General features: G+C 43.4%; 1 protein-coding gene across 2 annotated transcripts; it reads right to left on the bottom strand.

The window, feature by feature from the left end:
- Positions 1–37,112: 37,112 nt before the first annotated feature.
- On the bottom strand, positions 37,113–172,318 carry KCNN4 (potassium calcium-activated channel subfamily N member 4). 2 transcript variants are annotated; one of them, XM_089676058.1, is made up of 8 exons: positions 171,388–172,305; positions 79,405–79,500; positions 58,204–58,622; positions 56,552–56,687; positions 54,422–54,532; positions 46,906–47,024; positions 39,103–39,172; positions 37,113–37,604 (listed from the first exon to the last, which is right to left on the bottom strand). In XM_089676058.1, exons 1-8 carry the CDS (start codon positions 171,676–171,678, stop codon positions 37,458–37,460), a joined length of 1,389 nt encoding a protein of 462 aa, XP_089532184.1. In that variant the 5' UTR covers positions 171,679–172,305; the 3' UTR covers positions 37,113–37,457. The 2 variants fall into 2 exon arrangements, 1 of the variants encoding a protein (XP_089532184.1); XR_016312542.1 differs by having other exon boundaries at positions 37,566–37,604; positions 46,818–47,024; positions 171,388–172,318.
- Between the last annotated feature and the right edge of the window lie 88,750 nt (positions 172,319–261,068).

Here is a 261,068-nt window from a genome sequence, read left to right as displayed (position 1 = left end):
TGGACAGAGCAGCTATCCCAATTGGTGTATCCTCAGCAACAGCTTTGGATGTCATGCCTTAACCCCTCTGGAGTGGAGGATTGCAAGGCTAGGCTTGAATGTGCCCTGTGGACACTTGGCTCTGCTTGCATTATTTTCAAGACGTCAATGTATTGTGTTAGCCACATAGTGCTTTCTGAGGCCAGAGCCACACCACAGCCTCTAGTGTGAAGACGCAGTTTGTGAGTAGGCCTCTGGATGTGATTACTAAATAATATGTAAAACAGGATGTTCACGAAAAAGCAGTTCCATAAAAGGACAATGCGGTAAACCAACACATGAATAGTGTATAAATGCTTTATTGATATCAAAAAGTATATGCACACTATACCAAATGTTTCACATAGTAAAATTGACTACATTAGTAACCATCACCTCACCTCAGACAATATAATCTGCAACCTAAATCAAAATTAAAAATGATTTCATGGTATGGCCATAATGAATAATTGACATTATGACAATATGACAGTGACAACTGTCTTCTGTCAAACCTTAGCAAATACATCAGGGTGCATCACCGGGATGTGATTAAGGGAACCGGTATTGATGTACTACCAAAATTGCCTGATAGACATGAAGTGCAGAGTTCAAAATATGTCACTGAAAATATATGTAGGCAGTCCAATCACAAAGAAAGTGTTACATATAAATCCAGAGTAGAATTGGATATGTGGCTCAGTCCAGTGAATGGCAAGGCGGGCTTAATGGGGCATGCATAAGCAGCAATATTGCAATTCACTGTGTGAGGCTGGCAGCAATAAAATATAGGCAGTTAGGTTGAGTGATAGCATGAAATCACAAGTTGCTGGTAAACTCAAAATGAGCCAAGGTACTCCAGTATGTAGCGTCCAGTATAATGAACTGACAAAATAGTCCTTGCTGGTAGTCTATGGCTGTTGTAGAGAGCAGCAACCCTATGGTTTGTGGTTTACCATCCTGTAAAAAGTGCCGTGGCGCACATGGATAGACAGGGTATGTGAACTCACCACCGGCCGTTTACCAAGAGTATGGAAGCTCACTCTTGCTGCAGATAAAATAGGTCCTCAATGGAAAACCATAAAAGAGATTGTCGCTGAAATCCTGAAATCCTCACAGTTAAAGTGTGTATAGGACCAACACGTCCATTCACCTTTGCACATGAGCATGGGGGGACAGGGGTGCTTTAAATTTTACTATTTACATATTGGTGGGACACTGGTACACTGATGGATGTTTTTGTGCAATTGTACACTGACAGATGTTGCTTGTCCACTGGCAGAAACCGACAGATGTTGATGTTGCAATGGAACACTATCGCAGATGTTTTTATGCACATGGTACACTGTGACAGATGTTGATGTGACATTGGTATAATGTGACATATGTTGATTGGACACTAGTACACTGTGACATATGTCTTATGCACTGGTACAGATGTTGATTGATGTGACACTTGGACAGGGACAGATGGTTCTTGGTGTACTGTGTGGGGATGGCTGCAATCTATGTGTTCTCTGCATATCTGAACATAAAAATACTTAGCTATGCAGAGAGCTGTCACAGGCTACAGCATCGCCCCCCTCCACTGCACAGAGCTCTCACTGAGTGCAGCAAGGAAAACAGCAACAGAAACACATGAATATTTACTTTCAGAGATGGCTGTGATTGGACACAGCCATTATCTGGAGGGCCAATCACAGAGCCCATATCCCGATCTGTGATGTGCTGTGTAGCTGCGCGGCCCTGAGGCTGCACAAGGCGCATGTTCTGAGAGGACTTCAGGAACGTCCACTCAGAATGGGAAAGCTCCTACCCATCTGTTTATGTGCAGTGCCCAGATGGGAAGCGGTTAATCCATCCACTGCTATATGTGCTCCAACTTGGGAGACTCAAATTATAGTCAGAACTGCAGTACACAGAGGAGCCTTGACCTGGCCAATGAGGCTTACAGATATATTTGCAAATGTGTGCGACTAAGCCCCTTGTTTTTAATGTGAACTGTTAGACAGGGTCGGTTTGGTTTTGTTGCAGGCTAGCTGGTAAATGTGCTGGGAATTTTTATTTTTGATATTTTGGAATGTGGGGCACTGTGGGCACTGCTTGTGTCGTTTTTCAAGATTTATGTTTATTTTGTTAGCTGCAGAGTGCTTTCTAGGTCGAGAGCAATACCACAGCCTGTGGTGTGACCCGGTCCCACTTGTGTCTCACTTTGTGAGTAGGTCTCTGATGTGATTAGGTTAGCTAGACCTTCAGGCACTGGGCTCTGCATTGTGGTGCTTTACAGACCTTCATGTACTTTGTTAGCCTCCGAGCACTTTCAGGGTTCCAGAGCCCTGGAACAACCTCTGGTATAACCCCGTCTCTGAAGGCTCAATTTGTCAGGTTGAAGCACTAGGCTGGCTATTCACCTTGCAATTTGATAGATGATTATATTTCTTCATGTTTGGCCGGCTTTACTATTACAGTAAAATCCATCACTATCTAGAGCTTAACATGCATTTCCACTGTTGCAGCCAAATTGGGATAACACCTTCTTTTAATTAGTTACATGTTCTCAATCATATAGCATGACTTAAAATAAATATTTAAACGATTTTCACTACAATATATACCCAACTCCAGAGGAAAACGAGTTGGCCTTCCGTAATTAGCCGTTATCCTTCTGACTGTTGGCAGGTGTTTGTTTTCGGCCTCCGTGCCGATGTCTGATTCTCAAGCTTTCAGCTGCATATCAAATTTGGAACTCCTTCCTTTTCCACTTTTGCCCTCACCAGCTTAAAGTGAAGAGGCTCTGGCACTTCACCTAGCTGTGTATTTTAAAAATTTCTATACGTCTGGGTTGACACTGTATCTCAGATGTTGGGCAGAGTACGGTCACCCCCAGTGGAGACTGCTGGCTTACAACAACTACCCCTTTGTGGTCCTGGGGCTCATGGTGCTGAATCTTTTCTTTTTGGTTGTGTGCACATTTATATTTGTTTTATGATCTTCACTGTAATTAGCTGTGCTGGACGGTGTAATAAAATACTTGTACATGAAAAAAAATAGCAGCTTACTATCTTTAGATGCTCTGTTCTGGAAAATCAGCAATGTAAAATCCCACTAGTTCACTTTATGAGGGGGTTGGACAGCTTTGTTTGCTCTAATTAACCCTGTCTGTACTGTTCAGGCAGATCTTAATTATCAGTCATAAACTAAATTTGAACACTGCCTGTCCTCATAAAAGGTTAGATGTTTAGAAGCTGGGCTTCTTGCATTGTATGGTAATGAAAGGAGACAAAAGCTGGCAATACATGTATGAGTTTTTTTTTAACAGCCAACTGGACGATTGAAGTAAAAAATAAAAAAATAAAAAAGGAGGTGGATGGGGGCATCCTCCCTGTTGTGTCATATTCTGACAACGGGACTTCCCAGCCATCAGAAAACACTTGTCAGTGCAGCAGCCGACTGAAGCAACATTTTTCAACAAGCCCGTTCAAAAGAAGATCAACTGCTCTCAAATGGGAACAGCCATAGGCGGACTGAAATTTTCCTGCTGAACCTGGTGAATTTCAAACCATCTATAGCCACCTATAGTCTGTCGTTAACACAGAATCACTCTGACATTGTTCAGAAAATCCTTGAAGTCAGCCATGAAGCCTTTTGAGAAACATCTAATAGGTGATAAATATTTTTTTAAAATGGTAGGCTGTGTGAATGTGAACACATACAGTAAACACATAGTGGGGTTTTCACAAATTTGCCTGCAAAAGTGGAAATTCATCTTAAAGGATGTTAGGGGATTCTTCTCCCCGCACCTGTTGTCACAATTTAAAAGCAGCACTGCTCTGCCCACATGACTGCATCATTCATTAACAGTTTCCTGTGAATGCATGAACTACAACTACCGTCCGCCATTGTGGCTGATGGCTTGTAGTTCTGAATGAACTGCAAGGTCATTGATGAGTGGCCTCATAGTTCATTGTCATTTTCAAGTCCTGCAGCTTGTAAACAATCAGCCCGTATGAAGGTATGGGCTGAAAGCTGCAGGGCTTGTCTGCAGGAGATTGACATCCGCAGACCACAGGTGCAATGCTTTCCAGGCTCTTTAGGGGAAAAATAATAAAGGCACATTGTTTTCTGCACCTGGCAGTTTAGTCAACTACTTTCTAGTGGGAATCACAAAAATTATCACTAGTAGCAGAAACAAAGCAGTTTACCGCCTACAAGCATGATGGACAACCAGAGATCAGTGTTTGGGGAAGTCAATATACACTATATTGCCAAAAGTATTGGGACACCTCTCCAAATCACTGGATTTTGGTGTTCCAGCCACCTCCTTGGCCACAGGTGTTTAAAATTAAGCCCCTAGGCATGCAGGCTGCTCCTACAAACATTTGTGAAATAATGGGTTGCTCTCAGGAAATTAGCGAATTCAAATGTGGTACTGTGATAGGTTGCGATGTGTTGCCACGAAGTGGTAAACCACATAAAATGACAGAGCGGGGTCAGCGCATGATGAAGTGCACAGTGCGCAGAAGTCACCAACTGTCTACAAAGTCAATAGCTAAAGACCTCCAAACTTGGTGTGGCCTTCAGATTAGCACAACAGTGTGTAGAGAAGTTTGTGGAATGGGTTTCCATGGCCGAGCAGCTGAATACAAGCCTTACATCACCAAGTGCAATGCAAAGCATCGGATGCGGTGGTGTAAAGCACGCCGCCACTGTACTCTAGAGTAGTGGAGAAATGTTCTCTGGAGTGATGAATCATGCTTCTCTGTCTTGCAATCTGATGGATGTGTGTGAGTTTGGCAGTTGCCAGGAGAACGATACTTGCCTGACTGCATTGTGCCAAGTGTAAAGTTTGGTGAAGGGGGGATTATGGTGTGGGGTTGTTTTTCAGGGGTTGGGCTTGGCCCCCTAGTTCCAGTGATGAGAACTCTTAAGGTGTCAGTATACCAAGACATTTTGGACAATTTCATGCTCCCAACTTTGTGGGAACAGTTTGGGGATGGCCCCTTCCTGTTCCAACATGACTGCGCACCAGTGTACAAAGCAAAGTCCATAAAGACATAGATGAGCGAGGTTGGGGTGGAGGAACTTGACTGGTCTGCAGTCCTGAGCTCAACCTGATAGAACGCCTTTGGGATAAATTAGAGTGGAGACTGCGAGCCAGGCCTTCTCGTCCGACATCAGTGCCTGACCTCACAAATGTGCTTCTGGAAGAATGGTCAAACCTTCCCATAGACACCCTCCTAAACCTTGTGGATGGCCTTCCCAGAAGAGCTGAAGCTGTTATAGCTGCAAAGGGCGGGGCCAACTCAATATTGAACCCTACGGACTAAGACTGGGATGCCATTAAAGTTCATGTGCGTGTAAAGGCAGGCCGACCAATACTTTTGGTAATATAGTCTATATTGACAACTTCAATATAGATGAAATGATAGAAGAAAAAAAATTACGATAATGCCTTCAATAGTGATCAGAGATTTTTTAACAGGTTTGATTGAAGTAATATTGATCCCATCTTCCTGTGGGTAACTGCTTTACAATTCTGACAATAAAAAAGAATTGATAGTTCCGTCTCTCTTTCAAATTGCCATGTGTTTGGGTAGATTTAGGGGAGAGTGCTATGTACCTTAAGCATATGTAAACCCATGTATGGCTGCCAATGGAACTGGTTCTCTTGTATTTATTGATGATGTGACTGCTGACAAAAGCAGCAGGATGAATTCTGAAGTGTTTCGGGCAATATTATCTGCTGAATCCGATTTGAGCATGCATTTTACTTGCTGAAGACAAAACTGAAGGGTAAATGCCCCAAGAACAAGCAGGAACTGAAGACAGTTGCAGTAGAGGCCTGGCAGAGCATCACCAGGGATGAAACCCAGCGTCTGGTGATGTCTATGCGTTCCAGACTTCAGGCTGTAATTGACTGCAAAGGATTTGCAACCAAGTATTAAAAAGTGAAAGTTTGATTTATGATTATTATTCTGTCACATTACTTTTGGTCCCTTAACAAGTGGGAGGCACATATGCAAACTGTTGCAATTCCTACACTGTTCACCTGATTTGGATGTAAATACCATCAAATTAAAGCTGACAGTCTGCAGTTAAAGCACATCTTGTTTGTTTCATTTCAAATCTATTGTGGTGGTGTATAGAGCCAAAAATGTTAAGATTGTGTCGATGTCCCAATATTTATGGACCTGACTGTATATACGATTGTGGGGATTTGTCATATCCTTCTGGGGATCTGGAAGGATTTTTTTTTCCCCACTGGAGCAAATTGTACTATGCTTCATCTGTGTTTTGCCTTTCTCTGGATCAACTCTAACTATAAGATTCTGTATTTGGACATTTTGTTTGTTTTTTTTTTTCTATTTGTTGAACTAGATCATCTTTTTTCAGCCCAACTATGAGTAGGTTTACATCTGTGTGTTTCATGCGTGCGCATTTGTGCTAGTACAGCATCCCATTCATTTGAATGGGCTGCTGTACCCACGATAAACACAAGGAAAGACCCTTTATTAAAAACACGCCATAGAGAACCATATGGTACTGCGACAGCATGCAGTTTGCACTAGCAAAAATGTGCCATGCTTTCTAACGCCTGGGGGTATCACTAAAAATTAATGTAGAAAAATGAAAAATGATTGAAAGTGAAAAATACACTCATTATAAGAGAGTGTTTAATTCCAGATCTTCATTAATCACTTCCAGACTGCCCTATAGCAGAAGTACTGCTACAGGGTGGCAGGGATGCATAAAATCACGTGATTTTGCGCACACACTCGCTACCCACGCCACTATTGACTCCTCGGCATGTCAATCACCGGGTCCCGGACGGGACTCAGTGATCGGTGGCGGAGGTGATAGGGGAGAGGTCTGTATGTAAACAATACAGATCTCTTCCCTGTCAGCATCAACAGGCTGCTTTCTATTTCTCTGCACAACACAGCACAGCACATACAAAGCAGCTTGTCAACATAGTAACACACACACAGCACAGTTTACCCTTTGATCGCCTCAGATGCTAACCCCTTCCTGCCCAGCGTCATTAATACAGTGACAGTGCTTTTTATTAGTACTGATCACTGTATTAGTGTCACTAGGGATGTCAGTGACAGTTAGTTAATTCCCACCCAGTGTCAGGATGCCAGCCGCAGTCCTGCAATAAGTCGCTGATCACCGCCATTACTAGTAAAAATAAATATTCCAGTATATATACACTGCCATTTGTAGATGCTATAACTTTCACGTAAAGCAATTACTGACTCGGTGTAGAGTTACTCACCCTGAGGTCATCACAGAGGACGAGAGAGCACTCTTTAAATCTGGAGGAAAGGAAATTTAATCTCCAAACACGGAAAGGTTTCTTCACAGTGAGAGCTATGAAAATGTGGAATAGACTCCCTCAAGAGTTGGTTCTGGCCAGGTCAATGGATTGCTTTATAAAAGTCCTGGATTCTTTCTTGGATACACAGAATATAACTGGATACTAACATTTATAGGTAAAGTTGATCCAGGGAATATCTGGTTGCCTCTCGGGATCAGGAAGGAATTTTTTCCCCTGCAGGAGCAAATTGGCTCATGCTTTGCTGGGTTTTTTAGTCTTCCTCTGGATCAACTGTGGGCATAGGATTATAACTTTTTTAATGGTTGAACTGGATGGACTTTTTTCAGCCAGACTAACTATGTAACTATCTAATTAATTTACACGTATTGGGATGATTTTTTATCAAAGACCTGTACCAGAATACATTTTGGCCTAAATTTATGAAGAAATTTAATTTTTTAAATTTTTTTACAGGATATGTTTTATAGCAAAAAGTCAAAAATATTGTTTTTTTTTTTTTAAATTGTTGTTTTTTTTTGTTTATAACGCAAAAAAATAAAAAACGCACAGGTGATCAATTACCACCGAAAGAAAGCTCTATTTGTGGGAAAAGTAGGACATAAATTTAATTTATGTACAATGTTGCATGACCACGCAATTCTCAGTTAAAGTAATGCACTGCCATGTCGCAAAAAATGGCCTGGTTAGGAAGGGGGGTAAATCCTCTGGAGGGCAAGTGGTTAAATCTGGGCGAAAAGGCTGTAGGTGGATTTTTTTTAATGCCATACTTTTTAGCTTGTTTTTCTTTATATATATCCATTTATTCTATGATATATATATTCTATATATATATATATATATATATATATATATATCATATATATATATACACTGGATATAAAACGTGTACACAAACCTGTTAAAATGACAAGTTTCTGTGATGTAAAAAAATGAGACAAAGATCAATCATTTCAGAACTTTTTCCACCTTTAATGTGACCTATAAACTGTATAATTCAATTGAAAAACAAATTTAAATCTTTTGGGGGGGGGATACATAAAAAAGCTAAAATATGGTTGCATAAGTTTACACACCCTCTTATAACTGGGGATGTAGCTGTGTTCAGAATTAAGCAATCACATTCACAATCATGGTAAATAGGAGTCAGTACATGTTGGGTGCAAAAACAAGACTGCACATCACCAAAAGAAAACCATATCCACAGTGAAGCATGGTGGTGGCAGCATCATGCTTTGAGGCTGTTTTTCTTTAGCTGGAACTGGGGCCATAGTCAAGGTAGAGGGAATTATGAACAGTTCCAAATAGTCAATATTCGCACAAACCCTTCAGGCTTCTGCTAGAAAGTTGAACATGAAGAGGAACTTCATCTTTCAGCATGACAACGACCCAAAGCATACATCCAAATCAACAAAGGAATGGCTTCACCAGAAGAAGATTACAGTTTTGGAATGGCCCAGCCAGAGCCCAGACCTGAATCTGATTGAAATTCTGTGGGGTGATCTGAAGAGGGCTGTGCACAGGAGATGCCCTCGCAATCTGACAGATTTGGAGTGTTTTTGCAAGGAAGAATGGGCAAATATTGCCAAGTCAAGATGTGCCACGCTGACAGACTCAAACCCAAAAAGACTGAGTGCTGGAATATCAAAAGGCGCTTTAACAAAGTATTAGTTTAAGGGTGTGCAAGGTTAGGCAACCATATCATTTTAGATTTTTTATTTTTACTTCCCTCCACCTAAAAGAGTTGTACAGTTTATAGGTTACATTAAAGGTGGAAAAAGTTCTGAAATTATTTATCTTTGTGTCATTTTTTTACATCATAGAAACCTGACATTTTAACAGGGGTGTGTAGACTTTTTATATCCAACACACACACAGTATACATATATACAATCTATATTGCAGGTTGTTGCAAACATCTATTAAATGTTTTTATTGTGTATGTTCACACAGGTCCCTATATGTAACCCCATTTTTGGGTGATACCAAACTTTATCAATAAAGTTTCTTGTAAACACAGAAGATTATAGTGGATAGACTTCCTTGAATGTGTTCCTTCTACTAGTTGATGTTGTAGCCTAGGAATCCCTATAATACATGAATACTAGAAAATTTCATCTATAGTGGCTCGTTTTTTTTTTTTTTTTTTTTTATCATTTGCTGTTTAAAAATGTATTAGGCCCCTTTCACAAGGGGCGGACTTTGTTTTGATCAGCAGGAGATCTGTCTGCTGATCCTCTGCTGTTCAGAGCAAAGCGGGCGGATGTTTGCTCAGCTTGTGTAGAACGGACACAGACAGAGCCAGCTCAGCTCTAATGGCAGTACTCCATTGTCTGATTACACCCGACTGCCCTCCCATCCGATCCACCTATAGACTGAGGGGGACAGATTCCCTTCCCTTTTTTTTTAGCAGACCGGATCAAATGGCAGGTAGACAGAAGTAAATAGACACAAGTCCATTTACATCCACTAGTCCATAGGGATACATGCACCATCCAATCACGTCCGCCTAAAAAAACTGACAGGTGGATCTGATCAGATCACCCATGTTAAAGAGGCCTTAGCTCATTTTATAATCATTTTACACTTTTTATATATCTGTCTTTTAGTACACTATGTATTTAATGGTTTCTTAATAGTGGTTGATTGATTACTTTCATCAGTGCCGGATCTGATCTGGGTATGCAATATAAAAAGTCAGGGGGCAGAATAACAAAACTTGACACATGAACGGACACAAACAGAGCCAGCTCAGCTCTAATGGCAGTCAGGTGTAAAGAACTCCACTGTCTGATTACACCCTACTGCCCTCCCATCCGATCCACCTATAGACTGAGGGGTACAAATTCCCTTCCATTTCTTTTTAGCAGACCAGATAAAATTGCAAGTAGACAGGTGTAAATGGACACAAGTCCGCTTACATCCACTAGTCCATAGGGATACATGCACCATCCAATCAGGTCTGCCTAAAAAACTGACAGGTGGACCTGATCAGATCACCCATGTTAAAGAGGCCTTAGCTCTATGATTGCTCCAATGGGGCTGTGTGCACTCCACTCCTGCCAGATACCAATACTGGTGGCCACAAGTGGCCTTGTACTTGTTACAGTACATTACTACCTACATGCCAGCTGTGCAAGGACTGAACTCAGTGAGCGCATTACTATGGCTTTTTATACATTAAGATTTATTACACTCTGCCGGTGCATGATTCCCTATTTCCTCATATCCACCTGTCATAGGTTATAAAAGGGTATCCTGAGCCAAATGGCTTCATACTCACTTCTGCTATCTTAGGGCATTGCACCATAGTCAGCCTTCAACAGCCTCATCTGGGTAATGGTATTGGCATTATGGGCAGAGCAGATCCTGCAGTAAAAAGATTTGTAAATATTTGGTATATGGTAACAATAGATGAGTCATATAATTGTGAATGTTTCCGTTTCCTCCTCTGGATATAATAAGGTGTGCTGCAGACTTTTCTTTTACCATTATGAAGAGGCATTGTGAGGCCTCATTTATTTGTTCTGTGGTTGCCCATAGCAACCCAATTCTTTCTTCCATTATCTCAGCAGAGAATGAGGGGGGAGAGGATTTCTGACTTCCTGCAAAATCCTTTTGTTGGACATACATCACCAGGACCTGTCCATGTCTGCTGGGCTCTCAGGTGATCTGTGTACAGCTATAGTAACCAGCTGTTGCTAGGGCGCTGTGTGGGGAGAGGCGTAGGGATCCTGTGTGTGATGTGGGCCTCAGGCAGGGCATTGTGCACTCATACTGTGTACTACATCACAGTCATAATAAACATATATATATTAACCACTTTCACCCCCTTCCTGTCCAGGCCAATTTCCAGCTTTCAGCGCTCTCACACTTTGAATGACAACTGTGCAGTCATGCAACACCGTCCCCAAACTACATTTTTAGCATTTTCTTCACACAACTAGAGCTTTCTTTTGGTGGTATTTAATCACCTCTGGGGGTTTTATGCTTTGCTAAATTAACAAAAAGACTAAAAATCTTGAATTAAAAAAAAACACATTTTTCTTTGTCTCTGTTATAAAAAGTTTGCAAATAAATAATTGTTCTTCATAAATTTAGGCCAAGATGTATTCTTCTACATTTCTTTGGTTTGCCCATAGCAACCCAATTCTTTCTTCTATTATCTCAGCAGAGAATGAGGAGGGAGAAGATTTCTGACTTCCTGCAAAATCTTTTTGTTGGCCGTATATCACCAGGACCTGTCCATATCTGCCGGGATCTCACGTGACCTGTGTACAGCCATAGCAACCAGCTGTTGCTAGTGGCGCTGTGTGGGGAGAGGTGTAGAGATCCTGTGTGTGATGTGGGCCCGGGGGGCATTGTGTATGGGTCCTGACTCCTGGTGGGCAATACTAGACAACCCCAATACAGAAACGTAGTCTGGATGTGTTCCTGATGCATTTTTGATGTGATTCAGTGTAGTTTTTTTCAAGGGTTCCTGGGTTTTTTTTTTTTGCTGTAATACATGCCAGTGTATTTTTTATATGCATTCTGGTGCATTTTTGATGCATTTAGCCACATTCAACTACAGTTCAGTGCAGAAAAAATGCAGCGTGTTCTAATTTTTTTTTATAGCACTGAAACACGCTACACTGGTGTGAACTGTGTCATTGGAACCCATATAACCTATTGTCTATGCGTTTGTAATGCACAACAAAAACACACTGGACTGCATCTGATGTGAACTGGCTCTTTAAGTATATGTAAACAACCCATTCAATTTAAAATAGAAACGCTATAGTCCAAGCCTAGACTGGCAATCTGGCAGTTATGCCATTTTGTCAGGAGGGCAACACAGATAAATACAAATTTCTTCCTATAAAAGACTATGAAGATTTTTATTTATTTATGTGTCCCACTTGCAAATTTTCACTCACTTTCTGTCCAGTGAATTAGATCTCGGGATAGGAAGGGAGAGGAAATCTCTCCAACAGAGCCCGGGATAGAAGAACCTCACTTTAAACTGTCTTTGAAACACAGATTTTAATCCTGTTTTTTTTTTTCATATCTTCAGGTGCAAAAATAACCAGCCTCCAGACCTTCCACAGTTCTCTGGATGCCAAAGTGGGACATCCACTGTTGATCCCATGTGTGTTCAACAAGGATGAGCCTCTCCAGGGGCACAAACTCGAACTGGAATGGGGGATGACCCCAGAAAACGGCGGAGAATACCGACCTCTGATACGTGTAAGCGACACCATGACAATGCCAGTTCCACATCCTAATCAAAGAGCTCAGCTGAACCCGATGCGTGTGCCTGGTGGAAAATGTGCCCTGGTGATTGACCCGGCTAAACTAGAAGACAGCGGCATGTATAAGATCCGCCTGGCTATAGATGGTGAAGAATACAAAGAGGCCGAAATCAAGGTTCATGTCCAGGAATTCTACAGAGAAACTGGCCTTTCCAACAACCAGCCAAAAAAGGATATTTCATTCCAGGCCAATGATGGTGTAGTCCATACAGAATTTTCTCAAGATGGATTTGGCCTTTCCAACGACCAACAAAACAAGGATCATTCATCACAGGCCAATGGTGGTATGCTCCATGCAAAACCACCTCCACAACAACCAGGCCTTTCCCCTAGCCATCCAAGTGAACATCATTCATTACAGGCTAATGGTGCTGCTCTTAATGTAAAACCACCTCTAAAATGACCAGGCCTTTCCCCCAGCCATCCAAATGAGGATCATTCATTACAGGCCAATGCTGGTGTGTTCCATGCAAAATCAGCTCCAAAACAACCAGGCCTTTCCCCCAGCCATTCAAATGGGGATCATTCATTAGGGGCCAATGGTGGTAAGATCCATGCAAAATTACCTCCAAACAGACCAGGCCTTTCCCCCAATCATCCAAAGGAGGATCCTTCATTAGGGGCCAATGGTAATCTGCCATGTAATGAGGATATTGATCCTACCATATTGAAAATAATCTTGGCTCTCCAAGGTTTGAAGAATAGTGCTGTCCTCCAGTGCTTACTAATCGTGCTAGGATTCATCATTTTCCTGGTTCTAATGTTTGTTGGACCGGGAATCTACTTTACAGTTATGTACCTCCAGCTGAAGCGCAAGAATAAAAATCTAACTTCAGAGATGGAGAAGGGACTCGTACCTTCAATGGCAGAAGACAATGACGATGTTCCAACTGTGGTGGTGCAGTAAAACAGCATAGGAGCACTCCTATATCTCCTCCATCCACCTTCTCCACTCTTTTTTCTTTATCCCTCCCTCAACTGCTTCTCCTCATTCCCCTCCTCCTTTTTTTCTTATCCTTATTTTCCGTTCCCCTCCTTCCTCCTGCCCTCTCTACTCACTGTCCCCTTTCCTGCACACATTTCCCTTTTTTAACCATATACACTGCACCCCCTTTCCTGCACACACTGCCCCCCTTTAACCATGCACAGTGCCCCCCCCTTTCTGTACACACTGCCCCCCTCTGACCAGACACACTGCCCCCTTCTAATCGCATACAGTTCCCCCCATTCCTGTACATACTGGGGAAGTGGCTTGGGGGAGTGGTTGCTGAGAGTTCTGATATTGGCATCGGATGCTGGAACAAGCAGTCTAGTACCAAACACTGGGAAATGGAGTGAGTCTGCGAAGCACTGAAAATTATTTGAAATCCAGTCCTGTGGAAATCAGGAGGGTTTGGAGGTATACAGAATCCCCAGCAAGTGGCTGAGGATTCGGACTTAATTGCTCCTCCATCCTGGTAGCCTAAGGTGGCTGCCTAAGCTGCCTTATGCTGGCGCTGGCCCTGCTTCAACCTGCCACCATTTAGAAACAGCAAAGGGATGGGAAGTGGTTAAACTATCCACTGGTATATGTGCTCCAACTTGGACACTCTCAAAACCATAGAGTTACAACCGCAGTATACAGAGGCACCTTGGCATAGACACTGCACCTTATATGTATACTTGCAAATGTGGGATTGAGAAAGGAAATAAGGGGAGAAAAAGGAGAGAAAGGGGGGAGGGAAAGGCAAAAAGGAGAGGGGGAAGGAGTTTCATGTGTGTAATAAAACCCTCTTTGACATGAATTGTTAGACAGGGTCAATTTGGTTAGATTGCAGGCTCGCTGGAAATTTTTGTTTGTGATGTGTGTTACCCTTCCATGTGACTCTTACAGCAAAGGCTAGTTAAAGATTGGGGTGGTTGCCACTTGTCTGCACAGCTTGTTGGCTGAATTTGGCAAAGGGACACGCTGGGTGCTTTCAGCTGTGGGCTCCCTCCAGGCAAACCTGCCCTTAATCTCTCCACTGCTACTGTATATGTACTCCAATTTAGAGATCCTCTTCCCCTCTCCCTCCTCTCTTCTTCTCTTCCCCTCCTCCCCCTGCCTCTTGTTCTCCCCTTCTTCCACAAAAAAGTTAAGTTAAAAAAAAAAAATGCTTATTTTAAAAAAATTAAAGTTACACCCAAGCATATAACTTTTTTTTGAGGCTCCCCGACCCCCACATATATATGCACGTACCAACGTAAAAGCGCTGGGGTGCCTACGCATGAGAACGATGATTGTGATACACGTTACATATCGCCGTGCACGCCAGAATGAGAGCAACAATTCTAGCACCAGACCTCCTCCATAATGCTAAACTGATGACCTATAAGGGGCTTTAAAAGCATCACCCATAGAAAATATAGGATTACTAAAGTTTGTTGCCATTGCACGAGCGAGTGCAAATTTAAGGTTTTACATGTTGGATATCTATTTACTCGATGCAATCTCGTCTTTTATATTTTACCAAAAAATTGGATAATTTTTTGCTTTTTGTGCCCTAAAATTTAATTAAGTGTATTTTTTACTGAAATTTTGCGTTTCCTAGACCTTTGTGTCCCCGTCTCCCAATTGTGCTCCTGTGTTGTCACCCTGTCATATGAACCTCAGATGGAGACTACAAGTGATTCCGCCCACACACATTGCTCAGGCAAGTTCCTGTGTTGTCACCATCAGGGAGCCGGTCCAGAACCAACATGTGCAGCTGGGAGTTCATGGAGACAGGAAGTGTCTGAAAAAGGCTGGAGGAGATCAGCAACACTGAGATGGGGGGGGGGGAAGAAAAGTAGAGATAATTGGTTATTATCCACATGCCAACCGCTGCATGTACTAGGGTCTTCAAACCATTTCCGCACTTTTTACTGCGGCAAGATAGCCTCTCTGCTTTGGATGGAGTACAAGTAAGTGGTCCAAGTCTTCTGGTTATGGGGTGCACACATGACATGACAGTGCTGTCATTCGCTCCAGCACATGCCGATCAGCAGGTCCCGGCCAATGATTTATTCCCTGAATGGGCAGAGCCAATGACAGGAGAGAGATCTGTGTTGGTAAACAGCACAGGGCCCTCTACTGAAAGCAGCAATGTGACTTTTTTTTCTTCCTTCAAAGTACACTGCTTAATGTACAATTGTGGGCTTTTCTACTGCCCTGGTGCTCCAAGGCTTCCAAAAATGTGATAGGTAGTCAGGAAATTAGATCATCGTTTATTTGTGATTTATGCTCCTTGAAAGCCCAAAGGTGCTGCTTGGATTTTGTCAGGGGGAGGCATAGTGTCCTGTCATCGATGTCAGTGGGAGGAATAGTGCCCCACCATTGGTGTCTGTGGGAAGAATAGTGCCCCATCATTGGTGTCTGTGGGAGGAATAGTGTTCCATCATTGGTGTCAGTGGGAGGAATAGTGCCCCACCATTGGTGTCTGTGGGAAGAATAGTGCCCCATCATTGGTGTCTGTGGGAGGAATAGTGTTCCATCATTGGTGTCAGTGGGAGGAATAGTGCCCCATCATTGGTGTCTGTGGGAGGAATAGTGTTCCATCATTAGTGTCAGTGGGAGAAATAGTGTTCCATCATTGGTGTCAGTGGGAGGAACAGTGTCTCGTTGTTGGTGTCAGTGAAAAGGATAGTGCCTTATATCAGAGGCATGAATAGTGTCCCAAGAGCCGGATAAAGTCAAGCAAAGGGCTGAATCCAGTCTGTTGTCTGCAGTTTGAAGACCATTGGGCTGGGGTTAAGGTTCTACAATACACTCACTGTGGCAGACAGGCTAATCACCGGTGGAACGGGGTTGTGGTAAAAGGGAAGATCATGAATTCCGCTGTTCCACACAAGACAGCCAACATCAGTGGAATCTGAAGAAGATACAAAGAAACAAACTTGAGAAATACAGCAATCATCAAAGTGACTCAATAAAAGACATTTGAGGGTGTCACCCAGGATTCGGGGCTAGGAGGTCAGGCATCATGGAGGAATGTAACATGGAACTTTTGTTGAGAAAAGAAAACAGAGCTCTATGTAGGTGAAACGTGTTCTAACAAACTGGAGGGGATTCCTACCTTTTTCTGTTCTAAAGGAATTGCTGTTTGTTCCCCTGTGTCCTGTGCAGAAGGATTCTGCAATGGGAGGGTCTGCACACGTTACAACCACCCGGGGCACGCTTAGTGTTACAATGAGGAAAGTATCAGCCTTGGAATTCTTGCAGCAGACAAGGCTTAGGGGATGTCTCACCAAAAATGAAATTCCTATTACAGGGGATGCCTAAAATTTTACTTGTTTCTATGCAGACTTCTGGGAAAACTCAGTGAGCCAATCAGAGAAGTAGGAAATGTTGGGGCCATTATGTATACCAGCACTGTACGGAACACCTCCAGGCTGCCATATTGCTTTTCATTTTCTTAAACTTTAGACAATCACAGCGGCTGCAGATTACAATGGATTAATAATATTTAATTATAAAATGGCTTATGTAGCAATTTGAAATGTTACATTATTTTTTTAATGAAAGTGGAGTGTTAATACCTTACAAGGTGAAAATTATGTATGCACCAAAACTTCGGTGGTTCTCAGCCTTACCTGAGAATCCACCCAACAATCCCAGCGCTGGGCATAGAGATCAGTGAAGGAAGGATGGCCTCCACTCATCTCTATGCCCTTGGAGGACCAGAGCGACGTCACTATGTCACTCCTCCAGTTCCAGCTCCTTGTAAACAATGCCATTTTCTTTTTTTTTTTAAAAGCACTAGAGCAATGCTTTTCTTGATCTAATGCTTTACATTGTAGCGGAGAGATGTGGGAAGTTTTTGTTATAGAAATAAAAGTGATTAAAAAATAAATAAATTATTTAATGGTACAGTGTAAAAACAAAAAAAAAATGTTTAAAGTGCCCCTGTCTCTACGTGCTCGCGCGTAGTGGTGAACGCATACGTAAGCCATGCACACATATGCGAAAGGTGTTTAAACCACATGTGAGGTATCGCCACGAATGTCAGAGTAAGAGCAATAATTCTAGCACTAGATCTCCTCTGTAACTTTACACTGCTAACCTGTAGAAATGTTTAAAGCGTCACCCTTGGAGATTTTTGGGTACCGTAGTTTGGCACCATTCCATGAGCATGCGCAAGTTTGAAGTAAGACGTATTGGGTATTGGGTATTTACTCAGCATAACACCATCTTTCATATTTTTTTTTTAATGGGGTAGATACTATTTTTTTTTTTTTTTTAATCAATAAAGTGTTTTGTTTTTTTTTAAATTGAGTTTGAAAAGTATATTAATTTTTAAAAACTGTCCATTTCCATTTTGGTTTTTGGCCAAGTGCATTCTGAATTTTCGGCGCCAGGATTTTAATTTCGGTGCACCACTATTGAAAATGTATGAAGACCGATCACTATGACTGGAAGGAGCTGTTGAGCATCTTTGGGAGATGTGATCCTCCACCATTTCCTACCATTGTAAAGGGTGGATGGTCTGTTCTCTGTGTGGTGGAAAGTTTCTTCCAGTTATGGGGGGGGGGGGGGGGGGGCATGTTGCTAAGCTATGAAGGACCATTTTTCAGTGGCTGATCAGTGGAAGGAACAATGCCCATCACTGGTGTCAGTGGGAGAAATCGTGCCCCATCATTGGTATCAGTGGGAGGAATAGTGTTCCATTATTGGGAGAAATCGTGCCCCATCATTGGCATCACTGGGAGGAATAGTGCCCCATCATTGGTGTCAGTGGGAGGAATAGTGCCCCATCATTGGCATCACTGGGAGGAATAGTGCCCCATCATTGGTGTCAGTGGGAGGAATAGTGCCCCATCATTGGTGTCATTGGGAGGAATAGTGCCCCATCATTGGTGTCAGTGAGAGGAATAGTGCCCCATCATTGGTGTCAGTGGAAGGAATAGTGCCCCATCATTGGTGTCAGTGGAAGGAATAGTGCCCCATCATTGGTGTCTGTGGGAGGAATAATGTCCCATCATTGGCATCACTGGGAGGAATAGTGCCCCATCATTGGTGTCAATGGGAGGAATAGTGCCCCATCATTGGTGTCATTGGGAGGAATAGTGCCCCATCATTGGTGTCATTGGGAGGAATAGTGCCCCATCATTTGTGTCATTGGGAGGAATAGTGCTCCAAGGGCAAGGCAAGGAAAGGGCTGCCTCTGGCCCGTTGGCTTTAGTTTGGAGATCAATGCTCGAAGGCTTTGAAGATGTGTGTGATGAGTACCCCCATCTCCTAACACATGGCCCTCTAGGCTCATCACTGAAGGTCTTCTACTGTCCAACGTGTCTTACATACTGCATGGGAATCAATCTGTGCTGCCTCCTGGCCAGTGGTAGAAACGAAGCATCAGGAGCATGTCTTCTTCTGGAGAAATGTTCCTGAAAACTGCCTGAAAAAGATGACACGGCTTGTAGATGAATACAGAGCTTCCTAAAGGCGACAGAGTTTTGTTGGGGGCCATCAATCGTACGAAATAACCGAATGCTGAACAACTTTACTCCTAACCTTTAACCCTTAGGCCCCATGTACAGGGGACACTTCTGAACGATGGAAACTGACTGCTGGAAAACATCGTCTGTTTAGCCACGTTTGCATACACGTTTATGCACAATTGCATTTAGAAGCGTTTTTAAAGATAAGCACAGGACTAATTTCCTTACTGCAATTTTTTGCTATTTTTTTTTAATTAACAAATTTTGTTTTCAGTTAAAAAAATTTGCTCATGCGATTTACTGCATGCACATTTTATTATTAATTCAACAACTTTTTACTGCAGATTACAGGCAAACCAACAAACACCAGGTCACCTATACCCACTTTGTGTATACAGTATGGGCTCGTTCACACTTAACTAATTTCTAACTCTTGCCAAACGCCCCTATAGCATTTGACAGGCGTTAGGGAACCATTTTTAATGCTCTTCAAATGCTTCCCAAATGCCCTATATGTGTTTTTGCGGCGTTTGATAGGCGTTTTCCAAGCGTTAAAACCTCACCACAAACGCCTATAATTAAGTTTAATGGTATTAACGCTCGGAAAATGCCCCGTAAACGCCTACCACGATCAACTGTTAGTGGTATTATAACAAAGTGGAAGCAACTGAGAAGAAAAGCAACTCAGCCATGAAGTGGTAGGCCACATAAAATGACAGAGTGAGGTTAGCGCATGCTGAAGAGCACAGTGTGCAGAAGTTGCCAACTGTCTGCAGAGTCAACGGATAAAGACCTCCAAACTTGGTGTGGCCTTCAGATTAGCACAACAGTGTGTAGAGAGCTTCATGGAATGGGTTTCCGTTGCCGAGCAGCTGCATCCAAGCCTTACATCACCAAGTGCAATGCAAAGCTTCGGATGCAGAGGTGTAAAGCACGCCGCCACTGGACTCTAGAGCAGTGGAGACGTGTTCTCTGGAGTGACCAATCACGCTTCTCTGTCTGGTAATCCGATGGATGTGTCTGGGTTTGGAGGTTGCCAGGAGAACGGTACTTACCTGACAGCATTGTGCCAAGTGTAAAGTTTGGTGGAGGGGTGACTATGGTGTGGGGTTTTTTTTCAGGGGTTGAGCTTGGCCCCCTTAGTTCCAGTGAAGGGAACTCTTAAGGCGTCAGCATACCAAGATATTTTGGACAATTTCATGCATCCAACTTTGTGGGAACAGTTTGGGGATGGCCCCTTCCTTTTCCAACATGACTGCACACCAGTGCACAAAGCAAGGTCCATAAAGACATGGATGAGCGAGTTTGGGGTGGAGGAACTTGACTGGCCTGACCTCAACCCAATAGAACACCTTTGGGATGAATTAGAGTGGAGACTGTGATCCAGGCCTCCTCCCCCGACATCAGTGCCTGACCTCACAAATGTGCTTCTGGAAGAATGGTCAAACCTTCCCATAGACACCCTCCTAAACCTTGTGGACGGCTTTCCCAGAAGAGTTGAAGCTGTTTTAGCAGCAAAGGGCGGGCCAACTCAATATTGAACCCTACGGACTAAGACTGGGATGCCATTAAAGTTCATCTGCGTGGTCCAATACTTTCGGCAATATAGTGTATATAATATTTTTTTTTAGCGAATACTGTGGTGGGTGAGGAGGTGGGTGAGGAGCCATTGCCTATAAAGGCCAAGTTTATCTTATGTGGGAAGAATTGATGAAAGGTGGATTGCCGGCCCCTGGAGAAGAGGTCATCGGTGGAACCCCTTAAAGAAGAATGGACACACTATCCTGTAATAGACAGGGATCACCCCCAGCAGAGAGAGCATAGTACACTCAGGGGGAAGGAACACAAAGTGGGATTGGAAGGATTCACACTGATAGATCTATGAGAGTACCATATTGGATGAGGGGAGAGATGGAAAGAGAGAGGGATAGAGGGAGGTATTGATGGATGGAGGGAGAGGAGCCAGGGCAGGCTTCGGGGGTCGGGGAGGTGCCAGGGATTCTGTGGGGGTCAGGGAGGCTCCGGGGATGCTGTGGGGGTCAGGGAGACACCGGGGATGCTGCGGGGGTCAGGGAGGCGGTGGAGCTCTTCTCCCTCCCAGGCTCTAAGGCCTAGCTGCCCTCGCTGTGCACCTTCCCTGCACCCTCTGTCTGCACGGCATCCTGACGACACCGCTGTTTGCTAAGAGAGAGAGAGGTGTGCAGAATTCTCTCTCTCCAGGCAGGTGTGTTGGGCGCTCCTCTATAAACGTTGGCTATAGGCACATGCCTACAGTGTCTAATGAGAAATCCGGCAATGCTTCTATACACTGTATATATACACACTATATACATACACATATACAGTACATACACAGCACATATATGAACATACTATGAATATATATTAGGGATGCACCGAAATTCCGGTGGCCGAAACGTTTCGGCCAAAAACATGAAAAAGAGCACAGATACAGGTGTCGAAAAAACTCCAATGTCGGAGCAAGAGCAATAATTCTCACACTAGACCTCCTCTGTAACATTACACTGCTAACCTCTAGAAATTTTTAAAGTATCTCCCATGGAGATTTTTAAGTACCGCAGTTTCACACCATTACATGAGCGTGTGCAATTTTAAAGCGCGACATGTTGGGTATCTATTTACTTGCCGTACCATCCTCTTACATATTCTACAAAACAATTGGGGTATATATATATTTTTTAATCAAAGTATTTTTTTTTAAAAACGATATATTCATTTTTCTAAAAATTGAGTGTTTCGGTTTTCGGTCAAGTGCATTTTGAATTTTCGGTTTCGGTACCCGAATTTTCATTTCGGTGCACCACTAATATATATATTTACTCATACACATTACATATGCACACAGTACATACATTCTCTCACACAGTATATATGGTATACACACACAGTACATACATTCACACATATTATATATGGTATACACACACAGTACATACATTCACACACACTATATATGGTATACACACACAGTACATACATTCACACACACTATATATGGTATACACACACAGTACATACATTCGCACATATTATATATGGTATACACACACAGTACATACATTCGCACATATTATATATGGTATACACACACAGTACATACATTCGCACATATTATATATGGTATACACACACAGTACATACATTCACACATATTATATATGGTATACACACACAGTATATACATTCACACACAGTATATATTGTGTATGTAGGTGTATATACTGTATATGGAGTCTACAGACACCTCCAGCACTTTCCACGTAAAGTCCCCCGGATATCACACATCGCTGGCTCCTCTCACCTCTTGGCATGCTGGGCCTTATAGTCCCCCGAAGTTGATAGTACGGGTGGGAGGGGGCAAGGGGGCGGAGCCGACAGTACAGTTCCCTTACATACATTGGATGGCATATCCCAGCGAGAGGAAGCCCCTCCCCGTGTATAGAGGAATCCGCCCACTGGCTGCCCTGCATGTTTCTCACCTTCTCCTAGGAGACGGAAGCCCCTCCCACACTGCGGGCAGTGTCAGGATCCATACGCCCCGGCCCCAGTGGAGCACGCCCCCCCAGTCACGTGATGAGCTTCACTGTGACGTAAAGAGCTGGCTGGAGCTCAGTTGTCTAGAGAGAATGAGAGGAGTGAGGACGTGTTTTGGTGTGCTCTGTGATTGGTCAGAGAATACTCAGTCTATTTACCCCATGTATTCAGACAGACAGGTTATGTGCTGCATTTGGCTGCATTTGTACACTTTATTTAGTAAGATTTTTTCTTTTTTTGGCTTCATGTGTCCCATCAAGAAGCCGTGTGTCATGTTCCTGCGACGCCTGGGATACCTGCCCAGGAAGAGTCAGGAATGCCGGAACTCTCCTCTGGAGATCGTCAGCACAACGCCGGAGAAGAGTCAGGAATGCCGGAACTCTCCTCTGGAGATCGTCAGCACAACGCCGGAGAAGAGTCAGGAATGCCGGAACTCTCCTTCGAAGATCGTCAGCACAACGTCGGAGAAGAGTTGGGAATACCAGAATGTTCCACCACTGGCGCCGTGCTCGCCAGAATTAATCAGCGTGTCACCCGAGAAGAGTCGGAAGTGCCACAGCGTTCCACCGCTGGTGCCGTGCTCACCAGAAGTAATCAGCGTGTCGCCCGAGAAGAGTCGGGAATGGCAGAACGTTCCACCGCTGGCACGGTGCTCGGCAGAAATAATCAGCGCGTCACCCGAGAAGAGTCGGAAGTGCCGCAGCATTCCACCGCTGGTGCCGTGCTCACCAGAAGTAATCAGCGTGTCGCCCGAGAAGAGTCGGGAATGGCAGAACGTTCCACCGCTGCCACGGTGCTCGGCAGAAATAATCAGCGCGTCACTCGAGAAGAGTCGGAAGTGCCGCAGCGTTCCACCACTGGCGCCGTGCTCACCAGAAATAATCAGCGTGTCGCCCGAGAAGAGTCCGGAATGGAAGAACGTTCCACCGCTGGCGCCATGCTCGCCAGAAATAAAAAGCACAACTTCCCAGAAGAGTGAGCAATGCCAGAAAGTTCCACCGTTGGCATCGTGCTCACCAGAAATAATCAGCACAAAGCCCGAGAAGAGTGAGGGATGCCTCAACATTCCACCTCTGGTGCCGTGCTCTCCACAGCTCATCGGAAAAACAAAGTACAAGAAGAGTTTGGAATGCCTGAAGTCTCTATCGATGGAGATCAACACCATGGCACCCAAGAAGCTCGAGGAGAAGGTCAAAGATCTCCTAGAAGGGCTGAAGACAGGCCTGATTGACCAGGACCACAAAGAGGCCATCTATGAGTTTATTAAACAAGTGCTCCATTATCGAGAGGATGGGGCCGAACTCCTGATGAAGGAGATTGTGTCTTCAGCCGTGAAGAACATGTTGGAAGCAGAACAGGAAAAGTGCGAAGACATGGAAACCTACAACTCCAAGCTACTCTATGAGTTAGTTGGAGTCCTTACAAATCAATCAATCAAAGAGGTACAAGAGTCTAGTGTCAGCTCGCCAAACAAGGACTATATATGCATGAAGATCTTATTGAGCTCCTCTGACCCGCACAAGAAACGGGTGGCCACCACCTTTATGGCAGAGCTTCTGGCTAATGCTAAGGAAATGAGTGCTAAGGAGCACATGCTTCTAATGGCTAAAATGATTGACCTGCTCAGTGAAAATGACTCCACCATCTTGTCTTCTGCCCTGGACTGCATACAGCATTTGCTGCAAAAGTGCCCAAAAGTGGCAGCTAAGTTTAGGTATGAACTTACCCAGGCTCTTACAGAGAGGATTGATCCAAGGCAGTCCTTCATCAACACCAAGCTGTTGGACACGGCCCTCGCTGCAACCAATCTGTTCAAGAGGACGGGGAATAATAAAGTGCTTAAGGAGCTCCTCCAAGCAGTTGTCCAGCATGTAGACAGCCGTGACCCCAAAAGTCAGCTGAGTGCCATCAAACTGGTTGGTGCTATAGTTCAAAAATTCTGCAATTTTCTCTGCAGCTCAATAGCTGATGTGCTGAAAAAGTATCTACCACTACTTCTAATAAAGGTCTACAGCTGCGACCCCGAGGTATCATCATCCGCAGAAACCATGCTGTGTCAGTGCCTTCCCCATCTCCTTAGTTGGCACCCCGTGTCACTGCTACACTGGAGAAGACAAGATAGGGCAGCTAAGACGAAGGAAGAGTTCCTGGACTGCCTTTATAGCCTCCTTCAAAGGAATGACCTTCTAAAACCAGCGCTCTTTTCTTCTGTCAACTTGTTGTACCATATTAAGGACACCAGTGCTCTTCTTAACTATGTTCGCCAACTAAGAGACAAGATCCCTCACTCTGATGTGTTACCTACAGAACTGAGCGGACTCTACATGGATCTGCATATAGCGAAGTTATGTAGCCACACCAGGATGAGCGCACACTGCATAACCGATATTCTGAAAGAAAAGTGGCGTTGCCTGGAAACACCCTGCCAGATGGGTCATTGCTGGTAGTAGGCAGGCAGCATGCCTAGCTGAGGCCTTTAGTGCTAGGTGGGTGTCCTGCCCAGCAGGGACCCTTGAAAAAGGTGTGACCGCAGAAACTCTGCAAACACTCTTAGGTGGGTGTCATGCTTAACTAAGACGCCTGCGTAATCTATGTAAAGCTGGATATGTCTGCTGCTATTTAGCACCCTTCACATATGAGTGGGATTTTGTTTGTGGTAAAGAATAAAGTTGTTGAAGGATAAAGTGCTATAGCTAGTGTTCTGTTTCCATGATGTGGAGCGGAGGAGGAGGAGAGTTCCATGGCAGACGGTGCGACTCTGCGTGGAGAGGAGTTCATCGTCCAATAAGAGGGACACATAGTGGGAGGTCACATGGTTAAGGTGAGGACATCTACCTGGTGCTGGGGAGTCACTGAAAAGCTCTAGATGGCAGTTATGCACTTTGAAGAGCTGATGATCACCTGCGTTTTATGGTATAATATGGACACTCCTTCACCCACATTATATTATACACAGAATTTTTTGCTCATTTATGGTGTTTGCTTCTGTTTTCGGTATTTTTATGCTACCTATATGATTATCATAGAATCATATTATTATTAGGTTGTGTTGGTGGTTGGGGTATTAAAGGTATACCAGTGCAGCACTTATTGGGTTAATAATAACCCCTAGCATTGGTGCCAGTGACAGTAATGATTACCCCCAGCACTGGTGTCAGTAAATGCAATAATAACCCCAGCACCGGTTTCAGTGAATGCAATAATAACTCCAAGCTCTGGTGTCAGTGAGTGGCAGCCTATAAAGCATTGCACCCATGATCAGCACATCGCGGGTGCAATGCCAGGATCCTGCAAACTTTCAGTCAGATGTGTGCCTGTACCTCCCGTACGGACAGGCAGTTACTGAACTGCAGGAAGAATCAATCAACTAGAGTGCTCATCAGCACCTTCACATTTCATTGAGAACTACAAGCAGGTACTTGTAGTCTATTTACTCACAGGTAGCTGTGAATGAATGACGTGGCCATGTGGGCAGAGCCCACACCACCACACTGTTTATAAATTGTGACCACAGGTGCGGGGAGAAGTCCACTGTCACAGAGTGGGGAGCGCTGGCAGCGGGAGGTGGGTGCATAGAAGCATGGTACAGATTACTAAATCTGGGTGTAACGTGCAACATGCTCCTAAAGGTGAATTTAAAAATCCGAATAAAGAAGTCCCAACTATTCAACTTTAGAATGAGGGACACTTTGGGCACCTCCACTTGCTTGAGAACTGCAGAGCCAGCCTCCCCCTGCTCGAGAACTGGCGAGCCAGCCTTCCCTTGCTCGAAAACTGGCGAGCCAGCCTCCTCCTGCTCGAGAGCTGCCGAGCCAACCTCCCCCTGCTCGAGAGCTGCCAAGCCAGCCTCCCCGTTCTCAAGAACTGCCGCCTTCTCGAGAACTGCCGAGCCAGCCTCCCCCTGCTCGAGAACTGCCGAGCCCGCCTCCTCCTGCTCAACAGCTGCCGAGCCCGCCTCCTCCTGCTCGAGAGCTGCCGAGCCAGCCTCCCCCTGCTCGAGAACTGCCGAGCCCGCCTCCCTGCCTAAGAGACCATCTATGAGGGCAGCTAAGACAAAGGAAGAGTGCCTGGACTGCCTTTACAGCCTCTTTCAAAGGAATGACCTTTTAAAGCCAGCGCTCTTTTTTTTGTGTCAATTTGTTGTACCATATTGAGGACACCAATGCTCTTCCTAACTATGTCCACCAACTAAGAGACAAGGTCCCTCACTCTGATGTGATACCTACAGAACTGAGCAGACTCTACATGGGTCTGTATATAGCAGAATTATGTAGCTGCACCAGGAAGAGTGCACATTGCATAACCAATATTCTGAAAGAGAACTGCCTGGAAACACCCTGCCAGAGGGGAACCCAGTGTTGGTGGTAGACAGGCACCATAACTAGCTGAGACCTTTGGCGCTAGTTGGGTGTCATGTCTAGCAGGGACCCTTGGAAAAAGGTGTAACCGCAAAAACTCTGCGAATACTCTTTGGTGGGTGTCATGCTTGACTAAAACCCCTGCATAATGAGCCCCAAATAAGAAGACTTCGTATCCATGCAAAGGGTGCTAGACCAGGGTCACGCCCAGCTGTGGGTCTTGCCTAGGGTGCCCCTGCAAATGGTGCTAGGCAGGTGTTGTACCAAACCTTGCATAGAGAAGCCCCGGAAGATGACGCTGGTAAATAAAGAGATTAGGAATCCAGAGAGTATAACCATGTAAGGAGCAGGAATCCAGAGACGATAAGCGTGTAAGAACATAAGAAGGAATCCAGAAAAGATAAGCGTGTAAGAACATAAGGAGCAGGAATCCAGACAGGATAAGCCAAGGATGTTCAATTCATATCGCTTGACGCCTGGGACATATAGTTCTGGGCACCGGGCAGGTAGTTTTTTTTTACCTCTAGCCCTGCTGTGGGCAAGAAGCAGTGCTCACCTGTCAGGAGGAAGCATTCGGGCGGCACTGCTGCCACCCAATTCGTTCCACACAGCCTACTGTGTTGCCAGCCTCCCCCACTCCCTGCCCACTGTGTCTCCCGGGCTCCACTTGCCCATCTGCGGGCCCGGGATCAGTTCAGCGGGTGTCGGCGGGTATAGGAGAGGGAGGAGAGCGGACAAATCCGCTCCCCTCCCCTTCTTGTCCAGACCCGTAACTGATGTGACATCACTGCTGGGTCCCCGTTGATAGATTCCTGGCCAGGGTCTTTTAGACCCTGGATGTCTCAAAAAAGAGAACCTGTCACCAAAAATCTTCACATAGGGGACATTTTGTCCCCTATGTGATTAAAAAAAAAAAAGTTACGTAAAAAAGAAAAAAAACATTTTATTTAAAAAAAATTAAAGTTACACCCAAGCATATAACCCCTCCCCCAAAAATATTTTTGAGGCTTCCCCACCCACACATATGTACGCACGTACCAACGTAAAAGTGCTGGGGCACCTACGCATGAAAACAACGATTGAGATACACAGATTACATATCGCTGTGCACGCCAGAATGAGAGCAATAATTCTAGCACCAGACCTCCTCCGTAACGCTAAACTGATTACCTATAAGGGGCTTTAAAAGCATCACCTATAGAAAATATAGTAGCACCCATTTGGTGCTCATTACACTGCATGGTCTCTCTCCTCCCTGCTAGTCCCTGGGTCGGTGCTGGAGGCAGGCAGGGAGGGGAGGAGGAGATATACAGTCAAATGTTAAAAATACTAAGCGTTTAAGTCGCCATAAAGCCCCTTTTGTTTTTAAAAGACCCAGACATTGCTTAAAGCAGATTTAAATATAGTTTTGGTTAAAAGGTATTTTTTCTTTATCAGGACAAGTAGATTGTCAAGAGGGACAAGTAGATTGGGACACCGATATAGTCCCTGGACAAGTAGTTTTTTACAAAATTTCCACACCCCTGATAAGCGTGTAAGAACATTAGGAGGAGGAATCCAGAGAGGGTCAGTATAGAACCGTAGTGCCCAACACATAGGCCGCGGACGGCCCACAAGCTGTTGGGCACCAGTTTGGCAGCTGGATGCAGGAATGCTCTCAGTGTTCCAGTACCCGGCCTCTGTGATAAAAATAATGGATGCACAATGCTAAGGTGAACTTAGCCTTTAACTTTCACTGCCACTGACTACCAATAAGGGGGGGATGAGTCCAAAACCCCCAGCATTGGTTTCAGTGGCAGTAATAATAAATCCTAGCACTGGTGTCAGTGGCAGTAACAATAGCCCCTAGCATTGGTGTAATAACCCCTAGTATTGGTGTCAGTGGCAGTAATAATAATCACTAGCATTGGTGCCAATGGCAGTAATAATAACCCCTAGCATTGGTGTCAGTAACAGTAATAATAACCTCCAGCATTTATGGCAGTAAATATAACCCCCAGCACTGGTGTCAGTGGAAGTAATAATAAGTCTTAGCATTGGTGCCAATGGCAGTAATGATAACCGCCAACACTGGTGTCAGTGGCTGTAATAATTACCCCCACCACTGGTTTTGGTACAACTAACCTCCCATCTTACCCCATGTTGGCCCTCTTTCCAGTGAAGGATGCTACATGCAGGTAAGAATTGTGCAGAGTAGAGTAGAGTAGGGACTGGCCAGAGAGGGATTACTTTGATGCAGTTGGCCGGCTTAAACATGTATTGTAATAATATATGTGAACCAAAAATCCCTGTCTATGGAATGTTTGCTAGGAAGGTCTATCGCGGTGTGCAGAGGTTTCACTCTGAATTACTAGGTAAGTAGAATTCATGCTGTGTCTCCATCTCCAATTGTGCTCCTGTGTTGTCACTCTATCATATGAACCTCTGATGAAGACTACAAGTGATTCCGCCCACACACATAGCTCAGGCAAGTTCCTGTGTTGTCACCATCAGGGAGCCGGTCTAGAACCATCATGTGCAGCTGATTCCGAAGGGAGTTCATGGAGACAGGAAGTGTCTGAAAAAGGCTGGAGGAGAACAGTAGCACTGAGATGGGGGGGGGAGGAAAACAGAGATAATTGGTTATTATCCACATGCCAACCGCTGCATGTACTATGGGGTCTTCAAAACGTTTCCGCACTTTTATCTATCTATCTATCTATCTACAGTTGTGTTCAAAATAATAGCAGTGTGTTGAAAAAAGTGAATAAAGCTCAAAATCCTTCTAATAGCTTTTATTCCATATACACAAATGCATTGAGAACACTACACATTCTATTCCAAATCAAAACATGAAGAAAAATATATCAAATTTGTGTTGTTCCTCTAAAAAAATTGAAGAAAAGTGAATATTAGACTGTTCAAAAAAATAGCAGTGTTTGTATTCTTCTTTACAAACTCAAACATTCACTATATAAACTGAAAAATGTTTGTAGATTCTGCTTTCCTTTGAATCACTTAATGAATATTTAGTTGTATAAGCACTGTTTCTGAGAACTGCTGTACATTTGTGTTGCATGGAGTCACCCAACTTCTGGCACCTGTGAACAGGTATTCCAGCCCAGGATGATTGGACTACATTCCACAGTTCCTCTCTACTTCTTGCTTTTGCCTCAGAAACTGCATTTTTGATGTCACCCCACAAGTTTTCTATTGGATTAAGATCCGGGGATTGGGCTGGACACTCCATAACGTCAATCTTGTTGGTCTGGAACCAAGATGTTGCACGTTTACTGGTGTGTTTGGGATCATTGTCTTGTTGGAACACCCATTTCAAGGGCATTTCCTCTTCAGCATAAGGCAGCATGACCTCTTCAAGTATTCTGATGTATTCAAACTGATCCACGATCCCTAGTATGCGATAAATAGGCCCAACACCGTAGTATTAGAACCATCCCCATATCATGATGCTTGCGCAACCATGCTTCACTGTCTTCACAATGTACTGTGGCTTGAATTCAGTGTTTGGGGGTCGTCTGACAAACTGTCTCTGGCCACTAGACCTGAAAAGAACAATCTTACTTTCATCAGTCGACAAAACGTTGCGCCATTTCTCTTTAGGCCAGTCAATGTGCTCTTTGGCAAATTGTACCTCTTCAGCACGTCTTTTTTTCAACAGTGGGACTTTGCGGGGGCTTCTTGCAGATAGCTTGGCTTCACATAGGCGTCTTCTAATTGTAACAGTACTCACAGGTAACTGTAGACCTTCTTTGATCTTCCTGGAGCTGATTGTTGGCTGAGTCCTTGCCATTTTGGCTATTCTTCTATCCATTCGAATGGTAGTTTTTCGCTTTCTTCCACGTCTTTCAGGTTTTGCTTGCCATTTTAAAGCATTTGCGATCATTTTAGCTGAGCAGCTTATCATTTTCTGCACTTCTTTATATGTTTTCCCCTCTCCAACTTTTTAATCAAGGCACGCTGTTCTTCTGAACAATGTCTGGAACAACCCATTTTCCTCAGAATTTCAGAGAGAAATGCACTGTAACCAGCATGTACAACATTTGCTGCCTTCCTTCCTTAAATAAGGGCAATAATTGCCACCTGTTTTTCAAAGAATGAATGACCTCACTAATAGAACTCCACACTGCTATTATTTTGAACATGCCCCTATCAATTAGTGATTCAATTACACAGAATCAACAGCATGCATGTCATGACTGTTGGGTCTGTTGGATTTCTATTACTCTACTACACCTGCTAGTAAATTATTTGCCATGTAGAAATATCATTTCTACCAAAAACAGTGATTGATCAGGTTAGTGATGTCTGACTGCTTTTGAACACAACTGTATATGACAGGGTTACAGGACTTATGGAATATGCTATGAGAAAAAATAAAGGTGATTTTACTGGATGTGCGGCTATCAGATGTTTGTTTGTATATTAGAGTCTGCTGCAGACAGGGCCAGCACCTGGAATGTACTGCGTGTATGGTAGTGGAAGAGGCAACCGACCTGGAGTTGTGTTTTTTGTTTTTTTATCAGCTACACTATATTGCCAAAAGTATTGAGACGTCTGCCTTTACACGCACATGAACTTTAATGGCATCCCAGTCTTGGTCCATAGGGTTCAATATTAAGTTGGCCCACCCTTTGCAGCTATAACAGCTTCAACTCTTCTGGGAAGGCTGTCCACAAGGTTTAGGAGTGTGTCTATGGGAATGTTTGACCATTCTTCCAGAAACAAATTTGTGAGGTCAGGCACTGATGTTGGATGAGAAGGCCTAGCTTGCAGTGTCCGCACTAATTCATACCAAAGGTGTTCTATCAGGTTGAGGTCAGGACTCTGTGCAGGCCAGTAAAGTTGCTCCACCCCAAACTCTCATTAATGTCTTTATGGACCTTTCTTTGAGCACTGGTGCGCAGTCATTTTGGAACAGGAAGGGGCCATCTCCAAACTGTTCAAACAATGATGGGAGCATGAAATTGTCCAAAATGTCATGGTATGCTGACGCCTTAAGAGTTCTCTTCACTAGAGCTAAGGGGCCAAGCCCAACCCCTGAAAAACATTCCCACACCATAATCGCCCCCTCCACCAAACTTTACACTTGGCACAATGCAGTCAGGCAAGTATCGTTTTCCTGGTAACCACCAAAACCAGACACATCCATAAGATTGCCAGAGAAGCGTGATTCGTGACTTCATATAACCACTGCTCTAGTCCAATGGAGGCGTGCTTTACACCACTACATCTGACTCGACTTTGTTTCAAGAATGTCGCAGAAAGTCCTGGACTGCTGCCAAAACCCAGTGCCATATACTGTATGTAGCTGATGCTACATACAGCACTAACAGCGGGTGCTTCTATTAGTAAAGGGAATAGTTTGTTTGAGCCAGCTTGGCCCAAACAAATGTTTTAAAGTGCAAGGAAGGATGAAGTTCAGCTTTAAATCAAAGGTCTATACCCAGGATGTCTCCTTCTCTATCACCACCCAGCACACACATTGCCCATCTCCAGTCACTTTTATTCCATATGAAGACCCTCTGTAAGGAGGAAAAGCTAAGGCTTCTCTATAACACTGCAATTACTTCAACAACACTCCAGAAGCACAATACAAAGTAATTTATAAATATGATGCCCTGTGACATCATATCAAAGCAAACAACTGATCTAAAAGATAGGCAGCTAAAGTTATATGCAGATCTTGGCTTTTCCTGTAATAGCCTGGCTTTGTGTCACACTCATAGGCATGTACGTTTAGCCACTTTGCCACTAGGTAGATCTGTATCAGAATAGTGTCTGGTACAGCAGGTAGTGGCACTAGGTGTTAGGCCCTTTTAAGTAAAACCCTCCCTCAAGTGATGTCAGTATCCATATATAAGCTAGATGGGGAGGGACACAGTGTCTTTTGGGGCATGGGAGCCATACACCCCACATCTTTGAGAATGTAACCTACACACATGGGCCCTGGATAGGACAGGAGGCAAGGAAGAGTGGAACTGTATTCAGGAGTAGCTGTAGACTTTATGAAGATGGGTGCTAGGGTGGACTGCAAAAGGTCTTTTAGGCCAGGATGGAAATCCCTGTATGAGGCTGCTTTCCTGGAGGGGTGTATCCAGATAAGAGGTGTCTACAGAGAACATGATCCTGTAAGTACTGATGATCCTAGGAAGAGGAGAGACTAGTGGAAGATGGCTGTGAGGTGATGCATATGCTTTCACCTGGAACTACTGCAGATCGTCCACTTTATGTAAAGGACTGTGTATGTCAAGTGAGTCTGGACTATATTTCTGTGATTGCTAGGGACATGGGGCTAACCAAATGTCTACATAGGACTTCAACACCTACAGTTGTGACCAAAATTATTCAACCCCCACTGAAATTGAGTGTTTTGGCCAGTTTGACATTGCTTTTGATCATTCAGTCATCTTGCTTACATTTACATTAAAGAGGCACTTGTAGGTCAGACAAATATAACATAACAGTTATAATGAAATAACCACAAATGTCTTTTCTGTGCTCACAGCATTATCAGTTTTATTCAACCCCCAAGTGACATTCAATCTTAGTACTTAGTACAGCATCCTTTTACAGTTATAACAGCTTTTAAACGTGAAGCATAGCTTGACACAAGTGTCTTGCAGCGATCTACGGGTATCTTCGCCCATTCTTCATGGGCAAAGGCCTCCAGTTCAGTCACATTCTTAGGCTTGCGCACTGCAACTGCTTTCTTTAAGTCCCACCAGAGGTTCTCAATCGGATTTAAGTCTGGTGACTGCGATGGCCACTCCAAAATGTTCCAGCCTTTCCTCTGCAACCATGCTCTAGTGGACTTGGAGGTATGCTTGGGATCATTGTCCTGTTGAAAGGTCCAACGTCTCCCAAGCCTCAGGTGTGTGACGGACTGCATCACGTTTCCATCCAATATCTCCTGGTACTGAAGAGAATTCATGGTACCTTGCACACGCTGAAGCTTCCCTGTACCTGCAGAAGCAAAACAGCCCCAAAGCATGATTGACCCTCCACCATGCTTCACAGTAGGCAAGGTGTTCTTTTCATCATAGGCCTTGTTCTTCCTCCTCCAAACATAGCGTTGATCCATGGGCCCAAACAGTTCTAATTTTGTTTCATCAGTCCACAGAACACTATCCCACAACTTTTGTGGTTTGTCCACATGGCTTTTGGCATACTGCAGTCGACTCTTCTTATTCTTTGGAGACAGCAAGGGGGTACGCCTGGGAGTTCTGGCACGGAGGCCTTCATTACGCAGTGTGCGTCTTATTGTCTGGGCTGAAACTTCTGTACCCACATCTGACAAATCTTTTCTCAGTTCCTCAGCAGTCACACGGGGACTTCTCTCCACTCTACGCTTCAGGTAGCGCACAGCAGTCGAAGTCAGCATCTTCTTTCTGCCACGACCAGGTAGCGTTTCAACAGTGCCCTTTGCCTTGAATTTGCGAATGATGCTTCCTAAGGTGTCTCTTGGTATGTTTAACATCTTTGCAATCTTCTTATAGCCATTGCCCTTCCTGTGAAGAGAAATCACCTCTTCTCTTGTCTTCCTGGACCATTCTCTTGCCTTCACCATGTTTGTAACCACACCAGTAAATGTCTAGAAGGAGCTGAGTATCACAGTCATTTTAAAGCTGCCTAATTGGTGCTTATTATGCTTGATTGCTGCTCGGTGACATCCACAGGTGTTTTCAATACCTGATGGAAAGCACCTGTATGAACCTCTGTTCTTCAGAGTGGTAGTCTTTAAGGGGTTGAATAATTGTGGCAATGAAGAAACCACATAAGAACCATTTACTACTGTATTACATAAACAATTGATGTCATTTTAGTTGCATTTGGGTAGTTACAACGTCCTTGTAGGATTTGATTCTGAATACAATTCCAAATGTACACTATAGTCCCTAAACCCCTTTACAGCATTGGGGGTTGAATAATTTTGGTCACAACTGTACAACAAACCCCTTTTTTCCTTCCTGTATTCCATGGTTCACAGCTTTAATTGAATTAGCACAATAAAGATACAGAATCATTCTGCTGGCTTTTTCTGTTTACTTTTCCAGGTTCTGGGACCCCCCCACCTCACATCCTGGTCATTGAGGCACAGAAGACAGTTATTGCCAGAAGATATTCACTGCTTTGAACCTGGACAGTTAAAAAAAATGCTTAGAAACAAGACAGTCAATCAAGCAACCAATGGGGATGAAATGTTTTCCTTTATAGGTGCCAACATCTGTGAACTGGTACAACAGTCTGAATCTTCAGTCAAGCTGTCATCTCTCTTCCCTCCCTCCCTTTATCACAGCTCTAACTTTATTGCAATAATGTCACCCCACAGGTGTGGGTGGACAGTGTTTATGGTGGTACCTGGTGGTTGGTACAGTTACTTGGTGCTCGAGTCCTGAAAGATTGAGCAGGTGGTTTGGTTAAAGTTTTAATGGTGGTATTGGTCTGTGTGTTTAATGTTAAAAGGTATGGTACAGCAAAGGTTAAATATTATCATACTTGTTTTAAAACCCAAATAAAGGGGCAACAGACATAATTTTCCACACTTCACTTTTTTCTTTACTATCATTATTGATCAGACGGTTATGGTGGGGTGGAATCAGGGTGGTTGTTAGTGGGGTTGTACAGTCCCATGTCTTGTCATTCCCTGAACAACACCAGCAAAGTTCAATGAAGCTATGCTGTGAACATTACTTCTTTTGGATATAAAGGTTTATGGCTGGGAATGTCAAGAGAAGACCTATGGCGAGAAGCAGAGCACAAGAAGGGATCAGCCTTAGCAGGTGGGATTATGTTCTAATAGAGCTGGAATGGGGGTAGGGGGGCAGCCATAAAGCCCCTCTTACACCTCCGGAGTATCTATATTTGTCCATTCATGTAACAGGCATTCTTTCTAACCAATCTTGGATAGGGTACAAATAGTTAAGATTAGCATCTTTCTCAGAATCTTCTTATTTTGATGTATATTTTTAATGTACTTCTTTATTCATAAACTGACTAGTTTCACTTAAAGTGTACATAAAGCCCTTTTTTTGGATAGACAAGAAAATGGTTAAAACCATCTCTCATTCTGTTTTGTTTCCTCTACCCTCCTTCCTACCCCACCCCATTCCAAATCAAATCCATATAATAAAATGTAAAATAAGGATCCACTATTGAGCCCCATGCACACATTAAACTGTATAACCACATTCACAATAACCCCGCAGGGGGCCTATATGGTGGAAAGATGACCACTGTTGGACAGTTTGCCCTACAGACCATTGTACAAGGCTTCAGGCTGTTTATATTACATTCAGTCACTGCATTGAAAGAATGTTTTGACTAAAGCTATGTACAGCTATCTGTTCAGATGTGTATTTTAAATAAAGAATTACATAAAACCCTGGCAGTATTTTTTTCCACCTGAATCCATTGGTCTATTGGATGAATGACAAGTATCTACCAGATTCCTCTATCCACATAAAACAGTTTGGATAGATAAGTCCCCCAAGCTGGACTACTGTATTCAGAACCCCGCAATCTGATGTAGCCACTGTTGGGCCAAAAATTTTAAAGTAGGCTCCTTTGACAATAATCAGTTGAAACATCAACTTTTTCTGTACAAAGAAAGGCCAGCACAGCCACCCACTGAGTGGCTTTCAGCCGGTTCACCAAGAACTGGATGAAATTCGCTCAGCCTATGATCAACTTTAGAGACATTCTCTCCAAAATAATAGGTTTTTCTGCTATTAGAACATGTGTTTCCATTTGGAAGCTTTTACCTATATTCCCAAAATGTGTTTCTTCCCTTCAGTTTTTAGCCCCGGTGGCAGGATCATCAGAACACACAGAGTAAGACTCTTCCTGACCTGAGCATAGAAATGAGTACATCACAAAGGCCTTCTCCATTCTAAATCTAAAAGAAAAAAAAAAGTTTTGGTTTTAGATATCCATTAAAGTTCCTGGCCTGCTGCTGGCCTGTATCAGAGGATCGGTTACACCTAGTAGGCCAACTTAACCTCCCAGGACAGCTGTGGTCATTCCAGTACATACAACACACATGTACCTAAGGGTCCACTAGAAGGGACATAGGCTTCTCAGTTTCCCAAAAACACAATGTCAGAACCCAGAACATACTTGCTGTAACTGCATATCATTTTATGTGCATCATGTATATCTACATCATAAATCTCCCATTTTTAAATACATTTATTCCACCTCATGTTTGATATGTCAGTGTATCCTTAAAGTGTCCCATGAACATCAATAGTCCACAAAGTGCCTCTTTATTCTAAAGAGTAAGGCAGTTTGGAAGTGGTCCTCTAGTAAGTTCATCTAAGATCATCAGTCTATTGATGTTCTAAAAGCAGCTAGATTGTCCATGTTGCGTCCCACCACCCTTCCAACAACGAAGGGGATGGTAAAGTGGAAGACAATGCTCCAGTGGTAAACAGAGTCCAGGAAAAGTGACATCTTGTGTCAGTGAGATATTTGGGGGGATTCAAGAGCTGTCATGATTAGACGGCTGAGGTCATCCAGCTTCTTGTCCAGTTGGTTAATCCTTTTTTCCAAATCTTGGTGAGAAGAGGTGAAGTTGTAGTCCAGCTCAGTCATGATCATTTGCATCTGGAAAATGAGTGAACAATACATTCTAAGATGAAATCTTAAAGCAGAATTGAACAAAGTATTAACTGCCTGTCAATAAATAGCAACCAAAAATGTTCAAAACACCTGTGCTTGGATTTTTGAATACCAGTAGCAGTTTACACAATCTGTTGACAACAAATTGCAGATAAAGTGCAGCCCTCTAAATACATACATAAAAGTGAATATATAAATAAATGTTTTATATTTTAAAAGGCCCAATAAAGGGTCTAAAGAATTTAAACACCTCTAATGTGCTCAGACAACATTATTGTTGTCTGACGATGTCACCATTCATGAAACATGTAGGGTGGCGTTACGGGATGTTTGACATCATAATGCTAAGAACCTTGGCCATCTTATTGGTGTTTTGTCCTGGAGTTTATGATATGCATATCTATTCTACTACAATGTGAGTTTATATGTGGTTTTAGTAAATTTGGGGCTTTTAGTATATGGCAGTCAGATGCCATAGAATCACTGGTGAGGAATGAGTTCCAGACACATAAGACAGTGGCCCAGCTGAACCTGTTTGGACGGATCAGATCCGGTGGAGGCTGTGGAACCTTGGATGTGCACTCAAAGGCTATTTGACCACTCAATATGTAGTGGGTCAATATGTTTTGGTAAGAGGCTCTGTGTGCCCACTAGTGGTGGATGGTGTAGACAGATAACACTAATGTCTATCTTTCTGGGCACATTAGAGGTGTTTACTTCTTTGGACTCTTTATTGGGAATTTTAAAATATAAACCATTTATTTATATATTCACTTTTTGTATGTATTTAGAGCCCTCCACTTTGTCTGATATATGAATTGCCTGTGTTCAGGTGAGGACAGGGAACCTTTATCCTGGGGACAAAGCATGGGCAGAAAGCCCAGCACTGCAATGCAACCACCTAGCCTTTCCATGGTAGGACACATTTCTATGGGATAAAGTAAGTGTATCAGTCAAAGTATCCCATGGTGCCTCACTGATTGGTGGACAAGGTTGGTGCTCATAAAAAACAAAGTTAATTTTGACACAGCTCCCGCATTGCTTCCCTTCCGGTACTTTAAATTCAGTTACATGACTTCCAATAGTTGCAAAGGAAGTTGATGCTAGAAGTATTCCTTTTGCTATAATTGTGAGTTTGAATTTGGAGCAGGTTGCTATATAGATTATAATACCCATGAATCGTGGGTCCTCCTCTTACTGATATTTGAATGGTGAAGTATTTCCACTCATGGCAAAGAGCCCAACATACGGTGCCAATGCACTTCTGCCCCTCAACCTACTCCTCACATGTCTGTGTTACTCCATTACAACAAATCACATTCAAGCGTTCAGATTCCATCAGTCAATTTTTAATTACCTTTAATTTTTTGTATTTATTAACTCTTTTTATGGCACTATTAATGTATCAGTGCAATAATGTAGATATGTCAGATTAGTTATAAAACAATAAAAGTTCATACCAGTTCCAACTTCGTAATCTTACCTTGGAGATATCGACCATGGCATTCACTTGGTCTTTCAGATTTTTCTGTTTTATCCTCCTACGCCGAAATCTGTAATAAAAGGCAATACTCATTTACAATCTATTATGCCTACAAGGTAGCAGAAAGGTTGTGACTACAACAGGAATGAAGAATAGATGAAATCTAGTATCTGAAATATAAAGATTAAACCCTTTTTATGACCATACGTTATTGATGCTTAGATGCTCAGATCAAATTTCTAATCCCTAAATCACTTTTAAATTTTTTAAGGGAATATAATGATTTTATTTGGTAAGCTGTTTTAATAAAATCTTCACTCTCTTTTAATATGTTAACAAATGAACTCAAAAGTAAAAAATACACATTTTTAAAAGAACTTTTTTTGTGCATTAGTTTATTTTAATACTGATATTGTGTCAGATAATTACAGTCTTAACCAACTACAGGCTACAGTGGCTTCAGCAAACTGAAACCATTTTTGCTGAATGGAACCATCAGTTTGAATTTAATTATTAAGCAATGCTAACATTGACCTACTGGGCTCCATTCACATCTAAGAATTCTGTGAATGTGGGAAAAGCAAGCATTTTGTTTGTGGTGCCATTCATTGTTAATGGCACTCCAAACGCAGCCAGTAGATGTGCATTTTCACTTGCATCAAAACCTACGACAAATGCTCCAAAATGTGCAGTAAATAAACGTAGGAGCAGGAGGTTCTTTGGTGTATTTGTCATGCTTAGAGAAGCCTATTCAAATTAATGGACTGCTCTATGTGTGTATAGCAACAAAACACATGAAGATGCGAATGCAGCCTTAATAATTGGCAGCAGAGCTGCTGTGATAGCTGGGTTTGACAGCTATAACAACAGCTATTAAATATGTACTATATATATTGAAATAAATATATTTTTAATGTATATTTAAGTATTATCTATCTATTACATACAGTATATGTACAAATCTAGTAGACACTCAAACACTTCAAAGAAGAAAGAAGGAGGGTAATGTGGGTATTTTACTGCATCAATGTTTTGTTGAGATATAGCCTGCCTTTGTCAAGGAAGGTCCATGACTGGTCAAAATGTCCATATTATCCTCCTGCATATACCATCTCACTGCATTCTACTGTATATATTCATTATCTTACAGTAGAACTATAGGCACATTTTTGTTTCATTTTGGATAGAGCAAAGGAGGGTTATAACCACTGTCAGATTTTTTTTCAACATCTGTGTCCCATTTTGGAGATTTTCCTTCAGTTCCTGTCCCATAGCCACACAGGAAGTGAGAGGAGATCCCTGCAAATTAAGGGAATTCTTTGGGGACCACCAGGTTACCAGAACAAGTTTCCCAATTGGAAGATTTCTCATTTCTCATTTACATTTCTGGGGTCAACCAAAAATTAAGGATTTTCTTTTGCTTTCACGTTCAATAATAATGGTAAACAGGACAAATAGAAAGTGTGAATCCTGGGGGTGGCCCAGACAGCAATAAAAATGACAGGTGTTCTATTCCCTCTTTATTTTATTCAAAAGTAACACAAAAAAACACTTTTTTATACATGTCTCCTCCAGTCCTCGCCAGCTCATCTCCACTTTTAACTCCCTACTCTCCCGCCCCCCACCTCCACCCACTACCTCACTCACCGCCCATGAGATTGCTAACCACTTCCATAACAAGATTGATGCAATCTGTAGGGACATCGCCAATGCTCAGACCTCCACCCCACCTAGCCTCCCTCCCATGATAACCACCTCAACACTCCCCTCCTCTAACTTTGCAAAGACCCCCACCCCACCTAACATCCCGCACACTAAAACCCCCCCAACACTCCACTCCTTCGACCTTGCTACCACTGAAGAGGTCACTAAGGTCTTCTCCGAAGCCCGCCTCACCACCTGCCCCCTTGACCCTATCCCCACACAACTCCTACGGTCACCCTCCTCCTCCATCCTACGCTCCCCCACCCACATCTTCAATCTCTCCCTCTACTGGCGTATTCCCCACGCATTAAAGCACGCAAATATCACCCTCATACTCAAAAAACCCTCCCTGGACCCCACCAACCTGAACAACCTTAGACCCATCTCCCTGCTGCCATTTACATCCAAACTCCTTGAGCGCTTAGTCTATAATCGCCTAAGCTCCCACCTCAACGACAACAACCTCCTTGATCCCCTACAGTCTGGCTTCCGTCCCCTACACTTCACCGAAACCGCCCTACTAAAACTCACCAACGACCTGCTAATGGCCACTACTCAGTCCTCCTAAACCGCCCTCTCCTAACAGCTGATCTACTCCACTCCTCCTACCACACCATCCCCCACAGCCATTTCCTCCTGTATCAATATCCCCTCCCTCCTAGATTGTAAGCTCCAAGGAGCAGGGCCCTCGAACCCCTTGTGTATTGTATTGTTACCGTATTGTCTCATGTACTGTCCCCCACCATAATGTACAGCGCTGAGCGAACTTTTTGGCACTATATAAATACTGTATAATAATAATAATAATATTATATATATATATATATATATAATTACTTTATGTACCCTATTAGATGGTAAGCTCTTATGAGCAAGGCCATCTTAACCCTCTTGTATTTCAATGTATTGTCCCTCTACTGTCTCCCCCTTTTTTTTTAAACTCTGCACAAACTGTTGGTGCTATATAAATCCTGTATAATAATATAATTTGGCTGCACAGTGGCTAAGTGGTTAGCACTTCTGCCTGGCAGCACTAGAGCTGTCGGTTCAAATCCCAGCCAAAACACTACCTGTACTCCCTGTGCCTACATGGGTTTCCTCCAGGTACTCCAGCTTCCTCCCACACTCCAAAGACATACTGGTAGGTTAATTGGCTCCTGTCTAAATTGGCCCTAGTATATGTATGTATGAATGTGAGTTAGGGACCTTAGATTGAAAGCTCCTTGAGGGCAAGGACTCAAGTGAATGTATAATACATATGTATGTAAAATGCTGCATAAATTGATGGTGCTCTATCAGTACCTAAAATAAATACTTTTTTTTACTACTTGCAACCAGGAGAGGGAGCACTAAGCAAACTTACATACCAGCTGAAGTTTTGGATAGTGGCTTTCTCAGTTAAACAGATGCCAGAGAAAGTAAGAGGAGGGCAACTCTACCCTGAGTGCGCTAACAGAGACACTGGGGGTTATTTACTAAAACTAGAGAAAGCAAAATCTGGTGCAGCTCTGCATAGAAACCAATCAGCTTCCAGGTTTTATTGCCAAAGCTAAATTGAACAAGCTGAAGTTAGAAGCTGATTGGCTACCGTGCACACCTGCACCAGATTTTGCACTCTCCAGTTTAGTAAATCTCCCCCAGTGCTATCTTAATTAGATACAGCGGGTAATACAGTTTCAGAGAAAGTATAGGCAGTGCTGGGCTTTCTAATATGCCCATGCTTTGAAAGCACAGAGGCGTGTTTATATCCTATAATAAATGTTTATTTTGTAAAATAAAAATCTAAAACAAAAAAAGAAAAATATAAATATACAGTATTTAACCACTGCAAGTCCAGACACTTAACCCCCCTTCCTGTCCAGGCCATTTTTAAGCTTTCAGCGCTATCACACTTTGAATGACAATTGAGCGGTCATGCAACACCGTACCCATATAAATTGTTTAGCATTTTTTTGAGACAGATAAAACTTTATTTTGGTGGTATTTATTCACCTCCGGGATTTTTATTTTTTGCTATATAAATGAAAGTCCAAAAATTTTGAAAAAAAGTGTTTTTCTTATAAAATTTTGCAAATAAATAATCTTTCTTCATAAATCTTGGTCAAAATTTATTCAGTTATCTTTTTAGTAAAAAAAAAAAATAACCAAAATTAGTTTATAACCAACAATTATATTTTTTTTACATTTTTATATTATTATTTATGGGTTTTTTTTAACATTCTGTCACCCTAGCAGTACAGTGTCACCATAGTGACACTGTACTACTTGTGGGGGGTTATGAAGGTTTTTTTTTTTATTTTCACACTGATTGCTTTTACACCCATAAAGGCTGTAAAAGCAATAATTTCTTTCTCTCTGGCTGCATTCTTGCAGCCATTGAGAAATACTGTGTGAGTTGTGATTGGTCACAGCTTATCACATGGTACAAGGCTGTTGTGAATAGCCTTGTACCATGTGACCTCTGATTATTCACAGATTTCACACGTAGTGAGCAATGATGTCAGAAGTGACATCTTGCTTACTACTCTTCATGTAATCACTGATTGGCAAATCAGTGATCACATGATCGGGACCTCGCACAGAGGTCCCGTACAACGATCGATGTTCCACTGTGTCCGGAGGACACAGCGGGCACCGGATTGCGGTGCTGCGCGCTCCCAGGAAGCGCGCACAAGCAGGGGGCAGGGAGTCCCTGCACTGCCACCGTCCGGCCATTTATATACAACGGCCAAACGGGAAGTGGTTAAGGCCTCACTCAAGCTTTGGTGTGGCAGAAACATGGTCACAGTGATCACATGTGTAGCACCCTCCTGGATAGCTGTGGTGATAGTCAGAAGGAGGTCAAATACCAAATACGGTACAGAGCTGAGAGGCTTTGACGGTCAGTTCCCTGATACATCCCCCTGCTCTAGAATCCAGGAAAAGATTCTAGAAGCAACGGGCGGGGGTGAGAAGGGGCTGGTTTGCACATTTGGCTAATTCCAAAGCAGGAGGCTTGGCATGAAACTAGGGCAGCCTTCAAATATGACAAAGCTTGCTCAGTAGCAGGAGAGTTCAGGTGAAAGAAAGATGGAGAAGTGAGGCTGGAGAGCAGGAACCCAGGAAGGGACACAGATGGTGAGGGGCTCACATACAGGCGGAGGATCTTGGAAGGAGGAAAGCTTTACTGTCCCCCAGAGCGAGGACCACCTATGCAGCAGGAAAGAAGTGGCCCAGCAGAAGGCCGGAGAGCAGCCGCTGATCCAGCAGCAGCTAGGAGAAGAACTGAGTGAGTAGACCTTACCCCATTGACCAGTACGGGGAAGAAGCATTCTGGTAGGAAGCTGGATTTGCTACTACCCGTGACTGTCCACACTGGGGTGACTGGCACTTGATCCCCTGCCCAAGGATTCACCCAGTACAGCCAGATGAGGAGAGGATTCATCTAGGGTCTGGAGTGGTACAACAGGAGATGATGGCTAGCTCTCCAGAAGAGATATTTTTGATGTGAAGGCTTGTACATAGTTCCAGGGAGTTTGTCCTCATTTTATTATTTATTCATTTATTTCAGGTACTTCTATACCGCCGTCAATTTATGCAACGCTTTACATATACAGTTGTGTTCAAAATAATAGCAGTCAGACATCACTAACCTGATCAATCACTGTTTTTGGTAGAAATGATATTTCTACATGGCAAATAATTTACAAGCAGGTGTAGTTGAGTAATAGAAATCCAACAGACCCAACAGTCAAGACATGCATGCTGCTGATTCTGTGTAATTGAATCACTAATTGAAAGGGGCATGTTCAAAATAATAGCAGTGTGGAGTTCTATTAGTGAGGCCATTTATTCTTTGAAAAACAGGTGGCAATTATTGCCCTTATTTAAGGAAGGAAGGCAGCAAATGTTGTACATGCTGGTTGCAGTGCATTTCTCTCTGAAATTCTGTGGAAAATGAGTCGTTCCAGACATTGTTCAGAAGAACAGCGTACCTTGATTAAAAAGTTGATTGGAGAGGGGAAAACATATAAAGAAGTGCAGAAAATGATAGGCTGCTCAGCTAAAATGATCGCAAATGCTTTAAAATGGCAACCAAAACCTGAAAGACGTGGAAGAAAGTGAAAAACTACCATTCGAATGGATAGAAGAATAGCCAAAATGGCAAGGACAACAATCAGCTCCAGGAAGATCAAAGAAGGTCTAAAGTTCCCTGTGAGTACTGTTACAATTAGAAGACGCCTATGTGAAGCCAAGCTATCTGCAAGAAGCCCCCGCAAAGTCCCACTGTTGAATAAAAGACATGTGCTGAAGAGGTTACAATTTGCCAAAGAGCACATTGACTGGCCTAAAGAGAAATGGTGCAACATTTTGTGGACTGATGAAAGTAAGATTGTTCTTTTTGGGTCTAGTGGCCGGAGACAGTTTGTCAGACGATCCCCAAACACTGAATTCAAGCCACAGTACACTGTGAAGACAGTGAAGCATGGCGGTGCAAGCATCATGATATGGGGATGTTTCTCATACTACGATGTTGGGCCTATTTATAGCATACCAGGGATCATGGATCAGTTTGAATACATCAGAATACTTGAAGAGGTCATGCTGCCTTATGCTGAAGAGGAAATGCCCTTGAAATGGGTGTTCCAACAAGACAACGACCCTAAACACACCAGTAAACATGCAACATCTTGGTTCCAGACCAGCAAGATTGACGTTATGGAGTGGCCAGCCCAATCCCCGAATCTTAATCCAATAGAAAACTTGTGGGGTGACATCAAAAATGCAGTTTCTGAGGCAAAAGCAAGAAGTAGAGAGGAACTGTGGAATGTAGTCCAATCATCCTGGGCTGGAATACCTGTTCACAGGTGCCAGAAGTTGGTTGACTCCATGCAACACAGATGTACAGCAGTTCTCAGAAACAGTGCTTATACAACTAAATATTCATTAAGTGATTCAAAGGAAAGCAACATCTTCAAACATTTTTCAGTTTATATAGTGAATGTTTGAGTTTGTAAAGAAGAATACAAACACAGCTATTTTTTTGAACAGTCTAATATTCACTTTTCTTCAATTTTTTTAGAGGAGCAACACAAATTTGATCTATTTTTCTTCATGTTTTGATTTGGAATAGAATGTGTAGTGTTCCCAATGCATTTGTGTGTATGGAAATAAAAGCTGTTAGAAGGATTTTGAACTTTAATCACTTTTTTCATCACACTGCTATTATTTTGAACACAACTGTATATTGTACATTCATCAGTCCCTAACCCTCTTGGGGCATACAATCTAAGATCCCTAACTTACATTCATGCATACAAATACTAAGGCCAATTTAGACAGGATCTAATTAACCTACCAGCATGGCTTTGGAGAGTAGGAGGAAACCGGAGTGTGGGAGGAAACTGGAGTCCCCGGAGGAAACCCACGCAGGCACAGGGAGAACATGGAAACTCCAGGTAGGAGGTGCCGTGGCTGGGATTCAAACCAACTACCCTAGTTGCCATTCCCTTTGGGTATCCCATACATCCCTTACCCCATCCAGGGTCAATTCCATAATAAATTCCAAAAAAAACAGCTCAAGGACTGGTTACTGTCTCCTGGATGCAAGTCTGTGTAGAAAATTCGTGTTGCCTGGCCGTGCAGGATTATAGGGGGACCCAAATCTCTAGCGACCCCTAAGGGGATAGTTCTACACATGGTACCGACTACAGCCAGTACTGTGATCTGTCATCGACTGTGTCCAGTTGACTCAGCGGCTGACAGATTGCATCACAAAGCGACCAGTGCAGCCTACACAAGGCACGTCCTGAGGAGGATGGCGAATTTCCTGAATGGCCATTGTTTTGTCTATAGGCTGGGTGGGTGGAGATTTTGTGTTGGGCAGCATTCATAGTCGTCTAGGGTGGCGTGTGGCCCTCGGGACGCAGGTTGGACACCCCTTCTGTAGTCCTTTTAAAAATGCACTGGATGAAAATGTAAAGATGAGAAGAGTGCCGTAAAGATTATGGAGCCGATCTCATTGTGCTTACCATGGGTTGTTTCTTTGCAGTCTACACCATACAGGATGAACCAGCCCTTACTGAACAAAGAAACCGATTCCCGGGAGGACAGACTTACATGTGAATGGCCGCCAGCAGCTCCCTCTGGTGTTGCCGTATTTGGGTGCTGTCCCGTTGCTTAGTGTGTTTGTGGAGCAGCCAGGCCTCTCTGAGCACATTCGCCGCTGCGCATTTAATCTACAAAACATAAAGTGTTCACAGTTTAGTCAGTTTTAGATGACTTTTAAATAGACTGAGCATCAGATATATGTAGAGTATATATGCACAGTAATGGGTTACACTTCCAGCAATGTGCTTCTAACAGAGATCACAGTACCCCCCCGACAATGCCACCTTCTCTCCGGAAGGACAGAGCCATTTTTGTTCAGGCATCATCCAGAGTCACCATCCTGGACTGAGATACTGGCTCAGAGATGACACACTCATGTAAATCCTGGTGCCTGTGCACCTCTTGTCTGTGTTCACAAATGTCGAACACAGGTCAGCCCTTGCTGCAACCTCTCACTTGCTACAATACTGCAGTTCGATCACTAAGGGGAGAGGAGACTGAGGAAATGCTTCTTTCAGCCTGCAGCAGAATGATTGGGCAACCTTAGGCAAAGTGACTTGCTAGGGGTACCGCTACCACCCAAAGCAATATTTTTCTTTTTTTTTTTGCATACATTACAATTTGCATTTTTCAACCTTGTATCTCTATTTTTGTTGAGAAAAAAAAACATTCCCCCCATGTACAAGTTGCAGATTCCTATCTTTTGTTATTCTGAAGAAATAGCTGTTTGTTTGTCTGTATCCTTGCGCAAAGTGAATCTGTATAGGAGTGATTTTAAAATTATCAATCAGCTGCAGCACTTGCAGGGTTCTAATGAGGAAAGTGGTAGGGTCTGCATCCCTTTAGATGTGATTTAACTTTGGGAGTATCTCACCAAAAATGACGTTTGCATTGCAAGGGATGCTCAAACCCTGACTTGTATCTTAGTGCAGACTTCTGGGAAAATCAGTGAATCAATCACACAAGTAGAAAATGACATTTCTGGGGAGGGAGCTCTGTACACCATCTGTGTACAGAACACCTCCAGGTTGCCATATTGTAATGCATTTTACAGAAAAGTACAGCACTGCAGATTGCAAAGGAGATGTAATTTAATACATTTAATTACAATATTGCTTGTGTCGCAATTGCTATATAAATTTTTTTATTTGTTTTTTTTTGCCCATGATAGTGCAGTTACTTTAAAACCACGTGAAGATTGTATATTTTCTGAAAGCAGATGCCCTGTAGAATAAAAAGATGGTTGTTGCACTATATGCAACTCTTTATCAAACACAATATAATATCCAATGTTTTGGTAAAATATAACACAAGGGTAAGCAACCTTTGAGAGAAAATCACTGGGGAAATCACTGGGGTTCGGCGCCCTTTTTTTAAGAAATTAACTAGCAAGGCCTAACTGAATAGTGAAGAAAACATAGAAAAATATAATAAAACAAATGCCACTGTACAAATCAGGGCAGTGGACGGTATCAGGGCAGTGGATGGTGTCAGGGCAGTGGATGGTGTCAGGGCAGTGGACGGTGTCAGGGCAGTGGACGGTGTCAGGGCAGTGGACGGTATCAGGGCAGTGGACGGTATCAGGGCAGTGGACGGTGTCAGGGCAGTGGACGGTGTCAGGGTAGTGAACGGTATCAGGGCAGTGGACGATGTCAGGGCAGTGGACGATGTCAGGGCAGTGGACGATGTCAGGGCAGTGGATGTTATCGGGGCAGTGGACGGTGTCAGGGCAGTGGACGGTGTCAGGGCAGTGGACGGTGTCAGGGCAGTGGACGGTGTCAGGGCAGTGGACGGTATCAGGGCAGTGGATGATATCAGGGATATACTATTATTCCCCCCCCCCCCCCAACAGCAGTGTCCTCTGCTCCCCCTTTCCCACCTATAGCAGTGTCCTCTGCCCCCCCTCCCCCTTTTCCCCTCAAAATGTACACATATAATTATATAAAATATCATCACAGTTTTATTCGAACAGAATATAAAGACAAACTACATATAATAAAATGATTGAAAAATCATGATATACACAGTACACTTGTTGCTAGCAATAATAACATGGATTTAGGTCTGGACGTTGATTAGCCCATCCTTACACATGCTTTGATCTAAACCATTCCATTGTAGCTCTGGCTGTATGTTTAGGGTTGTTGTCCTGCTGGAAGGTGAACCTCCTCCCCAGTCTCAAGTCTTTTGCAGACTCTTAACAGGTTTCCTTCTAAGATTGCCCTGCATTTGGCCCCATCCATCTTCCTATCGACTTAACCAGCTTCCCTGTCCTTGCTGAAGAAAAGCATCCCCACAACATAATGCTGCCACCATCATGTTTCACAGTGGGGATGGTGTGTTCAGGGTGATGTGCAGTGTTAGTTTTCCGCCACACATAGCGATTTGCTTTTAAGCCAAAAAGTTAAATTTTGGTCTCATCTGACCAGAGCACCTTCTTCCATGTTTGCTGTGTCCCTTACATGGCTTCTCACAAACTGCAATCAGGACTTCCTATGGCTTTCTTTCAACAATGGCTTTCTTCTTGCCACTCTTCTATAAAGGCCAGATTTGTGGAGTGTATGACTAATAGTTGTCCTGTGGACAGATTCTCCCACCTGAGCTGTGGATCTCTGCAGCTCCTCCAGAGTTACCATGGGCCTCTTGGCTGCTTCTCTGATTAATGCTCTCCTACCCCGGCCTGTCAGTTTAGGTGGACAGCAATGAATTGGTAGGTTTGCAGTTGTGCCATACTCTTTCCATTATTGGATGATGGATTGAACAGTGCTCCATGAGATGTTCAAAGCTTGGGATATTTTTTTATAACCTAACCCTGTTTAAACTTCTCCACAACATTATCCCTGACTTTTCTGGTCTGTTCCTTGGCCATGATGCTGTTTGTTTACTAATGTCCTCTAACAAACCTCTGAGAGCTTCACAGGACAGCTGTATTTATACTGAGATTAAATTACACACAGGTGGACTCTATTTACTATTTAGATGACTTCTGAAGGCAATTGGTTCCACTAGATTTTAGTTAGGGTTATCAAAGTGAAGGGGACTGAATACAAATGCACGCCACACTTTTCAGATATTTATTTATAAAAAATGTTGAAAACCATTTATCATTTTCCTTCCACTTCACAATTATGTGCCGCTTTGTGTTGTTCACATAAAATCCCAATAAAATACATTTACGTTTTTTCGTTGTCACATGACAAAATACTTTTTGAAGGCACTGTATATCTCACCTTACTACAGCTGTATACACAGCCTCACCTTCTTGTATATTTGAAATTTATTGCTCATCAGTTTAGAGTTAAACATGACATATGGCCTTAGAATTTATTGCTCTCACTCCAGTGTTTGCGGCGATACCTCACATGCAATCGCTGTCTACATACACATGCATTGCTTTATTATTATCACACATGTTATGCCTCATGCATACTGGGGCTTTTTCAAATGCTTTTCTCCTGGCAAGAGAAAAGCAGCTTCAAAAATGCACCTAAGCCGTGTTTTTGCAAATGTGTTTAGGTATGTCAAGCGCTTGGTCATTTATTTAATTCATTGATCAGAAAATGTAATTTATTCTGTCCATTGAAATTAAAACAAATGCTCAAGCGCTAAACGCGCCTAGCGCTTAGGTTTGTTTACATGTGTTTACATGCATTTAGGCATTTTTTTTAGCCAAAACACTCCTCTCCTAAATGCACCAGTGATGGTTTGTTTTTCTGCCTCTAAACTCCCCTCCATAAAGCCCATGCACAAATAGGCATTTCCAGGAGTTTAGAGGCAGAAAAACAAACCATTTGTGCATGGTCTTTATGGAGGGGAGTTTAGAGGCAGAAAAGTAAAAAAAAACATCAAATGCCCAAAAAACGGGCGTTTCTGAGCTCATGTGTGCATGAGGCCTTATACAGTAGCATTGGGCAGGTGACAGCTATTCTTTATGGTGTTATCAGGGGTCTATTAGATCCCATATGTCTCTCCTGCCATCCACAGCAGCTCATCAAGCTGCATCATTGCATGTCTCTTCTGCAATAAAAAGCCTGTCTTCTCACAGTTTTTTATTACAGACTTAAGTTCCACTTTAATGAACTCACATGTGGGAGTTATGTAATCCCGGCCCAGTCAAACAAGCTGGCTTAAGACCCCAGACCTGGAAGAATCACGAGAGAAGATGTTGGCCCTGGCAAGGAAACTCATGGAAGTCACTGCACTTGAGAGGCGGTGCGTATTCATCCTGGCCCAGCCGCCTAAGATGGTTGAAGACCCCCAAACTTAAAAGAATCATGAGAGAAGATATTGGCTCTGGCAAGGGAGCTCATGGACATTACTTTCCTTGAAGGGAGGTGAGTATTCATCCTAGCCCAGCCAACCAAGATGGTTGAAGACCCCAAACCAGAAAGAATCATGGGAGAAGATGCTGGCGCTAGCAAGAGAACTCATGGACATCTCTTTGCTTGAGGGCAGGTGGGTATTCATCCCAGCCCAGCCAACCAAGATGGTTGAAGACCCAAAACCTGAAAGCTGGTTGAAGATGTTGGTGCTGTCAAGGCCACTCACAGATGTCACTTTGTTTCATTTAATTGAGGGTTTAGTTCTGCTTTAATGAAGAAAATATAAATCATTCCTGTTGTGAGTTCCATCTCAATTTGTAAGCAACCAATGGTGTTATGTAAGTGCTACATAACATTCAAATTTTTGCACTACAGTAAGTAACTAAAATCTGGAGATTGGGTTTAGACTGCTGAGCTCCAGGTTATAACCAGCTCATGCCATAAAGCACAGCCAGCCTAATGACCCAAGCCAGCTTGGTGACCCAACTTTTCAACAGCTAGAACAGCTCCCTGCAAACCAGCATGTAATTTGACAGTGAAGAAGCAGCAACAGCCTAATTACTTCCACCTGATTAGGCAAAATTACACTTTCTTCTTAATTCATGATAATAGGTGAGCGCCTATTCACTAATATGAGCACTTTGAGCTCATTCTTCTCTACATAGTATATCTGGAAGCCTTTGTTTTCCTAAAGAATTTGCTGCGGATCATTCTAAGGCCTCTGAAAAAGACTTTCCCTTGTGGATCTGACTTACCAGGATTTATAAAGGCCTTTTTTCCTGTATGGAAAGCTAAATTGCTTCCTATGAGGAAGCTGAGGTCTTGTGACCTGTCTATAATAAGAAACCAGAGGTCAAGCCCTGATTCTTGGCCTCCCAGTATTGTGTGAATATGAAACGCACCTTGGGGATCTGCAGGAGATCTGGAAATGGATAAACAGTCTCCACTGCCTATATTATTAGAATGCCAAGGCCGTTACCAGGAAGCCACTGCCATGTTGGCCCCCATTCAGATAGGACTTTCCATAACGGCTTTGTTTTCATACAATGTTACCATACCTGGGAACTGTCAGGTCATGACATCTAGGCACATCTTAGAGGTGTTTGCAGATCTTTCAATATGATCCATAAAGTGAAAGTAGTCAATTCTCAAATATCTCTCTCTACTTTTAATCACCAATGTTTAAACTATTCTGAAGAGCTTGCTTAAAGTCTGCCCCCCTCCCCCCACCAACTAAACAATACCCCATACCCTGTCATAGATTTAAAAAAAATGCTAATCTACATGGCCCGAATACCTATCTAAATCCACAGGCACGTGACACAACAGTTCCCAATTTTCTTTTCTAGACAGATGTGAGAGGGTCCTTCTTTGATGGCCTCCTGGTGAAGTGAACATCCTCCTAGGGGTACATCAGCGGGTTCATCACAAGGACTTTAAGACTCCAGCTGTGCCATGATGACTAGAAGTGGCAACAAGACTGGTCACCAAGATGGATTACCGGTTTTTACTTTTCGAAAAGGTGGTATGGAGGGTCATGTGATGGCGGAGTCAGATAAGTCATAAAAGGGCTTAGAAAGGGTTTTAAAAAAGGAATTACAATCCTAAAGCTCAAACCTCCCGGCCTCTCCAAGACCCAATTCGAGTGACTAATTCATGTTCTAACAGCAGCCAAACAATTGCCAAGGCCTGGAAATCACTCACTCTTTCCTTGACTGAAAACAAGTCAAGGATCAATTCAGTCATGCTTCATGAAAAGACAGCCGCTAGACTAAATGACACAATTGACAAGTACTTGCTAGCTGGTATCCCTAGAGTGAGTCTGCGTGATACACCTACCTTGCCTTAACCTCTGCTCCCTTACCCCCCCAATCTCCATGTACAATACTAATACATAGTCTCTGCTATACTCCTGCCCATTACTGGTCTTAACCTTCTAATGGTTCAAAGTCCCCATCGGGCCATCCCAACTCAATTTTCTACATTAGTGATTCCTGTTCCCTTTCTGCGTGTGGGCGGCGCCTCCTCGCCTTGCATGCGGGAGTAAGTCAACATTAAGGCAGTACCCCATCTTAAAGATAAGCCATACACTGTGTGCAGAGTTCCTCGCTGCTTGTATGTTTAACAATTAATAAACACATTAAACAAGAACAAAAAAAAGATTAAAGTATAACCAAGAACAAAACTTTTTTTTTTAGTTTTGGGTAGAGTGCAGATGGGTTAGAACACCTGTCAGGCTATATTGCTGACTGTGCCCCCGCTAGGGAGATTCATCTTCTCTATTTGTCCAGTTTACCATTACCATTGAAAGTGAAAGTAAAAGAAAAACACAAATTTTGGGTTGTCCTCAGAAATGTAATAGAGGGGAAATGGGGACACTGGTTCTGGTGACCTGGAAGGAATTCCCTTAATTTTCAGGGATTTCTTCCACTTCCTGTTTGGCTATGGGACAGGAAGTGAAGGTAAATCTCCCCAATGGGACACAGATGGTGAAAAACAAATATGAAAAGGGTTATAACCAGGGGAAGACTGACAACTCATGGGGCCCCCGGGCAATAGGGGATCATGGGGCCCCTGTGTCCTTGACCAAACTCAAAAAAGCCTATGAAAAAGGTACCAGGGGCATCTCATGGGGCCCCCTACTGACCCTGGGCCCTCAATAGGGGATCATGGAGCCCCTGTGTCCTTGCCCAAACTCAAAAAAGCCTATGAAAAAGGTACCAGGGGCATCTCATGGGGCCCCCTACTGGCCCTTAGGCAGAGCCCGAGTTTCCAAATGGTCAGTCCGCCCCTGGTTATAACCTTACCTCGCTCTATCTAAAATGATAAAAAAAATTTTGCCTGTAGTTCTTCTTTAAGTGGGAATGGTGTGGGTGGGAGAGATAGGTATTGCAGCAAATTTTACCAAAGGTGGTCTTTAAAGCTAAAGTCTACGAAAGCATATGACCAGACAGGTAAATACATGAAAGAGAGACAAAGAATTTATATTCCTGTCCAGCCAGTCCTGAGAATTACACAGTCCTTACAGAGAGCACAGACAGCCTGGTGACCTCACTTTTCTCTGCTGCAGTTATGCAATAGAGCCTGGTCACTTTCCTGCCCCAGCTTGTAATTGGACAGTAAAAGAGCAGCAGAACACTGCACGTCTCTGATTATTTAATTATGATTCAGTTGCAAATGTCTAATTTGTGTTGTGTGCCCACCTGCTTCATGTAGTGTATGTCCATCATAAAGTTGTGCACGTGCTTTTCAGCCTTGGTGAACTCCAGTTTCTGAGCAGCTACGGCGACTATCAGAGCTGTACACCCAACTCCCTGGAACAAACATAAAAGGCAAAGTGAGTCAACACATGGGCAAGGGCTTACCTGCTGGTAGAATACGGCAGGAAAGGTTTTGGTTTCCAAAGCAAACGCACTCAGAAGTGGAATTTCAGTTTTGTCTGGTTGCTGACAAGTTGATATATATGCTGTATATTATATATTCAGACTTTTTTTTATATAATAAAACAAAATGCCAGTGATTCATTTCACAGTTCAGCCAATGCCCAAAATACTCCCTAACATCAAAGTGTAAACTCTCGTGTATGACTAACTGGCATGATACATATTTGGCAGGTCAGTGACTCACTCCAGGAACCACAGACATAAAATTCAGACCATCCATGTATACACATACCACACACCATGCACTATGCTGAAGCATAAGAGTGCCCATAGTAACATCCCAGGGGTAATTTCTGCATATGTTCTGTATGGTAGTTTTGTGCCATATTCATCTAGTACATTGGTTGTAAATCTTTCTCAGTATGGCAGTGCACAACACTCTATGGGGTCTACGTATATGTATTAAAAAAAAAAATCACTGTGCGAATGCTTTGGCATAGCTGTATTTCACTGCCATATTCTGATTTTTAAAAATTTGCTGTGAAAATGTCTCAGGCATTCACATAGTCTTCACGAATAATCCTTGAAATTTGTCTAATGCTTTTACTCTCAATAATCAACAACTCCATCTAGAGGCCATAATGCCATATTTTCCTCAAATACTCCAATCCAATGACCACTAGATGGAGCTGATGATCACAGGAAATACATTTATTACACAAATTACAGAGATCATTTGTGATGGCTGTGCGAATGCTAGAGAAGCCTCTTTTTTTTTTAATGTCTAAACTCAAAATTATTTGGGTCGCCTATTCCCTGCCGGCAAATTTTAACCATTGCCTAATAGACCTGTGATTGTCACATGGCCTAGCTGTATGGTTTATGACAACTCAATAAGGCTTTGAGGCATTTACTGTCTCCATACACTTTCTCACTTGGTTTCCCCTCTCTACCCACTCTGAACTGCCCCCTTCATCCTCTTAGGAGGGGATTCTGAATACTGTATAGAGCAGTGCCAGAAAATGACACCTCTCTGAAGCAGTCTCCTCAAAGTCTATAGGGTCACATACACCCTGCTGGCGAATTTTGACCATCGCCCAATAGACCTGTGATTCTCACATATGGCCTAACTACATGGCTTATGACAACCCAGCAATGTTCCAATGCACTTTCTCTCTCATTACTCTTTAACACTGGGTTTGCCATCTCTTCCCTATGTATCTACTCTGAACTGCCCCCTTCTACCTCCTATGGCAGAGGGTGGATCCTAAATACTTTAGAGACCAGTGCCAAGCCATGACACCTCTCTAAGTAGCAATCTCCTGAAACTGCATTCACACTTGAGTGTTTTGTTGCTTGGAACTTGGAGCTCGAAGCTACAAAAAAGCTCAAACGTAAAAAATCCATTGTTCTCTATGGTGCCTGTTCACACCTGATCTTGTGAACATGCACCATAGAGAACAATTAATTTTTTAAGTTTGAGCATTTTTGGAGCTTCGAGTCCAGGAGGAAGCAGAACCTTGATGCCATGGGATTACAGGAAGTAGGCCGAATGACTCTGGGCATCATTCAAACCAGTGTGTGGTTCCATATTGTGGACCTGTGAGTTTGCTGGAACTGGCTGAATATAGAAGCTGAACCTGCTTTCTTATTTTTACAAGATGTTTTTTTCAATGTTATGCCCAACCTGAAGTTGGGCTTTAACATCAAAAACATAGCTGTCTATGGTGGAGGCCAACACAGACATGACATATCCTCTTTTTCCATAAGGCTCCAACTCTCCTTTAATAGGACTTGCGGAAGATGCTAATAGTATTACAACTCGCAATGTCTAATGTCATAGAATGAGATGTTTCTAATATCTAGTAAAAAAGGTTACAGAATAACTTTGTCCTCCTGGTGCCTACAGCTTTACTTTCTGTGCTCTTTCCACCCACTCCTTGGTCTCACCATGACTCCAGTGAACAGGCAGACCATCTTGCCGCACACACTATGTGGTACCATGTCTCCATAGCCAATGGTCAGGAAGGTGATTGGGATGAGCCACATGCTGTCTGTCATATTACCGCTGCCAGGAGAATCTCCCCTGCCAAGAGAAACAGAGGGTATTATACATAATATTGTTATAGTATTTTATTATTAAATATATACTATATATTTGTAAAAATACACATTATCTACTCTATATCATCAAATGTTTCTGGACACCTGGACTTCATACACACACTATATGCCTAATGGCCCTCCAAATAAATGAGTTTAGGTGTCCCAATGAAGAATACTGTAACTGCTACAGCAAATGAGAAGTATGGCCAATGCTTCTCTTTTTGGTCACAGGAATGCACTTACTGTACATTTGCACTCCTGTTACCTAGAATCAGCCGACAGTGGGTTAACGTCCACTGTCGGCCAATGTCACAGAGCCAGAGAAGGAGAGAAGCGCCTCTAAGTGCAATATGTCTATTTATTTAGGTATATAGGTAGGAACACATAGATAATTAGAAGCATAAAAACCGTGGTTAATTGGTGACCAACAGTAAGGTGGGGATCCATGGTCAAGAGCTGTCGTCTGTGTGGGGTATGGAGAGGTCAGTGTGCTGCTGGAGCAGCGTGGTGGCTGGAGGGGAACAGCCTATTTGGAAGCCTTGCCCTCAGTGCTACATGGACCCCCACACTCATCTTCCTTATACAGCCATAGCTACATCCATTACCCCATACCAGGATTACCCAGGACTTCTAACAGTGCTTGCGCTTATTACACCCCCCTCATTTCTTCTTAATGTCACAGCACCACTCCAGGCTCTAGAAGGATTTCTACAATAATGTTGGGATCTACTGAGCCTCTCCTGTCCCCTCCACAGCCCGGTGCTCCAGTGAGCCCTGGAGGGGCCGAGAAGAGAGCGGTAACTGACAGTCACCACTTTCTGCTCAGAGAGGACTGAGACCTGAGCGATCAGCAGGCATGCGATCACCCAGTTCTCAGGCTTAGAACTAACATACGACAGCTGAAGCATCACACTCATGCTTCAGAAGTTAGGTGAGTATAGATGTCTGTTTTTGTTTTCCCACACTTCTCCCTTAAAGACATATCAAAGACATAATGTGCTTTCAATCTTGCAGTAAGTGTGCGAATCAGAAGTGGCCCCCATAGAAGTCAATGAGCCTGTAATCCACACCTAATCCGGACCGCACTACTCTTTTTCAATCTGCACCGCCAGTGCACCGGACATACAGTATGTGAACAGGCACCATAAGAAGTAATGGTAATTCACATGCCATGTGGAATGGATGTGGTTCAAACCACATCCAATCTGCATATATGTGAACTGGCACAACCTCAACCCCACTGTACACCTTTGAAATTAATTAGAATTCCAATCAGTCTTCACATTCAACTTCAGTACCTAACCTCCAATAGCCCTTTAGTTGAATGGGCACAAATTCCCACATACACTCACCAAATTCTTTTGAAAAGCCTTCCCACAAGAATTAAGGTTGGTTTAGATTCACATTGCTCTCTGTTAGAAGGCACTTTTAGTTTATTGGCCAATTTTTTTTTCATAACAGTTTTGATTTATAAAAGCAAATTCAGCACATCTCACCTCTCACATACAGACAAGATCCAAGAGGACACAACCCATAGACTGATGGTCAATGTGAGCAGGACTCGGCCTGGACAGGTGTTCATGAGGATCTTCATGACGAACGGATACTGAAATTTGATTTTATTGAGGGACCCTATACTTCGATAAGAGGCGTCTACTAGCACCTTGCTGTGGAGTAGTACAGTCCTAGGTATTAGGTAGACCCTTAAGAACATCATGATGGACAAAAAAATGTCCAGGTCACTGAGGAAAAACATAGGTTCCTTGGCAGAGTTTGACCCTCCCTGTCCTCGACAATGCTGTTCATAGGGGAATGGATGGATGGCACAAACAATGATTTCCAGCAAAATCCAGGCAGATTTCTTGGCGTTCACAGCAATCCGCCAGTCCACTAGAGAGTTGTCGTTCATGAAGAGCTGAAAGGGAGATGTAAAAAATATTGACATTATTATCTTACAATGCTGTGAATTTGTGGTGAAAAGTTATTATCGTAATATTTACTTCTAAGTCATTTATGGTATGACTTTAACGTATTTGCAGGCTTGCTTTTCCATAATTTTCTTATTGCTATATAGAGATTTGTAGGTTAGCCAATAGAGAGAGCACACATTGGCTCAATACTGTCAATGCCTCTCTGCCAGGGGCGGACTGACAACTCATGGGGCCCCCGAGCAATAGGGGATCATGGGGCCCCTGTGTCCTTGCCCACACTCAAAGCACACCCAAAAAAGCCTATAAAAAAGGTACCAGGGGCATTTCATGGGGCCCCCTACTGACCCGGGCCGTCGGGCAGTGCCCGAGTGCTCGAATGGTCAGTCCGCCCCTGCTCTCTGCTTAAACGATAAGTTCACATTTTGGACAAAAATAATAAATGCACATTTTTTTGCATTTATTATTTGTAAATGCAAAAAAATTTAATTAATAAGCAAATATGGCTATACGGCATAGAATATCCCCAGAGTTAGTGAGTGAGTAAAGCTGGCCATACATTATGCAATTTTCTTGTACAATTTTCCTTTAGATTTACCAAAACCATATAAAATGAGGTCATACCTAAACACTTTCAATTTGAATGCAGTCAGGCAGACCCTTGTACTACATAGTTGAAGGTAAATCTAAAGGAGCTTGAATAAGAAAATTGTATAATGTATTGCCAGCCTTATGCTCGGAGTACTGGTCACTAACTGGTCAATTAACATATCCCCGTGATTCTGCCTCCTTGAAGCTAAGTTCACACTTTCTCAGAAAAACAATTTGTGTGGATCACTTTTCATAGTGTGGCTAAGCAGGCGTTCAGGAGGCAATACTGCTACCTCTCCAACGGCTGTTTTTTTTTTCTTTTGATTGCTTTTTTCAGGCAAGTGGCAACATTATATACAGTGCCTTGAAAAACTATTCATACCCCTTAAAATTTTCCACATTTTGTCATGTTACAACCAAAAACAAAAATGTATTTTATTGGGATGTTATGTGATAGAACAACACAAAGTGGCACATAACTGTGAAATGGAAGGAAAATGATAAATGGTTTTAATTTTTTTTTACAAATAAATATGTGAAAAGTGCATTGTGCATTTGTATTCAGCCCCACCCCCGGAGTCTATACTTTGTAGGACCCCCTTTCGCTGCAATTCCAGCTGCAAGTCTTTTTGGGGATGTCTCTACTAGCTGTGCATATCTAGAGAGGGACATTTTTGTCCATTCTTCTTTACAAAATAGCTCAAGCTCTGTCAAATTGGATGGAAAGCGTCTGAACAGCAATTTTCAAGTCTTGCCACAGATTCTCAATTGGATTTAGGTCTGGACTGTGACTGGGCCATTCTAACACATGAATATGCTTTGATCTAAACCATTTCATTGTAGCTCTGGCTGTATGTTTAGGGTTGTTGTCCTGCTGGAAGGGGAACCTCCACCCCAGTCTCAAGTCTTTTGCAGACTCTTAACAGGTTTTCTTCCAAGATTGCCCTGTATTTGGCTCCATCCATCTTCCCATCAACTCTGACCAGCTTCCCTGTTCCTGCTGAAGAAAAACATCCCCACATGATGGTGCCACCACGTTTCACGGTGGGGATGGTGTGCTCAGGGTGATGTGTAGTGTTAGTTTTCCGCCACACATAGCTCCTTCTTCCACGTTTGCTGTGTCCCCACATGGCTTCTTGCAAACTGCAAACAGGACTTCTTATGGCTTTCTTTCTTGCCCCTTTTCTATAAAGGCCAGATCTGTGGAGTGCACGACTAATACTTATCCTGTGGACAGATTCTCCAACCTGAGCTGTGGATCTCTGCAGCTCCTCCAGAGTTACCATGGGCCTTTTGGCTGCTTCTCTGATTAACGCTCTCCTTGCCCGGCCTGTCAGTTTAGGTGGACGGCTGTGTCATGATAGGTTTGCAGTTGTGCCGTATTCTTTCCATTTACAGGTGATTGATTGAAAAGTAGCCCTGAGGGAGAGCAATTGTTCAGACCCCTGAAACATGTTGCCTTTTTATTATTTCAATGATTTGTTAAATCAGGGGTCAGCAACCTGTAGATCTTGCCAGGTGACTGGTAGATCATGGTCTGGGCTTGCTCACCCGCCATCCCAGAGCATCAGAGTGCAATGTAGAGGGATTACTTGTAAAGTTGGAGCTGTAGTAGGGAGCAAGAGCCGCATAAGTTGATGTCTCCTCATAGTGCTGGCTCCTACGCCCTGTCATGGTTGGTGGGTGTAGCACCTACCTACCATGACCCATTCAAGTGACTCACTCTGCAAGTGCCCTGGGATTTTTGCAGTACAGCAAACAAGAGGTTAAACAGGCAGCGGCATGTTGCTTTCTCACCACCTGCTTTAACCCCTTGGACCCCGCAGAAGCATGCAGTTGCGGGATACTTTCAGAGTGGCCCCATTTACTTGAATGGGTCTCAAATGACAGGCGATAGCACCCACCAAAAGCAACAGGAGGTGTAATTCCTGGTGTGACATGTGTATTCCTTTGGCTGATGCCTCAGTAGCTAAAGGGGGTAGGGACTGGGAGCGATAAAACTGTAACTTAACCATAGGGTTTTACCCCCCCAACTTTACATGTGAACAAGACCTAGGAGTGCCACTGAGGACTCATTCACAAGTGCAGAAGACACTACTGCTCCTCTGCAGAGCAATCCAAGTGTGTTTGACAGGTGGTGAGGAGGCGATATGTTGCCTCCTCACCACCCAATTTAAATCCATGATTGGCGTGCAAAGCACGCAATTGTGACACAGTAGTACGGCAATTAGAGGTTTAAATCAGGTGCAATGAGGTGACACTGGCCAACAAGGTGCCTGGTGACCTTTGACTTCTCCCATGTTGTTCAGGTAGATCTCCACCTCTTTAAGGTTGCCTACCCCTGTGTTCAATGATTGAAGTTTCCTTTGACTCATTTTGCTGGCACTCTTCATGCTAACTTCGTCGTTCTGGACTCAGCACCCGACAGGAGTTCTAACCCTTCCTCACTCCATCCAAAACTAAAATGATTATCCTTCTTTCAGGATTTTTTATACTTGAGGATCTCTGGCTCTCAAATCTGCTCAATCAGCTTTAGTTAAAGGAAGGAAGATATGGCATTGCCCTATCAAAAGCACACACTACAAGCCCATAGGTGTGGCTGCCTGTACCACCCAAAGCCCAGCAACCACTAAATACAACACAATGTTTATACCACCAGCTGCCTTGCGCCCAATTTCAATAATATGATACAGACGGCATATACAGAACTCAGACTGAGTGACACATCCATGAAAAATAACCCTCCTGCCAAAATACCTTTGTGTGCCTCAGAATAGCCTGGAATGAGAAAAAAGCGACAGTTGGGTTTGAGTCACAGGGAAGAACTGGCGCTAATGTGGAAAGGCTTCATATGACAGATCAGGGCGTTTTGTTAAATAAATGTCAGCTGTATTTGTATCAGAATACCACCCAGCCTAAAAGTATGCTCCAATCTAAGAGGAAAAGCTACAAGTTTATGTTTTATATTATTTTTATATCCTCTTTTGATAATTTCCATAAAAATCTCCACTTACCCAATAATAACAAATTTGGGCTGCATCCATGATGCTCAGTTTGCAAAGCATGCTGTGAACAGCAGAGCATAGCCTGTATGTTGATATATTAAAGTGTTCCTGTGATCTGCACATTCACGAGGACGTTGCAAGTTAGCTCCAATGCCTTGAAAAAGTATTCACACCCTTTGAAATTTTCCACATTTTGTTATGTTACAACCAAAAACTTAAATGTATTTTATTGAGATTCTATGTGATAGACCAACACAAAGTGGCACATAATTGTGAAGTGGAAGGAAAATGATAAATGGTTTTCAATTTTTTTTACAAATAAATATGTGAAAAGTGTGGCGTTCATTTGTATTCAGCCCCCCGGAAGTCAAAACTTTATAGGACCTCTCAGGGCTTCACGGAACAGCTGTATTTATACTGAGATTAAATTACACACAGGTGGATTTATATTTACTAATTAGGTGAAGGCAATTGGCTCCACTAGATTTTAGTTAGGATATCAGAGTAAAGGGGGCTGAATACAAATGCATGCCACATTTTTCAGATATTTATCTATAAAGAGGTTTGAAAACCATTTATCGTTTTCCTTCCACTACACAATTATGTGCCAGTTTGTGTTGGTCTGTCACATAAAATCCCAATAAAATACATTTGCATTTTTGGTTGTCACATGACAAAATGTGGAATATTTCAAGGGGTATGAATACTTTTTCAAGGCACTGTATATTCCCCCATCCTCAGCAGTATGTACCTCCGTTTGCTCTCTGGTTGGTTTTCTCAGTGCTGAGACATACTTGGTACTTCAGGGTATGGAGCAGTGTGAGACTCACTGCGTTGATTTCTCACCTGCAGCAGCTAGAACTTTTGAAATTTGTTCAGCTTTGCCGGCAGACAGATTTGAAGTTCTCACATGACCACATTTGTAGTTCACTGAGGCTTCCTCCAGCTCTCTAACTGAAAGCCCATACCTTGGTACACACCTAGACCTGGAGGAGGAGTCTGCAGGGAACTGGTATTGCACCCCCCATCCACTGATCACAGTTGCAATGCTTTGCAGGCTGATTTGCCAAAAAATAATAAATGCACGTTTTTGCTGCAAATATATGTTGCCGAGCAACTGCAACCAAGCCTTACATCACCAAGTGCAATGCAAAGCATTCAATGAAGTGTTGTAAAGCATGCCGCCACTGGACTCTAGAGACGTGGAGACGTGTTCCCTGGAGTGACCAATCACGCTTCTCTGTCTGGCAATCCAATGGATGTGTCTGGGTTTGGTGGTTGCCAGGAGAACGGTACTTGTCTGACTGCATTGTGCCAAGTATAAAGTTTGGTGGAGGGGGGATTATGGTGTGAGGTTGTCTTTCAGCGGCTGGGCTTGGCCCCTTAGTTCCAGTGAAGGGAACTCTTAAGGCGTCAGTATACCAAGACATTTTGGAAAATGGAGGGACTTGACTGGCCTGCACAGAGTCCTGACCTCAACCTGATAGAACACCTTTGGGATGAATTAGAGCGGAGACTGCAAGCCAGGCCTTCTTGTCTGACATCAGTGCCTGACCTCACAAATGCGCTTCTGGAAGAATGGTAAAACATTCCCATAGACACCCTCCTAAACCTTGTAGACAGCCTTCCCAGAAGAGTTGAAGCTGTTATAGCAGCAAAGGACGGGCCAACTCAATATTGAACCCTACGGACTAAGACTGGGTTGCCATTAAACTTCATGTGCGTGTAAAGGCAGGCATCCCAATACCTTTGGCAATATAGTGTGTGTGTATATATATATATATATATATATATATATATATATATACACACACACACACACACACACACAGGTGAAACTCGAAAAATTAGAATATCATGTAAAAGTTCATTTATTTCAGTAATGCAACTTAAAAGGTGAAATAATATATGAGATAGACTCATTACATGCGAAGCAAGATAGTTCAAGCCGTGATTTGTCATAATTGTGATGATTATGGCTTACAGCTCATGAAAACCCCAAATCCACAATCTCAGAAAATTAGAATATTACATGCAATCAATAAAACAAGGATTGTACATAGAACAATATCGGACCTCTGAAAAGTATAAGCATACATATGTACTCAGTACTTGGTTTGGGTCCCTTTTGCAGCAATTACTGCCTCAATGCGGCATGGCATGGAAGCTATCAGCCTGTGGCACTGTTGAGGTGTTATGGAAGACCAGGATGCTTCAATAGCGGCCTTAAGCTCTTCTGCATTGTTCAGTCTCATGTCTCTCATCTTTCTCTTGGCAATGCCCCATAGATTCTCTATGGGGTTCAGGTCAGGCTAGTTTGCTGGCCAATCAAACACAGTAATCCCACGGTCATTGAACCAGGTTTGGTGCTTCTGGCAGTGTGGGCAGGTGCCAAGTCCTGCTGGAAAATGAAGTCAGCATCCCCATAAAGCTCGTCTGTGGAAGGAAGCATGAAGTGCTCCAAAATCTCCTGGTAGACGGCTGCGTTGACCCTGGACTTAATGAAGCACAGTGGACCAACACCAGCAGATGACATGGTTCCCCAAATCAACACAGACTGTGGAAACTTCACACTGCACTTCAAGCATCTTGCAGTGTGTGCCTCTCCATTCTTCCTCCATACTCTGGGTCCTTGGTTTCCAAATGAGATGCAAAAGTTGCTCTCATCAGAAAAGGGGACTTTGGACCACTGAACAACAGACCAGGTCTGTTTTTCTTTAGCCCAGGTAAGACGCTTCTGACGTTGTTTGTTGTTCAGGAGCGGCTTGACAAGAGGAATACGACATTTGAAACCCATGTCCAGGATCCATCTGTGTGTGGTGGCTCTTGATGCACTGACTCCAGCCTCAGTCCACTCCTTGTGAAAGTCCCCAACACTTTTGAATGGCCTTTTCCTGACAATCCTCTCCAGGCTGCTGTCATCCCTGCTGCTTGTGCACCTTTTTCTTCCACACTTTTCCCTTCCACATAATTTTCTATTAATGTGCTTTGATACAGCACTTTGGGAACATCCAACTTCTTTTGCAATTACCTTTTGAGGCTTTCCCTCCTTATGGAGGGTGTCAATGATGGTTTTCTGCACAGCTGTCAGCTCAGCAGTCTTTCCCATGATTGTGATTCCTACTGAACCAGACAGAGACCATTTAAAGGCTCAGGAACCCTTTGCAGGTGTTATGGCTTAATTAGCTGATTAGAGTGGGACGCTTTGAGCCGAGAATATTGCACCTTTTCACAATATTCTAATTTTCTGAGATTGTGGATTTGGGGTTTTCATGAGCTGTAAGCCATAATCATCACAATTGTGACAAATCACGGCTTGAACTATCTTGCTTTGCATGTAATGAGTCTATCTGATATATTAGTTTCAACTTTTAAGTTGCATTACTAAAATAAATGAACTTTTGCCCGATATTCAAATTTTTTGAGTTTCACCTAAATATATAATAAAGGGAGCAAATACTTTTTTATTTTTCACAGCACTGTACATGCAACATATCAAACATACAGTTGTGTTCAAATTAATAGCAGTCAGACATCACTAACCTGATCAATCACTGTTTTTGGTAGAAATGATATTTGGCATGGCAAATAATTTACTAGCAGGTGTAGCAGAGTAATAGAAATCCAACAGACCCAACAGTCATGACATACATTCTGCTGATTCTGTGTAATTGAATCACTAATTGAAAGGGGCATGTTCAAAATAATAGCAGTGTGGAGTTCTATTAGTGAGGTCATTCATTCTTTGAAAAACAGGTGGCAATTATTGCCCTTATTTAAGGAAGGAAGGCAGCAAATGTTGTACATGCTGGTTACAGTGCATTTCTCTTTGAAATTCTGAGGAAAATGGGTCGTTCCAGACATTGTTCAGAAGAACAGCGTACCTGGATTAAAAATTTGATTGGAGAGGGTAAAACATATAAAGAAGTGCAGAAAATGATAGGCTGCTCAGCTAAAATGATCGCAAATGCTTTAAATGGCAACCAAAACCTGAAAGACGTGGAAGAAAGCGAAAAAACTACCATTCGAATGGATTGAAGAATAGCCAAAATGGCAAGGACTCAGCCAACAATCAGCTCCAGGAAGATCAAAGAAGGTCTAAAGTTACCTGTGAGTACTGTTACAATTAGAAGATGCCTATGTGAAGCCAAGCAAGAAGCCTCCGCAAAGTCCCACTGTTGAAAAAAAGACATGTGCTGAAGAGGTTACAATTTGCCAAAGAGCACATTGACTGACCTAAAGAGAAATGGCGCAATATTTTGTGGACTGATGAAAGTAAGATTGTTCTTTTTAGGTCTATTGACAGTTTGTCAGACGACCCCCAAACACTGAATTCAAGCACAGTACATTGTGAAGACAGTGAAGCATGGTTGCGCAAACATCATGATATGGGGATGTTTCTCATACTACGGTGTTGGGCCTATTTATCGCATACCAGGGATCATGGATCAGTTTAAATACATCAGAATTTTTGAAGAGGTCATGCTGCCTTATGCTGAAGAGGAAATGCCCTTGAAATGGGTGTTCCAACAAGACAACGATCCCAAACACACCAGTAAACGTGCAACATCTTGGTTCCAGACCAACAAGATTGACGTTATGGAGTGGCCAGCCCAATCCCCGGATCTTAATCCAATAGAAAACTTGTGGGGTGACATCAAAAATGCAGTTTCTGAGGCAAAACCAAGAAATAGAGAAGAACTGTGGAATGTAGTCCAATCATCCTAGGCTGGAATACCTGTTCACAGGTGCCGGAAGTTGGTTGACTCCATGCAACACAGATGTACAGCAGTTCTCAGAAACAGTGCTTATACAACTAAATATTCATTAAGTGATTCAAAGGAAAGCAAAATCTTCAAACATTTTTCAGTTTATATAGTGAATGTTTGAGTTTGTAAAGAAGAATACAAACACTGCTATTTTTTTGAACAGTCTAATATTCACTTTTCTTCAATTTGTTTAGAGGAACAACACAAATTTGATATATTTTTCTTCATGTTTTGATTTGGAATAGAATGTGTAGTGTTCCCAATGCATTTGTGTGTATGGAAATAAAAGCTATTAGAAGGATTTTGAGCTTTATTCACTTTTTTCAACACACTGCTATTATTTTGAACACAACTGTATATGCAGCTAACTGCCTATCAGTGAAATCCACTTTCCAGTCTGTAGGGGCACTGGTGACATAGCCAGGGCCTCACAGATGCACCATGGGAAGGCTACATCACCAGTGCCTTCCAGGGAGCTCTTGCTGAAAAATAGGATTAAACAAAATCTTGGGAAGTACTCTTAAAGTGCATGCATGAGACCTGGTGCAGGGTTCATCACTTGGGCAACCAGACAACAAGAAAGCAAAAGCCAGCCACGAATGATTGCAGAGAAGGGGGTGGACAGACAAGGGGGACTGAGTGAAGACAAGATTTAAGCCGGCCATAGATAGTTTGAACCTCAGTACAGCAGGGACTGGCCGAGATTCGATCCATGTATGGACAGGCTGATTGTACCCAAGTCAATCCATTGATCAACTTGGGTACAACCACCATGTCAGGTTTTTACATACGATATTTCCCAGTGGCTATAGCTGCGAGCAATAATCATTATGTTCCCCTGGCTGGGACACCGACTGTGTTGATGGTGGAATTGAGCAATTTTCTTTCCTGCAATCCATGATTGCAAGGAAGAAAACTGCATCATCTATGGCCTGCCTAAGCAGATGTGTATGTATAAGTTATTTTACTTTTAATTGCACATTTAATTAGTCCTGGTGGTTTATTAAAGGAAGGGGCCAGAAGATCCACTTTAATTCCACTTTCCCCACTGACTTCAGTGCATTTCTCTCAAATGCTGACATTTCCCTGAAATCTCCGGAAATTTGCAGAAATTTCAGGGAAATGAAAACTCTTAATTTCACTCATCTCTATACCAGAAAAGTGTTAGGAAAAGGCATGGAACTCTATCCTATAGCTAATTATTCAGCATCTTGGTATCTGGAAGTGGATGGCTGGCAGCGGTCTGTGCTTCACCGTCAAAGCACACATTTATACCAATGGCTGACTCACATTCGGGTGCAGGGGCCGACTGACCATTTGGAAACTCGGGCACTGCCCGAGGGCCCGGGGTCAGTAGGGGGCCCCATGAGATGCCCCTGGTACCTTTTTCATAGGCTTTTTTGAGTTTGGGCAAGGACACAGGGGCTCCATGATCCCCTATTGCCCGGGGGCTCCATGAGTTTTCAGTCCGCCCCTGTTCAGGTGTAAAGTGACTGCAAGGATCACTGGAAGCTGCAGAATTATTAGGTGACAGTTACAGGCAGAAACATGCAGAAACCCCTGGTACGAGAGAACCTGTCACAATACAACCCTTGACCAATACCTTATGAACATATGCCCCTCTAAAGTTTAATCTGCCTATATTCTTTCCCTGGTTTCTTTTTTTTCACCCTCATCAACAAGCTAGTGACATTTTTTAAATAAAACCTTTCCATTTTCTTTGCATACTTTATTTTTAGACCCAGTGACATCATCACATTGGGTCTCTATGCAATGCAAGCAGATCATGGTTTGTTTATAGCTGCAAGAAGGGTTTTTCTCCATAGCAGGAGGTAGCACAGGAGGGTCTGACAGTAGCTGCTTATGAGAGGGGGAGCAGTTGCAATCTAGATTGGTCTGGTAACCTGTCTAGTCATTATTTCCCTTAGGCACTGGGCAGCTGGTTGGGTGGCTATCCAGAAATAGCAAATCATGTTTGAAAATGGTTAGATCCGAATGGATATATTTTATGTTTATACATGCCATTAAATGAGAAGTGCCCCCTCCTGGTTCAAATAATGAATGCTAATCCCTTGGAAGTCTTCAGTGACTGAAGTTGATCTTCAGGCAAGCAGCTAAATACATATGGGAGTTGTTTTATCTGCCAAAGGATTTGTATATTTTTCCATCCAGTCCTGGGATTTACACAGTCTTTCCAGCCATCACATTTAGCTTGATGACCTGACTTCTCTACTTGTCACAAACCGAGCAAACTGGACCCTACGCTGACTCCAGGTGGGTTCCCAAGGAGCAGAGTCTGAGGCAGCCCATAGATGAATCAACCAATGAATTGAATGAAAAAAAAAAAAAACTCAATGCCCCCATCCACATATTCAAGGTGGATGGAGGAATCCTTCCCACTGAGCTATTGTATTGTGATAGCTGGGAGACTTCCCCGCCATAGGAAAACACTGATCAGCACTGTCGGCTATAGCAGGCACTGTTGGTCGAGCGGGGATAATTCAACAGGGCGATTGTACAGAAGTTGATTGGTAGAGCAACTTCTGTGCAACCTCCCTTCCCATAAATGGACTGAAATTCAGCCCGTCCCTGCTGCACTGACCAAATTTCAAACCATGTATGGCTGGCTTAAGGGTTGGATGTTTTTACCAGGGATCCCTTCATGGGGGTTTGGACTCATCTGCCTTCCACCCCCCCCCCCCCCCAGGTCGCTTCTTGAGATACTGGCAATTGTAGCAGGAAGATGAGATAGAACCACCATCAGAGATGGGCAAGCTACTATTGAGGAAATTGATGGGGCTACTAGAGGGAGAGGATCAGAGGTGCCCAGCTACAAGGACTTGAAGGAGCAGAGTTCAGCAAACATGGCCAGGAACAAGGCCAGTGATCTTGAGCTACAGATTGAGCATACCTGGAGTGATGCCAACAGCAACAGATGGAGCCTACCAGGGATGATGGCAGTGGATATCAGCAGCCAAAGGAGTATATCTAAAGTAGTGCCAGTGGCCAGGAGACTGTGGAAACGTCACACTAGACTTCAAGCATCTTGCAGTGTGTGCCTCTCCATTCTTCCTCCATATTCTGGGTCCTTGGTTTCCAAATGAGATGCAGAAGTTGCTCTCATCAGAAAAGAGGACTTTGGACCACTGAACAACAGACCAGGTCTGTTTTTCTTTAGCCCAGGTAAGACTCTTCTGACATTGTTTGTTGTTCAGGAGCGGCTTAACAAGAGGAATACAACATTTGAAGCCCATGTCCAGGATCCGTCTGTGTGTGGTGGCTCTTGATGCACTGACTCCAGCCTCAGTCCACTCCTTGTGAAAGTCCCCAACACTTTTGAATGGCCTTTTCCTGACAATCCTCTCCAGGCTGCGGTCATCCCTGCTGCTCGTGCACCTTTTTCTTCCACACTTTTCCCTTCCACATAATTTTCTATTAATGTGCTTTGATACAGCACTTTGAGAACATCCAACTTCTTTTGCAATTACCTTTTGAGGCTTTCCCTCCTTATGGAGGGTGTCAGTGATGGTTTTCTGCACAACTGTCAGGTCAGCAGTCTTTCCCATGATTGTGATTCCTACTGAACCAGACTGAGAGACCATTTAAAGGCTCTGGAACCCTTTGCAGGTGTTATGGCTTAATTAGCTGATTAGAGTGGGACACTTTGAGCCGAGAATATTGCACCTTTTCACAATATTCTCATTTTCTGAGATTGTGGATTTGGGGTTTTCATGAGTTGTAAGCCATAATCATCAAAATTATGACAAATCACGGCTTGAACTATCTTGTTTTGCATGTAATGAGTCTATCTCATATATTAGTTTCACCTTTTAAGTTGCATAACTGAAATAAATGAACTTTTGCCCGATATTCTAATTTTTCGAGTTTCACCTGTATGTCTCTCTGTGGTCATCATGGATTTTCGTGGGACTGCACAATAAAAAGGCACCTTGTCCTGGTCTGCAGCTCAGATTACATACTTCTGACTCCTGTACTCTGTATAGTGGACTGTATATTATTTACTCCTGATCACTGCATTCTATATGCCGGGCTGTAGCTTATACACTCTAGTGCTCTGAATGTGGTATACTGGAATGTACATTACATACTCCAGAGCCCTGCACACTGTATCTTGGGATGTGCAGTACATACTCCTTACCACTGCACTCTCGACTGTGAATTACATACTCTTGGCCACTGCACTCTGGACTGTATATGACATACTCTTGACCACTGCACTTTGTACACTGGGCTTGTGTATTACAAACTGCTGACCACTGCACTCTGTTTGCTGGTCTGTGAATGACATACTCTTGACCATTGCACTCTGCACTGTATATGATATATTTTTGACCACTGCACTTTGCACGCTGGGCTGTGTATTACAAGCTCCTGACCACTGCACTCTAGGTTGTAAAGGACCCATTCTTGACTACTGCACTTTGTACGCTGGCCAGTGTATCACATACTCCTGACTACTACACTCTGGGTTGTAAAGGACATACTCTTGACCACTGCACTTTGTACGCTGAGCTGTGTATGGCATACTCCTTACCCCTACACACTACAGGGCTTTGCACAATACATATAAGACAAACTATACTACTAAGCTTTTTTTTAAAAACCAAAAATTTTTAAAATCATAAAGTTTTTGAAATATTAACACTGGCGTATAAACTGAAGCTCATCCATTCCTCCACAGTCTATGAACTACAGTCTATTACGCTCTGGTGAAAGCACCTATCACAAAATAAATATAAAACCTTGATTCTTGGCCAATTCCTTAAGTGCCTGGATCACCGTACACAAATATACCGGGCTAAGCATACATTGCGTCATCCAAACATAATAGCACACTTCATTATTCATATCCTGAACGTGGTCCTTGAACCACTGAGACCAAAATGGCACAATGTAACAATAAAAGCGAGCTTCTAGCCAAAAACAGCCATCCGAGAACTCACCAGTCCTTGCCTGGGGAAGAGGTAGAGAAACACTCTAATTGACTTATTTTTCCTCTCGGTGGTAACAAGTTACAAATTGCTTTTTCCTACAGGAGGAACAGGTCAATGGTGTGAACAGAGGCTCTCTCTTCCTTTAATGACTAAAACTGTAATTATGATAAATCCGCACATCAGTGGGAACAGGAGGCTGAGGACTCCCTGTGCCAAGTCTGTGTCAACTTAATAAAAGATCCAGTATTAAAGGAAACCGGTCCTATGGGAACCATGGAGGCCTCCATGGCTGACTTCTAAATTTGAAAATGCTAGTGGCTTGGCTGCCCTACTGACTTTTTGGCACAATACTGTGCTTAACAGAACCGGAACAAGCATGCAGATAAGGCCTTCTGATTTTTATCCCCTGCCTTGGTTTCCCTTGGTCAGCAACTCAAACTACTAAAGCAACAGCCCAGCCAGGCAACTGACATTTCGGAAGGTAAGCTATGACAGACTTAATGCTTTATTCCTGACAATTTTATTTAAGGGGCCCCTTTACATTTGTATGTTCAATTGCACTACATTTCCACACTCACGTTATGGTACTTGGCATGTTAACATGCATTGGGTTAATGCACAGCTGTAGAAGAAAAAGCATTCAGGCCTTTGGTTCTAATCCCAAGCAGGACACCACCTGCGTAGAGTTTGGATGTTCTCCCTGTGCTTATGTGAATTTCCTCCAGGTACTCCAGTTTCCCCCCACATGCCAAAGACATGCTGGTAGGGTAATTATCTCTAGTCTAGTTGTGTATGTATATGAGATAGGCACCTTAGATTGTAAGCTCCTTGATCTAAAGACGTGCTGGTGGAATAAGTGGCTCCTGTCAAAATTGTCTGTACGATGTCTATGTGAGACAGGGACCTTAGATTGTAAGTTCCTCGAAGGCATGTACAGTATGTAAAGTGCTGGATACATTTTCAGCACTATATATGTAGACTGGAAATAAATAATAAACACATGCACCATATGCTTTGGAGTGCATACAGCGGGTGTGTTGCATACTACAGTACTTATATATTGGGGTGTCATTCAATGACATTGGTTGTTTTTATAGCATGGTGCGTTGTATCATGTGTTACTGCAGCACTGGTGGGAATCCAATGGGAAACACCAGTCTTTTACAAATATTTATACAAACTTATGAAAACCTCTGTCGGGTTCAACCATGGACCCCTGGACCTCCCTGATGATCAGGGGACATTAGTAAGATGCTGTATTCCTATTCTATTGTTATGCTGGTATCAATATATTATAATATATTGCATTATATTTTATTGTATTATAGCAGTGGTTCTCAACCTTTCTAATGCCGCGACCCCTTAATACAGTTCCTCATGTTGTGGTGACCCCCAACCATAAAATTATTTTCATTGCTACTTCATAACTGTAATTTTGCAGTGGGAGGAATAGTGCCACGTCATTGGTGTCATTGGGAGGAATAGTGCCCCATCATTGGTATCAGTGGGAGGAATAGTGCCCTGTCATTGGTGTCAGTGGAAGGAGTAGTGCCCCATCACTGATGTCAGTGGGATGAATAGTGCCCCATTGTTGGTATCAGTGGGAGGAATAGTGCCCCATCACTGATGTCAGTGGGATGAATAGTGCCCCATCACTGGTGTCAGTGGGATGAATAGTGCCCCATCACTGATGTCAGTGGGAGGAATAGTGCCCCATCGTTGGTGTCAGTGGGAGGAATAGTGCCCCATCGTTGGTGTCAGTGGGAGGAATAGTGCCCCATCGTTGGTGTCAGTGGGAGGAATAGTGCCCCATCGTTGGTGTCAGTGGGAGGAATAGTGCCCCATCGTTGGTGTCAGTGGGAGGAATAGTGCCCCATCGTTGGTGTCAGTGGGAGGAATAGTGCCCCATCGTTGGTGTCAGTGGGAGGAATAGTGCCCCATCGTTGGTGTCAGTGGGAGGAATAGTGCCCCATCGTTGGTGTCAGTGGGAGGAATAGTGCCCCATCGTTGGTGTCAGTGGGAGGAATAGTGCCCCATCGTTGGTGTCAGTGGGAGGAATAGTGCCCCATCGTTGGTGTCAGTGGGAGGAATAGTGCCCCATCGTTGGTGTCAGTGGGAGGAATAGTGCCCCATCGTTGGTGTCAGTGGGAGGATTAGTGCCCCATCGTTGGTGTCAGTGGGAGGAATAGTGCCCCATCGTTGGTGTCAGTGGGAGGAATAGTGCCCCATCGTTGGTGTCAGTGGGAGGAATAGTGCCCCATCGTTGGTGTCAGTGGGAGGAATAGTGCCCCATCGTTGGTGTCAGTGGGAGGAATAGTGCCCCATCGTTGGTGTCAGTGGGAGGAATAGTGCCCCATCGTTGGTGTCAGTGGGAGGAATAGTGCCCCATCGTTGGTGTCAGTGGGAGGAATAGTGCCCCATCGTTGGTGTCAGTGGGAGGAATAGTGCCCCATCGTTGGTATCAGTGGGAGGAATAGTGCCCCATCGTTGGTGTCAGTGGGAGGAATAGTGCCCCATCGTTGGTGTCAGTGGGAGGAATAGTGCCCCATCGTTGGTGTCAGTGGGAGGAATAGTGCCCCATCGTTGGAGTCAGTGGGAGGAATAGTGCCCCATCATTGGTGTCAGTGGGAGGAATAGTGCCCCATCATTGGTGTCAGTGGGAGGAGTAGTGCCCCATCATTGGTGTCAGTGGGGGGAGTAGTGCCCCATCATTGGTGTCAGTGGGGGGAGTAGTGCTCCATCACTGGTGTCAGTGGGGGGAGTAGTGCCCCATCACTGGTGTCAGTGGGGGGAGTAGTGCCCCATCACTGGTGTCAGTGGGAGGAGTAGTGCTCCATCACTGGTGTCAGTGGGAGGAGTAGTGCCCCATCATTGGTGTCAGTGGGAGGAGTAGTGCCCCATCATTGGTGTCAGTGGGAGGAGTAGTGCCCCATCATTGGTGTCAGTGGGGGGAGTAGTGCCCCATCATTGGTGTCAGTGGGGGGAGTAGTGCTCCATCACTGGTGTCAGTGGGGGGAGTAGTGCCCCATCACTGGTGTCAGTGGGAGGAGTAGTGCCCCATCATTGGTGTCAGTGGGAGGAGTAGTGCCCCATCATTGGTGTCAGTGGGAGGAGTAGTGCCCCATCATTGGTGTCAGTGGGGGGAGTAGTGCCCCATCATTGGTGTCAGTGGGGGGAGTAGTGCCCCATCATTGGTGTCAGTGGGGGGAGTAGTGCTCCATCACTGGTGTCAGTGGGGGGAGTAGTGCCCCATCACTGGTGTCAGTGGGAGGAATAGTGCCCCATCATTGGTGTCAGTGGGGGGAGTAGTGCCCCATCATTGGTGTCAGTGGGGGGAGTAGTGCCCCATCATTGGTGTCAGTGGGGGGAGTAGTGCCCCATCACTGGTGTCAGTGGGGGGAGTAGTGCCCCATCACTGGTGTCAGTGGGGGGAGTAGTGCCCCATCACTGGTGTCAGTGGGGGGAGTAGTGCCCCATCACTGGTGTCAGTGGGGGGAGTAGTGCCCCATCACTGGTGTCAGTGGGGGGAGTAGTGCCCCATCACTGGTGTCAGTGGGAGTAGTGCCCCATCACTGGTGTCAGTGGGAGTAGTGCCCCATCGTTGGTGTCAGTGGGAGGAATAGTGCCCCATCGTTGGTGTCAGTGGGAGGAATAGTGCCCCATCGTTGGTGTCAGTGGGAGGAATAGTGCCCCATCGTTGGTGTCAGTGGGAGGAATAGTGCCCCATCGTTGGTATCAGTGGGAGGAATAGTGCCCCATCGTTGGTGTCAGTGGGAGGAATAGTGCCCCATCGTTGGTGTCAGTGGGAGGAATAGTGCCCCATCGTTGGAGTCAGTGGGAGGAATAGTGCCCCATCGTTGGTGTCAGTGGGAGGAATAGTGCCCCATCGTTGGTGTCAGTGGGAGGAATAGTGCCCCATCATTGGTGTCAGTGGGAGGAATAGTGCCCCATCATTGGTGTCAGTGGGGGGAGTAGTGCCCCATCATTGGTGTCAGTGGGGGGAGTAGTGCTCCATCACTGGTGTCAGTGGGGGGAGTAGTGCCCCATCACTGGTGTCAGTGGGAGGAGTAGTGCTCCATCACTGGTGTCAGTGGGAGGAATAGTGCCACATCATTGGTGTCAGTGGGAGGAGTAGTGCCCCATCATTGGTGTCAGTGGGAGGAATAGTGCCCCATCACTGGTGTCAGTGGGGGGAGTAGTGCCCCATCACTGGTGTCAGTGGGAGGAATAGTGCCACATCATTGGTGTCAGTGGGAGGAATAGTGCCCCATCATTGATGTCAGTGTGGTGGAGGGGAGAATAGTGCCCCATCATTGGGGTCAGGGGGGGGGGGAAATAGTGCCCCATCGTTGGTGTCAGTGGGGGGAGGAATAGTGCCCCATCGCTGGTGTCAGTGGGGGGAGGAATAGTGCCCCATCGTTGGTGTCAGTGGGGGGAGGAATACTGCCCCATCGTTGGTGTCAGTGGGGGGAGGAATAGTGCCCCATCGTTGGTGTCAGTGGGGGGGGGGGGAAATAGTGTCCCATCGTTGGTGTCGGGGGGGGGGGGGGAAATAGTGTCCCATCGTTGGTGTCAGTGGGGGGAGGAATAGTGCCCCATCATTGGTGTCAGTGGGAGGAATAGTGCCCCATCATTGATGTCAGTGTGGTGGAGGGGAGAATAGTGCCCCATCATTGGGGTCAGGGGGGGGGGGAAATAGTGCCCCATCGTTGGTGTCAGTGGGGGGAGGAATAGTGCCCCATCGTTGGTGTCAGTGGGGGGAGGAATAGTGCCCCATCATTGGTGTCAGTGGGGGGAGGAATACTGCCCCATCGCTGGTGTCAGTGGGGGGAGGAATAGTGCCCCATCGTTGGTGTCAGTGGGGGGAGGAATAGTGCCCCATCGTTGGTGTCAGTGGGGGGAGGAATAGTGCCCCATCGTTGGTGTCAGTGGGGGGAGGAATAGTGCCACATCGTTGGTGTCAGTGGGGGGAGGAATAGTGCCACATCGTTGGTGTCAGTAGGGGGAGGAATAGTGCCCCATCGTTGGTGTCAGTGGGGGGAGGAATAGTGCCCCATCGTTGGTGTCAGTTGGGGGAGGAATAGTGCCCCATCGTTGGTGTCAGTGGGGGGAGGAATAGTGCCCCATCGTTGGTGTCAGTGGGGGGAGGAATAGTGCCCCATCGTTGGTGTCAGTGGGGGGAGGAATAGTGCCCCATCGTTGGTATTAGTGACACAAATGATGGGGCACTATTCCTCCCACTGACACCAATGATACTTACTTTGCTGACCCCTGCTCCAGCCTGGGCTCGCTCTCTCACTTACCTGTCAGCTGTCTTCCTTCTCTGGCCGCTCTCCTCTTCACTCGCTCCGGCAGCTCCCTCGGTCTTCTTTGATGTACGCGCGCTGCCGCTCGGCTCCTCCTCTCCAAGCTCCACCTCCTCGCCGGTGATTGGCCGCCTGTGTGCCTCTCCTGAGCTACAGTTCCGGTGGCCAATCAGCAGCGAGGAGGCGGAGCTGCTGAGCGATCCCGGAGGTGTGGCCAGGTGACAGCAGCGTATCATCCCGCCCACACATCGCCGGAGACTGCAGCGGTGTCTCGGTTCCTAAGACCATCGGAAATATGTGTTTTCCGATGGTCTTAGGCGACCCCTGGGAAATGGTCGTTCGACCCCCAAAGGGGTCGCGACCCCCAGGTTGAGAACCGCTGTATTATAGTATAATATTATATTATTATTTATTTCATATTATATTCTATTCTGGGGCAGCACAGTGGGTAAATGGTTAGCACTTCCGCCTGGCAGTACTAGGGTCTTTGGTTTGAGTCCCAACAACGGCACCACCTGGTTGGAGTTTGCATGTTCTCCCTGTGCCTGCGTGGGTTTCCTCCGGGTACTCCCGTTTCCTCCCACACTCCAAAGACATGCTGGTAGGTTAATTACCTAAATTGACCCTAGTGTATGTATGTATACCCTATGTGTATGTATGAATGTGAGTTAGGGACCTTAGATTGTATGCCCCTTGAGGGTTAGGGACTGATGTGAATTCACAATATATATGTAAAGTGCTGTGTAAATTGATGGCACTATAGAAGTACCTGAAATAAATAATTATTCTATTATATTATTTTTTACTGTATGATAGTATTATATCATGTTATATTACACATTATGTTATACTGTATTTTATTATATCATATTAAATTGTATTATATTACAAAAATATATTTAATTTTATTGTATTATATTATTATATCATGCTATATTATATTATATTTTATTTAAATATATCATATTATATTGTATTATTTTACAACATTATATATTTTATTGTATTATATTATTATATCATGTTATATCCTATTATATTATATCGTATTTTATTTATATTTTATATCATATTATATTTTATTATATTACAACATTATATATTCTATTGTATTATATTATTATATCATGTTATATCATAATAATATAGACACATTTTACATATTTTGAAGCCCAAGTCACAGAAATAGATAGGAAGTCAGATAAACATTGATTAACAGCCTATGCTCTTCTGTTATAGCAGTTATGCATGAAGTCTAAATTCTGACTGTCCTAGTGCTCTTAGTAATCAGCTCTCAGTAACAGGCATGGTCATACACGCCCCCTCTCTGTGTGGACACTTGTGCTGAGGGGTGTGGCTGTTACTCAGCTATGCCAGCACCGAGCACTGCAGTGGGAGAGCAGGAAGCAACATTTTAAATGAGACAAAATAATTATTTTAAGGAAATTACTAGTAAAAGTCAGCACAGATCATAACATTATACTACTATTACTTATTTACTAGTCAGTATGTAACAACGTAGTGAGAAATCACACTGTGACTCTGGTAAAAGACATGTTGCATCTTGGTATTGCATGCTCCACTCCCCCTATTACAAATTATGTGTTTAAAGTAGAACTAAAAGCAAAACTTTTGTTTCTCATTTTTGATAGAGTCACTGAGGATTATAACCATTTTTTTGCCAGCTGTGTCCCATTGGGGAGATTCCTCCTCACTTCCTGTCTCATAGTCACAACAAAGAAACTGACTCCCTGGTTGTCCCCATTGGAAGATAATTCCTGTTCTGGGGACAATCCAAAATGTGGGATTTTTTTTCACTCTCAGTGATAATTGGTTACCAGGACATATGGAGAGGGTGAATCTCCATAATGGGAACGCAGACACCAGCAAAAACCTGACATGGGCTTTAACCCCTCTCCGCTCTATCCAGAACTTTAAAAAAAAAAAAAAAAGGAACATAATGACACCTTTGCCTACGTGAATCAAGATGCATGTCATGTTTGCAGCACTCCAGATTGTGGCCTCCTGGCTGTTGTTGAAAGGCTCAATGCTGGATCTTCAGAACTGCAGATGTAACCTGGCCTCTCCACCCAAAAACAGTCGTTCTGGCTGGAGGTGTTGGTAAAATACTGAATTTTAGTACCTGGAACTCCTTGACGTGGAAGGTGATGATGAGGATAAGGAGAACTATGGTGGAGATGGTTATGCTGCATTTCATCAGGAACAGGTAGACAAACCACTGAAAGAAAAACACAATGGTCAGAGACATAAAAAAAAACCAAAAAAAAACGTAAGAAAGACAAAAGATCGGAATACAAAATATTACAGATTATGATACTGACAACCTATCAATGAGACTGCTGGCCCCTCACTGACTTTTCAGCATCGTTTAGATCAGTGGTCACCAAACTGCAGCCCTGGGGCCAGATACAGCCCTTTGCTTGCTTTTATCTGGTCTTTGGGACTTTATTCCACTCACTGACACCAATGATGGGACACTATACCTCCCACTGACAACAAAGGTGCACACTATTCCTCTAACTAATACCAATGATGGGGCACAATTCCTAACACTTATAGCAATAATAGGGCACTATTCCTCCCACTGACACCAATGATAGGACACTATTCCTCCCACTGATACCAATGATGGGGCACTATTCCTCCCACTGATACCAATGATGGAACAATATTCCTCGCATTGACACCAATGATGGAACACTATTCCCCCCCACTAATACCAATGATGGAGTATTATTCCTCCCACTGACACCAATGATAGGACACTATTCCTCCCACTAACACTAATGATAGGTCACTATTCCTTCCACTGACACCAATGATGGGGGACTATTCCTCCTACTGATATCAATGATGAGGCACTATTCCTCCTACTGATACCAATGATGAGGCACTATTCCTCCCACTGACACCAATGATGAGGCACTATTCCTCCCACTGACACTAATGAAAGGACACTATTCCTCCCACTGACACCAACAATAGGGCACTATTCCTCCCACTGACACCAACAATGGGGTACTATTTATCCCACTGACACCAATGATAGGACACAATTTCTCCCACTGACACCAATGATAGGGTACTATTCCTCGCACTGAGACCAATGATGAGGCACTATTCCTCCTCGCTAATGCCAATGATAGGACACAATTCCTCCCACTGACACCAATGATGGGGCACTATTCCTCGCACTGAGACCAATGATAGGGCACTATTCCCCCCACTAATACCAATGATAGTGCAATTTTCCTCCCACTGCCCTAAATGATGGGACATTATTCCTCCCACTGATACCAAAGATTGGGTGCTATTTTTCCAACTGTCTCCAACTGGCACTATTCCTCGCACTGACACCAAAGGGGGCACTATTCCTCTAACTGACACCAATGATGGGGTACTATTCCTCCCATTAACACCATTGATGGGACACTACTTTTTCCCACTGACACCAATGATAGGGCTCTATTCCTCCCAATGACATGGCACTATTCCTCCCACTGATACCAGGACATATTTTACTCCCATTGATTACAGGCCCCTCCCCCTTATGTCTGAAGGACAGTAAACTGGCCCTTTCTATATCATAATCTGACATTTCTTTTATCCACTACCAAATTCCAAAGAACACCTCACATGGTCACTTTTGAAAATAATCAAAGTATGAATAAAAATTCTGATGGAATCAATAAAACAAACACTGAAATAGTTGTCCCTCGATGGCCATTATGGCCCTAATCTCTGCTGGTACGGTAGCTCTGTCTGTGTTACGTTTCAGATGACATTGATTAGACGGAGACATTCCTCGCTGTCACAGCAAACATAGCAAGCTGTTTGCCGAAAGAGAAGTTTGGAAGTCTCCGTCCTTCACCCTGGACTGTTCACTCTGTCCTTCTCTCACTATAACAAGCAGGTTAGCCCGATGTTTTTGGGACCCTTCTTCTATCCCCCTTGCAGCCCTCAACCAGAATAAAATGTTACATTTAATGAGGTTATAGTCATTACAGAAGATGAAAACCATAATAACAGGCCTCTATTTATATAAAATAGTTTTCTGTATGAATGTCTCAAGCATTTGTGCAGCCGGCATGAATAATCATCATCATTTATTATCCATGATTGTCAGCTCCATCTAGTGGCCATAATGTGGTATTTTCCTGACTGTGGCATTTCAGGAAAATACCACATTATGGCCACTAGATGGAGCTACGATCATAGCAAATAAACATTCATTTACAAGGATTATTCATGATTCTTAACCCTCTTATATGTTATTGTATTGTAACTGTACTGTCTCCCTTTATATTGTAAAGTACTGTGCAAACTGCTGGCGCTGTATAAATCCTGTATAATAATAATGACAGCTGTGTTTTGCTTTTAGGTAATGCTTTAACGTTCGCACAGAGATCTTTTTAAATATAGATCCCTTATGCAGGCCATTTTTTTAATAAAAAAACGAAAAATCGGTCATTCAAAAGGTCGACGTTACCACCAACGATAAAAAAATGGCCGATTTTCGCCCCGTCTACGGCCGGCATTTAACTACTTCTGTGCCCTGCAGAGAGCTCCGCTATTATATTTGAAATTAAAAAGTATAGCGGTTACAACATTGTATCTATTTGTATCCATTTCGGATACAGATGGTTTTATTTGGCTACAAATAGATACATTGTTGCAACCGCAATACTTTTTCATGTCAAATATAATAGCGGACTGGAATTCTTCTTTTTCTTCTTCTGCTTCTTCTTCTTCTTTTTCTTGCAGGTCACAGCTCATGCGCAGATTTTTTTATTGGTAAAAAGATCGGCCGATTTGCCCATCATTGCCACAAAAATCGGCCGATTGGCAAAATTGGCCGATTTTGTTTCCAACTTTACCGATCAAAAAAATGTGCCAAAATCCAGAAAAACGGCCAACCAATTAACCCATTAACAGTGCGAAAATCGTCTGATTTTTTTTCGGACGAAGAATCGGCCAGTTTTTTTTTTACCGAAGAATCAGCCGATTTTTTTTTCGGCCGAAAAATCAGCCGATTTTCAACCCATCTATGGCCTGCATTAGTGTGCTAAAGCACCATGCGTTATAAACAATTGCCTTTTTAATTCTCTTTTCACGGTTTTCATTCCCTTGTTACATCTCAGTGCAGCTGACCTCCTGCAGCCTCTTTGCAGCTACTTCCCATCTACATGCCCTCCAGCACTGACCGCTTGACATTTCTCAGAGCTGGATTGCTGGAGGTGACAACAGTGGATCATGTCTGTGACAGGTGTGTTGAAATATAGGAAGTCTGTGTGACCAGGTGACCACACAGCAGCAATATACAGGGACAGGGTATTGTCAGTCAATAAAAAGAAGTGCCTGAACGAGGACCTACAGATGAAGATCACTATGGATTATTATTTGTTGTACATATTATTTTTACTTTTATTTTATTCTTTGTTGCATCTTGCTGCTGCTGATCTCCTGCAGCATCTTTTCAGCCATTTCCTGTCTACATGCACTCCAGCGCTGGCTGCATGGCATTTATTAAGATGGGTTTCCTGAAGGTTACAACTTTGGGCCATGCCTGTAGGATGTGTATTAAAATGGCCACCTGTGATCTCTATCAAAAGCCCGTGTGACAAAGCAGGAGCAACTTTGGGAAACAAGGACAAAGCGTTGTCGGTCCGTAAAAGGAAGTACTTGAATAAGACTCTACAGAAATGCATCACCAGCAATTATTTTAACCACTTGCCCTCCAGAGGATTTACCCCCCTTCCTGACCAGGCCTTTTCTTGTGATACGGCGCTGCGTTACTTTAACTAACAATTGTGCGGTCATGCAACACTGTACCCAAATGAAATTTATGTCCTTTTTTCCCCCACAAATAGAGCTTTTTCAGTGGTATTTGATCACCTCTGCGGTTTTTATTTTTTGCGCTATAAACAAAAAAACACTGGCAATTTTGAAAATATAACAATATTTTTGCTATAAAACATATCAAGTAAAAAAAAATTTTAAAATCAAATTTTGTCATAAATTTAGGCCAAAAATGTATTCTGCTACATGTCTATAAATGGCTGTATTTATAATGGAATTTTTTTCTATTTAATACTAGTAATGGTGGTGATCAGTGATTTATAGCGGGACTGCGGGACTATGGCGGGCATACTAACACTGTGGGGGGAAACTGACTAACTTTGATGCTGTACTAATGGCACTGGACAGGAAGGGGTTAACATCTGAAGTGATCAAAGGGTTAACTGTGTGCAGTTCTACTATTTTGTCTGTGTGTGCTTTGTGGGTAGGGGGCGTGTGTGCTCTACCTGCGCCGCCATTCGCAGCTGTCAATCACCGGGTCCTGGTAGGAATCAGGGGGGTTGATTTACTAAAGGCAAGTAGACTGCGCACTTTGCACGTGCAGTTGCTCCAGAACTTAGTAAAGGATGGGAAACTCTGCTGATTTCCATCATCCAATCATGTGCAAGCAAAGATGCTGTTTTTTTTTTAATTTTTCCTTGCTTGTGATTGGGTATTCATTGTAAAGTGAAGTTTTGCCTCATTTACTAAACTCCAGAGCAACTGCACATAGCCTTTTTGTCTTTAGTAAATCCACCCCACTGTGTTGGCTGTTAATTATAGGCAACTTAAAGCAGAGAGGTTTTGCTTTAAGGCTTTGTCCCCCCACTCCCCCGTTAAGGATTGACACCTTTGGGAAGCGGGGGGGGGAGCGGGTACCTGAATTTGACAGGTACCCGCTCCCACTTCCGGTGCGACTGCCTAAGGCGATCAGAAGTGGTAGTTGTCCTCCCCCACCCCTGCCCGTAGTCTTCTGGGGCACATAACAGGTCCCAGAAGACCACAGGACCATTCACAAAGTGCAGCGATTCTCGCACATGTGCAGTGGGCACACTGAAGATGCCGGCATCGGGGAGAGAAGAAGGCTGGTGAAACCAGCGGTGGTGAAGACACTCCTGGACCGAGGGACAGGTGAGTGTCTGTATTTTAAACGTTTGTGTAGCTGCTGACTTTTATTTATTTTTTTTTCAACTGGAATGCCGCTTTAAAGTAGGTTGTAGGTTTCTTGTTTTATTTTATTTTTTTTCTTTAACACACAGCCGTTCAGCGGTGCATTTTTTTTTTTTCCTTAAAAACACACAGTCGTTCAGTGGTGCATTTCCTACATAAGAAGATGCGGCATTCAGTAATATCATATATGTTTACAGACGCCGATTTTCCCGGGACATGTGGAGGCAGCCTGCAGGATCTCTGCTAATAGCTATACAATGAGATCTTTGTACCATGGTTTGCACTGTTTAAACACAGCCGTGTCAGATAATCTTTGATCTGCAGTACAGGATGCGGAATACTGGTAGACAGCCAGGCCATTGTGTACAGAAATGTATATGTTTGCTCACTACTTCTGCATGTGCCATATGCCAGCCCTCTCCCACTCAGCGCAGGTATTATTAGGTGTATCTCCAGCTAAAACATGGATAGAGTAAGGCAAACCATAGAGGAATTGTGGGTGGAAGGAAAGAAATTCTCTCAATTATCCCATCTACACTGACTGTGTTGATAGAGGAATGCCTCCCACAGCACTAGTTCTGCTGGCGGTGGAAGGGGTGCGGGAAGCCTTCAATGCTGGCAGAACAAAGCGATTATTTGTTGGAAAACAAGGTTCGTGTATTTTGTGCAACAACTACTTTACATCAGTATTCAGTAGAAGTATATTCTTCAACCAGTAGATGGCAGTGTTCATAAGTTTGTAGCTGCATCTATGGTTAAACTCTATGTCTTAAATAAAAGTTTCCTGTTTCTTGTTTTCAGTGAAGCAGCAGCATAATACATGGGGCTTATTTACTAAAGCTAGAGAGTGCAAAGTCACACTCACTTCTGCATAGGAACCAAACAGCTTCTAATCTCATTAATTCAATTAAGCTTTGGCAATAAAACCTGATTTGGTTCCTATGCAGAACTGAGCCTGATTTTGCACTCTTCAGCTTTAGTAAATAAACCCCATGTGCATGCCTCCTAACTTTTTGAGGTGGGTTGGAGGGGCACCTATTAGCAAAAGTATGTAGGCATAGGGCACACCCCTGCCACGCCCCTTTAAAAGAAAATTATACATAAAAATGATTAGTTGAGACCACATGTGCTTTTTCTTACCATTACTATCTCTTTATATTGGCTTTTGTCATTACAAATGAAGCAATTTAGAAATCTGATGAAAGGTTTCACACTAGGAAAAACTTTTTGAAAGCTAAAAAGTGCATTTTCTATACAACTATACAGATCAGACTAAAATGAGGGACAAATGAGGAGGAAAGAGGGGCTTGTTTCCAAATCAGGGACAGTGCCTCGAAATCAGGGACAGTTGGGAGGTATGTCACGTGGACAGTTTGTTCTGTAGGGCTATATACGGAATCTCGACCAACACTGCTAGCATTTATAGCCACTGGCAGTAATCGCATGCTACAAATCCGACGTGCTGGTTGTACCCAATAGATCGACTTGGGTACAATTAGCCTGCCCATAGATGGATCAAATCTCAGCCAGTCCCTACTGAACCAGTCGAGATTCGATCCATCTGTGGAGGGCTTAACCCTAGGTTCATACCTAATCAAATTCAAATCATAATTTTGAAGGAAAGCAGTACAGTCCATTTAACATGATTTCCTATAGGACATGTTCACACTTCCGTGTTTTCACCCGGTGCATTTTTTGTAAAGGGTCAGAGACTTTTTTGACTGCAAAAAGTTGTGTTTTTGGTTCTATAGACGGCAATGGAAATGCTGCACAAAAGCATGTAGTGTGTTTTTGCTGCGTTTTAAATCTGCCTAGCAACAAGAAAATGAAAAAACACCCCCAACAAAATGCATCAAAAATGCAGGTGCAAAAATGCAACACAAAACGCAATGCAGAAACGGCTCAAACACAACCTGCATGGGTGTGAACCTAGACTAAGGAAGGGTAAGAACCCCATCAAGTTTTTTATTACTTCACAGCAGGTGTAAGATGTAAGTACTGATTAATAGTCCAGATACATTTTAGAATTTTACTCCAGTATAGGGTCATATAGAAAATCAAATAGAGGAATCCAATGTAATTCCGGGGTCTAAGGACACCATTCATCGGGGCTTGCATTAAACAATGAACTCCAAAAGTGAATGGAATACCAAATCATGAAATCTCCTATTTAAATAAAGCTCTATGAACCAACAAAAATAAATAAAATCAGTTAAATCAATGCAAAGTGAATACATTTGCACAAATGACTGAGCAGCAGTGTAAATATATTGCATAGAAAATCAATAAATTGATATAGCACTCAAAACTCACAGAATACACAAAGTGCTAGTGCAAACTAAAATGCATAAAATCAGTGAAAATGTATTTGGATTGAATTGAGAATATAATGTTAGTTACAGTGCCTTGAAAAAGTATTCATCATACTTCTTGAAATTTTCCACATTTTGTCATGTTGCAACCAAAAACAGAAATGTGTTTTATTGGGATTTTGTGATAGACCAACAGAAAGTGGCACATCATTGTGAAGTGGAAGGAAAATGATAAATGGCTTTCAAATTTTTTTACAAATAAATATCTAAAAAGCGTGGCGTGCATTTGAATTCCGCTCCCTTTACTCTGATACCCCTAACTAAAATCTAGTGGAACCAATTGCCTTCAGAAGTCACCTAATTAGTAAACAGAGTCCACCTGTCTAATTTATTCTCAGTATAAATACAGCTATTCTGTGAAGCCCCCAGAGGTTTGTTAGAGAACATTAGTGAACAAACAACATCATAAAGGCCAAGGAACACACCAGACAGGTCAGGGATAACGTTGTGGAGAAGTTTAAAGCAGGGTTACGTTGTAAAAAAATATCCCAAGCTTTGAACATCTCACTGAGCACTGTTCAATCCATCATCTGAAAATGGAAAGAGTATGGGACAACTGCAAACCTACCAAGACATGGCAGTCCACCTAAACTGACAGGCCGGGCCAGGACAGCATTAATCAGAGAAGCAGCCAAGAGGCCCATGGTAACTCTGGAGGTGCTAAGTGGTTATCACTTCCGCCTGGCAGCCTTAGGGTCGTTGGTTCAAATCCCAACCATGGCACTACTTGCTTGGAGTTTGCATATTCTCCCCGTGCCGGTTTCCTCCGGGTACTCCGGTTTCCTCCCATACTGGTAGGTTAATTGGCTCCTGTCTAAATTGGCCCTAGTATGTGTATGATGTGTATGTATGAATGTGAGTTAGGGACCTTAGATTGTACACCCCGTGAGGGTTATAGACTGATTTAAATGTTCAGTGCTGTGTACATTGACAGTGCTATATAAGTACCTGTAATAATAAGGGGAAAATGTTCACTCCTTCCCACTTGCCCCAACGTCCCTTTAAAGCAGAGTTCCAGACATTTTTGTCTAAAAGTCAGCACAAACGAAAACTGTAGCTGCTGACTTTTAATAAACATACACTCACCTGTCCCATGGTCCAGCATTGTGCTCACCCGCGCTGTCCCTTCTCTCCTTCTTCTCCGCCCGGCGCCGGCATCTCAAGTGGGCACCAGGCTGTGACAGGTTGCGGCTTCCCAGATGGGTGCCCACTGCACATGCGCGAGTCACGCTGAGCATTCCGATTGGTCCGGGTCCGCAAGTCTTCTGGGATCTGTGAAGGTTCCCAGAAGACTGTGGGAGGAAAGAAGGGGGCCGAAAATCTGGATCATTTCACCGCGGCAAACTGAGTCGGAAGTGGGAGCGGGTACCTGGCAAAACCAAGTATCCACTCCCTCCTTACCCCCAAAAAGGTGTCAAATATGGCAGTGGAGGGGGAGACAAACAAACGGAGCTTCCACTTTTGGGTGGAACTCCGCTTTAAACAGGTCCGCTGTCACAGTGGTCACATGATCATAAGCTGTTCCACCAGCTACAAATCTCTACCCCAGACTGGGAGCTGTTTTTGGCAGTTCAGTCTTTGCGCTGGGGGTGTGCACTGAATGCGCTCTCAGCACGCAAACATTGGCCGCCCAGCGACACATATGTGCGGCATGTAGGAATTAAGGCCCACCCTATTGCTGCTGCACATATGTGTTGGGCGGTCATAAAGGGATTAATGGTATTTTAACCTGTGCGGTATCAGAAACAGGTCTCCTCAACAGCTGATTTGGCAGTAACTACTAAGGACCTGCCAATTGCACTGCTAACAAGACCGGCTGCTGTCAAACTATTTTTTCCTTTAAGCATTTCTACATGAGTTAGTTTTCTCAAGCTTTTCTTCAGGCTTATACATATATTTAAAATGATTTGAAATGATAAAATGATAGCCAATAAAAGACTTATTAATAGGCAAGAAAATGTGCCAAAGTATTTTCTGCACACTGTTTTCTGACGCTGCTATTTCGGCCACAACACACGACTCTACCCCAAAGGAAGCCTATGGGCTTTTTAACGTGATTGCAAACTTATTTTTTTTTCTTTAAAATAACAAACATATCATACTTACCTGTTCTGTGTAATGGTTTTGCACAGAGCAGCGCCGATCTTCCTCTGCTCGTGTCCCCCCCTGGCTCCTCTCTCCCGCCAAGTGCAAGCGAGCTTGCTATGGGGCAACAAGAGGCTCGATTCCAAGCTGCTTTCTGTGTGTCTATTGACAGACACAGTACAACTTGGCCCTGCCCCCTACCCCCCCCCCCCCCCCCACTCACTGGCTGTGATGGACAGCAGCTTGAGCCAATGGCTCCTGCTGCTGTCTCTGAGCCAATGAGGAAGGAGAGAACCGAGAGAGCCGCGGCTCTTGTGCAGATCGCTGGATAGAGATCAGGCTCAGGTAAGTATAAGGGGGCGGGTGGACTCCATGTAGATGGTTTGTTGCCCAAAATAAGCTCTTGCTGCTTTTTGTGTGACAAGCTTACCCCAATTTTTAGCAACACATTTTACTGCCAATCACAGCAGACTCACACCACATTTGGGGTGCCCTTAAGAATAATGGCATCCAAAAGTGAGTTGTGCATTCTGCTGTGAATTGAAATCGCCATATGTGATTGGGGCCTTAGATGTCCATAGCCAGCATGCATAATGGGGCAGTTTCAGCTCGGACTAATATGTGTGTATTTACAACTGTAAAAGCTGACTTGTGTCAGCAGCACATTGGGAGACGGACCACTGCTCTCGGATAGCGCATTTGGCACTTCAGTGGTCCAGCACTACACCTTCAAAGTGCTACATTCAAAATTTGTCAGGTTCAACTACACTAAGGCTGCATTCACACTTGAGTGTTTTGTAGCTTGAAGCTCGAAGCTCCAAAAAAGCTCAAACTTAAAAAAATCAACTGTCTTCTATGGTGCCTGTTCACACTTGATCGCGCAAACAGGCACCATAGAAAACAATTGATTTTTTAAGTTTGGAGCTTCGAACTTCAAGCTACAAAACGCTCAAGTATGAATGAAGCCTCGGACTCTTTAAATCTGATTAATTGGAGCACAATGCAAGGGGAGTCCAGGACCACTGGAGACCTGGACCAATGAGCTCTGTGCGAGAGGAGCGGTCCAGCTCTCCAGTGTGCTGCCGACACAGGGCAGCTTTTACATTAGTCATAGCAGACACATTGTAAAAAATAAAGAGAAAAGAATACTATAATAAAGCAAAGTCTGCAATATCCTTTACTTGCTCTGCAGCTTGACTACAAAATAGTAAAAAATGTAGGACTTCAATTTGGCTTTAAATGTGAAAGTACAAATGATCTTCAGTAGCTGTGCTAGCAAATGGAGTGAAAGCACATTAGTCAATATCTGTATCAGTTTTTAGGTGTAACTTTTTCACTGTTATCTCAGTTTGCACTGTTCTCTGCTATGGCGGCCTTATCAGAGCAAAACAAGTTTGCCGCCTATCTCCCGTGTTCAGGGTCAAGTGGGGTAGGCTGGTGGTGAGGCTGTAAAGGTTCCATCAGCTTTACCAAAAGATAGGGTGATTTTTTTAGGCATGCTTACCTCCACCTTTCTGGTTAGGATGACTTGCACTTCGGTAAGGCTGGATAAATTACAGAAACCACGTCTATAAAGACTTGCCATACACACAACAGCTTTCAGTCAATTTCAACTACTTTCCATCAAATTGGAATTACACGTTCCAATTTGGAAAAATCATCCAGTGTGCATGAGGACTTAATAGAACTAGATGGCTTGCGTTTGGCAGCTCTCCACAAAGCAGGGATCCTCCATGAGATAGGGAGCACCCAATTTAGAATGTCTATGTGTGGTTGAACCAAAAGGACCTCCCAACAGACATTCTTGGGAATCCAAAAGCGTTTTATTAAATCCACAATTGACAGGACAAAAGACCCCTGTACAAATCATTAGTAATGACTCACCTGGAATATGCAGTTCAGTTTTGGGCACCAAATCACAAAAAGAACATTGGGGAACTGGAGAAAGTATAGAGAAGGGAAACCAAACTGACACGAGGCATGGAGGAGCTCAGCTATGAGGAAAGATTAGAGGAACTGAATGTATTCTCTCTTGAGAAGAGGAAATTAAGGGGGGATATGGTCAACATGTATAAATACACCAGTGGTTCATATAGTGAACAAATATAATGAAGTGTAGAGCTATTCACCCTGAGGTCATCACAGAGGACAAGGGGGCACTCTTTACGTCTGGAGGAAAAGAAATGTAATCTCCAAACAGGGAAAGGTTTCTTCACAGTAAATGTGGAATAGACTCCCTCAAGAGTTGGTTCTGGCCAGCTTATTGGATTGCTTCAAAAAAGTCCTGGATTCTTTCTTAGATACACAGAATATAACTGGATACTAACATTTATAGGTAAAGTTTATCCAGGGAATATCCGAATGCCTCGAGGGGGATCAGGAAGGGATTTTTTTCCCAGCAGGTGCAAATTGGATCATGCTTTTCTGGGGTTTTTTTTTTTTGCTTTCCTCTGGATCAACTGTGGGTACAGGATTATAACCTTTTTTTTTCTATGGTTGAACTGGATGGACTTTTGTCTTTTTTCAGCCAGACTAACTATGTAACATTGGGAACCGCACAGGACTGCACACAGTTTCCACCAGAGTCGGACTGCCACTAGAATTCGGTGGATTATGCAGTCTATTTTGGGCCAGAAATTATAAAAAGCCTCAACATAGTTTGAAAGATCGAACCAATAAAATTGAAAAAATAAATGGAAGTAGGTTGAAAGAAGGTTGGTGGTTGCAATAGTTTTTTGGACAGTCATGGCTTGTATTGGCTGGACCTGCATTTTCATGCTATGTAGAAACACCTGGAACACTCATGGAAAAAGACTGTAAAAAAGAGATGCTGGAGCTTCTACCAGCATGTCTTTGGAGTGTGGGAGGAAACCCACACAGGCACAGGGAGAACAAGCAAATTTCAGGGAGGTAGTGCTGTTGTTGGGATTAGAACTGATGACCCTAGTGCTGCTACTAGGGAGTTCTAGCCGCTTAGCAGTTCTGCCTTTTGTTAGTTGGAGATTTGGATGTATCCGAATTTCAGAAATCACAATAGTAGCAAATTTGAAATAAATTATAAAAAAAACGAATTATCTGAATTTAAAAATGAATTCAAATTTTAATTTGAAAATTAATTGGAATTTTAAATGGAAACATATTGCAATAAATACAGTAAGGTATAAAAGTGAAATTAGATAATGATTCCTACTTAGGCTACTTTTTAGAATAGAATAGCATAGAATTGAACAGTGTAGAACAATATAGAATAGAATAGAAAAGAATATAATAAAACAGAATGAAAAAAATAGGATAAAAAAGAATAGAATAGAAAACAAAAGAAAATAATATAATAAAAAGAATAGGATAAAACAGAATAGAACAGATTAGAATGAATAGAAAATAACAGAATAGCACAGTAGAATTTAATAGAATAGAAAAGAATAACATAGAAAAAAACAGAATAGATTAAAATAGAATAAATATAGCCATCTTCCAAATTTTGAAGCGATTTGAAAAAAACTAATATAAGATAAGAAACTAATCCACGTATACAAATTAATTCATAAAACTAATCATTCTAAAATAATGAATATGGCAAAACTAAATTATTAACTTAATGAAAAAATCCAAAACAAATGTTTCCCTTGTGCACTTCTCTACTCTGAATATGTGCAGATCACCCATCATGCCCATTTTATGGGTTGTTCCCACCCAAATCTCACCTATAAAATATGCAGGGGGTGCCCATTCTTGATCCCGCAAATTATCTTTTTGAGCTTCTGTGTATGTGCAGTAACTCCAAAAAGGCTGATGCTGTGATCCAGGGACATAGCATAGGTGGGACAGAAGGCCAAGATGTGGGTGGGACTGTCCCAGCAAATCTGGGACACCTGGCACCTAATGCACAGTCTTACTCACAATGGAGCTGTCTGCCACCTTGCTTCCAAAGGAAGGAAGTTCTTCAGTGAGGGAGATAATAGATCCTTCTCCAGACTAGGATTTCAGAACAGTGCCCTCCAGAAAAAAGTCCTTTTAGTAATCTTCTGCAGGGCCTAAGCCCAGCACCTGCTGAGACCTTAACTGCAATTCTTCAGTGCATTCTAGCTGCCTCCCAAGGGCAGAAGCCCCAAGAGAACTGGAACCTACCTAGCAAAAGAAGAACACTCAGGAAAGGCCTCACAAACATTTACCACCTCTCCAGTCACCTTCTGAATGACCCCTTCCAGACATTGGCTTGATACATATTCATATTATATTTACTACAATTAGCAACTGGTGCTCTGAAGAAGGAGGACCTTCAGAACGTCCAAAATGTGTAGGTTTCTCAGACAGATGTTTAATGAGTAAATAAATGTACTTGGGTTCTCTGTTGTTGCTGTGTTGCTCTTCTTCCACTACATTGGAATGATTGAAATATTTGTCTAATGTCTATGAACAGTCTTAAGACTTTTTTGAAAATCTTTCACCAACAACATGCCCTACAACCTCTCTTATCCAAAGAGCAAAGTGTTGTAGCCTCATAATATTATGGTTACCTAACACCCCTGTTTCCTGAGACGTTCCCCAGCAATGTCCCAGGTTGTCCAATGGTGTGGTGCACACAGTGTACTGTGCAGGTTTCAACCCATCAGTACCATTGTGCAGGCACCAACCCAAAACGGAGCCACTAAAGTCATTTGCGCTTTTTGTTCTTAAAACATTCAAGGTGTCTCTTTACTATGTCTCTCTTCACAGTGAAAGCTGTGAAAATGTGGAATAGACTCCCTCAAGAGTTAGTTCTGGCCGGCTCAGTGGATTGCTTTAAAAAATTCCTGGATTCTTTCTTAGATACACAGAATATAACTGGATACTAACCTTTACAGGTAAAGTCGATCCAGGAAATATCCGATTGCCTCTCGGGGGATCAGGAAGGCATTTTTCCCCTGCAGGAGCAAATTGGATCATGCTTTGCTGGGTTTTTTTGCCTTCCTCTGGATCAATTGTGGGTATAGGATTATAACTTTTTTTATAAGTCTGCCCAATTGTTTGATGATGTTAAAAATAAGGACAAGTTTTGTGGGTGTGGCTACAAATGGGGTAAGACTTTGGGGGTGTGATTAAAGGTGGGCATGGAAAGTAGGGTGTCCCAGGATTTCATTCTGAAAATCTGGTATACTTACATCAATCAGCCATATGACCACTGAAATATAAAGAGAATAACACTGATTATGTGGTGACAAAGGCATGTGAAAGTGGGTGGGATATATTAGGCAGCAAGCCACATGTTGTCCCTGAAGCTGATGTGTTGAAAGAAGAAAAAATAGGCAAGTGTAAAGATCTGAGTGACTTGACAAGGGCCATATTGTAATGACTAGATGACTGGGTCAGATCAACTCCAAAAATGCGCTCTTGTTGGATGTTCCTGGTCTGCAGTGGACATGACTGACTAAAAGTGGTCCAAGGAAGGAGAACTGGAGAACCAGTGACAAGGTCATGGGCAGCCAAGGCTCACTGATGATGCAAGTGGGGAGTGAAGGCTGGTCTGTGTAGTCTGATCCAATAGGAGAGCTACCTTAGCTCAAATTTCTAAAAAAGTTAATGCTGGTTCTGATAGGTGTCAGAACACACAGTGAACTGTAGTTTGCTGTGCATGGGGCTGACTAGCCACAAGCCGGTCAGGGTGCCCATGGTGACCCGTGTCCACAGCTAAAATCACCTACAATGAGCACATGAACATCAGAGGTGGACCACAGAACAATGCAAGAAGATGGCCTGATCCAACAAATTCAGGAATGTTTTGAATAAAACAATGAGTTTGAGGTGTTGACTTGGCCTCCAAATTCTCCAGATATCAATCCAATCGAGCATATGTGGGATGTGCTGGAAAAGCAAGTCTGACCCATGGATATCCCACCTCACAACATACAGGATCTGCTACTGGCGGCTTGGTGCCAGGTACCACAGCATGTCTTCAGAGGTCTAGTGGAGTCCATGTCTGGAAAGGTTATGGTGGGTTGTCATAATGTTATCATAATGGCTGATCGGTGTATGCAGAGTTAAGTTGATCATAGGAGAACAGGCATTACTTTACAAAGATAAAACAGATTTTTGATTTACCAATTCAGTTTTGTGGCTGGAGTTACACTTTATGGTAAGCCAAGCAGTCTGCCATAATTAGTAATGTAAACTTTCCGGGAAAACGCTATAGATTGCCATGTTTTCATGTTGTCATGGTTGGATAGCTCTGTGACCTCCTCCCCCATATGAACTTTCTGATTTCACACATTTGCTCTTCCTGTGGATCTAAATAAACTCCGCTGGCTCTATAACAAACTTTATCTCTCCCACGAGATCTCAAACAATGGGGAGTTCCTGCTTCCGAGGAGGGATAAAAACAGAAGCCAACCAACGCAGGAGGAGAGACGTCATCCAAACACGGGACACTTTTCACACGCATGGCAAGAGTTTGGTTCAGGCTCAGCCTGCATGGGATTCTGGGGGAAAAAAAAATCAAGGCTTGGCCAGCTGATCCAAGCCTGTACCTACATCAAGTATCCTAATCAGACATTACTTATTGACAGTAAAGTGGACCAAGCATCAGATATATTGTTTCATGTTAAGTGCAAGCATGCCAAGTAATGGGTAACACTTCCAGGTATTCAATACCTCTTAAAGAGATTACAGTACTTCCCCTGACAACAATTTCATGTGATATTCTCTCCAGAAGGCCAGAGCCATCTTTGTTAGGGCAACATCCAGGGCCACCCTCTACATTTTAGACTGAAATGCTGGCACAGAGACAGCACAGCCTGTCTGAACTCAGCCTTGTAGACTATATTCTGTTTTTAAAAATCACAATATTTTAGTGATGCATCACATTTAAAAAAAATTATCATTATGAAGATCTAGCAGCCTAAAGGGGGAGCATTTGACACCATTTTATTTTTTTTATATCATGAACATATGTATATCTACTTATATGTTAAAGCAGGGTTTTTTTTCTCTGAGAACTGATACAGGAACGCCCCCTTTCGAGTTATCCCCTTGTGTCCGCCCCTACCCTCTCTGGGCACTGCTCCTTGGTTCCATCCCTTACCCTCCTCCCAGTACCACCACTTTTAAAGAATACAGACCCAAGAATAAATTTGTGGTGAATTATCGACATATCTGACTGGATGTCGCTCCACTTCCTTAAACTGAACCTCTCCAAGACCGAGTTTCTTGTTTTCCCCCCAGCCCGGACACCACCCCCCATTGACTTCTCCATCATGTCCAACAACGCCACCATCAAACCCGCCCCACAGGCCAGAGTACTTGGTGTCATTCTGGACTCCAACCTATCCTTCCAGCCCCAAGTCCAATCTTTAACAAGCTCATGCAGACTCCACCTCTGCAACATCGCCAAAATCCGCACGTTCCTAACCCCAGAAACCACTAAACAGCTCATCCACTCCCTCATCATATCACGACTCGACTACTGCAACTCCCTCCTCACTGGCCTGCCTCGCCGCTGGGTATCCCCGCTTCAGTTGATCCTGAATATGGCAGCCAGACTCATTCACCTTTCCAACCGCTCCATCTCCGCCACCCCCCTCTGTTAATCCCTCCACTGGCTTCCGATTGCGCAACGGATCAAATTCAAAATCCTATCACTGATGTACAAAGCCATCCACCATACTGCCCCGAACTACATCACTGACCTAATATCCAAGTACCACCCAGCACGCACACTCTGCTCCTCACAAAACCTCCTTCTCTCTAGTTCCCTGGTCTCCTCCTCCCATGCCCGCCTCCAGGACTTCTCCAGGGTGTCACCCATCCTCTGGAACTCCCTGCCCCAACCCATCAGATTATCATCTACTCTCCTCTCCTTTAGGCGCACTCTGAAAACCCATCTCTTCAGGGAAGCCTACCCCACCCCCTAACTTGCTGACCTCCTCCACTCTTCCTACCACTCCATCCCCCACAACTATCTCCTCCTGTGCCACCATCCCCTCCCTCCTAGATTGTAAGCTCGAAAGAGCAGGGCCCTCGATCCCCTCACGTTTTGCATTGTATTGTTATTGTTCTGTCACATGTTCTGTCCCCCTTTGTAATGTACAGCGCTGAGCGAACTATCGGCGCTTTATAAATACTGTATAATAATAATAATATTAATAAAATGAGAAATAGACATCACACACTGGAGAAAATGGTGAGACAATGTACATGCATCCCTTAATCAGGAAAAAAGTGACATAAATCACAAATAAACACAGTGAAAATGGCATAAAATATGCCTGAAACAGTGCCGTGACCAGAAGACTCACAACTGGAGTGAATAATATACTGTCAGGATGAAAACCTGACTCAAAACAAAATTTTCAGACCACACAAAGTCCTTCCATACAAATGTGTTACAAATTGTGATAAGTGACCAAAATAAACAATATATGACTCCTGATCAAATCCCTAAATGGGACTTATTTATGTGAACACAGATACATAAACAGTGTCACAACAATATATCACAATGTGCTGCAAAAAACAAACAAAAAACATAAAAAAAAAACCCTACTGGCCACATAATGCCACAAATATTGTGCCACTAAATATAATAATAATGAGCACCAAATGTCCCCATGTGAACTGTTCAAAGTGAAAAATTCCACGGTGATACAGGTGATATAGGGGAAAAAAATTGGGATCCATCACCGGCTGGCTTGCCCCCTCACCTTCATACAGTGACCCCAAAGGGCCAATAAGCCTCCACACTGTAAAGTGCAGACATATGACCAATCAGCATAAACGAATCTGGTTTAGCAGTAGTGGTGGTATCCCCCTTATGGAACAATAGGTATGATCAATCCTGATATCCAAACTTCTTTTAGGCAGGATGATAAAATCAGCCAACTCACATATAAATTGGAAAGAAGAAAAGAAATCCTCCCATAGTGTAATACTGTAAGTTTATTTAAAATGTCATACACCGGCAAATTGCTCACTCACAGTTCCATTGATAGTAACAAGCTTACAAAGCTTAGGGGAATAACCTGAGTGGTATCCTCTATCCCCATTGTTCTTTCAAAAATTATCAGGTGGTTCCCGATAATGAATCATGGTGGTTCCCGATAATGAATCATGGTAGTTCCTGATAATGAATCATGGTGGTTCCCGATAATGAACCATGGTGGTTCCCGATAATGAATCATGGTGGTTCCCAATAATGAACCATGGTGGTTCCCGATAATGAATCATGGTGGTTCCCGATAATGAATCATTATCGGGAACCACCTGATAATTTTAGAAAGAACAATGGGGATAGAGGCAAATGCATGTGTCGGTACTTAAAGCAGAACTTAACTACTGGCACTTTTGGAGGGTTGGGGGAGCAGATGGTTTTGACAGGTACCCACTCCCAATTCTACCCAGATCGCCACAGCAATCTGAGTGGAAGTTCGGCCCCCCTCTTTCCTCCGCAGCCTTCTGGGACACATCACAGGTCCCACAAGACTGTAGGACCATTCATGAAGTGCAGCACAGCTCACGCATGCCCAGTGGGAGTCGACTGTGAAGCCACAAAGCTTCGCTGACGGTTTCCCTTACTTAACCTCTTCCTGTCTGGCCGTTTATCGGCATGGGCCGGACGGTAAGAGGTTAAGTAAGGGAAAACGCCATTGCCGATGCAGGTGGACATTTCTAAATGTCCCCCTGCATACACTGCTTGTGGGCGCTCCGTGGGACACCACCGGACACAGCGGAACACAGATCGCTGTGTGAGGTCCCAATTCATGTGATCACTGATTAGCCAATAAGTGATCACATGAACAGTAGTAAACAAGATGACATCATTGTTTACTACTTGTGAATTCTGTGAATGATCAGAGAGGTCACATGGTACAAGGCTATTCATAGCAGCTTTGTACCATGTGACAAGCTGTGACCAATTACCGCTTTCACAGTATTTCTCAATGGCTGCAGGAATGCAGCCAGAGAGAAGGAGAAATGATTGCTTTTACACCCATAAAGGCTGTAAAAGCAATCAGTGTAAAAAAAAACTGCTAGGGTGACAGTATGTACAAAAAAATAAATTAAATAAATAAATAATATATATATTAAAAAAATGTAAAAATTTGGGGGCGGAAAATTATAATAATTTTTTTAGATTCTGATTTGGGTTAATTTTTTTTACCAAAAAAAGGTGGCAGAATACATTTTGGCCACGATTTATGAAGAAAGATCATTTATTTGCAAAATGTTATAAGAAAAACACGTTTTTTTCTAAATTTGCCATCTTTTTTCATTTATATAGCAAAAAAAAAAGATCCCAGTGGTGAATAAATACCACTAAAAGAATGTTCTGTCTGTCTCAAGAAAATGCCAAAAATGTCATTTGGATACAGTGTTGCATGATCGCGCAATTGACATTCAAAGTATGACAGCACTGAAAGCTGAAAATTGGCCTGGATTGGAAGGGGGTGAAAGTGTCCGGACTTGAAGAGGTTAAGATGCTGGTGCCAAAGCTAACTAAAGAACCGGCTCGGGATAAGGAGAACGCTGGATCCCTGGACAGGTAAGTGTCGTTATAGTAAAAGTCAGCAGCTACAGTATTTGTAGCTGTTGACTTTTAATTTTTTTGGGGAGACTGGAGCTCCTCTTTAACCACTTGCCTACCAAGCATTTTTACCCCTTCATGCCCAGGCCAATTTTCAGCTTTCAGCGCTGTCGCACTTTGAATGACAATTGCGTGGTCATGCAACACTGTACCCATATGAAATATTTATAATTTCTTTTCACACAAATAGAGCTTTCTTTTGGTGGCATTTAATCCCCACTGGGTGTGCTATAAACAAAAAAGTTTTTATTATAAAATTTTGCAAACACATAATTTGTCTCCTTCACTGTTGTACGTTGATGAGGCTGCACTGATAGGCAGCACTGACGGGCACTGATAGGCAGCACTAATGAGGTGGCACGGATAGGCAGCACTGATGGGCACTGATGAGGCAGCACTGGTGGACATTGATGAGGCACTGATGATGCTGCACTGATATGCAGCAATGATGGGCACTGAGAGGCGGCACTGATGGGCACAGATGGGCGACATTGACGGGTGGCTCTGACTGGCGGCACTGACTGATGGTACTGATGAGCGCAACTGATGGGCACTGGTGGGTGGCACTGATCATCAGTGCCGATCTGCTCTGTGACATTTTCCGGTTATCGGCAGCACTTTCCTCATGCTGTGACAGCGTGAGGAAAGTGCTGCCGATAACTGGCAACTGTATTTACTTGGTGATCTGTTGTATCAATGGACACAGTTGATTACGTATTAAAAGGACGCGGTAATTGGCCTTTTACCTCATCATGTGATCAGCTGTGTTCGTAGGACACGTTGATCACAGAGATCGCAGGGTGTGCGCCTTTGGATATATGTGGGAAGGCGCATTCTGGGAGGGCGCCATATGAATTGCACAACCGCGCTGTAGCTGTCATTCGGCTATAGTGCGGTTGTGAAGTGGTTAAACAGCGATTGTACCACACCTGTGAGGTATTACTGCGATGGTGATATCGAGGGCAATACGTCTAGCACTAGAACTCCTATGTAAAGCTAAATCGGTAACCTGTAAAGGGTTTTAAAGCATTGTCTATGGATAATATAATGTACATAGCTTCTTGTTCCATTGGTGTGCGCAGTTTTAAAGCGTGGCATTTTTGGTACCTATTTACTTGCAGCAACATCACTTTTATATTTACCAACCAATTGGGTATTATATTGTTCTTTTGTGCATTCAAATTCATTAAAGTATATTTTTTCCAAAAAAATAATGTTTGAAAAACTACTGCGCAAATACCATATGATTGTTACACTCACCATGTTATTCTCTAGGACTTCTGCTTTAAAAAAGATATATAATGTTTGGGGGTAATTTTCTTGCAAAAAATATTGGTTTTTACAACAAAAAGTGTCAAAAAAGGCCTGGTCTTCAAGTAGTTAAGAACATACACTCGATATTCTAATGGATAGTGGGGGCACATCAACATTCGGTTTCTACCTCGTGATGGGAAAGGATGAAGGAGCGGGAGAGAAAACTTTTCTCGAATGGACGAAGGCCTAACAGTACATATGGCTTTGGCTTGGGAAAGTCTTTTCACTCCAAAATTAAATGGTTTTTTTTTTAAAACTTTAGCACTATTCATCATGTTATCGAATGTACTGATGGGAATTTTCGTACAAGTGTCAGGTCGAATATCTACTAGTGTTTGGCCAACTGAAGGACAGGAATCATCAAATTCTGGTCAATGGAAAGATGCATGTATGAAGCAGTGGGTTCCTCAATTCAATTTCTACAAGGGATTCTACAAGTGTTGGGAGTATTCACAGTACTCCCACGTTTCCATGGGTCTCAAGGACCTTCTGTGCTGATCAGTTTCTGATTCTAACTAGGGTTGTCACCTCTTCCCTTTAAAACCAAACACATATTAACCATTTGCCAACCACACCATAGCATATATTTTGCTACAGGGTGGCTGCACTGTGCAGAATCATGCATATAAACATGATTCTGCATTTCCTGGTTTTGCGTGCGCATGCGCGCCGCCGGAACGCCACTTCTGCTATGATTTTTCACAGCAGAAGCCGATTAGCAGTTGCCAGCCAATGAATGAGCGCAAGCACCCACTGAACGTCTAGGACAGCGGTCTCCAAACTGTGGCCCATAGGCCAGATTTGGCCCTTTGCTTGCTTTCATCCGGCCCTCAGGCACTATTTCATCCAGTGACACCAACATAGTGGCATAATTCCCTCCACTGACACAAATGAAGGGGCAAAATTTCTCCCAATGACGAAGCACAGTTTCTCCAAATGGCACCAATGATGAGGCACAATTCCTCCCAAAGACACCAATATTGGGGCACTGTTTTTTCCATCTGTTGTTGGGACCTTTTCTGCTCCCAATGGCCACGGTCCGGCCCTCCTAAAGTCTGAAGGACAGTAAACTGGTCCTTTGTTTAGAAAGTTTGGCGACCCCTGGTCTAGGACACTGACAGAACACAGCTCTGCCTATGTAAACAAGGCAGAACGGTGTCCTGTCAGCAGCAATGTGCTGGATTCTCTTCCTCTGCAAGAAGGGAATAGAATCTAGAACATTCCCTAGTGAAAAGAGCAGAAGGTAAACCTTACACATAGCTAGGCACACAGTTAACCCCTTGAACACCTTAGATGTTTAACCCCTTCCCAGCCAGTGGCATTGGTACAGTGTCAGTTCATATTTTTAGCACTGATCACTGTATTAGTGTCACTGGGTCCCACAGAGTGGCAGTTAGTGTCAGCTTGTGTCGGATTGTCTGCCGCCATTACTAGTATATAAAAAAGAAAAAATCCAGTAAATACAATAGTTTGTAGATGTTTTAACTTTTGTGTAAACCAAAAAATATACTGTTATTGGATTTTTTTCACCAAAATGATGTAGTAGAATACATATTGGCCTATTTAAAAATAAATATGATTTTTAACTTTTTTTTTTATTGGATACGTTTTATAGCAGAAAGTAAAAAAATACGTTTTTTTTTTTATGTTTTCGGTCTTTTTTTCTTTGTAGCGCACAAAATAAATAACCCAGTGACAATCAAATACCACCAAAGAAAGTTCTATTTGTGGGGAAAAAAATTACATAAATTTAATTTATATATAACGTTGCATGACCACACAATTGTCAGTTAAATTAACGCAGCGCCATATTGCAAAAAAATGGCCAGGTCAAGAAGGGGGGTAAATCTTCCGAAGGGCAAGTGGTTAATTACTCAGGTTCTGTGGCTGATTAAGGTGGTAATTAAACTCACCTAGTGCATTATCTGCATTCATTTAGCCTCAGAAACTGTGTACTTAATATGTGGTCGGTTTTAAAGGGATGAGGTGGCAACCTTAATTTTAACCCTTTGTAGGAGCTCAGGTCTCACCCAAAAAAAACTTTTGAAGAACTGGGTCCCATTATGTGTGTATCTGTTTCACTGGTAGAGATATTAGACCTCTGATGCCCAACCTGCAGCCCTTTGGTGCTTAACCTGTGGCCCTTGCAGCCAGCAGTAAGGGCATCAATTTCTAAAGTGGATGTAATTGCAGTGTTCTCTATCAATTCTATGTAACATTGCCAGTCTCTGACGATCTCTGACAACCAACATGCCAAATCTATAACAGTCCTCTGTAGCTTTACATGTACTGAGTTTTATGTTTGGCCCTTTTAGTGATGTCATAGGCCATAGTTAGGGCCCTCTATACCGCAAACGTTGACAACCACTGCACTGACTGTAAGCTCTTTCAGCAGCAGAGAGAGATATACACCAATCAGCCATAACCTTATGACAGGTTGGGTGAATAACTGATTTTCTTGTTACAATGGACTCTGAAATCCGTGGGATATGTAAGGCGGCAAGTAAACATGTTGTCCCTGAAGTTGATGTGTTGAAAGCAGAAAGAAGGACATTGCAGTTTGTTGTGTATGGGACTGTGTAGCTGCAGACTGGTCAGGGTGTCCGTGCTGACCTGTGTCCACAGCTAAAAGTACCTACAATGGGCAGGTGAGTATCAGAACTGGACCACAGAGCAATGAAAGAAGGTGGCCTGGTCTGATGAATAATGTTTTCTTTTACATCATGTGGATGGTGGGTGTGCGCGTCCCTTACCCGGGGAAGAGATGGCACCAGGATGCAGTATGGGAAGATGTCAAGGTGGCAGAGGCAGTGTCATATTTTAGGCAATGTTCGGCTGGGGAACCTTGGGTCCTGAAATTCATGTGGATGTAAATTGACATGTACCACCTACCTAAACATTGTTAAGGGCCAATTACATTCCTTCATGGAAATTATATTCTCTGATGGCGGTGGTCTCTTTCAGCAGGCTAATAGGCCCTGCCACATTGTAAAAATGGTTTAAGGAATCAGCAATGCATTTGAGATGTTGACTTGGCCTCCAAATTCTCCAGATCTCAATTCGATTAAGCATCTGTGGGATGTGTTAAAAAAACAAGTCCAATCCATGGAAGCCACACCTTGCAACTTACAGGACCTAAAGGTTGTGATGCCTGGCTGGGTCACTTACTTAAAACTTGGTTCCAGCAAGCTTCACACGCCTATGGTGTACAAGCCTCAACTGGTTAGGTTTATTTGGCACCAAAAGGGGGACCTACTCAGTATTAGGTGGGTGGTCATAATATTTTGACAGATTGGTGTAAGCCTCCTTTCATGCTGCTCTGTTGCAAAATTGCATATGCATTTTTGCAGCATTTCTGATGCATTTTGCACCTGTGGAAAAAGTGACAAAAAATGCAGCCAAAAAAGCATTTGTGGGAGCTCAGTGAATTCAAACATGGTATTGTGATAGGTTGTCACCTGTGCGATAAGTCCATCTGTAAAATTTCCTTGCTACTAAATATTCGACGGTCAACTGTTAGTGAATTTGTATCAAAGAAACTGGGACAACAGCAACTCACCCACGTAAAATGACAGAGCGTGGTCAGCACATGCTGAAGTGCACAGTGCACAGAAGTCGCCAACTGTCTGCAGATTCAATAGCTAAAGACCTCCAAACTTGGTGCGGCCTTCAGATTAGCACAACAGCGTGTTGAGAGCTCCATGGAATGGGTTTCCATGGCCGAGCATCACCAAGTGCAATGCAAACGTCGGATGCAGTGGTGTAAAGCACGCCGCCACATGTTCTCTGGAGTGACAGCTCATGCTTCTCTGTTTGGCAATTCGATGGACGTGTCTAGGTTTGGCAGTTGCCAGGAGAACGGAACTTGCCTGACTGCATTGTGCCAGGTGTAAAGTTTGGTGGAGGGGGGATTATGGTGTGGGGTTTTTTTCATCAGGGGTTGGGCTTGGCCCATTAGCTCCAATAAAGGGAACTCTTAAGGCATCAGCATACCAAGACATTTTGCTTATTTTTCTGTTCCGACATGATTGCGCACCAGTGCACAAAGAAAGGTAAAAAAAGACATGGATGAGCGAGTCTGGAGTGGAGGAACTTGACTGGCCTGCACAGAGTCCTGACCTCAACCCCATAGAACACGATGAATTATAGCAGAGACTGCGAGCCAGGCCTCCTCCCCCGACATCAATGCCTGACCTCACAAATGTGCTTCTGGAAGAATGGTCAAACATTCCCATAGACACCCTCCTAAACCTTGTGGACAGCCTTCCCAGAACAGTTGAAGCTGTTATAGCTGCAAAGGGCAGGGCCAACTCAATATTGAAGTAAATCATTGGTGCTGGAGAGACGGGGTTAAATCATAGAGTCCCATTAGTGGTAGGGAGGTAGTCAGTTATTGGATAGCACAATCATGAAGCAGCACCCTAAAGAGTTAAGCTGGACTCTGTAGTGGAAGATACAAAGAGAGAGAGTATTAACAATTGTTTAATAGCACGCAATGGTATGTAACTCACTAGATACAAGTGGCTCAGAGGCATGGATAGTATATGAACGTCATCCTGGTGGAGTTCCAAAGGCAGAGAGGAGAGGGTGGATGGACATCTGGGGGCCAAGGCTGTGGAAGAAGCCAGGTCTACTGACTCACATCGAGTCCTCTGTAGCGTGTACAGGCTGTGTCTCGTGCAGAACCAGCTGGAATGCATATGGCCATCTGGCAGAAGTGACATCACTACGGGAACATAATGCCGCAAGGAAGGAGCGGTACCACGTTTCAAAGCTGCTACTTCTTCAAACCCTACGGACTAAGACTGGTATGCCATTAAAATTCATGTGCGTGTTAGGGCAGGCTGCCCAATACTTTTGGCAATATAGTGCAAATATGTATATCCACATCAATACCAGGGACTCTTACCCTCTTCCTGCCCAGGTCAATTTTCAGCTTTCAGCGCTGTCGCACTTTGAATGACAATTGCGTGGTCATGCAACAATGTACCAATATGAACTTTTTATCATTTTTTTTCACACAAATAGAGCTTTCGTTTGGTGATATTTAATCACCACTGAGTTTTTTATTTTTTACTAAGTAAAACGAAACAAACCTGAATGTTTTGAAAAAAAAAAACGCATTTTCTTCATTTCTGTTATAAAATTTTAAAAATAAATAACATTTATTCATAAATTTAGGTCAAAATGTATTCTGCTATATTTCTTTAGTTAAAATAATAAAAATAATAATTTTTTTTTCTATTTTTTTATTTTAGTACATTATTTTTTATTTTTTTTTATTTATTTTTTTTCAGCATACTGTGACCAAAGAAATACAATGTTACCATAGTAACATTGAACTACTCTGGGCAAGTGATCAGGATTTTTCTTCTTTTTTTTTTTTTTTTACACATTATGCGTTCTAATAGCAATGTATTTAATTGATATTTGCAATCATTGTTACTGAATGAAACTGATTAATTCAGTCTTTTGTTGTGATTAGCTGTGATTGTGCAAAGCTGATCACTTGATACAGATGGGCTGTGAATGGCCCTGTCTGTACCATGTGACTGCTTTGATTAGTCACGGCTAACAACATAATTGCATGGCAGGGAGCCATCCATTGTATACAATTGAAATGTGATCTGCAGTGATTGGTCACAGTGGTCACATGACACTGGCAACGGGCCAGTGTAGTGATATGTCATCAACTGTGTCCCGTGGGCACAGCCGGTGACAGATCGCGCTGATGTGCGGCCCCTCGAGCGGCACATACATACACACTGCTCAAAAAATTAAAGGGACACTTTGAAAACACATCAGATCTCAAATCTCCTGCTGGATATCTATACTGATATGGGGTGAGTAATGTGTTAGGAACGTAAGGATGCCCCATCGTGTGATGGAAATGTCAATTATCAACCTACAGAGGACTGAATTCAGGCACCCTGAAAATCAAAGTGAAAAAAAGATGCAGCTGACTAGTTCAAGGTGTTACAAGGTCTCAGGTGTGAATGAGGAGCAGGTGTGTTAAATTTGGTGTTATTGCTCTCACTCTGGTCACTGGACGTTCAATATGGCACCTCATGGCAAAGAACTCTCTGAGGATCTGAAAAAAAGAATTGTTGCTCTACATAAAGATGGCCTAGGCTATACGAAGATTGCCAAGCTTCTGAAATTGAGTTGCAGCACAGTGGCCAAGACCATGTAGTGGTTTAACAGGTCAGGTTCCCCTTAGAACAGGCCTCGCCATGGTCGACCAGAGAAGTTGAGTGCACGTGCTCAGCGTCATATCCAGAGGTTGTCTTTGGGAAATAGATATATGAGTGCTGCCAGCATTGCTGTAGAGGTTGAAGGGGTGGGGGGTTAGCCTGTCAGTGCTCATATCATACGCCGCACACTTCATCAAATTGGTCTGCATGGCTGTTGTCCCAGAAAGATCTAAAGAAGATGCACAAGAAAGCCCACAAACAGTTTGCTGAAGACAAGCAGACTAAGGACATGGATTACTGGAACCATGTCCTGTGGTCTGATGAGACCAAGATAAACTGATTTGGTTCAGATGATGTGAAGTGTGGCGGCAACCAGGTAAGGAGTACAAAGACAAGTGTGTCTTGTCTACAATCAAGCATGGTGGTGGGAGTGTCAGGGTCTGGGGCTGCATGAGTGCTGCTGGTACTGGGGAGCTACAGTTCATTGAGGTAACCATGAATGCCAACATGTACTGTGACATACTGACGCAGAGCATGACTCCCTCACTTTGGAGACTGGGCCACAGGGCAGTATTCCAACATGATAACAACCCCAAACACACCTCCAAGACGACCACTGCCTTGCTAAAGAAGCTGAGGGTAAAGGTGATGGACTGGCCAAGCATGTCTCCAGACCTAAACCCTATTGAGCATCTGTGGGGCATCCTCAAATGGAAGGTGGAGGAGCGCAAGGTCTCTAACATCCACCAGCTCAGTGATGTCATCATGGAGGAGTGGAAGAGGACTCCAGTGGCAACCTGTGGAGCTCTGGTGAACTCCATGCCCAAGAGGGTTAAGGCAGTGCTGGAAAATAATGGTGGCCACACAAAATATTGACACTTTGGGCCCAATTTGGACATTTTTACTGAGGGGTCTACTCACTTTTGTTGCCAGCAGTTTAGACATTAATGGTGGTGTGTTGAGTTATTTTGAAGGGACAACAAATTTACACTGTTATACTGTACACTCACTACGTCACATTGTAGCAAAGTGTCATTTCTTCAGTGTTGTCACATGAAAAGATAGAATAAAATATTTACAAAAATGTGAGGGGTGCACTCACTTCTGGGAGATAGTGTATCTCTCTCTATATATATATATATATATATATATACTGTATACCTCTTTATATATAGAGGTTGACCCATATAAAGTATTAAAACGATAAATAACAGACAGCTGTGATTGGCTGGAACCCAGAAGCAAAATGTATATTCAGGATTTCCTGCAATGCAAACATCTCATGCAGAGAACAGAAGTAGCAATGCACACCCAAACACACGACATCAGTGAGACATCAGGAAAGATGCACAATCCCCAGGATACATGAGGCCGGCTCACCCTTATGGACTGTAAACATTTTGTCATTGTTTAGTAATGTCTAAACCCTCACTCATTTTCAACATTGCAGTTAAAACAATAAATGGCGATTCTCCTGTTGTCGACAAATGGCCATTATAGAAATATGAGAGAAGCATGGGGAGAAACAGTTTTTTAGTTCTGGGTTTCTTAAAGGTGCTCTAATCAGACCTCATTATGTAACTGCTGTGGCTATCTTTTACTAGAGGAACAGTTGTTGAGCCTTTGACATCGCTAGTCATTACTGGTGTGCACACCTGACCTCATTAATTGACTTTAAAGGGAAGCCAAAGTGAGTGCTTGCTTATGCCCTGCATAGAAGTCTGCCTCTGACTTCTGTTTGTTGTATCGGTTAAGTGAAATATGTGCTCAGCTTGTCTGTGTTTGCCTGAGTACTGATATTTCTGTTGCTGTCAGGCTAGTGTTATCTTATGTGTCCATGCACACTACTTTAGGCTATTAGCATTGTTTGAACTTCAGAGTCTAGAAGTGAAAAAAAAAATTGTTTTTGTAGTTTTTCTGGAGCGTTTTTACAGCAGAAAAAAACTAAAACACTCTTAACACTCCTCTTCATGTACTGTAAAACCGCTAATAAAATGATAGCGTTCCTGAACACTATAAAAAAAAAATGCTAGTGGGTATGAAGCCTAATCCTAGGTTCACACCTAAGCGTTTTGCAGAAGCACACTACAGTCCATTTTACATGATTTTCTATGTGATACGTTCACATCTCTGCGTTTTCACCCGGTGCATCTATGACAGCCTTAACCCTAGGTTCACATCTAAGCATTTTCCGCAGCATTTTATAGGAAAGCAGTACAGTCCATTTAACATGATTTCTTATAGGACATGCTCATATCACCCGGTGCATTTTTTGGAAAGGGTCAGGGACTTTTTTGAATGCACAAAGTTACGTTTTTGGTTCTTTAGACTTCAATGGAAACGCTGCAGAAAAGCATGTAGTACATTTTTTTTTCTGCATTTTTATTTTGCCTAATAAGAAAGAAAAACTGCAAAACTCATCAAAAACTAAACACAATGCAGAAACGGGTCAAATGCAAACTGCAGAGGTGTGAACCTAGTCTAACACCCCGGTCAGGTCAGGTGTGACTAGGCAGGTGATTTGCATGCCATGCGACTTGCAAGTCCTATGCCAAGTCACGCCATATTGTCTGCTATTAGTGTGGTTCTGATTTGGTCGGAGCCGCACCGATTTCTAAAGTAGTGCATACATTACTTTTTGTTGCTATTTGCATAGACATCTGTGTCAGATGTCTTGCAAATTGCAATGAAAGCTGCAGGTCACTTGATTTTGAAATACAGTGAAGTTGCACAATTTCAAAATTGGCTTTGATGTGACTGGGGGCTAAGGCTGGCCATACATACAATTATCTGGAGATTATTGGTTTAGATTTACCAAAAATCATATAATAGGAGGACAAACCTAAACAACACTTTCAGTTGTATCCAATTAGGCAGGCCCTTGCACTACACAGTTGAAGGTAAATCTAAAGGAAATTGGGCAGAAAATTGGAAGATAATTGTATAATGTATGGCCAGCCTTAGTCTTTACTCCTGCCTACCTGTCTGGTACATGGACTCTAGGATTGCTTTGTCTGCGCCTGATCTGATCATCAGCCGGGTCTCTATTACTGTCTACAATTATCATTTATCTGAAGAATCAAAGTGGAAGTAAACTCAATTTTGTATCTTTTACCTACAGGTAAGCCTTTAATAAGTTTTAGGCACCTGTAGGTACTGTAAATATAAATATGTAACACTTAGGAGATATTTACTGTAAAAGCGCCAGTGACGTGGGAGTGACATCACGGCTCAGCCAATCAGATGGCGAACTCAAAAAGAAGACCGGTCAAAGATGGAAGCCTTGGAGAGCCGAGATAACGCTCCTCTGGGAGTCTTTCATAATGTGCTATGTGATGCATACTAGCACATTAAGCTCTTACGCGATTTATGGATCGCCAACAGATTAAAAAAACAAAACATAAAAAAAACAAACAATGAACAGATTCCCCCCTCTACCTTGAATCCTTCCCACTGCACTATTCTATTCTGACAGTAGGACCAAGTGCTAATCAAAAATATACCACATGTAGGGGGTGCAGCACCTTGATTCTGATATGACCCCCACAAACACTGGGCCAAGGTTGTGGGGTAGAGGTCCATAGAGACAAGGTGCTTGTCCACAGAGGTCCCCCCTGGTAAGGTACCCCGCCCCCTCATGCTGATGGCATGTGACCTGGTATGGATCGAGAGGGGATGGGGATCCCCCTTAAAATTCATGCCAGACCCTTCAATCCTTTGCTTGAACCTCCAAACAAGAAAATATGGTCCAAATGGACATGTTATCCCTAAGTGTAACCTATTGTAGCCATATAATGAAAAATATGGGACCTGTTCCCACCAGTCATATACATATCAGAGACGCTGAATTTGCATCGCCCAACGACCAGGACATATAGTTCCAGGCATCGGGCAGGTAGATTTTTTTTTAACATTCAGCATCACAGGGCTTACTTGTCAAGTGGAAGCATTCAGGTGGCTACACTGCGGCCCAATTGCTTCCACACCCTGGCAAAGTGCACCCCCACGTGCCATCCACCAAACCCCCCACCTCAACAATGTATTCTGAGCTCCGCTTGCCCATCTGCGGGCCTGGGACCAGTGTAGCGGGGGTGTCACCAGGTAGGGGGGAGGGAGGAGAGTGGACATACATCCATCTCTCCTCCTTGTTCCTGACGTGGAAGTGATGTATGACGGCACATCTGGGTCCCCGGTGACAGTTTTCCCATTGTGATGAAAAAAAAAAATTTTTTTTTGCCATTATAAGAAAATATAGTTATACCCAAGCACAGGGGCGGGCAACCGTGGCCCTCCAGCTGTTGGTAAACTACAAGTCCCATCATGCCTCTGCCTTTGGGAGTCATGCTTGTAACTGTCAATTTTGCAATGCCTCATGGGACTTGTAGTTCTACAACAGCTGGAGGGCCACAGTTGCCCACCCCTGCCCAAGCACATACAAATCCCTCCCCCCCGAAAGTGGCCCCCCCCCACATAACATCTATAAACGCACACATTGGGGCACTTATGCTTGAAAATTTCAGTTGCGATACACATTACATATTGCCGCACACGCCGGAAAGAGAGCAATAATTCTAGCACCAGACCACCTCTGTGACGCTAAACTGATAACCTATAGGGGGCTTTTTAAGCATTGCCTATAGAAAATATAGGGTGCTGAGGTTTGTTGCCATTATTATACAGGATTTATATAGCGCCAACAGTTTGCTCAGCGCTGTACATTATAATGGGAGACAGTACACAAGACAGTACAGTAACAATACAATACACGAGGGGTTCGAGGGCCCTGCTCCTTGGAGCTTACAATCTAGGAGGGAGGGGACAGTGGTACAGGAGGAAATAGCTGTGGGGGATGGAGTGGTGGGAAGAGCGGAGGAGATCAGCAATTAGGTGAGGGCAGGGTAGGCTTCTCTGAAGAGGTGGGTTTTCAGGGTGCGTCTAAATGTGAGGAGGGTAGGTGACAGTCTGATGGATTAGGATAGTGAGTTCCAGAGGATGGGGGAAGCCCTGGAGAAGTCCTGGAGACGGGCATGGGAGGAGGAGACCAGGGAACTATAGAATAGGAGGTCTTGTGAGAGTGCGTTTTGGGTGGTAGATGGATATTAGGTCGGTGAAGTAGTTTGGGGCAGTGTTATGAATAGCTTTGTACGTCAATGTTAATATTTCAAATTTTATGCGTTGGCCAATCGGAAGCCAGTGGAGGGATTGGCAGAGGGGGGTGGCGGATACGGAGCGGTTGGTAAGGTGGATGAGTCTGGCCACAGAATTCAGGATAGACTGAAGCGGGTATAGCCTGCACAGATGAACAAATTTAAGGTTTGACGTGTTGGATACCTATTTACAGTGCCTTGTAAAAGTATTCATACCCTTGGAATGTTCCACATTTTGTCATGTTACAACCAAAAACGTAAATGCATTTTATTGGGATTTTATGTGATAGACCAACACAAAATGGTACATAATTGTAAAGTGGAAGGAAAATGATAAATGGTTTTCAAATTTTTTTTACAAATAAGTATGTGAAAAGTGTGGCATGAAAATCCCAATAAAATACATTTACGTTTTTGGTTGTAACATGACAAAATGTGGAAAACTTCAAGGGGTATGAATACTTTTTCAAGGCACTGTATTCGGTGCAACCTCATCTTTGCAAAAGCTCCTGATGCCTACTTGCAATTGGAAAATTTCTGATCATGTGACCGCTGTGACTGCCAATCACAGTGGTCACATAATCAGAATGCCCACCTTCTGTAGACAGGGGTTAGAGGCACTGAGATGGAGAAGAAATGTACACAAAACACTTTGTATAAAGATACAGACTTATCAATGTTCACATAAAAAGTTCATTAAACCGCAGATTTCAATAATTCATGCTGTTGCAGGTTTTTATTTTTCAAAAGTAAATGTGGTAGAATCCTCAACACACCCCTGCCAGCTATCCAATTCTAAATAGAAACCACTTTCCACCCTAGAAAGTTGCAAACATCAAAAAATATTTTTCTAAAAAGAATCAACCAAACCACCACTAGTGACACATTACCCTATTCACACAATATTATAATCAACAATAATTAGTGCCTATCCAAATAATCAGTGTGTTACCACATATACACTCTATTTATTTAAGTGTCCAATGTCTTATATTCCAAGAATTAAAGAAAAAAAGAAAAAAAAAAATGTCCCACTCGAAATCACTCTTTTGTATTGTCTGAAGATCCTCACAGGCCAGCTTCCACACAGACCTTCAAAAAAAATCAAAAACTCCACATGGGATCCCTTAAGATTAAGTCCCGGATGTGACGAAACGCGTCAGAGATGTGACGTTGGACATACGGAGCAGGAACCGGAAGTGATACGGCGGCCATCTTGGAGTGGGGAATCGTGAAGATATCCACCCAGGAGCTGCGTGGTAATCCCCAGGCAGTGGGGTTTTTCTTGGAATGCGTGATTGTTATTACATTCATGTAAGCAGATATATTAAAGTGTATTTTGTGGATTTACACTATTACTGTCTCATACATCCTACGTGGATCTGAGTGACCAGGGAACTGGCTGGTGATACCAGGAGTGGATGAGATTGGAGAGTGGAGACAAGGAGGCTGAATAGTGTTGAGGACTTCCCTAGATTGTACCTTACAACGATTTTGAGATTTTGTTCTCTGGTAAGGGTATATAATCTATAAGCATGAGAAGTGAGACACCATTGTAGTGAATACACTGAGTGTAACACATCACTGTTGTGGCACAAGTTGCTGTGGTTGTTTTTTTTCACGTTTTTGCACTTATATAAAACACATGTGGAGTGCTATATATTTTAATGGTAATGCACTATGTGGAGTTTTTGATTTTTTTGAGGGTCTGTGTGGAAGCTGGCCTGTGAGGATCTTCAAACAATAAAAAAGAGTGATTTCAAGTGGGACATTTTTTTTTCTTTTTTCTTTAATTCTTGGAATATAAGACATTGGACACTTATAAATAGAGTGTATATGTGGTAACACACTGATTATTTGGATAGGCACTAATTATTGATTATAATATTGTGTGAATAGGGTAATGTGTCACTAGTGGTGGGTTGGTTGATTCTTTTTAGAAAAATATTTTTTGAGGTTTTTATTTTTGCATCCACATATATATCAAAACAACAACCTCCAATTATCTTATAACCTCCTATTCACCTGAATCAATTATATCTAATTATTGATGTCATTTAGTTAGTTAATATATAGTTTTCCTGTCAATACTTGCTGGAGGACGAGTCCCTGGTCACACCAGTGCTATTCATTTGATAGTTTCAAATCGCATGACAAGTCGGACTCTATTGTCCGCAATGGAAGTCGGAATCGTACCGACTTTGAAAGTACTTCATGCACTACTTTTTGTAAGTTCAGGTGTGACTTGCATAGACAACTGTGCATGCAGTTGCACAAATATTTTTTAAGTCGCACTGACATTCGACTTTGAAATTTTGTACGATTTTAAGTGAAGTTGCACAATTTCAAAGTAAGTCACTGATCGCCGCCATTACTACTATAAAAAATAAATAAAAATCCCAGTATATACACCGCCATTGTAGATGCTATAACTTTCAAGTAAACCAATTAATTTACACGTATTGGGATTTTTTTCAGCAAAGACATGGAGCAGAATACATTTTGGCCTAAATTTACGAAAAAATCTTATTTTTAAAATTTAAAAGCAAAAAGTCAAAAATACATATTTTTTTTCAAAATTGTCGGGTTTTTTTTTGTTTATAGCGCAAAAAATAAAATGCAGAGGTGATCAAATACCACCAAAAAAAGCTTAATTTTTTGGGGAAAAAAAGGACATCAATTTAATTTGGGTGCAGTATTGTATGACCGCGCAATTGTCAGTTAAAGTAACGCAGAGCTGTATTGCAAAAAATGGCCTGGTTAGGAAGGGGGGTAAATCCTCTGGAGGGCAAGTGGTTAAAATATGCTTTTTCAGGAGAAAACGAGGAGGCTGTAGATCATTGGATCATTGGGCTGAAACAGGGCCAATTTTTAAGATTTACCCGAGGTTCACACTACAGTGGTACTGCGCCGCATTCCTGTACAAATCACATGCGATTTGTATGCGGTGCGATTAGAGCCATACATTTTGTATGGTTCTAATCGCACTGCACCCGCAGCAAAAACATGCAGGACCTTTTTTTGGTCCACACTAGAATTGGATCGCATGGGTATTCACACCTATGCGATCCGATTCTGCACATCACACCGTGTTTTGCGGACCGATGTCAGGGCGTTGTTAACTTAACATACACAACTGCTTCGGTTCACATGAACGGGGTGCGATTGTGATGTGGTGCGGAATTTGCACTGAAAATTCCGCACCGCATCCGTGTAAACCAGGGCTTAAACTGTTTTTGCAGCGTTTTCTAAAGAGAGCACAGCACACTTTTTGTCTGATTTACAATAAACCTTGGAAAGAGCATGTGCAGGGCAGCTATTAGAAGCCATGAGGCCCCATACAGCCAACCTGATAGGACCCTTCCCAAAAAAAACCCCACCGATCACTCATTGTGTTCATTCAGAAAAGAAAGGGATTGGTCAATGTGACATATTTACTGGACCCTGGGCTTAAAAATGTTATTTCAGGAAGTGATATTAGGTTATGACTTTGATCTATATGTGGATACAAAAAGAAAAACGCAATGGCATGCATTCTTGCAATCTGAGATCTGGAGAACTTTTTATGTGAACCGAAAAAAAAAATTATGTATTTTGTAATCTTGGTACGTTTACACCCGATTCACACCAGTGCGGCTTTGAAGTCACACTACGTCAGTGCAATTTCAAAGCCGCCCGAACAGTGTGACTTCATGTGCTGATGAGAGAGGAGGGAGGAACCAGGAAAGGCAGCACAGTGGCTAAATGGTTAGCACTTCCGCCTGGCAGTACTCGGGTTGTTGGTTCGAATCCCAGCCACGGCACCACCTGCCTGGAGTTTCCATGTTCTCCCTGTGCCTGCATGGATTTCCTCCGAGTACTCCGGTTTCCTCCCACACTCCAAAGACACTCTGGTAGGTTAATTGGCTCCTGTCTAAATTGGACCCAGTATGTGTATGTATGAATGTGAGTTAGGGACCTTAGATTGTACACCCTTTGAGGGTTAGGGACTGATGTGAATGTACAATATATATGTAAAGCGCTGTGTAAATTAACAGCGCTGTATAAGTACCTGAAATAAATATAAGCAGATTAAGGCTAGGCTCCTATCTATGCAGGTTGCGAATGGTGCATTTTTGAACATGCGTTTTGATGCGTTTATGTATTTTGCTTTTGGCTAATAGGAAAGTAAGACAGTTCTGTTCATGTAGTGTGACTTTGATGTGATTTTGCACTCTCTGGCACTCAAGTAACATCAAAGTCACATCAGAGAGGGTTAGGGTTAAATGCTGGGGTTAAAGGTAGCCCTTAACCCTAACATGCCACTTTGGACACAAAGGTTCCTGCTCTACTTTGATGCAACTTTGATGCTATTTGAGTGGTAGAGAGTGCAAAGTTGCAGCCAAAATCGCACTATATGAACAGAGCTCTTACTTTTTTATTAGCACAAAAATAATGCAAATTGCATAAAAAACACAACACTTGCATTTTTGGTGTGGTTCCACTGAAGTCTGTTACATGCAAAATGTAATCTGCTGTGGGGAAAAAAAGTCCCCGACCCTTTAAAAAAAAACCGCACAGGCTAAAAACACACAGATGTGAACTAGATCCATAGAAAACTGTGTTAAATGTACTGTAGTGCATTTCTGCAAACAGGAAAACTGAAATCTGCATAAGTGTGAACATAGGGTAACCCAGGGGCGGACTGACCATTTGGAAACTCGGGCACTGCCCGAGGGCCCGGGGCCAGTAGGGGCCCTCATGAGATGCCCCTGGTACCTTTTTTCATAGGCTTTTTTGAATTTGGGCAAGGACACGGGCCCCATGATCCCCTATTGCCCGGGGGCCCCATGAGTTGTCAGTCCGCCCCTGGGTAAACCTCAACTTTCAGAATGCACCTTGTGAATATTCTCAGACCCAGCCATTGGTTGATCAGGCACTGTGGCTGGGGATGGGTGTCTATTCCCACCATATCTAATGTTCACAGGCTCTATGCGAATAGCAAGATAGAGAAATAAAAGGTTTCATTGTTGACAAGCAAGCCTGTCAAGCAATTTTTTCTTTAAAAAAAAATGACCCTTTTCGCATTTCACACCTATAAAATATTTGCTGTGCCCTGAGTTCTGTTAATCCTTTTCACTTTCTTCAAAAAATTTGCCTGGAGCTGTATAGTCTGCAGTCTCACAGTGACGCTTGAAGCAACATCATCAGGTGCAGTGCTTACAGGACATATCCAATACAGAATCATTCATTAAATTAGAATTAATGCGGCATTTGCGGAGCGTTTGCCGAGCATTAAAAAACGCTCCGCAAACGCCGGACCAACGCTTGCCAAACGCTATAGGGGCGTTTGGCAAGCGTTGGTAAAACAGCCAAGTGTGAACGAGCCCTTACTGAATAGAAAGTGTGAGCTGATGTTAAGGCTTCAATTTGTTAGGGTATTTAAATCTGCTAGTACATCTAACACTGCTCCTCCCCAGATAGACAAGGCTGCTGTCTGCTATGCCTCCTGTGCTCCTTTGTCCAGAGTGGTGTGTTACTGGCCAGATCACCAGGTGAAAACCGAGGTAAAAAGCCAAAAAGAAAACTAATGCAGCCACCACATCTAATGATTGGTAAGCTGCAATGTATTACATTTTTGATTTCGGGTTTTATGCCGTTTTAAAATCCAAATTCATTTTAAAATGTATCACCAAAACATTTTCTTTTGTTTTGAATGTAACATTTAAATTATATAAATATACAAACAGGTCAGGGCAGCACACCCCAGCATGGAACTTAATCTTTCAGTCTAGGGTCACACCTATGCAGATTGCATTTGATGCATTTCTGAATTGCGTTTTTGCACTTGCATTTTTGCCGCGTTTTACGTTTTTGTTTTTCTTTTTGCTAGGCAGATTTTAAATGCAAACCGCATCAAAAATGCAGTACAAAACACAATAGATGCTTTTCTGCAGCGTTCTCATTGAAGTCTATAGAACCAAAAACGTACTGTTTTGCGTTCCAAAAAATGCACTATATAAAAACACAGAGATGTGAACTTGTCCCATAGGAAATCATGTTAAATGGACTGTACTGCGTTTCTGCAACCTACGGTCAGATGCAGAGCAGACAATGGAGATCACCCAAAACTCCAATATATAAAAAAAAAAAAAAAGTCCAATCTGTAGCACCTTGTAAATTTATTAGGAGAGTTACAATCTCATAAATAATCTTTTGTAGCTGTTAAGATCCTTCATCAGGCATAACAAACTTGACAATCTAATTATATCCATTATATAGCAGGTTTCTTCATTGACTGGAAATTGACTTTTTTCTTTTACAGATATTTATATGAAGTAACCAGAAACACTCTTTAATTATCCCCTGAACATTAGCTGTGATGTTACACCATATTATGTTTTGAGATGAGATGATTCAGGTGTTGCTAATCTCCAGTCAATGAAAGAACCTGCTATATATAATGAATGTGAATTTCAGGTTTGTTATGTCTGATGATGATGATTTTAACAAGTCCGAAACAATATTTATGAGTTTATATATACTGTTCAAAAAAATTAAAGGAACACTTTGAAAACACATCATATTTCATGAGGAAACACATCATATGAGGAAAAATCTCCTGCTGGATATGTATACTGATATGGACTGGGTAATGTGTTAGGAACGTAAGGATGCCCCATCGTTTGATGTAAATGACAATTCTCAACCTACAGAGGACTGAATTCAAAGACACCCCGAAAATCAAAGTGAAAAATTGATACAGCAGGCTAGTCCATATTGCTGAAATTTAATTGCAACTCAGAATGGTCCTCAGTAGTTTGTATGGCCCCCATGTGCTTGTATGCATGCCTGACAACGTCTGGACATGCTCCTAATGAGACAACAGATGGTGTCCTGGGGTATTTCCTCCCAGATCTGCACCAGGGCATCACTGAGCTCCTGGACAGTCTGAGGTGCAACATCGTGGCATTAGATAGACAAAAACATGATATCCCAGAGGTGTTCTATTGGATTTAGGTCAGGTGAGCGTGGGGGCCATTCAATGGTATCAATTCCTTCATCCTCCAGGAACTGCCTGCATACTGTCACCACATGAGGCCGGGCATTGTCGTGCACCAGGAGGAACCCAGAACCCACTGCACCAGTGTAGGGTCTGACAATGGGTCCAAGGATTTCATCCAGATACCAGATGGCAGACCTGTAGAGGTATGTGTGTCCCTCCATGGATATTTATCTGGTCCGCACCTGATGTGCACAGTCTTCACTCTGATGGAGACCCTGATAAAAGGGGACACTGATAGGGATTGTGATTTAAGGGGACACTCTGATGGGGACCTTGATGTAAGGGGGAACTCTGATGGGGATTCTGATGGAAGGAGGCACTCTGCTGGGGATTCTGATGGAAGGAGGCACTCTGCTGGGGATTCTGATGGAAGGAGGCACTCTGCTGGGGATTCTGATGGAAGGAGGCACTCTGCTGGGGATTCTGATGGAAGGAGGCACTCTGCTGGGGATTCTGATAGAAGGGGACACTCTGATGGTGACCCTGATGTAAAGAGGCACTCTGATGGGGACTCAGATGTAAAGGAACATTCGGACGGGGACTCTGACGTAAGGGAGGGCTCTGATGTAAGGGGGCATTCTGATGGGGACTCTGATGTAAGATAGGAGTCCAAGGTGGATTTTGATAAAAGGAGGACTCTGATGTAGTTTCTGATGTAGGGGGGACTCTGAAACAGACCCTGATGTAAGGGGAACTCTGATGTAGGGGGGACTCTAATGGGGACCGTGATGAAACGGGGACAGTGATGATGACTTGGATGTAAGGGGGACTCTAATGGGGACTCTGTTGAAAGGGGGACACTGATGAGGACTTGAATGTAAGGGGGGTTCTGATGGGGAGACTAATTTAAAGAAGACTCTGATTGGAAACTGCAATGATTCCCCACTTCCACAGGGATCCAACAAGTATAGAATATGTTTACCCTATTAGTCAAAGCTGGATCACTGTACCTGTGCAAAAAACCCTGCAGCCCCCTATCATCCATGTTCACTGATATGCTGATGATCCCCGCAGGATAGATCGGATCTGCTGATTGAGCATAATGGAGTCCGATCCATTATGCTCCCCAATCTGCAGATCGGATCCATCCTGCGGGGATCATCTGCATGCAACCTATATGGGGTGACACCAGACCCGCTCCACAGAAAGGTAAGTTGTAAAGCAAACCGATGACACCCGCAGGATGGATCGGATCTGCAGATTGGAGATCATAATGGATCGGACTCCGATCCATTATGCTCAATCCGCAGATCTGATCCATCCTGCGGGTGTCATTGGTTTGCTTTACAATTTACCTTTCTGTAGAGCAGGTCCAGTGTCACCCAGTGCGGTGGGTGTCACCCGGTGCGGCACACACCCCCTGCACCTGCCTAGGGACGCCACTGCTGGCTGATCACATTGCACATTATAGAACATATACCATCTATTCTAGTCTTCGATTTATGATCCGGTTATATCATGTTCCAATATTCAGTTATCTGTGGTTATGTCGGATCTCTGGAGACATCAGGATCCAGACATGAGTCCTGCAGAAAAGACATTTGTGGTCAATAGCTGAATCTTTCTTTGGTAACTGAGACGGCTGATTTCCTCGTGTCCAGGAATAGTTGCGGTTTGTTTCCTGTTGCTGGATGCAGAGAAAGCATAACAGACCTCCACTGACCTGCAGCCCCGAAGACACATTCATACAGATGATCTAAACCTCAAATCTAACACCAGCTTTAACTTGTTACTGCAATTTTCAAAAGTCATTTTAAATCTGCACCTTTCATTAACCACGTCCTCGCTGGAGCAAGTTTATTTTCATTTCTTAGACAAACATAAAAGCATTAATAAACACAAAAGCAAACATTACAGGTGAAACTCAAAAAATTTGAATATTGTGCAAAAGTTCATTTATTTCAGTAATGCAACGTAAAAGGTGAAACTAATATATGAGATATACACATTACATGCAAAGCAAGATAGTTCAAGCCGTGATTTGTCATAATTGTGATGATTATGGCTTACAGCTCATGAAAACCCCAAATCCACAATCTCAGAAAATGAGAATATTGTGAAAAGGTGCAATATTCTCGGCTCAAAGTGTCCCACTCTAATCAGCTAATTAAGCCATAACACCTGCAAAGGGTTCCTGAGCCTTTAAATGGTCTCTCAGTCTGGTTCAGTAGGAATCACAATCATGGGAAAGACTGCTGACCTGACAGTTGTGCAGAAAACCATCATTGACACCCTCCATAAGGAGGGAAAGCCTCAAAAGAAGTTGGATGTTCCCAAAGTGCTGTTATGTGGAAGGGAAAAGTGTGGAAGAAAAAGGTGCACAAGCAGCAGGGATGACAGCAGCCTGGAGAGGATTATCAGGAGAAGGCCATTCAAAAGTGTTGGGGACTTTCACAAGGAGTGGACTGAGGCTGGAGTCAGTGCATCAAGAGCCACCACACACAGATGGATCCTGGACATGGGCTTCAAATGTCGTATTCCTCTTGTCAAGCTGCTCCTGGACAACAAACAACGTCAGAAGCGTTTTACCTGGGCTAAAGAAAAACAGACCTGGTCTGTTGCTCAGTGGTCCAAAGTCCTCTTTTCTGATGAGAGCAACTTTTGCATCTCATTTGGAAACCAAGGACCCAGAGTATGGAGGAAGAATGGAGAGACCCACACTGCAAAATGCTTGAAGTCCAGTGTGAAGTTTCCACAGTCTGTGTTGATTTGGGGAGCCATGTCATCTGCTGGTGTTGGTCCACTGTGCTTCATTAAGTCCAGGGCCAACACAGCCGTCTACTAGGAGATTTTGGAGCTCTTCATGCTTCCTTCCGCAGACGAGCTTTATGGGGATGCTGACTTCATTTTCCAGCAGGACTTGGCACCTGCCCACACTGCCAAAAGCACCAAAACCTGGTTCAATGACCATGGGATTACTGTGCTTGATTGGCCAGCAAACTCGCCTGACCTGAACCCCATAGAGAATCTATGGGGCATTGCCAAGAGAAAGATGAGAGACATGAGACTGAACAATGCAGAAGAGCTTAAGGCCGCTATTGAAGCATCCTGGTCTTCCATAACACCTCAGCATTGCCACAGGCTGATAGCTCCCATGCCATGCCACATTGAGGCAGTAATTGCTGCAAAAGGGGCCCAAACCAAGTACTGAGTACATATGTATGCTTATACTTTTCAGAGGTCCGATATTGTTCTATGTACAATCCTTGTTTTATTGATTGCATGTAATATTCTAATTTTCTGAGATTGTGGATTTAGGGTTATCATGAGCTGTAAGCCGTAATCATCACAATTATGACAAATCACGGCTTGAACTATCTTGCTTTGCATGTAATGAGTCTATCTCATATATTAGTTTCACCTTTTAAGTTGCATTACTGAAATAAATGAACTTTTGCACAATATTCTAATTTTTTCGAGTTTCACCTGTATATTGCAGCTTACCAATTGTTAGATGTGATGGCTGCATTTCTTTTTAATGGCTTTCTTTTATTTTCACCTGGTGATCCAGCCAGTAGGTCTGTTGTTTTAAACAGAACAAGCTGTCTTGCAGATGTAGCAGTTTGAGGGTTGGGACAAACCATTTACAACTGACAGAATGATCAGCTTTTATTCATTTGTATAAAACCTTTATCTGAAAAGTAAAAAAGAACTTGCTGTAACTGCTTATCAGGTGAGCTGGAGTTTAGCTTCAGTTTGCTAGATGTACTAGCAGATTTAGATACACTAACAGTCCCCCCCTCCCCCCAGACTGACAATGCTGCTGTATGCTGTGCTTCCTTTGCTCCTACATCCAGAGTGGGAGCACTCTAATATGGGAGGTGTGTTACTGGCCAAATCGCCAGGTGAAAACAGAGGGTAAAAAGCTTAAAAAATGAAAACTAATGCAGCCACCACATCCAAGAATTGCTAAACTACATTATGGTTTGGGGCTTAATACCGGTTAAAAATGTTCAATTGGTGCAACTTTGGCGCCTTTATGGGGTTGGGCTTTTATCTTTTTTTAAAATTTATTTTATATTTTTAACAAACTGTTTATTTTTTTCTTTAAGTGCATCTATTTTATAATTTTTTTTACAAAAACATTATCATTTTTAAACATGTTATTATATTTTTAACAAACAGTTTTGCATTTTTTTAGTGCACACAGACACAACTTAATCTCCATTTTTTGTGCAAAATGGTGATGCAAAAAGGTGGTAAAGTGCTGAGCAACTAGATACCAAACATGTCAAGCCTGAAAACTGTGTACTCCTGATATGATGAAAAATGACAGAGCTTACGCCAGGTTCACATCTGTGCAGTGCGCTTTAGGTGCATTCCCTTTGAATTCTAAACAACGTGTGCTCTGTTGAAAGCACATCAAAGATGTAGCAAGCAGGCTTTTATTATAACACACTGCACCTGCAACTGCATGTAAAACGCACAGGTGATGCTTTTAATGCCTTTATGGGGGTGTTTTTAATTTTTTTTTTTTTTTTTATAATTATATGTTTATTTTTTATACATTTCACTGCACACAAACAAGTTGATTCCCATTCTTTTTTGTACAAAATAAAAAGTGAGGTTATGTTGAGTATATACACTGCTCAACAAAAATTAAAGGAACACTCTTTAATTAGAGTATAGCATCAAGTCAGTTGAACTCCTGGGATATTGATCTGGTCAGTTAGGTAGCAGAGGGGGTTGTTAATCAATTTCAGCTGGTTTGGTGTTTGGTCTCAACAATGAGACGACCCCCAAAACAGGAATGGATTTACACCCCGTTCACATCAGTGCGACTTGGCGTGATTTGCATGCCCTGTGACTTGCAAATCACATGCCAAGTCACACCCTATTGTCTGCTATTAGCGCGGTCATATAGGTGCTGTGTGCCGCTTTGCATAGACGTCTGTATCAGATGTCTTGCAAATCGCACCTGAAATCAGTGGATCCCCGACTTTGAAATTGTGCGACTTCACTCTATGGCGCATGATTTCAAAGTTGGGCTTGATATGAATGGGGGCTTACAGGTGGAGGCCACTGACATTTTTTCCCTACTCACCTTTTCTGACTGTTTTTCACTAGTTTTGCATTTGGCTAGGGTCAGTGTCACTACTGGTAGCAGGAGGCCATACCTGGACCCTACAGAGGTTGCACAGGCAGTCCATCTCCTCCAGGACACCACATCAATAGGTGCCATTGCCAGAAGGTTTGCCGTGTCTCCCAGCACAGTCTCAAGAGCATGGAGGAGATTCCAGGAGACAGGCAGTTACTCTAGGAGAGCTGGACAGGCCCATAGAAGGTCCTTAACCCATCAGCAGGACCGGTATCTGCTCCTTTGTGCAAGGAGGAACAAGATGAGCACTGCCAGAGCCCTACAAAATGACCTCCAGCAGGCCACTGGTGTGAATATCTCTGACCAAACAATCAGAAACAGACTTCATGAGGATGGCCTGAGGGTCCAATGTCCTCTAATGGGCCCTGTGCTCACTGCCCGGCACCATAGAGCTCGGTTGGCATTTGCCATTGAACACCAGAATTGGCAGGTCCACCACTGGCTCCCTGTGCTTTACAAAGATGAGAGCAGGTTCACCCTGAGCACATGTGACAGACATGAAAGGGTCTGGAGAAGCCGTGGAGAACGTTATGCTGCCTGTAACATTGTTCAGTATGACCGTTTTGGTGGTGGGTCAGTGACCCATTGTCAGAACCTACACTGGTGCAGTGGGTTCTGGGTTCCTCCTGCTGCATGACAATGCCCGGCCTCATGTGGCGAGAGTATGCAGGCAGTTCCTGGAGGATGAAGGAATTGATATCATTAAGGTAGGTGCAGCGCAGAGTATCTGCAGTTTCTCATAGATTTCTATCAGATTGGGCATTTTTGGTGCATTTTCTGAAAATGCAAAAAAGATGGAGCAGGAAGGGCCTTGGGTGCGCTTTCAAAGTCCTGCATGCTGCATCTTTTTTGTGCTTTCAGAAAATGCACCAACAGTGCCCAATCTAATAAAGGTCTATGGGAAAGAGCAGGTAATCCGCACAAAAACTGCAGGTTCCATGAGCTGTACCCACGCTACGGCCAAATCACAGCCAGCCAGTGTGATCATGCCCCTAGGTGAACCTGTATTTCACCCGGATTGGATGGACTTACCTTACCCTTGATCAACCATCCGTAGACTGCTTGGGTCCTGTGACACTTGCCTACACAGCCAATCCCTGAGCCAGAGCTTGGTTCCAGTGACACCCACTCCCTTATCTCTCGTATGGGTGTCACAGGGACAGGAAGTGAGGAAAAAAGTTCCCAGTGGGGTCCCAGACACTAATAAAAGCCTAAGAAGATCTGAACTCTTCCCCATTGTATTCAAAATAAGAAAAAAATGTCTGGAGTTATAAGCTTTACAGCGTATTAAACCCAAAACCAAAAATGTAATATATTGCAGCTTACCAGTCATTCGATGTGGTGGCTGTAGTTCACACTACATGCGTTTCAGTGTACTTTTTTTTTCTGCATCCAAAACGCACAGAGAGTAGGTTATATGGTTGTCAATGTCATAGTTCATATCAGTGCTTGCAGTTCCAGTGCGTTCCGGATGCAGAAAAAAAAGAACAAGCTGCAATTTTTCTGCACAGAACTGTACTGGAACACGATAAAACGCATCAAAAACACACCGGAATGCACATGTCCCTATTTAAATTGAAGAAAAAGAGAGGGCGAAAAAATGAACTGGAACACATCAAAAATGCTTAAAAAACACACAGAACGCGTAAAAACCGCACATGCAGAAACGCAACCGGAACACCTCTGGACTGCGTTTTTATAGTGTGAACCGACGCTTAGGCTTTTCCATTTGTTTTCACCTGGTGACCTGCCCAGTAACACACCTCCTGTATCACCCTAGGTCCACATCTAGGTGTTTTCTGCAGCGTTTTGCAGAAACTCAATACAGTCCATTTAACATGATTTCCTATGAGACAGGTTCACATCTCCGCGTTTTCACCCGCTGTGTTTGTGGAAAGGGTCAGGGACTGTTCTGAACGCAAAGAGTTGCATTTTTGGTTCTATAGACTACAATGGAAACACAGCAGAAAAGCATTTAGTGTGTTTTTGATATGTTTTAAATCTGCCTAGCAATAAGAAAAATTCTTTTTTTTAAAACGCAAAACTCGTCAAAAATGCAACACAAAACGCAATACAGAAACGGCTCAAACGCAAACTGCATAGGTGTGAACCTAGCCTTAGAGTGGATGAAGAGCAACAGAGACACCTTTGGACAGCAGCATTGTCAGTCTGGGGGGGGGGGGGGAGAGTTAGATGTACTATCAGATTTAAATACACTAACACATTGAATCCAAACTTCAGCTAACACTTTATAAGCAGTTACAGCAACAGGTCTTTTTTGTTCTTTTGGGATAAAAGTTTTACATAAATAATCTGATCATTGTAAGCACCCCTGTCAGTGGTAAATGATTTGGCTCAACTCTCCAACTGATACATCTGCAGGACAGCTTGTTCTGCTGAAACACAACAGATCACCAGATGATAATAAAAGAAAGCCTGAAAAAGAAAACTAAATGTAGACGTCACAACTAAGAATTGGTAAGCTGAAATCTAATAAATGTTTGGGTTTGATACCACGTTGAAGGCAATGTTTTACATGGAAATTTACATTTTGCAAACATTGAATTTTCAGAGCAGACAAAGGGGTTCCGTTCCCTTTGGGGTCTTGGAGGAACAATACATGGGCTGTACAGTACAATAGGTGGATGTGTCAGCTTTTGGGCTCCTTCCAAGTGCTGCCATGTCACGCTCTTCTGCGGCACCCAATGCCAGCTGTTTACTGGGAAAGCAGTTTACACTGCTGTGATGGGAACATGCACGCTCATATGTTTGGGGATAAGTACACAAGTACAAGCGGGTTAGAAAATGTTGTATTTTTGGACATTTAATATATTGCCAATGCTATCCCCCCCCCCAAAAAAAAAAATATTAACCTCTCACAATGTGCATCTGAAGTTGCAGCAGATCACATAGGACATCCAGCATCATCTAGCGCTTTCCTCCCCAACTGGACTGTCGCTGACCCGCCCCTTTCTCTCAGTTCTTTCAATCACTGAGGCTCAGGATCACATGACGGTGTTATCTATGATGGCTTGCATACATACACATCCTTAGGCTAGGTTCACATCTATGCAGTTTGCGTTTGATCTGTTGCTGCAGTGCCTTTTGCGTTTTTGCACGTGTTTTTGATGCATTTTTTTTCTTGGTGCAAGCAGATTTAACCACTTGCCGTCCGGCCGCTGTATATAAACGTCCGGTCGGTGGCCGTCCAGGGGCTGGTTGGCGTTCATAAACGGCGCCCGCCATTGCAGCCTTGTACCATGTGACAAGCTGTGACCAATCACAGCTCACACAGTATTTCTCAATGGCTGCAAGAATGCAGCCAGAGAGAAGGAGAAATTATTGCTTTTACAGCCTTTATGGGTGTAAAAGCAATCAGTGTAAAAAAAAAAAAAAAAAAATCTTCATCACCCCCTACAAGTAGTACAGTGTGTCACTATGGTGACACTGTACTGCTAGGGTGACAGTATGTAAAAACAAACATAAATAATAATATAAAAAATTAAAATAAAAATGTACTATAAAGATAACTGAATACATTTTGGCCAAGATTTACAGTTGTGTCCAAAATTATTCAACCCCCAATGCTGTAAAGGGGTTTAGGGACTATAGTGTACATTTGGAATTGTATTCAGAATCAAATCCTACAAGGACGTTGTAACTACCCAAATGCAACTAAAATGACATCAATTGTTTATGTAATACAGTAGTAAATGGTTCTTATGTGGTTTCTTCATTGCCACAATTATTCAACCCCTTAAAGACTACCACTCTGAAGAACAGAGGTTCATACAGGTGCTTTCCATCAGGTATTGAAAACACCTGTGGATGTCACCGAGCAGCAATCAAGCATAATAAGCACCAATTAGGCAGCTTTAAAATGACTGTGATACTCAGCTCCTTCTAGACATTTACTGGTGTGGTTACAAACATGGTGAAGGCAAGAGAATGGTCCAGGAAGACAAGAGAAGAGGTGATTTCTCTTCACAGGAAGGGCAATGGCTATAAGAAGATTGCAAAGATGTTAAACATACCAAGAGACACCTTAGGAAGCATCATTCGCAAATTCAAGGCAAAGGGCACTGTTGAAACGCTACCTGGTCGTGGCAGAAAGAAGATGCTGACTTCGACTGCTGTGCGCTACCTGAAGCGTAGAGTGGAGAGAAGTCCCCGTGTGACTGCTGAGGAACTGAGAAAAGATTTGTCAGATGTGGGTACAGAAGTTTCAGCCCAGACAATAAGACGCACACTGCGTAATGAAGGCCTCCGTGCCAGAACTCCCAGGCGTACCCCCTTGCTGTCTCCAAAGAATAAGAAGAGTCGACTGCAGTATGCCAAAAGCCATGTGGACAAACCACAAAAGTTGTGGGATAGTGTTCTGTGGACTGATGAAACAAAATTAGAACTGTTTGGGCCCATGGATCAACGCTATGTTTGGAGGAGGAAGAACAAGGCCTATGATGAAAAGAACACCTTGCCTACTGTGAAGCATGGTGGAGGGTCAATCATGCTTTGGGGCTGTTTTGCTTCTGCAGGTACAGGGAAGCTTCAGCGTGTGCAAGGTACCATGAATTCTCTTCAGTACCAGGAGATATTGGATGGAAACGTGATGCAGTCCGTCACACACCTGAGGCTTGGGAGACGTTGGACCTTTCAACAGGACAATGATCCCAAGCATACCTCCAAGTCCACTAGAGCATGGTTGCAGAGGAAAGGCTGGAACATTTTGGAGTGGCCATCGCAGTCACCAGACTTAAATCCGATTGAGAACCTCTGGTGGGACTTAAAGAAAGCAGTTGCAGTGCGCAAGCCTAAGAATGTGACTGAACTGGAGGCCTTTGCCCATGAAGAATGGGCGAAGATACCCGTAGATCGCTGCAAGACACTTGTGTCAAGCTATGCTTCACGTTTAAAAGCTGTTATAACTGTAAAAGGATGCTGTACTAAGTACTAAGATTGAATGTCACTTGGGGGTTGAATAAAACTGATAATGCTGTGAGCACAGAAAAGACATTTGTGGTTATTTCATTATAACTGTTATGTTATATTTGTCTGACCTACAAGTGCCTCTTTAATGTAAATGTAAGCAAGATGACTGAATGATCAAAAGCAATGTCAAACTGGCCAAAACACTCAATTTCAGTGGGGGTTGAATAATTTTGGACACAACTGTATGATGAAATATTATTTATTTGCAAAATTTTATAAGAAAAACACTTTTTTTCAAAATTTTTGGACTTTTCATTTATATAGCAAAAAAATAAAAATTCCAGTGGTGAATAAATATCACCAAAATAAAGCTTTATCTGTCTCAAAAAAATGCTAAAAAATTCATATGGGTACAGTGTTGCATGACCGCGCAATTGTCATTCACAGTGTGATAGTGCTGAAATCTGAAAATTGACCTGGACAGGAAGGGGGTGAAAGTGTCCGGACTTGAAGTGGTTAAAACTCAAAACACAGCAAAAACGCATTACATGTTTTTCTGCAGCATTTCCATTTAAGCCCCTGGTCACAGCGGGTGCGATTTGGCAAGCGATTTACATGCCATGCGACTTGCAAATTGTATGCTAAGTCGCACCCTATTGTCTGCTATTAGAGCAGTCATATCGGTGCGGTTCCGACTTGGTTGGATCTGCATCAATTTCTATAGTAGTACATGCACTACTTTTGGTGAGATTTGCATAGCCATCTGTGTCAGATGTCTTGCAAATCACAAGGAAATAAGCAGGTCAGCCGATTTTGAAATCGTGCGACTTTACTGTATTGGCTTTGATATGACCGGGGCGTAAGTCTGTAGAACCAAGAAAGGCAACTTTTTGTGTTTAAAAAAGTCCTTGACTATTTCCAAAAACCGTTCCGGGTGAAAACGTGAACCTGTCCCATAGGGAATCATGTTAAATGGAGTTTCGAGCGTTTCTGCAAAATGCTGCAGAAAACGCTTAGGTGTGAACCTAGGGTCAGACCTCGTTCCCATGGGCAAGCATTCCCACTATGCAGTTTTTCACAGCACAATTCTCACGCGACCTTAAAAATCACGTGAAGTTTGTCACTTGAAAAGGAGCAGGAGCTTCTTTTTGGGCGACAGACACACATAGGGAAGCCCTTTCAAGTTCCGCATGTCGCATAGAGCCAGCCCAGTCACTTGTGTGTCTGTCGCCCAAAAAGAAGCTCCTGCTCCTTTTCAAGTGACAAACTTCACGTGATTTTTAAGGTCGCAGTCTGCCGCAATTGTTGCGTGACAATTGCAGCAGAATCGCATCACGTTTGGGGTGCCTTTAAATAATGGCACCCAAACACATGTCACGTCTTTCGCAGCGATTGCCACATGATTTGGAATTGCGGTGATTCTGCCTGTGATTCCAAACTGCACAGTGTGAGATGAAAAATGTGACTCTAAACTAAGTGCCCTCTCACACCGATGCAATTTCAGGTGTGATTTGCAAATTGAAATCGCACCTATTGAATGTTAATGTCAGTGTCTTAACATGTGCGATTTGCTGCAGCACGATTTTCAAAGAAGTTCTTGTATGACTTTTTCTGCAGTTGTGTTGCGATTTCACATACATAGAATTTAATGGAAATCACACTGCAAATTGCAAGAAATCGTTGAAAATCTTCACATGTAGCGATAAAGTCTTCAGAAATCGCACCTGAAATTGCAGATAAATCGCAGCGGTGTGACCGGTGACTGAAGCTGCAAGCATGAAACTGAAACACCACTCAACATAGTTATATAGTTAGTCTGGCTGAAAAAAGACAAAAGTCCATCCAGTTCAACCATAAAAAAAAAAAAGTTATAATCCTATACCCACAGTTGATCCAGAGGAAGGCAAAACAAAAAAACCAGCAAGGCATGATCCAATTTGCTCCTGCTGGGAAAAAAAATTCCTTCCTGATCCCCCGAAAGGCAATCAGATATTCCCTGGATCAACATATGCATGTAAAAGTGTGAAAGCATGCATGGCATTTTGATATTTGTATGACTTCTTCCACAAGCCTGCCCACTGCTTGCAGCAGCATCCGGGATGCGATGTATGTATGTAAGGTACCATGCCAATCCTACCCACCAACCATGATCTGCCTGCATTGCATAGACAAGCACAGAGACCCGGTGATGACACCATTGGGTCTATAACGATATATGTAATTAAAAACCGGAAAGGTTTTTTTTTTCTTTTCAAAAACTGTCAATAGATGGGACTCTTTACATATACATTTGTCAATGGCACTGTTGTCTCCAACTCATTCAGGTGACTCACATTCACTGAAACAGAAGTTTGCAGGTATTCACAATATCACAATAAGTGCCTCCAGGGGACATGAAGAAGGAAGGACAGAGTGCAAAGTGTATAATAAAAGGTATGTTCAGATTTCAAACACTTTCAAATAGTTTGTTTGCACGGATAGATAATTGTCAAAAGGGTGTGTAGAAGCAAATAACTTTGTAACAAATCCCAAAGTGGGAGGCTGCAACAGGAGCTGATCTGTGTCAGACATTTGTGAACACAGGCACCGGGATTTACATGATTGTAACAATTCTGAGATGGCATGTCAGTCCATGAAGTAGATAATGACCATGGAAGAGGCCTAAAACACAGGACAGAAAAGCAGATTTAGGAGGAGAACTGTGATCATCTCTGTGAGTGGTAAGAAATACCTTGAAGGGTTAGACTGGCACATTATTTAGCGTGAATGCATGTAAAGTCCACCTCCAGCTTATATATATATATATTTTTTTAATATGGTATCCCTGGAGGTTGAAAAGAAATTCACCTCTGGCTCTAATACTCACCTCTTCTTTGATTTTGTCCCTGCAGTATTTCCTTTTCACCACTAGATGTCCTCAGTCTTCAGTGATAGTGGACCCGCCCCTGAGGGACAGTCACCTCAGCACTGTGCACTTACAGAATAAAAATGCAAAGAGGCGTTGACATCATCACATCAGAGCTGCCCTTTGCCTTACTGAGGGCCACCACAACCATTAGAAAATCAAATAGGGCCTGAAGGCAACTGAAATAGGCTATGCATAAAAAATACATGCTGGAGGTCAGCCCATGAGGGGGCGGGGGGAGTTACATGCTACCTCCTATTGTGTTTGGTGCGCCATACCACTGCCGGACCAGGACCATTTGAGTGAATGGGGCTGCACTGCAACGGCTCTGCAACCATGTGAAATACACAGTGGTGCAACCTAACAGAACAATAGGTAAGGGGGCAACAAATTTACTCCCAACTGCCTGTTAAAAGCCCAATGATTGCTTTTCAGAGGGGCTGCTGCAAGTGTAAATGAGCCCTAAATGGCCATTAGAGGAAGAGGGAGGGACGAGGGGGCTACCAAAGCAGAATTTTTTTTTCAGAAGATTCAGCTTTTTTTATTATTATATTATTTTTACTCAAACCTGAAGGACATGTACGCCTCGCTGCCAATTTATCCAAACCGTGCCCAAAATATGGCCTTTCTTATCAAAACCACACCTATTATCCTAATCTCCGCACCCTTTGAGGTTCAGACATCTAGTCGGCTCCACCAAAATAAATAGAAGAGAAAGTTGTGTTCAAACCATCTGATCCTCGGAAAAAAGGGACAAAAATTTCACGTCTGCAAAATCTGCATCATAATCGTTTTATTTTTTTTTTGCTTTTTTTCCCCGTTTATTTAGGGCAGCAATGGGCAAACTACGGCCCGGCGGACCTTTTAATCCGGCCCGCGGAGCGTGATACTGTCAGGATGGCTGTCAGGATGTGTGTAGGCGGGGCAGCGTGACGAACGTGAGGGGAGCTAGGCTCCTCTCACAGTCCGCCCTGAAGACCAGAACGGCGCGGGAACACGGCGAGAGGAACGCGCGGAGCAAAGGTAAGTAAATTGACACAGGGGGGACTTAATATGGGGGATGAATTAATATGGGGAATGAATTACTATAGGGGGGATGAATTACTATATGGGGGATGAATTACTATGGGGGATGAATTACTATGGGGGATGAATTACTATATGGGGGATGAATTACTATATGGGGGATGAATTACTATGGGGGATGAATTACTATGGGGGATGAATTACTATATAGGGAATGAATTACTATGGGGGATGAATTACTATGGGGGATGAATTACTATGGGGGATGAATTACTATATAGGGAATGAATTACTATGGGGGATGAATTACTATGGGGGATGAATTACTATATGGGGGATTAATTACTATGCTTACTATGGGGGAATATTACTATACTTAATATGGATGACACATACACATCATTCATCTACTCTTGGTCCGGCCCCCGGGTCCAATATATGAACCCATTGCGGCCCTCAAGTCAAAAAGTTTGCCCACCCCTGATTTAGGGCCTCTTCGCATCAGTTGTCCTATGGCAGCGAATACAGGTGAAAACAGAGCTTGCAACGTTTTTTTTTTTTAATACGCATGCTGCGCGTTGTGGTGCACTCCAGCGCATGTGTTTTATTAGTGTTGCTCACGTAGTGCCCCCAACTGACCACTATTTGAAGGGACTGTCCCTTTTAGGGCCGGCTCACACCATGCCCTGAGCGTTCCTGTGCAATTCATCTGCAGCTCTGTGCTGTATAATTTCAAGCCCATTCATCTGAATGTGCTGACCTCGCACCGCACCAAAACTAATGCATGCACTACTTTTTGAAGCACACAGGAACTGCATTGCATGGTACTTTCTACCATGCGATTTGGTGCGGTCCAACTCAATGCATTTGTGACCTGCGTTTGGGGGGTGTTAACTTTTAACTGACCCCTGTAGAGGATTGCAAGGGAAGTGCAATCCAGAATGTGTTGCGGGAAGCCGCACAGGACATAGTGTGAACAAGCCCTTACAGAAATTCCCCTCTGTCTCTTCTGGGAATGGGAACAGGATGAGCTGAGCTGCAGAGTCGCTGAGGGGAGGGGGCACAGGGTGAGGTGAGCTGCTGAGTCAGTGCTGGTAAGGGGGAGCTGAGCTGCTGTGTCACTGCTGGGAGGGGGCACAAGGTAAGGTGAGCTGCTGAGTCAGTGATGGTAAGGGGGAGCTGAGCTTCTGAGTCACTGCTAGGAGGGGGCACAAGGTGAGGTGAGCTGCTGAGTCAGTGCTGGTAAGGGGGAGCTGAGCTGCTGAGTCACATCTTGGAACTGGCACAGAGTGAGCTAGGCTGCTGAGTCAGTGTTATTAGGGGGGAGCTGAGCTGCTGAGTCACTGCTAGGAGGGGGCACAAGGTGAGGTGAGCTGCTGAGTCAGTGCTAATAGGGGGAGCTAAGCTGCTGAGTCACTGCTGGGAGGGGGCACATGTTGAGGTGAGCTGCTGAGTCAGTGTGGGTAGGAGGAGCTGAACTGCTGAGTCATCGCTAGTAGGGGGCACAGGGTGGGCTGAGCTGCACTGCCAGTGCTAGGAGGGGGCACAGGGTGGGCTGAGTTGCTGAGTTCATTGCTGTGAGGGGGGAGCAGGGGGAGCTGAGATGCTGAGTCACTCCTTGTGGTGGTGGTGGAGGAGGAATATGGGTGGAGTGGGGGTGCAGCAACAAGAGTTGCCAAGAGAACAAGCTGAACAACTCTATTACTAGAAAATGAAATGCTCAACAGACTACAGCTACAAAGGTTATATAAATGCCCCTTTAGGCCACTGGTATCATAAATTACTGATGTTTACTCAGAAACTTGTTGACAGAAAGTCTGAGTAAAAAACTGCGTGTAAAGATCCGAGTAATGTTGAGTATAGGCGAGTGAAGGTACCTAAGTGTATAGACGAGTCATTGCCAATGTTGTAATAAACTCACTGATACTCACATCACTTACAGACGAGTAAACACACGAGTAAATTACTGCACTCAAATGAAACATTTTCTATTTTTGTTTTACTGCTCTGTACTCATCACTGTATCACTGATCTTTACCGATGGGTTACCGACAACAATGCATCTCATTTCAGATCTGAAAAAACTTAGCATTTTTTACTCCCATGTGCAAGAGGTCTTATGGCAGTGATCTCCAAACTGTGGCCTGGTGGCTGGATGGGGCCCTTTTCTTACTTTTATCTGGCCCTTGGGGCACTATTCCTCCTACTGACACCAACAATGGGGACATAATTCCTTCTACTCACACCAATGATGGGAAACTATTCCTCCAAGTGACACAAATAATGGGCACGATTCCTCCTACTGACACCACCAATAGGGGCAAAATTCCTGCCACTGATACCTACAATTGTGCACTATTCCTCCCACTGACACCAATGACGGGGCATTTTCTACTCCCACTGGACACAGTCTGACCCTCTTAACTTCTGAAGGAAAAATAAACTGGCCCCTTGTTTAGAAAGTTTGGAGACCCCTGCCTTATGGGCTCATTCACACTTGCTTCAACTTTGTAATACACAGTAAAGCGCTTCCCGATTCACCATGCTTTTTGAATGTGTTTTTGATGTTTCTGTGTGCTGTGATGATTATTTTTTTAAGCTTTAACGAAGCTTGTCAAATGCCCTGTGTGTGTGTGTGTGTGTGTTGATTTTTAATTTGTTTCAAAGCGGCCCAGTAGAACCCCAGCTCAGTAGTACCCCCACTCAGCACAACCCCAGCTCATTAGTATCCCTATTAAGCAGATCCCTAGCTCAATGGAGGCTTTGTTCAGCAGATCCTCAGCTTATTAGTACCCTCGTTCAGCAGATCCCCTGCTCAGCAGTACCCCCAGCTCTGCTAATGCCCGTCTCAGTAGTACCCCCACTCAGGACATCCCCAGCTCATTAGTACCCCTATTGAGCAGATCCCCAGCTCATTAGTACCCTCGTTCAGCAGATCCCCACCTTATTAGTACCCTCATTCAGCAGATCTGCTGCTCAGTAGTACTCCCAGTTCTGCTGATCCCCCACTCAGTAGTACCCCCAGCTCTGCTGATTCCCCACTCAGTAGTAATCCTCAGCTCTGCTGATCCCCCTGCTGAGTAATAACCCCAGCTATGCTGATTCCCTGCTCAGTAGTAACCCCCAGCTCTGCTGATTCCCTGCTCAGTAGTAACCCCCAGCTCTGCTGATTCCCAGCTCAGTAGTAACCCCCAGCTCTGCTAATCTCCCGCTCAATAGTAACCCCCAGCTCTGCTGATCTCCCGCTCAGCAGTATCCCCCAGCTCTGCTGATCTCCCTCTCAGCAGTAACCCCCAGCTCACTGATTCCCCACTCAGCAGTAACCCCCAGCTCTGCCGATTCCCCGCTCAGTAGTAACCCCCAGCTCTGCCGATTCCCCGCTCAGTAGTAACCCCCAGCTCTGCCGATTCCCCGCTCAGTAGTAACCCCCAGCTCTGCCGATTCCCCGCTCAGTAGTAACCCCCAGCTCTGCTGATCCCCCACTCAGTAGTGACCCCCAGCTGTGCTGATCCCCCACTCAGTAGTAATTCCCATGTCTGCTGATCCCCCACTCAGTAGTAATTCCCAGCTATGCTGATCCCCCACTCAGTAGTAATTCCCAGCTATGCTGATCCCCCACTCCGTAGTAATTCCCAGCTCTGCTGAACCCCCACTGAGTAGTAACCCTCAGCTCTGCTGATCCTCTGGTTTGCTGATCCTCCTCTGTTTCGATCCCTGCTTAGCTTTCACACTGCGCACCATGTCTGACATTGCTAGTTTCTCCTGTTCCGTCCCCCAGCTCTTCTGATCCTCTGCTACTCAGTTCTCCCTCTCCTGTTCCCGCTCACCTTCTGCTATAGCGCTCCCAAACTGCACACCACCTGTGCCATCTCCTAGTTGCTCCGCTCCAGTCTGGACCCCAATACTTGCTGCACACCAGATGCAATGTCTGCACCAGACACTTCCAGAATATATACACATGAACTGGAAATTTCTGTTGATGATGTCATCGCCGTGCTGTACATAACCTGTGCAGAAAGCAAAGCTGTGGGAGGGGCCAGCAGGCTGCCTGCAGAAAACTACAAGAGGGGGCGGAAACAAGACCAGTCACCTTGCACAAGGAGAGAGAGCAGCAGTGACCAGTCTTTATTATAGGAATAAAACATTTCACACTAGACTACTTCACAGATGTGGAAGAAATACACAAAGCACACAGAGATTCAATGAAAAACTTTGCTTATCCCGGAGTTCAGCTTTAGGCTTTGTACAGTGAATGGTATTAATCTGCCATTGTTTCCTATGACCTATGGTAGCTTTCTAGAACAATGAGAAATGGTTATCAGCATCAGGAGGTCTGTGTGCTTCTGAAATTCAGATTATATAAAAAGCAGAACTGATGTTAAAATGCCGTAATAACTAACAATTCAAAAACCGACTCAGCTAAAAATAACTCTTCTTCGTTCAGCACGTCCATCCCACAAAAGTCATTATAGCTACTGAAATTCATCTCAAAGCAATTATTAGTGGGGCCAACAAATGCTTAGTAGAAAGAGGGGTCTTAGGGTGCATTTAAAAATACTTACAATACCATTGTTCCTGTGAAACTGAATATATATTTGTTCTGTATGAATTGGAGCAAAATGGAATATTATTGGGCTACTTTCTCTCCAGGTTAAATTGTATTCAATCAGTTCTATTCAATCACACAGACTGGACTAAATCAGGAAAATACTGTATTTGGTCACTAGATGGAGCTGACGATCACAGTAAATAAGCTTTAATTTCCTATATTCCTAACGTCTGTGTAGTGGCCCTAATGTGGTGTTTTTTTTAATTCACTCTATTCTGTATTGATGAATAACATTCAACCTGGGGAGGAAATAGCCTAATAACATTCAATTTTACATCCATTCATACAGAACGAATGTACATGCAGTTTCACAGAATGAATAGTTCTGCAATTTTTTTTTTTCCCAGAAATACACCCTTTACAGTTGTTTTCTTTAAAAAGAAGCTATATTTCAGTAGAAAAGCCATTGTTCTTTGTGTGGATATCGTTGTCTTTTTGCTGAGGTCCAACACACTCTCTGCTTAGTCAGAACTAGAGCTCTCCAATCAGCACAGTTCATGCATCCAATCAGCAAAGTTCATGCTTCCAATCAGCAAAGTTCATGCTTCTACATTGTGCTATGCTATTTGTTTCATCTATATCAGGGTTTCTCAACCAGGGTTCCTCCAGTTGTTGCCAGGGGTTCCTTGAGCAATGAGCAATTTTTGCCTCTCAGGTAAGTTCCCACTGACATCATTGATCTTTTTAGCAATCTGTAAGGGGGTAATTCATCCCAATGACCACAAGTGTAAGGAGCATTCTTACCTCTGACTATCACACTAATGTATCATGAATTGTAGATAGTCATTTTTAACAGGGGTTCCCTGACATCGGAAAGTTATGTCAAGGGTTCCTCTGTGTTGAAAAGGTTGAGAAAGGCTGATCTATATATGCCAAGCAAAGCTCAATCTCACTGCTGATAGCAAAACTACAGATCTGACTCTGCAGGACTTCTGCAGAGAGACCACTGCTTCCACACAGGCATCAAGTGTCTTTCTCTACAGCATGCTGGCAGTGGACAGACTTTTCCAATCAAGCGACGGCTGCTTTTTAACAAACAAAACTTATTTTGATGCCCTCGGAAATTAATTTAGTTGATTTAACCACTTGCCCTCCCCCCTATAGCAGAAGTACTGCTATATGGCGTCAGGGCTGCGCAAAATCATGTGTATATATACGTGATTTGTATTTACAGGTAAGGGGCCAGCGTGCCGCTATTGGCGGCTAGAGATGTCCGGCTCCCAGTCGGCGATTCCTGGACGGCACTTCCTGATCCCCCGAGAGGCAATCAGATCTTCCCTGGATCAACTTTACCTAGAAATGTTAGTAAAGCAATCCACTGAGCTGGCCAGAACCAGGGAGTCCATTTCACATGTTCACAGCTCTTACTGTGAAGAAACCTTTCTGTGTTTGGAGATGAAATTTCTTCCTCCAGACGTAAAGAGTGCCCCCATGTCCTCTGTGATGACCTTAGGGTGAATAGCTCTACACCGAGTTCACTATATGAACCAGTGATGTATTTTTACATGTTGATCATATGCCCCCTTAATCTCCTCTTTTCAAGAGAGAATAAATTCAGTTCCTCCAATTTTTCCTCATAGCTGAGCTCCTCCATGCCTCTTATCAGTTTGGTTGCCCTTCTCTGTACTTTCTCCAGTTCCCCAATGTTCTTTTTGTGAATGGATGCCCAAAACTGAACTGTATATTCCAGATGAGGTCTTACTAATGATTTGTACTGGGGGAAATGATATCTCTCTGGAGTCTATACCAAAACTCACAGATCCTTCTCCACCATTGGTTCCCCCAGTTTTACCCCCCCCCTCCCCTAGTATGTATGATGCATGCATATTCTTAGCCCCCAAGTGCATAACCTTACATTTATCAACATTAAACCTCATTTGCCACATAGTTGCCCAATTAAACAGTGCATTGAGGTCAGCTTGTACGTTGAAGACATCCTGTAAGGACGTTACTCCATTGCACAGCTTGGTGTCATCTGCAAAAGACAGAAATGGGATTTTTAATCTCAGACCATATATTGTTTATAAATATATTAAAAAGTAATGGTCCCAACACTGAACCTTGGGGTAAACCACTGACAACCCTAGACCAGGGGTGGGCAACTGTGGCCCTCCAGCTGTTGGTGAACTAAAAGTCCCATCATGCCTCTGTCTTTGAATCCATGCTGTCTGTTGCTTAAAATATTTTTTTCCAGCAAGAACTCATATATCTGGTCTTTTTATTAAACTCTCCAGTATCTTCCCAACTATAGAAGTTAAACTAACAGGTCTATAATTACTTGGTAAAGATTTTGATCCCTAACCCCTTCCTGCCCAGTGTCATTAGTACAGTGTCAGTGATTTTTATTAGCACTGATCACTGTATTAGTGTGACTGGGGATGTCAGTGGCAGTTAGTCAGTTCCCCCCCAGTGTCAAAATGCCTGCTGCAGTTCCGCTAAATGTCGCTGATCGCCGCCATTACTAGTATAAAAAAAAAATTCCAGTGTATACATCATTTGTAAACGCTATAAATTTCACGTAAACCAATTAATTTACACGTATTGGGATTTTTTTTTAGCAAAGATGTAGCAGAATACATTTTGGCCTAAATTTATTATTATTATTATACAGTATTTATAAAGCGCCAATGGTTCGCTCGGCGCTGTACATTACAAAGGGGGACAGAATATGTGACAGAACAATAACAATACAATACAATGCAAAACATGAGGGGATCGAGGGCCCTGCTCTTTCGAGCTTACAATCTAGGAGGGAGGGGATTTATGAAGAAATTCGATTTTTAAATTTTTTGATATGTTTTATAGTAAAAAGTCACAATTATTGTTATTTTTTTCAAAATTGTCTGCCTTTTTTGTTTATTGCACAAAAATAAAATATATAAAAGGCAAAGGTGAACAAATACCACCAAAAGAAAGCACTATTTGTGGGGAAAAAAAATGACATAAATTTCATTTATGTACAGCTTTGTGTGATTGCACAATTGTCAATTAAAGTAACGCAGCACCATAACGCAAAACATGGCCTGGTCAGAAAGGGGGGTAAATCCTCTGGAGGGCAAGTGGTTAAACGACAAGTTCAGTTGCAATTTAAACAGAAGGTTTGCAGTTTCATATAGACTACTGATGATTACTCAGCAAACAAGTAGCTAGGTAAGAACTTCTGATTTGTCCCTTTCTGATTTGAACTTTCTTGATCTGCACGACTGCTAAGTGCACAAGCCCCCATTGGTGCAGCTTGCAGCAAGAATCCATAATTTACATACAATGATAATGCGGCTCTGCTGACTTACTGATAAGGGAAGACAGTAACACCCAGGTTCATGAACAGGTCACAGCTAAGGAAAGTTACAGCTGGTAAAGTATATCTAAACCCAAAAACAAAAAAGTCATATATTGTAGCTTACCAGTCCATTGAAGTGGTGGCTGCAATAGGTTTCTTTTTTCTGGCTGTTCTTTATTTTCACCTGGTGATCCTGCCAGTAACACACTTCCTGTCCCTTTGTGTCTACACTTACTGCTCCACTGCAACTATGGAAGTAGCTATGGTGTCACCCAGGCTAGACTTCAAACATGGACAACAAAAACAACCTCCTGCACTTAAATATGGTATTCAAGGAGTTTTCCACATTTCCACTTTTTTCTTGAAGCCTTCCACATGTAGGGGAACTGATAGGACTTGCAGTCCGCCCTGAAAACGGTAGTTCTGGAGATCTGCCATTATGGACTTGCCTTTTTATGGACTTCATCTGTGCAGGTATGCTGGGGCAGCCAAGCCTAACTTAGGGACTAGCTTTGGGTAAGACTTTACCTAATTCAACTGTAATGCCTAAGTTATTTCAGAAAAGCTTTCTGACAATTTGCCTATGCTTGGATAAAGTTGTTTGAAAGGTGTGTATGCAAGTAACCGGCACACTGTGGTTTCCAGTATAGGTCAGTAGGCACATTGGGGTATGAAGACAGCAAGTGGTTACCAAGGGTAACAGAGGTTTAACAAGCAGCCTGTGGTGAAGTATGTACCTGTGATAGGTGGGCCATCCTCTTTCAGTGAGGGAGAAGTTGTCGGCATTATGGGTTGGCCTCCCATAGCAATGGGATGTCCCTGGCCTATGCACATACAGAAGAGGAAGAATTAAATGAGTGCACAAATGGAGTCCATCCTAGGTTCAAGGGGGGATCACATTCCCCTACTGGGAGTGAGGAGGAGGTAATACCCTGGACAGGTGGAGCAGACATTGGCTCAGCGAGTCCCTCCGAAGTGCAACAAGTGACTGTAAAAGTGTACATTGACACGGGCTTGAGTTAACTGGAGTACAGTTTATTGTTCAGTGTGCATGGTATATAGCCATATTTCAGTTGGATATCCGCCTTAAGCTTAAGTTATTGAAATCATCCTCCACCCTGTCCCAGAGAGTTGGTGAGCACGCACAAGTAAAAATACCCCATGCGCAAGTTGAGTGACCCGTCCTAAGTGCCCCAGAAGAACCCACTCTGACGTAGGCCTCTTATTGACCGACACTCGGCGCCCAACAAGGAGGAGAATGTGAAGGAGGTACTTTACCACCCACCTACCCTCCACCAGCTTACACACCGCTCCACTCACTTCCCTACATAATCTCTATATCTACCAAGGGAGTAGCAAAAACAGATTATTATATAGCAGCCATTCTCAGCTAGAGTTCCTTGGAACCCTTGGGTTCCTCCAGAGGTTGATAAGGACTTTGACCTGTGGCTGATTGACCTCCCATCTGATGGTGTCCATCTAGTTTCAGGGCGCAACTGCACTTGGCAGAACCAAGCAGCATGACACCAATTTTTTTTAGCTGCTTGAGAAGGTTGGATTGTGACCACCACTGTAATGGGGACAATCAAAGAATCATTTTCTCTTGTTGACCCCTGATGCTGAAATAGTATTAGAAGAGGCCCCCTAAGATCTGGAAATTGTCATAAGGATTTCCCTGGGGTAAGATGGTTGAGAAAAGCTGCTATAAAGTGTCACTTAAGTTGGGGCAACCAACATCACATTCAAGATGGTTGACACCCAGCAGCCATCTCAGGGTTTTTGGAGGTCTACACAAAGGTGGCTTTAACCGATAAAGAACTTGCCTAAAATACATTAGATGCACATTTAATTTTATGGGAGGATTCTGGTTGGAATGAATAGTGTCAGGTCTTCCTTTATTAGAAAGGTCAGGCATTCAATTGTATTAGATGCTGTTGTAAGTATATGTTAAGTACCTACAGCATTTTTTTTTTTTTTGGATGACCGGGTTACCTGAAGCCAAACTGTAATCTGCCCAAAATCTGCCCTCAATACGGGAATCTACAAATGCTAAAAAAAATCCTTTGCTTTGGCTTCACAGTATAAAGATCTAAACTAAACCCATATGCTACTCAACTGTTGCTACTGAAGCTCGGGCAGTTGCCAGGCTGGCGGAAATAATCTCATCTGGGTGTACCGTTTGGCGGGTTAGAACAAACTGTAGCCTATTGAAGGTCTTTCAGCATCAGCCTGCCCTGCCACTTGTACCTCCTCAACAGCTGGAAGAGTACACGCTGCCCAAATCTTCCCACACCACCATTGTTCTCAAGCAGCATGTGATGTACAGGGAGAGGTGCCAGTGTTGAAGTTGGCACGACTGCTCAGCACAGCCTGCAAAGTTTTGGAGAGGTTGAAATATGAACCCATTAACTGCCAGAACTTTAGATCAACCAGTATTCAAGTTGGATCCTGTGTTTGTTATTAGCAATAGGACTGGTGTTTCCTTATAGCCTAAAAAAAGAATCTCTCACTTTCAGACTTCCACAGGTGAATGGAGGTGGCGAGGAAGCACAGCAAAGGTAAGTATCAGACGGTGGTGGTGCCCTAACAAGAGAACTTCTAAAGCCCCTTTCACACGTGTGGACTGTTTGTCCGTTTTTCATCCATACATTGCATCTCTATGGAAAAACAGATATAAACACATGATCATCCATTTACATCTGTTTACATCTGCATCCGTCAACATCCATCTTTTGAAATGGATCAAAGCCCTATTTTTGTTCCGTAAAAAAAAAAAAGAACAGACAAAAATGGATGTAAACGGATAAACGGTCTGTTTTTGCATCTGTATTTGCATTGGTAGCGGATGTAAAAAACTAATGTAAAACTGATGGATTCATTTCCATTTGGGGTGGTCACCCAGGAAGGCTCTACATTCATTTTTTCATGATGGTCAAGCTCAAGAGAAGGTAATGGAATTATTAGTTTACCACCAAGTTTGGTTATCCTGTTTTAGTACATGATCAGTGCATATATTCTTTTTTTTATGTTTCCACTACAATTATCCTTCTTTGGTTTCCATTATAGGAAGTCATTCCATTTATTGTGGTGTTTACCAAAGAATATTTCTGAAGAATGATCTCCCTATCCAGATACCATGTGGAACCATATGGAATTCTTTGATTATGTAGTTAGGAAACCTAATTGCCTTATGTGGATTCCTTTTTGCTGATAAATAACCAGATTTGAAGACGTCAAATGTTTTTTAATTTTTTGATTTTATTATTATTTGTTCACCGTGTCAATGTCTAACCTCTTTATGATCCATGTGATCAAATAAAATATTTTTGTAGCTATTATCTATGCAGTTACATTACTTTGCATGGGTTTTCAATTAACCACTTTTTGCAGGCAGTGCTGCACTTGTCATACTGCCATCTTTTCTATCCTGTCTGAAAATGGCCTTAGGAAGCAAGATGCAAGCTATGTATCCCCAGCTAATAGGATAGGGTTGAGCTAGGTTTGGTCAAGATTTGGTCCAAACCTAGTTTGACCGAACCCATGGGAATCTGTCTAATGATCACATAATGACCACCTTCCCACCAAAGCACTCAACTGCATCCGGGGTATTCCAGGTCTCCTCGTGATGTCAATGAATTAACACCTTGCTGACCACGCTATAGCCAAATGATGGCTACAGCGTGGTCGTCCAGTTCTGGGAGGGCGTCAACTGACATCCTCCCAGAACCCTGCACCTCCGCATGTCTCTGTGGAGCACATCGAGCGCGCTCTGTGATTACTGTGTCCTTTGGACACAGCTGCTCACAGATTGCAGTAAAAGGCCAATCGCTGTGGCCCTTTACCATGTGATCAGCTGTGTCCAATCACAGAGATCACATTGTAAACAGGATTTGCCGGTTATTGGCAGTCCTTTCCTCATGCTGAGAGCACGTGAGGAGAGGACAGTGGATAAGAGGTGATCCACACAGGGGACAGCTACACTGATTACCAGTGCAGCCCCATCATTGCTTCCTTTCAGTGCCCATCAGTGATGCTTCTCAGTGCCCATCAGTGCTGCCTATCAGTGCCCATCAGTGATGCCTGTCAGTCCCCATCAGCCCTCATGCACACTTTGACGTTTTTACAGTGGCTTTTTTTGACATTTTTTTTTCTGCAGCCAATAAACTCACCAGCGTGTTATCCTGTATGTCCATGCACATATAGACTGTAATCTATGTTTTTTGTCTGGAAAAAAACCCCAAAACTAGTGGGTTTCTAGAGGTGTTTTTCAGCTGTAAAAACACTCTAACGCTGAAAAATGCTGTAAAACGCAGTAAATCGTAGGAAAAAAGACGCAAACCAGCGTTTTTGGATGTTTTTTTAATGCTAAAAAACGCAAACATAAAAAAACGCTGCTAAATGCGGCAAAACATCGCTAAACGCTAATGCAGAAATGCGAAAAAAAGCTGGAAAACTTGCGTTTTTAACGCAACTTTGCACAGCTAACGTTACCAGCGTTATCAAAATGTTAAGTGTGCATGAGGGTTCAGTGTCTCATCAGTGCTGCCTATCAGTGCCCATCAATGCCACCTCATCAGTGCCCATCAGTGCAGTCTCATCAGCGCACATCATTGAAGGAGAAAAATTACTCATTTACAAAATTTTATAACAGAAATCAATAACAAAAATTTTTTTTTTTCAAAATATTCGTTCTTTTTTCATTTGTTTAGCAAAAAATACAAAAAAACCCAGTGGTGATCAAATACCACCAAAACAAAACTCTGTCTCAAAAAAATTATACAAACTTTGAGTACAGTGTTGCATGACTGCGCAATTGTCATTCAAAATGTGACAGATCTGAAAGGTGAAAATTGGCCTGGGCAGGAAGGGGGTGAAATTGGCTGGTATTGAAGTGATTAATATGTCCAGCTGGACATATTAGGTCAATAATGTTATGAGCATCCCTGCAGCTTTGTGTCTATGCACCTGCAGGGTGCTGCTGATTGGGCCGGTGGTGGCTGTGACCACATGACCGCTACCCAGACCAAACTCAGCTCATTCCTAGTCCTTAGGCCTCATGCACACAGGACATTTTCATAAAAGCCTTTCCTCCTGGCAGCAGCGTACTGGCAGAAAAAACTCCTGAGGTTTGTAACAATTTGTAACACGTTACATTAGCCATTTGGGCATTAATTAATTTAATTGGCCAGAATAAGTCATTTATTTTGGCAAGAGAAATGAATTAATGCTTAAACGCTAAACGCGCCTAGCGTTAACGCTCATTTACACGCGTTTAGAAGCGTCAAGTGTTTTTTTTCTGCCAACACTCTGCTTCTCCTGGACGCACGGGCAATGTTTTTATTTCCTGCCTCTAAACTCCTCTAAGGCTCCATTCACACTTAGACATTTTCAAATCATGGATGGAATTGCTGCAATTCTGCCCGCAAATTTGAAAGCGCGGTGTGACAACATGAAAAACAGGACCGTTTTGGGGCATCGCGTGTCCTGCGGTTTTGTTTTCGTGATCGCTGCAAAAACGCCCTGTATTTTCAGGTGTCATTGAAATGATAAATACCTGGACATGCGATCATGCGTTTTCACATTGTCACAGCATGTTTTAAAAGCGGGGGCAGAATTGCGCCAATTCCACCCATGATTTGAAATGCCCTAGTGTGAATGAAGCCTTAAAGTTTAGGTGTGCATGGACACATTAACATGCAGGGGAGTTTAGAGGCAAAAAAAATGGCAGACGCCCCTAGATGCAGCTGTAAAATCATCCAGCGTGCATGAGGACTTAATAGAACTAGATGGCTTGTGTTTGGCAGCTCTCCACAAAGCAGGGATCCTCCATGAGATAGGGGTTGCCCAATTTAGGACATCTATGTGTGGTTGAACCAAAAGGACCTCCCAACAGACATTCTTGGGAATCCAAAAGCGTTTTATTAAATCCACAATTGACAGGACAAAAGACCCCTGTACAAATCATTAGTAATGACTCACCTGGAATATGCAGTTCAGTTTTGGGCACCAATTCACAAAAAGAACATTGGGGAACTGGAGAAAGTGCAGAAAAGGGCAACCAAACTGATATGAGGCATGGAGGAGCTCAGCTATGAGGAAAGATTAGAGGAACTGAATTTATTCTCTCTTGAGAAGAGGAGATTAAGGTGGGATATGATCACCATGTATAATACATAAGGGGGGATATGATCAACATGTATAATACATAAGGGGGGATATGATCAACATGTATAATACATAAGGGGGGATATGATCAACATGTATAATACATAAGGGGGGATATGATCACCATATATAATACATAAGGGGGGATATGATCTCCATGTATAATACATAAGGGGGGATATGATCTCCATGTATAATACATAAGGGGGGATATGATCAACATGTATAATACATAAGGGGGGATATGATCTCCATGTATAATACATAAGGGGGGGATATGATCACCATGTATAATACATAAGGGGGAGATATGATCTCCATGTATAATACATAAGGGGGGGATATGATCTCCATGTATAATACATAAGGGGGGGATATGATCTCCATGTATAATACATAAGGGGGGATAAGATCACCATGTATAATACATAAGGGGGGATATGATCAACTTGTATAATACATAAGGGGGGATATGATCTCCATGTATGATACATAAGGGGAGGTATGATCAACTTGTATAATACATAAGGGGGGGATATGATCACCATGTATAATACATAAGGGGGGGATATGATCTCCATGTATAATACATAAGGGGGGGATATGATCTCCATGTATAATACATAAGGGGGGGATATGATCTCCATGTATAATACATAAGGGGGGATAAGATCACCATGTATAATACATAAGGGGGGATATGATCAACTTGTATAATACATAAGGGGAGATATGATCAACTTGTATAATACATAAGGGGGGATATGATCTCCATGTATAATACATAAGGGGGGGATATGATCTCCATGTATAATACATAAGGGGGGGATATGATCTCCATGTATAATACATAAGGGGGGATAAGATCACCATGTATAATACATAAGGGGGGATATGATCAACTTGTATAATACATAAGGGGGGATATGATCTCCATGTATAAATACATCAGTGGTTCATATAGTGAACTCGGTGTAGAGCTATTCACCCTGAGGTCATCACAGAGGACAAGGGGGCACTCTTTACGTCTGGAGGAAAAGAAATGTAATCTCCAAACACGGAAAGGTTTCTTAACAGTAAGAGCTGTGAAAATAGACTCCCTCAAGAGTTGGTTCTGGCCAGCTCGCTGGATTGCTTTAATAAAAGTTCTGGATTCTTTCTTAGATGCACAGAATATAACTGGATACTAACATTTATAGGTAAAGTTGATCCAGGGAATATCTAATTGCCTCTCAGGGGATCAGTAAAGCTCCTGGAATACTTTTTTTTTTTTTTTTTTTTATTGTTAATATATTTACTTTAATTATTACTATTACATATCTTAAATTTAAATCTGATTCAGGCTTTGAGTATGAAAACGTGCAAGGAATTCCGATTAGCCTATTTGGGTTTTAGAGTGACTCCTAAAGAGTCATTCATCAGCTGCCAGATGACACGCGGAGAAGGTGACGGCTGAGCCAGGCGACGGTTACACAATCCTACAACCGGGCTCTGCTCAGAACTGCAGTTATACCACAATACACTCCTCTCACTGCCTGACTCATCGCTGGCCAGCTGCACTAGATTACTGCCAGGGAGTCAACTGAAAGTCTGTAAAACCTATATTGGCTCTTCCAGCTGAGCTCATGTATTACAAGTAACAGAATTTTGTGTTATGCTGTGGCACGGGTTTTACGTTTCACTTTACATTTCTTTAACCACTTGTCCTCCAGAGGACTTACCCCCCTTCCTGACCAGGCCATTTTTTGCGATACAGCACTAAGTTACTTTAAATGACAATTGCGCGGTCACGCAACACTGTACATAAGTGAAATTCATGTAATATTTTTCCACAAATAGAGCTTTCGATCATGGTATTTGATCATCTCTGCGTTTTATTTTTTGTGCTATAAACAAAAAAAGACTGTCAATTTTGGAAAAAAAAAACAAAAAATGATATTTTTGACTTTTTACTATAAAACATATTAAATATAAAAAATCTTTAAAAATCAAATTTCTTCATAAATGTAGGCCAAAATGTATTCTGCTCCATGTCTTTGCTAAAAGAAAATCCCAATACGTGTAAATTAATTGGTTTATGTGAAAGTTATAGCTTCTACAAATGGCGGTATATATCCTGGAATTTTTATTTTTTACACTAGAAATGGCAGTGATCAGCAACTTGTAGTGGGACTGCGGCAGGGATGCTGACACTGGCTGGGAACTGACTAACGGCTACTGACATCCCTGTGACACTAATACAGTGATCAGGGCTAATAAAAAGCACTGACACTGTACTAGTGACACTGCGCAGGAAGAGGATAACATCTGGGGCGATCAAAGGGTTAACTGTGTGTTGTGTTGTGCTCACACTGTGGGCTGTTTTACTAGGGAGACATGCTGCTTTGTAGAGAAAACAGCATGTCCATGCTGACAGGAGGAAGATCTGTGTTGTTTACATACAGATCTCTCCCTTCTCAGCTTTAGCATCGGGACCTGGCTATTGACATCCTCTGCAACCAATGGCAGCGTGGGTAGGGCGGCACGCGTACCCTCTACCCAGAAATGCAAAACCAGGTATATTAACCCCCCTGGTGGTATTCCCGAGTGTAGCTCGGGGTAAAGTTTCAGTACCACAAGCGGTAACCCCGAACTACACTCGGGAATACCATGCGCCGCGATCTCTCGGTCACTTACCTTGTCCTGCGCTCCCGCAATGTCCCTCCTGCAGTGTCCCCGGCAATGTAATCCAGCAGATGCCGGCATCTGTCTTCTGGGTTCTGTCCCCTGCGAGCATCGGGACGTACGGGGGACGGAGCGGCGGGAAATTTGAAAATGACAAAAAGTGACATTCACTAAAATCACATAATATAACATTACTGTATGAAACCATTTCACATACATTTTGTCCCGAGTGCTTTGTCCTGTGCCCTGCCTGCATTATTACTGTTCTTTCTGCCTGGAAACTGAGAAATGTCCATGGCGTCCAAAAAGCGTCCCTTATGTCAAAAGCGGTTTTAGACCAGCTAGAGAACAGCGATAGTAAATCAGAACCACTTGCAGAATTGAGTGATAATGATTTGTGGGGAAATTCGTCATCAGACACTGAAAACGATTTTGCGACTTTGCTCAGTGATGTGCGAACTTGCTGCTATATTTCAAATTTCAGTGTTTTTGGTTTGATTATATTATTGAATTAAATTTATTATTCTATTCTTATTTTTCATGATTATTTATTAAATTATAATTTATTTTTTTTTTTTTTTCCAAAAAAGGTTTATTTTTATTTTGAAATAAGAAAGGCATAACAAGTCATATACATATACGGAGCACAGTCCGCGCATAAACATCTGTCTTAATCTCCCGTAGCGCAGACGGGTCATAAGTTGTTTATTTGAAGTGTGAATTACCCTTATACAAAAGATCACATTATAGCAGTTGAGTAAACTAAACCAAAAAAAAAGAATACTGATTATAATAGGTAGTCTAGAGGATTATAGTGGATGCTGCTCTAATGCGTAGGGATTATTCAAATAATGGGACCATGAGGCGCAGTACAAAATATCATTTGAAGGCGTGCAATTCTTCTGTGTCCGTAGCCGGGCAATGTAGGGTTCTTATTGTGAAGGACAATCATACCTATATGTGAAAGGGCACCCTGTCCCTCATAAAAGATATAGTTATTTGTAGAGGAAAAAGGTGTGAAGGAAAGAAGGAAAGGAAAAGAAGAGAGAAAGGCACATCAGGTGAAAGGAAGTGTGAAGAGTAGCATCATAGAAGGAAGGGGATAAAAAAAAAAAAAAAAAAAAAAAAAAAAGGTGGGGGGGGGGGGGGGGGGGGGATGGAGGGGGTCAAATAATAAATAGTGGCTGTTAACTAATCATATCATGGAAATTATAATTTATGATTTCGTGTTTCAAGTTTTATCATACCCGGGATGTTTACTAGACTCTTGTTCGGACAGATTTCAGTGAGTTATTCCTAAGAATTACAAGCCTACAATATAAAACGCCAAATTTCCATGCAAAATAATGGTACTGCTTTCAGCACCAAAAATCTAAAATAATCATACCGCCAGGGAGGTTAACATGATTTTGCAGAGCGGTTGCCCTGTAGCAGTAATCTGCTATATTGTGGTAGGGAAGTGGTTAATCTACACTAAGTACCACATGATGACAGTGTGACAACAGAATTTTAGAAATGTCTGTGAATTTATGCATTTGTGTGGATGGAAATAAAAGCTATTAGAAGGATTTTGAGCTTTATTCACTTTTTTCAACACACTGCTATTATTTTGAACACAACTGTACCTCTCTATAAAAAGGTTTCACAGCTGACAATGCATGCATACTGTATCAGAGCAAGAGCCAGGAGGTTGAAGGAACTTCTTGCAGAGCTCAGAGACAAGATTATCGCATGGTCCAGATCTGGGGAAGACGCCAAAAAAATTTCTGCTGCACTGAAGATTCCCAAGAGCACAGTGGCCTTCACAATTCCCAAATGGAAGAAGTTTGACACAACGAGGATTCTTCCAAGAGCTGGTCACCCAGCCAAACTGAGCAATCAGGGGAGAGGGGCCTTAGCAAGAGAGGTGACCAAGAACCCAAGCTCCAGAGATCCTGTGTGGAGATGGGACAAAGTTCCAGAAGGACAAATACCACTGCAGCCCTCCACAGATTTGGGCTTTACATAGTTACATATTTAGTCTGGCTAAAAAAAAGACAAAAGTCCATCCAGTTAAAAAAAAGTTATACTCCTATACCCACAATTGATCCAGAGGAAGGCAAAAAAACCCAGCAAAGCATGATCCAATTTGCTCCTGCAAGGGAAAAAAATTCCTTCCTGATCCCCCGAGAGGCAATTGGATATTCCCTGTCTGCCTTAGGGGGCTTTACGGCAGAGTGGTTAGAAAAAAGCCTCCCCTCAGTTTGGAGTTTGTAAAAAAGCTAGACAAATTAAAACAGACAGGAACCACTGCAATTAAGTAATGAAGCTAACTGCCGACTCACCTTATAAGCAAATGGTGGTGTCCTCAGGCAGGGCCGTGGATAAGGGGGCACCACCAGTTCTCCTGTATGGGGCCCAGGCCAGCAGGGGGGCCCAGGCAGCTGGTTGAATCAGATGTGGGCAGAGAGGGTGGCTTCTTCTCCTCTTCCTCCCGCTGGCTTTCAGCTGCTGCGTCCCCAACCATCACCCTCCCTGTGCATCATACATTTCCCCCAGCAGCCCAGGCCCCCCTGTGTGCCCCCACAGTGCTGCTGGCTTCTCTTCTCTCCGTTCCTCCAGCATCTGCAAGCACACAATAGGATCCTTCAGGATGGAGAGTGGGGGAAGGGTCCAGTAAATATGCCACATTTATCAGGCCCTGCCTTTCCTAAATGAACACAAGGAGTGATCGGTAACAATCACTCACTGTGTTCATTCATAACTGCAGTTATGTTTTTTTTGTTTTTTTTTCTTTTTGGGGGGGGGGGGTTTGGTGGAGGGGCCCTGTCAGGTTTGCTGTATGGGGCCCCGTGGTTTCTCACAGCAGCCTAGTCCTCAGGGCCAAAATACATAAACAAAAAACTAAAGTGACAAAGAGAGGCACACAAAGAGGCCCAAATAGAGGACAAAAGCTGCGGCTTAGAAAAAAATTGCAATTTTATTAAAATTATCAAAAGCCAAATATCCCAACAACCAGCACAATTAAAAATAAATGACAACGTTGTCATAAATGATAACTCACAGCCTGGGCTTACATGCATACCCGACACACACACAAGGAGATTAATAAATGGCAATTGCCCTGATTAAAGGTCTCAAAAATGCAAGAAAGTAAGCATTAGGCTCCATGCATACTGGGCGTTTTAATAACACTGGTAGCATTAGCTGTGTAAAGTCAGGTTAAAAACGAGTTTTTCAGCATTTTTGCATTAGTGGTTAGCTGTGTTTTTCCACGTTTGCGTTTTTTTACACACACACACACACACACACAAAAATGTGTATAATTTTCCTTTCACTTCACAATTATGTGCCACGGTCTATCATATAAAATCCCAATAAAATACATTTACGTTTTTGGTTGTAACATGATAAAATGTGGAAAATTTCAAGGGGTATGAATACTTTTTCAAGGCACTGTAAATGACCAGCAGTTTCAAATACTAATTGACGTATAAATGGAACCTGGACAGAAGTCAAACATGGTGCTAAGCATTTATCAATGTACATGAGTTATATGGCTGCTTAATGTCCATTGAATAATTCTAGGGGGCAACGTTCACTTTAAAGTCCTTTTAAAACATGTCTATCTTAGGCTGGCCGTAGATGGATCATATTTTTAATTTTCTTTCAGCCAGCGGGCAAATTTAATAAAAACAAACAGATTCCTTCATCCATGCCATCGAGATGGATGGGGGAATCCTCCCCACTGTGCTATTGTATTCTGATAGCGGAGACTCTAATGTGGGATAGCTGCAGCATAGAGGTCAGTATGTGTGTTTGTTTTTTTACAATTCATATTTCTTCTTTAAACAGGTTCTCTGATATTACTAAAACTGGAATAACAGAAAATATTTCATATATTGAACTGTGTTCCCCCAGGTAATATTCTGTATGCTGAGTAGCAGTATACATTTAACCACTTGCCCTCCAGAGGATTTCCTCCCCTTTCTGGCCAGGCCATTTTTTGCGATACGGCGCTGCGTTACTTTAACTGACAATTGCGAGGTCATGCAGCCCTGCACCCAAATTACATTTATGTTCTTTTTCTTCCACACAAATGGAGCTTTCTTTTTGGTGGTACTTGATCGCCTGTAGGTTTTAAATTTTTAGCAGTGTAACCAAAAAGGACCTACAATTTTGAGAAAAAAACAATATTTTTGACTTTTTGCTGTTAAACATATCCAGTAAAACAATTTAAAAAATCAAATTTAGGCCAAAATGTATTCTGCGACGTCTTTACTAACAAAAATCCCAATACATGTAAATTAATTGGTTTATGTGAAAGTTATAGCGTCTATAAATGGTGGTATATATACTGGAATTTATTTTTTTTATACTAGTAATGGTGGCGATCAGCGACTTATAGCGGGACTGCGATGGGCATTCCAACACTGGGGGGAACTGACTGTCACTGGCATCACAATTACACTAATACAGTGATCAGTGCTAATAAAAAGTACTGTACTAATGACACTGGGCAGGAAGGGTTTAACATCTGGGGCGATCAAAGGGTTAACTGTATGCGGTGTGTGTTTTACTGTGTAAGCATGCTGCTTTGTATTGCTCTGCTATGCAGAGCAATACAAAGCAGTGTGCTGGAGCTGACATGGGAGAGATCTGTATTGTTTACGTACAGACCTCTCCTCTGTCAGTGTTTGCCAGGTGCTGGCGGGGAATCTCTGGCTGGGAGCTGATGAATGACAGCTGTAGCTGCTGGCAGTGCAGGTAAGGCGCATGCGTGCCCCCTACCTGAAAATACAAAATCACGTATATATATGTGATTTTGCACAGCCCTGCCGCCCTGTAGCAGCAGTTCTGCTAAAGGGTGGTCGGGAAGAGGTTAAAAGGATAGTAACCTTAAAGTCAGCCTTTCACAATACTTCAGCTGGAATGTCAATAAACAAAATGTATATTAATAATGTACTTTTGACATTTTGAAGTTGTATCATAGCCAACATAATGTACCTGTGAACCTGTGCTTTTGGCCAATGGGTGGAGAGAGGTGACATCATGTGCTAGAACACTGCAATCTTCAGATACCTAGAGGTATATAAATCAAATTTTGCATAGCTGCTCATCCATTGAAACTGCATGTAAACACATTCTGTGGGAACAGGGCAAAACTGAAGGCTCCCAGGCAAGATTATCTGAAAACCAATTGTTATTCACTGAAAAAAAAAGTGTGAATGGGGGAAATAATGCATTATGGCCACCAGAGCTGAGGAACATATTTTTTTTTTCCTATGACACTCACAGCCATCTAGTGGACATAATGTGCTATTTTCCCTGTTCATATTGTTTTTTATTTCAATGAATAATATTTGATCTGCAGAGAATATGCCTTTAGAACATTTGTGTTTGCCCCATTCTCACAGAGGAAATTTACATATAGTTCCGATGAGAAAATAGTTATGCGATAATTTTTTTTTAATATAACCCCAAGTGATGATGCAATAATTAGATGATAAAATGCTGAGTAGAGGTTTAGGATTTGGTCAGCGTTGTTCATAGTGCTGTATGCACCTATAACGTTACATAGTTAGAAAAAAGAGAAAAGTCCATCCAGTTCAACCAAAAAAAGTTATAATCCTATACTCAGTTGATCCAGAGGAAGGCAAAAAACACAGCAAAGCATGATCCAATTTGCTCCTACAGGGGGAAAAAATCCTTCCTGATCCCCCGAGAGGCAATCGGATATTCCCTGGATCAACTTTACCTATAAATGTTAGTATCCAGTTATATTCTGTGTATCTAAGAAACAATCCAGGCCTTTTTAAAGCAATCCACTGAGCTGGCCAGAACCAACTCTTGAGGGAGTCTATTCCACATTTTCACAGGTCTCACTGTGAAGAAACCTTTCCGTACTTGGAGATTACATTTCTTTTCCTCCAGACATAAAGAGTGCCCCCTTGTCCTCTGTGATGACCTCTAGGTGAATAGCTCTACACCGATTTCACTATATGAACCACTGATGTATTTATACATGTTGATAATATCCCCCTTAATCTCCTCTTCTCAAGAGAGAATTCAGTTCCTCTAATCTTTCCTCATAGCTGAGCTCCTCCATGCCTCGTATCAGTTTGGTTGCCCTTCCCTGCACTTTCTCCAGTTCCCCAATGTTCTTGGGAGTTCTTATTGTTCAGTGTCCATTCAGATTTAAAAATCTCTAATACAACCCTTTTAAACCCACAGGAACCTTTTGAAATCATTCTCAGGTATGCTAAAATGAATTCATAGGGAGTTATTGGAAAAATGCCCCTTAGTAGGATGAATGCCCTCCACAGTGGAAGTTGGACTGCCACTCTTACAGACAGCATTGGTGTCAGGCAGCTGACTCTGCCAAGTTGTGTTTGACCCGGATCTACACAGGTGCCACCAGATGAGAGGTCTATTAGCCACAGCTCAAGAACCCCTAGAAACCAGCTAACATTTATTATTCGGGGGTCATCGGAGAAATGCCCTTTAAATTGGTTGCCAATGGGAAGAATGCAAATGGTTCTTCACTTACCCAAGCTACTTCTTCAGAAGTGGCTTGGATAAAGCTACTCAACATCTTCACCATTACTGAACACGTCAATTTGAATGTGACCATTATCAGCTTTTAATACTTTAAAGTGGTTGTAATCCCTTACATATACAGTGAGGAACAGAAGTATTTGAACACCCTGCGATTTTACAAGTTCTCCCACTTGGAAATCATGGAGGGGTCTGAAATTCACATTGTAGGTGCATTCCCACTTTGAGACAGAATTTAAAAAAAAATTCAGGAAATCACATTGTATGATTTTTAAAGAATTTATTTGTCTTGCACTGCTGAACATAAATATTTGAACACCTGAGAAAATCAGTGTTAATATTTGGTACAGAAGCCTTTGTTTGCAATTACAGAGGTCAGACGTTTCCTGTAGTTCTTGACCAGGTTTGCACACACTGCAACAGGGATTTTGGCCCACTCCTCCACACAGATCTCCTCTAGATCCGTCAGGTTTTGGGGCTGTCGCTGAGCAACACGGAGTTTCAGCTCCCTCCAAAGATGTTCTATTGGATTTAGGTCTGGAGACTGGCTAGGCCACTCTAGAACCTTGATATCTTCTTACGGAGCCACTCCTTGGTTGTCCTGGCTGTGTGCTTAGGGTCATTGTCATGTTGGAGGACCCAGCCACGACCCATCTTCAATGCTCTGACTGAGGAAAGGAGGTTGTTGCTCAAAATCTCACAATAAATGGCCCCATTCATCCTCTCCTTAATACAGTGCAGTCGTCCTGTCCCCTTTGCAGAAAAGCACCCCCAAAGCATGATGTTACCACCCCCATGCTTCACAGTAGAGATGGTGTTCTTGGGATGCAACTAATCCTTCTTTTTCCTCCAAACACGACGAGTGAAGTTTAGACCAAAAAGTTCTACTTTAGTCTCATCTGACCACATGACTTTCTCCCATGCCTCCTCTGGATCATCCAGATGGTCATTGGCAAACTTCAGACGGTCCTGGACATGTGATGACTTGAGCAGCGGAACCTTCTGTGCAATGCATGATTTGAAACCATGACGGCGTAGTGTTCTACCGACAGTGACATTTGAAACTGTGGTCCCAGCTCTCTTCATGTCATTGACCAGCTCCTCCCTTGTAGTTCTGGGCTGATTCCTCACCTTTCTTATCATCAGTGATACCCCACGAGGTGAGATCTTGCATGGAGCCCCAGTCCGAGGGAGACTGACAGTCGTCTTTAGCCTCTTCCATTTTCTAACAATTGCTCCAACAGTTGATCTATTTTCACCAAGCTGCTTGAAAATTGCCCTGTAGCCCTTTCCAGCCTTGTGGAGGTCCACAATTTTGTCTCTGGTGTCTTTTTACAGCTCTTTGGTCTTGCCCATGGTAGTAGTTGGCGTCTGACTGACTGCGGGGTGAACAGGTGTCTTTAAAGAGCTTAGACAGGTGCTACTAAGTTAGATTAATGAGTGGAGTAGAGGGGGACTTTGTAAAGGCACAGTAACAGGTCTTTGAGAGCCAGAATTCTAGCTGTTTCTTAGGTGTTCAAATACTTATGTTCAGCAGTGCAAGACAAATTCTTTAAAAATCATACAATGTGATTTCCCGCATTTATTTTTTAATTCTGTCTCTCAGAGTGGGAATGCACCTACAATGTGAATTACAGACCCCTCCATTATTTCTAAGTGGGAGAACTTGCAAAATCGCAGGGTGTTCAAATACTTCTCTTCCTCACTGTACTTAGTGAAGTGACTGGTCTCAGGTGATACACAAGGATGAAACATCCTCCTACAAGTTGTACCTGTTAATCTTCAGTACTCTCTTCTCTGCATCTGTTCAAAGTGCAGAATTTATACAGCTTGTCTAAGAGGTCAGAAAAAGGAGTCAGAGAGCTGAAGCTACACTCTGCAGAGCTCAGTGAGGAGAGCTCTGAAAACTGATTGGAGGGAAGAGACACAGCCCCCTCCACACAGCACACAGGAACAGATCTGAGGCTGTCAATCTACTGGCGGTCCCTCCGCTGTCACCATTTTTCTCTTGTTGTCAGAAAAACTTGTCAGAAGTGACTCATGCTGATAGTAGAGGAACAAAACAGCAGACAGAAACGACACTTAGTGCTCTGGATAGAGACAAGTACACACTATAGAGGGATGTGCTTTTTTCAGTGAAGTACCTGTACATTGCTAGCTTCTTCTGGGTACACAGCACACGTGTCATCTGCTGTGATTAGACAGAGCAGGATCTTGCCAGCATGTCCCAGCCAATGGTTCATGGCCAGGAACTACTAATCAGCTGTTTCCAATCACAGCTCAGAATCCTGTGTTGACAATCAACACAGGGCTCTGTACAGAGGGAACAATCTCTTTGTTTCTTCTCCCTGCAAAGCAGGGAGAATTAACATAGAGATTTTTAGTAAAAAGCAACACATTAACACTTGTTAGTAACACATTTAAGCCCTTGATTACCCTGAGATGTTAACTCCTTTTGCAGCTAGTGTCATTAGTATAGTGACAGTGTAAAATATCACTGTATTAGTGTGACTGGTGATGTCAGTGTCAGTAAGGCAGTTCTCACCCAGTGTCAAATTGCCCGACACACTATCACACTCCCACTATAAGTCACTGATCCTTACCATTAGTAGTATAAAAAAAAAACCTTTCATGCAAACCAATTTGTATACAGTTATTGGTATTATTTTTTTTTTACCAAAGACATGTAGCAGAACACATTTAGCCTAAATTTATGAAGAAATTAAATTTTTTTAAAACTTTTTATTGGATATGTTTTATAGCAGAAAGTAAAAAAATAGTGTTTTTTTCAAAATGTTTAGTCTTTTTTGTTTATATAATAAGAATTAAAAAAAAAAAGCCTAAAAAAACAGCGGTGATCAAATACCAACAAAAGAAAGCTCTATTTTTGTGAAGGAAATTATATAAATTTTGTTTGGGTACATAACATCGTAATTTCTGATTAAAGTAGTGCAGTGCTAAATCGCATAAATGGCCTGTTCATGAAGGTGGTAAAATCTGAAGTGGCTAAGTTAGAACAATTAATTTATGTCTTCAGTGCAGACTCTTGAGTGCTGAGGATTTGAGGAATATACAATGGCAAGACTAGTTATTGTGAGAGCCCAGATCTGTAGTTTCTCCAAGATAGGTAAGTATTTCAGGGGTTTTCTTAACATACATCTTCTAATTTGAGAGGAGCGGGGTGGGTAGGAGTAGATGGCATTTTGTGTTCATAAGAGGAGACAAACAAACGATGGCCAGAATGCTCCCTGGTTCCCTCTCTTTGAGCCTTTTGGTTCCACACCTAAACAGTGCAAGGTTGCTCAGTAAGGATTTAGATCAGGGGTCTCCAAACTTTCTAAACAAAGGGCCAGTTTTCTGTCCTTTAGACTTTAGAAGGGCTGGACTGTGGCCAGTGGGAGTAGAAAAGGTCCCGATGTCAGTGGGAAAATATAATGCCCTATGGTTTGGTGTCAGTCAGAGGAATTATGCCCCATCACTGGTGTTATTGGGAGGAATTGTGCACCATCACTGGTGACATTGGAAGACATTGTGCCCCTTTCATTGGTGTAGGGGGGGGGGGATTTATGCCCGATCGTTGGTATCAGTGGATGAAATAGTGCTCCAAGGGCCAGATAAAGGCAAGCAAAGGGCTGGCAACCACTGATTTAGATGTTAGGACGTAGCACTGTTTCATCCAGGTGCAACATAAAATCCAGCCAAATTATGGGATATAGAAACACATGAAATTACAGTTTCAAGTTAGCTTTAGCAATCCCATGACTGATTTTATTTGTTGGCTAGGATTGCTTTTCTAATGATCCAGTCACTTCATTTCTGGATTATATTGCTAGGAACAGTGCCATGATATCTATTCACATACTGATGCCGCTCCTGGGGCATATCTATTTATTAGCACAATAAAGTGTTTCAATGGAATTTCCTGAGAAAATATGATGAAATAAGAGATGATATGTTAACACAGCCGATATGTTAACACAGCATTTCTCAATCTTTTTAACACAGAGGAACCCTTGAAATAATATTCCAGTCTCGGGGAACCCCTGCTGATAATGACTACATCTACAGCTCATGGTACAACATTGTGATAACCAATGGGAAGAGTGCCCCTTTACACTTGGGGTCATTGGGAAGAATCTCTCCTTACAGATAGCTAAAAAGTTCATTAGCGTTGGTGGTTGCTCATCTGAGAGAAATTGCTCAAGGAGCTGCCAGCACCCTCTAGAGCACGTGTCAATCACAAGGCCTGTGAGCTGAATCCAGCCCTCCAGACCATTTCAGATGGCCCTCACACCTCTCCTGCAGCTGCAGCATCCCCCTCGTCTCCTTTCCCACCTTATCTCAGCAGTTGGCAGCAGAGTGGAGGATAAAACTCCTCCACCAGATCCTGTGCTTCACCATGCAGCCACAAAGAGGCTGCTATAGAACAATCGGCAGAAGAGAGGAGGACAGAACTCTTTATACAGATCCTGCACCTCTCTGTGCAGCCGCAGCACCCCTCTTTTCACCTAGCTTCTTCTCGGCGGCAGCATACAGTAAGGGGGGTGCACCGCGATGTAAGGAAATTTAGGGTTTCTTGACATCTGTTGTAAGGGGAGGGGGGGGGAGTGCTGTGGACATCTAGTCTTACAGATACAAACAGCCCTTTGAGGGCAAACGTAATGCTGATGCAGCCCACAATGAAATTGAGTTTGACACCCCTGGTCTAGAGGAATCTTAGGCTTCCACAGAACCGCAGCTGAGAAAGATTAACCAAATCAATTTAAAGTGAACCTGCAGCCAGCTTATGGGCACTTAAATATTTCCATATTCTTACCAATTAGTAAATAATATTTAAACAAGTCCTCATTGACTTCTCTTCTTCCAGCAGCAGCTCAACTCACCCTGCTCCTTAGCAGTGACTTCCCAGATCAGCTCCCCTGTTGCTCTTCCCAGCAGTGACTTTGCAGCTCCACTCAACTGTTCCCTCTACCAGCAGTGACTTCGCAGCTCAGCTCACCCTTCTCCTCCTCCTCCCAGCAGTGATTTTGCAGCACAGCTCACCTTGCTCCTCCTTCCAGCAGTGGCTAAACAACTTAAAGTGTTACTAAACCCACAACAGTAAAATCAGTCTTTATATGCAGTATAAAATGCTTGATATACTCACTGTGGAACCTAAAGGGTTAATCCTCTGCATTGTGTAAAAAATGTTGTTTGATCCTGTCTTCTCTGATCCTCCCCTTCTTCCAGTGTCCCCCTCCTATCTCCTGATAAGACATATCGTGTGGAGTCAATCTGCACATGCTAACTTTGGTATGTATTGCTAGAAAGGTTTTTTTTTTTTCTTGGGGGAGTGCACGTGATCTGCTCAGGGCCAATCAGCACTGTCCAGACAGAGGTCAGGGGTTCTGCAGCCTCCTAGAGCAGAAAGAAAACTTCTCCTACAAGCTTTAATCAGTGCTCTGTTGGATGCTGATAGAAGTCACAAAACTGCTCTAACTGCTGATAAGAAAAGGTATTTAGAAGTTTATATTTACTAAAATAATTGCATTTCCATGTTCTGTGTACTGTGGGAGACCAGATATAGTGAACGCAGGAGAGTGAACACAAATACAACACCTCCTGCGCTCAGGGACCCAGATCAGTAGAGGAGAGGGCCGAAGGATCACTAGTATAAAGAGTATGAAGATGTATGAACAAACTAAAAAAATCCCAGCGTCAATCAAAGAAAGTATACAATTATGCAGCTGTGCACCAGTGAAAACCACCAATAATGAATAACACAAAAAACAGGGCAAAAATTAAATAAATAAAAATAATCACAAATAAATAAATGTCCGTGCAAATATATATATATATATATATATATATATATATATATATAATATTTCAAACATAAAAGTCCTTATTTTTCCAAAAGGATTTTCAAGACAATGTTCCAAAATGTGCTTCCACCTAATCACCACGTGAAAAATAATATTGACCGCACTCACCAGATGGAGGTGAGTAATAAGCCTCATAGGATATAAGGGATCCTATAGCCCCTCAGGAGGAACTCAAATCACCTTCTTCACCCTGCTTAGATACAGCAATCGACTCCACTCTACTTCTCCATGGAATCCTCAATAGTGTGCAAGGAAAGAAAGGCTACATAGTGTAATACTGCCACTCAATACCATATAAATCGATAGAATAAGGACACTCACATGTTTCAATAAAATAACAGGCCTTGTTTAATAGCCTCAAAGGCTTCAAAGGAACAAGTTTCCAAATTGTAAATATAAGGATCTCACGCTTTAAGAATCACTGTAGAAGATGACCAGCTTTCCACCTCTAAAATGGACGCTTGAAACGCAAAAGTCGGCGTGCGTTCCAAATACCGGAAGTGACGTAGGCCAAGATGATGGCAGACCGGAAGTGCGTCAGCGCGTTTCGCCCCACCCACAGGGCGTTCTCAAGACCGGTCTTGAGCTGCACACTCACTACATCACATTGTAGCAAAGTGTTATTTCTTCAGTGTTGTCACATGAAAAGATATAATCAAATATTTACAAAAATAAGAGGGGTATACTCACTTCTGTCAGATACTGTACATGACGAGTTGATGGTAATGCTGCTTCCCTTTGGCCTCTTTGTAGTTTTTGTTCCTAGTCCCTTATTGCTAATTATTTATATATATATGTGTACTTTCTATCATGGCATTGATGTGGTGTGGCACTTGTGGTCCTTGCATATCAGAATGACGACTTCACTCTTGGAAGGGATTCATCTCTTCACATAATGAGTCACTCTCTAGAGTATCTATGGTGGTTAAGTTCTTTACCCCAACATGCTTTGGTTTTGTATCAACAATGTATATAACAAATCTTGTTAAATTTGACTATCAACTATTGTAGAATGGTATCATATCCCTGAAGAAAAATTTATGATAAATATTCGAAACGCATTGGATCCCAGGCTGAACGTATCCATAATCAAAATTCAAAGGTTATTAGATGGAATTCAATTATGGGGGATAGCACTGGATCAATGTTGGATTACACCACAATATCAGAACTTAAGTAGTTTGAAATGCTTTGAAATGTATTTTGAAGCACTTGGCTATTAATTTTGGATGTGTTAACAGAAACGTTTTAATGATATATTGGGTTGTCTTTTTAAAGAAGTAGCTTTTTCTGTGTATTTAAAGGTTGCCTTTAAAATCCCATCAAATGTAAGAAAAAAAACATTTTTAATATAGAATTTTCATGTTTAACTTCTCAATGACTTCCAATAAACTGACAGCATTTTTGGAAGATTTGATCATCTATGTCAGGGGTATTGCTAGACCCGGACACCTGGGGCATGGGCCCTTGGCCTTCTTCGGAGTACCTCAGATCTTCTATTGAGTGCCCCAGGTCTTCTACTGAGTGTCCCTGGTCTTCCACTACATGCTCCTAGTCTTCTCCCCAGAATCCTAGGTACTCTACTGAGTATTCCTGGTCTTTTACTGGATACTCAAGGACTTCCACTGAGAGCTCCAGGTCTTCTACTGAGCGACCCAGGTCTTCTACCAAGTCCCCCAGGTCTTCTACTGCATGCCCTTGGTCTTCTACCAAATTCTCCAGGTCTGCTACTGGGTGCCCCAGTTTTTCTACAGATTACAACAGGTCTTTTACTGAGTTTAATTGGTCTTCTACCAAGGACTTCAGGTCTTCTACTGAGTGCTCCTGGTCTTCTACCAAGTTCCCCAGGTCTTCTACTGGATGCCCCAGTTCTTCTACCAATTACAAAAGGTCTTTTACTGAGTTTCCCTGGTCTTCTACCAAGTACTCCAGGTCTTCTACCAAGTACCCCAGGTCTTCTACCGAGTGCTCCTGGATTTCTACTGAGTACCCCTGGCCTTCTATCAAGTACCCCTGGCCTTCTATTGAGTACCCCTGGCCTTCTATCGAGTACCCCAGGTCTTCTACGGAGTGCCCCAAGTCTTCTATCAAGTGCACCTGGTCTTCTACCAAGTAACCCCGGTCTTCTGCTGAGTACCCCAGGTATTTTTCTGAGTGCCCCAGGTATTCTACTACATGCCCTAGGTTTCCTTTCAGTTTTGAAGATTATACATTTTATGCCAGGGGTAGGCAACTTTGGCACTCCAGCTGTGGTAAAAACTACAAATCCCATCATGCCTCTGGGAGTCATACCTGTGGTGGTCAGAGTCTCGCAATGCCTCATGGGACTTGTAGTTCCACAACAGCTGGAATGCCTACGTTGCCTATGCCTGTGTAATGTTTTAATCCGTTTGGGAATGTTGTAATGTATCTACTATTCAATCCACCTATGAATTATTTTGACATCATAACAAAACACCTATGGCTCTTGTAATGAGGGGCTTAGTGGTTAACACTTCTATCTTGCAGCACTGAGGTCCTCAGTTCAAATAACGGCCAGGACACTATCTGCATGGAGTTTGCATGTTGTCCCTCTGCTTGGGTTTCCTCCCACACTCCAAATACATGCTGGTAGGATAATTGTCTTCTGTCTAAACTGGCCCTGGAATGTGTATGTGAGAAAGGGACTTTAGATTGTAAGCTCTTAGATCCACAGACATGCTGGTAGAATATTTGGCTTTTTTCTATGCTGGCTCTGGGATGTGTATACATGTGAGATAAGCATAGACAGTAAGCTCCTTGAGGGCAGGGACTGGATATGTACAGCACTGCATAAACTGTGGGCACAAAATAAATACTGGTAATAAATTATGCATTTTTTTTAAATGTATTTAGTATGAATCACTAACATCCTATATAAGCATTATCATGAAAATGTAGATTCCAAAATCATTTTCAATATTTTTAAATCTTTTGGCTTTCATTTAAATAATTCCTGGTGATTCTGGCATGTGTTTCCTTGTTCAGGCACTTCCCATTACAGGGTGATGGTGCAATGTCCCTTTCTCCCAGTTGTGCTTCTTTCTGTCACCCTGTCATTGGGCTTCCAATGGGGACTACATGTGCACATTACTCAGACATGGTCCACTGTTATCACCATCAGGAAACCCACCCTGAGAAATGCCATGAGGCCATCGCTGGAGTGCATGTAGACATAAATTTTACAATGGTAATTGTTTATGGTACACAGTGCTTTAGCAAATTAAATATAGGTGTTTAAATCTACTCCAGCTCATAATGTACCAATGCTCATCTGACAGTGACCTGTATCTCAGATACCTATTAACTAGGTATTATCTAGCTTACGCCACTAGATCACATAGTACCTAACTAATGCCAAACAGTGGCTGATCCTCAGACAAAACAAAAAAAGTAAAACAGCTCTTCCCTGTCCCCCACTGACTCACCATTGCATTGTGGCTACACAGATTTCTCCAATCAGCAGGTATCATGAGTTTTGCTGGTTGGAGAGCTCTTACTCAGCAGGACCTCTGCAGAGAGACCACTGTTGCCACTCAGGTCCTTTATTGCAGTATGCTGAAACTTTAAATGGGCTTTAAAATTTGGTAAAGCTGGACCCCTTGACTTGTGGCCAATTAATGTTGGCGTGGCCAAAATTCAAGCAGCTTCTGGCCCTTCGACAAAAGTCGGTTGTTTAAACAGCTTCTGCTAAAAGTATAAAATATATACGCTACACTTAAAAACGTAGCTCTTCTTTCTGTATTCATTTTTTTTTTTTTAAATTTAACTGTATACATTGATGTCTCCACCCAAAACCACATTCAGATTACAAGAGAACGTTAGGGGGGATTGATCCATCCAGGCTGTGTAGTGTGGATGGAGGAATCTGTTAAGAGATTTTTTTCATCCAGACTGCAGGCTGAACCAAAGAAAATCTATACATATAAATATTAAATACTTCTTCTTCTGAGCTGCATTTGCATTGGCTGTTGTCTTCCTGTCACACATGTGATTAGAGAATTTGTAAACCCAACATTTCATACTCTTGATATGTGCCTGCTGTCCCAGGTACTAGTACAGTATAAAAACGTATCCTGTTCTCTTTGCATTGCTTCCTTTGTGTGAAATCTCTGGTGTTCCTCCCACTCCATCTGCTTCTGCTTTCCTGTTAAAAAACGACCACACTAGGCATGAGAGCACAGCGTGGTCAGTTCTATAGCTGTGCTGCGAACTCCGCCTGCTCTCCTCCAATGATCAAACTTATCCTGACACACCCCAACCCCCCCCCCACCACCACCACCACCCCCCTACACAGCCATTCACTGGGAAGTTCATTTGTACTGCTGTTTCTCATTTCCCAGTTCTTATGCAGCTGAGTACTGAAGGTATGTGATCACTTATAAAAAAAAGGCCCTTCCATTTCTATTTTACACTGAAATGGTTGTTTTACAAGGTGAGGGTTTACATACACTTTAAAAGAGACTTTCAAAAAAACTTTGCATTTCACACATCTTTATCTCATCTACCATCACTGTGTTAGAAGTTGCCCTTTATCTTTGAATTTTGGATTTTTTTGGCTACACTTTCCTGCAAGTCGTTTATTGTAAGCCGTGCCCAGTTTCATTAGGGTGAACTTGCACTGGTGATTTTAATCTCTTGGTACTCAAAGATTTTACTACTTTCTGGTTGTCACCCCATTGCGCTACAACTACACAGGAGATCTTTAGTAGCAATTTTAATACAATTTCCAGCAAAGAATCACTGAGAGTATAAACTGATGGAACAAATGGCAGCCTATGGAGTAAGTTCACAAGTAGAAACTAGTAGCAAAGTTTTTTGTATAATCGCATAGATCTTCAATCTTCTGCAGTTGTTTGCTAGGCATTAGCAAAATTGAGAGTTTTCATTTCCCTAACATTTTTGAGAAAACCAAGAAATTCAGCAAAATTTTACAATTTTGGCTAAATGCACTGGAGGTAATGGTGAAGATGAAGATGAGTGACACTGAACATATTCTCCTGTATCTTTTCAATACACATCCACTACTTAAAGTTTTACTAAACCCCAGACCCTGTAATCACTATATCTGGTGCATATATATATATATATTTATATATATATATATATGCAAAGCGCTCTGTAAAATTGACAGCGCTATGCAAGTACCTGTAATAATTAAAATGTACACTGCTCTTTTTGTAGTCCATAGTCTATCACAGGAGTCAGCAAGAAAGGGTAGCTATGTTCCTACATGGGACCATGGAGAATGAAATTAGCCACCCTCAAACCAGAAGTCAGTGAAAAAATAGGAATTTGGAGATTTGGAGGAGGCTTAGAGCAAAAGACGGGAATTAAATATAAGCTTCTTGTGCAGCTCACACCATAGGGGGTCATTTGTTTAGAAACAAATTGCTGCTCCTAGCAATTAACCCTTGGTGATATTAGTCGAGCAACTGAGCTGCTATGTCAGACGTTTCGTACATATCTAGGTGATGGTATAGCTTGTAGTAATAGTTAAGCTGATCATATACAGTACCAGTAGAACTTCATTCAAAAAATTTTAATTTCACACATTTTTTAAAGGTTAGTGGGGTCAAGTCAACATTCCTTTTCAAAAGTAGTTAAGAGAAAACTTGAAGGAGCAGATTTGAAAACTTTTCTTGAACACAATTTTAACTGTAAATGTTTTTGTTCAGGAAAATGAAGATTCATATTTTAATGAAACCTGTTTAATATGTCTGGGATTCCATTCAAATATCTAATCTGGATGAAATATTAAGAACTTTTGAACACAATTTGTTGACTTAAAGACAAGATTGATGGTCAGTAGAAACCATGTCACCCTTACATCGATGGTCAGTAGGAACAATATCACCCTTACATTGATGGTCAGTAGGAACAATGTCCCCCTTACAGTGATGGTCAGTAGGAACAATGCCACCCTTACATTGATGGTCAGCAGGAACAATGTCACCCTTACATTGATGGTCAGTAGGAACAATGTCACCCTTACATTGATGGTCAGTAGGAACAATGCCACCCTTACATTGATGGTCAGTAGAAAGAATGCCCCTATTACATTGATGATCAGAAGAAAGAATGTCCTCCTTACATGGATGGTCAGTAAGAACAATGCCACCCTTACATTGATGGTCAGTAAGAAAAATGCCACCCCTACATTGATGGTCAGTAGGAACAATGCCACCCTTACATTGATGGTCAGTAGGAAGTATGTCCCCCTTACATTGGTAGTTAGTAGAAAGAATGTCCCCCTTACATTGATGGTCAGTAGGAACAATGTCACCCTTACGTTGATGGTCAGAAGGAACAATGTCACCCTTACGTTGATGGTCAGAAGGAACAATGTCACCCTTACATTGATGGTCAGTATTAAGTATGTCCCCCTTACACTGAGGGTCAGTAGAAAGAATGTCCCTATTACATTGATGATCAGAAGAAAGAATGCCCACCTTACATTGGTGGTCAGTAGGAAGAATACCCCATTTACCATGATGGTCAATAGGAAGAATGTCCCCCCTTACATTGGCGATTAGTGGAAAGAATGCTCCTTACACTGATAGTTCCTGGTCAGGACTCCAGCACCACTTGGCTGGGGGGGGCTTTCTTCTTACTATCTGAACAACATTAGAAGGGAGGTCCATCAGCCACAGCTCCAGAACCCCTAGACACCTCCTAAGGTTTCATGGAACCATGCTTGAATATGTCTACTGTAGCCTATCGAGATGACTGTCAGCAAGTAGTTACAATTTTCAGCGGCAAGAGATTAAAATCGCCTATGTAGATTAGCCCTAAGAGCAGAAAGATGTTATTTGTTTGGTGGATCTGCATTTGGTTCCAACACTAAACTACAAGCATTTTTTTTTATTTACTCAATAGCATGAGATCAGCACATTGTCTTTAACTAGCATAGCTGCCAGAGAGGGGTTAAATATCCTGCAACAAAAACCTTTGTGTAGTTGAGCTTTAAAGGGCCAATCCACACAAATGTGATATTTCAGTTAAAGGTGGAGTCTGGAGGGCTGGACACTTCAACAGTGGGATCCCCCGAGCCACAATTCCTGACTTTGCCCTTCTCCACTTTGGGTGTTTCAGCCCACCTCTGTGTGTTCCAGCTCCTTCGGGTTACATTCTCTATAATATAGAATAAATAAAAAATCAAGTGGGAGGTGGGAAATAAAAAAATGGTGGGAGCCCCTCGTAGTGGGCACAGCACGTGAGCGGGAAAGTCCCAGAGAAGGACTGTCAGGTGATTTATCTCCAGCATCTACCAAACACTGAAATATCAGAAAGGCTTAGTTTATATTTGTGGTTGGGGGTGATAGAAGCACACGGTTGAGCTGTGCTTTTACTGACCCCACTCAACAAATGCAGCTGTACGAGGTATACACATGCTGTGGCCACTAAATTATCCCTGTTGTTGCTTTCAGTGGGCAGTACCACCACTTGAACGTTCAAGTGAATGGGGCTGTACCGCAGCTGCCACACAACTGACTGGTGCAGCAGAGCAGGCTTTTAGGGGATGAAACAGGCAGTGAGGAGGTGACATAATGCCACCTCATCGCTTGTCAAACACCCTCTGAAAAGTGATCCACCATGGTTTGTGCTTCAAAGGCCACTACTAGTATAAGCAATCCCTAGGGCACCATTCACAGGAAAGTTTAGCCATGCTGCAAATTCCAGCCAAAGGAATCTACTGGTCCTGTGGCTGGGATTGACAGCTGTATGTAGATAGCTGCAGCCGTTGAGCCCATACATTGCAATGACAGGCTGTCAGTGGCCAAAGCTACTCGTGCCTGTTCCCAAAGTCAGTGATCACCTGTGACTGCCTGTCATTACAATGTACAGGCTCGGTGGTTACAGCTATCAACAGCAAATGCAGGAATCAGTAGATTCCTGCTGCTGGGATTCGCATTGCAGCTAAATGCCCATGTGAATAGTGCCTAACAATGAGATCCTCCCTGCCCTAATTTCTAACTTTGTCCCTGTCCACCTGAGAGGTTTGGGTGTTCCTGCCTACCTTTGTGTGTTCCAGCTCCTTCGGTTACATGATTGTAGTCGTATCATGCGACAGAAACAATTGATTACTGTCCGTGATACTTTTTTATTTGCTCTAATTGCACTAGTTTTATAGCCATTGCTGTATACGTTTTTTTGTTTTTTCTTTTTTTCCCTCAGAGATTGTTTCTTTTAACATTCTGCTAAAACTATGTGAAGTAGTACTGCTTGGACCTTGAAGAAGGGGACATACCCTGAAAGCTTATCCTGAAAATTGTATGTTAGTGCAAATAAAAAAAGTATCACGGACAGTACTCAATAAAATCAGTAAAAAATCCAGGAGGGTTGGTGGGAGCCCCTCAAAGATGAGAAGACCCCCACAACAGATGTGCTGACTCCAGGAACTGAGCAGAAACATCCCCCAGAAGAAACTGTCAAAAGATTGAAGCCTCTAGCATAACTCAAGAAACTGAGCAGAACGTTGCACTAGAAGAAATTGTCAAAAGGTTGAAGCCTCCAGCATGACTCCAGGAACTGAGCAAAAACATCCCTTAGAAGAACCTGTCAAAAGATTGAAGCCTCCAGCATGACTCAAGAAACTGAGCAGAAATGTCCCCTAGAAGAAACTGTCAAAAGATTGAAGCCTCCAGCATGACTCAATAAACTGAGCAGAAACGTCCCCTAGAAGAAACTGTCAAAGGTTGAAGCCTTCAGCATGACTCCAGGAACTGAGCAGAAACGTCCCATAGAAGAAACTGTCAAAGGTTGAAGCCTCCAGCATGACTCAAGAAACTGAGCAGAAATGTCCCCTAGAAGAAACTGTCAAAAGATTGAAGCCTCCAGCATGACTCAAGAAACTGAGCAGAAATGTCCCCTAGAAGAAACTGTCAAAAGATTGAAGCCTCCAGCATGACTCAAGAAACTGAGCAGAAATGTCCCCTAGAAGAAACTGTCAAAAGGCTGAAGCCTCAAGCATGACTCCAGGAACTGAGCAGAAAAGTCCTCTAGAAGAAACTGTCAAAAGATGGAAGCCTCCAGCATGACTCAAGAAACTGAGCAGAAATGTCCCCTAGAAGAAACTGTCAAAAGGCTGAAGCCTCAAGCATCTACAAACACTGAAACATCACACTGGGGTAGAATGACACGTTAAATCAGTTTAGGGTGGAATGCGGAAAGTCTAACACTGCTGCCTTGTACAACCACATGCCACAGCAGCACGGCCAAGTTTCCTTCCAGATGTTCACAGGTGCAAAGCAAGAGAAGCCTCATCGAATGAGAAACAATCCACTTACCTCGCAGATGGCCACGGGGATCAGTTCGGTGTGTATAACCATCAAGATGATGCCGAGCAGAGCCAACACCAGGATCCAGACGGACAGCCTCTTCTTCTGCTCCACCAGCACTTTCCGCTCCTTCAGCTTGCGCAGATTCTCGGAGGGGGGCTCCCACAGGATGTCCACTTTGGGCTGCGAGTTGAGGATGGAGATGTCGGTGAGCTCCTTGCTGTGCATGTTGCTGCGGGCCGATTTCCCTCGGGATGCAGGAAGGCATGTTGTAAACAGGGGCCAGCCGCTCCTTCCCATGTGCTCCTTTGGCAGCGTCTCGAGAGCCCCGGCCCAGTCCGGCTACCAGAGACAGCAAAGGAAACCACGTCTTCCTGTGTTCTCGCTTGGCAACAGGGAGGAGGCTGAGGACTTCTGCGGCCCCGCTGCTGCCCGTCACCTGCCACTTATGTTCTTTCCAAATTTCTTTCCCAAAACCTTTTTTTTTTTTTCCTCCACTGCCTTTCCTTTATTTTTGCAACTTTTCTAAACTCTCTGGGTTTTGTTCTAGCTTTTGCATGTGTTGAATTTCCCTTAAAGGTCCTTCCTGCCCGGCAACTTTTCTCAATAAACTTTTACTGCTGGCTCCGCTCCGAGTCTACCTCCTCATTTTTTTCTCTCCTCTCCTCTTATCGCTCCTCTGATGCCATCAGCCTTGCTATAACTTTGTTTTTATTTGTTTAGCTGATGTCTGCAGGGGGTGGGTGGGGAGGAGGCGGCCCAGGAGCAAGTGAAAAAAAAAAGAGCTACTTGTTTGGAGCGTGTGTTTATATACAGTCAGGAAAAGATCGATGTAACAAATTGAATTGATTATAAACAATGTATAAGAGGTGGGAGGAGCTGTTGGAGGACTTCAGGTGGGAAGGTTCAAGTCTTATTAAGGCTAGGTTCATACCTATGCAGTTTGCGTTTTGATCTGTTTCTGCTGTGCGTTTTGCATTTTTAGAATAAAACAAAATATTCAGTGAGCGCTTAGTAGTAATAGCAGCTAAAAGCACAAAAAGGCAACCAGAATAAAACCTCATAAAATACTGTAAAAGAAAGTGCAGCGCTAAAGATAAAAACCAATAAATGATATCAATCCATAGGGTAAGCTGAATGGTTAATTCCAGTAAAGAGGGGGAGAGTCCGTTATTAGCAGTGCAGCTCATCCATCCCATCCCATGAGGGGGACCTCTGGTTATTGATTATATACGTATATAAAGATACGCATCTGGTGAGTGCATATTTTAACCATTCTATCACCTCGCCACCTGGGACGTACAGTCACCTATACATCTTGTATCCATCACGTATCACAGACTGTCACCATTTTATACATTGGCTTTACTGGGATTAACCATTCAGCTTGCCCTATGGATTGATATCATTTATTGTTTTTTATCTTTAGCGCTGCACTTTCTTTTACGTTTTCCTTTTTTTGCACATGCGTTTTTGCCGCGTTTTTGATACTTTTTTTTCCTTGTTGCTAGGCATATTTAAAATATAGAATGCATCAAAAACGCAGAAAACCGCACTATATGCTTTTCTGCAGCATTTTCATTGACGTCTATAGAACCAAAAACACAACTTTTTGCTTTTTAAAAAGTCCCTGACACTTTACAAAAAAAGCACCAGGTGAAAAAGCGGAGATGTGAACGTGTCGCATAGGAAATCATATTAAATGGACTGTAGTGCGTTTCTGCAAAATGCGTTGGAAAACGCTTAGGTGTGAACCTAGGGTAAATGCTACTCCTATAAAATAAAGAGTGCTGCCCACCTGAACAATGAGGGCTTGTGGCTGCGTTAGACTGGTGTGGTGCCGTTGCAAAACCGCTGCACCGCATTTCATCTTTTCCTAGAAATGTATTGAAATGTTGCACATTGACATTTCATTATGTTCTCCTGAGCGCAGTGTGGTGCGAGATTGCGGATTGCGTTGCACTGCACTAAAAAAAGGTGTGCATACCATACCTTTTTTCAGCACCACGTTGTGTGTGAACTGGCCAGGTAGGAGAGAAGGCGTTTTGCCTTGTCCTGCGGTGGGACTGCGCTGGAATAGTCACCCAACTAGGGCTGCCACCTAATCCCTTTAAAACCGAAGATATATCGATTGCACAGGTTCTGTGGTTGATTAAGGTGGTAATTAAACTCTAGTCCAGTCTAGGTTTACACCTAAGCGTTTTGCAGAAACGCAGTACAGTCCACTTAACATGATTTCCTATGGGACACGTTCACATCTCCACGTTTTCACCCGGTGCGTTTTTTGGAACGGGTCAACTTGGGTTCACACTGATGTGGTGCGGAATTCTCACTGGTTTCTGTGGGAATTCTACTCTGCATCACAATCGTACCCCGTTCATGCGAACCGCTGCGGGTGTGTATGCTAAGTTTACAACACCCCAAAATCGCTTCGCAAAACGCAGTACAATGTGCACAATCGTATGTGGATACGCATGAAATCCGATTCTAGTGCGGACCGAAAAAAAAGGTCCTGCACCATTTTGGTGCAGATGCAGTGCGATTTGAGCCATACAAAATATATGGTTCAAATTTCACCGCACAGAATTTGTATGTGATTTGCACAGGAATGTGGTGCAGTTCCTGTGCAAATCACGTGCAATATGCCGCACCGCAGAAGTGTGATCCCAGGCTCAGGGACTTTTTTAAATGTAAAACGCTGCATCTATGGTTCTATAGACTTCAATGGAGACGCTGCAGAAAAGCATGTAGTGTGTTTTTGCTGCATTTTTACATGTTTTTGATGCGTTTTAGGATGCCTAACAAGAAAAAAAAACGCGAAACGCATCAAAGATGCATGTCCAAAAACGCACCACAAAAAGCACTGCAGAAACAGAACAAATGCAAACTGCATAAGTGTGAACCTAGCCTAAGTGCCTTATCTACATTAAATTAGCCTCAGAACAGACTGCCCTATAGCAGATATACTGCTACAGGGTGGCACGGGTGCTCAAAATCATGTATATATACGAGATTTTGCATTTCCAGGTAGCAGGCGCGCTCGCGCACGCCACCATTCACAGTCATGACTGTCAATCGCCGGGTCCTGGCTGGTGATTACTCGCCAGCGCCCAGTGATTCACGAGCATCTCCGGCAAGAAGGAGAACTGTATGTAAACAGTTCTCCTCCGTCAGCTTGTGCACAGCACAGCCATCCAAAGCAGTGTGCTTACAGTGAAGAACACGGACACAGCACAGAGTAAAACAGCACACAGTTAACCCTTTGATCGCCCCTCATGTTAACCCTTACCTGCCCAATGCCATTAGTACCGTGTCAGTGCTTTTTTTTAGCACTGATCACTGTATTGGTGTCACTGGGGATGTCAGTGATACTAAGTGCCCCCAGTGTCAGAATGCCCGCCGCAGTCCCGCTATAATTCGCTGATCGCCGCCATTATTAGTAAAAATTAAAAAACAAAATCCCAGTACATATTCAGCCATTTGTAAATGCTATAACTTTCACGAAAAACAATTAATTTACACGTATTGGGATTTTTTTTTAGCAAAGACATGTCGCAGAATACATTTTGGCCTAAATTTATAACGAAACTTGATTTTTAAAAATTTTTTACTGGATATGTTTAATAGCAAAAAGTCAAAAATATAGTTTTTTTCTCAAAATTGTTGGTCTTTTTTTTTTATAGCGCAAAAAATTAAAAAAGGCAGAGGCGATCAAATACCACCAAAGAAAGCTCAATTCGTGGGACATAAAAAAGGACATATATTTCATTTGGGAGCAGCGTTGGATGATCACGCAATTGTCAGTTAAAGTAACGCAGCGCCATAACGCAAAAAATGGCCTGGTCAGGAAGGGGGGTAAACCCTTAAGAGGGCAAGTGGTTTGTGTTCGGTTTTAAAGGGATGAGGTGGCAGCCCTACGCCCAACGCAGTCCTACTGAACTTGGTGTGAATGAGCCCTGAAGCTGCATTCACACTATAGCATTTCATGAATGCATGCACATGAAATTTTTGTGTGTTTAAGAAATGCACAAAAAAATGTGTGTTGTGCTTGCGGTGCCCCCCCAAATGCGGCGAGCAGGTGTGCATTTTTTCCCATGGATAAACATGTAAATACACATCAAACCGCGTGGAAAAAAAAACATACAACGCTCAAGAATCAAAAAGCTACTTTGCTGCATTTGTAATGTGGAGGGCAGCCCATTCATTTCAATCAGTGCAGCGCAACAATGTGTCAAAATTGTGCAAATCCTTCTGTCTCTGGTTATACTGTAAATGGGGCTTAGTCCTGGTTCACACCTGTGTGGTTTTGAAGTCATGATACTTCAGAGCAACTTCAAAGCTGACGATCAGTGCGATTTCATGTGCAGCTTACTGACAACTGTGTGACTTCATTTAGAAGATCTCAATGCAAGTCATAATGAAGTCACACAGAGTGCAGGAATCGTTTTCAAAGTATGAACGGTTCCATTGCCGCAAATGGGATTCGACTTGTCATGCAGCTTTGAACTGTCAAATCGCATGACAAGTCTCACTGGTGTGAACCAGGGCTTCAAGTGGTTCTAAATGCAGAAATGTTTATTACTTTAATGCATTCTATGCATGTAGGTAAAGAAACCTTCTGGCTGCATTTCCCCCCCTCAGCCCCCCTACACTTACCTCAGCCCCATCTCACTCCAACAATGTGCATGAGAGCCATGGCTCTCCTGGGCCTCTCTCTCTACATTTGCTCACACAGCAGTGAGAGCCATTGGCAGTATGTAGTGGTGGGCAGTCAGTGGACAGTATGTAGTGGTGGGGCAGACAGTGGACAGTATGTAGTGGTGGGGCAGTCAGTGGACAGTATGTAGTGGTGGGGCAGACAGTGGACAGTATGTAGTGGTGGGGCAGTCCGTGAGCAGTATGTACTGGTGGGGCAGTCCGTGGGCAGTATGTACTGGTGGGGCAGTCCGTGAGCAGTATGTACTGGTGGGGCAGTCCGTGGGCAGTATGTACTGGTGGGGCAGTCCGTGAGCAGTATGTAGTGGTGGGGCAGTCCGTGAGCAGTATGTAGTGGTGGGGCAGTCAGTGGACAGTATGTACTGGTGGGGCAGTCAGTGGACAGTATGTAGTGGTGGGGCAGTCAGTGAGCAGTATGTACTGGTGAGGCAATCAGTGAGCAGTATGTACTGATGGGGCAATCAGTGAGCAGTAGTACTGGTGGGGCAATCAGTGAGCAGTATGTACTGGTGGGGCAATCAGTGAGCAGTATGTACTGGTGGGGCAATCAGTGAGCAGTATGTAGTGGTGGGGCAATCAGTGAGCAGTATGTACTGCTGGGGCAATCAGTGAGTAGTATGTAGTGGTGGGGCAATCAGTGAGCAGTATGTAGTGGTGGGGCAATCACTGAGCAGTATGTAGTGGTGGGGCAGTCACTGAGCAGTATGTAGTGGTGGGGCAGTCAGTGAGCAGTATGTACTGGTGGGGCAATCAGTGAGCTGAATGTAGTGGTGGGACAATCAGTGAACAGTATGTAGTGGTGGGGCAGTCAGTGAGCAGTATGTAGTGGTGGGGCAGTCAGTGGACAGTATGTAGTGGTGGGGCAGTCCGTGAGCAGTATGTACTGGTGGGGCAATCAGTGAGCAGTATGTAGTGGTGGGGCAATCAGTGAGCAGTATGTAGTGGTGGGGCAATCAGTGAGCAGTATGTAGTGGTGGGGCAGTCAGTGAGCAGTATGTACTGGTGGGGCAATCAGTGAACAGTGTGTAGTGGTGAGGCAGTCACTGAGCAGTATGTAGTGGTGGGGCAGTCAGTGAGCAGTATTTACTGGTGGGGCAGTCCGTGAGCAGTATCAAGTGGTGAGGCAGTCACTAAGCAGTATGTAGTCGTGCGGCAATCAGTGGACAGTATGTAGTGGTGGGGAAGTCAGTGAGCAGTATGTACTGGTGGGGCAGTCACTAAGCAGTATGTAGTGGTGGGGCAGTCAGCATACATTATGTAGTCAGTGGACAGTATGTAGTGGTGGGGCAGTCGGTGAGCAGAATCTAGTGGTGGGGCAGTCAGTGAGCAGTATGCAGTGATGGCGCAGTCAGTGGACAGTATATATAGTGGTGGGGCAGTCAGTGGACAATATGTAGTGGTGGGGCAGTCAGTGGACAATATGTAGTGGTGGGGCAATCAGTGAGCAGTATGTAGTAGTGGGGTAGTCCAGTGAGCAGTATGTAGTGGTGGGGCAGTTATTGGACCGTATGTAGCGGTGGGGCAGTCAATGGACAATATGTAGTGGTGGGACAGTCAGTGAGCAGTATGTAGTGGTGGGGCAGTCTGTGAGGAGCAGTATGTAGTGGCGAATCAGTCTGTGAGCAGTATGTGGTGTCAGGGCAGTCAGGTAGCAGTGTGTAGTGGTGGGATGGTGCAGTAAGCAGCAAAGTGGTAAATAGTGCAGTGATCAGTATGCAGTGGTGAAGTAGTGCAGTGGTGGAGACGTACAGTGAGCAGTATAGTGATCAGTATAATGATAGAGAAGTGCAGTGATCAGTATGCAGTGCTGGAGTAGTGCAGTGATCAGTATAATGAAAGAGAAGTGCAGTGATCAGTATGCAGTGGTGGAGTAGTGCAGTGACCAGTATCCAGTGGTCAGGTAGTGCAGTGATCAGTATGCAGTGGTGTACTTCAGCGATCAGTATAATGAAAGAGAAGTGCAGTGATCAGTATGCAGTGAAGGAGTAGTGCAGTGGTCAGTATGCAGTGGAGGAGTAGTGCAGTGGTCAGGTAGTGCAGTGAGTAGTTAGTATGGGCATGCAGTGATCAGTTCCGCGGCTGTCTGTGGTTGGTGTAGCAGGCGGGGGTCCTGGTTGAGGGAAGTCCACAGGTGAAGCCTCTCACTTACCGCCAGGCTGGAGGTGGAGGACTGTCCGCGGTGCCATCTCCGCAGCTCCTCCTGCCCCATCTTCTGCCGCTGGATGAGCAGAGCGGACTTCTGTGGGAGGGGCGGCCACACCCCGGCCCCGCCCACCAGAGAGAGCGCCCACTGGCTGCCAGTCCCAGGAGGCTCCGCACTGTACTCAGGTCAGACAGCCCCCGCCGGGCCCTCAGGTGACTCCATGGGCTCCAGTGGATGTAAGTAGATCCAATGAAATGTTTATTTTATTATGGATTTTTTTTTATTATGGAGTTTATTTTAAATATATGGAACCAACAAAAGAAAAGAGTGGAGTGCTACTTTAAATGAACCCCGACCAACAAATTCCAACATATATAAATGACATTTCATGAGCTGGTATCAAACTTCTAAGATCTACAGCTTTCTCCGGTGATCCTGCCATGGAGGTCCTTATTCAGCAGTTTCCTATTGCATGATGACTACGCTGTCCCTGCCTGCTGACTGAGCTCATAGCTGTGGTCACAGCTGGATACCGCAAGTGACCATTACAAAACACATTCCTCAGGCAAGGTCCTCTGTTGTCATCATTGTGAAATGCCATGCAGCCAATACTGGAGTGCAAGCAGACAGGAAGTGGCTGCAAAGAGGCTGCAGGAGATCAGCAGCACTGAGATTCAAACTGACAAAACAACCCAACCTGCCTAGAGATCTGCGCCTTTAACCACTTTTCTTTTGGAGCAATATTTGTAGTTTTTCACACTCGTTAAAAATAAATCTGTATTTTTTTGCCAGAGAATTACTTTAAACCACCCAACAATTATGTGCTTCCTGAAAGCAGAATAAAATAGTGGCAATTTCAATTTTTTTTAAATATCACATTTGTACAATATTTGTGCAGCTGTTTATCAAACAGTAAAAAATACACTAAAGTTAATTTTAGTGACACAATATAATATACAATTTTTGATAAAATATAAAAGAAGGGATTGCATTGATTAAGTAGACACCAAGCCTTAACCTCTTGCCACCCATATAATGCATATGTGTGGTGGACACACATGTGACACATACACTATATGGCCAGAAGTATTGGGACGCCCCTCCAAATCATTGGATTCAGGAGTTCCAATCACCTCCATGGCCGCAGGTGTATACAATCCAGTGCCTAGGCATGCAGACTGCTTCTACAAACATTTGTGAAAGAATGGGTCGCTTTCAGGAGCTCAGTGAATTCAAGTGTGGTACCGTGATAGGTTGCCACCTGTGCAATAAGTCCATCAGTGACATTTCCTTGCTACTAAATATTCCACGATCAACTGTTAGTGGGATTATAACAAAGTGGAAGCAACTGGGAAGAAAAGCAACTCAGCCACGAAGTGGTAGGCCACGTAAAATGACAGAGTGGGGTCAGCGCCTGCTGAAGCGCACAGTGTGCAGAAGTCACCAACTGTCTGCAGAGTCAATAGCTAAAGACCTCCAAACTTGGTGTGGCCTTCAGATTAGCACAACAACAGTATGTAGAGAGCTTCATGGAATGGGTTTCCATGGCTGAGCAGCTGCATCCAAGCCTTACATCACCAAGTGCAATGCAAAGCATCAGATACAGTGGTGTAAAGCAAGCCACCACTGGACTCTAGAGCAGTGGAGACATGTTCTCTGGAGTGACTAATCACGCTTCTCTGGCAATCCAATGTACGTGTCTGGGTTTGGAGGTTGCCAGGAGAACAGTACTTGCCTGACTGCATTGTGCCAAGTGTAAAGTTTAGTGGAGGGAGGGATTATGGTGTGGGGTTGTTTTTCAGGGGTTGGGCTTGGCCCCCTAGTTCCAGTGAAGCTCCAGTGAAGGGAACTCTTAAGGCATCAGCATACCAAGACATTTTGGACAATTTCATGCTCCCAACTCTGTGGGAACAGTTTGGGGATGGCCCCTTCCTCTTCTAACATGACTGCGCACCAGTGCACAAAGCAAGGTCCATAAAGACATGGATGAGCGAGTTTGGGCTGGAGGAACTTGACTGGCCTGCACAGAGTCCTGACCTCAACCCCATAGAACACCTTTGGGATGAATTTGAGCGGAGACTGCCAGCCAGGCCTTCTCGTCCGACATCAGTGCCTGACCTCACAAATGTGCTTCTGGAAGAATGATCAAACATTCCCATAGACACACTCCTAAACCTTGTGGACAGCCTTCCCAGAAGAGTTGAAGCTGTTATAGCTGCAAAGGGCGGGGCCAACTCAATATTGAACCCTACGGACTAAGACTGGGATGCCATTAAAGTTCATGTGCGTGTAAAGGCAGGCCGACCAATACTTTTGGCAATATAGTGTATGCATCTATGGACAGTAGAGGTTCCTGTACTAAGAACGTACTCACCATGCACTGCCAGTACAGAGGCTGAGCTGTTAAAGACAGTACCTCCGGCTCCCGGTCATGTGACCACCGTGACAGCCAATTACATTATTATTATTATACATTATTTATAAAGCGCCAATAGTTCGCTCAGCGCTGTACATTACAGAGGGGGACAGAACATGTGACAGTACAATACCAATACAATGCAAAACATGAGGGGATCGAGGGCCCTGCTCTTTCGAGCTTACAATCTAGGAGATTTCATTAGCTCATTAGGTAGATGAGCCCTCCCCTCTGGACATAATAGCCCAGATAACAGGACAGGTTTGGGGGGTGGAAAGGGTTAAAAATTGTGATAGAATTTATGAAAAACTAAGGACCCCCAATTATTGATAGGTGATGCTATTTATAAACTTATTTACACTTGTGTGCTACCCCTCTAAAAAGAAATTGGAGGTATAAGTAGATCGCTTTTCAGAGGGGATCAGACAGCCTCCTTAGTGCCTATGTGCACCACCACACTGCAAGCTGCAACAAGACGGTAGAACCTGCCTCATTTTCTGGCAGCAGGACTTCCAGCATCATCTAGCTTTTTCCTCTCCAGACTGACTAACTCTGGCGTGCCATCTTTCATTATTGGATTTCAGTTCTGTCAATCACGGAGAATCAGCATCACATGTGGGCAGGAAAAACTCTAAAATGACTACACTGCGCTCTGTGTATGAAAAACAGAACAATTTAAAAAAAAAAATGAAAATCATAAAAATAGAAAATATAAAAATATGGGGGAAAAAAAATCTAACAGCTGCACTCACTGTATATCCCCACCACAACACACACTAAATAAATCTCTAAAATGTGTTGTATGGTTGAAAAACTATATATAACACGCACACACACACATACACACACACTAAAGTGCTTACATAAATAATACCAGTAATCAGAAATACAAAACAAACATAAATCATAGCAATAATAAATAGATGAATGAAAATAAATACATTATATAATAAGTGGATAATGCAATAATTATGTGTTAAAGTCCAATCTCCTGAAGGTGTAAATAATCTGTGCTCAGTCCATGCAAATTATTATTATACAGTATTTATAAAGCTCCAATAGTTCGCTCAGCGCTGTACATTACAAAGGGGGACAGAACATGTGACAGAACAACAACAATACAATGCAAAACATGAGGGGTACGAGGGCCCTGCTCTTTCGAGCTTACAATCTAGGAGGGAGGGGATGGTGGCACAGGAGGAGATAGCTGTGGGGGATGGGGTGGTAGGAAGAGTGGAGGAGGTTGGCAAGTTAGCAGGGGGTGGGGTAGGCTTCCCTGAAGAGGTGTGTTTTCAGGGTGCGCCTAAAGGAGAGGAGAGTAGGTGATAATCTGATGGGTTGGGGCAGGGAGTTCCAGAGGATGGGTGACACCCTGGAGAAGTCCTGGAGGCGGGCATGGGAGGAGGAGACCAGGGAACTAGAGAGAAGGAGGTCTTGTGAGGAGCGGAGTGTGCGTGCTGGGTGGTACTTGGATATTAGGTCAGTGATGTAGTTCGGGGCAGTATGGTGGACGGCTTTGTACGTCAGTGTTAGGATTTTGAATTTGATCCGTTGCGCAATCGGAAGCCAAATGAATGAAGTGACTTGTGCTTCAAATCTTCACCATCATACGTGCCGCCCACATAAATATAGGCCTCTTACCAGAACCAAAGACCTTACAACCAAGGTCTAAAATTGCCTGATGAAAAAAAACAATCCGGGATGGATGGATCAAAGCTCATGCATCCAGCAGCAATCAATCTTTACTGCTGGTGCTTAATGCCCCACTCATAGCTCCTCCGTCAGATATCATCCAAGTCACCAGATAAACATTAAAATTCAAGAAGCATGCCAAATATAAAGCATCCTGCTCCCCAGCAGGCGTGATGACGTCACCACTAAGTCTCCAGCCAACGCGTTTCATCCTAATGGACTAATTCATTGGGGCAATGGAGATCTGCAGGCTGCAGCGAGATGGTAGAACCTGCCTCATTTTCTGGCAGGAAGACTTTCAGCATCATCTAGCCCTTTCCTCTTCAGACTGACTAACTCCGGTCTGCTGCCTTTCATTATTAGATTTCAGTTCTTTAAATCATGGAGGCTCAGCATCACATGTGGGCAATAACTAAGTCCAAATACCTACATAGGAATTTCCACTCCTCCAGACTAACATAAGCTTATCGAAATATTTTGATTTTGTGTAACACCTCCTATGTGCCACCCTGCTGCTTGCATAAGGGTGGAGAGCTCTTGAGAGCACTGAAGCAGGATGATGTGACGTTTTCAGGAAGCTATTTACAGCTCCTCCCACCCGCCATAATCTGCCTGCATTTCATAGAGAAGCACAGAGACCCAGTGATGATGTCTAGATGATGCTGGAAGCCCTCCATCCAGGAAATGAGGCAGGTTCTGTCTGATGTGCTGCAGCTTCTAATGTGCAGTGTGAGAAACTCACAGTGTGCGGTAAAATCAGATGAAGCCATTTCAGAGAGGTGCAAGACTGAAGGGAAGGTCAGAAGTGTATATAAATCCTAATACTGAATGTCTCTTATTTGCTCCCCTGTTCCATTGAAAGTGTTTTGTTTTATCAGTTCAATAAGTACACAAAATACCTGTGGATCCTGCCAAAAATCCAGAATTGCCTCTACCACTTCCTGTGTTATCTCAAGGAGTCTAATCAGCCCTCCTGGTTCTTATTTTGGGACTACAGAATGATTAGTCTTTATACTGTGGAGATGAGCGAGTGGGAGGGTTTGAGTAGTTTGGAAAGAAGAAAATGGGCAGGACTGACACTGCTCGGTTTACAGAAATGCTGTGTGTAGTCATCCCATGGCAGGACTTGCTTGCTGAGCGTATTTCTTACAGATCAACAGGCATTATCCTGCACTTGCTGTGCAAAAAAAAAAATGGATACAAGATGGGGTAATGTGTATGTATTATTTTTGGCTATTTTTACCTGACATACACTTTAAGGAACCACAGCATTTACAGGAAAGCCATGCCACCTAGGGGAGAACATGCAAACTCCATGCAGATGGTTTCCTGGGGAGAATTTTGCCCAGAATTCCAGTGCTACTCGGCAAGCTCATTAAAGTGTTACCCCAGGACCCTGCATTCACTATATCTGGTCTCCTCAGGACCCTGCATTCACTATATCTGGTCTCCCCAGGACCCTGCATTCACTATATTAGATCTCCCCGGACCCTGCATTCACTATATCTGGTCTCCCCGGACCCTGCATTCACTATATCTGGTCTCCCCGGACCCTGCATTCACTATATCTGGTCTCCCCGGACCTGCATTCACTATATCCAGTCGCCCCGGACCCTGCATTCACTATATCTGATCTCCCCGGACCCTGCATTCACTATATCCGGTCTCCCCGGACCCTGCATTCACTATATCTGGTCTCCCAGGACCCTGCATTCACTATATCTGTTCTCCCCGGACCCTGCATTCACGATATCCGGTCTCCCCGGACCCTGCATTCACTATATCTAGTCTCCCGGACCCTGCATTCACTATATCTGGTCTCCCCGGACCCTGCATTCACTATATCTGGTCACCCACAGTACACAGAATGTGGAAATGCAATTATTTTAGTAAATACAAACTGGTAAATACCTTTTCTCATCAGCAGTATATAGCAGTCTTGTGAGTTCTATCAGTATCCAGCAGAGCACTGGTTAAAGCTTGTAGTAGGAGTTTTCATTCTCCCTGGATTGTCCTATGAGGCTGCTGGACCCCTCACCCTCTGTCTGGACAGTACTGATCACATTCATTCTCCAAAAGAAAAAAAAACAATACGCACCAAACTGGGCATGTGCAGTTTGCCCCCAAGGCTCTGTTCCTTCAGCAGATGGATTGGGGACTGTGGAAGAAGGGGAGGATCAGAGCAGACAGGATCAAACAGCCTTTATACACAATGCAGAGGATTAACTCCTTAAGTTCCACAGTGAGTATAACAAGCATGCTTTACTGCATATACAGACTGATTGTACTGTTGTGGGATTTAGTCACACTTTAATCTCCTGTGGTACCCAAAGGATATTTATCAATGTCTCTCAAGTTGCCAAGGCCAGCTGCGATCATTCTTTGTGCTTTGATGGGTGGTCACAGAATTCCTCCACCTAGAACTAAGGTCTCATTCATACTAGCAGTGCTCACTGAAGCGTGATTGTATTAGGATCACTCTTCAGAGAGCTTTTGACAGGTGGTGAGGAAGGGATATATCACCTCCTCACCAATTACTTCAACCACATAATCGCTTCACTGCGTGCATTATTGCATGGCACTCGCTGAGCAGCCCCTTTCACTTGAATGGGTCATAATTCCTGCTGCGAAGTAAAGCCTCGAGGCCACTGCATGTGTACAAGGGGCAGTGGGTGGAGGATGGTAAAACTGTGACTCATCTGCAGGGTTTTAACACCCACCAAAATCACGTGTGAACCGGGTCAAACTTAATTGAACAAGCTGAAGTTGAAAGCTGATTGGCTACCATGCAGATCTGCACCAGATTCTGCACACTCTAGTTTTAGTAAATCCCCCCCAGTGTTTCAAGGGATGAATCATGGTAGAATTTGTTGCATTCATAGGCCTCTGCATGGCTATTGTAGGGCTCATTCACAGCAGAGGTAAATCAATGTCAGGGGTCTTCTGATGCCTTTCGCCGTGTTTGGATTATATCCTGCATGCTGCAGTTTTGAGTTCACAGTTCCGCAGCCTCTCATTGAGTTTAAAGTGATATTAAAGGTAATTTTTTTTTCATTAACAAACATGCCATACTTCCCTGCTCTGTGTAATGGTTTTGCACAGAGCAGCATGGATCCTCCTCTTCTCGGATCCCCCCACCAATGCTCCTTCTTTTCCTTGAGTGCCCCCATAGCAATCTGCTTGCTATGGGGTCACTCATGCCAGCTCAGTTCCGAGTCTCATTCTGTGTGTCCATAAGACACACAGAACGGGGCTCGGCCCTGCCCCCACACCCGGGAAAGCAGCTGCTCTCATGCACATCGCTGGATCGTGAACCATTTTAACCACTTGTGGACACTGAACACACTACGCATGTCCAAAAAACTCATTCAGGTGCACAGGACTTATGTGGCATGTCTGGTCCTTCTGGCCTTCTCCCCCTTGCACTTGCTAGCAATTCTTGGCTGTCAAAATGACAGCCGGGAGTTGCTAACTACAGCCGCTGTAATAGGCAGGCATCTGGTGAAGTGTTTATAAACATTGTTCAGTGACATAGATACATAGTTACATTTTACATGCACATGTTAGCTACGCGGCTTTATTCACTTGCAGCGTATTGACCTGCATATGATGTCAGTTAGAATACATTTAGAAGTGCAGCAAGTTTGCACTTTCATATAACTTTTCAGGGGCATTTGACAGGCAGTGAGGAGGTGACATGCCACCTCCTTACCATCTGCTTTAACCCCCTAAATCCTGCACCAAAGTGTTATGGTAAAAACATAGTTCAACCACGTGGTTTTGAATCAATGTGCTTTTTTGAAAGGGACAGATTGTGTTCTGTGTTCAATAGACTTGAATGGAACCACACCAAAAATGTACCAAAAACGCAAGTGTTGCATTTTTTATGTGGTTTTTTTTTTTTTTTGCAATAGTAAAGTATTGACTTTTATGTGACTTTGGATGGGTGCGACTTTGATGCAACTTTATACTCTGGCACTCAAGTAGCATGAAAGTTGCATCAAAGTCACACCCAATCAAAGTAGCATCAAAGTCACACCCATTCAAAGTAGCATCAAAGTCACACCCATTCAAAGTAGCATCAAAGTCACACCCAACCAAAGTAGCATCAAAGTCACACCCAATCAAAGTAGCATCAAAGTCACACCCATTCAAAGTAGCATCAAAGTCACACCCAACCAAAGTAGCATCAAAGTCATACCCATTCAAAGTAGCATCAAAGTCATACCCATTCAAAGTAGCATCAAAGTCACACCCATTCAAAGTAGCATCAGAGTCATACCCATTCAAAGTAGCATCAAAGTCACACCCATTCAAAGTAGCATCAAAGTCACACCCAACCAAAGTAGCATCAAAGTCACACCCAACCAAAGTAGCATCAAAGTCACACCCAATCAAAGTAGCATCAAAGTCACACCCAATCAAAGCAGCATCAAAGTCACACCCATTCAAAGTTGCATCAAAGTCACACCCATTCAAAGTAGCATCAAAGTCACAAACAATCAAAGTAGCATCAAAGTCACAAACAATCAAAGTCACACCCAACCAAAGTAGCATCAAAGTCACACCCAATCAAAGTAGCATCAAAGTCACAAACAATCAAAGTAGCATCAAAGTCATACCCATTCAAAGTAGCATCAAAGTCACACCCAACCAAAGTAGCATCAAAGTCACACCCAACCAAAGTAGCATCAAAGTCACACCCATTCAAAGTAGCATCAAAGTCACACCCAACCAAAGTAGCATCAAAGTCACACCCATTCAAAGTAGCATCAAAGTTGCACCCATGTAAAGTCTTATCCAAGAAGCATCCAAATCGCACCCATTCAAAGTCACACCAAAGTCACATCCAAGTCAAAACAAAGTCCGTACTTTCCTATTGGCAAATAAGCCCTACAAAATGAATTAAAAAACACATCAAAAGCACACATTCAAAAAATGCAAAACGCATCAGGAAATGCTTTGTTACAGGCAGCGGTGTGAACCTATGTGGCTCTTTGATTAGACTCTGCTACTTCTCACCTAGCAGGGCAGGGCTTTTGCCCCTCACTCCATGATTAAAATGGTATTAAAAGCAGTTGGTTATTTCCAGATTAAATGCTGAGAAATAATTGTGTTGAATTATCAGACTGATCAGTATAACCACCATTAGGGGCTTTTACACATGGTGCTTAAAGGGGCACTCTGTCCCTGCTCCTGATGGTGGGCCTGGGTTCTTGTTATAGGAGTGCACAGACTATTACTCAGAAAAGCTTTGGGTGCAATGTGTAGCACTGGTCAGTACCAAGGCTGCAACCCTCTCTAATCCATGAGCCCCCTCCCGGCTCTGGAAGAATTCCTATACACTCAGCAAGTTATGCGTTTAACACAAAGGCATTTTGTTGGGTTTAAACAGAAGACAGTTTATTTCTCAGAGTAATATAACTTTATGTATTGTGGTTTCCAGGCAACAAGGAAGTGTTGATCGTGACCTTTTTTTAATTCCTATTGCAACCTGTATTATTCCAGAGTCAATTCCCTGTAGCCCTTTTGGTGGGGGGTTGTTGTTTTCTCAAGCTAGTAAAAGAAAATATTACCTACAACTTTTTTTTTTTATTTTGAATAGAATGGGAAAAGGTTGGAATATCTATCACAGACTTTCTCAACCTTTCTACCCTTGAAATCAATGTTGAGTCTTGTGGAATCCCTGCTCCACCCAAATTCTTTGGTGACCTGTGGGACAAATAGCCCTTACACTGATGGTTAGCGTGAAGAATGGCCTCTTACAGTAATGGTCATAATGCCACCCTTACAGACAACCAAACATTTTTTTGGTGTCATGCAGCTGGATCTGCTATTTGCCACTGGCTTCAGAACTATGTTAGCACCATCAGATGGAAGGTCAATCAACCACAGCTCAAGGAACAGCCAGCAACTTCTGGAGGAACTGTAGGGTTCCATGGAATCCTGGTTGAGAATGGATGCCCTACTGGGTTTTATTGTTCCATTAGAGATATTTCTCACTTTCTGTCCAGGGGAAAACCTTTGTACCAATCAGGAATGAAGGGATCTCTCCAATGGAGCCTTCAACATCAGTAAATTCTGACAGGTGTTTGAACCCTTTCCCACTCTATCCAAAACTAAAAAAAAAAAAATTTGGCTATAGGTACACTTTAATTAGTTTGGTTTATTTCTTTCACTCAATCTTACTTTTTTTCTGTGCCTTTCATCCATTTTTTATCTGATCTTTTATAATAGATATTGTTGGGAGAAGTATCAAATGGGGCACCCTTATTTTTAAGGGGGCTATAAGGAGCCCAAATGTAGAAGCATTAGGGCTCATTTACACTTGCTTTGACTTTAAAGTGGTAGTAAACTTTGTTTTTTAACTTCTACCTACAGGTAAGCCTATAATAAGGCTTACCTGTAGGTACTGTAAATATCTCCTAAACACTTGTGTAGAGCACCGGCACATGCACTCTGAAGGAACACATGTCAAACAACAAAAAATAAAAATTCCAAGCTCTAACTTGCCAGCCAGCCTGCAAACAAAACAAATTATCCTGTCTAACAGTATGCGTTAAAAACAGGGGTTTAGTTAGCACATATTTGCAAATACATGCGTAAGTTACAGAGCCTCGTCACGGCACCCCAGTATTTTGTAGTTCCTAACTCTCCAATTTTAAGAGCCCCCATAGTAGAGGCACATGTATTTAATTGATAGACCAAGGCAGATGGACCTGAGGGAGCCCACCCTTCCTTAGAGATACAGGAGCACACCGGACACCAAGCATATAGCACAATGGCAGCTAAGGTGTCCAGTGCATCCTCTCGACCAACAATTCAACAATACAACTAATGGCCACTGCCCCAGTCTATAACCGGCCTTCACAGCAAGGAGCACATGGAAGGGCAACGCATGTCAAACAACAAAAAAATAAAAATTCCGAGCTCTAACTTGCCAGCCAGCCTGCAAACAAACCGAATTAAACTGTCTAACAATATGTGTTAAAAACAGGGGTTTAATTAGCACACATTTGCAAATACATAAGTAAGCTACAGAGCCTCGTCATGACACCCCAGTATTCTGTAGTTCCTAACTCTCCAATTTTAAGAGCTCCCATAGTAGAGGCTCATGTATTTAATGGATAGACCAAGGGCAGATGGACCTGAGGGAGCCCACCCCTCCTTAAAGGTACAGGAGCGCACTGCCCATGTCATTCCTTCAGATCTGTGTGTAAAATGTGACTCCCGCGCTCATGTGCAGGAGTGATGTCATCGTGGCTCAGCCATTCAAGCTGCTGGAGCCCACGAACCCAAAAGAAGGACTGAGTGAAGATGGAAGCTCTGACAGTGCACCGCTGGAAGTCTTCGTTTTAGTTTTAGTAGAGTTTACTACCTCTTTAAAACACATTAAAGAGCCTACCGCTTCAACAGCTTTTTGATGTGTTTTTGGTGCTTCTGTGATGCTTCGGTTTTGCTTATTGAAGCTTTGCTAGTAACCTATGTAAGTATGCTGATTTTCTATTTGTTTTAAAAGGGCCCAGTAGAACCCTGGCTCAGTAGTACCCAAACTCAGCAGATCCCAGCTCATTAGTACCCCTGTTCAGCAGATTCCCACACTTCATTTAAGGGCCAAGCTTTACCAAGCTTCTCAGTCTATTCACATAGAAAATTGTTCATGTTCCCCATGGTTCTTCAGTACTCTTTTTCAGCCCAATAGTCCTCAAACCTAGGCCTCTATCCAGACACATGGTCACCATTCTCAGGCACCAGGCCTAGGAGGATCAGCCAACCAACTACATTCCAAGGCAGGAGGTCCAGAAGAAGACAGACTTCCCAAGCTCACTCCTAAATATCTATACCCTCTAGCAGCCTGCACTACTGGAAATAAATCTCCTAGTGATTGGCCAGGGTAATATAAATATTCATAACTCTGGTTACTGAAGCCTCTCATACCATCACCAAGTTCACTCCCCAATAGCAGGCAGAAGGAAACTGTAACCTGAGCCAAGGTGAGACCCACAGAAACTACAGCTCAGACTTACTACAGCCTATCAAATAATACATTTGAATAGGCATTCCTGCTTGGGGCTGAGTGTCTATATTATATTAGGGTCCAATCAGACCAATGCGTTGTACAAATTTTAGTACGCATGAACCCATCTGGACAACTGTAGTTTGTTACTTTGCCGATCATTGTAAATGGCACCCCATGGTACTGTGTTGTATTGTAGCGCCCAACGCACCACGGTACAACACATTGTAAAAACTGTGGGCTGTGGTGCACTGCATTATAAAAAAAAGGGTCCTGTATCTTTTTTCTCTTTTGTGGTCTGTTCATATGAATAATCAATGGGCTGCCTCATTGCAACATACTATAATGCACAGCAGCAATATGTATAAGTGTGAACCCACCCTTAGCAATATGGTATATTTTACTGGAATTACCACCAAGAAATTAAATGTGTGTGGCATATTATCTCCCCTTATGATCAGAACTTTCCTGACATATACTTATTGCCAGGGCTTATTTTTCAGCGGGAATGCAGAGGAACTCCGTTCCTCTAGCACTGAATGTATGTAAAAGCTGGGGTACTGAGATGTGCTGGATTGTCTACTGATGCTGGAGGGATCTATTATTGCACAAGGTCTGTTGTTGATGGCTGGGGATCTATTGTTGCTGGGGTGAAATCTACTGTTGAGGAAGGGGTCTACTGATGCTGGCTGTTTCTATTGTTTTTGGCAGGTGTCTATTGTTGTTGAGGTAAATCTTTTGTTTTGGGTGATCTATTTTTGCTGTGGGGGGTGATTTTTTGTTGCTGGGAGTTCTATTGTTTCTGGCTGCAGGGGATCTATTTTACCACTTTTTCGTGTTATTACCACATTCCATACAAATTAATTGACACCAAAAAAAAAATCATACTTGGTTCTATATTCTCTAAAAGAGCCATACTGGGAGGTGGGTAGTTGATGGAACCAAGGGACAGTGCTCAGAGGTAGGTAGGAGTGGATGTTAAGTTTTTTCAGTACTCAGTACAGTGTGTTATTTGTACTAGTAGAGTGTAAGCTCTTATGAGCAGGACTCTCTTAACCCTCTTGTAATATACAGTATTGTAACTGTACCGTCTCCCTTTATATTGTAAAACGTGCAAACTGATGACGATATGTATTATGTTGATGATAAATCCTGTAATAATAGCATTTTGTGCAGCTTTGATTCTTACCTGAAACTTTGATGTACTTAGCAAGCAAAGACTAAAACTTGTACTTGAAATAATATTTCTTTTTTTCTAAATTTTTTAAAGGAAAAGTAATTAGATGACCTGTCTGAAAATGCGTATTGCTTTTGTCATGGTGATCCAATCACTTCATGACTTTCCTATGCACTAACCTGGAACAAGCATTCAAATTAGTGGCAATTTTGGAAGCCTAAGTGGTACAAGAAAGAAAACAGGAGACCAAGGCCAAATGTGAAAAACGACAAGGACTTTATTGCATAATACAATGTCAATGAATAATCTAATGTGTTTTGAGGGTTCTAGTGGGCCCCCATGTGATGTCATAGGTCTTTATGTTGTGGAGGGTGGTCCTGAATGCTGAAGACAATAATACTATGTCTAAGAATTCTCGAATGAGCTCAAGCCAGTGTGATGACAGACCTCCTTCCTGGGTGGGGCGTTACTGACAATTTGGGATCACAGGAAGTAAGCTGAATGATTTACGGGCCAGATCACCAGGTAAAAGTAAAAGATCCTAGAAATAAAGAAAACAAGTGCTGCCACCACATCTAATGACTGGTTTGCTGCAACATATTACATTTTTATTTTGGGTTTAGATACCCTTTGAGACCATCCAGATTCTTACCAGAAATTTTAATCCCTGAAGAAGGGAACTCCTTGCTCCAAAATTTGCTGAAAATTGTTCTTCGGACGTTTATGATGAAATAAACTCTTCATGGTCTCTTAACATTTAGGGTGGTGCTGCTGTTTATTCCTGTACCTCTTGTAATTCATCTTAAAGGGCATCTTCACATCTGAGTTGTCAACTAGAACTCTGGTTCTATATAGATTTTTACCTTGACTAGTATTAGTAATACTAAAGAATGGGCTCTTGTGGAAAGGTACCACATCCAATATACAATACTATAATATGAACAAGAAATATAATGAAGTCGTAAGGTACCCAAAAAAGATTTATGAAATGATAATAAAATAAATACAATTGTATTAATAACATTCTAAAACATATTAAAACTTTGTTGCTCTCAATTACATCATACTTTCACCTCAGTTGCATCGATATCTTCATTAAGTATCCATTAGCTATCTACATGACCATGTACTCTTTCCTTCATTTAATTAAATAGACATGATATCAGTTGCTAGTGGTGCAGAAGAATGAAGACCTTTCTCAACATGTTTCTAGGATGTGAACTGCTTTTTCAGTAGTGCTAACTCTTCATAGCTGTGAATTCACCTGGAGCCCAGTCACTAAAATGTATCCTTGGAGTGATCATAGGGACACCAAAAGGAGAAAAGAGAAACCCTGGACACCCAGGGTCGGTTGTGGACTTGTCAAAAACCTCCACCCCGAGGCTTCATGTGTCATTACTGTAGATGTATGGTAATGCTCTGTGATGGAAACTGTTAAAAAAATTCTAGGTATGGATATTTTTACCTAGTTACATTGGTCCAGCTTGGACCAGTGTAACTACATATATATATATATATATATATATATATATATATATACACGCCATACCTGTGGGATCCTTCTAGAAGCTGGATATCACTGTATAGACACTGCTACTCCAATATTCTCTAATAGCTTCTGGGTTCGTTCAGAGTAACTGTCCTGCTGCATTGTGAACACAGAAGGTTGACCGCTTGGCATGGGTGCCATTCAGAGATCGCTTTGCCTATTCTCAATGAATGCAAAGCGTTGTCTGGTTCGATGAGGTGGAGAGGTGGGGCAGTGATGTCATGCTCTCCACCTCATCCGGTCAGAGAATGCTTTGGTGGTATTATCAAACGTTGTAAAAGCAGAGGATACCAACCAAGTACAAAGCGAGAGGAGACACCGATTGGCACACTCGTATCTGCCACCTGAGTTTGTGACTGTGCATTTGGATCCATCACCTGCTACCTCCATCACAATTTTAAAGTTCTAACTTCCATTTAAGTGACTAAGAAAGTATTGAAACCAGTAACTGGTATATTTAAAATAAATTTAGCATGGGAAGACCCTGTATTTCTAGTACAACTTCAGTGAACACATTCCTGCTAATTCAGAATTTTCATGCATTTATAACCATCTAAGCATGAACAATATTAGGATGTCACAAACTTGTGAATTCTAATACCATCTCTATGTTGAGGACACATAACATCTATTTCTTCATTCCTCAGCTCACCCCTTCTGTCTCCTCAGGCATCACTAAATTACTACCTAAAATATCGTTCTGGATGTCACTCTACTTCCTCTGACTCAGTCCTTCCAAAACTGAGCTCATAATATTTCCTTCTCTCATGTCCCCTCTCTTGACTTTACTATTGAGAGCAATGGTGCAATTATCAGTCTCTCCCCTCATTACCAGGGTCCTAGGTGTCATCCTGGACTTTGATCTCTCCTTTTCAGCCTTACATCCAATTACTGTCCAAGCCTTCAGATCAGTAACATCTTCAAAATACACCCCTTGTTAACCAATGACACCACAAAGCTACTAATTGGCTCCCATGTTATCTCTCATCTCTACTACTGCGACTTACTCCTTGTTGGTTTACTGCTAGGAACCTCACAGGCTACTTTGCTGGCTATCCCCCCTTCAGTCAATCATGAATGCTGCTGACAGACTCACCCACCTTACCCACTGCTCAGTGTCCCCCACTCCTCTCTGCCAATCCATCCATTGGCTTCCATTCATCCAACAAATAAAATCCCTAATGCTAACATGTAAAGCCATCCATAACTCTACCCCCAGCTGCATCATCAGCTTTACCAAAGCCATCTACAACTCTGCCCCCAGCTACATCATCAATTTCATCAATGCCATCCAAATCTCTGCTCCCTTTACATCATCAACCTCATCAATGTCATCCAAATATTTGCCCCCAACAACATCATCAATGTCATCCAAATCTCTGCCCCCACTTACATCATCAACCTCATCCAAGCCATCCACAACTCTGAGCATGGAACGCTCGTTCTGGCCGGAAGGGCGTGGCTACAAGGTCACGCACACACTGCATCACTTCCACTTGTACGGAAGACATCAACACTACATATTGGCCCGACAAACTATTTTTTTAGATTGGTTAATGTGGGCCATGATTTCGACCGACGAACGAATACCTCTCGGTCGTCGGATGACCGATCGGTCGATTTTCTAATCGTGTATTCCCACCTTTACTCTCCTTTCTTAGCCAAGCTCCTGGCTACAAGAATATTGAATGAATCTTCCAGCATTGGTAACAGTTTGAAAAAATGGATTAAAGAAGCACTAAACTGGAGTAAAACACGTACGTATAGATACAGTTGTGGCCAAAATTATTCAACCCCCAATGCTGTAAAGGGGTTTAGGGACTATAGTGTACATTTGGAATTGTATTCAGAATCAAATCCTACAAGGACGTTGTAACTACCCAAATGCAACTAAAATGACATCAATTGTTTATGTAATACAGTAGTAAATGGTTCTTATGTGGTTTCTTCATTGCCACAATTATTCAACCCCTTAAAGACTACCACTCTGAAGAACAGAGGTTCATACAGGTGCTTTCCATCAGGTATTGAAAACACCTGTGGATGTCACCGAGCAGCAATCAAGCATAATAAGCACCAATTAGGCAGCTTTAAAATGACTGTGATACTCAGCTCCTTCTAGACATTTACTGGTGTGGTTACAAACATGGTGAAGGCAAGAGAATGGTCCAGGAAGACAAGAGAAGAGGTGATTTCTCTTCACAGGAAGGGCAATGGCTATAAGAAGATTGCAAAGATGTTAAACATACCAAGAGACACCTTAGGAAGCATCATTCGCAAATTCAAGGCAAAGGGCACTGTTGAAACGCTACCTGGTCGTGGCAGAAAGAAGATGCTGACTTCGACTGCTGTGCGCTACCTGAAGCGTAGAGTGGAGAGAAGTCCCCGTGTGACTGCTGAGGAACTGAGAAAAGATTTGTCAGATGTGGGTACAGAAGTTTCAGCCCAGACAATAAGACGCACACTGCGTAATGAAGGCCTCCGTGCCAGAACTCCCAGGCGTACCCCCTTGCTGTCTCCAAAGAATAAGAAGAGTCGACTGCAGTATGCCAAAAGCCATGTGGACAAACCACAAAAGTTGTGGGATAGTGTTCTGTGGACTGATGAAACAAAATTAGAACTGTTTGGGCCCATGGATCAACGCTATGTTTGGAGGAGGAAGAACAAGGCCTATGATGAAAAGAACACCTTGCCTACTGTGAAGCATGGTGGAGGGTCAATCATGCTTTGGGGCTGTTTTGCTTCTGCAGGTACAGGGAAGCTTCAGCGTGTGCAAGGTACCATGAATTCTCTTCAGTACCAGGAGATATTGGATGGAAACGTGATGCAGTCCGTCACACACCTGAGGCTTGGGAGACGTTGGACCTTTCAACAGGACAATGATCCCAAGCATACCTCCAAGTCCACTAGAGCATGGTTGCAGAGGAAAGGCTGGAACATTTTGGAGTGGCCATCGCAGTCACCAGACTTAAATCCGATTGAGAACCTCTGGTGGGACTTAAAGAAAGCAGTTGCAGTGCGCAAGCCTAAGAATGTGACTGAACTGGAGGCCTTTGCCCATGAAGAATGGGCGAAGATACCCGTAGATCGCTGCAAGACACTTGTGTCAAGCTATGCTTCACGTTTAAAAGCTGTTATAACTGTAAAAGGATGCTGTACTAAGTACTAAGATTGAATGTCACTTGGGGGTTGAATAAAACTGATAATGCTGTGAGCACAGAAAAGACATTTGTGGTTATTTCATTATAACTGTTATGTTATATTTGTCTGACCTACAAGTGCCTCTTTAATGTAAATGTAAGCAAGATGACTGAATGATCAAAAGCAATGTCAAACTGGCCAAAACACTCAATTTCAGTGGGGGTTGAATAATTTTGGCCACAACTGTATATAGTTAGTCTGGCTGAAAAAACAAAAGTCCATCCAGTTCAACCATTAAAAAAAAAAAAAAAAAAAAATTATAATCCTGCCCCAACTACATACAGTCAGGTCCATAAATATTGGGACATCGACACAATTCTAACATTTTTGGCTCTATACACCACCACAATGGATTTGAAATGAAACAAACAAGATGTGCTTTAACTGCAGACTGTCAGCTTTAATTTGAGGGTATTTACATCCAAATCAGGTGAACGGTGTAGGAATTACAACAGTTTGCATATGTGCCTCCCATTTATTAAGGAACCAAAAGTAATGGGACAGAATAATAATCATAAATCAAACTTTCACTTTTTAATACTTGGTTGCAAATCCTTTGCAGTCAATTACAGCCTGAAGTCTGGAACGCATAGACATCACCAGACACTGGGTTTCATCCCTGGTGATGCTCTGCCAGGCCTCTACTGCAACTGTCTTCAGTTCCTGCTTGTTCTTGGGGCATTTTCCCTTCAGTTTTGTCTTCAGCAAGTGAAATGCATGCTCAATCGGATTCAGGTCAGGTGATTGACTTGGCCATTGCATAACATTCCACTTCTTTCCCTTAAAAAACTCTTTGGTTGCTTTTACAGTATGCTTTGGGTCATTGTCCATCTGCACTGTGAAGCGGCGTCCAATGAGTTCTGAAGCATTTGGCTGAATATGAGCAGATAATATTGCCCAAAACACTTCAGAATTCATCCTGCTGCTTTTGTCAGCAGTCACATCATCAATAAATACAAGAGAACCAGTTCCATTGGCAGCCATACATGCCCACGCCATGACACTACCACCACCATGCTTCACTGATGATGTGGTATGCTTAGGATCATGAGCAGTTCCTTTCCTTCTCCATACTCTTCTCTTCCATCACTCTGGTACAAGTTGATCTTGGTCTCATCTGTCCATAGGATGTTGTTCCAGAACTTTGAAGGCTTTTTTAGATGTTGTTTGGCAAACTCTAATCTGGCCTTCCTGTTTTTGAGGCTCACCAATGGTTTACATCTTGTGGTGAACCTTCTGTATTCACTCTGGTGAAGTCTTCTCTTGATTATTGACTTTGACACACATACACCTACCTCCTGGAGAGTGTTCTTGATCTGGCCAACTGTTGTGAAGGGTGTTTTCTTCACCAGGGAAAGAATTCTTCGGTCATCCACCACAGTTGTTTTCCGTGGTCTTCCGGGTCTTTTGGTGTTGCTGAGCTCACCGGTGCGTTCCTTCTTTTTAAGAATGTTCCAAACAGTTGTTTTGGCCACGCCTAATGTTTTTGCTATCTCTCTGATGGGTTTGTTTTCTTTTTTCAGCCTAATGATGGCTTGCTTCACTGATAGTGACAGCTCTTTGGATCTCATCTTGAGAGTTGACAGCAACAGATTCCAAATGCAAATAGCACACTTGAAATGAACTCTGGACCTTTTATCTGCTCATTGTAATTGGGATAATGAGGGAATAACACACACCTGGCCATGGAACAGCTGAGAAACCAATTGTCCCATTACTTTTGGTCCCTTAATAAGTGGGAGGCACATATGCAAACTGTTGTAATTCCTACACCGTTCACCTGATTTGGATGTAAATACCCTCAAATTAAAGCTGACAGTCTGCAGTTAAAGCACATCTTGTTAGTTTCATTTCAAATCCATTGTGGTGGTGTATAGAGCCAAAAATGTTAGAATTGTGTCAATGTCCCAATATTTATGGACCTGACTGTAATCAACCTCATTGGTGCCATCCAAATTTCTGCCCCACCTACACCATCGACCTCATCAAAGCCATCCAAATCTCTGCCCACACCTACACCATCAGCCTCATCAAAGCCATCCATAACTCTGCCCCTACCTACATCATCATCCTCATCTCAAAATATCACCCAAACCATCATCTTCACTCTTCCAAAGTCCTCCAGCTATATAGCTGCCTCATTACCTCCTCCAAGATTTCTCCAGTGGCTTTCCCAGCCTCTTGAACTCTCTTCCCCAATCTTTCTCCTAGTCTGTCCACCTTTAGGTGATCCATAGAAACACCTTAGCCTATCCCAGCTCTACCTAATAAACTGAACTTTTACCTTCTTCTCCAACTCATCTCTCACAGTTATTACCTTCTGTATCCCTTGCCCCTCCCTGTAGATTGTAAGATCTCACAAGCAGGGCCATCTGACCCTCTTGTATTGAACATCATTATGTTTTAAGTTCAGAATGCTAAGGTTGCACCTATGAATGATGGTCTTCACAAATGTTTTTCTTTTTTTTCTTTTTTCTTTCTTTTTTTTGTAGAAAATGCAGAAAAGTTACCAATTTTTCCAAAATTCAGTTGTGAAACTTTTCATTCCAGACCAGAAATACTTGTAGGTTCAGTCTTCTCTATACCACTGCAATGTTGTTTTATACTCTGCAGTCATTTTATCAGAGAAGGGGTTAAGGTTCTCACAAGTGCAGAGCTGTACTGATTTTAATCTATTAAACACAGTTAAGAGAGATATCTCAATCATGATGCGCCAGCACAGAGCAACTCTAAAAAATAGTTTTTTTCCCTGACGGAAAACCACAATGTGTGTAACATAAAGAAATGCGCACTAAACTTTTCACATAGCTGAATGGGGGCATGAGGACAAACATGCAAACCTCATAACTATCTGTGGTGGGACCATTAAACCCAACTGCCATCTCACACCTTTTTGTCTCTTTATGGTCCTACACCCCTGTTTGTTATGTTTTGTAACTTTTTTTTTTTCATAGGAAATGGCTTGTTTCAGAAAAAAATGCTGCTTAATTCCCTTACACTACAGTGTTCTATGCTGGCACAGCTAAATAGCAGCAACAACCCTCATCACAAGTGTCCTTGGAGATTAGTTTTGCTGACATGGGAAGAGGTGTGTCAGACCAGCTTTGTTAGGGCCCTTTCACATGAACGTTTTGCCGCTCCATAGAGATAGAGGTTGTGATCGGGTCTGCCTAAAAAATGGACAGTCAAACCCAATTAGAACCTCTGTACTCTTCTATGGAGCTGCAGGTGTAAATAGATATGTCTGTTTTATACCCGCCTACATCCAATCCGGTCCGCTAGAAAGAGACCCTTCATGCAGTGGATCGGATTGCAATCGGGTGTAAATGAACAACATGCACTGTTTACATCCAACCGCTCATAGAGGAGAGCGGTGTGTGTCTGCTCTGCATTAGTGGAGTGGACATGGACCTGCCATCTTGGATCAGCGGACAGAACTCCTGCTGAGCAAGCAGATTGCAGAGGCAGTTGACCTCGTGTGAAAGGGGCCTAACCAGGGGCGGACTGACCATTTGGAAACTCGAGCACTGCCCGGGGTCAATAGGGGGCCCCTAAGATGCCCCTGGTACCTTTTTCATAGGCTTTTTTGAGTTTGGGCAAGGACACAGGGGCCCCATGATCCTCTATTGCCCGGGGGCCCCATGAGTTGTTAGTCCGCCCCTGGGCCTAACTGAGTCCTGATTACTGAGTGCACTGGGTCTAACTGCTTCCTATTGGACTGCCCAGTTAATTATAGACCCTGCACAACTGCTGGTAAAAAAAAGTTGAGGTAAGACTTTGAACAGAGAGTTTGTTAGTACAAAGTCTATCTGACTGCATATCTATTCCAATCAGGCTTTAGAGGACCCCCTGTCTTTCTTATTTTCTATTGCACTGGCAGTTCCTTGCATTTGAAAAAAACTGTTTTCATGGCAGTCAATTTGCAGTCAATTGTTTATCTTGAGCAAATGCATTTGCAAAATGCCATAATTACCTTCATAAATCACAGCATAGCCAGACAGCTTGGGGCCCCATAGCATCTGCATGGTCTTCTGTGGCTATAAGTATGTCCTTGTTCAGAATGTTCATGTTACATTTCAGATTTTAGTTTGTGTGCTTTTCTTAAATGTAGCTAAATCTTAAATTTCTGTCTGGGCTGATCAGGACCAGGTATGAAGGAAAGCTGTCAGACAACTGCATGGAGGCTGCCACTGCTGACCATTTCTTCTGTGTTTGTTGCCTGGCTGTCATGTTGATCCTTTGGCAAGAAAGAAGTCATCTACATTAAATTGGAATAATCATCCCTAAACAAGGTGGGGGTCTTTGGCACCATCTGTCACTCACATGTAATGCCATTTTAACATCTCTACTAAGAAAACCCTGCAGTTTACACCACCAACCATGTAACTCAAACAATTAACACATATCTCAGACGTTCTGACATGGAATTGGATTATGTAATGCAAGCAGAATCGTGTTGATCCTTTCGCCCAATTATTTTCTCAGTCATTGACATGGTCAATGTCTCCAGTCTTCCTACACCTTAAAGAAAATAGACTTTCTTTTGAGGACAGTGAAGTACACATTTTTGACAGGGAGGACAACTGGTTTGCAAGAGGCAAGAAAGAAGCCATCTACTTTAAACTGGAATAACCATTTCCTAACAGAGTTGGGGTTGGGGTAGAATTGGGGGTTCACACTATGGGGTAGATTTACTAAAACTGCGTGCAGTGCAGCAGGCAACAAATTGAAGGACACACACTAGAGTGAAGGCAGAAAAGTTGGTGAGTCCTTGTCCATACACCTCCCCCTCTGACAATTGCATACGTCCCTCCCTTGCCTCTACTGCTCTGAGTCTCTGAACTCCTCTGAAAACCAATCCACACATGGATTGCTTTTCAGAGGTATTTGACAGCACCGCTAAAATCAGCTCCACTTACCTGCTTCAGACTACAGCTCCCCTCAGTGCCCCCTCTCCCTTTGCAGAGCGCCAGTGCCCCCCTTCTCCTTCCACAGGGCATCAGTGCCCCCCTTCTCCCTCCACAGGGCATCAGTGCCCCCATCTCCCTCCACAGGGCATCAGTGCCCCCCTTCTCCCTCCACGGCATCAGTGCCCCCCATCTCCCTCCACAGGGCATCAGTGCCCTCCTTCTCCCTCCACAGGGCATCAGTGCCCCCCATCTCCCTCCACAGGGCATCAGTGCCCCCCATCTCCCTCCACAGGGCATCAGTGCCCTCCTTCTCCCTCCACAGGGCATCAGTGCCCTCCTTCTCCCTCCACAGGGCATCAGTGCCCCCCATCTCCCTCCACAGGGCATCAGTGCTTCCCTTCTCCCTTCACAGGGCATCAGTGCCCCCCATCTCCCTCCACAGGGCATCAGTGCTCCCCTTCTCCCTCCACAGGGCATCAGTGCTCCCCTTCTCCCTCCACAGGACATCAGTGCCCCCCATCTCCCTCCACAGGACATCAGTACCCCCCTTCTCCCTCCACAGGGCATCAGTGCCCTCCTCCCTCCACAGGGAATTAGTGCCCCCGCTCCCTCCACAGAGCATCAGTGCCCTCCCTCTCCCTCCACAGGGCATCAGTTCCCCCCATCTCCCTCCACAGGGCATCAGTTCCCCCCTTCTCCCTCCACAGGGCATCAGTTCCCCCCTTCTCCCTCCACAGGGTATCAGTTCCCCCCTTGTCCCTCCACAGGGTATCAGTGCCCCCCTTCTCTCTCCACAGGGTATCAGTGCCCCCCTTCTCCCTCCACAGGGCATCAGTGCCCCCCTCCCTCTGCAGAGTGCCATTGCCCCACCTCTCCGTCATGCAGAGCATCAGTGCCCCCCTTTCCCTGTACTTGTGGTAAAGTAGTTCTAGGTTTCCCTATTGATGTAAAACACCTATTTTACTTTTATGTTTACACTGCTTTATGCTAATATTTTTAAAGCTATTGTTAATATTTATTTTTGTAACTTTATTCTGCATAAAACATTTATCAGTGTCACGTCATGAGATAATTTACAAGGGTGTATTTAAGGGCGGAATTAGGGGCGGGGCAGAGTAGGAGTTGGGTGGGGAAACTAGTGGCGAGCAACTCTTAAGGACTGGCTAGTAGCTAAGGACTTGAAATTTTGAACCCTGTTGTAAGGTATTCCTAAGCGCTGTTTGTACTGGATTCTTGGATAAGCATCCTCAACATTGACTTACAGCCTAAATCAGTCTTTCTCAACCTTTTTTTAGCCATTGGAATAATTTACCCCTTACATTGGTGGACAGCGGATATGTTCTGTTCTAAACTGGGCATCAGTGGAAAAATGTCTCATTAAATTTCTGGTCAGTTTAGTGCCCCCTTGCATTGGTGGTCACTTTAGAGGTGACCCCTATCATTGGATGTCAGTGGAAGATTCTGCTCCCAATATTTGTGCTGGGTGTAGGTAGAAGAGCAAATTACTACCGCTGAAGGAACCCCCAGCAACCTCTGGAGGAACCTTGGTAGAGAAAGGCTGGCCTAGACTCTAAATGGTCCACAACCATGTCAGCTGTGACATGAAAACCACTGACCTATGAATGACACACTAAAGATGCCTTTCTATTGTTCCCAGCATCCTTGAATCAGATCACAATGTTAACCTATAACATGAGCTGTTCTAAAGCTTTACAGGCTACACACGATCAGCAGTCCCAAAATCTTGATTAAAGGTAGAGCACTTGAGTTGCCTGCCTACCAACATGCAGGAAGAAAGCATACATTGGTTATAGCATGAAAAGCTGTATTGTGAATCAAATGGAACTTTTATCTTTAAAAGCATTTGTCAGGGCCAAAAAAAAGAAACATATATAGTACATCTCTGCATGCACATTTATCACAGAGAGGCAGAAAAATATGTATTGATCTTGGCAGAAATCCAGACACCACCTCATTTTCCACATTCTCTGAAATCCCAAGAAGCATTATGTCCAATTCTTTTTTTGGACTGCAGGGACACTTACCCCTCTTCTCATCTCCATAACATGAGATGTTTTGTAGTTCAGAAGGGAGAACTCAGGCAGGACTGACAACACTGTTTTGGATGTAGGTGCAGAAGAGGCAACGTTGTCAGCTCAGTACAGGAAGTTAGGAGTGCACTGCATTTATGGCAGGATTAGCATGTATTTTATTATACTTGCAGAATTTTTAAGGGATATAATGGGGAAATGTGTATTAGAGAGGAATAGAAGTTCAAGAGGATTCAATAAAGGAAGTCCAAACTTCTTTGTAGCTATGTACAGGGGAAGCTATTGTCTAGAGTCTAGACCAGACATGCTCATCTAGGGTTCCCCTAGATCAGTGGTCTCCAGACTGTGACCCAGGGGCCAAATGCAGCCCTTTGCTTGCTTTTATCTGGCCCTTGGAGCACCATTTCATTCACTGACACAAATGAAGAGCACAGTTCCTCCCAGTTATACCAGGGGCACAATTTCTACCAATGACATCAATGATGTGGCATAGTTCCTCCCAATAACACCAAAAATGGGACCCAATAACACCAATGATGGGGCACATTTTCTACTAATCGCTGGCACAGTTCCTCCCAATGATGGGGCACAACTCCTCCCAATGACACCAATGATGGGGCACAATTCCTTTCACTGACACCAATGAGGAGGGATTATTTATTCCCACTGATACTGGGACATTTTCTACTATTGATGGCCACAGTCCGGCCCTACTAAAGTCTGTAGGACAGTAAATTGGCTCTTTGTTTAGAAACCTAAATGATCTTTTTAAATGTCTACAAGGGTGCCATTCTGACCACCACTGTAAGGGGGACATTCTTCCACGAACCACCAATGTAAGGGGAATTCTGACCATTGATCCCTGATAAACTGTTTTAGTAGCAGTTCCTTTATACCTGAACAATATTTTAAGGGTTTGTTGGGGTAAAAAGGTTGGTCTAAAGCAATCGATGTATATGAAACATCAGAGGCTTGAGGAACCTACCCAACAGTCCTCCACAGATAATTACTGGTCCTTTCTCCAATTTTTATACATCAGCTAAATATTATAGGACCCAGTAAGGTGCACAGGTAAGTACTGTACAAACATAGCGTGCCTGGTATACGGGAATGAAACGTTGCACTCATTCCAGAGTAAACTTCCTGGAGGAACTGGGCTGGAGGATGTAGACACAGGTGAATGGAAATGTCAAACGTCGCCTTGGGTGGAATCAGGAAACGATTGTGACAGTTTGTAACTCTGTTAATTAAAACATGTCAGTCTACTTTCTTCTTCCTGTTTTGATAGCCCAAAATTTACGTAACTGGAATGGTTGGTGGAATTGAGAAGAACAATGTTGCTGGTAAAGCAGACTGCTTAACCCCCTGAAGACCAGAGGTCATTGAAGCCTAGATGCCCTGACCAAATTTATGAGTGTCACTATGTGCTGACTGACCTAACTATAATTCTATTCTGCATACCTAAATCATTCTTATGCTGATTTTTGTGGGACATACAGGTACAAGCTGTTTTTGATACATGATTTTAATCATTCTCTGCTTTTGTTGGTTTTATTATAAGCCTACAAATGAACAACATTTTGTGATTTTATACATAAATGCTTCTAGTTAATGTGTTACAAAAATAGTTCATGTTTTAAAGACTGTATTGTACTTTGACAGCTTAAACTTACTGGCTTCAGCTGTCACTGCGTCTCTCTATGTGTTACAGAGACACTCACACTTCCTATTGAGGGCAAATGGACAATATCTGTACAAAGGAATCCCTTCGACCCACTGATATTAACTTTGGCAGCACTCCCCACTGCTCCTTCTTGTGTCACAGCCAGCACTAAATGGTGGCTAATGTCAGATATTAGAGGGGAGCAATGATGGTGCTGGGTCCTAGTAATGGCTGCTAGATTCAGCATTGTCATATGGAAAAATAGATTGGAGGGAGGTAAGGCACTTGCAAAAACACTGTCACTTTGCCTTGAATTAAAAAAAAAAACCCTGAAAACAATTGTCTTTTGCAACTTTTTTTTTTATTATTTTGTACCCTCCCTTTGGGTCAATTTTATTTTTTTAAAACGTTGGGCACACTTTACATACTTGACATACTGAACAGGTGGTATCCTAACTGTACCCTTTCTGAATTTGTACATGGATGATTAGGTCTCTGAATCTTGTACATTTCTATTTTTTCTTTTTTTTTTTGCTTATTGTCATTGTAAAAACTTTCTTTGAATAAAGAATGCGTAAAAAAAAAGGTAGGCTACTTTCCCTGTATGTGTTTAACGCTTTTGCTGCCTTAGCTGTTTTCGCCCTTTTTTTCCACACATTTAGAAAAAATCATTTAGACCTGAAGATTACTTAAAACCCATCAAACATTTAATTTTTTCTGAAAGCAAAGACCTTAAGAAAAAATGAGAAAAGAATCTTGATTGTTCTAATATTTTATGTCACACAATCTCAGCAAACCACAATATATAATTAAAATTTTTGGGAAAATATAAACAATGAGGTTGTACCAAGTAAATAGATAAACATGTCAAGCCTTAAAATTGTGTATGTAAAGATGGAGACACACTTCAGTACTCTAAATTTTCCGTAGACAATGAGCTTAGAGTTAAAGTGGTTCTAAAGTCAGAAGTTTTTTTGCAAAACCATTGCACAGAGCAGGTAAGTGTAACATGTTTGTTAATTTTTAGAATCACATTAACTGTTAGCCCTAGAATTAGGCTACTTTCACAGTGTTCCCTTGCAAACACGTAAAAACGCATGTGCATTTTTGCTTTCTTTCTGGTGCATCTGTGAAAAAAAAACGTGCCTCAAAAATGTACCAAAGACGCAACCATGGGTGTGTTTTTAATGCGTTTTTGCCTTATTTTTTTATTCCATTTCCATCCACACTATTGGAAAGGTTCGATTTTGGTGCTTTTTTTATGTTTTTTTTAAAGGACAACATTTTATTGAGAAATATGGCACATTGACAACAACCATGCTAGTCAGTTGAGGTTTATACCATAAGCATCAGAATACCTACAACAATTGAGAATATAATCGAGGCGTAACACTCAACAAGAAAATGATCCACATTGGCTCAAAATTGAAATGCTCCAGAATTATTTAGACAGAATAAAGGTGAATAAAGCACCTGGACCGGATGGCATACACCCACGGGTCCTTAAAGAATTGAGTTTGATCATCGCAAGGCCATTGTTTCTGATTTTTAGGGACTCTTTAATGACTGGCATAGTACCACTGGACTGGTGTAAGGCCAATGTGGTGCCAATATTTAAAAAGGGGTCAAAATCTTTACCAAGTAATTATAGACCTGTTAGTTTAACTTCTATAGTTGGGAAGATACTGGAGAGTTTAATAAAAGACTGCATAGATGAGTTCGTGCTGGAAAAAAATATTTTAAGCAACAGACAGCATGAATTCATGAAAGACAGAAGTTGTCAAACAAATCTGATTTCTTTGAGGAAGTGAGCAAAACCTTGGACAGAGGGGTGGATGTGGACGTGGTATATTTGGACAGAGGGGTGGTGGTGGACGTGGTATACTTGGATTATGCAAAAGCGTTTGACACAGTTCCCCACACACAGCTAATGTGTAAGGTAAGGTCTACAGGCTTGGAAAAATCTGTATGTAAATGGATAGAAAACTGGCTAAAAGATCGTATTCTGGGAGTAGTGGTTAATGATTCATACTACGAATGGTCTAGGGTTGTCAGTGGTGTACCCCAAGGTTCAGTGTTGGGACCCTTACTTTTTAATATATTCATTAGTGATATAGGGTCTGGGATTCTAAATACTATTTCAGTCTTTGCAGATGACACCAAGCTGTGCAGGAATAACCAGGGCCGATGCTAGACTATTTTGCGCCCTAGGCAAGATCAGCTACTTGTGCCCCCCCCCCCCAAAAAAAAATGACATCAACAAAACATGAAAATGCTAAATTTCTTTTAATTTGTAAAGATAAGTACCATGAGATGCCATCAGCACCAATATTAAAGATGAAGTTAGTGACAAAATTAGTGACAGTTGCAGTGAGTGGAGGATGATGGATCCACACTCTGACAGACTGGCTGGAAATCCCCAGGCAATGAGAGGAGATAAAACACTGTGACAGCAAGCAGTTAAACTGAGCGATCCCACACAGTAACAGATCCGACACAACACACCACCACCAACACTGACACAGATCAGCAGGCACTAGAAGAGGCTGTGGGATCGTGATGATGTCATCACTCACTGATACATTTCACATGTGATGGATGTCTGGCCGGCTGGGTCACACTCACACAGACACAAGATATGAGAGTCAGACATTACCTTCTTCCAAAGGCGCAAGAATGGAGAAAGAAGGGCTGGAACTCCACAGTGAACAGCAGTCAGCTTGCAGTGAGGGACTGAGTCTGAGAGGAACACTATAACGAGTGACAGCTCAGCTGCAACATTGGCCCCAGACAACTGGTATCTTCCTCTGTCCTTTCTTCCTCCCCACTGCTACCTCTCCCCTCAGCTGAAGATCATTCATGAAGTGGCGGCATCCCCCACAGAGAGAGTTCCGGCCTGTGCCGTGCCCAGGTGCCCCTGAGTGGCAGTACGCCCTAGGTGGGTGCCTAGTTTGCCTAGTGGAAGCACCGGCCCTAGGAATAATGTCCTTACAGGATGTCTGCAGTTTACAAACCGTCCTCAATGCACTTAATTGGGCAACTATGTGGCAAATGAGGTTTAATGTTGATAAATGTAAGTTTATACACTTGGGAGCCAAGAATATGCATGCATCATACATACTAGGGGGGGTACAACTGGGGGAATCAATGGTGGAGAATAGTGGAGAACTGAATTCTCTCTTGTGAAAAGGAGAGTAAGGGGGGATATGATCAACATGCACAAATACATAGGTGGTCCATATAGTGAACTTTTCAAGTTCTTCACCTTCAGGTTATTACAGAGGACAAGGGGGCACTATTTACGTCTGGAGGAAAAGAGATTTAATCTCTAAACACGGAAAGGTTTCTTCACAGTAAGAGCTGTGAAAATGTGGAATAGACTCCCTCAAGAGTTGGTTCTGCCCAGCTCAGTGGATTGCTTTAAAAAAGTCCTGGATTCTTTCCTAGATACACAGAATATAACTGGTTACTAACATTTATAGGTAAAGTTGATCCAGAGAATATCCAATTGTCTCTCTGGGGATTAGGAAGGATTTTTTTCCCTGCAGGGGCAAATTGGATCATGCTTTGCTGGGTTTTTTGGCCTTACTCTGGATCAACTGTGGGTATAGGATATAAACATTTTTGTTCCCTTTATGGTTGAACTGGATGGACTTGGGTCTTTTTTCAGTCAGCCTAACTATGTAAGAAAATGGCTTAGAAAAAAGAACTAAACCGTGACTACGAGCTTTCCATTGCTACGCACTCAATTGGCCACTTGGGTGGCTATATTAATCGAATCGTTTTTTTTTTTACCGCACCAAGCATGCACCAAAAAGGCTGCAACAGACCTGAAAATGACCAGTGTAAAGAGTTCCATATGATTTAATGATCACATGTTTTTCTTCTGCTTTATTTTAAACAAACACGGAAGAAAAATGGATCAGTGTGAAAGCAGCCTTATTATCTTCACTCTGGCATGCTAGGTAATATATAACACGTGTAAGACAATCAATGCTTTCCTATGTGGATTCCACACATATGTATTTTTTGGGGAATTTACATTATGTGCTTGAGTGTAACTTTATTTTTGTCCCCACTTTTTTTCACTATACTTTTTTTTTCTTTTAATCATTTAGTTAAACTATTTTGTTTGGTATTTTTATTGAGACATCAGGAGTGTAATGGTTCACAAAGTCTGCGATGATTGGCGGACGAAACGCATCAACGTAATGACATCATCACGCTCGGCGTCTTCATATGCTGCGGTATCCACAAGGGGAAAGAAGCAAGTGATGCAGCTCCATCTTGGATAAACCCGAGGCAAATGGAAAACCACTATGCAATTACTCTAAGGAGTTTTATGGGCGATTTTAAGTGACTCAGTTCACTTCCACGGGTGGCAAGTACCATAATATTAAGCTGAGTCATTATAAACCACAATTTTTTGATACGGGATAATATATACCCCAGGCCACGATAGGGTCATTTGAGCTCTATCTTGAGGGGAATTTTTGGATACAATAGGTATATTTAATACCATTTGTTTTACTACCTCTGATATGGGATTTTAGTCTCACGTATCCCTATAGGAACCGCATCAGCTCTTGCATAAGATACATTTTTGGAACCCTTACAGGGCACATCTTAAGGAAACATGAATGTTTGAATGCAATTTATAGAGACTTCCATACTACTTACTGTATTTTTCGCTCCATAAGACGCACCTAGGTTTTAGAGGCAAAAAACAAGAAAAAAAAATTTTCTGAACCAATGGACTGCAGACATAGTACAGGAGATGACCAGAGACTGCGGACACAGTACAGGAGATGACCAGAGACTGCGGACACAGTACAGGAGATGACCAGAGACTGCGGACACAGTACAGGAGATGACCAGAGACTGCGGACACAGTACAGGAGATGACCAGAGACTGCGGACAGAGTACAGGAGATGATCAGAGACTGCGGACACAGTACAGGAGATGACCAGAGACTGTGGACATAGTACAGGGAAAATACCAGGGACACAGTACAGATGACCAGAGACTGCAGACAGTGCAGGGAATGACCAGAGACTGCAGACAGTGCAGGGGATGACCAGAGACTGCAGACAGTGCAGGGGATGACCAGAGACTGCTGACCTTTGGGGAGGGAGGGGGAACGGGTACCTGAATTTGACAGGTACCCGCTCCCACTTCCGCGGAGTTGTCTTTCCCTCTTCTTCCCGTGCCGGCTTCTGTGACAGCCGGGTGCCCACTGCGCATGCGCGAGAAGCGCTGCGCTTTGTGAATGGCCCGGCGCCTTCTGGGACCTGTCATGTGTCCCAGAAAACACTGGACCATTCACAAAGCGCAGCGCATGCGCAGTGGGCACCCGGCTGTCAAAGAAGACTGTGCAGCGCTGGAGCGAGGAACAGGCAAGGCCCTGCAGGAGAGAAGAGCTGAGCGGCTGGCCTGGTATTCTGACATGGTGGCAGCAGAAATACCGGACCGGACGCTTTATATTCACTCCATAAGACGCACTGACATTTCCCCCCCTTTTTTGGGGGGAAAAAAGTGCGTCTTATGGAGAGAAAAATAAGGTATTTCTTGGATTCCATCATCAATACCATTATACAAATGTTTTTCACTTCATCAGTGGGAATTGACCAGGTTTTCAATATGGTAAACTCATTATATTTAACATAAGAGCCACACTCATGTATCACTTTATACTATTTCACTAATTGTCTTTATTCCAGAAACCTCACCTTAACACATATCATTTTTTGGATTATTATCTACTATTCTTGGTCATACAAGGAAATTTATATTCACAATCTACAAGATATGGTACACTCACTCAGAAGGTAATGAGATGAATATTTAATCAACAATCGGATTCCCACATGTGCATCCTACTAGGTTTAATGATGACGACAAGCTTTATGATTCTTTTGAATTCCTCACATTGCACTGTTTATTCCTAGGAACCTCTCCGTATATGCTTTGAAGCTTATATTAAAAGGAGGAAAAACAAATTGATTAGGTTAAGAAGTATGGAAACCTCATTTGATGAACACAGAAGAATCTTTACAGCCTCATATTGATCAATTATTGCCCACACAGCTGAATTGAAGACGCCGACCATTTTTTTGTCTACCTTTTCTACGATCTATGTGATCTAATAAATACAATATTGCATTCAACAACGTAGTGACAAATTACTCCGCATGGGATTTATTACAAACCACCTTTAGGCAGTTTTTGCACTAGTCTACTGCCATTTTGTTTTTCTGAAGTATTGCTGGGTTTATAATCCACACTTAATTTGAAGTGAGACGGAGATATTATAAGGATATAATTATATTCGATCAGGATGGCAACTTTTTCTTTTTTATATACGCTCCCTCCCCTCTACTCTATCCAGCTGCACTCTCCTTGCTAGATCTGGGTCTGCAGGTGGTACAGCGGAGCCTAGGAAACATAGATGGGAGTGTGGGGGGGGGGGGGGGGGGTTGAATATATGAGTGGTGTGTAGAAGGAATTGGGTGACTGTACTGCTGCCTGATTGCTTCCACCTGATTGTCAACAGTCAGCAGAGAGACCACTGCTCTTCCTCTCAGCAAACTGCTGGCAGGGGACAGGCTTTTCTACGTAGGCTGAGGCTGCTTTCTAAAGAAAATGATCTGTAGGACTTTGTACACCTTTTTGCTTTGATGCACTTGAAAAGTATTTAGCTGATTTAGTTCTGTTGAGCTTTAAGGCTTTATTTTCAGTCCTGATAGGAGCAACACCTCCCCAACATGAAGCCACAGGCTCAAATTGTTACCCGCTTACCTGAATCACCTGCCGTCCACACACAGACATCACAATTCTGCTTAGTTTATAAACAGAACTTGTAATTTAGCTGAACTGCCCACACAGCAGAGAAAATGAAACGTTTCCGAGGAAGGAAATTAAATCAATCACATCTTATTCTGAGTCACTAGATTATTCTTGGAAAGACTATGTAAGAAGTGTCAGTTGATTCTAAGAGTACAGTTTCAGCCAAAAGAATAGGGGTGGAGAGGTTTTCTTAGACACCAAACACATACTCATTAAAGCTCAACTCCAGGCACAAAAATGTTCATTTAAACATATTCCTTAATAGCCACAAAGGATCTAAATCTCCCCTTTGTGAGCACCAACTGCCTTGTAAACCCAGATATTATTTTGTAAAAGTAGCAGTGACATCGTCGCTGTGGGGTACAGAGCCTGTGCAGGGAGCAGAGCTGTGGGAGGGACCCAGCAGCCTCCGCACATAAATCTACAGGAGGGAGCGGAGACAAGACCACAAGGAGAGAGAGCAGCAGTGACAAGTCTTTATTACAGGAAGGAAAAGGTTCACATTAGGTTACTAAATGCAATTTCTCCTGCGCTCCGGGACCCAGGCCGGTGGTGAGTAGATCAAATCCCAAAAAAACAACCACCGGGGCATACAAGGTCGTGCAGCTCCAAACCAAGGCTGGGGAAGCCCGAACAGAACTGTAAAGTAAAACAAGAAGAAGCGCACCAACCTTGCGCATTACCTCAGTAACCAAATTTATTTAGTAAAAGAATGGTACTCACAAACAGCGAATAAAAACAGGCATGTAAGTCCTCCCAGGGACTTCAAAGGCAAGAGGCCAGCGCGAATCCCATCATGGGGGTGGACACTCAGTACAGCTGACGCGTTTTGAATGTATGTTCATTATGTATATTGGGTTTTATATATATTCTGATGACTAGTTACTGCATTTTGTTGACACCCTGGTCCCTCCCCCTTGCCCAGGACAGCCCAACCCTTTAGGGGAGGGCTTTATTTCAGTCTGGGGTATAAATGGGAACCTACACTCTCAGTCTAGTCAGCTCTGAGGAAGAAGGCATGGCCTTCGAAACGCGTCAGCTGTACTGAGTGTCCACCCCCATGATGGGATTTGCGCTGGCCTCTTGCCTTTGAAGTCCCTGGGAGGACTTACATGCCTGTTTTTATTCGCTGTTTGTGAGTACCATTCTTTTACTAAATAAATTTGGTTACTGAGGTAATGCGCAAGGTTGGTGCGCTTCTTCTTGTTTTACTTCACAGTCACATTAGGTTACTGCATGGATCTGGAAGAAATACACAAAGCACATCAGGATTCAAGAAATAATCCACATGACTTTTGTACACTGCTCAACAAAATTAAAGGAACACTTTGAAAACACATCAGATCTCAATGGGGAAAAATCCCCTGATGGATATCTATACTGATATGGACTGGGTAATGTGTTAGGAACGTAAGGATGCCCCATCGTTTGATGGAAATGGCAATTATCAACCTACAGAGGACTGATTTCAAAGACACCCCAAAAATGAAAGTGAAAAAATGATGCAGCAGGCTAGTCCATTTTTCTGGAATTTCAATGCAGCAACTCAAAATGGTCCTCAGTAGTTTGTATGGCCCCCACACACTTGAATGCATGCCTGACAACGTCGGGGGAATGCTCCTAATGAGACGACGGATGGTGTCCTGGGGTATTTCCTCCCACATCTGGACCAGGGCATCACTGAGCTCCTGGACAGTCTGAGGTGCAACCTGGTGGCGTCAGATGGACCGAAACATGATTTCCCAGAGGTGTTCTTTTGGATTTTGCTCAGGCGAGTGTGGGGGCCATTCAATGATATTAATTCCTTCATCCTCCAGCGACTGCTTGCATACTCTCACCACATGAGGCCAGACATTGTCGTGCATCAGGAGGAACTCAGAACCCACTACATCAGCGTAGGGTCTGACAATGGGTCCAAGGATTTCATCCCGATACCTAATGGCAGTCAGGGTGCCACTGTCTAGCCCAGGGGTGGGCAAACTTTTTGACTTGAGGGCCGCAATGGGTTCATATATTGGACCCGGGGGCCGGACCAAGAGTAGATGAATGATGTGTATGTGTCATCCATAGTAAGTATAGTAATATTCCCCCATAGTAAGCATAGTAATTAATCCCCCATAGTAATTAATCCCCCATATAGTAATTAATCCCCCATATAGTAATTCATCCCCCATAGTAATTCATCCCCCATATAGTAATTCATCCCCCATAGTAATTCATCCCCCATATAGTAATTCGTCCCCCATATAGTAATTCGTCCCCCATATAGTAATTCGTCCCCCATAGTAATTCATCCCCCCTATAGTAATTCATCCCCCATAGTAATTCATCCCCCATATAGTAATTCATCCCCCATAGTAATTCATCCCCCATATAGTAATTCATCCCCCACATAGTAATTCATCCCCCATATAGTAATTCATCCCCCATATAGTAAGTCCCCCATATAGTAATTCATTCCCCATATAGTAAGTCCTCCATATAGTAATTCATTCCCCATATAGTAAGTCCCCCATATAGTAATTCATTCCCCATATAGTAAGTCCTCCATATAGTAATTCATTCCCCATATAGTAAGTCCTCCATATAGTAATTCATCCCCCATATAGTAAGTCCTCCATATAGTAATTCATTCCCCATATAGTAAGTCCCCCATATAGTAATTCATTCCCCATATAGTAAGTCCCCCATATAGTAATTCATTCCCCATATAGTAAGTCCCCCATATAGTAATTCATTCCCCATATAGTAAGTCCTCCATATAGTAATTCATTCCCCATATAGTAAGTCCCCCATATAGTAATTCATTCCCCATATAGTAAGTCCTCCATATAGTAATTCATTCCCCATATAGTAAGTCCCCCATATAGTAATTCATCCCCCATATAGTAAGTCCCCCCCCTGTGTCAATTCACTTACCTTTGGTCCGCGCGTTCCTCTCGTATTCCCGCGCCGTTCTGGTCTTCAGGGAGGACTGTGAGAGGAGTTAGTCACGCTGCCCCGCCTACATCCTGACAGCTGCAGAGTCCTGACGTCCGAGAGGAGGGAGGGGGGCGGCCATCCGAGAGGGGGGGCGGCCATCCGAGAGGAGAGGAGGGGAGGGGAGAGGAGGAGAGGAGGGAGGGGAGAGGAGGAGGGGAGAGGAGGAGAGGAGGGAGGGGAGCGGGCGCCCGGCACACAGGAGAGCCGCATCTAAATTTGTAAAGAGCCGCGGCTTGCCGACCACTGGCCTTGCGGGAGCCTAGCTCCGCGGGCCGGATTAAAAGGTCCGCCGGGCCGTATACGGCCCGCGGGCCGTAGTTTGCCCATTGCTGGTCTAGCCTGTAGAGGTCTCTGTGTCCCTCCATGGAATGCCTCCCCAGACCATCACTGATCCACCACCCAAATGGTCATGCTGAATGATGTTACAGGCAGCATAACATTCTCCACGGCTTCTCCAGACCCTTTCATGTCTGTCACATGGGCTCAGGGTGAACCTGCTCTCATCTGTGAAAAGCACAGGGCGCTGGTGGTGGACCTGCCAATTCTGTTGTTCAATGGCAAATGCCAATCAAGCTTTATGGTGCGGGGCTGTGAGCACAGGGCCCACTCAGGCTACCAAATGCAGCAAAGTTTATTGGATGGTGCTTCACAGTACAGATGGACAATGATCCAAAACACACTGCAAAAGAAACCTAGGAGCTTTTGAAGGAAAAGAAGTGGAATATTCTGAAATGGCCGAGTCAATCACCTGATCTCAACCCAATTGAGCATGCATTTCACTTGCTGAAGGCAAAACTAAAGGCAGAAAGACCCACAAACAAAGAACAACTGAAGGCAGCTGCAGTTAGAGCCTGGCAAAGCATCAGAAAGGAGGAAACCCAGTTTTTGGTAATGTCTATGGGTTCCAGACTTCAGGCAGTCATTGCCAGTAAAGGGTTTTCAACAAAATATCGCAGATAAGAAAGTTCCCATGTTACAAACAACCAGTGGAATTGGTACCATTTGTATGAAAATAAGAAATATGCAAAATACAGTTGTAAGAAAAAGTATGTGAACCCCTTGGGATTACGTGGAGTTTTACATGAATTGGGCATAAAATGTGCTCTGAACGTCATCTAAGTCACAACAATAGAAAAACACAGTCTGCTGAACATAATACTACACAAACATTAGATGTTGCCATGGTTTAATTGCACATAACATGTAAACATTCACAGTGCAGGGAGGAAAAAGTATGTGAGGCCCTAGCTTAATGACTTCTCCCAGAGCTAATTGGAGCCAGGAGTGAGCCAACCTTGACTCCAATCAGTGTGATGATATTGGATGTGCTGCTGACAGCTGTCCTGCCCTTAAAAAACACACACCTGTTTTGGGTTTACTGGTTTCAAGAAGCACTGTCTGATGTGAACCATGCCTCGCAGAAAAGAGCTCTCAGAAGACCTACGATCAAGAATTGTTGACTTGCATGAAGCTGGAAAGGGTTACAAAAGTATCTCCAAAAGCCTTGATGTTCATGTGTCCACGGTAAGACAGACTGTCTTCAAATGGAGAAAGTTTAGCACTGTTGGTACTCTTCCTAGGCGTGGTCGTCCTGTAAAAATGACTGCAAGAGCACAGCGCAAAATGCTGTATGAGGTAAAGAAGAATCCCAGAGTGTCAGCTAAAGACCTACAGAAATCTCTGGCATGTGCTAACATTTTTGTTGACACATCTACAATAAGGAAAACATTAAACAAGAATGGAGTACATGGGAGGACACCACGGAGGAAGCCATTGCTGTCCAAAAAGAATATTTCAGCACGTTTGAAGTTTGCAAAAGAGCACCTGGATGTTTCACAGCACTACTGGCAAAATATACTGTGGACAGATGAAACCAAGATTGAGTTGTTTGGGAAGAACACACAACACTATGTGTGCAGAAAAAAAGACACAGCACACCAACATCAAAACCTCATCCCCACTGTAAAACATGGCGGAGGGAGCATCATGGTTTGGGGCTGCTTTACTGCCTCAGGGCCTGGACGGATTGTTGTCATTGATGGGAAAATGAATTCCAGAGTTTATCAAGACATTTTGCAGGAAAACGTACGACCATCTCTCCGCCAACTGAAGCTCCGCAGAGGATGGGTGATGCAACAGGACAATGACCCAAAGCATACAAGTAATTCAACAAAACAATGGCTGCAACAGCACAGAATACGCCTTCTGGAGTGGCCCAGTCAGAGTCCTGACCTCAACCCGATTGAAATGCTGTGGCATGACCTTAAGAGAGGGGTTCACACCAGACATCCCAAGAATATTGCTACACTGAAACAGTTTTGTGAAGAGGAGTGGTCCAATATTACTCCAGATCGTTGTGCAGGTCTGATCTGCAACTACAGGAAACGTTTGGTTGAGGTTATTGCTGCCAAAGGAGGGTCAATCAGTTATTAAGTCCAAAGGTTCACATACTTTTTCCTCCCTGCACTGTGAATGTTTACATGTTATGTGCAATTAAACCATGGCAACATCTAATGTTTGTGTAGTATTGTGTTCAGCAGACTGTGTTCTTCTATTGTTGTGACTTAGATGACGTTCAGAGCACATTTTATGCCCTATTCATGCAAAACTCCACGTAATCCCAAGGGGTTCACATACTTTTTCTTGCAACTGTACGTGTGAACAAGGTGTCAATGCATTAAAGTGTTTGTTCACCAATGCCAGAAGTCGGCCAAGCAAAATAGGTGAGTTGGAAGCTTTGGTGCATGAAGAGAACTATGATTTAATTGGTATTTCTGAATCTTGGCTTCATTCTTCACATAACTGGGCCATTAATATTCCTGGCTATGTTCTCTTTCGGAGAGGCAGGGTAAATAGGAAAGGTGGTGGTGTCTGTCTCTATGTGAGAAGTGATCTCAGAGCAAGTGTGAAAGAGGACCTAGTTGATGGAGAGCGTGATGAGGCTGAAATATTATGGGTGGAACTGCACATGGGGGTGCATACTACAAAGGTAATCATTGGAGTTTGTTATAGGCCTCCCAGTGTTAATGAGGAGGTAGAGACTCAGCTACTTGCACAGATCGAAAGGGCTGCAAGGGCTGGGACAGTGATAATAATGGGGGATTTTAACTACCTGGAAATTGACTGGAATAATGGTACTGCAAGAACAGTTAAAGGGCAACATTTTCTAAGCTTACTACAGGACAATTTTATGGTACAGTTCATAGAAGCCCCTACTAGGAATGATGCCCTGCTGGACCTGGTAATCTCAAACCATAAAGAGCTTATTATGAATGTCCATATACAAGAATATCTGGGTAGCAGTGACCATAACATGATTTCATTTATTGTTAGCTGTAAACAGCGAGCACATACGGGAAAAATAAAACCACTCAATTTTATGAGAGCTAATTTTCCAAGGCTAAGAGCTGCTCTCCAAGACTTAGACTGGGAGAGAATATTGGCATTGATGAACACAACACAGAAATGGGAGTTCTTCAAAAAGACTCTATGTGAACATACTGCAAAATATATTCCCATATGCAACAAGTTTAAAAGGCTTAAAGTCAAACCTATGTGGCTTATGGCCAAAGTTAAAAAAGCTATAGATAATAAGAAAAGAGCTTTTATTAAATATAAAAATGAAAGAATGCTATCATCATTTAAACATTACAAAGAATATAACATAATATACAAAAAGGAAATAAAGGCCACATAAATTGAAAATGAACGACAGATTGCAAAAGATAGCAGGACCAACCCCCAAAAATTCTTCAAATATATTAATAGTAAAAAGGTTCGGTCCTAGCATGTAGGCCCTTTACAAAATAATCTAGAGTGGGTGACTGGGGACAAAGAGAAGGCAAATTTAATAAATACCTTCTTCAGATCTGTGTATACAAAGGATCATGGGGGAGCTCTTGTCCATAATGGGCATGGTATTGACACAGCTCAAGATGATCCGCATTGGCTCGCAATTGATATGATCCAAAAATATTTAGACAGAATAAAGCACCTGGACCAGATGGCATACACCCACAGGTCCTTGAAGAATTGAGCTCTGTAATTTCAAAGCCATTGTTTCTAATTTTTAGGGATCCTTTAATGACCGGCATAGTTCCACTGGATTGGTGTAAGGCAACGTGGTGCTAATATTTAAAAAGAGGTCAAAAACTTTACCAAGTAATTATAGACCTGTTAGTTTAACTTCTATAGTAGGAAGGATAATGAAGAAAAATTGTGCTTGTTTCCAAATATATATGGACCTAACTGTAGATTCACATTAGTCCCTAACCCTCAAGAGGCATATAATCTAAGGTCCCTAACTCACATTCATACATACACATACTAAGTCCAATTTAGACAGAACCCAATTAACCTACCAGCATGTCTTTGTAGTGTGGGAGGAAACCGAAGTACCCAGAGGAAACCCATGCAGACACAGGGAGAAAATGCAAACTCCAGGCAGGTGGTGCCATGGTTGGAATTCAAACCAATGACCCTAGTGCTGCCAGGGCGGAGGTGCAAGCCATTTAGCCACTGTGCTGCCCCAGTTAGGTGCTACCCCAGAAGGAAGGGCTGGGGTTAACTTAGTTCCTGGGTTTTTTGTTTGCCAGGAACTTTGGGTCTGACCCACTGCTCCTGTGGCTATAAAAAGGGAGATGTGGTCCAGAGTCTGAGGCCCTATTCCAGAGCCCTGGGGTGTTGTTGGGGAGAGAGCAGGAGGAGGCCTGGGGGAAGGAAGGAGGTTCCTCAAAGCTCCCCTGGAGAAGTTTGAGACCCTTGAGATCGATTCATCAGCTATGTTCCATGGTGGGTACAGCCACCTAAGACCCCAAAAGATGTGAGAGCCATTCAGCCTGGGGTTCACCCTGAGGAATGCAGCCACTGGGGAATGCCAGTGTTGGACCTGAATGCACATGGACTCTACCTTTGCAGGTATGCCAGGGCAACACTTAAACCTGAGTTAGGATTAGGGATTAGAGACTAGGAAAGTGACTGCTTTGTGTGATCTTTGGATTCTGTATGGACTGTTCTGCATTTAATATAGTACATTGTGGAAACTTTGCCTTCTGCCTGGTCTGAAGTCTGAAGGAGTGCACTGCAAGTAACCTGCACATTGCTACAGTTCTGGGTCACTAACATATCGGGATATAAGTATGTTACGTGTCATCCTAGTGCACATTATACATGTGGTTTCCATGAGCAACAAAGGTATAGTCAGCAAGCAACCTGTTGGAACATGTGCCTGTTATAGGTGGAACTGCCTCTAGCCGTGAGGGAGATGTTGTCGGAGCTCCCTACACTGCATTCCATCTCTCATAGCAACTGGAGCAAAACTGCACCACAGAGGTCGCCATCCTGTATAGAGGAACGGAAGTTAAAAAATTAAAATCAAGTACACGTTGGAGCCTGTGCTATGCGCACGGCGGGGTTCCATGCCACTACCAGGACCGATGTTGGGAAAAAGCTGGGCAGGAGGCTGTGGTCAGTGTTCATCATGGCCCACCTAATTGCGAGATACAGTGGGAAGATCCACGCTTCCATGGGGACCCCAGAGTAAATGGAGAACAGTTGTTTGTAAGTGTACACAGTGTATGTTCATCTATAAGAGTGGTGACCCACCTTAAGGTCATGCATTCCCTGACGACACCCTCAGCCTTGTCCCGGGGCATTGGTGAACCTAGTAAAGGTACTCCTTGTGTGCAAAGTAGAATTATCCTATACGGGTGCCTAGTGTAGCCCAGAATAACCCACACCAGGGGTAGTCCTCTTATGTGACTCAGATTTGGTGCCCAGCAAGTTAATGGGAAGCATGGAGGAAGGTCCATCATCACCTCCCCCTTCCCCCCTCCCAGCTTTCACACATCCACTTTTTAAAGAGAACCTTCACTTAAAAGTACTGCAGGTACCTTTTTCTGAGAAGTACCTTCAATTTTCTCCCAGGCAAGAACTACATAAGATTGGCCTGCCCACGAATGGGCAGTGAGCCAGCTGTGAGACAACAGGAAGTCACAGCCAGCTCCCACATCCAAGATGGTGGCGCTGGTGATCTGAAAAATGGCGAAGAACTGGCCCGGGTGAACACAGCCCTGGACTCCTGGGCTGGTGAGTGTCTGTTTCTTAAAAGTAAGCAGCTACTATATTACTTGATTTTTTAATGGCTGGAGTTCTCCTATGGACCTGTAAACTTTTTTTGAGAAAACATTTCATACTGTGTTTTTCTGCCTCCCTTGTTGCACCTTCCATGAACCCCTAAACCCTTTCTCCCCCCCCCCCTTCACTTCTGTTTGTTTGGATCAAGCAGTGCATGGTAGTTGTGGCCATGTGCACTTCTTTATTCATACTACACATCCCATAGTTCATAGTCCATCTCTGGAACAAGCAAGAGAGGGTGGTTACAATCCTACATACAGTGGGACCATGAAGAACGAACATAGCCACCCTCTAAGAGGAAGTCAGGTCACAGCAGCTGAATGAGTTGAAGATCTGGAGGAGACTGAGAGCAAAAGAAGAGAATTTTCTAAGTTAAGAATACATACTTGAATAGAATTTTTTATTTGATGTCACGTTAAGCTCCTCAGGAGTGGAGTTGGTAATTGGGGAAGCAATTTCATGTAAAGGTGGAGATCAGGCTCTTTAGGTAGGGGACTTTGTGCTTTTACTAAACTTACAAGCTTTATTGGTGGTAGACTTTGTCTTCTATATTCAGACTTTCCAGGTGAAACCTGAGAGAACCATTAAAACTTTTATTCGTCAAACTCTTTGCAAATATTTTTCTAATTAATTGGTCTGGTGACAATGACGAATGTGTCGGATTAGCCAAGAGCACTTAGCAAAGTAAACTTCGCTATGTTGCGGTTAGCGTGCTGGCGGCTTGCATACATGTGGAACGGTTTGGTGGTAACTTTCCACTATGAACCCAATGTGAAAGTAGAGCTAACACAAGAGCAATATAACAATAGTGCTCCCTGTGCCAGTTCTTGGGACTCTTATCTCATCCATTTCATAGCCGAGGGGACTGGCACTCTCAAAGCCTGCATTCACACCTTTGTGGTTAAACGTTAATGTTGGCCAATTAGTCACTTCCAGGAGTGTCTGTTGTCAATCCATAAAAGCTATTTATTTACTGTACTTTGTATGAGGTCCTTTGTTTCATGGGACCATTGATGACACCACAGTCTTGATCGCATCACTGGAAAAATTTCCAGCTTAAATGCCACCACTGAGGTTGTCAGGTTATTCATTCAGAATGTCAGATGTTATAGGTTTGCTGAAAAATTTAACCCTTTCACTGCCAGGGCCATTTTTGCATTTTCTTTTTGCACACGTTTAACCCTTTCACTGCCAGATATGGTGTATGGACCTACAGCACTGCTCCCAGCTGGCCAGGTCCGTACGCCATATGAACCTGACTTCCTTGTGCTACAAGCTCATGGTCACTGAAGCGACCCCCTCCCCAATTACCGCTCCTTGTCTGCTTCTCACCCTCTCCAACTACTGGCTTCCTTCCTCTGCCTGTCCCGTAATTGCAAAGCCTACTTGCCACTGTGACCCCCACACTCTTCCTACACCCCCCCAGCACCCACCCCCCCCAGCACGGCCGATTACCTCCTCTGCCCCCCCCGCCAGCACCAATCCCCTGTGGCTCTGCAATTACGGGCTTCCCTCCTCTGTCTCTCTCACTGGCAATTGCAGAGTCTGCTGCTGTGACCCCCGCACCGTTCCTGGGCCCCCCCTCCTAGCACTGGCAGATTACTGCCCTTGCCCCACCTCCAGCACTGATCCCCATGGCTGTGCAAGTACCGGCTTCCCTCCTCTGCCTCTCCCACTTGTGCCCCCCCCCCACACAATCTCCTACAGCTCCCCCCATGCAGCACTGCTGGCTGGCATTCTCTCTACCCCCTCCTGCCAGCTGCAGCTGCTGCACGGGAGATCGTGACTGTCAAGATGGTTTACTAGCCCCTTTTCTTTCCTGAATGCACATGTGATCAGTAGCAATCACTCTGTTCATTTATCACTGACTCATAGTAAACTGTGTTTACTATGTTTCAGTTGTGAATGAAGCATAGAACTTTTACTGTCTTTTACATAGACATTTACTGTCATTTTGTGAATGGATAGGAGTCAGTACTGACTTCTACTCATCCATCCACATTGCAGCTCCGGCTGCTGAGAAAGGAACTGTCTTCAGTCCCTTTCTCCATCTAAAAAATAAGAAATTAAGAGTCTGTTTAGACCTCTAATGTCTCTCCAAAGCCCTCCCCCAAAAGGAAAAAAAAAATAAAATTTGGTAACCCCCCCCCCCCAAAAAAAAAACACCCTTGCCTCTGAAGCCTGATCTGCATTCGGATCACACTCCAGAGACTACTGACAGGGTGAGGAAGCAAGTCAATGCCTCCCCTCCACCATTTTTTACCCCATTTTTACTGACAAATGCGCTGCAACCGCATGCATTGCATTAAGCTGTAGAGCTTTTGCGCCCCCTCCCCCCAAAAAAAGGTAGATAATATTATAAAAATGTACCTGTAAAAATAAATAAAATTGTAACTGCTCCCAATTTAACATCCATATGGGTGCCTGTCTCTGAACTGACACCGTCTACGTTTGAGACCATGCACCTACAGTCAGATCTTTCCTTGCAGCCACTGCATCCCAATTAACATGAATAGGATTGCCTGCACAGGGATGTACAAAACACCTGTGCATCCCCATGCAGGTAAACACGGCCATCCATAGGGCATACGCTTTAGTACATCCCATGTGAACAAGGCCTTAGTAGGAACTTAGCGGGAATTTTGTAAGTTGTGTTATGTTTATGTATGCAAATAAGTATTAATGAAAAGTAGCACCTTCTTTGTATTGTACTGGTCCTATGCTTTCAGAAAATATATGGTTTATGGGGTCTTTTATAAACTCTGAAAGCTGTAAGTGAACATTTAAAACCTCATGATTTTTAGAGAAATTTGTTTATTTACAGTTTCGCATACGTTCAATTTTCACCATTTCGCAAAAAGGTGCAATTTAAAATTTTACAAATATTTGTTATTTATTAACTCAATACAGGTTGAGCTTTTATATTTAGTAGGAATTTAGCAGGATTTTTTAAACTCTGCTGTGTTTGTACCTGCTAATAATGATTTTAGTGTATTATTAGGTAAAATATTGTTTTGATAAACATTTGCACAAATATCACTGGGCCTTAAAATTCAGTAGCACCTTATTTTTATTCTACTGGTCATGTGCTTTCAGAAAATACACTGCTCAAAAAAATTAAAGGAACACTTTTTAACCAGCGTATAGCATCAAGTCAATGAATCTCCTTCTGATATTGATCTGGTCATTTAAGTAGCAGAGGGGGTGGTTAATCTGTTTCAGCTGCTTTGGTGTTAATGAAATGAACAACAAGTTCACTAGATGGGCAACAGTGAGACGACCCCCAAAACAGGAATGGTTTTACAGGTGGAGGCCTCTGACATTTTATTCCCTACCAGGGGCGGACTGACCATTTGGAAACTCGGGCACTGCCCGAGGTCAGTTGGGGGCCCCATGAGATGCCCCTGGTACCTTTTTCATAGGCTTTTTTGAGTTTGGGCAAGGACACAGGGGCCTCATGAACCCCTATTGCCCGGGGGCCCCATGAGTTGTCAGTCCGCCCCTGTTCCCTACTCATCTTTTCTGACTGTTTTTCACTAGTTTTGCATTTGGCTAGACTCAGTGTCACTACTGGTAGCATGAGGTGATACCTGGACTCTACAGAGGTTGCACAGGCAGTCCAACTCCCCCAGGATGGCACATCAATACATGCCATTGCCAGAAGGTTTGCTGTGTCTCCCAGCACAGTCTCAAGAGCATGGAGGAGATTCCAGGAGACAGCCAGTTACTCTAGGAAAGCTGGACAGGGCCGTAGAAGGTCCTTAACCCATCAGCAGGACCGGTATCTGCTCCTTTGCGCAAGGATGAAAAGGATGAGCACTGCCAGAGCCATACAAAATTACCTCCAGCAGGTCACTGGTGTGAATGTCTCTGACCAAACAATCAGATACAGACTTCTTGAGGGTGGCCCGTGGGCCCGACATCCTCTAGTGGGCCCTGTGCTCACTGCCTGGCACCATAGAGCTTGATTGACATTTGCCATTGAACACTAGAATTGGCAGGTCCACCACTGGCTCCTTGTGCTTTTCACAGATGAGAGCAGGTTCACCCTGAGCCCATGTGACAGACGTGAAAGGGTCTGGAGAAGCCGAGGAGAATGTTATGCTGCTTGAAACATCGTTCAGCATGACCATTTTGGTGGTGGGTCAGTGATAGTCTGAGGAGGCATATCCATGGAGGGACACACAGAACTCTACAGGCTAGACAATGGCACCTTGACTACCATTAGGTATCGGGATGAAATCCTTGGACCCATTGTCAGACTCTACGCTGGTGCAGTTGGTCCTGAGTTTCTCCTGGTGCACGACAATGCTTGGCCTCATATGGTGACAGTATGCAGGTAGCTCCTGGAGGATGAAGGAATTGATACCATTGAATGGCCCCCACGTTCGCCTGACCTAAATCCAATAGAACACCTCTGAGATATCATGTGTTGGCCATTCAACGCCGCCAGGTTGCATTTCAGTCTGTGCAGGAGCTCAGTGATTCCCTGGTCCAGATCTGGGAGGAAATACCCCAGGACACCATCCGTTTTCTCATTGGGAGCATGTCCCGACGTTATCAGGCATGCATACAAGCACGTGGGGGCCATACAAACCACTGAGTACCATTCTGAGTTGATATAAAATTTCAGCAAAATGGACTAGCCTGCTGCATCATTTTTCCAATTTGGTTTTTGGGATGTCTTTGAATTTAGTCCTCTGTAGGTTGTTAATTTTTATTTCCATCAAACGATGGGGCATCCTTACATTCCTAATACATTACCCAGTCCATATCAGTATAGATAATCAGCATGATATTTTTCCCCATTGAGATCTGATATGTTTTAAAAGTGTTCCTTTAATTTTTTGAGCAGTGTATATATATATATATATATATATATATATATATATATAAATATATACACACATTTACATTGTTAACCCGTTTTCATTTAGATTTATTACTACCACAAGGGGGCTAACAAGCCCTCTATACCCTGATGATATCATGGGCAGGTCACAGGTTCTCTTTATAGAGACACCAGGGGGTTTATTTACTAAAGCTGGAGAGTCCAAAATCAGACTCCCTTCTGCATAGAAACCAATCAGCTTCTAACCTCAGCTTGTTCAATGAAGCTTTGGCAATGAAACCTGGAAGCTGATTGGTTTCTATGCAGAAGGGAGTCTGATTTTGGACTCTCCAGCTTTAATAAATAAACCCCCAGGAGTCTTCCCTGCCCTCTAGTCAAGCTGACCAAGCTAAGGACTTTGCCCCATTAGCCAGATGCTTCCAGATTCAGGTATATTTCAAATACTGTATAGCCTAATATTATACTCATTTAGAGTCATTTATTATAAACTGCCTAGAGCTGCTTCAGGCTTTTTGACCATCATCAGTGCAGGGTATGGAAACCATGACTCCTATAATAAACTTTCCTACTATCTCCATCTCATTATTTACAATGTTGCTATCATAATCAAGTTACTGACCAAATGCTTGTTAACTGGATAATAAATGTAAAAATTGAAGGAACTCTTGAAGTTATTTCTTGACAAAGGAAGCATTAATACATTGGTATTCTGCTTCTTTATATAGACTAGCAGTGTGGAAAGAGACAAATGTCCATAGACTCAGACAACATTTCAAAGTGTTAGGAAAACTTCACTTTAGGCTTGGGTCATAATATTGTGTTCATGTGTGTTTTTAATGCATTTCCACACATCACGTGTAGGACAGCACATTCATTTCAATGGTTTGCCCTACCCTTAAGAAACATGAGAAAAGATGTCCCTGATGTCCCATGCTCCCGACACACAGAAATGTGAACCAAGGTTTAACCACTTGCCAACTGTGCTATAGCTGAAAGACAGCTACAAAGCGGTTGTCCAGTTCTGGGCATCCATGGATGTCCACCCATAACCCCGCCCCCAGCGTGATTTGTGACCGCTGTGTTCTTTGGACACAGCTGATTACAGATCGGGGTAAAAGGACCAATCACAGTGGCCCTTTACCATGTGATCAGCTGGGTTCAATCACAGCTGATTACATGTAAACAGACTTTCCGGTTATCAGAAGTCCTTTTCTCACACGCTGTGTCTGTGTGAGGAAAGGATAGACGAAAACCGGCAAGGCTGTCGGATTACACTGATAATCACTGCCCGAATTATTAGTGTAGCCCCATCAGTGCCAATCAGTGCCCTTCACTGTAGCATATCAGTGCACATCAGTGCTGCCTATCAGTTCCCACCAGTGCCTCCTCATCAGTGCAGTCTCCTTAGTGCCTCCTCATCAGTGTCCAACAGTGCAGCCTATCAGTGCCCATCAGTGCTGCCTCACTAATGCCCCTCAGTGCCACCTCATCAGTGCAGCCTCATCAATGCAATCTCATCAGTGCTCATTGGTGCCCATTATTGCAGCCTCCTCAATGCCCATCAGTGTAGCCTTATAGGTGTCCATCAGTGCAGCCTCCTCAGTGCCCATCAGTGCCACCTCATCAGTGCAGCCTCATCAGTCCCATCTCATCAGTGCTCGTTAGTGCCCATTAGTGCAGCCTCCTCAATGTTCATCAGTTTAGCCTTATCAGTGCCCATCATTGCAGCCTCCTCAATGTCCATCAGTGTAGCCTTATCAGTGCCCATTAGTGCATCCTCCTCAATGCCCTTCAGTGCAGCCTATCAGTGCCCATCAGTGCAGCCTCATAAGCACACATCAGTGAAGAAGAAAAATCACATTTTTCCAAACATTTATAACAGAAACAAAGAAACACGTTTTCAAAATTTTCGGCCTTTTTTTGTTTAGCAAAAATGAAAAAAACCCAGTGGTGATTAAATACGACCAAAAGAAAGCACTATCTGTCTGAAAAAATGATAACAATTTCATTTGGGTACAGTGTTGCATGACCGCGCAATTGTCATTCATAGAAACATAGAAAAGTGACAGCAGAAAAAGACAATATTGTGTCTGCCCATTTTTGTGTGTGTGTGTGGTTTTTTTTTAGGGGGGGAGGGGTTGGGTTATTTTTGTTGTTTTTTTTTTTTCTTAACTTTTATCTCTATGTATAGATCTATGCTCGTCCCAAGCATGTTTGAAGCTATTTACTGTTAAGTGGCTCACTACCTCTGCTGGAAGTTTATTCCAAGCATCAATTACTCTTTCAGTAAAATAATATTTTTTGAGATTAGTTTTGAATTATCCTCCAATTAATTTAAGGTCATGTCCCGTGTTCTTGATTTTGGCTTCGTGTTGAAAATGCTGCCCTCCTGAACCTTATTCACCCCCTTGATCTATTTAAAGGTTGCAGTCTTGTCTCCCCTTTCCCTTCTTTCCTCCAGACTGTACATGTTCCTGAAGTTGCTCGATACATTTTAGCCCTCAGACCTTTCACCAAATTTGTTACCCATCTCTGGACTTGTTCTATCTTTTCAATATCTTTTTGTAAGTGAGGTCTCCAGAACTGGTCGCAGTATTCTAAATGAGGTCTAACTAAAGATCTATATAGAGGAACCAGAACCTCCTTCCTCCTGCTGGTGACCCCCTCTAGTGATGAATCCTATAATTCTATTTGCTTTCCCCACAGCTTGGCCACACTGTTTGCTCATTTTGCAATCTGAAATAAGTTCCCCCAAATCCTTTTCCTCTGAAGTGCTGGCTAACACTGTACCCCCAATGCTGTACTCTCTTGAGGGATTCTTTTTCCCTAGGTGCATTATTTTACATTTGGAAACATTGAACTGCTATTTCCACTTTTTTGACCAATCTTCCAGCAATGCCAAATCATGTTCCATGTTACAAACACCTCCAGGGATATCAACCCTATTACACACCTTTGTGACATCAGCAAAAAGACATTCTATGTGTGACGGCGCTGAAAGCTGAAAATTGCCTCGAGTAGGAAGGGGAGGAAAGTGCCCGGTATTGACGTGGTTAAAAGGATATTTAAAACTCCAATTTTTTGTTTTTTTATCTTAGTTTTTGATTAAATGTAGATGGATTAGATCCCTTTTCAGGTTTTCATTGCTGTCTGTGTCCCCAATTGGGAAAGTCACCCTTTCTATTTGTTTTGGCCACCATTGTCACCTGGACTGAACATTTACGGCCTGAGCCTCAATTTAGCGATCACGGTGGTCCCATTGACTTGAATGGATAGGTTTAGCAAACAGAATGCCTTCAAAACATGACATGGTGAGTTGACATTGGTGCACGGTGAAGCATCGCAGTCTTGGCAATGTGACCTGAGTGGACACTAAATCTGCTTCTGTGTAAGTGGTCAGGGGGCAGGAAAACATGGATCAGTCACATATTTTTGTACGTCCCTCCTGCCACCTCTGTGAATGAGGCTTTAGACCTCGTTCATATCTGAGCTTTGTGTTTTTGGAGCACTTCTGTTCAATGTGCACACGGCAGGCCATTCACAAACACTGTATTTTGGAGCCAATTGTGGTGCATTTTTTCCAGCGTGTGTTTTGGAGCATTTGCATCATGACATACGTCTGCCACACAGGGGCGGACTGACAACTCATGGGGCCCCCAGGCAATAGGGGATCATGGGACCCCTGTATCCTTGTCCAAACTCAAAAAAGCCTATAAAAAAGGTACCAGGGACATCTTAAGGGGCCCCCTACTGACCCCGGGCCCTCGGGCAGTGCCCGAGTTTCCAAATGGTCAGTCCGCCCCTGCTGCCACAGTACTTGGGGTACCATCAGCACTTAATGTCACCAAAAGTGTGACACACGTGTGCCTTGTGTTTGCAGAACATTTCTGAAACGTGTAGCAAAAAATGCGCATTTTCTGTGGCTTTGTCATGCGTTTCTGAAATGCCCAGGTGTGAATGCAGCCTTAGAAAGACACATGTAAAAAATATTAATATATTATGAACGCTTTCCGTGAGTACTTCTTACTTAAACATGATCATCAACATGATGATAACAATGACAGGCCAAAAATAAACCTAAGGGCTCGTTCACACTTGGCTGTTTTACCAACTCTTGCTAAACGCCCGTATAGCGTTTGGCAAGCGTTGGTCCGGCGTTTGCGGAGCGTTTTTTAACGCTCCGCAAACGCTGCATGCGCGGTTTAGTGGTGGTTGTAGGCGTTTGCCGAGCGTTAAAAACGCCCCACAAACGTCTATAATGCAGTTTGAATGGTGTTACCGCTCCGCAAACGCCCCGCAACTGCGTCGCAACTGCACTGCAAACGCCGGCTGGGCGTTTGCGGAGCGGCACCATAGACTAGAATAGGAGGCTTCAACGCCTCCTGACTCGACCAGAGGCGTCCGTTTTGCCACGACGCGATGCAAACGCTCCCGTTAGAACAGCACCATGTGCTGTAATGTGCAGAATTGGCAGAGGCGTTTGGGAAGCGGTAAAAACGCTTCCCAAATGCCTCTCTGCCGCCTGCACACAACGCTAGTGTGAACGTAGCCTTACTCTAATCATTCATACTTTTCCTGCACAATGATTGCTGGCGGGGTTGATTTTTGTGTGGAGTCACAGATAGTGGCGCACAAGTAAAACTTTTTGGTTAATTCTTTATTGTGATGGTTTTTGCTGGTAGAGATCAGATGGGAAAAACTAAGCAATTTATGACACAGTGGGGATGATTTACTAAAGGTAAATAGACTGTGCAGTCTGCAAAGTTCAGTTGCTCCACAGCTTAGTAAACGAGGTAAAGCTTCCCTTTTCCAAGAATACCCAATCACATGTGAGGAAAATTAAAAAAAACGGCATTTTTGCTTGCACATGATTGGATGATGGAAGTCAGCAGAGCTTCCCCTCATTTACTAAGCTCTGGAGCAACTGCTCGTGCAAAGTGCACAGTCTAACTGCCTTTAGTAAATCAACCATATTGCTTCCTACTGGTGACCCTTTATATTCACTCTACTGTATTGTATCCTGGGTTTTTTTTCAGGGGGAATGCGGCAGAACCGGCACCTCCAGAACTGAATGTATGTAGTGACAAAGGGAGCTGGAGGGTCTATTGATGCTGGCTGCTGGGGCATCTATTGTCACTAGAGGGGATCTATTTTTGCATGGTGGTCTGTTGCTGATGTGGAAGTCTATTGCTGCTGGAGTAGAATCTATTGCTGCTGGAGAGGAATCTATTGTTGCTGGAGAGGAATCTATTGCTGCTGGAGAGGAATCTATTGTTGCTGGAGATGAATCTATTGTTGCTGGAGAGGAATCTATTGTTGCTGGTAGGTCAATTGTTGCTTGGTAATGGGAGATCTGTTGCTGCTGCTGGGAGTCTATTGTTGCTGGCGTGGGATTTTGTTGCTGGGGGGGGAACTATTGTTGCTGGGGGGGGGGGCTATTGTTGCTGGGGGAATCTCTTGTTGCTGGGGGGCAAGGGCTATTGTTGCTGGGGGGGCTATTGTTGCCAGGGGAATTATTGTTGCTGGTTGCAGGGGATCTGTTTTACTGCTTTTCTTGATAACAAATTCCATGCAAAATGATACCTGGCTCTGTATTCTCTAAAAGGAGCGGTACTGGGAGATGGGTAGGAGGTGGAACCCAGTGCCGATGTTCGGAGATGGGTAGAGGGGTAGAAATAAAGAATGACTCAGAAGGGGGAAGTTCCTGCACCTATTCTCTGGGAAAAAAAAGCCTTGATTGTACCCAACCAAAATGCTGCAAATTCTATGATTTGCAGAAGTGCCGTCATCTCCTACATAGTCCATGCCAAGTACTTTGGATCAATGAAACTAGTGGGAGGGCCTGTCTGCAGTAATTGCAGTAGCTGATCACAGTATCAGGGCTGAAAATATTAATTTCTTGTAGACAGAAGAGGGACGATGTTGTAGAAATACAGGCAAACTGCCATGTTTTCAGTGTACCAATAGGATCCACAAAAGGACTTTGTATACAGGCTTTACCCTACACTGTATGACACTGATACACCTCAATAATTGAGCACACTTGTATTCTTTATATTTTTGCAAATTTAATTGATTTTAACATAATAAAAAGAGTGTTCATTATAGCTGACAATGGCAATGCAAGGTCTGCCTGTAAAGTCTAGGGCACTTTGGAACTTTGGACCTCTGGAACTAATAAATAACCCATATTAAAATCAATGACGTTTATTAGTTCCAAAGTTTGCCTGTGAGGAAGGTTATATTTTATTCCTACCTTACAGAGCAGCCCAGATCTTATGAGAAGACTCTCTTCCATTGGACTGGAGTGTTGTGTGGTGGAATCAGTCATGGAGCAGACACGCTAGCTCAGCTCCATTCACGTTAGCGCATATCCAAAGTCCCACAATTTCCAGTGCGTGTTTAGAGCGCGATTTTGATACAACGTTTGGTGTGACTTTGATCCGAATTTACTTTCTCTGGAGCAAAGTCACATCAAAGTAGTGCAGGCACCTTTTCAAAGTCACTGTGACTTTAAGTTGCACCGATTTAAATGGGTGTCATTGAAAATAATGGGCTGAGACTTAGATGTTCAAAGTCACATAACTCACACAAGTGTGAATCGAGCCTAACTGACTGTATGCAGGACAGACAGGTACAAAGAGAAGTAACTAATATTAAACTGAGAGGTTGATTTACTAAAGGCAAATAGACTGTGCACTTTGCAAAGTCCAGTTGCTCCAGAGCTTAGTAAATGAAGTAAAGCTGTACAAAGAACACCCAATCGCATGTAAGGAAACAGCAATTTTGCTTGCACATGATTGAATGATGGAAGTCAGCAGAGCTTCCCCTCATTTACTAAGCTCTGGAGTAACTGCACTTAGCAAAGTGCACAGTCTATTTGCATTTAGTAAATCAACCCCTGAGGGTCAGAAAAAGAAGGTATCCAGAGTAACGGGAACACCAGCAACATAGGTACAGCACTGTTGTGACAGGGAAAAGTGATTGATTGTGTGTCCCTGCAGAGCATATCCATCACTTCCTCTTGTACCAGCACCACCTAGTGTACACCAAGTGTACACCAAGCACATAGCTAGGCACACACTTAACCCTTTGATTATCCTAGATATTAACCCCTTGAAAACCAGTGTCATTAGTACAGTAATCAGTGTAGCACTCTATTAGTGTCACTGGTTCCCACAAAGTAACCGTTAATGTAAAAATGTCCACCACAATATTGAAGTACCGCTATAAGTTGCTGATCACCACAGTTACTAGTATATATAAAAAAAAATTCCAGTATATTCCCATAGTTTGTAGATGCTATAACGTTTGCACAAACTAATCAATATATGCTTATTGGGATTTTTTAACCACAAATATGTAGCAGAATACATTTTAGCCTAAATTTATTAAGAAATTAGATTTTTTTAATTTTTTTTATTGGATATGTGTTATAGTAGAAAATAAAAAATATTGTTTTTTTTTCAAAATGGCCAGTCTCTTTTTGTTTATAATACAAAAAGTAAAAACCACAGAGGTGATCAAATACCACCAAAAGAATTCTATTTGTGGGGAAAGAAGGGCATACATTTCATTTGGGTACAGTGTTGCATGGATGTGCAAGTAACGCAGTGCCGTATTGCAAAAAATGGTCTGGTCAGGAAGGGGGGGTAAGTCTTCTGGAACTGAAGGAGGAGTGACCCTTTAAACCTAAACTCTAGGATCCCCCCTCCCCCCTCAGTCACTACTTCTTGGGGATTGTATTCTATGCCTTTTTTATACTTAACTTTTATGGCCAGTCATGTGATGCTGTGGGGTCCTCTTTTCTCTTCATCTCTGCAGTACATTTCCAGCTCTGCAAACTTGTGTCCATTATGTGTTCTTCCCACCATCCCAACTTAATTTTTTTACATTGTATGAATGTGACAGGAGGTGGGGGGCACCCAAAGGTGGGCAGGAACAACCAAGTCTCTCAACAATCAGGGGCACGAATCAGGAATCATGGCAGGAGGATTTCAACGTTGGAGCGTCCAAGACATACAGTATAAGAAGTCTTAGCTCACCAAGTTCCACTTATAATAAAAATGTAATTTTTTATTTAAATCTGGTCTAAATTGTATATATTTTCACTTTTAAAACTGTTTATCTGCAAAGCCTAGCAAGGCTAACTTCCTGACGTGATGACATTTTCTTTTGATGGAGCTTGTTTGAAGTTTATGATTATAAAGCTTGATAATGTTTGCTTTGAATGTTATCGTACAATTCTATTTCACTATTGTGTGCTGCTGCCGGAATGACTGTTGAGCTTATTTGCCCTCAGTAAATTAATTACAGATCCTGGATACTGCATATAGTTATGGAAAAGTGAAAAAATGACCTTGTTTACCTTTTGTGACCTCTATGCTTTTATATTTGTTTTATAAACAGCAGCTGCCAAAGATTTTATTTGCAAGTATGCTTTTTTGCTGGGCTGTATTTTAGTTGTTTTCTTTGGTGACCTTAAAGTGTTACTAAACCCATAACCAGGGGTGGACTGACAACTCATTGGGCCCCCGGGCAATAGAGAATCATGGGGCCCCTGTATCCCCTCCCATACTCAAACCACACCTACACAAAGCCCAACTTACATATTGCAGGGCCTACATTACATGCGTACGTGACAGCCATCCTCCACATATGCACAGAAGGGGCCATCAGCAAACCAATGCCCAATTCTTGGCTGCAGCTTAGGTTCATGGAGATTCCCATTGGTATTGCTGGGAAGCCACTGAACACCTTCAAAGGTGATGTGTCCACCATCTGATAACCTGTCAGGTGCCTGACGGGCTCCAAACCATGCCTCCAGGAACCTCTGTGGGCCTGATCATTGGGTTATCACAGCTCAGCTGAAAAGAGGGGCATTTAGTGTAAATATCCACCGCAGCATAGCCTGCATGGAGGTTTGCGACTTCTATAGAAGCTGCTGGGCACTTCCAGGTTTAACCACTTCAATACCGGGCACTTTTATCCCCTTCCTTCCCAGGCCAATATTCAGCTTTCAGCGCTCTCACACTTTGAATGACAATTGTGCAGTCATGCAACACTGTACCCAAACTAAATTTTTATTATTTTGTTAACACAACTAGAACTTTTTTTTGGTGGTATTTAATCACCGCTGGGGTTTTTATTTTTTGCTAAATTAACAAAAAAAAACAATATTTAAAAAAAACCCCACGGTTTTCTTTGTTTCTGTTATAAAAGTTTGCAAATAAATAATTGTTCTTCATAAATTTAGGCCAAGATGTATTCTGCTACATGTCTTTGGTGAAAATAACCCAAATCAGTATTTATTATTTAGTCTGTAGGAAAGTTACAGAGTTCCCAAACTATGGGATATATCTGAAAATTGATCAATCCTGAAGTACTGACAGCCAGTCTGGTTTCTTGAGGCCCACAAATGTAAGATAAGTACAGATATCCCCCAAATGACCCTTTTTTCCAAAGTAGACAGTCCAACATATTTCATAGAAGGCATAGCAAGATTTTTGAAGTGTAATTTTTTTGTCATAATTTTTTGGAAAATGAAGAAATTATAACTGGTGTGGCGGTGATCAGGGACACTGACTGGTGACAGTACAAAAAAAAAATTGATAATTTTTTTTCAATCTGTTTTCAATTTTTTTATTAAATTTTTTTCTCTTTTTTTCAGATTTGTTTTCATATTACACTTAAGACCAAAGTAGTATAATGTTACCATTGTAACATTGTACTACTTTGAGGAAGTGATCAGTGTTTTTTTTGTTTTTACACAATTTGATTGCTTATAGCAAAGAATTTCTTTGCTGCAAGCAAGCATTTAACTGAATGAAATCGATTAATTCAGGTCTTTTTGTTGTGATTAACTGTGATTGGCCATGGCTAATCACATAACACAGATGGGCTCAGGGGTGTAGTTACCACAAGGCAAACAAGGCATTTGCCTAGGGAGGCATTTTTCAAGGGGGCAGCGCATGCCCCCCCCGAATAAGGGATGGAAGAAGGGGCACATGCAGCATGGGGACCAGGTGGGATCCAAAAGAGGCTGAGGGCTGCTTGATGGTGTATGCACTCCCGGGGATGTCCTCCGGAGCTGTGAAGGCAAAATCTAAATGCACCACAGTATGGGCTGTGATTGGCCCAGCCTGTCCATGTGATCACTGTGACCATTCACAGCTAGACACACTTGTATACAATGGATGGCATGAAAGGAAGCCATGTATTGTTTACAACTGTCATGTGACCTGCTGTGATTGGTCACAGCAGGTCACATGGTACTGGCAATGGGGCCGGTACACAGATCTGTCATCGGTCGTGTCCAAGGTACACAGGCGGTGACAGATCTCACCACATCACGGCCCTGCGTGCACGCACAATGCGCGATCCGGGAAAGACCTCATATGACGCCCTCCTGGATTGATGAGAGGCCCACTCGGCCATCATTTTACTATAGGCCGGGCGGGAAGTGGTTAAGATGGCCTTCATGTGGCAGCCATATTTGTAATGCAACAAGGAGCATTTTATGAAAGCAGTGGGCCTGTGTGCAAGATCATAATTTGGGCCCCAATGCCAAAGAAAGAAGGCAAAAATTAGGTGTGGTTTTTGGGTGCTATAGGTACCCCCCTCTGGTTACATAGTACAGTAAAGATGCCTGATGATTGAGGGGTTAATTGCCTTGTGGAACCGTTGCGCTCCCACTCAGCTACTTCCTGACAGGGTTGCCATACCCCCAAACTTTTTTTAAACACTGAGAAAATATTGGAAAATCTAAGGATAGAGTATGTTTTCTACTGAAAACCTGAAATATAACTGAGACTCCTATTAGAAACTAAGAGGGGAAGAGGGGGTGGAAGGATAGAGACAGGAGGGGAGAGAGGAAAGAGGGGGAGGGGAGATAGGAATAGAAGGGAGAGAGAGATAGGGAGATGGGAAAGTAGTGGTGAGAAGGAAGGGGTGAGAAGGAGGGGAGAAAGAGGAGGGAGAGGGTGAGAGAGAGAAGGAAGGGGGACAAGAGAGAGAGGTGAGGTGGGGGGGGGGGGTTGAAAAAGAGGGGGTGAAAGAGAGGGGGGCATGAGAGAGCAGAGGTGATAAAAAAGGTGAATGAGAGAGTGAGGGGTGTGAGGGAGGGGGGAAACAATGGTGTAAATGAACACTCACATTGTGAAGGGTGGAATAAAGCACATCTGAAGTCCAATAGAGATGTGCTCCACCTGCGTTCCACCGCAGTACACAGCATCCTTCCGGTCCCACTCCATCTGTTAGCTGGCTTCTGGACCTAGGAGTTGGACTCCCTGACCTCAGATGTGCTTTATTTTACCCTTCCCAATGTGAGTGTTAATTTACACCATTGTTTGTAACTAAAGTATTTAACGGTCTGCACTCAGTGGCGCCTTCTTTTATTCCTTATTTACATGTGCTGTGTGTGTGCCCAGACCAAGCCATGTATAGTTCCGGGTATCACAAGGATGGAGGATCACTCACTCATCATTGGCTTCTCCTCTTCGGTCTCTTCCCTTATCTTGGGCTTCCAGTTAGCTTTCTCTATGGCTGTCTGCCTAAATTATTGTTATTATTGCCCCTGCCCACAACAGTAAAATCAGTCTGTATATACAGTAAAGCATGCTTGTTATACTCACTGTGGAAGCTAAGGAGTTAATCCTCTGCATTGTGTAAAAATGCTGTTTTGATCTTGACTTCTCTGATCCTCCCCTTCTTCCAGTATCCCCCTCTTATCTCCTGATAAGACATATCATGTGGAGTGTCACTGCACATGCTCAGTTTGGTGTGTATTGCTAGAGAGGTTTTTTTTTTTTTTTTCTTGGGAGAGCGCATTTGATCAGCACAGGGCCAATCAGCAAAGTCCAGACAGATGTCAGGGGTTCTGCTTCCTCCTAGAGCAAAATTAAAACTTCTTCTACAAGCTTTATACAGTGCTCGCCTGGACACTGATAGAAGTCATAAAGGGTATTTAGCAGTTTATATTTACTAAAATAATTGCGCTTCCATGTTCTGTGTACTGTGGGATATAGTGAATGCAGGGTCCTGGGTTTAGTAAAACTTTAAATAGACATGATTTCTGCACTCTGTATGCTTTGTTATATGTCACGTACTCCTGACCACTACACTCTATGCCAGGGGTGGGCAAACTTTTTGACTTGAGGGCCGCAATGGGTTCATATATTGGACCCGGGGGCCGGACCAAGAGTAGATAAATTATGTGTATGTGTCATCCATAGTAAGTATAGTAATATTCCCCCATAGTAAGCATAGTAATTAATCCCCCATATAGTAATTCATCCCCCATAGTAATTCATCCCCCATAGTAATTCATCCCCCCTATAGTAATTCATCCCCCATATAGTAATTCATCCCCCATAGTAATTCATCCCCCATAGTAATTCATCCCCCCTATAGTAATTCATCCCCCATATAGTAATTCATCCCCCATAGTAATTCATCCCCCATATAGTAATTCATCCCCCATATAGTAATTCATCCCCCATAGTAATTCATCCCCCTATAGTAATTCATCCCCCATATAGTAATTCATCCCCCATAGTAATTCATCCCCCATATAGTAATTCATCCCCCGTAGTAATTCATCCCCCATATAGTAATTCATCCCCCATAGTAATTCATCCCCCATATAGTAATTCATCCCCCATAGTAATTCATCCCCCATATAGTAATTCATCCCCCATAGTAATTCATCCCCCATATAGTAATTCATCCCCCCTATAGTAATTCATCGCCCATATAGTAATTCATCCCCCATATAGTAATTCATCCCCCATATAGTAATTCATCCCCCATATAGTAATTCATCCCCCATAGTAATTCATCCCCCATAGTAATTCATCCCCCATATAGTAATTCATCCCCCATATAGTAATTCATCCCCCATAGTAATTCATCCCCCATATAGTAATTCATCCCCCATATAGTAATTCATCCCCCATAGTAATTCATCCCCCATATAGTAATTCATCCCCCATATAGTAATTCATCCCCCATAGTAATTCATCCCCCATATAGTAATTCATTCCCCATATTAATTCATCCCCCATATTAAGTCCCCAAGCCCCCCCTGTGTCAATTCACTTACCTTTGCTCCGCGCGTTCCTCTCGCCGTGTCCCGCGCCGTTCCGGTGTAGCATGAAAATCTGTCTCCTATGAGGATCTGTCCCCCTCGACGTATCTGTGCATGTGCCAGTTTCAGGCATTAGCAGCCGATCGGCGATCTCCGGCACATGCGCAGATACGTCGAGGGGGACAGATCCTCATAGGAGACAGATTTTCATGCTACACCGGTCTTCAGGGCGGACTGTGAGGGGAGCCTAGCTCCGCGGGCCGGATTAAAAGGTCCGCCGGGCCGTATATGGCCCGCGGGCCGTAGTTTGCCCATTGCTGCTCTATGCTATATTGCATATTACATAATCCTGACAGGCAGAGTTTTTGTATTTCTTTTGACAGATTATTTAATTACTAGTTAGATCATTCAAAGATTTAGCTTAACAATGTGTAGTGCTGACAATTGTCACTGACAATTTGGCCCTATTTCCTCCACTCACAGCATGCACAGCCAGGCACACAGCATTTTTGGCATTCTTCCACTGGCTCAAAAATAAGTCTAGGGGTTTCTTTTTAGAGGTGTGTGTTGATAGTTGTGCTGAAGTATTTTATTATGCTCAGGTAACACCTTCAATGCCAACAATCTCATGCATATAAAAGGTTTTACAATTCGATAACCAGCATATTATTTAGTAGAATGAAATTACAATTTGTTGGACACCAAATGTGATAGAAATCTTATCAATATCTCACTTAGGAAGTAAAAAGTGTCCCATCAGCCTTCTAGATTTTGTAATGTAGGCATGTTTTGTGTGCAACTGAATGGATTCATCCCATACATTAGTGTAACCCTTTTTATGAAGTTAATTCTGTTTATCTGTTCTTTGGTGAGGGTGTTCCAGATTTAATTAAATCCAATTAAATAGTCCAAGGGGGTCCTGGCTACATATAGTGTATATTTAATTGTTATTTATTTATTACAGGTACTTACTGTATACAGAGCCGCCAATTTACACAGCACTTTACAACCCATCTCTTCAGGGAAGTCTACCCCGCCCTCACCTAACAGCCGATCTCCTCCACTCCTCCTACAACTCCATCCCCCTTAGCCACTTCCTCCTGTACCACTATCCCCCCCCTCCCTCCTAGATTGTAAGCTCGAAAGAGCAGGGCCCTCGAACCCCTCGTGTATTGTTTTGTTACTGTTTTGTCTCATGTTCTGTCCCCCACTATAATGTACAGCACTGAGCAAACCTTTTAGCGCTATATAAATACTGTATAATAATAATAATAATATATATATTCATTCACATCAGTCCCTGCCCCCAATGAGCTTACAGTCTAAGGGCCCTAACTCACATTGATACATACACATACTAGGGCCAATTTAAACAAGAGCTAATTAACCTACCAGCATTTCTGTGAGAGGAAACTGGAGTACCCAGGGGAAATTTTCACCGGCAGAGGGAAGTCCATATGGTAAATTTTCACACACCGACAACCAGCATATTATTTAGCAGAATGAAATTACAATTTGTTAGATACCAAATACGATATACAGTATATCTAATGTACTGTATGTCTCTCTTACAACGTCTGACGTGTACCATAAGTCTTCTGGACCTTGTAAGGTAGGTGTGTATGTTGTCTAATTTGAATTTTCTCATACTTTAGTGTAATCCTGTTTATGATGGTAACTCTGTTACAGCAGGAGCTATGAAATATGAACCTAAGCTGAGAGCTTGAGATGTATGAAAGTTCAGTTTTAGTCCAAAAAGTAAACTCACAGATGTGTGCTGCTTTCTAGACTTTTTAAGACTATTTCAAACAGGGTCACTTAGGGACTTTTGCAGAACCTGCTAGTGGCAATGTACTGTATGATACTTTTGTTGTTTGTCCAGTCCATCTTTGTTCCCCCAATCAACATTGACTATTTTGAATTCCTATGCTGATAACATTAATAAATAGAAAATTATATAATATTTACATGTTTTATACTGTTTGTTTTTTTTTTACACTTCTTTAGTTACATCCCAAGTTCCATGCCTAGGCAAATGATGTCGTAGATCCCAGGAGTCTTCAGGAGGGCAGGAGGTGTTTTTTCAGCTAAGCACACCTGCATTCCTGAGCTAAGGACGATGGATCTGCCCTTGCTCACAACCAGAAATGCTAGGGGGGGGGTTCTAAGTGATTTCTCAGCAAAATAAATCATGGAGACATGGATGGAAGGGGCAGTTTGCTTTCAATTTTAAAAATGAGTTTCATAGAGCTTTTGGTTTATAGTGCTCAGATACAGTGTGGTTCCACTTTAAGATGGGCTGTGCATTGTCAACTGTGTCACCTTCTATGAATATCTAGCACAGACTTTACATTTACATTTTACTGTTTCTGGTACAGACTTGCAAAATCTGGGGAAAACCAGGGCGACACAGTGTTTGAAACTACTCCCCCATTCTCTCCACACACTTTGGTTCATCAGACCTTGATCAATTACAGCAAGTAATATTGTACACTGAGGAAGTATTATGTGTGGAAATATGAAAGGGGGAGATATGTTTCTGATTGCTAAGGTCCACTTTCTGTAAACCACTCCATTTCTTTTCATCAAAAAAATTATTGGGTGATACACTGTACCATATTACTGATAGCAGGATGTGTTTTGCTGCTGCTTTGCACAGGTATAACGCTGCTGGCATCTAGTGGCTGAAAAGTGTATTACTATTTAAAGTGGTTCTAAAGGTTCTTGTTTTTTTTGTCTTTAATCGCATCCCGACCGCCCTATTGCAGAACTACTGTTATAGGGCGCAGGGCTGCGCGAAAGCACGTATATATTTGCATTTCCGGGTAGGGGGTGCGCGCGCGCGCCACCCTACCTGTGCTGCCATTGGCGGCTACAGATGTTGATCACTGGGTCCCAACCGCCAGCACCCAGCAATCACCGAGTATCATTAACGAGAGAGACCTGTGTAAGCAGCTTCCTCTGGGGGCACTTGTGCGTGCGTATTTTACCTAGTGGGCAGAGCTAAGAGGAGTGGGGGAAATGAATTATAGGAAAACTGTAGAAAGGTGGGTGGTGGTTGTGGGGGGTTCACTTTCCACCGTATTCCTTGTGAAATAACTTCATCTTTTTCACTACAGTCTATTAGGATTTTTTGATAAAGTGATAGCAAACGTTAGTTTTTAAAAAAAGGTTCCTGCAGCAGTTTGAGACTTACATTGTATTCCGTTTGTCTTTCTTTCAAAGCTTTGTCTTCCTTCTGCTCAGGTGGTCCTATTTTTCCATTTTTGATGCCCTGTCTGTCCTGTTGTTGGGCATCACCTTACCTCAGCAAGGTCCTGTGGTGACACCCAGTGATACCAACATGCAGAGGCAGCAGGACAAGGTGCACATGTGCAATGGCCCCACGCACAAGCAGCCAGGCAGATTGCCATGTGAAGTGGTGCTTCACATCATGGAACATGGAGCCATGAGGCGGGGCGGTTAGAGAGACTATCAAGGATGTTCTCCCGGACAAAATTTTATTATTGTCCACTGCTCTGCATCTGTGTATTTAGGACAAAAACTTCAGACTTCAGTACTATTAAGACTAAAAACATATTCCAAAAAGTGTCCTCTCTAGACTGAAATCTTATTATTTGTGTAGTTTAGTGCACTCTACACCTTGTATGTAGTGCTTTGTGTTACAGGTGGTCTATAACGTTAAAAATATATTGCAAAGATATCATTTGCATGCAATGGGGAGGTTTACTAAAACTGGTGCAGCTCTTCATCAGTGACATTGCTGTGGAAGCGTGGACCGCACCCGCGTGACACCCACCAGAGGGATGACACCATCAAGTAGGTATGTATATATATATATATGTGTCCCTATATGTATCTCTGTCCACCCTGCCTCCCTGCCCTCCATTGCAGGACAAGTCTGGCTCGCTCCTCCTGGACGCAGTGACGTCATCACGTGGCATACGCTCTCCAGTTGTCCTGGTAAATCCGGATTGTCCCAGTCTGGGCAGTTGTTTACTAGCTGCAGCTGGATGGAGTGATGGTAGCCAGGGGAGAGGTGAGAGCGTCTCCTGGGGGAGGGGGGTGAAGGGGGCATATGCAATGTGAGATTATGGGGTAATTGGGGGGGTGTGACACCATGTTTTACTGCACCAGGTGACACCAACACAGCGATGCCACTGCTCTGCATAGTGACCAGTCTGCTTCTAGGTTATATTGTCAAATCTTAATTGAACAAGCTGAGATTAGAAGTGGATTGGATGCTATGCACAGTTGCACCAGATTGTGTGTTCTCCAGTTGTAGTAACCCCCCCCCATGTATTACATATGACAGCATTCCTAGAGTGGGTTCTGCAAGAAAAATAATGTTACCTATGCTGACATCTTGCGGACAAAATATAGTATTACCAGTGTTTCTTGGAATGTGTACACACTGTGGTTCTTTTGACGTACCAAAAAAAACAAGAAATAAATCAGAAGAAACAGCTGCAGCAACCACAATATTTACACCATTATTTGTTTTCAACAGTGCCATGATTATTAATTAAAATCTAAAAAAACAGGTTTACAGTGTTAAAAAATACCAAGACAGGATACAGATTGCATATACTGTATATATACACTTACTGCCACTGCATTAGGTACACCTTGCTAGTGCCAAGAAAATCTCCCCCCCCCCCCCACCATTATACCACCAGCCTGGACCCTTAATACAAGGCAGTCTGCCCATCCTCCTCTGACATCAACAAGGCATTTTTGTCTACACAATTGCTGCTCACTGCATAGTTTCTCTTTTTCGGACCTTTATCTGTAAACCCTACAGATGAATGTGTGTGAAATTCCCAGTAGATCAGCAGTTTTTGAAATATTGAGACCAGCCTGTCTGGCACCAACAACCACGCCACATTCAAAGTCACTTAAATCCCCTTTCTTTCCCATTCTGATGCTCAGTTTGAACTTCAGCAAGCCATCTTCACCACTTCTAGATGCCGAAATGCATTGAGTTGCTGCCATGTGATTGGCTGATTAGCAATTTGTGTTACCAAGCAATTGAACATGTGTACCTAATAAAGTGACCAGTGAGTGTATATTTTATTATTATTATTTTTAATTTCAGGTACTATATAGCGCCGTAAATTTACGCAGCGCTTTACATATATATATATAAATATATTGTACATTCACATCAGTCCCTAACCCCCAAAGAGTGTACAATCTAAGGTCCATAACTCACATTCATACATACACTTACTAGGGCCAATTTAGACAAGAACCAAATGACCTACCAGCATGTCTTTGGAGTGTGGGAGGAAACCAGAGTACCCAGAGGAAACCCATGCAGGCACAGGGAGAACATCCAAACTCAAGGCAGGTGGTGCTTTGGATGGGATTCAAACCAACGACCCTTGTACTGCCAGGTATGTGTATATATATATATATATCTATATAGATATATATATATATATATATACAATATTTCAAAATAACAGTTAACGTAATACATGATGCAGGGTTATAAATGATCTTCCTGTACCCACCACTAATGAATGAAGAGGTCTACCGTGCAAATAGTTTGTTGCAGATATTACTGCACCACCTAGGCTGAGGCCTACCTCAGCACCCAAGCATCTGGCCTGGCAGGGCCTACTGTGGCCTACCACGACACTCCCCCTCCCCCCCTCCCAGAAAACCCAAAGGGAGCCTGCTCCTGGCATAAAGGAGCCCCACCCGCACACCCCCATCCACACCCGTAAGGCTGTCCTAAAGCGAGCGCTTCCCACACCACTGAGCCCAGCAGATGATCTCAGCCTGGTGAGGCCCACCATTGCCTCCCACGACGCAACCCTGCCCAGGCCGCTGAGCTCAACGGACAACCTCAACCTGGTGAAGCCTACCATCACCCACCACAGCGCAACCTGATCTGCCCGGACCTGAAACCCACCTAATGACCCCCGGGAACACAGTGCGGGAGAAGGCCCGACTGCTGGTTCTGCGATCCCCCAGCCTTACTACGCCCATCACCCATATCTGATACCCACCTCTCACAACCTTCTCTACACCCATCTCCACTACCTAGAAAACACCTCCGCTGCTGACGACCACCCTTCATCTCCACCACCTGGAAAACACCTCCGCTGCTGACGACCACCCTTCATCTCCGCAAACCAAACCTCACCCCTCAAACCAGACTTTCACAAACTGATACTCACAGCTTGATTACCCCCGACTACAACCTATCGACCTGAACGCTACCCATCCTGCTCCTAGGGACGAGAACTCTAGCTACCTGAAGACACAGCGATGAGATACACCACTGCACGCTAGACTATCTGCAACCAAGCTTCCCACCACACCTGTCCGCCACTCCGTTTACCTCCCTAAAATGCCTCCCCCACTCCTCCTCCTCATACTTCTCTCCTCCATTCCCAAAATCTCTTCTCTATATCTCTCTGCTCCTCCCAAACATCTGTTCATTGCACCCTCACTGCTTCCTTCTCCCCTTTACGGCACCCACCACCTCCTCCTAATGCTCCACTCTCCCACTGACCTGAACACCTCCACTGGTAGACTTACACGCTCCTGCACATCCCACTTTCATGCCACCTTTCTCACCCTTCTTCTCCTAACCGCCGGGGACATCTCCCCGTACCCTGGCCCTCCACCACCTCGCCCACCCACAAGGCACCCTCCCACTTCCACGTCCTGCTGAAACCCCCTCAACCTAGTACCTGTCCCTCTGCTCCCCAAAACCACCCCCCCCCGTTTTCATGTGCACTTCTGAACGCCCGATCAGTTTACAGCAAGCTCACTGCCATCCACAACCTCTTTGTTTGCCGCTCCCTCAACCTCCGGTCGAAAAGGTGGTGGGGTTGGTCTGCTCCTGTCACCACTGAGCACCTTCCGAGTCCTCCCAAACCCCCCCTCTCTATCCTTCTCCTCCTTTGAGGCCCACTGCATCCAACTTTTCTCTCCAACCCCCCTGAGGATTGCTGTGATCTACCAACCTCCTGGACCCGTATCCCGCTTCCTTGATGACTTTTCCGCCTGGCTACCCTTCTTTCTCTCTTCCGAGCTACCCACCATCATCCTTGGAGACTTCAACATCCATGTCAACATCAATAACCCGGCTACATCTCAATTCCTCCACTTAACCTCCTCTTTTGCACTCACTCAGTGCATACAATCCACCACCCACTTCGACGGGAACATCCTGGACCTCCTCTTCTATCTCTGCGCCCCCCACAACCTCACAAACACCCCCTTCCCTCCCTCTGACTACAACCTCAACACCTTCTCTGTCTCCTCATCCTCAAATGCCTACCCCCCAAATGTCAAACTATTACCAGCCAGAACCTCCGCAACCTGAACCCTGCCCCCTTCCACTCCACAGATGATCAACTTTACGACAGCATCCATCCCCTGTCCTGCCCCGACCTGGCCACGACTGCCTATAACAACTCACTGTCATCAGCTCTAGACTCGCTAGCGCCTTTAACCACACGAAGCATCAGACCCCGCCTGCTCCAGCCCTGGCAGACTGATCATACCAAAACTCTCAAACAACGCAGTCGTGCGCTGGAGCGACTATGGTGCAAAACCAGATCCCAACTAGCGTTTACCCGCTACAGATCTGCCTTCCACACCTACACCTCCTCCCTCCATGCTGCCAAACAAGCCTACTTTCTGACCCTCATCAATACCCTCTCCTCCAATCCTCGCCGACTCTTCTCCACTTTCAACTCTCTACTCTCTCCGCCCCCACCTCCACCCAGTACCTCACTCCCTGCCCTCGAGATTGCCAATCACTTCAAAAACAAGATTGACACTATTCGCAGGGATATCGCTGCTGCTCAGAGCTCCACCCCACCTACCTCCTCTCACACAGCAACCCCCTCAACACCCCTCCCCCTTGGCGTCACCACTGTTCAGACCTCCACCCCATCTAACATCCTTCTAACCCCATCGAACATCCCTCAACACTCCACTCCTTCGACCTCACCACCACTGAGGAGGTCACTAAGGTCTTCTCTGAAGCCTGCCTCACCACCTGCCCTCTCGACCCTATCCCCTCACAACCCCTACGATCTCCCTCCTCCTCCATCCTACGCTCCCTCACCCACATCTTTAATCTCTCCCTCTATTCTGGTGCATTCCCCTCCCCTCTGAAACACGCACACATCACTCCCATACTTAAAAAGCCCTACCTGGACTCCACCGACCCGAACAACCTTAGACCCATCTCCCAGCTGCCATTTACATCCAAACTCCTTGAGTGCTTAGTCTATACTCGCCTAAGCTCCCACCTCAATGACAACAACCTCCTTGACCCCCTACAGTCTGGCTTCCGTCCCCTACACTTCACCGAAACCGCCTTACTCAAACTCACAAACGACCTGCTAACCGCCAAAGCTAATGGTCACTACTCAGTGCTCCTACTTCTCGACCTCTCCACGGCGTTCAAGACAGTCGACCACCCCCTCCTCCTCAGGAAACTACACTCCCTTGGCCTCAGAGACTCCGCTCTCTCCTGGCTCTCATCCTACCTATCACAACGATCCTTCAGCGTTATCTATAACACTACCACCCCCCCCACTCCCCCTCTCTGTTGGGGTCCCTCAAGTCTCTTCTTCTTTTCTCCATCTTCACCTCCTCCCTTGGCCAACTGATACACTCTCAAGGCTTCAACTACCACCTCTATGCTGAGGACACGCAAATCTATCTCTCGACCCCTCGCCTCACCCCTTCAGTCTCCGCCCGAATCACCAGCCTACTGAACGACATATTAGATTGGATGTCGTCCACTTCCTTAAACTGATCCTCTCCAAAACCAAGCTCCTAGTCTTCCCCCCAGCCCACAATCCCCCCCCCCCCACTGACTTCTCCATCACGTCCAACCATGCCACCATCAAGCCCACCCTGCAAGCCAGAGTACTTGGTGTCATACTAGATTCCAATCTATCCTTCCAACCCCAAGTCCAATCGCTAACAAACTCATGCAGACTCCACCTCCGCAACATTGCCAAAATACGCCCATTCCTAACCCAAGAAACTACTACTCTCTCAACCCCCCACCTCACCCCCTTGGTCTCAGCCCGAATCACACACCTACTGAGCGACATATCAGACTGGATGTCGCTCCACTTCCTTAAATTGAACCTCTCCAAAACCGAGTTTCTTGTCTTCCCCCCAGCCCGGACACCACCCCCCATTGATTTCTCCGTCACATCTAACAACGCTACCATCAAACCCGCCCTGCAGGCCAGAGTACTGGGTGTCATTCTGGACTCCAACCTATCCTTCCAGCCCCAAGTCCAATCTTTAACAAACTCGTGCAGACTCCACCTCCGCAACATCGCCAAAATCCGCACGTTCCTAACCCCAGAAACCACTAAACAGCTCATCCACTCTCTCATCATATCACGACTCGACTACTGCAACTCCCTCCTCACTGGTCTGCCTCGTCGCTGGCTATCCCCGCTTCAGTCGATCCTGAATACGGCTGCCAGACTCATTCACCTTTCCAACCGCTCCGTCTCCGCCACCCCCCTCTGCCAATCCCTCCACTGGCTTCCGATTGCGCAACGGATCAAATTTAAAATCCTAACGCTGACGTACAAAGCTGTCCACCATACTGCCCCGAACTACATCACTGACCTAATATCCAAGTACCGCCCAGCACACACACTCCGCTCCTCACAAGACCTCCTTCTCTCTAGTTCCCTGGTCTCCTCCTCCCATGCCCGCCTCCAGGACTTCTCCAGGGTGTCACCCATCCTCTGGAACTCCCTGCCCCAACCCATCAGATTATCACCTACTCTCCTCTCCTTTAGGCGCACCCTGAAAACCCATCTCTTCAGGGAAGCCTACCCCACCCCCTGCTAACTTGCCGACCTCCTCCACTCTTCCTACCACTCCATCCCCCACAGCTATCTCCTCCTGTGCCACCATCCCCTCCCTCCTAGATTGTAAGCTCGAAAGAGCAGGGCCCTCGAACCCCTCGTGTATCACATTGTATTGGTATTGTTCTGTCACATGTTCTGTCCCCCTTTGTAATGTACAGCGCTGAGCGAACTATTGGCACTTTATAAATACTGTATAATAATAATAATAATAATACTAAGCAGCTCATCCACTTCCTCATCATATCACAACTCGATTACTGCAACTCCTTCCTCACTGGCCTGCCTCACAACAGGCTATCCCCACTTCAGTCGATCCTGAATACGGCGACCAGACTCATCCACCTTACCAACTGCTCCGTTTCCGCTACCCCCCTCTGCCAATCCCTCCTCTGGCTTCTGATTGCCCAACGGATCAAATTCAAACTGCTAACACTGACATACAAAGCTGTCCATAATTCTGCCCCAAACTACATTACCGACCTAATATCCAAATACCACCCAAAATGCACTCTCCATTCTTCACAAGACCTCCTTCTCTCTAGTTCCCTGATCTCTTCCTCCCATGCCCGCCTCCAGGACTTCTCCAGGGCATCACCTATCCTCTGGAACTCCCTACCCCAATCCATCAGACTATCACCCACTCTTCTCTCCTTTAGGCGCACCCTAAAAACCCACCTCTTCAGGGAAGCCTACCCCACCCTCTGCTAACTGCCGATCTCCTTCACTCTTCCTACCACTCCATCCCCCACAGCTTTTCCTCTCGTACCACTATCCCCACCCTCCTAGTGGAGCAAGGAGCAGGGCCCTTGAACCCCTCGTGTATCGCACTGTATTGTTATTGTACTGTCTCATATATTGTCTCCCATTGTAATGTACAGCGCTGAGCTAACTGTTGGCGCTATATAAATACTGTATAATAATAATAATAATATTATTAAACAGTATGTAAATCCAACATTTCATATTCCTGATATGTGCCTGCTGTACAATATACTTGTATGAAAAAGTATCCTGTTCACTTTGTATTGCTTCCTTTGTGTAAAATCCCTGGTGTACCTGCCAGTCCCTCTGCTTTCCTATTAAAAACTGACCACACTAGGCAGAATACACTGTGGTCGGTTCTCTAGCTATGCTGGGAATTCACCCTGCTCTCCTCCAATGATCAAACTTGCACTGGCACATTCCTCCCTTTCTCTTGGAAAGCTATTCACTGGGAATACAAGTGTGTTGCTGTTTCTCCTCCTTTGCCTCTGCAGTTGAGAACTGAAGGTATGTAATCACTGATAAAAAAGAGGAAACAAAAAAATATATACATTTTATTATATCTGTACACAAATGTTTATCTTTCATTTCTATTTTACTCTAAATGGGATGTTTTGCAAGGTGAGGGTTTACATATATTTTATATACAGTTGTGTTCAAAATAATAGCAGTGTGTTGAAAAAAGTGAAAAAACCTCAAAATCCTTTTAATAGCTTTTATTTCCATACACACAAATGCATTGGGAACACTACACATTCTATTCCAAATCAAAACATGAAGAAAAATATCTAATTTGTGTTGTTCCTCTAAAAAAATTGAAGAAAAGTGAATATTAGACTGTTCAAAAAAAATCGCAGTGTTTGTATTCTTCTTTACAAACTCAAACATTCACTATATAAACTGAAAAATGTTTGAAGATTTTGCTTTCCTTTGAATCACTTAATTAATATTTAGTTGTTTAAGCACTGTTTCTAAGAACTGCTGTACATCTGTGTTGCATGGAGTCAACCAACTTCTGGCCCTTGTGAACAGGTATTCCAGCCCAGGATGATTGGACTACATTCCACAGTTCTTCTCTATTTCTTGGTTTTGCCTCAGAAACTGCATTTTTGATGTCACCCCACAAGTTTTCTATTGGATTAAGATCCGGGGATTGGGCTGGCCACTCCATAACGTCAATCTTGTTGGTCTGGAACCAAGATGTTGAATGTTTACTGGTGTGTTTGGGGTCGTTGTCCTGTTGGAACACCCTGTAGCAATATGTTATATGCTGTGTATGGCCTCTAGGGGTCTCACTACTTAGATACTGGTACAACTGTGTTATTGCCTCTCTTTGGTTGTAGTTCTAGGGCAGACACATGTATAATGGCAGCTAGAAGCACCTAATAAAATGTCTCCTGTTAACTACAGTGTGTGAGCATCTGAGCAGGATCCACTAACAGAACATGGTGGCAGCTGGGCACTGAACCTCTGAATAGCAAGTCTTCTGTCTACAAATACAGATTGTGTGACACTGGAACTGTACAGAGAATCAGCAACTGTAAGTACAGAGTCCCTATCAGACTGCACTATGGAGAGTGGCCTGAAACCCCCTCAGAGACTGGATGTCACTTCTTCCAATCTCTCACAGACATGGAGACACTGGAAGGAAGAGTTTACTCTGTATGTGGACCTGACAGTGGCACCCAGAGATGAGCAGAGGGAAGTAAAGCTGTTTTATTACTTGATTGGGGAAAAAGGCAGAGAACTAGCCGAGACCCTGCTCACAGACAGCATGGCACTGACAGACATACTGCAAGCATTTGATAAGCACTGTGACCCCAAAAAGAATGAGACGGTGGAGAGATACAAGTTCTTCTCAAGGAATCAGGAGATTGGGGACAGTGTGGACAGATATGTGACAGAGCTGAGGAGACTGGCTGCAACCTGTGGATTTGGGGACATCAGGGACTCCCTTATCCGAGACAGGATAGTGTGTGGCATCAGAGACTCTCACCTCAGAGAAAGATTACTGAGGGAGGAAGAGCTGGCGCTGGAGAAATGTATACAAATCTGCAGGGCTGCAGAGCTGACTAAAGACAGGCTGAAGATGATGGAGGGCACCAGTGATGCCTCAGTACATGCAGTATCTGTGAAAGGCAGAGCAAGGTCCAGGCTCCCTGTGAGCTCAGTCCAGTGTAAATACTGTGGCAAAAGACATGAAAGAGACAAAGAGAAATGTCCAGCGTATGGGGAGTCCTGCAGGACTTGTGGCAAGATGAACCACTTTTCAGCTGTGTGCAGATTCAAAACCAGCAAACAGTACAGACAAGTCCACACAGTGACCCAGGACACAGACGAGGACAGCACAGAGGGCATCACATGGCTGCAGCTGCAGTCTGCAACAGAGAACGTCAATGTAGTCAAACAGCCAGTAGCCAATGATGCAAAGCAGCTCTTTGCCATATTTATGGTGGATGAACAGCCCATAAGATTTCAGCTGGATTGTGGAGCAAGCTGCAATGTCATTCCATTTACTCTGCTTAACAAACAGGTTCCCATTGAGCCCACTGATAAGGTACTGGTCATGTACAACAAAAGTGTTCTGAAACCCATGGGAACATGCAAGCTAAAATTAAGAAATCCACGTAACAGAAAGAGCTACAGAGTGGAGTTTACTGTGTTGCAGGAGGACGATCACATTCCTTTGCTGGGAGTTAAAGCAGTTCAGGCTATGGACTTCATAAAGGTGCAGTCCCATAACATCATGGCTCTGGAAGTTTCTGACAATACTCAAAATCCTACACAAAAGGCAGAATACATTTTGGATTTTCACCACATAAAAACAGAGTATGCTGATTTATTTGAAGGTGATGGGTGCCTGGAAGGTAAATACAAACTAGAAATTGATCACACAATACAGCCTACCAGACTGACTACAAGAAGAGTACCTGTAGCCTTAATGCAACCGCTTAAAGAGGAACTGCAGGATTTGCACAGCAGAGGTATGATAGCACCAGTACAGGAAAGCACAGACTGGATAAGCAGTTTGGTGATAGTGAAAAAACCATCAGGCAAGTTAAGAATATGCATTGATCCTAAGCCACTGAACAAGGCCCTTAAAAGAAATCACTATCCAATGCCAACAATAGAAGATAAAACTCTACAGATCCTATCGACTGTCATCTTGAAGGGATGGCCAATGCTCCAATGGAGGTTTCTCCATTTTTTCATATAAGAGATGAACTCTCTGTGCAGCATGGAATCATCTTTAAAGGAGAAAGGGCTGTCATACCACAATCACTTAGAAGAGACATTATAGAAAGATTGCACTCGACTCACTTAGGTGTAGAAGGATGTCTACGTCGTGCACGAGAATATGTTTATTGGTATGGAATGAATGACCACATAAAAAACTTTATAGCACAGTGTGAAATATGTGCATCGTGCAATGATAAGCAACCGAAAGAGACATTGCAACCACATACAATTCCAAACAGACCATGGTCAAAAGTAGGAACAGATCTGTTCACGTGGAACGACAAGGAATATCTGGTAACTGTGGACTATTTTTCCAACTTCTGGGAGATAGACTACTTACAGGACACAAGGGCCAAAACAGTAATTAAAAAACTCAAGGCCCATTTTGCCAGATATGGCATTCCGCATATTGTGTTCTCTGACAACGCCGCTCAATTTACATCGGAAGAATTCAAAAAATTCAGGGAGAGGTGGGAATTTGAGCACCAGACATCATCTCCTGGATATCCGCAGAGTAATGGTAAAGCCGAGTCAGCAGTAAAAACAGCCAAAAGACTCATGCAAAAGGCAAAACAGGCAGGTACAGAGATATACCTGTCTATACTGGACCACAGAAACACACCCACACAAGGCCTAGACACCAGTCCAGCACAGCGGCTTATGAGTAGACGTACAAGGACTCTCCTACCAACTGCAGTTCAACTACTAAAGCTAAAGCTTGTGGGCAATGTTAAAGCCAAACTAACGAAGAATCAAGATAGGCAAGCTTTCTATTATAATAAATCTGCAAAAGATCTGCCTGTTCTCCAGAGCAATGACAATGTACGGATTCAGCCAATAGGGAAATATGACAAACACTGGAAAAAAGCGAAGGTTGTACAGAAATTGGGACCACGGTCCTATGAAATTATAACAGAGGAAGGAAGAAGATGGAGGAGAAATCGGAGACATCTGAGAAAAACACAAGAAGGAGATGATACAGGGCCCTGGGAACAGTATATGGACACTCAAAGCGATGAGACTATGAATACCAGCAACAAAGAAACAGGAACTGCTGAGGAGCATAGGGAGGTCTCTAGGCAGAGAGAGACAGTCCCAGAAAATAGACTGCCAGAATCAGAAGAAACCTCATATGTTACGCGAGCTGGCAGAACAATCAGAAAGCCGGCTCACCTCAAGGATTATATCTAATTTATAGCTATGTTCTACTTCACCATTTTGTGTTTGTTATATTTCATTGTTCTTTTATTTAAAAGAGAAAGGATGTAGCAATATGTTATATGCTGTGTATGGCCTCTAGGGGTCTCACTACTTAGATACTGGTACAACTGTGTTATTGCCTCTCTTTGGTTGTAGTTCTAGGGCAGACACATGTATAATGGCAGCTAGAAGCACCTAATAAAATGTCTCCTGTTAACTACAGTGTGTGAGCATCTGAGCAGGATCCACTAACAGAACACACCCATTTCAAGGGCATTTCCTCTTCAGTATAAGGCAGCATGACCTCTTCAAGTATTCTGATGTATTCAAACTGATCCATGATCCCTGGTATGCGATAAATAGGCCCAACACCGTAGTATGAGAAACATCCCCATATCATGATGCTTGCGCAACCATGCTTCACTGACTTCACAGTGTACTGTGGCTTGAATTCAGTGTTTGGGGGTCGTCTGACAAACTGTCTCCGGCCACTAGACCCAAAAAGAACAATCCTTACTTTCATCAGTCCACAAAATGTTCACCATTTCTCTTTAGGCCAGTCAATGTGCTCTTTGGCAAATTGTAACCTCTTCAGCACATGTCTTTTTTTCAACAGTGGGACTTTGCGGGGGCTTCTTGCAGATAGCTTGGCTTCACATAGGCGTCTTCTAATTGTAACAGTACTCACAGGTAACTTTAGACCTTCTTTGATCTTCCTGGAGCTGATTGCTAGCGGAATCCTTGCCATTTTGGCTATTCTATCTATTCGAATTGTAGTTTTTCGCTTTCTTCCACGTCTTTCAGGTTTTGGTTGCCATTTTAAAGCATTTGTGATCATTTTAGCTGAGCAGCCTATCATTTTCTGCACTTCTTTATATGTTTTCCCCTCTCCAATCAACTTTTTAATCAAGGTACGCTGTTCTTCTGAACAATGTCTGTAATGACCCATTTTCCTCAGAATTTTAGAGAGAAATGCACTGTAACCAGCATGAACAACATTTGCTGCCTTCCTTCCTTAAAAGGGCAATAATTGCCACCTGTTTTTCAAAGAATGAATGACCTCACTAATAGAACTCTACACTGCTATTATTTTGAACATGCCCCTTTCAATTAGTGATTCGATTACACAGAATCAGCAGCATGCATGTCAAAACTGTTGGGTCTGTCGGATTTCTATTACTCTACTAGACCTGCTAGTAAATTATTTGCCATGTAGAAATATAATTTCTACCAAAAACAGTGATTGATCAGGTTAGTGATGTCTGACTGCTATTATTTTGAACACAACTGTATGTAGCCACCCATTCACTTGTATTACAGCAGATATTACATCTCATCACACAGACATATACAGTACACTGCTCATAAAAACTAAAGGAACCCTTTGAAAATACATCAGATCTCAATGGGGAAAAATATCATGATGGATATCTATACTGATGTGGACTGGGTAATGTGTTAGGAACGTGAGGATGCCCCATCGTTTGATGTAAATGACAATTATCAACCTACAGAGGACTGAATTCAAAGACACCCCGAAAATCAAAGTGAATAAATGATGCAGCAGGCTAGTCCATTTTGCTGATATTTCATTGCAGCAACTCAAAATGGTCCTCGGTATTTTGTATGGCTCCCATGTGCTTGTATGCATGGTGTCCTGGGGTATTTCCTCCCAGATCTGGACCAGGGCATCACTGAGCTCCTGCACAGTCTGAGGTACAACCTGGTGGCGTTGGATGGACCGAAACATGATATCTTAGAGGTGTTCTATTAGGTTTAGGTCAGGCAAGCATGGGGGCTATTCAGTGGTATCAACTCCTTCATCCTTCAGGAACTGCCTGCATACTCTCGCCACATGAGGCTGGGCATTGTCGTGCACCAGGAGAAACCCAGGACCCACTGCACCAGCGTAGGGTCTGACAATGGGTCCAAGGATTTCATCCCCATACCTAATGGCAGTCAGGGTGCCAGTGGCGGACCTGCCAATTCTGGTGTTCAATGGCAAATGCCAATCGAGCTCTATGGTACCGGTCCTGCTGATGGGTAAGGACCTTCTACATCCCTGTCCAGCTCTCCTATTATCATTATTATACAGGACTTATATAGCGCCGACAATTTGCTCAGCGCTTTACATAATGGAGGGAGACAGTACAGTAACAATACAGTTCAAAACAAGAGGGATTAGAGAGCCCTGCTCCTAGAGTAACTGCCTGTCTTCTGGAAATTCCTCCATGCTCTTGAGACTGTGCTAGGAGACACAGCAAACCTTCTGGCAATGGCACATATTGGTGTGCCATCCTGGAGGAATTGGACTGCCTGTGTAAGCCGTGTACCGGGGTGTGCTCCCCAGGATACAGTGAAGTCACGAACGAGGAAAGCAATCCCAACACCAGCTTTTGCCACAACAGAATTTTACTTAGATGTGGCAAATAAACACAACCACAAATGCTGGAATATACAATAAATTTACATACACACAGCCCAAAGGCTGAGACCCTTGTGCTCCACAGCACGGCGCCTTCTGATGGATGAAGGTAGAGAGTGAAGTAATTTACCTACTGGCGGGCACAACTAAACTGCCACACCTTACCTGTTATTACCCTAAAAGAGCAGGAATCAGTGTATGGGTGTATGGAATGGGCTAGTCTGTGGTGCAGCACAACAGCTTACAATCTTACACAAATCTACAGTATTCCCCTTCCCATAACTGATCCTGTAGCACGTGCCTGAGTATTCCTTCTGAGCAAAACTGAGGTTGATCATTTTCATTTTCATCAAACGATGGGGCATCCTTACATTCCTAACACATTACCCCGTCCATATCAGTGTAGATATCCAGCATGATATTTTTCCCTATTGAGATCTGTTGTGTTTTCAAAGTGTTCCTTTAATTTTTTTTGAGCAGTGTATTTCAATGAGCTGCGTTTACACCACTGTGGTGCATTCACCTGCATTTAAAAAAAACATAGGATGCTGCATCTTTCCACACTGTAATGAATGAAAAACATGTAAATGCAACTCAGTAAAACAAATAATAGCGGAAAAAAAAAACCACATCACAAAGGTGCCACAACTGCACCGCAAAGGCATGTGAACATTCATGCAGAACTGCACCCTGAAGAAGGGGATTGCGGTGCTATTGGGTTTTTAACATTTATTATGAATTACAGACACACAATAGATGACAGCAACGAGCAAACCTCAGCTAAATGAATGGCGTAGGATGCCATTGCAGCAACTGTTTGTATATGAGTGTGGGTGGATCTGTGCCATATTGTGTACTGAGCTATTTCACTATGTTATTACAGTCTATATAGTAGCTATGTGTCCATATAATACAAGGAGGTTCAGCAAAGAGAGCAGAACTTATTCCTTCTGTTAAGGCCTCACACACACCAGAAGTTTAGGTGAATGAGATTCCAGCATTTTGGTAGACGGCATGGGCACACCATTCAGACTTGCTGCCCTGCCACATGGTCCTTGTCCTGCAGCTGGGATTAGAACTGCCTTCAGGTCCCCTAGCTGGGTTGGTTCCATTCCAAGCTTTGCAGGCTGTCCTTCCCCGGTGGACTGCAGGGTAGTGGAGCTCCCCCCCTTCACCAGGGCCCTCTCCCAGGCTACACAGCAGCACCTCTCAATACTCCATCTTCCACCCGACTCTCCTGCTGCCCAGGCTCTGTCATATTAATGGGCTGGTCTGCTACACTGCCAGGCCTCCTGTCTGGGATTGGTCAGATCCCTTAAATATGCAGATCAGCCTCTCCTCACCCACGCCTACTGCCTTCTAGAAGCTTCTCCAAGTTTCAGGAGCAGGGGGAGTTACCAGAGGGCTGACCTGTAGAGCCCTCCAACCCTGAACTGAAATAACCCTCTGACTAAACCCAGGCTTCTAGCAAGCCTCTAACTACTCTCAACAACTACGTACACCAGAGGGTACTACATATAGAACACATGGGATCCTAAATGGGTGTTACCATGAGTATTGAAAAAGTTAACCCTCTGCAAACTACCTAACACCATTATATGTTCCTAGAAAACTTTGGCAAATGTATCTATAGATAATGCATATAGGGGGTTGGCAACCTGTTTATCATGACAGAAAAATCCTCCTGCGCTAGAAATGGGCCCTGACACTCAAGCTGCTGACACTAACCTCTTACCTAAATGAGTAAAAAATAAATGTGTAAAAGTGCAGCACTCCAAATAAATCAATACGAATATATACTGTGCATATAATAATTCTCACATGAATGGATATTGTAAAAAAAAACCCCAGTGCACATAGGGGTTAAACTATAACACAGTGCAACGCGTGAATTCCCACTGGGAATAACTAGGTGGAAATGTGACCTGTGTCCTGATAGACACTCATAAAAAAACAATAAAACATAATATATATAAAAAACCCCCACAAAGATGAATACAAAACACAAATGTCTAATGAAAGTGATCAAAATCAGATTTTCATGCAGGTGCTGGTATGTGTTAACTCCGTGTAAATCCTTAGTAGCCAAAGTGCCCCCATCACCTCCTTACATCGACCCTGCAGGGTCAGCTCGCTCTGAGTGTAAAACCACTCTGGATGGCAACAGGTAATTTTTCAAATCCACTCCCAAGTACTCCGCTCCTTCCATACACATCACTGTCAGCAGTATCCCCTCCGGACCATAGGTAGACAAAAAACTTCCATAGTGTAAAACCGTATTTTTATTTAGGTATATGCAGTAAGAAAAATGCCCACTCACATGCTCCTTCTCCTTTCACAAAGCTTTTCTACCTCATGCTAGAAATGTATTGCATGGGTATTTGATACAGGACTTTCAAATATGGCTCCCACACCGGAAGTGACGTCACCGCGCACCCAGAAATGCCTCCTCGCGTACCTCAGGGTTCCTCAGGGGTTTTTCACGAGTGTCTATCAGGACACAGGTCACATTTCCACCTAGTTATTCCCAGTGGGAATTCACGTGTTGCACTGTGTTATAGTTTAACCCCTATGTGCACTGGGGGGGGGGGGGGGTTACAATATCCATTCATGTGAGAATTATTATATGTATATATTCTTATTGATTTATTTTGAGCGCTGCACTGTTTTACACATTTATTTTTTAACCCGCTAATTATGATATACCTGTCAACCATGGGCTGGTGACAGGTAGATTGCAACAATGTCCCTGCTTTGCTGATCCCTGCCACTTAGGTGCGGATTCTTCCCCCGACCTTCGCCCTTCTCTGGACGAAGGGCAGGAGCTGGTGATGCCCAAGTCAATTTTTCGAGTTATCCCGCGGGTGATTGGTCCTAGCAACCAATCACTAGCTTGTTAATATGAAAAGTAAATTCCAGCAGCTCCAGCTCCCACTCTCCATCCAGAACTGTGCTGCCTTCTGCTCTCCACTCTGCTGTACACCTGTAGGCAAATGAAGGAGATTGCTGTGTGTGTGATGATGTAAAGAAGGCAAAGGACACTGCTTTAGGGGGTACAGGACACTACTGTGAGGGGCAGAGGGCCAGAAGCAGGGGCGGACTGACCATTTGGAAATTCTGGGAAACTGCCGGAGGGCCCGGGGTCAGTAGAGGGCCCCATGAGATGCCCCTGGTACCTTTTTCACAGGCTTTTTTGAGGTTGGGTAAGGACACAGTGGCCCCATGATCCCCTATTGCCTGGGGGCCCCATGAGTTGTCAGTCCGCCCCTGGCCAGAAGACACTACTGTGGAGGGGGGGAGCAGTGATGAGAAAGTAAAAAGGCAAAGGACACTAGAGTGATTTGAAGGGGGAGGGGACAGATGACAATAATGTAGGTGGTGGGCAGGAGATACTACTGTGTAGGGTGATGTGAAGGGGGAAGAAGATACTACTGTGACACACTGAGTTCTTTTTATTTAGGGCTTGATTTATTTTTTTTTAATCTTTGCTCTCTTTCGTGTTGTCCAGGTAGATCTCCACCTTTCAAAGGTTGCCAACCCCTGCTGTATATTATAGTGGTAGGGTCATGGATGTGCCCAGTGTAGTTCCCCTTTCTGGTCACAACATGACCGTAGCGTAGCGTATTACTGGCTGGATCACCTGGTGAAAAAAAAAAGGGGGGGGGGGGGCTTAAAAAATAAAATTAAAATCTGAAATGTTTTATTTTTGGGTTTAGATATGCTGTAATGCCATCCCTGCCAGCAGTAGGGCACCCTGAGTAGCAGGCTAGGAGATAAATAGTTTGGCAGGGAGCCACCACTCTCACTTGGTCATGGGAAGCAGTGGGAGTGATGCAGATGTAATCTTTGAGGATCAATATCCTGGAGCTCCCTCCTTGGTGGGGGGTAGCAAGCAAGGAGAACAGCAGGACTTTAGGGATTATCTGCATCCCTGGCTAGGAAAACTGGATTCTGGGCAACCCAGGTAAGGTATGGACTACTCCTCGACACACTGGACCTTAAGTCCTGTGAAGATGTGTGCTTTCTTCTTGTTACCATCCACCTAATGTTCTTTCTTTTTCAAATGCCACTCTATGCATTGACATACCTCCAGGGCTGGTGCTTTCACAGGCAAACTAGGCAGCCACCTAGGGCGCACTGTCACCTAGAGGTACCTGAACAAAGCACTAGCTGGCACTCTCTCTGTGTGGGATGCCGCCAAGTCATCAGTGATTCCTCTGCTGAGGGAAGGGTCAATAGATGGGAAGAAGAAAGGACAGAGGAAGATGCCAGGTGTCTGGGGCCAGTATAACACCTAAGCTGCCGCTCCTTCCAGTGTTCCTTTCAGACTCAGTCCCTTACTGCAAGCCGGCTCGCGGCTGCTGATCACTGTGGAGTTCCGACCCTTCTCTTTCCACTCTGATGTCTCTTGTTTGTGTGAGTTTGACCTGGACGGTCAGCCATCCACCACATGCACAATGTGTCAGTGGATGATGACATCATCACAATCCCACAGCCTGCTTTTCTAGTGCCTGCTGATCTGTGTCAGTGTTGGTGTGTTGTGTTGGATCTGTCAATGTGTGGGATTGTTCAGTTCAGGTGTTCTCTGTGTGTGTGGGCTGGGCTGCCTGCTGACATGGCATTTTATTTCTCCCCATTGCCTGGGGAATTCCAGCCTGGGATCTGTCAGTGTGTGGATCCATCATCCTCCACTCACTGCAACTGTCACTGCCAGCCACAGATACAGCCCGTCCGTAACACT

This window comes from Staurois parvus, unplaced genomic scaffold (assembly GCF_062004578.1).
Source record: "Staurois parvus isolate SC_StPar_1 unplaced genomic scaffold, SC_StPar_1.0 ptg000163l, whole genome shotgun sequence".
NCBI lineage: Eukaryota > Metazoa > Chordata > Amphibia > Anura > Ranidae > Staurois > Staurois parvus.
This window is presented reverse-complemented; position numbering and strand designations above follow the sequence as displayed.

What these genes read in the sequence shown, in the direction of transcription:
- KCNN4 (XM_089676058.1), bottom strand. Translation starts at nt 171,678, where the DNA reads ATGGGAAGGAGCGGCTGGCCCCTGTTTACAACATGCCTTCCTGCATCC. An exon ending in ACATACACTACATGAAGCAG is followed by an intron (nt 47,025 to 54,421) that starts GTGGGCACACAA and finishes TATGTTTTGTAG; the next exon opens with ATTAAATGCGCAGCGGCGAA. An exon ending in CTGCTGGCGGCCATTCACAT is followed by an intron (nt 39,173 to 46,905) that starts GTAAGTCTGTCC and finishes CTTTTATTACAG; the next exon opens with ATTTCGGCGTAGGAGGATAA.